The following is a 288358-nucleotide window of genomic DNA, read 5'->3' on the forward strand; positions in this document are numbered from 1 at the left end:
TTACTTCCTTTCCTCTATATAAGAAATTGAATGAATGGGTGTTTAGGTATTCAGCTAGTGGATTTGATGGGATTATATTTTGGTAGATCTGGGGAATATTTCAAATAGTATTACTGTAAAAAATAAAATCAACTACACGCTAGTTTTGGGCCATTCTTAGACATTTATCAGATTTTCACTGACATTAAGAGAAAATTGCTAATTATTCAGCCAAACAGTTTTATTTTACACAAAATGCGTAGCATCAGGAGGTCAGCCATTTTGATGTCACATGACAAGGCACATAACAGCCAGGACACATATATCAACTCATGGGTTACTTTTTCAATATCCTTCACACAGTTCCCCTTACCACTTTTCACCTTGGCTCAGTATTACATTCACATTTCATGTTCTCATATTTCCTTTCTTCTATGTGTGGTAAAGAAATTGAATGAATGGGTGTTTAGCTGTTCAGCTACTGGGTTTGATAGGATTATTTTTTAGAGATCTGGAGAATATTTTAAATAATGTCACTGTAAAAATAGCCATCAATACACAGGAATAAATGACTACACTAGTTTTGGGTCATTCTTAGACAAATATAAGATTTTCACTGACATCCCAAGTTTGGCCTTGTTTAAGCCAACCAGTCTACGTTGAGACGTCTATTAACACAAAATTGCTAATTATTCAGTTTTATTTTACACAGTATGAGCAGCTTCATGAAGTCGCCATTTTGATGTCACATGACAAGGCATGTAACAGGACACATCAATTCATGGGTCAAAATCCTTCACACAGTTCCTCTAACCAATTTGCAGCTTCGCTCAGTATTACATTCATATTCTCATATTTATTACTTCCTTTCCTCTAATTGTGGTAAAGAAATTGAATGAATGAGTGTTTTGGTATTCAGCTACTGGATTTGATAGGATTATGTTTTAGTAGATCTGGACCATATTTTAAATAGTATCACTGTAAAAAAATAGCCATCAAATACACAGGAATAAATGACTACACACTACTTTTGGGCTATTCTGTTAGATTTTACTGACAGCCCACATTTAGCCTTGTTTTAGTCAACCAGTCCATGTTCAGACATCTATTAACAAAAAATGGCTAATTATTCAGGTTTGTATTACCTTTTGAAAACAGTATCTAATCATAAGCCAGTTTTGTTGGTGGTTGTGTCTGAATGACAGAAAAAAATCATGTCATTTGAACGATGCAGTCACTGAATGCATTTTGAGCTTGAGCAATGGAAAATTATTCACAGCTTTAGCCCACACAGTCTGAAAGTGGCTTAAATATAGAGAAACAAGTCCTTTCTATTGTTAAAAAGAACTGTAATATGATTGAGAGGATTTTCACATGTGCTATTATTTCAAATTCAGACTATTTAATAATGTGGCAAGCTATTCTTCCAAATAATTTCGCATTTATTCAAGGCGAGAGAAGGCAGGTCACCAGCTGACTTGCTTGCACCTGGGCACCAGGCTCTGATGGTGTCCTTACGTAACACAAATCACCCACTTATGGCTCTTACATCTCTAAAGCTTACGATCTTCTACCTCCAGCAGCTTTGTCATGCTTGACCGTGTCGGCGCAATGTGGCTGATGGTGATAATGATTAGGAGGTCACAGGAATGATGGGAGCAGAGAGGCCAGAGGGCATCTTTTTCCTGCCTGTCAGTCAGTTGATTTCTGGATAGAGTTAGATGACAGCAGGCCGACCCATCATCCCTTTTGCTTTAGGTGTATTGCTCTCAAAGGGATCAATCAATTAGCTGTGTCAACACAGGTATTAGCCTTTGCAATGGTGATTAACGTCCTGAGCAAGCAGAAGAAAAAGAGAACTCCACATTCAGCTCACTCCTACTTCTCACTACAATGGAAAATTTGTGAGAATGGAAAAACAGGGCGATTTAGCCTGACGGCAATTCCATAAATCCAGCTTTGACAGTACATTTCTGACAATGTGCAATTAATTTCCATGATGACCAACATAAATTTACCAGCAGTATAGATTCAAAATAATATGGCATGGTAATTGGCATGTTGAAATAATAGTTCCGAATAAATAGTGGTGAAAATCCTCTGTTTTTAACATGGACTCATTGTTCTCTGTGATTCCTCCTTCTACAGCAACTGCTTTTGCAGCAAGTAGTTACAGGAACTAAAGTCATAGGAACTAGCCACCATATCAGTTCCCTAAAATAACTAATTTTCCCGGTTACATTTGCACAGTCACTAAGAACTGTTAAGTAAGCTGAACAACATCAAAAAGCGGGGTTTGTTCTTCATAAGTGGATGATTCAATTAACTGTATCTGTTTACTGATAATTTGATTTGACATAATCCTAGACAGTTTCGTTCTCCCAAACTCAACCAGGAGTTGAATAATCCAGGGTTTTTTCATATGGATTAGATTAGATGTCATTTCATTTTAAGGTGATACTGAATGTATGTACCAACTGCTGAAATCTCCTTACAAGAGAACTGTTTTAAATTGAGGGTAATGGCAATTTTGTAAAATAATTTTAAAATTAGGGGGCGTCACGGTGGCACAGTGGGTAGCACAATCGCCTCACAGCAAGAATGTTGCTGGTTCGAGCCTCAGCTGGATCAATTGCCATTTCTGTTTCACGTGGGTTTCCTCCGGGTGCTACGGTTTTCCCCAGTCCAAAGACATGCGGTACAGGTGAACTGGGTAAGCTAAACTGTCCGTAGTGTATGTGTGTGAATAAGTGTGTATGGGTGTTTTCCAATGTTGCGTTGCAGCTGGAAGGGCATCTGCTGCGTAAAACATATGCTGGATAAGTTGGCGGTTCATTCCGCTGTGACGACCCCGGATAAATAAAGGGACTAACCCGAAAAAAAAAAATGAATAAATTAATTTAAAAATGATAAAAATCAGAACTTGAGTACTTTTTAGTGTTTATATGTCCGTAATATTTACCTTTTAACTTATACACAAATATCGGCTTACATATTATCCCTTATGCATTAATATGAATACTAGTTGAAAGAAAATCTACTCTTAAGGTAAAATCTTAAAGTAAAATTAAATTATTGACACATAAAACTGTAACACCTATACAAATAGCCCACAAAAAAAGTGAACAACATATCGCTTAACAAATCATTTCATAAGCTATAAAACACTGTTGTTTCGATTGGAATGCTTTTGCCCAATCAGCATAACATTACCTCAATGTATTTCCTATTGTGCTGATTAGTCACTGCTCTGAAGTAGGAGCTAATTTAGTTCACCCAAACGGTGTTTAAGAACTATAATCATTCCTTGTTCCTGTGGTGCGAACATACTGAGAAAAAAGTTCCTCCAGTATGAAAGCATCTTATGTCAAGTGCAAAATAGGCTAGGACGTTGACTGTGTCTGAATTTATATTATCCATACAACAGTAGGTAACATTTCCCTACTTCTGAAGTGTAGATAATGATGGACACTGGAAATGACACATAGTATGTCTGATTATATATATATATATATACACATACATACATACATACATACATACATATATATATATACATATATACATACATACATACATACATACATACATACATACATATATATATATATATATATATATATATATATATATATACATACATACACACACACACACTGTAAAACATATCTGTTAATATCTGTGTTTTTTGTTAATTTACAGTTGTGAATTGTATCATGAGAGTTTTATCTCTGCTCTGTCCACTTTTCATGTTGAAAATTCAACTCTACAGTTTAACAAGTTGACTTTTATTGTCATTTTACAGAGATTCTTTTTTTTAAATTTACATCTCATATAATTTATACAGAACTAAGTCTGTAAAATAACAGAAAATGTACTGACAGCTTATTACCAGGTTTTTGTACTGTAATTTACAACACCAACTTAGACAAGACAATATCACTTTAAACTATTTAAAATGTCAATAAATTTACTTTTTCTAATGTTTCAAGTTCAAATCAGGATAGATGAAGATCCCATAATGCAATTCAAAAGCATACATAAATGAAGAAAAAAATACGAATCACAAAATATGGAAAACTGTAAATTTAGAGATATTTTTACAGTGTAGTCATGCAGTATCATTCAAACTAAATGAAGCACCAACTATACAGTATTGATGCAGTGATAGTTTTGGGGTTTTATATAATAGTTGTACAATCACTATTGCAATTACTTTAGTGATCAAACACGGCAGGGATATTTTACAAAAAAAATAAATCTAAGCTTTGTCAAAAAGAAGTTATTTTAAAGAATCTGTGCAATCGTGCAGTTGCTTTTTTTATACAGTAAAAGTCAAGGAGCACATCAACAGTTTGGTCATCAACATTCTTCAAAATGTCAAATTCTGTGTGCAGAATAGCAAAGACATTGATGTAGGTTTAGAACAACTTGATGAAAACAACGATAGCATTCTTTTTTTTTTTTTTTTGATGAATTGTTCCTGTAATTGATTACAGTTTGGGTATGTGTGTCTGTCACATAACCTGCATTAAGCTACTCCAATACTAAATCAAATTATTCCAATATTTTATTGCACTTCATAAAAGTTCACAGATCACAGCATACTGAAAAAAAATGTGTTATGAAGCACTTTCTGCTAATTTCATCATGTTATGCAAGAGAAAAAAAAAGCCTCAGCACCACGCTGCTTATGTGGGCAGTGTGAATCTGCTAATATGGGCACCAGAGTAAATACTCTTGAGTCAAGACTTTTTAATTAGATGAGTGTTTTCACTCAGCAAGGATACATTAAACTGACCAGAACATTTACAGTAAAACATTTATTCATTTTCCTTCAGCTTAGTCCCTTATTTATCAGGGGTCGCCACAGCAGAATGAACCGCCAGCTATTCCAGCATATATTTTACTCAGAGGATGCCCTTCCAGCTGCAACCCAGTACTGAGAAACACACACACACTCATATACTATGGCAAATTTAGTTTATCCAATTCACTTATAGCGCAGGACTGTGCACCCAGAGGAAACACACGCAAACACAGGGAGAACATGCAAACTCCACATTGAAATGCCAACTGTCCTAGCCGGCACTTGAACCAGCGACTTTCTTGAAGTTAGGCAATAGTGCTAACCACTGAGCCACCATGCCACCCTACAGTAAAACATGCGTAATGTTACCAGAGATTTCTATTTCAAATAAATACTATTACATTACACTGTGATGTTCAAACCTCTTTCCTTTCCCTGGATTTTAGAATCAATGTAACAAATTTCAGAGCTAAGGCAATGTGAGGACGCAGGAAATTGAAAATGAAAGTAAGGATTTAATTAGACAAACTCACAAAAACCTAAAAACCTAACTCACCTACAGAAAACAGAAATATTGACCTTCTCCTGACCTGTCATTAGATCTTTTAGAATGTAGCACACAATACATGTCAATATAAATACTGCATATTTACATTGAAAATATTCATATAGACAAACTGATTCAAAGCACATGTGCGAGCTGCTTATACTGTACATCGTATGCACATTTAGGAAATTGGGCTGTGCACATAGACACGTTTAACAGTCATTTCAAATTGAATTGAATCATAGCCTTTTGATTTGTTTATAAAGAAGCATGTTTCCAATTACATACATACAATCCAGTACATACTGACAATACAGGTAATATGGGACCAGGTTTCAATACCCAATTCCAGATCTCTTTCATCCATCACTGTCATCATACCTACCGTTTTTTTTTCTAGCCACAATGAGGTGGCATTATTCATTTAAATGCTCTCCTCCCTTTTATCTGAAAGGAAAACTCCAACAAATGCATATGCAGTAAGGTCAAGCACAAAAATGACTGTGTCCATTCCTTTTCATCACATATCTTTAGTTAATCCTGATATTATTTTTTTTTTACACCAAAAGGAGGTTTTAACTGACACATGCTGCTAGTAAATCTGGCCCTATCTCAGCGAGGATATAATTGGATACTGGAGGAGAAATCCAGTGATTTGTGCTGCACCTCACCTCTATCTGTATTGGCTGGAGGCAGCTGTGAGGAAGAGCATGATGAGGATAGGGAGTGCAGACTGGCACGTTTTCCACAGCAGGAAAGCTCTCATACACTGCTCTGCGCTCCTTGATCAGATTCCATTTGCTGTTCTGGTCAGTTGCACCGTATCAGAGAGCATGACAAATATTAATCTCCTGTTCCTGTCAGAGCGGCGCTCCCATCGCGCCCTTGAATAATTCAACAGCGACAATACGATGTCGGTAACAGAAAAATGGGAGCGAGAGGGCTGATGTTGTTGATCGGCGAGGAAATCTGAAAAAATATTTCACTGTGCAGCGCTGTCAGCCGTAGTGACAACATGCTCACAGGTATGCATGCCCTGAAGCCACAGGTGCCAGTGCTGATTTCAAGATGATTGGCTCTCCGGGTTGAAAAAGTCTCCTTTTCACCTCTTTAAAAGCAGATTACGGACAATGTTAACACTGCCTTCTCAGGGGTACATACCTTGGTGACAGCACCTTATCTGTGACCTGAGGCAGGCGAGGTCAAAGGACAACCACTGTCCAGCCAACGAGCCTGACTTAACCTGCACAGCCCTCGAAATAATTGCACGCTTCAGTAGAGGTCTACAAATCAGTACAGTTCAACAAACTTGGGCTTCTGCTACAGCAGATAACTGGCGGTTTGAAATCATTCATCTCAGTTTGTGCTCAGAAAAGGGAAAAAAAAGATACTTCTGGGTTTCGATACTGCCAGGGGTTTGTCAGTGTACACCAGCCTTGCAAAAATGATAAAAAAGGTTGATCTAATGTATGGAAGGAGCAACACATTTGTTTTCAAGCTTTCAAAATAACAATGTGTTTGTTGCTGTGGCTTCATACTGATTTTTTTTTCAGATGTACTATATTGACTATTTTGTTCAATAATTGACACAAATGGTTATTTAGGCAGGGTCTAAAGGACTTACATTCAAACTTGTATGTTATTGAACATGAATCAGGACACGTACCCCAAAATGGGAGTAGGGTCTGTCTGTGAACTGCAAGTTGCATGGTGGAGTTGCTAAATGAATGTAAAAATATATAAAATAAGTTGGTTGTGGATAATTTGGAGAAAACTCAGGAAAATAAATGTTCTTTGTTCCGCCATCTTGCCAACAGCATCTCGTTGTGACATATCACATGGTTCAATGGGATCTCGATACCTAAAAGTTATACCTCGCTAACTTACCTCAAGTTATGCCCCTTCATGTAATGCCCGTCTTGCAGTCCGTAGACAGATACACTTGTGAAACGTGGCCATAACTATGAAATCAGTTCAATTTAAAGGGACAGTTAGTCCAAAAAATATTTTGTCAAAATCTTTATGAGATGTTTTGATGAATATTAGCAAAGACTATAGAATACACAAAACATGTTAGTTTGAATGGAGAAAAGTGTAACGATCAATATGGCGAATGAAGCTCCACCTACTGGTGCAGGAGCCAATCATCAGTCACTGTAGACTGACATTTCTCTAGGGAGAAGCTCAGACCAGACATGTGCTTTTATGTCAGTTTATGTGGTCAACAAACACACTGGAATCTCTGCATACTTGCTTCACAGACATAAGAAAGATGTCTACATAAACCTTAAAAACTGTACTTTTAAATGAGACAATTATACTTGTTTACATTTTTTTGTAATCTGTATGAAATGAAGGCGAGGTACAATCCATCCTGTCAAACACACATTACATGACAGCAATTACTCAAACGCCTACAAACTAATGAACAAAGGGTCACTGTTATTTCTAGACGAGATTCGTCATTAAGTTGGGAGTTACATCAGAAGACCAGCGCAATCTGACGAAGCATTTTTCAGAGAACAATAATGTGTAACACGGCCATAAATTAGGTTGGTGTCGTGATCTTGTTCTTTACGAGTTTGCATGCACATGTGCTTTTGGATTTTCTTTGATTTAAACGTTTAGAAACTAAACTTAAGAGACAACTGTTTAATGTTATTGGTGATTCCGAATATGTAATGTAATCATAAGCTTGAGAATTTGATGTTTCCACATTCAAACAGAATGCCCGAACACACTGCCCGAGAGGTGTTTTAAAGATAATCGCCGAGTGAAATTACTTGCCCTAAAGGGACTTTAATATTAGTAACAAACAGTTGCTTTTCTAAACTATGAAAGTCAATGAGGATCAGCAACTGTTTGATTAAAAGCATATGGCAGAAAATCAAATTGGGAAAAAAAAGGATTTGCACAATGTTTTGAGAGTCGTTTTTTTGAAAATTGCAAGATGCTAATATGGATGCATGAGTCTACTTAAAGACAGACAGACAGACAGACAGACAGACAGACAGACAGACAGACAGAGACGCATGAACGATTTTTAATGAAGTTGATCAATAATTGACTGTTTAACTTTTGTTTAACTTTTTTTTTAAATATAGGATCTTACCCATTTTTATTTCTTTTCATCAAACAATAAACAACGGTTTTTATTAATAAGATAAGAATGTTATCTAATGTATCATGTGACAGAGACAACTGAAGTAATGACAGCTGGAAATTAAATATTTCTATAACAAAATGTATTAATATTACTGTTAAATTAAATAGCAGACACTAAATGACTATTTTAAGCTGTATAATTGTATGTACGCTAAGACACTAACTAAATTTTATTTTGTAGTTATGCAATTTAATATGAATTAAATAATCAAATAAACAAAGCTTTGGTGAACAAAACATTTTTTGTCTTTTCAAGCTATGATGCATTTTCATTTTCCACTTGCATTACATGACAATTTAACCTGCATTGGTTTCATATCCATACCAAATCTGCTTTAATGGTTTTTGTAATTACATAAATCATTTGGATTAACATTGACATACATCATATTAAAAGACCATGGTCATGACCTTTGAAACAATGCTTGAGAACCTCCAGCTTATTTGTTTGGTGTGGGAAAGTAACTCTGAGCTAGGATTAAATGCTCTCCAAATGTTTTGAGAAGCGTTTCAGTCAATTGCAGTGTGCAGGAAATTGAGAGAGTTTATGAGTAATTTACTGCTGAAGCAGCTGTGTTTGCTAGTTCTCTGACATTTACTGTTTAACTACAATGTGTGTAAAAAAGGGCTCTTTCAAAAGGCATAATACTTTTTGCGTAAACACATATCCCATTAATGGCAATTTGTTGAAAAGTTGCAAAGCTCTTTTTGTTTAACTCTGGGAACTTTTAGGGTAGGTGCAAATTGTCTTCCTTTCAAAGAAAAAAAATATTTTGACGTCAAGTTTTCACTGTAACCATATCTATATTTACCCTCAAAAATCCGTAATCCCTTCTGTGCTCTTTACACATGATAGAGAATAGCTTACAATACAAACGTCACACAATCTAATCCTCCTTCCTTTCATTTCTGCCCAGTTTAAAAATACATAGAATTGCACTTTTCAACTTCCAGAAATTGTTTTTCTACAGGCACCCATGTAATTTGACAGAGGTTGTTAGCGGCACAGTCAAGGACTCAATCGTCTACCAAAAGCCCTGAAACTCTTCACCTACAGTCAGGAGCTGTCTTACTGAGTATTAAAGGCTACATGACATTAATCCCAAGCACACTACACTCATATTGCTAATGAGGGCCACTGAGGATCACTGTCTGGCTCCTCCGCATGGACGCTCAAATGTGCAGTCTGGGAACTCGGTCACATGGCCACTCTCAGTCTCCTTCCACTTTTAATTGCCACATTTCCTGTTTCTGATATAAATAAATACCCCAATCTCCTTAAAATAAGCAGCAAAATCAAAGTAGACCATAGAAGATGAAAGGAATTCTCGGTTAGCCTTCACTCAACACTGGATTAATCCTGATCTAAGGCATATTGTGTTTTTTTTACAGCTACATCTTTGTGTAATTGAACTGTGAGAATTAGTTATTATTTATGGAATTCAAGCTGAATTTTACAGATTATAAAACAAAAATATGTCAGAGTAATCACAATGTTATCTTATGTTACTGATGTTTTCTTCACGCTTTCTTAACTGTGGACAATAGGAATAAGCATACAGTGGAGGAACAAACGCTTCTAAGATAAAACTACTCAAGCATTTCACTTGAAGTGAACATGGCCCTCCGGACCTAACAATTAACCACACAGCACAGAGCCTGACTGAGAGGGGTCAATTCATGTGTTAATCCTGGACAGGTAAATCCCTAATTCACCATGTCATTAGAGATAGACCAGTCACATCTTGCCTTCACAAACATAAACAGATACATTGCAAATATTCATTCATTCATTCATTTTCTTTTCGGCTTAGTCCCTTTATTAATCAGGGGTTGCCACAGCGGACTGAACCGCCACATTGCAAATATACAGAGTTTGAATAAACAACATGCTTGTTGTGACATTTATTTATTTATTTAACTACTGATAATATACAATATTGTTTGGGGATAATACATTTTTTCGTTGAAGAACTTTATATTTGGAGGATTTCTGATCAGTTTGAACTAACAGCAAAACTTTTTTTAATGCTTATTTAGTTTTTTGGGGGACATCTTAGTTGTTTTATGTTCTATCCACTGAAATTTGTAAAAAACAATTAAGTTAACTTAATCGATTTGTGTTGGGACAACATTTTTTCACAGTGCATGTCATTAAGGACATGGCTGCAGACAATTTCACATTAAACCACTAGAATTAACTTAATATAATTACGTATGAAAATGTAAAAATACATATATACATAGTTTTTCAAAAGTCCCATAAGTACAGCTGAGAAAGCTTAACTTGCTGCAATTTAAGAATACACATGCAATTAATAGATACGTCAGCTAATTGAGAAAAGATCTTCATCTCATATACATTAAAAAGCGCTGCATTTTCAAGCAACGCAAACAAACAAAATGTGCCTCATTTTCTCACAACACAAACAATTTACGAAAATGCGCTGCAACACATGCAAAAACAATGAAAATGTTTCAAGGGGACCCTAAAACATGACGGACAATCCTGTGCCATGACTATTGCTTAGTGAAGTTGTTGGTGATCTTTGAAATTAGAGTTTTTTTTGTTTTTAACATACTGATTCCCTTGTCTTTTGTGTTTTATCAGCCTAAATAACCATAAACTAAACAGCCAAGTCCCGGTCCGTCACGCTTTAGGGTCTCCTTGAAACATTACTGTTCTGTTCAGTGCTATTTGAAAGTGTTGTGAGAAAATGTAGCATGTTTTCGTAAATTGTTTGCATTGTGAGAAAATGCAGTGTGTTTTATTAATTTGTTTGCATTCTGTGAAAATGCGGTGCATTCTTTTTCACATGTGGAAGACCACCTTTTTTCAATTTGCTTTTTGTATTTGTAATTGAATGGGTTTTCTTAAATTGCAGAACTTTAAGCTCTCGCAGCCACCCTACATTTGTGCAAGAATGGGTGTTGTTAAGTTTTAGAACATCTTTGGTGAAAGGTTTTGATCAGCTTCAACTGTATAATGTATGAACAATGTTGCATTTATTTGGTCAAATATTAGTAAACTTATTTCCCAGTGATGGGTTGCAGCTGTAAGGGCATCCGCTGCGTAAAACATATGCTGGATAAGTTGCCAGTTCATTTCGCTGTGGCGACCCCGGATTAATAAAGGGGACTAAGCTGAAAAGAAAATGAATGAATGAATTTATTAATTTTATTAATTTAAATAAATAAATTTTCAATTTATTAATCAGTGGTTTCCTAAATCATTTATTTACCATTTAGGCTAAATAAAATTTTGGATTTGTAGTTTTATAATTTGCGTTATTATTTGAAACTGTTGTGTTTTACTTTTTTATTTTATTTAATTTTTTTACAGTTTGGCTACTTTTTAAGGATTCAAACACAAAATTACACTGTGACAACGTGCCCCTGGGATATCGTCAACCTAGTTATGAGTATAAAAAAGAAAGAAAGAAGAGACAACGAATGATTTAAAAAAGTCCGGTCGTTCTGTCCGAAAGAATCCAAAACAAATCTTGAAGTCCTGCTACTTCGCATACAAAGTGTATCATGGATAAATAATCTGCTTCTCAAGAAATCCACTTAGACGGAATCCCTCCTTCATATCATATCATATCTCTCGAGATAAGCAAAAAGCGTCGTCTACTATTAGGGGTGCGCATGTTGCCCAAAAACAAACAAAGTATTACAAACGAGCGGGACAAACTTGCCTTTTCCAGGTGTAGCCGCGGGGTGGAGTGAAGGGTGGAGACCTTCTTCGCCCATCACTCTATATTCGTAAGGGGGCAGGACTCGCTAGAGGAGGAGGAGGAGGTTTATCAGATGGCTTGTCTGCATTTGGATCTCTATTGAATCTGACGTGCTGCTCTACGCTGTCGGATGAGAAGCGACTCCCACCAAATTCGCAACTTTTCTTGTTGCATCACAAACCCGAAAATCGCTGGAGACACTTTGACTTGTTTGACAATCTTTTGAGAGGTTTTGTTTTGTTTCCCCCTGAAAGTTTATTACTTGTAATTGCGCGCCCCAGAGGCTGGAAGTTTTCCCTGGACTGAAGTCAGGATGTCAGATATCTCAGTCAATGACCATCTGGAGGGGATATTGTCTGATTTTGAGGGTAAGTACGCGCATTCATTCATTTATATAAGTCGTTTTGAAGCTATGAATCCTTGCGCAGTATAGCCTGCAAATATTAGGAATTTTAAGTATCTAAAACTTTTTAATGTATTTGACCACGTGTATGTTGAATAATGAAATGGAGAGACAAACATACATTATTTACTGTAAATGTATGACACTTTGAAATGTCTCTTTTGGTCTATTTTGGCTTGTACATTTTAAATCATGAAAACTAGAAATTAGTTTGATGTTATACTGTAAGGAGTACTTAGCAGATAAAAAATTTAAGAACTTTTAATTTAATTATAATGCATTTTAAAATAATCGGATTACAGTTTGGCTACTTTTTATGGATTACATGATTACATAATGGAAATATGTAATCTGAAAGACATCAGTCATGTTATGTCATCCCTTTTTTATCGAGCATGTTTGTTCATGTAATTGGTGATTCCCAATTTTTTGTTGCCTGAACCTCTTTTGACCTAAAATTATTATTATTTTTTTATTTCCCTTTAATGTTTTAGTGTTTTAAGACTTGTTTTACGGCATTTTCATGGTGTCAGAAAATGGGTCCATAATGTGCAGGTAAACACATACAGGGTCTTTGTTTTTATTTTATTTAAAATTTTATTTATCTATCCATCTATCTATCTATCTGTCTATCCTTAACAACTTACAAAAGTTGTTCAAAATTTGTGCAGTGAAAGATGTGCAGTGACATGATGTCAAAACATTCCACTGATGTTGTCCCAAAGCTTCATCACTTTACACTGCAGAATGTCAAGAACTATCTTCACAAACCCTCACCAATGCCGTGTCCACTATTGAATCTGACACACATTTCTAAGGAAGAGAGGCACCCTTTCCAATAGATCCGTCATGGACGGACACAGCAGGGACTGGAGAACAATAGTTTCTCTCAGTGTTTAGACAGGTGCTGATGTGAAGAGGAAAAACAAATTAGTTCAAGCACTCAGAATAAAGCACCATCTATTATTATATTTGTGTGCTTGCTGGAGACATGCTGCCTGAGGAAGCTCTTTTGCTGCCTTGGCAAAGTTGCAGAGCAGTTTGTCTTGTAGATGCTTCAGCAAAAACTCATTCTTGAGAAGACTGAGGCAATTACACATGATGACAGGGAAGACTGAGGTGTCTTATGCTAAGCAGTAAACAAACATCACTGGGTGTGTTCTTTACAGGCCTAAAATAGCACTACGGTCCTCAACATGTTAAACAAAATCATTTGGCATGCCAAAAACACTCTGCTTTTTTGTAAATGGGCTCATTTTACAAATCACCTAAAGTTAAACAGTTAAATTTTTTATCCATTAAGCCAATCTCTGGATCTCTGGTGAAGAGCACTTTTAGCTTAGCTTAGCATAAATTATTGAATCGAATTAGATCATTAGCATCTCGCTCAAAACATTTTTAAAAAGAGTTTTGAAGAGTTTTCTTTTTAGAGCATGACTTTTCTGTAGTTACATTGTTTACTAAGACTAACAGAAAATGAAACATTGCAAATTTCTTGCCTGATATGGTCTAAAAACAACAAATTTTCTTTAACTTCACTCTTAGTACATAATGTAACTAAAGGCTGATTTATACTTCTGCGTCAAGCGCAAGCGTATGCTTCAGTGAAGCCTTTGCGTGGTCGCATAGTCCTCGCTGTGGCTGATGCTGACTCACCTCCCAAAAAATGTAACTACACATCACAATGATGCGTAGCGCAAGCTCTGTAATTGGTCGGCTTGGAAGCACTGATGAGTGTGGGCGGGACCAAGAGTCTCAAACCTGTAGGATTGAGTATTTACAAGTGTCGAGTTCTGTGAAAAAGCTCTAGGTGGAAAGTTTTGTTTTGTGTTTACCTTATGATTAAAGTTGTTGCACATTCACTGGTTCCCGACTCAGATTGAGCGAGTTGTAGCTACTTGTACATTAAGCTAGCGTTTAGAAAAAACAAAACATCAGCGAAGAAACTCGACACAGAGGAACATAACATAAGCTACTGCCAGCTAGGATTTTGGAAGTCTTATTGCAGAGCAACACAAACAGCACGCAGAAGTATAAATGCATAGCAATGAGCAAGGTATGCGCTGTGGGTCATGCCGATCACTATGCAGAAGTATAAATCAGCCTTAATGGTCATGCTTTAAATAGGAAAATTATGATAATTCAATTATGAAATGAATTTTTTGTGTGAAATGGTAATAGTCAAATTCAATTGATTCATGCTAAGCTAAGCTAAAAGTGCTCCTGCCAAACCTGTAGATCGACTGAATAGATTAAAAATATTAAAACAATACTCTTTAACTCTAGGTGAGTTGTAAAATGAGCCTATTTACAAGAAAAATAATTGGAGTGTTTCTTTAAGCTCTTAATACGTGACAAGGTGAAATTGAATTTAACTGGAAAATGGGATTATGACTGTGCATGTCCTTCAAGTGTGAATGTGTTAAAAGACATGGTGTTTTTAGCCACTGTACAAGCCATGTGATTCCTATAGAAGATGCCACAATAGGGACATTACATTCTTTCTGCTTCACCTCAAACCAGCCAAAAGGGTCATTCCCGAACAAGAGACCAGTGTGCCGCCATGTGCTTGAGTGAAGATAGACAGAACTGCTGTTCATTCAGAGGAAAAACTCCTCTTGGAATGTTGTGGGATGTATAGTGAGATCCTTGGTTCTTTCATATGGCCGTTTGTGGCAAAGCGACTGTGAAATGCAGTCATTCGTGTCTTATCAGCAGAAGTTTAATTGTAGGCATGAACTTTTGCAATCCACAGAGATGGCTGTTCAGCGGGTGATGACGGATACATTTCCTGTAAATGTGAATGTGTGGAAATGAGGGAAAGGCAAATATGTCCAAAAGAACCAGTCAACTTTCCTGTGGTGTAATTTGAGACAGATCATTAGAGACGTCATATGCTGCATCTTGAGGCTACCGTTTTGATTAAGCAGATGCTTCTAAATCATGGTACTGTTTTATACTGAAGTCTTTATTAAAACAAAAGACTTGGATTTTCATTGCTTTTTCAGTCAATGCATTCCTCACAGCATTATGGAAGTCATAGAATAAAGATTGAGGAGATATAGGGGCCCTGGTAAAGCCTTGCGGGATAAGGGAGGCTAAGCTTGAAGGCCTCTATGAAATATCTATCTACTGTGTGTGTGTGTGTGTGCATGTGTGTGTGAATCCTTCTGGGAAGAGAAAAAAATGGACTTCTAAGTTAAGTTATTGAATTCTTGTGTGCATAAAATCACTCAACATGACACACAAATTGACCCTGAACTTCAACTCTAGAAATGTGGCATTTAAGGAAACACTTGACCTTCTGGTGTCATTCTGAGATGTTATCTGTTCTTTCTGCTTCAGCAAATACCGCTTCAAAGAATAGCTGCGGCAATGGCAAGCATTTTATATAGAATTTTATGCCAGTCATAGATACTTAATTGTTTGAGTTAAATCATAGAGGGCAATTACAGTAACTTGCCTCTTTTGCTTTGGCTGCATGTCAAAGACTCTTATGCATGCATACCTTCTAAATCCATTATGTGGCTGTTTCATAAAACCCTGATTATAACTTCATCTTTCCAGAGAATTTGTGTATAAATGGAGTAGGCATGGGCCGGTATAAGATTCTGAAGGTATGATAACCTTGGATAAAAATATCACGGTTTCACGGTATTGAGATTACTGCACTAAAATATGTGCTTTTTTAAATGTATGGGTAAAAAACTTCAACTTTTTTCCCATTTGAACACAATATATTTTATGTTAAGAAACATTTAAAATATTTTGAAACAGTAGCTAAACATGTCAGGCTAAATAATTCAAATGAATCATTGACTTCTGCTGTTTTCATTAGTTTCAAAAACACAGATTTGTTTTACAATTTAAAATGGCGTTGTTGGATGTCGTTTCTGCTGATGTCTTAAAATAAAAAAAATTAAAAATCTTACATATATCATTCGAACAGTATAGCACAAAATTTTGGTAGTTTTAAAACCTTGACTTTTCCAAACCGTGGTTTACCTTGATAACGGTCATCGTCCCATGCCTAAAATGGAGGTTTGTGGAGGTATTGTATTAAGTAGTATGTTTATATTTTCTTTTCTTTCTTGGTCTACTCCAAACAAAAGTGTATGAAAGGGTGACCTTTTGCCATTATTTAAAAGTACAGTACAATATAATTTCTGAGCTATTTATCTTGTATCAAATTCTACTAAAATCTGACAAGTTATAATCAGAAAGAAAGGGGAATCCAGGAGAGCACAAAGTGGCTCGGGCATGTTTTCTGTGTAATTCCCTGACAGTCGATACCACATATAGAGTATATGTGGAATGATGCCCATTAAATGCTTTTATCAGCCATGGGTACCTTTTTCACACTTGTTTTTCTCTTTATTCCTATTTGGAACATAAGATGCCCAATTTGAAATGGTAATGAAAGCGCACTGGTGTTGAATGGCCCATGCTGTTATATTAGATCAGGATGATAGAGAAGCTAAATTCAACTCAAAAGGCTAAAAAGGTGCATTAGAGAGTATCTGTAACTGTGTGAAAGTGTTTCATGGCCCCTCGGGGTGTAAAAGCAGTGCCTTATTCGCATCACTGCAATTCTGAAAATGGCAGCTCGGAATTCAGCTTCCAGATGTGCCTTTGCAGAGGTGGTCCAAGCAACGTCTGAGCTATGTGCTTAGGGTGGTGTTTCAAGGGGTCGTCTGAGAATACCTGTAAGGAATGTGATGTTGGGGGATGGAAAAGCACAACAGGCCTATACTTGCCCCCCTATCACCCCACCACCTACTGGCCGACGATGTGCTCTCACTATAGGTACATCTTTAAAACTTTCCCTATCAGAGATATCATGAAATGAAGCCATATTTATTATGGCATAATAAATTGCTAGTTGCACTTAAAGCTTTGACACAATCTACATTGTAAAAGCGCTATAGAAATAAAGGTGAATTGAACTGAATTGAATTTATGAGTCTATGAGCACAATCTGTATGGGATTATCTGAATTCTCATTGGTAGACATGCATGTATCAGTGAATGTATTGTGTCCTTCACAATCTCCCCAGGCTTTTTCTATTTACCTTGCAGCCCCTCGCCATAAACCTTAGGTCCAAAGTAGCATAGCTGCTAGTGTCATAAAACCATGCACTGCATGATCCTGAATGTATGTGAAACTTTATTAATCATGTTTCAGTAACCAAAAGAGAATCTGAGTCTGTGAGTTAGACAGTTTCAGGGGTCAAACAGTCCCAGTATATACTGAACCTAGTTAACAGAAAATTACAAAAGGGCCTAAAATGCACTAAATGAACGAATGTAAACAAATCCTTCCATGGGAAGCATAAAATCATCACAGAATGAATTAAGATCCATTCCTTTTACCCAAAAAGCCATAACATACAGCAGACAGTCTCGATCCAGAGGAGAAACAAGGCTCAGTGGTGAGGAAAAAGAGAGCACGGGGAAAAAGGAGCTTCTCAGGTTCCTCTCTTTTATCAGATTGTGCAGGCATTGTGCTGCTCCATGTGTTAACAGAGAGGATTAAACTGCGGCAAAGCTGTGAGAAAGAATATTGAACAGCACAGAGATGGTGCGCTCGGCTGCCAGCGTAATTATTTCCTGAGCATTTGACAGGGTGCCAGTAATTACCTGATACCGGCCCCTTTTTATCTCAGTCAAAGGGGAGTACAAGTTTACACTTGCATGTGCTGCACCGTAAAAAAAAAAAAAGCAGTTAGACTGTGCCACTTGGTTTGCTGTCCCTCCCTTGCATTGTGTCATTTCTTTCACTTTCTAAAACTGTAGTCAGTTAAAGAGTCTTTGCTAAATTGCACAAAGTGCCATTGTGAGAGAACGCACAGCAACTTTAACCTCTTCAACATTAAATCAAAAGGCACCCTAATGGTGTTCTTCTCATATTAAATTACTTCTGGGATGCTGCAGAGAATGACATTGCATGCAGAAGGGATGCACAGATGGACATGCCAAGGGACTTGCTGCTGAAATCTGATTAGACTTAAACTTTCACAGCTGTGCTGATGATGACAGCAAAGCTAAAACAAAGGGTCTGTGGTCTCCTCACTGTAAAAGACGGGGTTGTTCCTGCGTGAAATGTGATTTCATTTAGTGCCTGTAGTCTTCATGACTCTAATTGGTAGCATACTCTACAGGAAGACAGGCGGCCCCGGCTCCAGCCCTGCCCCATGCTGGGTGAAGATAAAATCAGAGCTGTTGGGCGAGATGCTATGATAGCTCCACACTGATATCTGCTTGTTTACACAAGGCAACACCTGAAGAGGCTTGAAAATCTCAAGGTTTGCTTGTGACGTCTTGTCATGGTACCTGGGTCTTTGATAAACCAAAGATGACATGTAGGCTGTGATAGACTGAAATGACACTCAATGGCATCACAGCATATACGGGGCCCACTGCCATCACAAGACATGATGATGTTTACATGAAATGCTCTAACTGCCACTTCTAATTGGGTCTGCCACAGAGCTGTTAGGACATTTGTACTGTTTGCCACTGGAATTCTCAGTCTTGGTGAAGGACTGTTGTAATCCAAGCCTTCAGCCACTGACACTGTGTCTTTGAATTGGCCCTTTGTGCTGAAGGAAAAGCCACTGCCTCTCACAAAGAGAAAAGGTCGGAAAGCACTGTTTGCCTTCAGCTTTGTGTTGCTGCTTCTGAGAATGAGGGGATTATACAGTGTCACCACAATTTACATGCTCCAGGTGTAGACTTACCGTTCCGTCTCACAAGAGACTGTTTGCACCATCTCTAACATTTCCTTGGCTGTTTTTATTTGACCACAAGTGCCATTATACTTTTAAAGTTGGTGTAGAATGATATGAAGATCTCACAACTCTTTTGATGTTGGTGGTGTTAAAATATTTTTAATAAAAAACATGGTTTTAATAGTCTAGTCTCAATATATTCATAACTATCTTAGTACTATTGAATTATTGACTAAATTCAGGCAGTCAAATTAGGTTTGTGTAGTGTGCAAATATTTCTGTGTGCCTTCTTCTACCACATCCCTGATGTCTTTTAGACTTACTAAACATAACCGAGGTGCTAGAATAAAGCATATCTGTTCGCAGTTGTTATATCACCCTCAGAGCAAGATTGCACAGACACCATTGTAATTATGGCTTGGCCCTTCAAAATCTGTCTGACAGGCGTCCATTCAGAGAGGGCTCCAGGCTGCCCTCACCGTGAAGTGTATCCTTTTAAGGTTTTAGTGCCTCTTTAAATCAAATACAGGAAATGACTGTCCTAGCTGATTTATTATTTCTATCATGAAAGAAGTTCAAAACTTTGATGTATGATCAGTATTATCAACAATTTAGGAAGGTATTATGTGAAAAATGATAGCCTAGTGTTTCGGGAACTGAATTTTCCCCTTTGGTTATTAGGTACAATTTAACATACCTCATTTTTTATGTGTCTTTTATTATTCATTGAGTCTTCAAGAGCCTCTTCACATGAACACTGAAAATTAATCAAATTTCTGTCTTCTTTCCTTCTACAGCTCTGAAGAGGTCCTTTGATATTGATGATGTGAATGAGATCCCTGCATTCTCCCCTACGTCTTCTGTCACATCTCCCATCAGCCCAAGTGCTATCCTCAACAAGACAAATGATGTGAGGATTCCTGGGAACCAGATGTCTCCTCCTTACCGCTCCAGGATTAGTATTAGCTGCAGTCCTGCCCAGAGCCCAGTTATGAAAAATAGAATGGTGTCCAGTCTCTCCTTCAACCGAGGGACAATGGGAAAGCCCACTATCAATGCCAACTCTGGTATCAACAGAGCTGCCTCTTTTCAAAACAAATTCAATCCTAATGGCTTCATTTCATCTTCAGGACCAGGAAGTGATAATGACAGTCTCCATAGCTCCTCTTCCAGTCTAGAGTACCAGGCCTCTTCTAAATTATGCTCCTACACAAGCCCTCCACAGAGCCCTGTAGGTGTCGGAGAGTTCAAGTCCCAGCGTTTAGGGAGCCCTGCCCTAAAAAAGTTCTCTTCCCATGGCAACATGTTCCACTCAGAGATGGAGGGTCCTCTGGTTATCCCAACTGAACCCATAGGTATTAGCCATGGCTCCATGCCTTCTCTGGAACTGCAGATGGAGACTGCAGGAATTAAACGAGTGATTTCCCCTGGATCACGATTCACAAATACAGGTCCACAGTGGAGCGCAAGTCCCTATAACACACAGAACAGCAGTACCTTTGCAAGGGACTCCCCTCTCAACAACCAGTCTCCTAGACCTAGAGATCCAGTTCGCCTAAACAAGTTCCCTCTTGACCTTGACAACCTGGTCTTCAAGTCTCAGACAGAATCTCTGGGGGCACCTAAACCACCTACAAGTTTTCAGATGAAATCCAACAGTCCCACTGTCTCTGCAAGTCCATGTGCATCTATCAGTAGCCTGGATAGCACTGATTTAACCATGGCACACAACAACAACAACAACCTCAATGAAAAGAGAGAGCCCATCACCCCTTCTGGAGCTATCCCAGTACCAAATATTAGTGAATCTCCTGTGCCGCTGTCTCCAGCCCAGACTCCTCAGTTTAACATGGTCTCAAAGCCCCAAGTGGTCCAGGTGGCCCCTGCCTCACCATTCCTATCAAGACAGATGGAGATCAGCAATGAAATAGATCAGAACGATATCCATGCCAAAGAGAGTGTGGGTTCCATATTACAGCGTATTGCCTCTTTTTCCAGAGTGGAAACTAAAGTGCCAGTGTCTGACCCAAGTCCTGTCATGCCCATAATGAATGGCATCAAGAAAGGCTCACCGGCAATACACTGCAAGGAGCTTAAGAGATTGGAAGGTAAGGTGTATTATTCTTGTTAGTTCAGTTCATTTTTCATAATAGCTAATCATCTGAATACTCGTGGAACGTTAAATAGAAGAACTCTGTCAATGCTAGATGGTCTGAGCAGTGGTAGATTTTTCTGTTGAGTGTTCACTTAAAATGGGAGGTATGCCCTTTGCAATGAATATGATTAGTTAAATAAACAGAACTGTGTGGGTCTAAAGGCAGCACTTTACTTGAAGTGCTGCTGTCATCACAGCTGTCTTTTCGCACCTTACTGACGTACTGTAGAAAAAAGGCTGTTGGGAGTCAGGGAAAAAGACAGAAAAGTCGAAATTCCTGGCATATCAACAAATAGTTGAGTACAAACAGTGATAACAGTTCAGGGGAGCCTGTCATCACTGCCTACCCAGTAAAGTGATCCCTGGCAGACATAGCTGAGTCGAATGCTGCCAGAGGCTACAGAATCAGCCTCTTATACAGTAAATTTCTCAGGTGTGTCATTCTCTGCTACCATGATCTCACCCAATCCACAGATGCCTGCTTTATTCACCTTTGGGATTAGTGCAATTTGGACAGGACTTGGAGTCTTGGCTCCATAATTATGTTCTTATGTATGGATTTACATAGCAATTGACTAATGAATTCAGAACTGAGTCTTGGTGATATCGAAGGTATCAAATAGTATAAAGCAAATATAGATGACATTCAACACCATGGTCATCACGTATTCAGCCATTTGGGGTGTCAAATTTGTACTAAGCTAGGGTATTGCTCTTTAAAAAAGATTTACATTTCATTTACATTTATTCATTTAGCAGATCCCAAAGAGTACAAAGTTGCTACTACTTGTTAGGGCTGCACGATTAATTGAAAAAAAGATCGCGATCTTGATTCGACCCTACACACGATCTTAATTCAGCTTTTCTATGATTCAGTCAATTATATTTTCAGTCAGGAGAGAAGCTTAAAGGTGGTCACACAAGTCTTCATATTGTTTTATATATGTTGCTCAACAACATGGACACCTCCAAATGGTGTTAAAAGTTCACATACTGTGTTTATAAGGTATAATTCACCCAAAAATGTCATTTCTGTCTTCATGTAATGACATTTGTGGCCGCGGAATCACACATGAGCTGACGCACTGTTTTTTTACTACCGAGAGGATGCTCACGTGCCCGCCAATAATGTCTACTTTAATGAACAGAACCTGCATAGGCTATGAATAACAGGTAATAAAGTTGCAAATAATGTTCAGGTATATCAAATCAAAGTGACGGCAAACTGAAACACTTTGTCAGTGGAAAAAATGGTCTAATATTGTTCTCATTGACAAATGACAAGCATAAAACTCAAACAAAATAATTCAACTCTAGAATTATGAATAAATATATTAATGTTATCACTTTACTGTGAATTAACAAACAGGACATATTTTAAGTGATTCTAAGTCTAAATAAAATTAATCATTTTAACCGCACAGTAGACCTACACATCAGCCTAATATTATTAGTGTTGTTTTACCATATGCTTGAAAAATAACATTAATAATATCCTACTCATATTAACCTTTATTTTACATCTACAGAATCGTGAGAAAATCGTCATCTTGATTTTAGGTAAAACTAAGGCCCAATCCCAATTCTACCTCTTAGCCCTTACCCCTACTCCACGTTTTGCGCGTGCATGCCAAGGGGTAGGGGTGTCCCAATTCTCTTTAGCTTGAAGGTGTAGGGCTAAGGGGAAGGGTTCGAATGAAGATTTTTCAGGACCACACTCGAAAACCAAGGGGTAAGAAAATTTCCCAGAATACACCTGCCACAACGGCAGTATTGCTGAATCTGGAAGTAAGGAGAATACTTATTTTTTGTCATTATTATGAATTTTATGACAAACAAACATATGTTTTAATATATTCATAACCGCGTTCATGTTTTATGTCAGGCTTTTTTTTTTAAAATGCAAAAAAAAAAACGCTAAATTTCGCGGTCTATAATCCCTATTAATAACTCCTGTACAGCAGTCCCACAACATTCTGACACTTGATGACACTCAAATACCCGGTCAGAAACGTTTAGCAGTTTAGCTTTTTACAGTCTCTGCTATAATGTTAATGTTGCGTTTGTGTTTATATAGATAAATATGGCCACTGTGTAAATACACAGTACAGTTACGATCTTATTGCCACGTTAGATCGTTATGTTAACATAACATATGCCTTCAGTGATTTCCTGAAGATAAATACCAAAAAAATAGCACAACTGTAATAACCACAGCAGTCGGATCTCACATGAAGCAAGAGATGACGATGACAAATGATGACGTGTACAGGTGCTGTAGCGCTGTCCCAGTTCTTAGGGGTACATTTTGAAGCCCTTCCCCTTAACCCTCGATTGTACGGGCCAAGTGGAAGGGGTAGGGGTACAAAAATAGAATTGGGATTGGGCCTAAATTTTAAGCCCTACTGCTTGTGCTAAAAAAAACTTGTACAGGGTTGTATAGTTAAAGCGAACATATTATGCTATTATGCCCCTTTTTACAAGATGTTAAATAATTGATGTCTATGTGTATGTGAGATTTCCGCTCAAAATTACCCACAAATAATGTTTTACAACATTTTAAACTTACCCTTAGGCATTGATCTAATTTGTGCTGTTTTGGTGACAGTCACTTTAAATTCAAATGAGATTATGCTTCTTTTAAAAAAAAGGTGGAGCTATAAATGCATTTGCATCAGCATAGCAGCAGACTCAAAACAAGACTAATGTTATCTCTGTGAAAAACTCAAAATATCAAAAGAAATGGCTCAGAAGGAGGTAGTCTATGGACCCAGCACAGCAGACACACAACGTCATAAGATGTTAATATTAGGTTAGAATTAGGTCACCAGCATCTAAAGACAATGTTATTTTGACGTTTAATAACAATGTGAAATGACGTTGATATTTGGTTGATTTTAGGTTGTGTTGGATAGTAACCAAAATCCAACGTCGTATTTACGCCAAATACTTATATTTATTCATCGGCTATTGCAACCAAAATCCAACATCTGATAGATGTCATAGTGGCAATGTCAACACAACGTCAATCTGTAACATCATTAGACGTTGATATATTGTTGTTTTTAGGTTGCGTTGGAAAGTGGACAAAATTTAACATCTGTCCGATGTTGGACATTGACGTCTGCCTGATGTTGAGTTCTGACGTCAACCCTATTTTCATTTCCAAACAAAATGATATTTCTTAAATTAGTAATAATTATAAGGGTGAGGTTAAATTTTTAAAATAAATGTTGATTGCTAACGTTAAGATAATTTTGGTTTGCTACACCTCTGGTAACATGTAAAAACGATAAAATAGTGATGTGCGTGTTGGATCCAGATAAACGACAATGTTTAATATTATGTGCCACAAACTGTAATTAAGTTAGATATTTTTGAGGCAAAAGGACATGTTGAGAGAGCTGTAGATATGAGTTGGGAAATCTTTGCCTCCGCATGTTGTATATTTGCTCCTTTCTGTTGTGTTTTTCCCTCCGCCTTCACTTCCTGGGGTCATGTTGCAGAGGGGAGAGGGGTGTATTTTCTGACCTGAGAAAACAGAGAGCATTGAACTGGAGGGAATCAGTGGGCGCCTGCAACTATGTTTGGACTCATTGATCCTACATGTGCAGCTTTTCTAGCAGTGCTGGTTTTGAGTCTCACAAGTAAGCTAACATCAGGGTGGGCGTCTTGACATCTGCACAGATCCCAGGCAGCCAACCCCCACGCTGAAACATCTCTGAAACATAAACATGACTTCATTTACACAGTGATTTACAATTTCCAATGTTAGGAAATGTGGCAAAATAGGTGCTGCCCCAGGCTTGTACCTCAGGCTGAACCATGCTGTTTTCTGTTTGTCAGATGGTTGAGCTTGAAAGGCTGCGCTGATGGGTTCGGATGAAACCGACTTCCCAGTGGTTGCATCACTGGAAGTCTGGGATGTGGGTGATGTTTGTGTCATGCTATCTGCTTCAGGCTGTGTTTTTCAGTGGTTCTGTGGTGTCTCCCCTCCACCCCCCCTCCCCCCCAATATATATATATATATATATATATATATATATATATATATATATATATATATATATATATATATATATATATATATATATATATATGTATATATATCTGGGAGCAATGTGTACAAATGTAGCGGATGTAGCCCTTTCAAAGACAATGGGAAATACCCACCCATGTTTTCATCATGTTCCATGAGCATTATTACTTGTTTTTATTTTTTGGAATGGGGATATATTTAGGCCTTACTTCATCCACCCATCATTGAGCTATATGTGGGCCCTGTTTCCTGTGATAACAACAGAAAAGATCATTCACTGCTGAGACCTAACACACGACACACTCCCAACTGTGTTTGCCGTCCTGGGACTGCAGGGCTTCCCAGTTCATTTAAGCTATTAAATAAAGAAGCTAATGTTAATCCTATAAGCCATCATATATCGTTATAATCCTTAAAAAAAGATAGTAGGGATAGTGGGATAGTGAAAGTGCTAAGACAAGTAAAAGAGATTCGTATCTTCATATTGTTTTATTGGTCAAAATCAGATGCTTTAAAATGTCTTAAAGAGATGGTTCACAAAAAAAGAGAAATTATGCCATGATTGTTCAAAACCAAAGTTTTTATGTATGTTGCTTTTGAACATGAAAAAAGATATTTTGAAACCTGTAATCATTCTTAGTACATCCTTAGTACAGAAGAAAATACTATGGGATAGGGCTGCAAAATATATTGTTTCAGCATCAATATCGCAATGTGCGAGTCACGTCTCAAGTGAACTTCAAGTGAAAGTTTATTGGCGACGCAGTGGCACAGTAGGTAGTGCTGCCGCCTCACAGCAAGAAGGTTACTGGTTCGAGCCTCGGCTGGGTCAGTTGGTGTTTCTGTGTGGAGTTTGCATGTTCTCCCCGTATTCAGATGGGTTTCCTCCGGTTGCTTTGGTTTTTCCCACAGTCCAAAGACAAGCAGTACAGGTGAACTGGGTAGGCTAAATTGTCTGCAGTGTATGAAATACAAGCTGAAATGGTTGAAATGGCATTTATATCATAATATATATTGCAGTGAATTAAATATTGCAATGTCAGTTTTTTCCAATATCGTGCAACCCCACTATGGAAGTTATTGATACAGGTTTCTAACATTGTTGAAAATCTATTATTTTATATACACACACATATTTTATAGACACACACATATTTTATAGACACACAAAACTCAAACTAGTAAAGGATGGCACAATTGTAATTTTGGGTGAACTATACCTTTTTATAATTGATTCAATGTTGAGTGTGTGATTTCCACATCATAAGCATCACTGAATTTCATTTTGAGACCTAATGGCAGGTTTTAACAAACATTTTTTTACATCTTCTATTGGCAAAACCAAACCAATGACCCAGCCCCCAGATTGACATCATTGGTTGAGTATTACTAATTTGTTGCCGGTACTGTGGGAATCATAGATATGACTTGATAGCTCAGCACCAAAAAGAATTGCAAAATATAATGTCAAATTTTAAAAGTGAATGTTTCTCATCTTCTATATTGGCCAACCAAAAAGATAGCCCAGCCTCCAAAATCAACTTGGTTGAGCCAGTGTTGCTATGCTGGGCTGGTCGGAATTCTCAAATAAGCAGAGCAATGTTTTGAATGGCAGTACAGAGCCACTGTGTGTTTTTTACACCTTTTAAAAGCTCATATTGCTTACTTTAGTTTGTCTATACAATAAGCTGGCATTAAAGAAAATATTGTAACCCCAAAAAGTACAGTTTTGATCTAAGAATTTGTCTTGTTGTTGGACACTTATGATTGAAAGGCATTTTGCCTTTTGTGCAGACTTTGATGCACATGTTTTATGCTTTTTGTTCCTTTGTTCTTCACTTTTATTGAAGTCTAACACTAATATACACTACCTTACAAAAGTCTTGTCACCTATCCAAGTTTGGGGAACAACAAATAATAACTTGATTATAAGCTACTTCTGATATCAAATTATCAACTAGAAGTCAAGACGAAGGCCTCTAGATAACGCTTTTTTTACCTAAATAAAATGTGATTATGTGGAAAATCATGATGCAGTGGAAATGAATTAATATTGTGTATGACCCCCATGAGCTTGGATGACTGCATCCATACATCTCTACAATGACTCAAATAACTTATTAATAAAGTTATCTGGAATGGAAAAGTAAGCGTTCTTGCAGGACTCCAAGAGTTCTTCAGGATTCATCCTCAATGCCTCCTCCTTCATCTTACACAGACATGCTCAATAATATTCAAGTCTGATGACTTGGCTGGCCAATCCTGGAGCACCTTGGCCTTCTTTGCTTTCAGGAACTTTGACGTGGATGCTGAAGTATGAGAAGTAGCGCTATCCTGCTGAAGAAGTTGCTCAATCCTGTGGTTTGTAATGTAATGAGCAGCACAAATGTGTTGAGACCTCATGCTGTTGATGTTGCCATCAACTCTGCAGACCTCTCACACACCCTCATAATGAATGTAACCCCAAATCATGATATTTCCTTCACCAAATTTGACTGATGTGAGAATATTGGGTCTATGAGGGTTTCAATAGGTCTTCTGCAGTATTTGTGATGATTTGGATGCAGTTCAAAAAATCGACCTTCTCACACTTTTCCAAGTGATCAACTAGAAGTAATAATTTTTTTGCTCTTACAACTAAATTGACAACAATACTTTTGTCAGGTAGTGTAGATATATAGGAAGTCTCGTAAAAGTCATGTTACAACTGGCTGTAAAAACGAATGTTCTGCTAATGCATGTTAGCTGCTTAAATTATTGTTTTGCTATCACTCCCTTCTGCTCCGAGATGTTTTGCTACTAAAAAAAAAACACGACAACAAAAACAGCCAAAGGGCCTTCATACACTCTCTCCCTCTAACAGATAGATAAAGAGGGAGAGTGAGTCAAATCATCTTTGAAGCTGCTCATAAATACAACAAGACCTCCAGAACAGACGATGGATTCTCTTCTGAAACCACCACAGCTACTTATGTGGTAAAATAAAGCATGTCTGCAGTCTGCTGATGTGCTGATGAGTTGTTTCTTTTCATCGCAGTGACCTTAGAAGTTCCTCACATATCCGGAGTGTAAAATTCCATTAACCTCGCTATTTTTTCATATCAGTCAAAGTGCTGCTTTCTGCATTTTTACAGTATTGAAATCCAGTCTAAATGATTTTTTCTTTCTCTCTCTCGCTCTCTCTCTCGATACAAGTCTTTCTATCCTTGCTCCCCCATCTCCTAGGTCTTGGCTTCATGTCTCCACATGTCTGATGAAGGCTGAAAGCTCTTTGCTCTCTTTTACAGCACAATTTATTCTGGATCTAATGACAATGATTTAGGGAATAAATTCTTCCCAAGCAGATGTTTAAGGCCACCCTCCCATTATCCCCTCCAGCTTAGAAAGAGAACAAGAGAATGCCTGGCTTTGTACAAGTCGTTGATCGCCTTTCTTTAAGTTTAGTGTTTTTAAATGGACGTGGTTCATAGAGAAAGAGTGACATTTTATATAGTCAATTGAAGTCTTCTGTACTTTTTTTCTGTTTTAGTCTGTTTATGCTCCATTTTTGTGCCATTTCTAATCGTATCACAGCTTCTTTTGTATTGTGAAGGAAATGTGTTTCCTTAGCAGATAAGACAACATTAACAAGCAGCAGTATTCTTATCTTGGGCCCATAGAGGTGGGTCAGTAATGGGATCGACTTGCCTGTTTACCAGGACATTTATCCGTGTGTGAACCTGGTGCTCTCCTGAGAAAGATTTGGATATGTCTTCTCCCCATTTAGCATAATTTAGCTTGCTGTCATCTGTGATTTATTACCTGTGCATGCTGTCTGAGGCTGTGGAGGGATGAGCAGTGTTTGAGCGGCATTGTGTGTGCGTGTTGCCATTCCACAACAACCTAGTATTAAGTCTAGCGGCGCTTGTTTTTTTCTTCGCAAATTACCATAGCAACCTTCAGGTGCTCTGTAATGTTTATTTCACGTGCAAAGGTATTGCCTGTGAGTGAGTACAGTTGAACATGATAGCACTCATTTCCATGAAAGGAAAATATGCCCCTCTGGGTCACATTTGACCTCATCTTAATCCTCCAAGCAAGCAAAGTCAATGTTGATAACTGAAGGATAAGCTTTTAAATCTAGTGTATGCCCTCACATTCATCAGCTGCATTTAAAAAGGGTCGAAGAAGAAGGCAAATCCACGTTTTAAGGAGAAATTGCTTGAGATAACAGGTCATCCAGTTTAAGGCATGAAGATTAAACTTGGTCGTGATCGACATTCTTCACAGAATAAGTCTGCGCAGAATCTGCTGCCGGAGATTCTCCACAGAATTCACATCATTCATAAAGGTCTAATAAAGGCATGTCCCTTAGAGGGGTGCTCCTGAAATATTTGGGCTAATTTTTTTACTGCTTAGAGCGGCTGTGCCATCAATTGCGAAAAACCCTTGGTTTAAAAGATGCAACAGTACTTTTTATTTCTGGCTGGTATTATTAAGCTGATCATTATTTTCATGTTAAGGTGGATGTTAAAATTATAAACACTTTGCAATGAGGTAACATTAGTTAATATTAGTTAGTCATTTAACAATAACCACTAGTGAGAAATGCATTTTTTATAGTGTTTATACATTCTTAGTCTTTAAAAATATTTCATCTCTCAAAAGTTCATGGTGTACATTGTTGATTTTTAAAACAATAGAAGAGTTTAGGTCAAGTTTATTTAAATAAACCATGTTGCTCAAATGACTAATGCATTTATTATAAAGGGATAAAAGTCAAGACATCTTGTAGCAATTTTTAAAGGAGTGGTCCACTACGATATCATATTTTAAACTTCAGTTGATGTGTAATGTAGCTGTGTGAACATAAACAACATCTCTGAATGTAATATGCTCAAAGTTCAATGCAAAGGAAGACATTGGCTTTTACAGAGTTAGCCTAGCAAAGCCTATAGTGAACGAAGTTTGAGGACTATAAAAAAATACATTTGGGTTAGTGAGATCACAAACGTTACAGGTTATGCACATTCACCACGCGCAGCAAAGGGGCGTGGCCAGAGGCACTGTAATGTTATAGCAGAGAAAGCTAAAATGGCGTCCAAATGCTGCTATTTCCAGCTTGTTCTGTTTCTGTATTTGGGCTTCCAAAGGACACGACTCAAACTGAGAAGTGCTTACAGTTTAATTTTAATTATGTTCCAGAGAATTAATAAAAATATATATATTTAGCATTTGACAAAGGACAACTTCCAGAATCTCCTGTAAGTATATGTATTTGTTAAAATTGATCTATTACATGCATATTGTCTAGCGTTAATGGTATGTTGTAAGAAAGACGCAAACAGAGATGTAAACAACCGGAAATACTGTATTTATATTTATCAGTCAAACTGCTGTAAACACCCACAGTCTCCAGCAGCACTGCAGTGTCTCTCTATGCGGCTGCTTTCCCTGCATTCTACATCACAAATAACAAACTCGTAAAAGATATGTGAATGTTTCATTTTACTTAAATATGCTTATTTTGAATATATGTGAAAGACACTTGTCAGATTTTATTTTAGAGAGCAGACATGAAGTTCAGCTGTGTGTCTGTCTGATTCATACTCAAACTGATACGGCTTACAGCTACTCTGACTAACAGTAGTATTTACAGAGTAGAGGCAAAGCTGGTAGGGCCGTGACGCTTTTCCTGGTGACATGGAGCTGATCAGCGAATCACATCACATTACGTTAGCTAACCAATCAGAGCCTCTTGGGGACAGACTTTTCAAAGGAACTAAGAAATATGACAGTTTTTTGTTCATGTTAGCAGAGTCGCTGTATGTAACTAAAGATATATATCCTACAAATGTATATATAATACAAATGAAGCATGAGCACACAATGCTTTATTCTTATAAACACAACCAAGACTTAAAAATACACTCTGGACCACCTCTTTAATGATATATTTGTTCAAATAAAATACAATTCACGCAAATGAAAATTATCCCATCATTTATTCCACAACTTGTTCCAAACCTATTTGAGTTTTTTTTTATTGAACACAAAGCAAGATATACTGAAGAAGGTTATGAAATGACTGTCATTTCCATTGTATTTTTTGTTTTTATTATGGATTCCAGTGGCTGCTTTCAACATTCGTCACAATATCTTGTTTTGTGTTTAACAGAAGAAAAGAAATTAGGTGAACTATTGCTTTAACCTAACAATACTGCAAAAGCATTCATTAAAATTAGTTAATGGAGTTGGGCTAACATAAGCTAACAATGAATGGTTAATAATTTACATTTATATTTAGTCATTTAGCAGACGATTTTTTCCAAAGCGACTTACGATTGAGGAGGTATTGAGCAATTCAACAAGAAGAGGCAATACAAACGAGAAGTGTTATTTACTTGAGAACTTGTTTGTGCTCAGAGATGTTAGTGCTAGAGTAAGAGTTGTTTTAAGAGAGAGGGAGAGAAAGAGAGAAAGTACTTCAATAGGTGCTTTTGGTATTATTCACCACGGTTTAGCTGTTCTTAGAAGAGATAGGTTTGGAGTTGTCATTTGAAGGATACCAGTGTATCAGCAATCTGAATTGTGAATGGGAAGATCATTCCACCAGCGTTGAACATTGAATGAAAAGGTTTTTTAAAGTAACTTACAGCCTCTCTGTGGTGCTCCCACTCCGACCAGAGGCTCCTGGAGGTGGGTGTAGACCTTTTGCAGCAGATGGAGGTAAAAGGGGGAAGTGCCAGTGGCTGTCCTGTAAGCAAGCATCTGTGATTTGAACTTGATTCGAGCTTCAACCGGTAAACAATGCAGAGAGATTTATCTATAGAATAAATCCAAGAATACATAAAATTAGAATGATTTCATATGACGATGAAGATTCGATTAATCACTGCTGAATATTAATATACATCCCCACAAATATAATAGATATATAATAATATTAATAAGATATATTTACATACAGTTGAAGTCAGAATTATTAGCCCTCCTTTGAATTTTTTTTCTTTTTTTAATATTTTCAAATGATGTTTAACAGAGCAAGGAAATTTTCACAGTATGTCTGATAATAATTTTTCTTCTGGAGAAAGTCTTATTTGTTTTATTTCGGCTAGAATAAAAGCAGTTTTCAATTTTTTTAAAAACATTTTAAGGTCAATATTATTAGCCCCCTTAGGCAATATTTTTTTCTCTCTCTCTCTCTCTCTCTCTCTCTATATATATATATATATATATATATATATATATATATATATATATATATATATATATATATATATACATATATATACATATATATATATATATACATATATGGAATAATTTATTAATAGCTGTATTGTTTAATCCATAAGGAGAAAAAATCGTAACCTCAAACTTTTGAATAATACTGTAAAAAAAGAGGTAATAAAGTGCACAAATACTGCTTTATATCAGCAGTTCACATATGCCGATACATTTCTTGTCGTAATATTGATTATTCAGGAATCATTTTTGGGTCATATTAGATATTCAAATGTCAATGAGGTCAAGACAGCTGCTTGGGGGGCTTCACAACTGATCAGTAAAATGAGGTGGTATGGGAGAAAAATAGGTAATTGGGTGGGATTAATTAATTCTTAGTGGAAAAATATTTCCACCCTGAGGCAAGAATGCACATATCATGAGTTCAGTTGTGCTGACAGTCTGTGCAGGGAGCTGGACCTGTTGAGCTGAACACAATACGGTGATAACAGCACAGGACAGGTTTTATTAACCCGATATTGTGGATGCAAAGGTTCTCTTGAAGTTTTTTCTTACACTCTAGACAGAAGGATCTTTGTTAAATCTGGCTTGCTTCCCAAACAAATAATGCCACAAGCACTTAAGAGTGACATTAGTTATACTGACAATGTTGTTCAGTTGTGGTTTTTGTATTCATGAATAATTTGAATAAGGTCTCAGTGGAGCACAAACGAACTTCTTTCACTGGGTTTATCTGGATAATCTAGCTTTTTTAACAAAGTAAGTTTTTTGTTTTCAAGTAAACTTTCTTTTTGACAGTGTTAGACAACGCTAAAGCAGCTGTTGACCTAATATCTGTTTGCAAAAGATTTGCTGTCAGTTAACACTCCCGTTGACTTACTGTCAAAAATTGCCTGTAACCATTTTAACAAAAAAAAAAAAAATCTATACTTTGTTGTTTTTTAAAAGGTTTAAGGATTTTTATTTTTAATCTAAAATTCCAACATTAGAAAAACTTTTACTTTAGTCAAAATCAAGTGTTAATTTTGACTGATGAATGATTATTTCAGTTTATATATTTTACAACAAGGAACAGTGTACATAAATCAGTTCAATAAAATTCATCTTTATTTGTATAGCACTTTTACAATGTAGATTGGGTCAGAGCAGCTTAATATGGAAGTTCTAGTAATTTGAAACTGAGTCAGTCCAGTTTTCAGAGAAATTCAGTTTAGTTCAGTTAAGTTAAATTTAAATTTTATTGCTGAAAGTCCAAACACTGAAGAGCAAATCAATCGGTGTGCAGTTCCACAGGTTCCAAACCAAACAAGCCAGTGGTGACAGTGGAGAGGAACAAACTTCACCAATTGATGAAAGTGAAGGAATAAAACTCAAGAGAAACCAGGCTCAGTTGGGTACGACCATTTCTCCTTTGGCCAAACTTCTTGTGCAGAGCTGCAGTCTAGGCGACGGAGGCTGGAGAAATGCTGGGCGAAGCTGCAGGTGTGAGTAGGTCACCAGGTGTCCTGGCTGGCCAACAGTATCAATGCGGAGACTAGTCTGCTCTCCACTCCTCCCTGACCACCATAGCATCTGCTCAGGATATGGCCTGGTCCAGGATTATGGAGACCTCGGGATAAGGAAAAACAGACTAACATTGTTGTAAGCAGACACTGAGAGCAGACTTGTGGATCCAAATGCAGTTTATCAATCGTGGTCGTACAGGCAAGGGTAATGAACAGGAGCAAAACAGTATCAAAACGGGAGTCTAATAATCAAGGTCATTTTACAGGAGAGAGATCAGACTAGGTGGCGGAGAATCAGAACGAGGAACAAGGCTAGGATCAAAACACAGGAAAACAAATTATGAGAAACACTTTGGAATGTTTATGCTATAAACAAGAGTCGGCAATGTGTGGATGAAGGTGAGGTGTCATAATAGTCTTGTAATCAGTGTAGATGAGCAGCAGCTGTGTCTGTGTGCGAGTTTCCAGATTATTGTCGGCTGTTGCAGGAGTTGATGAGTGCAGGGGTTTCTGGGAGTTGAAGTTTGTTCAGCAGTAATTTCACATATAGAAAACCCCGCTGACGCTTGCTACAAACTACAGGAAGTGGTCGCCAGTGGAGACACCACTGGCAATCACAACAAACATAAGCGTAGATGCAAAAGCATTCCTCAAGAACGTAAATGTACCCAAATTAGCCCAAAGACTAGTTGGTAGTCCCTTTGCCAGATGTTAAAGATCTAAAGATAACAATAAAAATACAAATTCAATCTATCAACAAAAACCAAATGGACAACAAAAAAAAAAACATAACAATAACAAAAAATAAACATTTTTTTTAATCTAAAATTGTAGGTGCTTGTTTATATAATAATTCCAGAGCTTTTTCAAACTAGATTTTGTGTTAGACCATATTATGAGACAATAGTTGATATGAGAGAAGATCATAGAATTTAATAAATACATTTTGCAGCCTTATTTGATAAATTATTTCTAATTAACCTAAAATTAACTATATTAAATTTTACATTGATGCATACGTCTTTTTTAATGTGTTTTAAACCAAGACAGGAGTCCAGATAACCCTCCAGGTATTTATATTCTGAAACAACTTGAGCGTTCTCTCCTGAGATTGAAACATTCTTTTTAACATTGATGAAATACTGCACTCTGATGTGGGAAAACCTAAGCATTCACTGGTTATGTGATGAATTATGAGGTTGTTTTGTTGTGTAAAATAGATTTGAGGGTAGTAGAAGTTAAAATTTACTGCTTTATTTTAGAGGTTTGGTGTAGGTGGGTAATTTTTAAGACACATGGAATATGCAGAATTTTGAGAGCATAATAAGGAAAGGTATATTGTCTTCAATAGCCAGTCTGCTAATGGGCTGTAGGCTGATTCCAAACATGTGACAGGGAGTGAACACATCATTCAGGTCTTTGGACAGAACTGCTGATTTAGAAAGTGCCAGCAGTAATGCATGGCAGCTGGTTTGGGGTGTTTTCGATCTATCTGTGTTTTTGCTCTGGCAAACGGGCCTGGTGGTGGAGTGCGAGGAGGGAGGATCTGTTTGGAGTTTATGATTTAACATGAGGGAAAAACCTGTTTCTGTTGAGAATTTACTTTGAGGCTTCTTAGGTCTTACAAAGATGTAATTACTCAGGGAATATCAACAATCTGACGGCCCGTGTCTAATATATTTTCTTGGGATACACAAATAGATTATAGTTGTTTTAAAAGGATTTTATTTATGAGAGGCTGCACACATTGATAGTGTTGCAAAATACTGTCTCGGAGACCTGACTTAAGGAAATAGTTCTGACTCAAGTTATTATAAGCCAGTGATCCTTTCCGAGTTGGAAAACCAAGAAATCATCAGTAAATATTGAAAGATTTTTAGCTCACACAAAGCTATTGTACCCACTGACGCCAACCTGATTTTACCAAGTAGGACATGTTCCTGGATTAACATCTATGTTGATCCTGGAACAACATTCCAATCAGAATTAAGGGATATGTTTACCGTTTATGTTAAGTTTAGACTTACGATTGGGTTTATGGACTTCTACATGATTGCTATCCAACTATTATTCCCCTCTGATTTTGGGAATAATTTACATTTATGGTTTGGTTTAGGGATAGGGATTAGGTATGGATAACATTTTCAAAAAAATAAAAACTATGTTCCAGGATCAACATAAACGGCATCGTACTTGGCAAAATCATGGCGGAATTTCTGGAATATCATGGAATTTTAAAATGTCTCTTCAAGACATTGAAGGTCATGGGGTTTTATATACATATACGCATTGTGTCATTGAATATTTTGGATTTTTGTTTTTCATTTGAAATTTTAGCTCCCATGTAACAATTAATTAATAATAATAAATAATCAAGTTTTTCACATTTTTAAAGCTTTATTCCACGTTTTGACTATTGTTATGACTTGACTAATTATCACTGCCATTTTCTCATTTATCAACTGGCAATTAATGAAGTCTCCAAGATGTTTCTGTAAAAAACTGCCTTTTTGAACAGCTCTTCCTGGATTTTGCAGCATTTATTTTTAAATTTTCAAAACAGTTTGACAAAAAATTATAAAAATGACACTAAATGGTCAAAATAAACAAAACCGTTTAATTTTCTTCAGCATTATCTTTAGAAAAATAATGTTAAAATGTCAAATCTTAGTGAATGATACAACAAATATAGTCTAAAGCTGGTCACATACCTAAGGAGAATCACAGCAACCCGCCATGTCTATTACATCTGGAGGTATTGCACACTGGATGAGCATTGTCCATAGGGAAATAAAATGTTACTTGACATAAAAGAATGCAGATGGTATGGCTGCACGATATTGGAAAATTTTGATATTGCAATATTTTATTTTTCTGCAACAAATATTACGATGAATACAGTTTCAGAAGATAGTTTGAATAGCTTTATTTGATGGTTTTCTAGGGAATCTAACAGTATTTAGGTAGAGAAATCGAATAATCACAATGCACAATTTGTCTCGTTAGTAGTCCAAATGTATGAAAAAACATTCTTAGGCCAAGTTAAAATGTTTAGTTTTCACCATCAGAAGAAATAAGTGAACAGTTGTTTTGCTTGGAAATTATCTGAAATTATCTGCCTGTGAGGTAAGTGAAATAATCTTGTTTTTGCTTTGAAATGTAGATATTTGGACTTGTAGATATTTGAAATGTAGCTATTTTGTCTAGAAACAAGACAAAAATTCTAAGTAAGAAATGTTTTTTTTTTTTGTTTAAATCAATCATATATATTCAATATAAATAAAATGATTAAATACAATTCTGTGGCTCCTCAACTGTAATTCAGACTGGACATTGTATGCTGAAACAATATATTGTGCAACCCTAGCGGATGGCATGAAAGGGATTTGAACTGTGAAAAAGCAAGCTCCTCTAAATTTTAAGTCATTAGAGTGGGAACCCTGTATTGTATAGCTTCATTAAACTTGAATAGTGCCCTATGTAAAAGGTATATATAAGATATATGATAAAAAAAGATTAAAATGGCAAACAATAATCTTCATAGAAAGCATCAATTGAACAAACTCAGTCGTAATAACCGTCATAATGACTTTATTTAGAATATTTGGGGAAATTTTTATGGTTACCTACATATTCTTTTGATGAAAGATCCATTACAGGTGTGGAATGATACCAGGGAGAGTAAATGATGACGTACTTGTTTTTTTGAGTGAACTATCCCTTTTTTTCCTACTTCTTTTTTTAATGCTCATTGTGCAGGGGATAATGTATATCCAGCTGGTTGTTATAACATAATAAAACCTGACATAGTTATCAGGACCCCGTCATAAATTTGAGGGGTTTTGTATCACCCTGAAGGGCTTTATTTTCAATGGCAGCAGGTGCATTTGTATGAAACGAGAGTGAGTATGTCATAGCTGCCGATGGTTGTTATTGTCAAATTACAAACCATGGAATGTCACAGTTGACCAATCAGAAAGAACTATTTCAGTGAAATAAAATTTACGCTATAACATTTCAATCTATCACATTTGTAATTTCATGTAAAATGGCTGTCACACATATGAAGACTTCTGTGTTTTAAGAAGAAGGAAAGTCAAACTGATTTTTGTAAAATAATATGGACAAAGTAAATCAGACTTGAGTGTAGCCATGTCATATTTATGTAAATAAACATAACATTTGATCACAAAAATTGATTTTATTTTGCACATGTATATAGCAATACTTTGAATGGGTCAAAATAACAGGTTTTTTATTTATGTCAAAAATCATTAGAATATTAGTAAAAGTAATGTTCCATGGAGACATTTTATACATTTCCTACTGTAAATATATAAAAACACAAATTTTGACTGGTAATAAACATTGCTAAGAACATAATTTGGACAACTTTATGTTAATTTTCTCAATATTTGAACCCTCAAAATAGTTGTATCTCTGCCAAATATTTCCCCATCATAAAAAAAATTGACAGAAAGCATATTGTGTAACACTTAGGGTTGCTCATTTCGGTTTATTTTTCCAACCGACAACCGCCACTTCTTAACTAAATATTAACTGTCAACTGGTCAGATTAATATTAAATTATTATTTAATTTTAAATAAATAATTATAATTGACATGACATGACTTGTTTTGTGTCTGACACATTAAATACTGCATTTTAAAATGCTGATTAATTTTAACATGCGAACATATTAACAACAGAACATCTTCACGCACTTGCAGTGTTTCCAACAGCATAGAAAGAAAGAATAAACTAAATGAAAAGAATAAAATAAATAGTCCTTCTATAAATCGAATACCAGCGGGCTTTAATTAAATGCATATTTTCCGTGGAGCGATTGATATGAGGTAGCCTGCTATTTTTTTTTTTTTTTTTTTTTGACAGAAGAATTAATATTTGATGGGGGCAAAAAAATGCAGCCTATGCTGTTTCTTAAAAAGGATTCAGTCAGTGTTTTCGTTCTGTAATCTAAATTTGTCATTTAAGTGAAAAATATCTAGGTCAGGACTTATTATTTAATTATTTTTATTTAGTTTATTATTTCTTTCTATGCTTTTGTAAACACTGCAGGTGGGTAAAGATGCTCTGTTGTTATGTTCTGTTGGTAATATGTTCGCATGTTAAAATTAATCAGTATTTTAAAATGCAATAATTGATGTGTCTGACATGATATATACTCGTCAATTATTTTTTTTATTAAATAATAATTTATTATTAATCTGACCAGTTAACCATTAATATTCGAAATGAGCATCCCTAGATAGAAATAATCTGTTAAAAACGCCCTTTCGGTTAACGGTGAATTCGTGAGCATACCTAGTAACACTTATGACTGGTTTTATGGCTCCAGGTTCCTAGGTAATGTCCATGTATGAGCAAGTCATAACATTTTCTTGAGTAGAATCTTAACAATGGACGCTTTTGACAAATTTAATCATGACGTTATCTTACTACTATAATTAAAAATTCTTAACATATTTATTAATTTTTTTAGAATCATGGAATTCTTTAATTAAGACATCATTCAAAGGTGCATCGGATCAATCTATCAACAAAAGTGCAACTTAATCCTATTATTTGTTACACCAAGAAGTTCCTCCATTCCAAACATTTCTTTGTTGATTTTCCAAGTCTGAACATCAGAGCGGTTTCTCCGCAGGGTGACTTTGATACAGTATATCCAAATGTTCAATAGGAGGCTTCTGGCATCAGTCATGCTATCACGAGCAGAAATAGCAGTTTAGCTCGCCGTTGTCGGTCATGTTGTGTGTCAAGGATATAATCATAGACCAGAGGCTATAATCAGAGCATATTTACACTTACGGTAACCATTTCACCGCGCCGTAACACGTCGCACCTTCATTCAACTGACGTGACTCACCGGTCCTCGCTCGTGCCTTCAATAATCTACTGTTTGTTATGCTAGGTGAAGCTTTCTATATTTAATCTGTGAAATATGTGCTCTTGGAGTGACTGATCTCACAGAGCGAAGACTTTGTTATGCAGGGAGTCCATTGTTTTGACAGCTTCTCTGCCCACATTAGGCCGACTTAGATCTGAAAAGGCCATTCGCATGTGCTATTATTGATTGATCTTTCTCTTGGGCCCAAGTTTCCATTTCTCTTACAGAGCTGTGGGAAATAGATGGGTCAAACAACAGACCTGCAGGTACTTTGGTTTCAAGAGAGAAAAATCTCGCTCTTTATTCATCTTGAGTCCCAAGCCCCCCTTTTATACTAAAGGATTGGCGCATTCAACAGGAGGGGGGCTCGTGTGTGATTGGCAGGCGGCTGTTTTTTCATCATTTCCATACCCTTTTGTGAAGAAGGTTATCTTAGCAATTTTAAAAGGAGAAAAAAAGTCAGGTTTGGAGTTGATAGATGAAGCTGAGAGCCAATTATTTCTGTTAGTGTAAAAATATAAACAAATGGCAGTCGCAGACTGAGGGTTAGACTCTGGGAGCAGACTGTTTATTCTCCTGATCTGAAATGAAAGGTTCAGAGTTTTTTTTTTTCAAGCTGTTATCGTTTAAGCTGTTTGACATTCTCTCTGGGTTTGTATCAGCCTTCAAGGCACCATATCTTAATAAACAGGAAACTGTAAACTCAGAAGTGCTCTTTCTCACTAATTCTTTACAGTGACTCACAGGTAATAAGGGGTGTTATGTACTCTTTTTGACAGTTGCAACAGTAAGTCTGTCCACTAAATATATGCCCTGGTGTGCAAAAACAACTTTTAACATTATAGCGTTACATTTCCCGAAGAACAAACTGATAATGATAGTTTATAAATAAAGATGGGAAAGAGACACTCGCTTATAAAATCCTTGGGCAAATTCACTAAGTAGCTGTTGCACTTTTACAAGGTATATACTTATTCGAGAATAACCTTCAACCTATTCTGTCAAGGCAGTAAATGGTGTGATATTAGATATGTTCAGTAATATCTATAAGTATTTCACATGTATCATTTGTAGAATATGTGCATGTATTTTTAGAGGATCAAAATATACCTCAAGTCTACCATCGACCTTAAGTCAACTTTTAATATTTTTATTATGTTTTAACATTTGGTGCTAATTAAAAAGTTTGTGGCAATATTTTTTTTTCACATGTGAATAGATACTATAAAATGTAGTTGTTGTTTTTTTTTATCATGTATTTATAGTTTTTACTTGGAAATGGAGTGAGTTATTTTTTGAGTTACATTAATTACTTTTTATTCTGTCTTATTGTTTTTTAACCACTTAAATGCATTCTTATTGCTTAAAATTGTTAATAAATACACATTTTTAATATCTATTGACTCCAAACTTTGTACGTTTTATATATGTACAATGCATTCCCCAAAAGTGAAGGTAACTCAAACCATTTGAGGAAACCAATTGCAACAAACCATTTAAGTTCACAAACTAATCCTAATGAGTACTGTAAACTTAATACATTTTAGTAAATCAAGCAATTTGAGCACAGTAAAATCCAATAAATGAAGAGAACTCAAACCAACTGAGTATTGTAAAACCCAATAAGAATCAGAATCAGAATCAGAAAGAGCTTTATTGCCAGGTATGTTCACACATACTAGGAATTTGTTTTCGTGACAGAGCTTCTACAGTGCAACAGGATAACAGAGACAGGACAAAAAACAGATAATAAATATATTTAAAAAAATAGAAGTTAAGTTATATATAAGTTAAGGCAACTCAAACCATTTGAAGAAACCGATTGCTACAAACAATTTGAGATTAAAAAAAACTAATCTATACGAGTACTGCGAACTTACTCCATTTAAGTTGAAATAATGAGGTATTTAATTAACTCATTACCTTCAACACTGAGTTCAAAACTCTGTTCAAATGAGTATATATAACTTTCAGTAAATTTTGAGTTAACTACACTAATTTCATTTGCTAAAGTTGACTGTTGGGTTTTACAGTGTAGGTATACAGTAGTAGGAATCCACTGATCTTGATTTTTCATGGTTGTTGTCAATTGCAGACTTTTCATTCTTTTTACAAAGCAAATGTGTTGATTGTAATACTGATTTGATTTGTTTGTTTGTTTTAAGGAAGAGAAACTATGATTTGTGGGTATTTTACAGACCACACGTTTTGAGGGTTTTGAAGTAGGCCTGCACAATATTTCGTTTCAGCATCGATATCACAATGTGCGCATCCGCAATAGTCACATCGCAGAATATGCAATATTGGGTTAACTTTGCAGTGTAACTTTTACATTTACACATATAAAACCATAATGCATGCACTGTTTATTTCACTTGTATATTTAACATATTATGCATGATTCACTCCCTTACAGAATCATCCCAATCAATCAAAATTAGTACCACTTTAGGGATAAATTCTCACTATTAACCAGATTCTTATCAGCATTCATGTTGTTGAAATATTGGCTGCTTATTAGTACTAATAAACTACATATTCTGTATGATCTTATTCTACATCCCTAATCATACCCAATACCTAAACTACCTTAATAACTATTATTAAGGAGTTAATTGGGAGTTTACTGAAGTAAAAGTAAACCCAGATGGGTTGCAGCTGGAATGGCATCCACTGCGTAAAACATGTGCTGGGTGAGTTGGTGGTTCATTCCGCTGTGGCGACCCCAGATTAATAAAGGCACTAAGCCGAATTGGAATTGAAAAACAGTAATTGACTTCTGCTCTCTTGATTAGTTTCAAAAACACAGATTTATTAACAACATTTAAAAAAAAACACATAAAAACCTTATATATACCAAAGTCCCTTTAAGGTAAGTCATTTCACTCGGCGGCCATCTTTGAAAAGCCTCTTGGGCAGTATGCTTGGCCGTTCTGTTTGAATGGGGAAACATCAAATTCTCTAAATCTACTTGACAAGCTTGTGATTACATTTCATATTACGAATAACCAATAAAATTAAACAACAACTGTCTCTTTAGTTTCATTCCCAAATGTTCGTGTCACACAAAATCTGCAGAAACTTATGTCTGGTACGAGCCCCTCCCCGGAGAATTGTCATTCTATAACCATTGCTGATTGGCTCCTGTACTAGAAGGCGGGGTTTTTTAGCCATATAGCGATCGCTGATTGGCTCCTGTACCAGAAGGCGGGGCTTCATTTGCCATATTGACAGTTACACTTTTCCCCATTTAAAGCTTTACAAGTGACATGTCTTGTATACTCAATAGTCTTTGTATATACCTTATAACAAAAAATGTTAGCGATTTTTAAAACCTTGACTTTTCCAAACCACGGTAAACCTTGAAACCGGTTATCGTCCCATGCCTATATTGAACTGCATCAAATTATCATGTTATTACGCACAGTATAGATAGTGCCGCAGGCACACACATGATGTTTACCTGACTTGTATATTTTCTTTTCACAATCATAAAACTGTTCAACTATCCACATTCTTAGTGAAATCCCCCTTTTTTGGTGCTTGAGCAGGAGCTTTCTATGAATTCAAGCTGTTATATCACATTACAGGAAAGCTTTAACACATTCAGTTCCCACATAGTTCCAGCTGTCTCAATACACACAATCTTATTGTGTCGAACTGAGAAAATTTCCTGGGGGCAACAGGAATCTGAATTCAGAGGAGGTTTTATATGCCGTGCGTGGTAAACAACTGTCTCTTTGTCCAATTGGGCCTCTGTTTGTTTGAAGCCGATACTTGCCCAGCACCTGATATGTCTGTAAGTGCCAGATGATGATGCTAATATTTGGAATCTGCAGACGGACAGTGCTGTCATTCATAGCCAGCTACCATAGTAAACATGGAGTTTTACTTTTGTGGTTTAGATAGGCAGGAAAGCTCCAGAACTAATCTTATTAATTCCAAGCATTTGTTTTCCTCTCTTTGAAAGGATGACAGTGTTTTATTTGGGGGGAGGACAGCAGCATCAGCTGTGTACGATGGAAGGCTGCTTGTTTTTGTGTTTATCCTTTCCGACAGGACGGGGAACTACTCACGAGGAAGGAAATACCATATCCGTGTGTTGAACTAAACTTGTGCATTTCCCTCTTTTGAAAGCCATAATAAACTCACTCATGTGTGTAAACATGAAAGATAAGCCCTTGTAAGATATACTTATGCTTGCCTTTGAAATCTATCCAGTTGCCATAAAAAGTGAGATGTGTGCCAACTTCGGCCTGCACTTCTTCATCTGTGAGAAAGAGAGAGAGAGAGGCTTACAAACAAACTGAAGTATACAACTGACAGCAACCCACTGACCTACTGCTGGCATTCACATTCCTTAGGCCTGTCCCGTTGAATGAACCGATAAGATCCTCTATAAAGTTAAATCATTAATCTTTAAAACCAGGCCTCATAACACTTTTTAACCTGCAACCAATTACTATGAGAATTGTCATATCAATGTCACTGACTCTAATTATGGTTGATATTGATTAAGAAAAAGTTTGCAGTTTATTTGAATAGTCTCTTTTTAATGCTTTATTAACAAGAGCAAGCATGTACATTTGCTTTAGAGATTGGCCCTATTTCATAACTGTAACAAGAGGCAATTCAATCATAACTTAATGTTAAAAAAGCTGTCATAAAGTTATTTATCAATATGTGGCTTTTATTTAAATCTCGGAAGCTATAGAAAATAAAATTGTAAAACTTAAAAAATAGGTTGGGACCATTGTTTTTGTTTACATCCCTGAAAATGATCTGTACAGCAAATTATTTCACATTGTTTTTGAACTAGGTTAACAAAAAAAGAGATGAATGAAATGATAAAGCAAGAGATGGTACATATTCATCAATTAACATACAAATATTTTATAAATGTTCAATTTCTGTCAAAATAAAATGCACTTTTAACACAGAAAATATCCATGTATATAAACATTTTATGTAAAAATGTTATAGGAAGAACATATATAACTGTTTTTCTATTTTCAGACTAAGATATCAGATTTATACATATAATATCTTTTTCTAGCACCATACAGACAGGTTTGCTTTTTGTAAACTTGAATTTGTGAATGTGAAATTTACAAAATAATACAATTAAGTTTATAATAAATCCAGCATCCATTAACGAATGATGTTTGACATTGTAACCTAAAATAACATGTTTATACTATAAGGAAAATGTTTTTAAAATATTATGTACAATGAAGACTTCCGCAGTATTTAAAAAACTTTGAGTATGTTGGCAGGACCAAAATTAATGAAAAATTGTTAAATGAAAACATTCTCAAAAACTATAATTTAACCCAATATCACTATTTTAACGGTCTTATTTAGACATTGTTGATTTCATATTTGTAACTTCTTGTCAGGGCGTCACGGTGGTGCAGTGGGTAGCACGATCACCTCACAGCAAAAAAGTCACTGGTTCAAGCCCCGACCGGGTCAGTTGGCATTTCTGTGTGGAGTTTGCATGTTCTCCCCACATTGGCGTGGGTTTCCTCTGGGTGCTCCGGTTTCCCCCACAGTCCAAAGACATGCGCTAAAGGTGAATTGAATGAGCTAAATTGGCTGTAGTGTATGTGTGTGAATGAAAGAGTGAATGGGTGTTTCCCATTGTTGGGTTGTGGATGGAAGGGTATCCGCTGTGTAAAACATATGCTGAATAAGTTGGCGACCGCTGTGGCGACCCCTGATTAATAAAGGGACTAAGCCTAAAAGAAAATGAATGAATGATTGAACTTCATGTCAACAAATTATCATTATAGTGATAGTAGACTAGTTGTTTTAGGGTTAATTTACTTGTAGAAGTTATTTATGCTCAGCATAATGTCTGTTTGGGAGTACAAATATAAAGTATTAGCAGATATTAAGCAGGCAGTCCAATAATACTCTAATCACTGCTAGCTAGTATTTAACATTTATAAAGTGAACCATCAAAATTAAGATTTACCATAAATGGTAAAAAGAAAACAAACTATGCATGCATAGTAATATTATATAAGTAATACTGTATTAATTGCATTATATATTAATGATACATTTTATGGTGGCACAAATTCAGCATTAGTAATGCAATGTCTAAATGTGGAGTTGGAATTATAATTGACCAGACACTTATAAACGACACAGCTCATATTATTGTGGAATAATTGCTAAGTGAAAGTTTAGCAATTGCATATGCTGTAAGGCCTGTGTTTGCATGATAATTTCAAGCAAATGTGAACTATTTGGGCAAAAGAAATTATAAATTGTATCCTAAAGATTAATTGTATATACTAAATTGCACAATGAAGACTATACAGTGTTATTACACATTTGATTATTCAATTTCTGAAAACTCTCCAGAAATCCATAAACACTGTTTATAGGATATATATCTTTGCTCTTCCATATTTATCAGTATTTATAATTAGTTAATTATATTTTATGCAGATGAACTCCTCTACAATACCATCTCAATCAAAGTAAAAGTATGAATAATTTACAAGCAGAGCTATTCAAAGGGTAAATTGTACTCACAATATGTAATCGCAGGAGACCAAAATATCCCATGGTCAGTTCTTTCCAGTATTGTGCAGCCTTAATAGATTGCTATATGAACAATGTTATGTCAATGATCTTAAAATTCAACGTAATACACGAAACATAATACACAGCCATTTCTTGGTAATCAAGTTACATTGTATGTTAGTAATTCACTAAAAGAACAAGCTTGTAAGAATAATTACAACTCACGAATGAGACTTTTCTGGCTGTGCAGCATGTCTCATCACTAGTTCAAGTATTGGACTGTGATTCACTGGGAGGACCAGCTCATATAAATCATAATCTGGAGAGTCTGACTTGATTTTGATTAAGAACCTGACATATCGAGTTCTCTGAAATGCAAGGGAAACAGTGGTGAAGTACTTTATTTTGTTAGAATAAAACATCATGAAAACCATTCAGTATATACAGTTGAAGTCGAAATTATTAGTCCCCTTTCAGTTTTTATTTTTATATTTATAAATATAAAAAAAATATATATGTTTAACAGAGGAAGGAAAATTTCACTGTATGTCTCATAATATTTTTTCTTCTGGAGAAGATCTTATTTGTTTTATTTCGGCTAGAATAAAAGCAGTTTTTAAATTTTTAAAAACCATTTTAGGGACAAAATTTTTAGCCTCTTTAAGCAATTGTTTTTAGACCGTCTACAGAACAAACCATTGTTATACAATAACTTGCCAAATCAGCCTAACCTGCCTAGTTAACCTAATTAACTTAGTTAAGCCTTTAAATGTCACTTTAAGCTGTATAGAAATGTCTTGAAAAATATCTAGTCAATCATTAATTACTGTGATCATAGCAAAGATAAAATAAATCAGTTATTAGAAATGAGTTATTAAAACTATTATGTTTAGAATGTGCTGAAGAAATCGTCTCTCCTTTAAACAGAAATTGGGGGAAAAAACAAACAGGGGGGCTAATAATTCTGACTTCAACTGTAGATTTTACTGAGGTTACATGCCGTAATGAATTTTATACAGATGAACACAAGATTGTAAGGAACATACTGCAGTTTTTACTATACAAAGTTTGTAGTAGTACACCTAATTTTAACAAAATTAACTGTTTAATTGCGTTTGTTTCCACTCCAAGTTTCTCAAAAGATATTTTGGTGACCTTAGCAATTGCCATGTTGTAAAGCTACTATTGAAATCTACACTTTAATCCCCCACAGAGAACGTGTTTTCATTCCTGTCGAAACGTAAATGCAGCTCTACCCTGACTAAGGTCTATGGTCTAACTTTAAAATCAATTGGAACAGTAAACGTTACAAGCTGTGTTTGCCACCTCCAATAAAAATCATTCACACCCGTGTGATCATCCCTGACCCTGGACCAGAAGAGCTCCAATCATCGAAGACGGCTTTATTGAAAGGGACTGAACCCGACGTGCTAAACGTGTTTTGTGGGTGTAAATGATTTCTAATTAGATGAGCACTCAATTACAGCGATTGCTCTCTCCAAGTAAGTTAAGCAAATTGATGAGGCTAATGCTCATTTCACAGGGAGATTAATTGAGGCTACGCCGAGTCTTCACCCTTCTGTCTGGAGATAAGGGCCACAGACACCCTGCTGAAACCAGGAGGACAAGGGAAAACGGGGGTTGGGCACAGCAAAGGAAGAGGCTCCTCTAGTCTTCTGAGTCCAGGCTTGTTTGATAAGATATGAATGGAGGCCTTGTTGATAATTGGGTGTTGTTCTGATCTGTTCTGTGGACAGAAAGTGATGAGACCGAGGGAAAGAGTGTAGTGGATATCTTTGCAGCAAAAGGGAGAGATAGACATAGTGCATCTGGTGGTGAGATCCTGTTATTGTTAGTGTAAAGGAAAGCCCCAGCTTCAGGCCTTGACCACTTACTCTCTACAGCCAGCAGAATGGAAACGGAATAAGGATGAGGGCGTTTTGAGCTTTTCAGAGGGACAAATGGACTCCAGGCAGGAAACGGTTACAATGGGATTGATGCCCTCAGATGTACTATAAATGTCAGTCATTATTACCGTAATCTCATGCAATGTTGTTGTTGTTGTTGATATTGCTGTTGTTATTATTATTATTATTTGTTTAAAAATGGCATGTAAAAAGGGAGGCAGTACCTTTTAAAAAATGCTAACAATGACAAAATATGTGCTTAAAAAAATTAAAGATTGATCAATTGGAATGATAGGAAGAGGATTTTGTACAGTTTAAGGAAATTCATTCATTCGTTCATTCACAACGGACAATTTAGCTTACCCAATTCACCTATAGTCTTTTCCCGGGGGAAACTGGACCACCCGGAAGAAATGCACTCGAACATGGGGAGAACATACAAACTCCACACAGAAACGCCAACTGACCTTCTTGCTGTGAGGCGATCGTGCTACCCACTGCGCCATCGTGACACCAGGTTAAGGAAATTCAGTACATTCATTCAGAATGCTTTGTAAGAAATTATGTGTTCGTCTGCGCCAATAGCCAAGTGGTGCTCACGGCGACCTGAGTTTGATTCCCAGTTCGAGGGCCTATTCCGATCCTTTCCCTCTCTGCTCCTAATGCTTTCTTGTCTGTCCTCTACTATCCTATCCCAATAAAAGGTGATAAACCCCTAAAAGTAATAATGAAAAAAGAAATCAAGAATGTTAAGTAATATTGAAATTAAGTGAATCTTTTGAAATAATTTCATACTTGATTCAGAAAAGTCATGGTAAATACATTTATAATGTTATTTATAAATGTAATAAGTTTATTTATATTTATATTAGGTCATTTATATTCATCAAAAATAGGATTTTCACATGCATATTAAGCAGTGCAAATCTTTTCTGTATTATTAATGCTAATGTTTCTTGACTAATAATTAGAATGACCTTTTTTGTTTTTTTTTATTCAGTTAGTAAATAATTTGTATTATTTCACAATATTGCTGTTTTCAATAATTGAAGAGTTCAGATGCAAAACCCTCTAAATCCATCAGACCTCTTTTCTTGTAAATAAGCACTTTCTATCAGGCTCCTCTGATTAGGTTCAGCAGTTTCATTTTAAATGTAAATAAAATCGATATTGTTTTTCAAAAATGTCACTTTAGACAATATTTTGGTTTTTAACAAGGTAGATTTTCTTTTGCGTCCAAACCAGCTAAATTTTTTTTGCAAAAAACTCTAAATCCCGCTATTTCGACAAGACATTGTAATTAGTTGAAAAATCACTAAAGGTGCAAGTAGAAAATATTTTCACATACACAAACTACCTAAAATTAAAAATACATAAATCTGTCAAGTAAGTGGCGATTCATTCCGCTGTGGTAACCCCTGATAAACCAGGGACTAAGCAGAAGGAAAATGAATGAAGGAATCTGTCAAATGCATTAATCAATAACATTAAAATTGACATTAAATAAAACTTAACAATCTGTTGTCATTTCTGATATTTGAGATTTAGATTTAATGTAAGTAGAGCGATGTAAACATTGTAAACTAAACTTGTTAGATTCAAAGAATGTAAAAACATCAACATCTGTGCATTGTCCATTAATATAAAAAGTTATATAAATAATGTACAGCGTTTTGCATTATATTTATCTCTTAAAAATAGATTAGCAAATAAAACACAAGGTAGGTCTATACTGGGCAAAAAAGGATGTCTCTCAGACACTTTTAGGAGTTGTCTGTCATTCATTCTCACCATACTCAAAGCCTTGGTCACTTTTTTGTCTCTCGTGTACCCTCATAGCATCCGACTGTACAGTGAGTTTTGAGATAAGGGATGTTTTCACTTGCCATTCACAGACAGTCGGACAGGCTCATCCAGTTCATCAAACTCCATCTTTTAAAATCTAAATCGGATGCGGAATAAAACAGTCTCCTTAAAAAAGCCAGCGTATCAGCGCTGCGTTACGTTGAAACATATGATTCGATTTGCGTCTTCTGATTGGTTCTCGGGATATAGCGGCTTTTTTTGTCGAGGACAAGTGGCGTTTAGCGGCTTTTGCCAACAGACTGTTATTTCTGAATGTGCTGACGCTGAGATCTAGATAATTTGAAGCAAAAATATTTGTTGAACATGTACTATGTGCCTAAAGCATGCACTCAATGTCATTAGCTAATTTTTGGCAGAAGTGGCGTTTAGCGGCTTTTGCATCTGAACTCTTCAATTATATTACATATTGTTAAAAAAAACATCTTATCAACTCCAAAGCTTTAAAGGGCAGTATATAAACATAACAGATTTTTTGTTTTGTACCAAAACTTTGAAAGACATTATTTTTGACATCTTTTGCTTTCATAGTTGAATATGACATTTTGTTTGGTACCTCTGTTAAAAACAAAGTCAAAATTTGAACAGCATTTTTAATTCAGTTATGAATGATACGTGTTCTTCTAATGATACGTGTTCTTCTAATGCACAGGACAAATTTTCCCCCTTTCCCCCATTCTGAGTTCTTATAACAGAGCACCACCATACGCAAACAGAGTGGACATGTGAGACCTGTCACTGATTACATGCTAATAAAATCTCACAGTCTCTTTGTTGACATCCTGAATACATATCAGTACATCAATAGCAATCTTTCCACCCATAGCAGATTCTGCAATTCACTTCAAATTCACTGTTTTCATCCAGTGAGCTGAAGAGAATAAAATCATAACTTCCTGATAAACAGGTGCCAAATATCCCTTAGAAAAATGGAAATTGCTTTCATAGTAGAATCTTCCATGAGTCCTTTTATGTATGATGTTGGGGAGGAGCACGCTTAGATAATTAGTGTAACTTAGCACAACTGCAGTACACTCAAGCTAATTACTTCCAAGAGGTATAAATACAGCAGAGCTAGTTCAGTGAGCATACAGACCATGTTTGACAGCTCAAAATGAATTAAACAAAAGTATGAATGCTAATATTTGTAAGACAATTTACCAGTTTTTGGGGGTACTGTAATGATGTTAATTCATTTAAAATATTACTTCTAAAATGAGAATTTCCTCAAAAGTAAACTCAAAGAATCTTTTTCATTCATTCATTTTCCTTCGGCTTAGTGTCTATTTCAAGGGTCGCTGCAGTGGAATGAAACGCCAACTATTCCAGCATATGTTTAACGCAGCGGATGCCCTTCAGCTGCAACTCAATACTGGGAAACAGCCATACTCTCATTCACACACACACACACATACACACACACACACACACACACACACGCACACACACACGCACACACACACACACACACACACACACACTATGGTCAATTTAGTTTATTCAATTCACCTGTATCACATGTCTTTGGACTGTGGGGGAAACCGGAATACTCAGAGGAAACCCACGCCAACAAGGGGAGAACATGCAAACTCACACAGAAATACCAACTGGCCCAGCCATCTTCTTGCTATGAGGTGACAGTGCTAACCACCGTGCCGCCATCCAAAGAATCTTTTGTTGAAAATAAAAACCACAGATTCCAATCAAGGACTTTTATTTTATTAGACAATATGTAACTAAAGGTTTCTTTGGGGGTGTTGTGAAATGTACACTTAGTGTTTTATTATGTTCTCAGGTCAATTCTGTGGTTAACAGAAGCTGCACATACAAGTGGGAAAAGCGTTAATGATAATGTTATTGTTTAACTATTTTTAACAAATAAATTGTGATATTTCTTTCTGTATGTGTATATTGAATCCAATATTTAAGTAATTATTATTTATTTAATAAGTAAGTTTTAAGTAAATCCCACCCAGATTTCTAATGTAATATGAAAGTTAAAGGGATAGTTCAACCAAAAACTTTGAAACAAAATTTCCCATCCATTTTCTCACCCTCAAGTGTTTCTAAACTTCTGTGAGTTTCTTTCTTCTGTTCAACACAAAATAAGATACTCTGAAGCATGTTGAATGAGGAAGGCATAATCGCAGCAAAATAGGTCTTTAATATCACACTTCTTGGTTCCGGTAAGCAGAACAGCGTATCACAACATCCTCGTTCCAATGCAACGGAGTAAAGAAAGAATGACAGAGTCGTCTTGACGCTGTTATTACAGCATTTCCTATTGCTCCAACTCAAAAAAAAAAACACACCCTTACCTCAGTTTCTACGATTTCACGAATGATGAAGGACAGAGGAAATCATGGGTGAAATTAATTAGACTGGATGAATCTCCTTCATTTCAAGTTATATGCGGGAGTACGTTCATGTGCAGTATACACTTCAAAGCGGAGATCATTATGTTTTATCAAATATTACTGGTCTTAGTTTTACTTTCATGTGTAATTATAATATACACTGTAAAAAGAATCAGTAATTTTATGTTTGGGTTTTTTTTGTGGCAGTTGGGGTGTCATAAAAAACATAAAATAACGGCCGTTAAATTACCGAACTTTACCGTTAAATAATAGACGTTTAATTACAGAAATTTACCAGAAATTTAAGGAAATTTCTGTAATTTAACGTTCGTTATTCTACAGTAAACTTCTGTAAAACGTAAAATTACTTTTTTTTTTTTTTACAGTGTAGACAAGCTATCTGCCTTCCACAAACAAGTACTCTTATCACGATCATTGATATATAAGCATAATTTCTCCCCACATCGTTATTTCATTTGGAATTATGGACACAATTTATACAAAGGCAAATCTCTCTCTCTTTTTTTTAATTGGTTTGACAACTAAATTAATTTGGTTTGTCAGTTATATAATAAAGACAGTATACTCTTTTCTTACAATGAATTTCTTTCTCATTACAAAATCTCAATAACCGAGCAAGTTTTCAACTGTTATTGGTTCACAACTCGCCTGTACAACTACGTCGCCGCTCCCTATATCTGACAGTGTCAGATATACTGTCATGTTTCTGCGACTGCTAGCGAAACTGGAAAAAAAGCGATACATTGCTTCAAAGGGCGCTTCCAGTGTTCAATTCCGCTGTGATAAAGATTTGTATATTATTGTAAATGTCTGTATATATTGTATAAATGTTGCCTAAATGGCAGAATTTTCCTTTTTAAAGGTGAATTATCCCTTTAAGCAAGTAGCATAGATTGACAAATCACCAAGTGCCCCCTAACCAGACCCTAGCCACACCTAGCAACTAGCTTCAATAGCTGGACTCTGATCCCTGGAGAATTTCAGCCATTTTTTCTGCCTGTCTTGTTGACTCAGTGCTGTAGCGTGCAGCTGTGATGGAGTAATTAACCGTGTGCCGCAGACAGGTTATTAGAAGCAGAGTTTGGATAAGATTTTTCCTGCAGGATACCTGATACGGTTTCTGATCTGGAAGCGGTTCTCTGTGTAAAGGCCAGGACCATCAGTATTCCCACAGTACGGTTTAGCGCCTGTAGGCACGGCAATTTGTCTCAGCTCCACCAACAAACAAACCCAGGGGAAACGGTGCAAGGCTGGACTTGTAATAGTGGCAAGGCTGATACAAAAGAAGCCAGAGTTATGGCTTGTGGAAAGACGGCGGCTTTATGTAATGACTTTTCGAGCCGACCTGGAAGGAAAGGCAGGCGTTTGTGCTCAAACACGCATCAACATACATGAGCTCTCATACACACACAGATTTTTGACAGAGACTCGTGGTGGGAACATGATGCTGCCTGCTCATCGCGTTTCCCTGTGGTCTTTCCAATCAGTTGCGTAAAGCACAGGAAATATAGGTCAGACAGCAGATGTGCTCTCGACTACAGGACAAATCACACCCTGCTTTCAACGTGTCAGGATCAAACAGCGTAGCCAGGGGTGCCAGAATTCTGCTTTCTAAACGTCTCTAACCTTTCTAGAGGAGAGGAAAAGTGGGAAACGGATACCGCTGTGCTCCGTGCTGGTGTATTTGTGGGGTCCGCTTTGTACGTGTTTGTAACGACGTACGTGAGTGAGCTTGCATCTAAATGCTTGCGGGTTTGTAAAAATAGCATGTAAGGGTCAGTGACTAATGAGGATGTCATGGGATGAAGATAAGGAGAAAGTCTTGAAGTTGTATGTTTAAAAAAAGCCTTTTGTACCATTTTCTGCAAATACAGAAAGTGTCCGTTTCAGCACTCATCATTTAGAAATGAATAGAATATTTTCCTTGTATTTAAAAATAAGATATAATTTTTAAAAATATAACTGTTTGTAAAACATATTTTTAAATATTTTTGGAGTCCTGAACAGTATGATAATATAGTCTTTTGTTGCACTACTGTTCTAACTTTTGCCCATATTTTTTGAAAGAAACCTCTTATGACAAGGCTGTACTTAATTCATCAACTATATACTTTTCATTTTAATATATTTCAGAGTTTAATTTATACATATGTAATGACAAATCTTATTTTTCAGCAGCCATTTCTCTAGACTTATGTGTCCCCTGAACCGGAAAGCTCTAATATGCTGAAATGGCTGTGATTTTTCTTGTTATTTTTCAATGTTTAGTTTAGTACTGCATAATTGTAACTTTTTTTTAATCCTAATACACTTTGGTCAGAATTATTTGAGTACAAAGTTAAAAAAAAAAATTATAATACAGATATATAAAAATTCAAAACACCAAAAATGTTTTTACGCAGTATCTCTTGGACTTTTTTTTTACTTTAAGCCCCACAAAAAATATGATTCACTGTATTAGTAGCATTTTACTGTGTATTCACACTTGCAGTAGTTTTATGAAGTTAAATGACACATTAAGTCTTGGTTTGCTTGGTTTTCATGGTGTTCATGATCAGATCTGCTGCAAAGAAACACATTTCCGGGAGCAGTACTGAACTGTAATGGCAGCATCATGGATATAAAGAGAAAAAACAGGTGTGCTTGAGCCTTTTGCCATTTTTGTCATTGCATGTTGTGACATAATGTCCTGTCTTTATTTGGTTTAGATCAGGGGTGTCCAAACTCGGTTCTGGACGGCCAGTGTCCTGGAGAGTTTAGCCCCAACCCTAATCAAACATATCTGAAGCAGCTAATCAAGCTCTTACTAGATACACTAGAAACTTCTTGCAGGTGTGTTGAAGCAAGTTGGAGCTAAACTCAGCAGGACATTGGCCCTCCAGGACTGAGTTTAAACACCCCTGGTTTAGATGTTTTTGATCCATATTGTATTAATATTAAAGTCAAGCCACACCTGAGTCTGCTTTGAAGTGAACTGTGACTGATGTCAGTCCACTTGTTTTGTGCACACTGAAGTTTAAATAGCAGGTTCATGCTTATTCTAATAAATCACACTGTAGTCAAAATTAAGGATTTTGATCTGGTGGGGTTTAACTGAAGTATAAAAGCATCATCAGGGCACAATATCACAAGATGCAAAAGAATTTGAATCTGAGGTTGTTGTTTTTTTTTACAGATTTTATCAACTCCTTTAAAAACTCTGTGTGAATCAGTTCCAGCACACAGCATTGGTTGAATGATCATAAAGTTCTATATAAAAAACAGTCTGACAAACAGTGGGAACACTTACTGAACCAGGATCACATTAACCAAGAGAGCCCGATTATAAGTGTGATTATAAGTGTTTTAATAAAACCAAACCTGGCAAGTTTGAAGACAACCTTAACTGTGTTTTTTTGTATCTTTAATGTATTGATTGAAGAGGGAGAGAGAAATTACTTTTTTATCCATAAATGTTGATAATGTACTATTTATTCAGATTAATTGTTATTTTTTATTTAAATTTTTCATTTACTATAATTGTTATAATAATACTTTTTTGTTTATTTATTTATTTTTAATTAACAATTAAAAAAAATACTACTACTATACTATTTACTATGTATACTATGATTTTCATTAGCTATATGTATGTTTTTTTTAATGTAAACTTTATAAATGCTTTGGCAATACATTTGTAACATTTGTCATGCCCAAAAAGCAATTACTGAATTGAATTTAATTGAATTTCATTTCATTTCATTTCATTTTATTTCATTAATTCGTTCATTTTCTTTTCGGCTTAGTCCCTTTATTAATCTGGGGTCGCCACAGCAGAATGAACTGCCAACTTATAACAAATGTTTTGCACAGCGGATGCTCTTCCAGCCGCAACCCATCACTGGGAAACACCCATCCACATTAATTCACACACATTTACTACGGACAATTTAGCTTACCCAACTCACCTATAGCGCATGTCTTTGGACTTGTTGGGGAAACCGGAGCACCCAGAGGAAATCAACACGGGGACAACATGCAAACACACACAAATGCCAACTGACCCAGCTGAGCTCGAACAAGTGACCTTTTTGCTGTGAGGTGATCATGCTACCCACTGTGCCACCATGCCGCCCTGAATTGAATTTCAATTGAATTTAATTGAATTGAATTCAATTCAATTTAATTGAGTGAGAGAGTGATTCTTTAGTCTTTAACTTTTACAACTATATCTATAATATATTCTGAGCAAAACAAAAATTAGCACCATTGACAGCTTGCAGCTTTGCCTCAATGCTAACAGCACCACAGGGGGGAGAGATTATAGCAAAAAGCATCACTGAGATGTGAAAGCATCAGTATGACATGCTGCTGAAGACTCTCTCTCTCTCTCTCTCTCTCTCTCTCTCATTCCAGTCATGCTCTTCCTGTCCTTTCCCAACACTAACACAATCCCATTCTCTTATGACACACTCATTGAGATTGACCTACATCACTTGGGATAATAACCACAGCTTTAAAGAGTCGATGGATAGCTTGATGGATGGATTCTAATTTTTCATTTTCATCCCGCGTGATTCTACCATAAAGATCCCCCTTCCTTGGAAACTGCAGTGCTTGCTTTTTATCCAATCTAAGCAGCTGTCAGATCAGCCACTAGGGGGAAGCAACGTTCACATGTCAGCTGATTGAAATCCTTTACTCTAAGAGATTCATTTGCTCACTCCAGTGAAAACATGCTTTCGCACATTCTTTCAAAATGATGCTAATACATTTTCAGAAAGCTGTAATCAGCTTTTCAGGCATGTCACTTTGAGAGTGTGCCCTTTTTTTTTTAAAGAATTTATATGGCATACTAAAAGATGCTGATTTGTTCTTGTTTCGCTTTAAACAAGCCTTTTATCGCATAAAAACAATAATTAAGAGTCAATTATTTTTTAGTGCCTGGAGCAGAAAAAGAAAGCGAGAGTGTGGGATTTGTATCAGGACGGGAGTGTATACTATACATATTGACTCCATTTAAAGCGAAGAGGGCTTCTCTTTCTCATTGGGGTTAAGCGCCGTGTTGGTCAGATCTCCTTTGATCCCTCATAGATGCCCAGTCTCTAGTGACCCCTGTGCAATAACTCTGCTCCACATCATGGGATAAGGCTGGGATTGTGAAATGCTGATCTGGCAAGGCAGCTCGTCTGGAATGCTGTTCCCTTCATCTGCATCTCACAGCAAATGAGTGGGTTAACTTACACATTAGCACAGATTAAGGGTACAAATGAGACCTTGTGTCGCTAATGGGGGTCAAAAGAGGGGAAAAGGGTAAAAAAGAGAGGGCAAACACCTTAGGGTACTAGAGAACTGGTGTAGATCTGTTCTGCTTCTTTTGGGTGTTGTGTAAGATTGTTTAATTGACATTTATTTTCTAGATTTATCTCCTAAATCATTCTTCAATTTGTATATTATTGTGTTCTTCTTATAATATTGATTAATATTAGTATTATTAAAGGCATAGTTCACCAAAAAATATTTTACGTACTATGAGGCTGTTTCGAATCTTGGCTTTCTTTCTTCTGTTCAACACTAAAGAAGATATTTTGAAGAAAATTGAAAACCTTTAACCATTGACAGTGGTTTGCAACTTTCTTCAAATTAAGTTTTGTGTTCAAACCTGACAAAAAAACTCATATTGGTTTTGAACAAGTAAAAAGTGAGTAAATTATAAAATCAAAAGTCCAAGAAGGCACTCGAAAAGTGAGTAAAACAATACAAAATAGAAAAACTTTTTTTAAAAATAAAAAAACTGTATAAAATATTTTATTTTGTGCATTTTTTTCACTTACTTTTCAAGTGCCTTGGACTTATGAGTTTGTTGTTTATCTCTATGAATCCCTTATCCATAGAGCATCGACACATTAATTACCCTTGAATCACTTTTTGTTTTATTTTGGTGAGTAAATTATGGCAGAAGTTTCAATTTTGGGTAAACTATCACTTTAATAAGGTATTATTAATATTCTACTATTATTATTATTATTAAATAATATTATTAATATTATTAAATAATATTATTAGTTGTTGTTGATGACATTTTTCTTATTTTTACATTTTTTATGATGCCTGCTGACTTAAAAAGTATTAAAAGTTGATAAATCAATGTAGAGAATTTTAAAATATTAAAAAGTCTTAAATGTTATTTTCAAGGTATTCAATTTTATAACATTTTTGATTATGCAACATATGGTTGTATGCTAAAGTTTACCTGAATTAATTCTGTGAATATCAGGATGCTGTGTAGTTTATGAAATCAATAAAATCCTGCTAGATTTGACATCATGCTGCTTTGTTTACTGCAGTAACCAATGCAACACTATTATTTCTGCAGCTCTAGGCGCTAACCTGCTGAATTAGCTAGATTTAATAGATTTTTATTCTGTGTATGAATAATGTTTTAGTTTTGGATTAGTTTCTTACATTAGTATTTAGTAAATATACTGTAAGTTAAAATCTCGCCAGTTTTTCCGGTTGAAACCTAAAGTGGTTATAAGGTGTTAAAATCTATAAAGAGTCTTAAAAAAAGGTCTTAAAAGATAATGAATTTCACTCTGATTCCTTTATATACTCTATATAAGGTCATAAAGTACATTGATGATTTCAAACTGAGTTCTTGCTTCCAAAACCGCATCATTAGATTTTGCAGGGAAACGATTACAACGAAAGCAAATTGAAGAAGGGCTCAATTGGGAAAAACATTACTACTTTGGCATTTCTGTTTCTATATAACTAGGCTTAGCTCTGGGCAGGGGTGGTGCAGTCTTCATTTGAGTGTTTTTCTTCAGCTCTAAGCGAGTCTCTCGCCTCGACCTGTTGGGTGTTTACGTGTTGACACTCGCTACGATGGGACTTCACATTCCTGGCAGAGGCCTTCTTAAAGTTGGCACATTAGTAAAACACTATTTGACACCAGGTTTACCTGTGAGACAATTCAACACGCAATTGGAAAATGCTCTATGGTCCATATTGGCAGGTAGTTTCCATGAGGGAAATCTTTGAATTCCATGTTCCATGTGTTGTGTGTTCACTTCTTTTTTTAAATGTAAACATTCTGTACATCTTCACATCATTTGTCAAGTTTGTTTCTCTTGTTTAGTTGCATTTATTCAGCCTGTCATCATCAGGGATATCATGAAAATGTAATTTATCCGATTTTATATGCTGCCAAGAATTATCCCACATTCTTAATAATTCTCCTTCACCCTGTCTGCCTCATATACATGCATCAAAACAATAAAAGGATAATATACGGTAGCTTTACAAGTATTAAAGTGTGTCCTTAATTGAAACTTTTTTTCTAAGAAAAAAATGGCTATAGTATATTTTTTACCATTTAAATGTTATTCAGTATGAAAATCTTAGATATTACAAACAATTATAAATATTGTCAGGCATATTTAAAACAAGAATAAGCTAATGATCATTTGAATAATCTATGTAAACAGTGCAACCCCCTAATTATTTTTTCATTTTTTATTATTTTCTATTTCATCTATTAGCTAATGTGCTCCAAAAAAAGAGAGAAATTTGCGTTTAGAAGATATAAAACAAATAAATACATGTAAAGCTTGCAGTTTGTCACTAAATCAATCAACGATTTTTTTCACATCATCTCATACTACATTTTCTCATCAAATCTTGACCAATCAGATACTTTCTAGCATGTCCCATGCCCATTAAGACACTTTTCATTTGATGCGCTTGAGCTGAACCACTCTCACTGGTTGAACTCTGATAAAACAAAACGCTATTGGCAGTTTTTTATTTATTTATTTTTTTGTAAATGGGGAAGAGCTATTCTATGTCCCACCCTCCCTCTATTTTCAGTTGAGATTACGTCAAACATAAAAAAGTGCACATTTCAAAGCACTTCACGGGACTTTAAATCTTAAATCTTCAAAATCTTTGTCACTATAAATCACGACTAACTGTCAACAAGCAGTTTTAAACATTTTTCAGTTCAATTCAGTTTTACAATGTAGATTGCGTCAGAGCAGCTTAACATAGATGAAGAATAGAAAATTAAAAGCCATCATAATATTAAAGATTGGGGAATATTCCAGCAAATCAGGCAGGCAGGAGAGTAGTGGTAAAATACTGGTGAAAATTAAAACTAATTCAGTTCAGAATAAAATCAAATATATCTTATTTATTTAATATATTAATTTGAAACAATAAAAGTTTAACATGATCGCATATTCTTTTATGTATTTTTTTTATAAAAGAAACATATGGTGTTTAGCTCACCATATGTTGTTTCATTGTATCAGATTCCATTTCCTTTATTTTTGTCATTCAAAACCTCAAAATAAATTGTAATGCTGAATGAAATTACGTTACATCGGACCCAACAAGAACATAAAAAACATCAAACACTATAAAAACCTAAACATAATAAACATAATGAATAAGCTTTCATAAATATTAAAAAATATTTTTTAAATATATAAAAATTTATATTTTATTTCATAAATATATATAAATATAGTTATATAACATATAACCCAATTTCAAAAATCACAGAAGGAAATAAATTAATACTTAAATAACTATTGCACAGTTTGTTATAGTAGTTATAATATTAACAATTTGTGATAGTTTAGCTATTTATAGATGTATTATTACACACCAGCTGGATTAAAATGACAGGATTAAAACTATCACGAAACCGCACTGATTTGCTCCTCAAGTTTCTGATGGCATGAGCGTGAGCAGAGTATGGCCAGGCTGGGTTGGATCCCCTAAAATGACACTAAATTGCATCTTTGACCTGAATAAATACTATGTTCTTCAATTTCACAGTGATCAATTTTTATTAGATTTGTTCTTGTAATATTATATTTAAGTTTTGTTATGTTCAGCTTTTTACTGGGATCATTTTAGTACATTAAAACATTGTTATATAACTGAAGTATAATATTTGACATTCAGATTAAGTTTCAGATGAAAAATGAAAAAGGGGAAGATCTGCAACAGTTCCCCTTTTTTCAGACCACTTCCCCTTTTTTTCTAGAAACTGTATGATACATCACTTATTTAAATAGCATTTATAGATGTGTTATGATTGTTAAAGTTGCAGTCAATTATCATTTATTATTTCATTTTTAATAGTAGCATTTAGTGACAATAGGAAGCACAATATGCATGATTTATTTCTTATTAAAAACATCTAGAATAATGTTTTATATTTTGCTGATTGGGGCAGCGCGTTGGCGCAGTGGGTAGCAATAATGCCTCACAGCAAGAAGGTCACTGGTTCGAACCTCAACTGGGACAGTTGGCATTTCTGTGTGGAGTTTGCATGTTCTCTAGTCCAAAGTCCACAGGTCCAAAGGCATCCAATATAGTTGAATTAAGTAAGCTAAGTTGTCCATAGTGTATGTGTGGAAATGAGAGTGTATGGGTGTTTCCCAGTGATGGGTTGCGGCTGAAAGGGCATTTGCTGCGTAAAACATATACTGGATAAGTTGGCGGTTCATTCCGCTGTAGCGACCCCCTGATTAATAAAGAGACTAAGCCAACAAGAAAATGAATGAATGAATGAATGAATGAATGAATTTTGCTGACTTATATATTTACATTAAACCAAATGTTTCGAATTTATATATATATATATATATATATTTATATGTATAACAACTAAAGACTCTTTAGACTGCGCTAAGCCGCATTATAACAGAACCTAAAAATGTATTTAGTATGATAGCTTTAGCTTCCCCATGTAATCATGATTAAAATAATCCAAATTGGTCCTCTGTGTCCTTACATTGCCTTACTCTGTTTCATACCACGATAATAAGTTTGTAATACTTTATCCATGAACATGATTTCTGCATTTTTTGGATGCAATGAAGACAACAACTCCCATTGTTCCACACTCAGACCCTGCTTTTATTTCTATTGATCATTTTTCATTAATTTCTATGTTACGAAACAAAATGGAAAGCCCCTCAAAAAGCCCACAATACAATGTTTCATCCATGAATCCTGAAACACAGAATTGTAGATTTAATGTAGAAGGTCAAAGTTCTGAGCCTTCAGGACCCATATTTTCCCCAGGCCGGATGAGGGGGAGAGGGGAAAGGTGATTTCCTCTTGAACAGCATGACAGGGCTTCCTGGAAGATTCGTCCCTCCCTAAGAACAACTGCATCCTGCTCTGAGATTCAGATGAGACTCGTAGAGTAGAGCCATGAATGTTGTGAAAACATGCTCAGTCCTCATAATCCCTGCATGGTAAACCAGTCCTAAAGAGGCCACTATTATTTTGTCAAAGTGAGGTAAGACACTGCCGGTAAATAGGGTGGGGGTAAAAAATATCAGTGATTTTAACAGTTAAAAAACAGTAAAAATGCTACAGTAAGAATCTTGTTAACAGTAAGTCTCCTTAATATATACAGTGAATAACCGTTAACAGAATACCCAGACGCTTCACTTTTTATGCTTTTTGTTGACATTACTGTGGTTCTTTTTAGTTTTTTCCTCACCAGTGATGTACATTAGAGTTTTGTGATACATCTAAAATTGATAAATAATGTTTATTCCATTACTTTAATTATTCTGTATGTCTATTACCATGATGGTGTTTAGTAGTTGCGTGAATGAGACTGAACACCTTCATTTATATTAGCATATTTCTCTGCTTGTGGCAAATGTTTGTTTGTGATGGACATTGGAACATTATGACTTTCTCATCACCATATATTTATGATTGCATTGACATGTCTGTGTTAATGTGCAGATGTAGTTTACGGTAAAAATTGGAAGTTTATCTACGGTTTGTACCATATTTTAACAGTGAAAAACTGGTAACCACAGTTGGCACGTTACCATAAATTTTATGATTTTTCACAGAGTAGCAGTGCTTAATTTATAAATTGCAAGGTCCCGGAACAGATCGGGGTGATGGATCCGGCATGTTATCAGAGAAGGGAGAGGTGTCACGGACGAAAGTGAAGAGCAGAGGCTGGGGGGTGGAGGGGGGTGCCGTGGCTGAAAGTGATGAGGGTTGGTGAGGAGGGGTATCGGTAAAATTAGGTGCCGGATCAGATTTCAGAGGTGTTCCGGCACAAATTGAGCCCTGATAGCTGATAGGTATCAAACATTTACAATAGTTTAAATCGGCCTTTCTTAAATTATATGTTTAAATATGCAAATTAGAAATTGTTTAACTGTAAATGTGCCAAATTGCTTACAAAAAGTCTAAAATCTCAAAACGAAGGTGGACGGAAAAACAATAACACAGGCTTTTTCTGAAAACGTAGCCCTATATACGTTTCTGGACATCACAAAATATGTATCCGGAGCTACGAATCACTGCATTTTATTTTGAAATGAACACTACAGGGCAATATGACGCCGTTCCTTTTCGCGCTTACCAGCGGACCATTTACCTCCATATGGACTGCTTTCCCACTGTTACCAGTTTGTCCAGTTAGCTTGCCGTGTACTTCGGTGGACTTGAAACACAGAGAGAAGTTGACCATGACGATCGGGTTCGAGTCCAGTGAAGAATGATTTCAGAAAGCAGTAAAGACAAAAACAGAATACAAAAAAATAAAATAAACAAGTAAATAACAGGGTTTGAATGTGGTAAAACATGGTAAAAATCAGGCGAGGGTTTTTCTTTTTCTGAATTGCTTTTTAAATTTGTCGGTTGGGTTTTGGGAAGGAGGAAGGTAGGTGAGTCAATCGGTCAGTCAGTCAATCAGTCATTAATTCAGTCAAACAGTCAGTCGACAGTTGCCTCTGGTGGATTTCTGCAAAAACAGCAGGCGTGAATAGCACTCGTGAGAGAAATTTGGCAGATACGCGAAAATAAAAACTGCAAAAAAACATAGCTCCTGGGACAAATTTGGTGGTTTTCAAAAATGTATATAGAGGTACGTTTTCAGAATGAGCCTGGGTTAAAAAAGAAAAAAGAAAAATGTGACTTGATCATTTACTCTCCTACATAATCATGTTGAAAAGCACCTGATTTTTATTGTGGTTAAGATTATAATTTTCTTTCTTCTGTTGAACATAAAATAACATATTTTGACTTCCACAGTAGGGAAAACTACTATGGAAGTCAATGGGTAATAGCAATCAGCATTCTTCAGAATATCTTCTTTTGTGTTCAACAGTAGAAATAAACGTATATAGGTTTTAAACAAGTGAAGGGTGAGTAAATGATGACAGAATTGTCATTTTTGTATGAACCATCCCTTTAGGTCACTCTAAGGATACTATAATTAGAAATAATTATTAGTCACCTTGTGTTTGATATACTCTTCTGACAGTCAGTGAATATGTTAAAAGATAGAGGTGTTAGCTAATATTGTTAAAGGTCATGCAGCGGGTGTTGATCATGTGTGTGTTTCTCCTAAATGCATCCTCTTGGCAAGAATCCATGAGTGAACGGTTAATGGAAAGAAAGCAAAATAGAAAGTAAAATAGAGAAGTGTGCGGGGGGGAGGCTGTGTGTGCTTGTACTGTATGCAGTGGTTTGCTGCTTTTTGGAAGTTGTTCTCTATCAGGAGCAGCAGCTGTCAGGGCAGGACACGACTCAGCTCTTTCTGCGCTGTTGATGGTAAGTTGCTCTTCGTCAGCCTGATTAAGCTTAATCACCTGCTGTTACTAGTAAGCCTTAGTTTACCTTTAGAGCGGTATGATGTGGAGGACACTTTACGCCTGACAGTCAGAGTGTGTAGTGACGCGCTTGGATTAACAGGTCACAGTCAAACCACAGACTGCATTTGGGATCATGGCAGAGCATGGCAGTTGAACTCTCATGCTTGATATAGTTTATTTATATATTTGTGCATTTTAACTGCTATTGGTAGATGGTTAGTAGGTGAGTAGGCAGGTAGGAAATAGTTAGGTATTTGTTTGGTTTGTTGTTTAGTTTAAATTTGTTTATTTGGTTGTTTATTTGCTGTTCAAGGTTTTTTTTGTAAATTAGTTAGCAATTCGATTCGTTAGTTAGTCGATTGGTCAGACGGTTGGTTAAGGGGTTGGTGTGTTAGTAATACAATCCATATTATTTGTTAGTTAGTTGGTTAGTTGGTTAGTTGGTTAGTTGGTTAGTTGGTTAGTTGGTTAGTTAGTTGGTTAGTCCGTTAGTTGTTTTGTTGATTTGTAATACAATCCAGATTATTTAGGGTTTTAACTTGTTAGTTCGTTGGTTGTTTTGTTGATTAGTGATACAATTATTAACAGATTATTAAGGTATTTAACTAGTTAGTTAGTTGCTTGTTTTGTTGATTAGTAATACAATCCAGATTATTGGGGAATTTAACTAGTTATTGTTAAAAGATTATTAAGGGATTTTGTTAGTTAGTTAGTTAGTTAGTTAGTTAGTTAGTTAGTTAGTTAGTTATTAATGCAATTATTAACAGATAATTACAGGATTGAACTAGTTAGTTTTTTGCTTTTTGCAATACTATTATTAACAGATTATTGAGGGGTTTAACCTGTTTGTTAGTCAGTTAATTAGTCAGTCAGTTAGTTAGTTAGTTAGTTAGTTAGTTAGTTAGTTTTGTTGATTAGTAATGCAATTATTAACTGATAATTACGGGATTTAACTAGTTAGTTTTTTGTTGATTAGCAATACTATTATTAACAGATTATTGAGGGGTTTAACCTGGTAGTTAGTTAGTTAGTTAGTTAGTCAGTCAGTCAGTCAGTCAGTCAGTCAGTCAGTCAGTTAATTAGCTAGTAATACTATACAAATTATTGTGTAATTATTTAAGGGTTAAGGGTATGGCTAATTTGCATGGCCTTATGAGCATGGCCTTATGAGTTTGATTAATGACTAAACCCTGGCCTGTTAGTGTTTGCCCTGCATGAGCAGCTCATTTACTAATCCAAAATAGATTATAAGTTGTGAGTTGGTGAGTTGTCACTTTAGTTGTTTTTTGTTTGTCACTCAGTCAGTCTGTAATCTAAAAGGATTATTAAGGTACTCGCCAGATGATTTAACTCTGTAAGACTGTTGGTAAGTCCGTTTGAGTAGTTTTGTTTATTTAATTAATTATTAAGATATTCATATTTAGTTAGTTAGTTAGTTAGTTAGTTAGTTAGTTAGTTAGTTAGTTAGTTAGTTAGTTAGTTAGTTAGTTAGTTAGTTAGTTAGTTAGTTAGTTAGTTAGTTAGTTAGTTAGTTAGTTAGAACACCTGTAATCAAAGAAACGTGTTTAGAGCCTATTTTACATTCAGCGGAGTCTTGTATATACTGTGATGCATTTCTCTTCTGATAAGTTCTCAGCATGTCCAGCTATGCATCAGCTCAGTTTCGAAGACACTTTTGCAGATGTCTGGTAGTCTGCCACTGTCCTCCTGCTATGTCCTCACCTGTCCCCCCTCTGTTTGTGGAAGACACCAAAAGATGGGGTCAGACTTCAGGAATCCTTCTCTTCCGTCTGCCACGTTATTTTAAGTATGCTTGGATTAGGATGAGGTTAAGAAGCATTAATTGAATTAACCCCTTGTATCCCACACAAGCTAGACTGGAGTAAAGAAGCAGGAGCTTTCTCACGGTGTGTGGCGGAAGATCTCTGCTGTAACCCGATTCTTCAAGTGTCTTTGGGGAGGTTACCCTGGAAACTGTATGAATGAACTGACAGTGTCTGTGCGTACATGTGCTTTTAATTAAAGAGGAGCCCTAATAGAGACATTTAGTGGCAATTCACTGTCCCTTGTGGCACAGCAAACGCATACTTCCTCCCCCTCTCTTCCGCTTCCTCTCTCGCCTTTTTACTCAACCCTATCAACATCCGTAAAAATCAACATCTCCATTTAAATAAGCTCTGCTTTCACAGCCAATGGGTTAGAGATATTAAACTTTAATTTTCATGTTATTCCAAACGCATTAAAAAGATATTTCATTATTTTGCAACCAACTGGCTTGTGTTAAAAACATTTTTCAGAATAGCTTTATTTTCCAGAATGAACATGTTCAGAATGAAATGAGGGTGTGTAAATGATGTCAGATGGTTGGTAAATAAGTAGACAGGCTAGTTGAAGTTGATTGGTTTGTCCTTTAATTTAATTTACTTTCATGTATTTGATTGGTCAGATTGAGATTTAGTTGGTTATCATTTAGTTTATTAATTGATTAGTTTAAATTATTTAGTCAGGAGTTTAGTAATCCAAGCCTGATTATTAGGGAATTTGGCTAGTTAGTTATTTAATTAGTTAGTCAGTAATCTAACACTGATTTTTAAGGGATTTGACCAACCTGTGATTCAAATCATTAGATTATTTGGTCAGTCAGTTTAATATTTAGTTCATTAGTTAGTAAATTAGTTGAATGGATGGTTTATTGTTGTTGTTTTTGAGTGTTTTGGTTTTAGTTTGTTCATCATCCTGAAGCAAAGTTCATTAAACATTTTTGTTATTACTTAGTTATTAGATAGTTATTACTTATTATTTGTTTATTATTGATTATTGATAATTATATAATTAGTTACTTAGTATATGAAGGATCTGACTAATTCAACTTCAATTAATCTGTTTCAATCTGTTTCATTCTTAGTTAATTGGTTAGTAAATTAGTTTAGTGAATGGTTTATTGTTGTTGTTTAACTTTTATTTCAGTTTTTTGGTTTTAGTTCATGAATCACCTTGATGCATAGTTTATTAAACATTTATTTTGTTTAGTTATTACTTAGTTATTAGTTAGTTATTACTTATTATAAGTTAATTATTAATAACTTACATTTGTTGATTATTATTTAGTAGTTAGTTACTTAAGCCCAATCCCAATTCTACCTCTTAGAACTTCCGCTTACCCCTACCCCTCGTTTTGCGCATTCATGTGAAGGGGTTGGGGTGTCCCAATTCTCTTTAGCTTGAAGGCGTAGGACTAAGGGGAAGGGGTAGATACCCCTTCAAACAGAGATTTTTAGGACCACACTCGAAACCAAGGGGTAAGAAAATTTCCCAGAATACACCAGCCACAATGGCAGCGTAGCTGCACCCTGAAGTAAGGAGATCCACAAATTAATATTTTTTTGACATTATTACGAATTTTACAATAAACAAGCATATGTTTTAATACACTCATAACCACATTTATGTTTTACTGTCATGCTTTTAAAAAAAACACTAAAATAAAAATAGCTAAATTTCGCTATCTATAATCCACAATATTAACTTCTGTATAGTAGTCCCACAACATTCTGTCACTCGATGACACTGGAAATGTTTACATAGATGAATATGGCCACTGTGTAAATGCACAGTATAGTTACGATCTTATTGCCACATTAGATTGTTATGTTTACATAACATATTCCTTCAGTGATTTCCTGAAGAAAAATGCCAAAAAATAATGCAACTGGATTAATTACAGCAGTCGTGATCGTTTGATCTCATATAAAGCAAGAGATTGAGATAATGTATGATGACGTGTGCAGGTGTTGTAGTGGTGACTCATTTCTTAGGGGTACATTTTGAAGCCCTTCCCCTTCACACTCTGTTTCAAGGGCCAAGGGGAAGGGGAAGGAGTAGTGGTACAAAAGTAGAATTGGGATTGGGCCTTAGTATGTGAAGGACCTGACTAATTCATGTTAGTTAGTTAGTTAGTTAGTTAGTTAGTTAGTTAGTTAGTTAGTTAGTTAGTTAGTTAGTTAGTTAGTTAGTTAGTTAGTTAGTTAGTTAGTTAGTTAGTTAGCTAAGGTACACTTAAGGTAACTAAGTAACTGATTTCTTAAGGTATCTGACAATAAGGGGATTCAAATAATTACATTAGGTCTTTCACTGATGTTTTAGGGATTTGACCAACCTGTAATTTAAATCATTAGATTAGTTGGTCTATCAGTTTCATGTTTAGTTAATTAGTTAGTAAATTAGTTGAATGTATGTTTTATTGTTGTTGTTTATTTCATCCATCATCTTTAGTTCATTCATCATCTTGATGCATAGTTTATTAAACATTTATTTTTTTAATTATTACTTAGTTATTAGTTAGTTATTACTTATTATTAGTTTATTATTGATAGCATTTGATTATTATTTAGTTATGTAGTTAGTTACTTAGTATCTGAAGGATCTGATTAATTCAAGTCAGTCAGTCAGTCAGTCAGTCAGTCAGTCAGTCAGTTAGTTAGTAAATAAATAAATAAATAAATAAATAAATAAATAAATAAATAAATAAATAAATAAATGTTGGTTGGTTGGTTGGTTGGTTGGTTGGTTAGTTAGTTAGTTAGTTAGTTAGTTAGTTAGTTAGTTAGTTAGTTAGTTAGTTAGTTAGTTAGTTAGTTAGTTAGTTAGTTAGTTAGTTAGTTAGTTAGTTAGTTAGTTAGTTAGTAAACTATCACTGATGTTTTAGGGATTTGACCATCCTGTGATTTAAATCATTAGATTAGTTGGTCTATCAGTTTCATGTTTAGTTAATTAGTTAGTAAATTAGTTGAATGTATGTTTTATTGTTGTTGTTTAACTTTTATTTGAGCTTTTTGGTTTTAGTTCATTCATCATCTTAATGCATAGTTTATTAAACTTTTTTATATTATTACTTAGTTATTAGTTAGTTATTACTTATTATTAGTTAATTATTGATAACATTTGATTATTATTTAGTTATGTAGTTAGTTACTTAGTATCTGAAGGATCTGATTAAGTTAGTTAGTTAGTTAGTTAGTTAGTTAGTTAGTTAGTTAGTTAGTTAGTTAGTTGGCGTACTCTTTATGGGGCATCCCCTTAAGTAGGACAATTGCTAATGATTTCCTGTGTAAAAAAAACTAAACAAAACATGTCACTTTCTTTGCACATTTGCTCACATCAATCATCTTCAGAATTGTCAGTGGCTCCAATTTGTAAGAATATCTTATCACGCATGGATGTCCAGAGTGTGTGGATTCCAAGAGGGAAAGATGCATCAGTCATCAGATCGTGACCTAGAATGACCAGAACAATGTGGCGACGGAGAGCACTTTGTAGGAAACTCCATTAACAAACCTCAGTCAGTTAATTAGCTGTAGACGCAGCGGAGCATACAGACCCTGCATGTGGCTCAGAGCTTTGCGAAAGGCTTTTAGATGAAAGTGATGAATTGCTGTCATTGGGCTTGTTCTATACTTTATCAAATGATTAAATATTGAATGTAAAATAGACAGCTCTCGCCGCATGCAAAGGTCATTTTCTGATTGCCACATTAATCAAAATGCTTTTTCCTGTCAGCGGTGAAGAGAGAATTCCCAAAACAGCAGAGATGCGCCTGTGTGGTGACATGCTGCTGGCATGTGTGTGTGATTGTGTGTTTGTGTGTGAGGTTAAACACTGCAGGATGAGAATTTGCGGCCTTTGGATCCTTCCTCTCCATTCATTCAACCAGATTCCAACCAGATTTCCATTCATGCATCCCAACAGATTGTTTTGTATTCACGAGGATTGCATTTCCATTTTTGTATGCTTTACCTGTCTGGAATTGCGCAAGACATTTTCCTCATGTCTCAAGGGTGGGATTTTAACAGTGATGACATAAGGAAAATGGATAAACACCCATCCCACTCTTGAGAAACACTCTTATTTAGGTAGTCATGGTGATAACAGAGCCGGAGAACCTGCCTTTCTTTTGTGTGGCATAAAACTAGTTAAAATACAACCAGGAAGAGAGAGGCCCAAAGGCAAGGAAATGCATCACCCTCGGCGTGCTGTCTGTGGTTATGCTACGACACACCCTCAAACTCACACACACACACACACTCATGCGCGTGCGTGCATAGACACTTTCTCAAAACTGACATCCTGAGCTGTTCGCAATTCACTCTCTGACAGCACATGGGGCCTGGCCACTGCTCCAGGAGTCCACTTATCTGCTAAGGTAAAAGACTGATCTCTGTTAATATTTTACTATATCAAGCTCTCCTCAGGAATGTTTCTGGTTTGTGTAATCCGCTAACTAGCTGTCAGTTGAACTGAACTGGTTGTGGTTGTAGTTTCTGCACTGAGCTGCTGTAGGTACATGCTGTGGTTTTAGCAGTGGAGTGGAGGCATGAATGTTTTGTTCTGGGGCCTTGCCATCATACAGCAGGCATCTATTGAGAGTCAAACAAAGGAACATTATTGTGATTCAATCATAAAACCATCCTTACAGGGTCTCAGCATGGGATTGACCTGCGCGCACACACACAAGCTCACACTCTCTCATAGCTGTTTGTTTTGAAAAAAAAGGCCCATCCTTACATGGATGAATTCAGGCAGTCTCCTTGAGTTTAATTTATATGGGGCAGACTTCATTTTATGGGGAACATAAAGACTAAACACTCAGATTGTGTGATAAGTCAGACAGACAGCTCGAGAGTGAGAAAACACACTTCCTCAGTGAAACTGTGCAGAGATGCTGTGCCTCCTCGTGTTTAAACAGATCCTTTAAAGGGACAGTTTGCCTAAAAATGAACATTCAGACATTATTCATTATAAATCTCTGTCTCTTTCTTCATAAAAAAAACTTTACAAGGTACATTTTTGAATATGTTTCTGGGTGCTCTGTTTCAGTACTGGTAAAAATGAATGTGGAATAAATGTGGCAAACACATTTTGTGTTACTTAACACATTTTAACTTAAAGTGCCAAACACACTTGTGTCAAAAAATGTCAAAACATCAAACCAAAATTGTCATGTCACTACTTTTATTTGTCAGTGTGCCATTCCAAATCTGAGTCACTTTCTTTCTTCCAACACACTGAACATAAGTTTCTGACGGTAAGATAACCTTGGATAAAATACCACGGTTTCATGGTATCACAGTTTTGTGACTACTGCTCAAAAATAAGTCGTTTTAAAATGTCTGGGTAAAATAAAACAAAGTAAAACTTTTTTCCCCCATTTTACCACAATATGTTTTAATTTAAGAAGCATTTATAATATTTTGGAACAGTAAACATGTCAGGCTAAATAGTTCAAATAAATCATTGACTTCTGCTGTCTTTATTATTTTCAAAAACACAGATTTCTTTACAACACAAAAATATTTTTTAAAAACCTTACCTGTACCTTAGGAACGGTGTAACAGAAGCGATAATAAAACCTTCACTTTTTTAAACCGTGGTAAACCTTGAAACCGGTTATCATCCCATACCTAAATAAGAGTGAATTGGACTGTAAGTTTTCAGCTATAGCCCTTTTGAACTTGGAGTTCATTACAATTGACATCACATATCAGGTAATTTTTTCTGGAGCATTTCAATAAATTTAATGCCTGTTGTCCATAATATTGGACTTTGTCGATCCAATCAAACGTCAGTAAGATTCCACAAAAAATATTACAAATAATCAGCAAACACAAAGTAAGCACTAGGGCTGTACGATTTGGGGAAAATGTCTAATTGCACTTTTTTTTGACAGATGTTGCGATTGTGATTTGATTTGTGATTTAATATTGTAGTCAAGCTTCAGCTCAATAATCTGTAAATCATGGCAACAGTTCTGCAAAAGCTCTTAAAATTACCTGTTTTTGTTCTGTGTCTGTGACTTTTGAACTAAAATATTCCCATATTACAGATGCTGTTTTTCTTTGATATAAATTCATCTATTAATGCTTCTAAAGCAGCAGACGCCATAATCCCACTTGTCAGTGCTTTCCTGTTTGTTATCTCTTTTTTTTTATTGTGGGCATAGTTCGGTTGTGCAATTCTGATCGGGCAGAACTAAAGTGTGCTCACTCTATTGGCTAATAAGACGTAGTAGTAGTAGTAGTAGTAGTAGTAGTAGTAGTAGTAGTGGTAGTAGTAGTAGTAGTAGTAGTAGTAGTAGTAGTAGTAGTAGACAGCCAACAGTCACGCATTTGCTTTGAGTGGGGGAAGTTGTGCTGGATGCTGGATTATGCTGGATAGATTGGCGGTTCATTCCGCTGTGACGACCCCTGATAAATGAAAGCCGAAGAAAAATGTATCAATGAACAAAGTAAGCAACATTTTCAGTGTTTTTATTAGAGCTGCATGATACTGGAAAAATCTGATATTGTGATATTTACTTTTTTTGCGATATATATTGTGATACTAATACAGTTTCACCAGATGTTTTGAATTGTGTAATACAGTCTAATAGTATTCAGTACAGAAATAAAAAATAAAAAAACGCTTTTCTTTTCTTAGTTTTTATCTCACTTCTATTCCAAATATATATAAAAAATTTAATCAAGTAAAAATATATTGTTTTTACTTTCAGAAGGTTTAGGTCACAATTAAGTTCAACTTAAAATTAGTAAAACAATCTGCTAATGGGTTAAGTGAAATAATCTTGTTTTCATTTTAAAATTGAGGTTTGTGGACTAGAAACAAGATAAAAATTGTCAAATATAATTCAGACTCAACATGACATATCCTGCGATGTGACTATTGTGAATGTGCACATTGCGATTTCGATGCTAAAACAATATATTGTAAAGCCCTAGTTTTTAGTCACGTTAATTGATAGGCTTGCCAGTACAGATTGTAAAAAAAAAAAAAAAAAGAATGACTGCATTTACAAATGAAAGTAAAAGATTATTTGTATATTTGTAATTTGAATACTTTTTGTATACTTTTAATTAGGATAATATATGCAATTGTACATCTATTTTTTTCTAAATCTCTGAACATGGTTTAGGTCTGAAGGGGACAAAATGACAGAAAAGCCTCATAAACTTGTGTTCGTCCAAAATTTACGTTCCTAAAGGCCAAAATGTAATAAAATAAAATATTTGCAAATAATCTAGAAAATTGTCCTAGTTAAGAGAAGCAGATAAACAAATGATTCTCTTTAGACATCAGTTCACAATTGTTAAATCTGTTGTTCCAGATTACATTTGGACTGTGTGATTCATTCTTTGGATGATTTTCTTTTGAAATTCATCACACTGACTCAGGTGATCAGGAAACAGCAGTTAACAGCCAACTAGATCATGAACTGGTAGTCATAAGATATGGCCTCTGAATATAATGCAAACTATAGCGCTCTCTTTCCACCTGGGATTAACATACAATTTCAATTATATTTTCAGGAAATAAAATCATGTTTAGTATACTTTTTTCATAACATGTTCATGTCAGTAGGTGGAAAGTATGTCATCCTTTGTAGCTAGAATGCTGTTGACCACACAAGTGTCTACACCGCAAATGTATTTTTACATAAACTTAGTCGTGGTCAAAAGTGTACAAGTTCAAATGTTTCAGACCTTGTTCACATCTGCATTTAAATTCTCAAAAAGTCATGAAAATGCATTCTAATACTAGGTGTAAACAAGGCCTAATAGACTGTAATATACTGTGAGATATTACATACTGTAGACAAATTTTGTGATTATTTGGTGTATGAAATTTGTTTGATTTTCGTGAATTTTTTTTTCAGATTTGGGGTGGGTGGGGGTGCCTTATATTAAGTGGCTTTCATCTGATTTACACTGAAATTAATAATTGGTTACAATATACTTATTATGTACATATATGTTTTTACATAGTACTTATGATTGATTAAATACCTGCATGTATTTACATCTGTAATTAATTTCTGTAATAACATTTGTGATAACACTGTTTACAATCCCTTACACCTATCCGTAACACCAAACCTTGCCCTAACCTTCCCCATATCCTACCTCAAGAGCACCAGAAGTAATTTGCAATTCATTAGGAACCCAGAAAGTACATTGTATTCATTTTCTGATACAAGTACTTAGTAGTTAAGGCCACCTAATATAAAGTGGGAGCAAAAAAAAATTTAACAGAAACTGTTAAACTGTAAACAGACAGAATTATTATACCTCGGGGTGCACTCACTCTATACCGTGCCTAGGCGGATGTCCCGGTTCGTTTGACAAGTGTGAGTGCTCTGAATCTGGTCCAGGCATTCAGTTGGCCGGCCTTGGCCTGGTTGGAAGAGGTGTGCTAGGGCGCTGTTCGGATGGGCTTCAACACTGTATGCTTGTACTGTTAGTCAGGGATGTGATTCTTCCATATAAATAGTGAAAGTGAAAGTGATTAATAGCAATGTATGATTTTTTTTTCAGGGTGGAATGTTAAAGTAAGCTATATTAGGCTACTCAATTCAACTGGACTTAATATTTTTACAATTAGAATTGTTGACTGACTTGTAGTTTATTCATCACGTTGGAATAAAGAGTCGACTAAATACAGGGAAAGGTATATTCTGTAGACACAAGAGACCTAACCGAGTTAGTGGCACCATCTAGTGGCGATGTGTGGATCTGTCCTGACATTGAGGTACAAAGTATAAACCTATTAAATATTACTTGCAACATAATTAAATATTACTGAAGATGCGACGTCACTTTTAAGTGACTGTTTCATATGGATTTATTAATTATTCTTACTTTTCAATGAACTGTCATAGTTTATTAAAGAGGCAAATCCCCCGCTGCACATCAGCTGTACCTTCAGCAAACCTCCTAAACATGCATTAACAAGGGGCTTCAGTGTCAACGCTTGACCAAGGGCATGTCTGCAGTTGGAGCTGACGCAATCATCATAGCAGCATCAGCCAATGAAATTAGTCTACAATCGGCTACTGTCTGAACTGGTGTATTTGCATAAAGCAATCTGATTGGCTGACGTGTCCATTGCTGCTTGAAAAGTTGAGAAATTCCCAACTTCTGCAGTGAACAACTCCACTGAGGTGACGGCGATGGATCCACCATGCAGTTCAACAACGCCTGACGTCACCCATTCAAAGCGAATGGGAAGCGTTGAAGCTGAAGCCCCATGTGAATGAGGTCATATGTAATATGTAATATGTGCAGCATAATGGATTTATGAACATTAATGAGCACCAAAAGTTGTGGATCTGTTCTGCAAAATATTTGACTGTGTGTCACGGCATCCCAAACTAATAAAAAGAATATAAAACAATATAACTAAAGCAATCTCCACTATGCTGAGCGAGATTGCTTCTCTTCCTGTTAAAATGAACAGCCGCATCAGCAATGACGTAAGCGTGCTTCAGCTCTGAAGGCAAAATGCAGTGTGAGTGCAGGCCAGGTTCAAGGCAACTGTACCTTGTGTGAGTACGCCGTCAGTGTACTGTCCCTTTACATTCACACTGGTTTCTCAAGACAATCTTTTTTCAATCAAAATCTATAGTCTGTCTAGCCTGTCTAATTTCGATAAGCAGTTTTGGAGAGCAGCAGAAATTACAGCTTTTCAAATAAAACCACACTTATATTATTACCCTCAGACACCAGAGCTTGCTGTGCACTAATAATAAGCGTTCATGCACTTAAACTCAATTCTGCTTTTTCTGTAAATGGTAAACTACATGCTCTTTGTCCGAATAAAACCCCTTCATGTCTGATTGACCATTACCATGTCTTTTAACTGCAATCCACGGCCCAGCATGACAGCAAAGAGCGGCACTGATTACCAGCGCAGAAATGTGCACTGGACGAGTGACTGCGATTTTGCTTTTCTTTTTCTCTCAGATCAGCGAGTCTGCGAATGCCGACTATTCAAAGAAGCCCTAAAAAAATTTCCCCTAATTGATTTTATGGGTCAATTACGTATTTTCCTCATTGTGTGGGCAGCAGGGGAGCTTGGGCCGTTCGACTGACAGCAGCTCCACTCGTGTGCAAATGAGTTTGAGGGAGGCAGTAGGGAGATGCAGGAGGAGGGGTGGATGGGAGAAGTCCTCTTTTGGATTAGTGGAAGCTTCTTGGCGATCTGCATGTGAATGAGTGTGAGCAGCTTTAGCCGTTACCCCTGCACTCTTTCCCTGTAGTGAGGGAGAGAGACGCAGAGAGAGGGGGAGAAGTGCATGGGCAGTTACACAGAGCTCAAAACAGAAGTTTAGGGACAAGTCTTGCGGTACATCACAGTTGCGGACCGTCTGGCGTGGGCCGCTGGGTCTTCATTGAGGAGAGTGGAGTGGATAAAGCTTTGTGAATGAGAGAAGGTAAGAATCTTTTTCTTATCCCATGGGCTTTGCATGTGTCTCAGCTCCACTGCCCCTCTGATAACAATGGAGCCAAGAGCAATGGAGCACTTCAACTGTGCCAAAAGGGGGAGGGGAGAGTCTCATGGCTGCCCAGAGAAGACACTTTTTAAAAAAATGATGTCTTCAAAGCTGGATTGTTTTGCTCTATTTTCATCATTTGTGATATGTTCAGGCAGGAAGGAACTGAGGGTTGACGCACTCTGATGTTTGAAGCTTGGTTATGGTTATTGGTTACCCCTTTTCAAGATGCGACAGGCATGTTTGCCATTTGCAGCAAGTTTAATGAAATGCTTGCTCTCATATGAAACCGCTTGAGTCATTTCCTCCTTGTGTGCAACGTTTTAGAAGTGAACCTTTTTTGAACGATTTACTAATCTGTGATGAAAATAAACAGGAAGTTGATGTAAAGAGTCAAGGAGGCCAAAATGGTGCCATGATGAGGTTCAGATGTAAGGTATTGTATGTGGTATTGTTGACTTGCATGGATAAAGTTTATTTTACATGGTCCTGGGATTGATTAGTTGTAAATACGTGTCTTTTAATTAGCTTTTTAAACTAAACAAGCATTGTTCAAGTTTGTATGTCGAATAAAATGACACATCATTGAATTTCAATTGGAATTGTATGGTTCTGATAGCTTTAAAATGGAATTGTATTAATGTCCAAATGGCTCTCTGCTGGTATTTTTGTTTTCTATTGGTGGCATGCTAAAGCCCCTCAATCCAAATGTCCCAAAACACACTAGAAATCATTCAAATGTACTGGTTCTAATAGATAACAGCTGATGGTTTATAGTGTTTTGAATGGTATTTGTAGTGCAACTCATTAAAACTGAGGCATTCTCCATTGGTATCTACAGAATATTGTAGCCAAATTAACCAAAGTTTGTGCAGAGACACATAAAAGGACACAGGCCTTGGCAAATTGTTATAGCAATATCAATGCTTCATATTAACATGTGTCATTTGATTGTTCTCTTTCTTTTATTATCTGCAGAGTACACTCTATTTCAGGGAGATATTGCTAAAGTTTACAACCCTTTTAAATAATTTTATCATAATTATTCTCATATGAAATGATGATATGAACATACCAGCATGTGGTGGTTTAGTAAGTTTTGACACATGGCTGTTGGTTTAGGCTGATCATGAGCTGGTTTTAGCTGGTTCTTTGCTAGTCATGACCAGCAAAGACATGACCAGCAAATAACCAGCTTAAACCAGCTTACGACCAGCAAAAACACAGCACATGCTGATTTCTTTAGGCAGAGAATGTTCATTGTTTTGAACTCTAGAGCAGATGTTAGCATTTAGCAGTTAGCACAACAGAACAGAACATCTTTTAAGTGTGAAATGTTTAGTGTTTAGTTCTGCATTCTTCTTTTTATGGCTCTCTTGGTTTTTGTGATGGTCAAGGTAAAATGTATGAGAGACATAAGAAGAGTAGATGTGTTTGTGTGTCTCATTGCCAGTTTCTGCCAGAGCTCTGTTAATAGCCACATCAGCTATTATATTTATAGTCTTATAAATATATCGCTTAATTTGGTCGGTGTTTGAAATGTCGGGTTCAACTTACTTAGGACTTGGTCAATGCACCAATACCAAGTTAATTGTTTGTTTCAGTGAAAATCAAGTTTAAATTGACAGATCGGTGATTTGGTATCTTACTTACAGTATGCCTTACATTTGAGAATGTACGTGAAACACTCTTTTATGCCATATCTGAGGTGCTTTGTAGCAAATGAGAGTGATTTTGTCTTCTTGGTGTGTTCCTTGGTTCTGTCAAGTATGGGCAACATCTGTGAACAGTTTTATTAAGGAGCAAGAACAGACACTGAGCAAACTCAGGGACAGATCTGCTTTCCTTTGGTCTCAATATGTAAGGTTTTTATTAAAAAGTTCCAACTTCGTTTCTACTTTCTTGCCTTTTTCTGTCACTCTGTTTGCTTTTCTCAAGCCTTTGTGAGACAGCATGTCTGCCCCCTCTATCTCTGAGCAGGGCTCTATTTGTCAGCTTCTATTAGAGCTTCAGACAGCATCGAATAAATAAATCTGTCAGTCCACCATTTCTTCTGCCTTTTACATAAAGCAAGAAAGTCTTACTTTCTTTATTCAGCAGTGACAACACATACTTTTAAAATTACATAAAGTTCAAAGCCAGATTTCACTAGCTTTGCCTCAGTTTGGTGTAGTCTTGTGTAGATCCTCAGGTGCTGCATGTGAAGTCAGTTAGGGAATAAGAAGTGCAGGATTAGTTCCGTTTTGGTGGTTGAAGGACATACAGTATATTTATAGCTGATTAAGTCATCTGGACCAGCAGACAGGCTCCTCAATTCATGAGTGTTTTCTGTCTAAGATGATCAAACGTAGCACGTACTGCATAGTGATTTTCTATACTCGTCAATATAATGGTGCTTTCAGAGAAATGACATACAAGTTGTTTTCAGTTCTTCTAAATAATCTTTGTATTTAAGAGTTTTTAAAAGAACTATGTTGTTTTTACATTGTGTCCTAACAACACAAGACAATATTCCAGTGACAATCTATTTGCCTGTCTGTACCAAACGTGATGCAAAATGACAGAAACATTTAAATACGAGCCACTTCAACCCCAATGAAATGGGAAAGGCTTTTGATCTAATACATATTAACCTTCTTTAACATTATTAATAGCTGAGACACAGCTCTGACTTTCATTTTCAAACCATCTGTTTATTTTGTAATCAAGAGCTGAGGTGAACTGTCTGCTGCTGCTTTCTGTAGTATTACATGGACATCAGTAATTAGAATTATTTACCTTAATCTACATAAAACAATCATATGATCAAGGTGTTTACATGAGTTGCTTTCTAAATGTTCCTTTCACGGTCCCGTTTTACATGTTATAGCACGTAATTTGATTAACTGCGAATTGCGTCACCACACTATCTACATTTCCTCCAGAGTTTTATGTAATTTCGGGTGTTTCATTTTTAATTTGTCGATTTTAACTGCGGTTTGGCACTTTCACTCAGTTTCATTCAGGAACATTTCATCCATGCCCTCCGTGACTAACGAGATATTGGATGCGAGTATGAACTGCTGGAGGAGTGTTGTTTTAATGGAGTTTGATACAGCACAGCGTATGATGCGTGATGCAGTGTCTGTAGTCCTTCACTGACTCTGTAGGTGCAGATAATAGTGTCAAACAGCCTTGTGTGTATAGAATGTCCTGTCACAAAATGCACAGAAAATAGTACAATAGTAATAGTTTGATTGCGGTGTTAACATGTCTGTGCTGCACTTCAATTATGTGACTAAAATCAGCATACTCCACGTCTTAATCTGATTTTGTGTTTAGTTCGATTATGACCTTAATCAGATTAAATTAATCAAAAATCTATGTATACATGGTAGACTCTTAATCAGAGTATTGTCTTAATCATATTAAAATCGGACTATTAGTGTCCATGTAAACATACTCATTGACAAACTCACATTTGGATGCATTTAACACTAAATTAAGCACATAATCTGTACCTGAGGTTATAATTGTCATACTAGTATATGCTATTGTCTCGGAATGCTGACGTCTTGGAAATAGAAAACATTTCTAAAATAAAATATGTTGTGCGTCATCATTGCAGATGGACTACAATTCCCTTTTAACATGGAAACTTTTTATTGCCTGTTGCAACACCGCTTCACATATAGTTAAGACACAATGTTAGTGTGAAGAATGATTGAAGAATCTTTTGTAGAATTTGTGGAGGTTCCAGAAGCAGTCAATGCCAATTAAAACCTTTAGTTTTAAGACAGTAAGCATTTTCTTAATGCTAAAATGATCACACATCTACCTCAGCATGATCTTAAAGGTATGGTTCACCCAGAAACCTTCCTTTTGTGATTTTAAAACTTTATGAATTTATTTTTCTGTTGAACACATAAGAAAATATTTAGAAGTATATTGGATGCACCCATTGACTTCCATAGTTGGACAAAATACTATGGAAGTCAATGGATGCCAGCAACCAGCATTTTTCAAAATATCTTATTTTGTTTTCAACAAAAGAAAGAACATCAAATGGGTTTTGAACAAGTGAAGGGTGAGTTAATGATGACAGACATTTCATTTTGTGTTTTGACCAGGCCGAAGTCACAGCATGAGAATTTTTTGTAGTTGTGAGAATACCATATCGGAGAATAATACCTGTGTAGCCTCGGGCAACATCACATCAACACTTTCTTTTATAGTCGTCTTTCTTTATAAAAAGATACTGATACCAAGAACTTAACAAGATCTCAAGGTGCCTTAAAAAGGCAGCCATATGATGTAGCTTATCTATTGATAGTTCTCTCAAAAACAGTAAAATAAATAAATAAATAAACATCCTTAAATTTATTGACACTTTTAGAATAACAGGGAGTGCAAATCTTGTGTGAAGTGTCCCTTTAAGATAAACCCTTTTGGTAACGGTGTGTTTGCATACTTGTGTTAATGGCCTTTTGTTGGCCTGTTAATGTGACACACTCATGTATATGAAGCAGTGAGAGCATCTGTGATGTCATGTTGGGTGCAGCTCACAGTCACTGCCATTAGCGATGCATAATAAAGGACTGCAGACTTGGCATTTCCTGGGGATTGTTTTACATTCTCATGTTTTCATACACAAATGAGCTGGTTTTAACATACACACGGTGTGATGCCTGCTTTGAATATGGGCGTGAAAGAAGCTGTGGTTACAATGCATCAACTCATATTTAAGATGATTCCTTCCTATGCCCTAGATCTAGATCCATTTTCCACAACCTTCATCATAAGTGCTGCACTGTAAATCATTAATGTTGCCTTACATTTTTTTAGTTGAATCAAATTAACCCTTCTAGTCAGCTCAACTTACATTAATCAAACTGACTCAAAATGTTAAGTTAAACTTTGTATAGCTTAATGAATTTAGTTGAAACACAAGTCACTTATTAAAGTCAAGGTAAAGCAACATAAAAATATGTTGTCTTTTTATCATTACATTTGTACAGTGTGTTATTGTGCTGTGGTTGTCCTGGTTTGATAACTTTTTTTTTCCCAAAATTTTAGTGCAAGTATTAATAAAATGGAATTCGAATGCACTCACACTTCAACCATTGCAGTGTTTTTTCAGCATGAAGATGAATTTAATTTTAAAGTTGATACTCTACAGATAATAGCTGAGTTCTGACAAAATTAAATCATCAAAATATTCTGCTTTAGATATTTACTGTGTGAGTTTTGTTGTGCTACCAAGTGACCAAACTATATTTATATTTATATTGTATTCATCCCGCTGTCACAAATGAATACATGTCTGTCAACATATCACATTTCCTCAGAAACAGCTGGAACGTGACTCATTTTGTACAATTAAGGTTGTATTTTTTCCATAAAACCACTTGCTGCTGAAATAAATTAACAAGCAAGTTAAATTCAAATAAAAAATAAAATTACAACACAGAGAAAAGAAAAAAAAAACCTTTACAGTATTGTATTCATTTGCAGTTAGACAATATCAACTGTAAAAATAATTCAAATAAGTTAATACCTACATGATAAGTGGTCTTCTGTATACGTTTGGGGTCAAACATTATTAGTGATCACCAGTGGTGTAAAGTAACAAATTAAAAATACTCAAACTGTAATTGAGTAGTTTTTCTCAGGACTTGTAATTTACTAAGTAGTTTTAAAAATGTGTACTTTTACTTTCCCTTGAGTACATTTTAGTGGTACTTTTACTCCACTACATTCCTTCAACCTGCAGTCACTACTTTATTTTTTCTTGTCTATGTGGATTGGCTGAGTAAAAATCCCCAATTCCTGTCCAATCAAATTGCACAGGTAAATCGCATCATACTGAACGACCTCAAGACATTGCCGCTTTAAAGATGCAGCAAATCGTTAGGAAGCATTAAAAGTGTCCAAGAAGATGTCGAAAATCTTAACAATTAATGACCCACAGAATGTATGTACGGTTGAAGTCAGAATTATTAGCCCTCCTGAATTATTAGCCCCCTGTTTATTTTTCCCTAATTTCTGTTTAATGGAGAGAAGAGTTTTTTCAACACATTTCTAAACTTAATAGTTTTAATAACTGATTTATTTTATCCCTGCCATGATGACAGTAAATAATATTTTACTAGATATTTTTCAGGACACTTCTATATAGCTTAAAGTGACATTTACAGTCTTAACTATGTTAATAAGGTTAACTAGGCAAGTTAGGGTAATTAGGCAAGCCATTGTATAACGATGTTGTTTTCTGTAGACTATCGGGGAAAAAATATAGCTTTAAGGGGCTAATAATTTTGACCTTAAATATTCTTTAATAAATTAAAAACTGCTTTTATTCTAGCCGAAATGAAACAAATAAGACTTTCTACAGACGATAAAATATAATCAGACATACTGTGAAAATGTCCTTGCTCTGTTAAACACCATTTGGCAAATATTGAAAAAAGAAAACAAAAATCAAAGGCTAATAATTCTGACTTCAACTGTATGTATGTATGTATTTAGACTGTATGTTACTGATGAATGAAGATGTCTGTATGATGACTGAAATTGCCAAATGGTCTTAAATGATCACTAAATGCACTACAGAATGTTACATATCCACACACACTAACAAACCGTCACCTTAGAATTATAAGGTTCTATCTGACATTTTTCTCAAACTTGAGTTATTGACAAATTCTTATTAAATGACAATTTATTTACATTATGGGAAGTTTTTTTATAAGTTGTTTACATTTAAGACTTTTTATTTAAGAAACAAATGTTACACACATACTGTTTGCTATGGAATGCAAAAACTTTAAAGCTCAATATCTCAAAATCATTCAGAACACTGATAGAACCTTATAATTCCAAGGTGAAAAAACATATTGCATGGAAATGCATCAGTATAATACTTAATACTCACTACTCTTGGGTACTTTTAAAAGGGCAATTTTTAACTCGTACCTTTTTTCTAGTTGCACTACATTTTGGGCAAGTAATGGTACTTTTACTTGAGTTTGATTTTTCAGTTCTCTTTCCACCACTGGTCATCACATTTAAGCCTGTTTACACAAATTTCTTTATATAGATCAGTTAAAGGAGCGAGTCTTTATTTTTTTCAAAATATGTGATCATAGGTTTCCATGTCTCATAAAAATTGAACAAATCCCGTCATTAAATATTTAATTTTCTCTAATTTCAAATATAAAACCAGATTACACATTCACATTGAAGCTTCAGGTGGGAGCAATGTTAATTTGTAACATTAGATCGGTAACAGTTCATGTGTGTCTTATCTATTAAATGTATAGGCCTACCAGCTCAAGTTATCCATTACTTCTCAGCATGAGAAATACAAGGTGTGGTGTGTGAGCGTGTGAACAGATTGAAAAGCGTGTGTCACATGGTAAATGTGTGAGTCTTGAGAGAGACTTGAGAGCCCTGTGAATGTTGTTAGCATTTGGCTAACTAACCTTTACAAACTAACACTTACTTCCAGGGTGTAAGGTTAAGCGATAAAGCAAATGTGTTTTTTCTGTTCATCACTAGATTTCTGCTATGGCATTATTAGAGGGTGTATGAAGAAAAAAATCATAGTATTAGACATGTAAAATCTTTTACAGAGCTGTTTTGAATGTGATGAATCACACACTTTTAGCTTTTGTTCCTGGTACATCATACAAAATATCTCAAGTACTGGATGTCAACCATTTGGTGAAATCAAGACATTTAGTCATCATTTACTCACCCTCAAATAATTCCAAAACACGTAAGAAAATCATTCAGAAATATTCAAGAAATAGTTTTTAACAAATCTTAAGGATTTCTGTTCCTTCATTGAAAGTCTAATTACCCAAACTTCTATTCAGCTCTAAACTCAAAATACTTCAGAATGTTCATAAGAGATGAATGCAAATACAAAATCAAGTAGTTTAATTCAAGTCTTCTAAAGAGACATGATTGCTTTATAACATTTGAAACTGATTTTATTTAGGCTTTTCACATATGAACACTTTAGGCATTAAACTTTGGTCACAAAAACATAACATTAAATTCATTCTTGTATTTCACAAGGCATGATTGAGCATCAATCTTGTATTATCAAGCCTTTGAGTTCACTGATCAGTGTTTATGTGTAAAGAACAAGTCTATATTTTGATTTGGATAGCTTAATTTTGATCTCTATACACGGCACCACACTAAATTGACCAGTTTCAGTTGATCAGTCCCTGTATATGTGTATATGTATGTATGTATATATATATATATGTATATATATATGTAAATGTATATATAGATATAGATATAGATACAGGGGTTGATCTGACTGAAACACTGGCCAATTTAGTGTTCGAGGTTTCATGCCTAAATTTGATCAGTCAAATACTAAGCTGCTATCCTTGCTTACTTGTGAACCTAATGTGATTGCAACTCTTGTTTTGAACAATGTGACTGGAGTGTTTTGTCCAACAGGACAACTTCAGTAGTTATCAGAGGGATTTCTAGCAATCCTCTTATAAAACAGAGCTGTCTCGAGATATACAAACTACAGTACAGGGATAAGACAAACAGCAACACACTCTATCCACCCCCTGTTGCTTTGCCAGTTAAGTCAGACGGGCATCCTCTGACCAGCTGACAGGTGTCCGTGCCTCAGTAGTTAACCAGCGCCGTGTCAACTGCTGTCTCTATGTTGGGCGCTCTTGCGAATGAACTCAATTGAGCTGAACAAACTGAAGCCCGGGCTGCAAACCCATTTTTTATTCGCCACTGACAATATGCTGCATAAAGTTCAATGCGCATGGAAGGTGCTTTCCATATCCATTTCCATTCTGTGGGTGCTGAGTAAATCTTAAGATAAAAATCAACCCCTGCGTGACCCACATATCAAACGTTGACAAATGAATCTAATGCCTCATTTCTAGCCCAGGATGGAAGCGCAATTATGGACAATTCTCAATTCTTCGTCCTCATTATTTCAATTCCCCGTCTGAATCGATCTGCGGCGCTCGTACATTTGCCTCCTGTCAGTCATGATAATGTGCATTAATCTCCACCTGGATGCTCTGAGCATGCTCACAGCACACCTCTCCGGCTCATAAACGAGACTGTCCAAAATGAACATCACTTCCTCAAATTAATTGCAGCCGTGCATTGTGCTAGCACAGAACATGTCAGGTAATGTGGGTGCTGGATAATTGTATGCAAAATAGATTCACAGTGTAATAATACTTATAATATAATATGTAATATTATGATTTATAGGCGTCACGGTGGCACAGTGGGTAGCACAATCACCTCACAATAGAAGGTCGCTGGTTCGAGCTCCGGCTGGGTCAGTTGGCATTTCTGTGTGGAGTTTGCATGTTCTCCCCTTGTCTTTAGTTTCCCCCACAGTCCAAAGACATGCAGTATAGGTGAATTGAATAAGCTAAATCGGCCGTAGTATGTGTGTGCATGCAAGAGTGAATGGGTGTTTCCCAGTGTTGGTTTGCAGCTGGAAGGGCATCCACTGCGTAAAACATATGCTGGATAAGTTAGCGGTTCATTCTGCTGTCGCAATCCCTAGTTAATAAAGGGACTAATCCAAAAAGAAAATGAATGAATGAATTATGATTTATATAAACAGTTTTATTACAATATTATAAACTGTGTATTTTTTATTTAATTAATCAAATATTAAGTCAAAAATAATTATTAGGTGAACAACTGTTTTATTTTGACCCTGGATTACAAAATAAGTCATAAGGTTTAGTTTTTGGGTATTTATTTATTTATTTTTTTTGTTTAATTAAGATTTCTGCATCATCTAAAAGCTAAATACACAACCTTTATATTGATGTAAGGATGTTAGAATAGGATATGTTAGGATAGGACAGTGTTTGGTTGAGAACTGTTTGAATATTAGGAATCTGAGTGTTTAAAAATTTTAAATAATGAGAAAATTCACTTTAAAGTTGTCAACGTTTATATATTTGCTAAGTATATCACTAATATAAAATTAACATTACAAATTACTAATTAGATTTAGTTTCAAGTAAGAAATTTGCTAAATAATTTCATGGAACAAGAGCTGTTGTTAATAAACTAATGATGTTAAAGTAAAAATTATAATTTTGACTTAATTTTATTATTATTATTATTATTATTATTATTATTAAGGAAACTTAAACACAAAATATAAATTTAAGATGAAAAAATAAGAAAAAACACTTATTTACAATGGCAACTTACAGCAGCGAGGTAGGATTAAGTTGCAGTGCTAATGTTAACTAATAAATATAATAAAATAATTTTATTTTGAATAATAAAAAATAAAACCAAAAATAAAGCAAAAAAATATATATGTTTACACATGGTACACACAGTAAACATGTATTTGTTTTAAGTATTATAATACTGTAAACATTTTCAGTCATTTAAATGTTGCCTTAAATTACGTATGATCAAACTGGCATATGGCAGTTCTAGGCATGTGCCGGTATCACATTTTCATGCTGCGATTAATTGATTGAGCTTTTATCACGGTATACGGTATTATCACGATATTGTAATTTTACTAGAGAAACAGGTAAAAAAACACAAAAAACTTCAATAACAAAACTTTAATAACTTTTTAATTAACTAGAAGTACTTCAAACATTTGAATACAAATAAATATAAATAAAACAATACACAATTTAAAAGTAAACTTGAGCAATTATATCAAAGTGAATGTGCAAAAGGGAAACCGTCTTCGATCAGAAATCCCTCTGCATTTTTTTGGAACCCAAAATATTTCCAAACTTCTGACTTTAACCTTTTTGAAGGGGGATAAATTGTCGGCAGCGTTCCTCCTTCCGCCATGCTTCTTCTTCGTGTGAGCAGGGCTGGACTGGGGCAAAAAATCGGCCCTGGCATTTTGGGCCAGAGCGGCCCACTAAATTCAATCAAAATGCTATCTATCTATGCATGTCCAATATTTTTATCAACTCATATTCTATAAAACACAAAAGCCATATATATGAAATAAATAAATAAATACAAACTTTAATCTCAATTTAATTTCTGTATGCTGTCCATAAAGATATTTGTTGAGTTCTAAAAAAATACACTATTCATTCATTTTATTTTCTTCGCATAAGTCCCTTATTTATCAGGGGTTGCCACAGTGGAATGAACTGCCAACTATTCCAGCATGTTTTATGCAGCAGATGCCTTTCCAGCCACAACCCAATATTGGAAACCACCCATACACACTCATTCACACACACTCATACACTACAGCCAATTTAGCTTATTCAATACACTATTGACTCAGCCTATATTCAATAATAAACATAACAAAAACTGCCTGCTAATGCAGGGGTAAATCTTCAAAGGGAACAGTGTTACATTTTAACCTCTTTCACCTCATCCTGCTTGCTGTTTCACTATCTAAACAATGAAAACATAATATAAGTCAAATTTGTTTCATTTTGATATTATGATTAACAGACACCAAACAGCCTCGTGTAGCTGCATATTTTTATGAGCATCATCTTCACACTGCATATTTATAACAAAACAGGGCTTAAATATAACTGTCTCCTTTCATTTCCATTGAAAAGAATGAACTTTACCCTGTCTCTTTTGCAGAATATCAGTTTTAATAACCAATAATGGCCATTATAACAGTATAACGTACATTAAATTTAAACAATAAAGGTTAGCAATCAGTCAATGTGCAGAATCAGTGTATGTGGTTACATAAATTAATATATTAGCTTTGCACTCAGCCAAAACAGTTAACTGAGAACAAGTGATTCAAAAGACATAAGAATTGTTAGATAGAGACCACAAGATGAATTCAATATCACGTTTAACAACTATAGTGAGATGAGATCACCCAGCAGATGACTGTCTGACATGCACTATACTCTGACCTGGGGTTGATGCTTACCCGCTGAACTAGTGGCTGCAGCTCTGGGCAGAGAGTGTGTAGTCACGTGATTTGCGTTTTTAGCCATGTACTAGAATGAACAGAGAACTTTTCAGAATCGCTAAATGAAACGCCGGTGTATTTCCCGCCTCCCTTGCGTTTCTTCTCTCTGACTCTCGACTATTTTGACAAATACACACAGACGACGCACGCTCACACGGAGTCCAAAATAGGAGTTTGTGATTGGGCCAGCCCAATGTCAATACCGAAAAGTGCCAATGGGCTGCAGGGTGTCACATGGGCCGGCCCGGTCTGTCTGTCCGGGAAAAAAAGCATCTACTTTCAGAGAGTCACAGATCACAGCAGCGTCAATCAATAAGGCAGAAAAAAACGATAGGCTGCTAAGCCTTTTATGGGCCGATCAGATCATTAGACGATGATCAGCCAGGCCCAAAAAGTACGTCGGCCCACCGGGAAAGTGCCCAGTCTGCCAGATGGCCTGCGTATGAGGATTATAGTGCGGTGGCAGCGGCGGCGCGCACTGCGCACACAGGGCTTCTACATGCGGGGATTGTTTACATCAGAGTGCGCATCAGTTCTGCGCAGCATATACGCAGTGTTTCTTCAAGCGGTTGATGGAAAATAAGCTAAGGCGCGTTCTAAGAATATAAATTCGGATCTATTATTTTTCACGGTATTTTGAAGTGCCCGCGATAACAATATCGTGCATATTCATTACCGTGATTTATCGCATTACCGAATACCGGCACAAGCCTAGGCAGTTCCATCTGCTGTGGTGACCCCTGATATATAAAAAACCAACCCGAAGGAAAATGAATGAATGAATGAATGAATGAATGAATGAATGAATGAATGAATGAATGAAACTGGCATATATAAATTAACATAAAAGATCAAGCTAAATTTCATATAACTTGAAATTCAATTATTTGGATGAGTTTATGGGATAAACAATACAAACATATGTTGCCATAACATTTTTATCATTTCAATATATATAAAAAATAATGATTAAAAGGTGTTGCAATGACTTTCTTATCATAACTTTTTTTAATATTCCAATGTTAATGATATCATATTAGAGCACTTGAATACAAGTAAATGAATACTTGAATACAATCTCTAAGCAATATGAGTACCCTTATATAGCACTTCTTGTGTGTATTGCCTCTTCATGTTGAGTTACCTAATGCCTTTGTCATTTGTAAGTCGCTTTAGACAAAACCATCTGCTAAATGTAATGTCACTGTAAATGTATATCACAATCTATATAAAGCATCCTAGTGTGTCATTTTTAGTGTGCAGAGGGTTGCTCTCTATGTACAAACCAGACCTCAGACTGATAAACAGAAAAATATGCTGCATTACATCAAAAATAAAAGCGAGCACTCATTTGGGGACAGAGCTGATTCAGATTTTTCTTAAAAGCCTCTCAATGCAGTGCAACATTTGTTTAAAGGCTTCTTATGAGCTTCCTGTATGCTAACTTGGGGCTTTTCTCTCTCTTTTGGCAGACACAGCACAGGAGCAGGGCCTGGATCTGGAGCCGCCTGTCCCGATGGAGGAGGAGAAGGAGGTGATGGAGATGGAGGTGGAGATTGAAGATCCGCTGCCGTGCCTCAGTGAAGCTGACACACAGGGCATCATTAAGGGCAGAGATCTGTTCGGATATGTCGGCATTGAGGCAGTCCTGGACCAGATGAGACGCAAAACCATGAAGGCCGGCTTTGAATTTAACGTCATGGTGGTTGGTAAGTGGACGATTGGACAGACATTGGACTTTAAAAGTTTTTTTAAAAGCAAGAGTCTGAAGATGAAGAGGGAAAAATTAAAAAATAACTGATTGATATTGACATACTACTTTAAGTGATTGATTACATAGGAATTGCACACTTTTTGTTATGTTTACATATGCAACTGAGATAATATTTAATTAAAGGGCTGCTGTTTTTGCATAGTGCTAGCAAGAATAGAATAGGAACATTGTATGAAGTTAGGTTAAAAATATATATTCTATATCTATATATTTTCTATCCTAAATAGCATTTTAATAATAAAATAAAATGATAAAAATGAAAACAATCAATCAGATTTATGCAGACACACTTGCATAAAATGAACAGAAATAAGGAAAAATAAGATAAGAAAAAACAATAAATAAAGAAATAATTACAATTATTGACTACAGTTGCATTCAATTATGCTAAAATAGCTCGACTTCATACATAAGCAACAACGCAATGCATAATTTGTATGCTTAATGGTTGAGATCAGAATCGTTTCGTACATAATGTATACATATGTATATATATTTTTTATCAATTATTATGATTAATTTAATTGAAAATATTTCTATTTCAATTTAAAGCTGTTCCTTTATACCTTTTATTCATAAAAAAAGAAGTATAAATAAATCAGTTTGGTAACACTTTACAAAAAGGTTCATAAGTTAATGCATTTACTAACATGAACTAATCATGAACAACACCTGTACAGCATTTATTAATCATAATTGAACATTTACTAATGCATTATTAACATCCAAGTCCATGCTTGTTAACATTAGTTAATGCACTAGTTAGTTAATTAGTTAATTCAAGGCAGTTAACATGAACTAACAATGAACTACTGTATTTTCTACTCTGTATTTTAATTAACGTTAACTAACATGAACAAATACTGTAGTAAATGTATTGTTCATTGTTTGTTCATGTTAGTAAATGCATTAATTAACATTAACTAATGAACCTTATTGTAAAGTGTGACCATCAGTTTAAACAAATATAATAAGCCGCATAACTGTTTTCAAGATTTATAATTAGAAGAAAATGTTTGTTGAGTATCCAGTCAATGTGAGGATCATGTGACACAATATTATGTAGTTTTACTTTAGTTTAAATATGCAACTGAGATATTATATAATTAAAGGGCTGCTGGTTGATTTTGCATATTGCTAGCAAATAATAAATCAGAATATTAGTTATTTTAAAAATAGTTGTCTTTTTTTATTACATTAGAGTCAAATTACATTTTATGATTAGAGTCAAATGTTTTCACTGAAGGTATTTTGGGGAATATCTTTTACCACACCATAATTGTAAAAATTCTGTGCACAACAACAACAAAAAATCGACAACAACAAAAAAATGTTACAGAATAAAATGTTGTATATACATTTAAATGGGCGGCATGGTGATGCAGTGGGTTGCACTGGCGCCTCACAGCAAGAAGGTTGCTGGTTGGAGCCCAGGCTGGGTCAGTTGGCATTTCTGTGTGAGGTTTGCATGTACACATGGATTTCTTCCGGGTGCTCCGGTTTCCCCCGCAAGTCCAAAGACATGCGCTATAGGTGAATTGGGTAAGCTAAATTGTGTATGTACAATGCATGTGTGTATGTCCTGGTCCTCCAGGTTAGGGGTTGAGCGTTGGGCTAACAACCCACCTCGTAAAAATTAGATGAAACACCAACATGGTGCGGCAAAATTTCTGTGTGGACTTTGCACCTTCTCCCTGTGTTGGCGTGGGATTCATCCGGGTGCTCTGGTTTCCACCATAGTCCAAAGACGTGCGGCATAAGTGAATTGGATGAACTAAATTGACTGTAGTGTACGAGTGTGTGTATGAATGCGGGAGTGTATGGGTGTTTCCCAGTACTGGATTGCGGCTATAAGGGCAAAGCATATGCCTGAATAGTTGGAGGTTCATTCCACTGTGGTGACCCGTGATGAATAATGGACTAATCCGAAGGAAAATTAATATATAATTATAAATATATCTGTGAAGTTTGATATTTAAAAGTGCTGCTGAAATTGAGATTTATGGATCAGTGCCGGAGAAAAAAAACATTTTAAGATGCCATTTTTAAAATATGAATTTTAATTGAAATCTACAGGCACAAACTGAAAAAAGTGCAACAAAAGAAACATTAAAAATGCATTTTGTATGTTTTCTTTCAGTTAGACTGGATAAAAATAGCCAAATTTTCTGTTTTTGCCTGTAGTGTTGCACCTTAAAGAAAGAGATGTTCAGTTTGAACGTGAATCAAAGAAAATCAAGACCCTCAAAGACCCTTCTTAAACTTTCAATTTTTCAAACGGCGTGTATAACGGCTCAGCTTCGGTGACTTCACACCTCTTGCTTTCCTGCTCAAAGTGTGAACTTCAGCTCAGCTAGTTTTTTAGAGCTTGGTTTAGTTGGGCTTACCTTAGCCAAGACTGCAGAGATGAAAATAGAACAGACTTGAGATGTGAAATCAGGTAAAAAGTCTGTTCAAAAACATCTACACCAAGCTGAGTATAAGTTGAGAAAGGTGCAGGAAGATGTTCAGCCTAAAACAGGAAACACAGTCAGGTGAAAAGGAAATGGTAAGATTGGCTGTTAAACGAAGGGTTAGAAACTCAGTTCTTTTTAGAGACCGTTATTCAGATAAGTACAAATGTTTATTTATAGTCAATTAAGATAAGTAGGTAAATGTATTGGTGGGCACCTTTCACAGACAAGAAGTCTCAAAAGTGCTTAACAGTAACAGGGTGTCCGCGGTGTTTTAAAAAGTATTAAACATTGATAAATCAACATAGAGAAATTTAAAGCCATTAAAAAGTCTTAAATGCTATTTTACAAGGTAATAAATGTATATAATTTTTGATTATGCAATGTATGGTTGTATGTTAAAGTTTGCCTGTATTAAATATGTGACTGTGCTATGTAGTTTATGAAATCAATAAAATCCTACTAGATTTGACATCATGTTACTTTGTTTACTGCAGTAACCAAGGCAACACCATTATTTCTGCAGTAGGCGCCACCCTACTGAATTAGCTAGATTCAATAGATTTTTATTCAGGATATCGATAACGTTTTAGTTTTGGATTAATTTCTTACATTAATATTTAATAAATATACTGTAAGTTAAAATCTCGCCAGTGTTTCCAGTTGAAACCTAAAGTGGTTATAAGGTCTTAAAATGTGTAGAAAGAGTCTTAAAAAAGGTCTTGAAAAGGTGTCAAATTAAGTTTCTGATTCCTGTATATACTCTGAATAAAAACTATATATGTACTTTAGACTGTAAAGATAATAAAAATAACAAGGCTTCTAACTGTACAAATCTTTTTTTATGTATTTCAGGGTTATTAAATTTAACTTAAACTGAAACCATAATTTAAAATTGAATTAAAAATAAATATTAAGAGAATCATATCTAGTTATGTCTTAGTTATGCCATGAAAATATTTAGAATTTTTCTATATTTTAAATCCAAAAACACAAATAAATAAAATAATTAACAATTAATTAAATGAATTTTAAATATGCATTTTACTAACAAAAGAGAAATTATAATAAATGGGCATTAATAATAAAATAATAATAATAATAATAATAATAATAATAATAATAATAATAATAATAATCACAAATAATAATAAAACAGAAACACACAACAAGATTGATCAAACTTACACAAAATAAATAGAAAAAGGGACAAAATAATACAACTTAACACATCGTATATATGGTAAAAGTTTGAGATCAGAATTATTTCATGAAGAAATGTATATTTTTTTTTATTAAACAAAGATGAAATAAATTGATCATATTTCTATTTCAACTGAAAGCTGTACCCTTATAACCCATAAAACTCTATTTATATTATATAAATATTTATATTTTGAATATACTTATAACTAAATCAGTTTATACAAAAATAATAAGCTGCATACTGTTTTCAAGATTTATAATAAGAAGTAAATGTTTCTTGAGGATACAATCAATGTGAGGATCATGTGACACAATATTATGTAGTTTTACTGTATTTACTGTAACTTGGTAGAAACAAGAGAGCATACTTAAAAATGAACTAACCCAAACCTATTGAAAAGTATATTTAGTATATACAATACCATATTTTCTCAAATATTTTAAAATCAGACATCATAAAGACAGTCAGGTGGGTTCTGCAAACCCAGAAGAGATTCAAAGAAATGAATTAACCTTACCACCTGTAGTACCATTTTCACTACAAGTACAATTCTATCCCGTTCAACTCTATCGTATTTACAGTTAGTTCAATATGCTGCTGCAAGGCTTTTAACCCATACCAAAAACATGACCACATCACACCAGTTATACGCTCTTTGCACTGGCTGCTCGTGTCACTTTTAAAATTCTTCTGTTGGTTTTTAAACCGCTAAATGGCTTGGCTCCTTCTTACCTGTCAGACCTGTTGACTGAACATCAGCCTGCTCGGTCTCTTTGGTCATATAACCAGTTACTAATATGCATCCCAAAGTCAAGACTGAAATGCAGGGGTGACTGTGCTTTCGCAGTAGCTGCTCCTACCTTGTAGAATGCTCTGCCCCCTTGTATTAGATCTATATCATCTCTGTATGTTTTTAAATCTAGGTTGAAAACATACCTTTTAGATTTGGCATTTTATCAGTGAGAATTGTTTGTTTTAGCTATAATTTTATATCTTTCTCTTTGTGATTTGTATTGTGCAGAACATTGGTCAACCTTTGGGTGTGTTTATTAGTGCTATATAAATAAAATTGACATTGACATTATAAAACATTTGATGAAAAAAAAACTGTGGTGATATTTTTATAATTGATTTATTTAAAGATGGATTTTATTAAAAAGATCTTTACTGTAAATTTCTTCACACTCTGAACTTTTCTACTCTTCCTAAAAGTCATAGATTTTCTTCCAGCTTTAAAATTAGGACCTTTCTCTGACAGTCCGGCAGAGCTCTGGCAGTTACAAGACATCTGCCTTATTCAAAGAGGCCACCTTATTCAAAGCTGACCAATCAGAGAGCTGCTCAAACCTGCCAAATCCCCCCTTTCCCTTTAGAGAGAGTGAGGGCAGGCCTGCAGATGGAGGAGGTGTTGGCCGACTGTGGACTTTACCTAATTAAATGGCAAGGGCTATTGTTGTGTTGTCTGTGGACTGGGAGACTGGAGCCCAGTGTGTTCAGAGTGTTCCCCAACTGGGCCAGCCAAGGGGATTTATGATGGCTGCGGCATCACAAATTCAAGGCCATCCAGCTCTCCAGTGAGAACCATTCTTCTTTCCCACTTTTTTGTGCCTATTTTTTTTAAACCGAGATGCCAGGTTTTTCTCACTCTTTTGCTTGTGCTTTCATTCTCATTGTTGGCTCCTCTGTAGTGGTAATAGATAGGAGGTTTTGCCAAATCCTACGAAGGCTTTGAGTCTCACAGAAAAAAAAATCAGAGTATCAGCTGCTGTTGCACAACCATGTCAGCAAAACAAATGAAAGCTGAAGTGTGGCGTTTTTGTATCGCTGGCATCATTGCTATAGTGTTGCAAAGAGTTCCTCCAAAACAGTTCTAGTTTGCCATCTGTCATTGTTTGGATATTCAGGTAAACACACTCTTTTTTGCAAGCATGAAAATGCCTACAGTTTTCATCCCAACACGTTTTAAATCATATTTAAAAGAATTGTGGGATGGACACTAGATGATTTTTGGAAAATTTTGCTGCTAGCATTAGAAAAAAAAAATGTCCCGTGGCTTTCATTTTTTCTGTACACTAGAATATTTCCTGTTTGTTAGTTGATAATAATAATAATAATAATATGAAATAATAATAATTCCTTACATTTATATATAGCGCTTTTCTGGACACTCTAATCACTTTACACATTGGGGGGGATCTCCTCATCCACAACCAGTGCGCAGCATCCACCTTGATGACAGGACGGCAGCCATATTGCGGCAAACCGCACATCACACACCAGCTGATTGGTGGAGAGGAGACAAAGTGATGAAGCCAATTATGATATGGGGATGTTAGGAAGTCATAATGGACAAAGGCCGGTGAGCAAATTTGGCCAGGATGCCGTGGTTAAACCCCTACTCTTTTTTTTCCGAAGGACATCCTAGGATTTTTTATGACCACGGAGAGATCAGGACCTCAGTTTAACGTCTCATCTAAAAGATGGCGCTCACTGAGCAGTATAGAGTCCCCTTCACTATACTGGGGTGTTAGGCCCACACAGACCGCAGGTTGAGAGCACCCTGCTGGCCTCACTAATACCACTTCCGGCAGCAACCTAGCTTTCCCATGCGGTCTCCCATCCAGGTACTGACCGGGTGCAGCCCTGCTTAGCTTCAGTGGGAGACCATAATACCATAGTTAGTTTGTTTTTCAGAAAACACCCACTAAAAATGTCACAGTAGTTTATATAGCAACACTGTAAAATGCGATTAGTTACTTAAAAAGTGAGAAAATCATTTAAAAGTGAAAAGTTGACTTTACTTAAAAAAGGTAGTCAATCTGTTGTAACTTGTAAATGTTAAGTTACTTAAGTTACTTAAATGTTAAGTTACTGTAACTTTAATATACTTATGCACATACAGTAGTTGACATTTGAAGTGATTCTAAACCTTTCATCAAGGTTGTCCTAAAACCATTAAACAACACCCATTCTTGCCCATTCTTTACCCATTTTTGATCCACTTCAGATGTTTACTTCTGTAGTTCATCAACTAAGGGGTAGCACAGTGGCTCAGTATTTAGCACAGTCGCCTCACAGCAAAAAGGTCACTGGTTTGAGTCCTGGCTGGGCCAATTAGCATTTCTGTGTGGAGTTTGCATGTTCTCCCCTTGTTCGCATGGGTTTGCTCTCAGTGCTTCGGTTTCCACCCACAGTCCAAAGACATGCGGTATAAGTGAATTTATTAAGCTAAATTGTCCGTAGTGTAAGAGTGTGTGTGTGAATGAGAGTGTATGGGAGCTTCCCAATGCTGGGTTGCAGCTGGAAGGGCATCCACTGCATAAAAAATATGCTGGAATAGTTGGCGGTTCATTCTGCTGTGGCAACCCCTGATAAATAAGGGACTAAGCTGAAGGAAACTGTATTAATGAATTAAAAAGAAAGCATATTAGAGCAATTACTGAAGGATTATAGATTATAAATATAGTACAATAGTAAAATATAGTAAAGTAGAAACTAGTAATTAATAACTCAAAATATTACAGTTTTACTAGGTTATATTTTAAACAAATAAATGAATCATTGTTAAATATTTCACACAAGGGATGAGCAAAAATTTGATGTTACGATTCACTAAATATTGGTAATCCTGTTCCCCATTTCTGATATATTGACTGCTTCACATGAATTTACATGAAACAGAGAATCATATTCTGGTTTAATTTTAACATGTACTTGAAATAAAAAGAGTTTACCAAAGCTCTTAATTTCTTTTCATTAAATATTCACTGGCAAACAATTGTTTACTGTTTATTTTTAGAAAGAGCAATGGCATTTATTAAATCAGTACTTGCTGAATCAATCAGATTCAAAATCAGAACCGAAATGATAACAAGGTTTGAATTACATACTTCAAAAACTAAATTGTCTGTAGTTTATGAGTGTGTGTGTGTGTGTGTGTGTCTGTGTGTGTGTGTGTGTGTGCGTGTGTGTGTGTGTGTGTGTGTGTGTGTGTGTCCCAATACTGGGTTGCAGCTAGAAGAGCATCCGCTGCGTAAAACATATGCTGGAATAGTTGGCGGTTCATTCCGCTGTGGCGATCTCTGAAATGGTGACTAAGCCGGAGGAAAATGAATGAATCTATGTATAAATGAGATCATCAACTAAAGTCTACTAATTTCTTTTTACTGTGGAAAAAAAATTGTCAGGCATTTTTAGATCAAGAAGCATTTAATGGTTTTCTAGAGAAGAAAAAAATGAAGAATCAGAGTGCAGCCACAAAATACATATTGATTTTATATCCTCATACTTAAAGGGACTACGCCAAAAATAAATTGAATGAATGAATGAATGAATCTTCATACTAGCCACTTTCCATCAAACTGATAGATTTAACTTTTCAACAATGAGCTTTGTGTCTTTACCTATTTTTATTTAAATTAGAACAGCTTACATTTGGTTTATTTTTATTTTTAAATGAATAAGGCAAACAGTGAAAAAGCCATTATTAACAATAAAATAATAAAAACTGAGATACATAGTATATACTAAAAGATATACTAACTTTACTTTTTTTTCCCCCCAGAGTTGTTGATCTTATACACATCTTTCAGCTTTTATATTTGATTAATTCTACCATATAATAATTTTTTGTTTCCATTCATTCATTTATTTTCTTTTTGGTTTAGTCCCTTTAATAATCAGGGGTCGCCAACTTATCCAGCATGTGTTTTACGCAGCGGATGCCCTTCCAGCCACAACCTAGAACTGGGAAACACTCCTGCATTCACACCCACACATACACTATGGCGCCTGTCTTTGGACTATGGGGGAAACTGAAGCACCCAAAGGAAACCCATGCGAACACAGCGAGAACATGCAAACTCCACACAGAAATGCCAACTGACCCAGCGACTTTCTTGCTGTGTGGCGACACTGCTACCCAATGTGCCACCGTGTTGCCCACACTTTCCTTTTCCTTTTAAAAAGTTATTTGAGTCTGCGCCAGTGAGGTAGTGGTTAGTGCATCGACACATGCACTCCAGTGCTCACGGCGACCCGAGTTCGATTCCACCTCGCAGTCCTATGCCGATCCTTCCCCTCTTTCTGCTCCCCATGCTTTCCAGTCAACACTCTCTAATGTCCTGTCTAATAAAGGTACAAAAACCCTGAAAAAATAATTATAAAAAATAAAAGTTATTTGAGACATTAAAGTACAACCTTTACTGGCGTTTTAATGTTTAATCATTTTTTTAATATAGAAAAATGTTATGTTTTAAGATCAAAATTCAGAGTCTACACTGGAAAAAATAATTACTGCAAAATTGTTGCAAACAATTTATTTGGGTTGAATTAAAAAACAAATTCAATTTAGTACATGTTCTAGATAATTTGTTTTGATTGATATTTTTTTTTATAAAAAAATTAATCCAAGGAATCATGTTTGAATATTTTTTTATCAGTGTAGATAAGAAATATTCATTAAAAATATCACTTTTAGTTTATATCTAACCCAAACAACTGCCAAAGCTGAAAAAATTAACATCTGTTGAAGCGCTCATTAAACACACTTTGGCTTTAAATTTGAAGCTCTCCGTTTTCTCAAAGTGTGTGGTAATGCTATTTTGGAACAGATATGACAACAACAGTCTTTACCTGTTCACATTTTGGCCACTTGGATGCTTTTCTGCTTGAGATCTGTTAGGTGGGGAGGAGATCTAAATCATGTTAAAGCAGATCAGTATTGTGATGAAATCAGCAGAGCAAAAATCTGCCTTTTGGCCTGCACAAGTTTCTTCCATGCCTCAGTGAACCGTGCTGGATACAATATTGGTATTGTAGGCATGGTGGTGCTATCCAGGCTTGCTTTTCTGGACAAACATCAAAGGTGAACCGCTCTCTTCTTTTACTGGTGAAGACAGGCATGGAAATGGGGAGCTGTTTGGCTCATTCTTGACACACTTTGAGGCTACTGACAGATCATTTGTTTCTCCATTTGCTTTTATTTTTAACACAGAATGTCTGAATTAAAATTAATTCAATGTTGTAAACTCTCTCTTTTTGGCTGTTGCCTTAGTGGTGGGTTGTAGAACACAAGGGCAAGGGTGTGTTTGGGAACACTAGCATGTTTTAGCTAGCGTGACATGGCAATGAATGAAAACTTGACAAGATACAGGAAGAGGTGGAATTGTGCGAACCCAAGATACACACAACAGGATGAAATAGCAGGAATGGAGGAAGCTCTGCAGGATGAGTTTGGTGCGCTTCACTCGCCCGTCCACATTTTCCTGCCCTGGGGTGCTTGTATCGAGTCGCACACACATATGGTAGCACTTGTAGTCTGTTGGTCTGTGTGGTTTGTCCTCGGTTGTAAAGGTCAAAACCTTTGTGTAGCCTCAGGGCTTAAACTACTCGGAGTCTCCCGGTTTCCCATAAGTCAAGTAGCCAAGCACTTCCAAATAGGAGTTTAGCATATTCTGACATTTTCGATGCAGTCGATACATTCGGCTTTGTTGTCGCCCTCAAGTCGAGAGGGCTTTGTAGATATTGTGTTCAAAGAAAATCTTTGTAAACTGCGCATCAAAGTGTCTCAGGGGAGAGGTCTTTTCACCATTTGAAATGCTTTTGAGAAATCAATCAGAGTTAAATGGATATGACACTGGTAAAATTACTAGCTGCATTTGTTGAAGTTTTAGGTGATTGCCGTAAATGACAAGCTGTGTAAAATACAGTGTTTTCTGGGTGAATGTGTCAGTGCATGACTCAGACAGACTCCTGACCGGGCCTGGCCTTTATTCTTTTCACATTACTCTGCCACTTCCTTTATGAGATCATCTGTGCTTGTATGAATTCTGTTTTCCGGGTTTTACATTAAATATCTAAACCAAATGGTGTTTGTGTTGCATATATTTTTGTGAATCAAAAGCACACAGCGCAAACAGTGCAGTCTAAACCAAGAACAGATGATTCTTTCAGTATGAGCCAGCTCATTTTAGTGAATCAAAAACACACTGCATGACAGGTGTAGTATGAATGGTTACCAAATTTTAGTTTCACTTTATTTTAAGATTTACTTATTACAGCGTAACTATTCGTTTGACTGCTGAGTAATGGCCCATTTCCACTGACTGGTACAGTACAATGCGGTACGGATCACCTTTGTCAGGCTTGCGTTTCCACTGCCAAAAAGGTACGAATGGTGTGCGTGGTGTACGACAGAACGTTTTAGTCGATGTCATTCTCGCTGGAGGAAATCTTACTCAAAGTAAAGCTGTAAGGGTCATTCACATATCAAATAAGAAGCACTTCTCACAAAACAGACGCTTTAAACACATAAATACTTGTCTATACTTGATTATAACTGCAGATCAAGGACGAAATAACCTACTGTAATGTCTGCAATTATATAAAATATGTAAATGAATGCAACATATATGAACACACACACAGTACAGACCCTAACAGTCTCCGATATGTTACCAATTACAGAAAAATTACACATAGCATACATTTAGTGCTTATTTGAGTTTAAAAAACAACACGCAACATATAGCCTACAGTCAGTGCAAACCTCTCATCTGTATATTTAATCTTCACCAGGACATGTAACCTCTTGTTAGACAGTAATTCAGTCATTCCGAGTTTATAATAGTCCAAAAGGTGAGGATAATAGTTATACATAGCAATCTGTTCATGTTTTAGGTTGCTGAAAGAATCATCTGCTCTTTTTTCCAGCTTCTCCGTTGTTTTTTCGCTCTTCACTCTTTTCAGAAAGGATCGGATGTCAGAAGCACTTCAATAATCACACACTGTACCACTCAATGGAAATGGGAAATAAGATGAATTAACTACATGTACTTACTATATTTTCATTGTTAGGTCTAGGCTTAGATGCATGTAATTATTAGAGCAAGTACATGGAACATGTAACATGGACACCTTAAAATAAACTGTTACCGATGGGTGTAGTTTGCAGTGTTGCCAGATTGGGCAGTTTTGTATTTGATTGTGCGGGTAAAAAAGTGTCTTAAGCATGTTGACAATATTTTAGCGGGTTTGAAACATAATTTTACATCCAATTTTTTTAACAAACATAACCATGTGCTGTTATTCCATTCAGTTAGAAGTGACCAGTGTGTAGAGGAATCTGCGTTAGCCCACCCACAAGCAGGTGAAGGAAAGTTTAATAAAAATCTGACTGTCCAGACAAATCTGACTCCCTTTCGTGTTTCGCTCATCACGCAGCACCTGCAGTTAAACTCACAGCGATTTATCATAACCTTTATCGATCAATTTTCCCGCAATTAACAGCAAAAACTAACATAGAAGCGTTGACTGATTGCCAAGCAGCACCTCAATGTGTTCAAAGGTGTGTAAACGTCAAATAGGACAAATTTATGCATTTACGCCATTATGCATTAACCTGAATCCATACTAGGTATCCATGGAGCTGCTGTGGAAGCTGGAACTCCTGTGTCCTGCTTCTGTTGTGTCAAACAAGTCATTGTTTCATGAGTTGCCAAATTAATTATTTTTACCTGATTTACTAGAGACACATTGGAGCACACTAGCTTCTTAAGATATCCTTAAAACTAACAGACAGATAGTCAGTAAAATGCTGTTTCTTTTTTTTTTTTGGTAATGTAAGAACAATGTTACTTTATATTTACTTTTATTTATACATTACCTGACCAACTACATTATAGTTTGCTTTCATGTGCATTTGTCCCTCTGTGTTCTGTTATTCGACTGTTCTGTCATAGGCTAGTGTTTTTATGTACTGTATTTTGTATGTATTATTATTATATTGTATTGGGTTTTTTTTCTTTCTTCTATATTTTGTTGTAGTTTTATAAAATACAAAAAGCACATGAATAAATGTTTAAAAAAACTCACAGACTAAAATCTAGTATCTAAAACTAAAAACTAACATCTAAAATACTTTATTTTAATTTCACAGGACATTTAATGTAAAGACTTTATATGCTTTATATAAACTTTTTAAAAATCATCTTTAAACAAATAAATCTACAATATATAGGTGAATATGTAGTGTAATCTACAGAGCAAGGAGTGAAGTATTATGACGTGATCCAGTTATGTTGTAATTTTACTAATGTGGTTCTGTGACTCCTAGTGTTGGTTGCTGTATGCTTAAAAATTATGACTATTAAAGTAACTAGGCTAATTTCTGATTTAAATAAACTGAAATAAAAAAAAATGTAATCTAATATTTTGGCCAATTTTGGAGGGGGGGGGGGGTGCTGTAAAATTCGGCTGTATCTGGCAACCCTGGTAGTTAGAATCATGAACAAATTATTCTCATGAGTCAAAGCCAACCATTTGAAATGGCCAAATATTGAGATATGTTTAAAAATATAATAAATACATGCAATATATTAATACCACCCCCCGCCAACCCAGCCATCCCACCCCCCCCCCCCAATCCCGAATGTTCCTTACAAAAGAAATATTTCAATAAATGTTAATGGCATCATTACTGTACCAGAATCATTCAGGGGAATCAAAACTTCAGATTCCCTTCCCTGTTAAACAGTTATAGCATGCATAACTACACGAAAAGCTTCAGGAAGCCATGCTTTGCTCAGCCATCGCCTGAACTGTTAAATCAAACAGGCCCAGGAGGACACACAACGCGGGTTGTCAGTTCCTCATAAATTTGATGTCAACTGCCTCCAATGGTAAGAGGCCATGGCGTAAATCCATCAAAGCCGCTGCTGAGGTGGGCAATGATGAAGGGGCCAGATCGCCCCGGCTCTGTCGTCTATCTCTGTCAAATCGTTTCATCCACTGACAGTTTCCCGAGGCGGCCAGGCCTCGCAACAGGTAGAAAACAGAGCGGCGAGAGCGTTTAGCACATTTCCCCACCCCTGGCCTGTGAACGGGAAGCTGACCGGTGGACCCGAGGGGCCCCCTAAGCGAGACAGAAAACACTGGCCATCATCAGCACTCAATACTAAGCGGCTCACATTAACAGAGCACATGTCCTTTGAGGCAATGAAGGTGGCCCCGTAGATTTAGCCTTATTTGTGTGAATTGAGATGGCCTTGATAAGGCTCTCTCTCTGGTAATAGCTTCCTCCCTCTGATCTGATCTCCGTGAGGACTAGTGTGAAAGAGTCATTAAGTGGAAAAGCTCCACAAAGCTCCCGGCGGCGTGGTGTTGTCAGTGTGTTTGGACACCCACCTGATAAGACGCTAAAGCACTTTGCCTTGGCTTGACCTGGTCCTATTACATCACCGATGATTTGCGGTATCAAGGGCTTATGTAAACCCTGGAGGCCTGCGCCGCCTGATCATGTGATACTTTATGACCTCAATTTTATGTGTGCCATCTTATCTGTGTGCAGTAATAAAGTTTTATCCCCCCTTGCTAATGCTAAGCAAAGGTCGTCCTGCAAATAAACGCGCTCGAGGGTCTGCTACATATGCAGTTAATTGTACTTTACTGCAGTTTACAAACAAAAGTCATTAAAGCTATTCTTGTTCTCATCGACAGGTCAGAGCGGTCTGGGGAAGTCGACGCTCGTAAACACCCTCTTCAAGTCCAAGGTCAGCAGGAAGTCATGCACTCCTAATTATGAGGAAAAGATCTCCAAAACCGTCCACCTGCAATCAGTCAGCCACAGTGAGTATTGAACATTCGTACACTCTGCATTCTTCAATGCTACCCCATCACACCCTAGAGGTCAAGGTTTAGCTGGGTCATTTAGGCCTGTCAGCCCCTGCTGGTAATATTGAATAAATGAATAAACAACCCAATAAACAGCTTGATGGTCTTTCAAAAGCAGTGTTGGTGGAAGTTACTTTTAAATGTAATATGATTTTGCGTTATTTTATTCAAGAGTTCACATTTAGCTGATAAACAATAAAGCATAATTGGCATGCTGTCCCGGGAGAGAACCCTGAGCTCGAAATATCCTCAAGCCCGGGACTCCCTCCCGTTAGAAGGGTGAGAGGGGAGTTCGAGCTCAGGTAGGTCTCGGCTGTTTCTCAATATGCATTCTTCAGCGATCTTACGTCCTCATGTTCTCGTGCAACGCCATCATCAACTGCCAAAGTTCAGTTCCAATACTCAAGAACGGAGGACACGTGAAACTTCCCGGATGTGTTCTTGATATCGAGGACCCACCAATGCAGACTTGAGTAGCGAACTCGCTCTAAAAGTCCCAGAAGTCATTGCGACTGGAGGTGGGACGCGCAGCATTTTATATAGATTTATTATTAAAGTTCAGAGATATAACTTATTTACCTCAGGAGTTTCTCTAAATGAAACGGTGAATATAAACATTACCATGAAAGTTTTAATAAAGGAATAAACACATTAATGGTTGTTTGTTTGCTGTAATTCGTATTAAAATCAGTTTTATTTAGATTGTGCAACAGATATTTGTAAAGTCTTTATGCATAGTATATATATTAAAAAGGGGAAAAACAATAAATTGTTGTATATATGCTGTAATGTTTAAATAAGTTTCCATTAAAATGCGTGAAGGTCACGTGACCATCAGGAAGAACGCAGCATCTCATTTCTCAGAGGTAGCATTCTCTGTTCTCGTAGTCTCCCGAGTTCATTCTTCCGAGGACACCTGGCAAGACTGGTCTCCACAAGAACGCAAGTCTGATCTCTGCGTTCTTGGAATTGAGAAACAGCCCTCAAGAACTCCCCTGCTTGTCACCATGTGAGAAGTGTAAACTAAGGTTGTCTTGGGTGATAATTTGGTTTAGTCGATTGGCTCTGGTATATGTTTCTGGACGGTGGGAGGAAACCGGGGAACCCGGGGGAAACCCATGCGGGGAGAACATAGAAACTCCGCACAGAAACGCCAACCGGCGAGGTTTGACCAGTAGTTTTCTTGCTGTGAGGCAACTGTGCTAGCCACTGATCGCCCTATCAGAACAAAGGGTGGGAAGTAGGGGTGGAAGGGGAAGAAGCTTTAAGACTAAGATAACTGGAGTGAAAAATGCTGGTTATTTATAATGCTTCCGTAATCATCTAATAGGGCAGATTACGGAGCTAATAAAGTTCCAGCCGTGTTGATCATAAGCACGTGACCCTCTCGAAATTAGTTTATAAATAAACCACACTTAAAAACTAAATGTGGTATGTTTTAAGGAAAGTAGTGAGTTGTGTTACTTTTGCATTACTTATGAACATATTTTTGTTTCTGCATTAAATATAAATTGTAGGAACAATTGTAGGAAATGTAAATTCACAGTGTAGGAAATGTAAATACACAGTACAGTGGAGCTCAAGCAAACCTTGAAGATGTGCTGCCTTTCTGAACCGCATGATGAATAGGATGCCTAAAAAGGAAGTTCAGCTCTTCAGCAATGAATATCTTGAGTTTGCATTTCACAGTTTTCATTCACTTTAATGGACATTGAATCTGTTTTTGTGCATGGCCCTTGAAACAGAGTGTGAATGGGAAGGGCTTCAAATTTACCCCTAAGAAATGGGACACCGCTACAACACCTGCACACATCATCATATATCATTGCGATGAGATTGACGATCGCGACAGTTGTAGTGATTCCTGTTGCGTTATTTTTTGGCATTTATCTTCAGATAATCACTGAAGGCATATATCATGTTATCATAATGATCTAATGTGGAAATAAGATCGTAACTGTACTATGTATTTACGACGTGGCCATATTAATCTATGTAAACATGGAAACAACATTAGCATTATACCAGACACTGTAAAAACTCATTCTCAGCCACTAGTCGTTTCTGACAGGGTATTCGAGTGACATCAAGTGACAGATGTGAAAGTATGTTGTGGGACTGCTATACAGGTGTTATTATTATAACTACATTCGTCAGTGTGAATCGATTATGGATAACGAAATGTTATCTACGAAACGAAGTGTGGTCCTAAAAAATATGTTTCAAGGGCTATCCAGTCCTTCCCCTTAGCCCTACGCCTTCAAGCTAAAGAGAATAGAGAAGTTCTATTTTTAGATGGGAAGTTGTAATAAGTCATTTGTCTTCAAACTAACTGCTTTAATAATGGTCTTTTAAAATATGCAAAGAAACCCAGTGGTGATTTTTTACATTAATTTTAAATGATAAAATACTGTTAATATTACTATTGTACTGTTACTATGAACTAAATTACTTTTATAGTGCATGTGTTCATTTAATCAGAAACTGTAACTTTGTTTTAAAGGTGAAAAACTGTAAAAATCATGTTCTCTGATTGCTTCTGATTTTAATATAAACCCAGCAGTTATTGTACGCTGGCCAGGTTTTTCACTTCCAGTGTAGACGAGCCACCTGCTTGCTGCCAGAAATGTACAGCATCACACCTGGTTAGCACATGGTTTTACATCAATATCAGGATGACGTGTAACATGGTGCGTTGGCCTGAGTGATTTCTGAAAGGATGAAGGAAGAGTGACATTTGGACAGGACAGGCTGGAGGCAGAGCTCAGTGTTTTGTTGTGTTTGACTTGGAGAAGGGCCAGAGTGATCGGAGCATGTGCTCTGAAAGGAAAGAGAAATTAAAAGCCTCCGAGGGGGACGGATTAGGAGAGATCAATCACACAACTTCGACTGTTGAGATCGGGCCACAGCTGTCATTATGAGCTCTCTTTCAGGGAGAATGATAGAGGAAGAGTGCACGCAGGGCCGTATTTTATCGCATGGGTCAGGAGATGACTCCTGCTCTAATGGAGGCCACCGCTTATACATGGCGTCTGACTTTGGTGAAGCAAGCTCAGCTGAGAGAATGAATTGGTTGATTGAGCAATACGCCGTCTCTGTCTCGCGTACTTCCTCCAGAGTGCCAATCAATGGAGGCTTGGCTTCTTGCCTCCAAACAGGCAGGTGTGTTTTTGTGGAGATGTGTAGAATTAAGTTGCATTTATGCTTGTTTTGGCAACCAAGCAAAGCTTGATTGGAATGCTTCTGAGGGATAACCTTTGCTTTTTTGCTTTGATTGCTGACTGTGGACTGTTGTAACAGATTTCCTTCACTCGGATATGCCATACTTAAGTGTGCTATGTTTGGTTTCCGCCATTAATCAAAACATCTGAAAACACTCAAGTTTAAATAAATTATCGGTCACATATTATTTTAAGGTACAGTTATTGCTATTAGCAAACTACTAAATATAGCTTTTGTCTCAGTAAACTCACAATTTTCTGCGTATTAATACTTAATAAGGTAGTTGTTAGGTTTAGGGATTGAGTAGGGTTGTAGAATGCGATCGTAATTAATATTTTTTTTTATAAACACAAATAAACAGCCAATATCTTAATAATAGCCAGGTAATAAGTCACTAGTTAATTGTGAGAATTTGTCAGAAAAAGGCTTAATTGCTACAGAATTGTTGTGCGTTTTAAAATTGAATAGCACTTTTATTATGAAGTACATACATATACTTTATAAAGTATTATATTTAACATTACAAAGTGCATCATGTGTATGGATTTTCATTTTCAGACAAGCTGAATTTTTGTATTTTTATATATTTTTTTAATAATGTATGTAAAAATAATATATTTGAATGTAAAAAAAAAAAAAAAAAAAAAAAAAAAAAAAAAAAAAAATATATATATATATATATATATATATATATATATATATATATATATATATATATATATATATATAATTTTTTTATATTCAAATATATTATTTTTACAGATTTTATTATTGTTTTTTTTATTATTATTATTATTATTTTTAATAATGCCACAGCCATGTCACCACGCAACCCAAGATTGGTTACTCACTGAAGCTAAGCAGGGCTAAGCCTGGTCAGTACCTGGATGGGAGACCACATGGGAAAACTAGGTTGATTTTGGAAGTAGTGTTAGTGAGGCCAGCAGGGGGCGCTTAATCTGCAGTCTGTGTGAGTCCTAATGCCCCAGTATAGTGAAGGGGACAGTATACTGTCAGCACCGTCTTTGGGATGAGACGTTAAACCGAGGTCCTTACTTTCTGTGGTCATTTAAAATCCCATAGCACATTTCGTAAAGAGTAGGGTGTCCTGGCCAAATTCCCTCCATCTGCCCTCACCCATCATGGCCTCCAAATCATCCCCATCCACCAAATTGGCTGTATCACTGTCTCTCCACTCTACCTTTATCTAGTGTGTAGTGAGCGCACTGGCGCCATTGTCCTGTGGCTGCCGTCGCATCATTCAAGTGGATGCTGCACACTGGTGGTTGTGTGGAGAGACTCCTCGTGATTGTGGGCGATGCCAGATGTATTTTAAATCTAAGGTTTTATTTACAGCTGGTATTACCTGTATTTCTTCAATCTGATTTCAAGTGGTCAACACTATGTGTAAACCGGATGTGAAATATTTTTAGTTTGTCCACTCTTGACCATTTGAGGTGGAAATCTGAATCCAAACACAAGTGGTCACAAGAGACCACTTGTCATGTGATTAATGGAAATGTATGCTAATGCCAGGTGAAAACCAGGCCTGGATCGTGATTATGGAGAATTATGTATTAATTTATACACTACTTGTGATAAACCTCCAAGATGATGTTTGTAACTATACAAGGGTTCTGTTGCTTGTTTTTGCATTGTGCAGAAGAAGCTGAGCTGTAGCTCACTCATAGAGCTGCACGTACTTTCAAGCATCCCGCATACGGCAATGAAAAAGCAATGAATCTCCATTTTGCTTCTGGCGGCGCCACCATGCTTCGTTGGAAAGAGGCGTGAAAAGCAGATGGCGTAGCCAACTTCACTAGTCCTTTAAATGAAAGTATTGTTTGAGTGTGTGTGTGTGCGTGTGTGTGCGTGTGTGTGTTTGCTTGCCCTCAGTAGTTAGTATAGTCATGCTAGCTATCCATCTTCATTTCTCACTGTAGACTGGCTGACAAGGGTCTAACAAACACAAAATTTGATAGTGGTCCTCTGTTGCTTGTGTTCAGAAACAGCCTGGTAGGACAAGTCAAGAATATTTGCTCCCTTTGAACAGTTACAAAGGCTTGTAAAACTGCAAATATAAGATTAACTAATAAAATGTATGTGCACCGTTTGCACAGTTATCTAATTACCCTTGCCATTTTCATCTGGGTCAAAAGTTTGCGGAGTTACCCCATGCTATGCAGCATAACCACAGATCTGTCCTTCAATGACCCTCAAGTTAGCATTTCAGTTATAGAGAGAACTTAATCTAATGATTCTGTCATAGGATGTTGCGAGATGCTGGAGAATATGCCTCCTCTTGTAGTTTTAAGTGTCAGTCAATTGCTGTGCAAAGGCCTTTGCTGGACTAGGTCATTAGCGTAGCCTGCTATGTTAATTGCCATGGTTCCTACTTGACAGTAGAAATGTATGAAGACTGCTGAACTTTCCCCCCAGTCTGAATATGGGTGAGGAAATATCCAATTACAAAACCCTACGGAGACTTAGTGCAGAAGCTATGATGTTAATTGTCGCTAGAGCCACAGGCAAGTTTCCTAGTCGCTATGATAATCTGTCGTTTTTTTAGCTTGCTGCCCACTGGTTTTGAAATGAGTCATTCGATTTTGTTTTCAGGTAAAGTTTTAGGCCTACATCTGCTTGCTGATCTCTCTTCCGTTTCTGACTTCCCCTTGATAGTTTTAGATATGCAAATGTTACCTAGTACCAATGTCTCACACTAACTCAGCTTATTCACAACTTTCACTTCAGGTATAGCCAAAGGTTAGACTGTAAATATCCCTTTTACATTTAACACTATAATTCTGTGCAACCTTTAAAGCTATTCACAGTCCTTACATAGTCATCAGTTTGTATATATCTTTTCTTTTTGTGTAAGTTTTTAGTTTAGCAATGTTACTACAAGTAGAAGGAGCTTTCTATCAGTTGCAGCAGCATCTGTTGTATCTCTATGCTATCAAAGCCAAACCTCATTTTTCACAGACCTCTCAAAACGTGAGGCCCAATAGTTTATAAATGTTTGACATGTAGAATGAGAGCAAGGGTGGATGAGAATGATAGAACGGGAGAAGCTGGGTGTGCTGTTTTTTAACAAAAGAAGATTGACGATAAGTCGGTTCAGCTTGTGACTTCCTGAGATATCCCGGTGGTTCAGGAGACACCCCTCACTGACTTCTCAGCGTAGCACAACGTAAACATAACAGTGAATGAGAGTGTCCTGTTCCTTGTCGCTTTTTTCATGCTAGCCTTCAGAAAGGCGAGTCTGCAGAGCTTGACACATGAGATAAATATTTACCCGTTCAATTGCATTAGTCCTCGTGCGAGAATGTATTACTATCTATACAATTAATATTCTTTACGTTAACCCGTTTACAATCAAATCTTTTCACTTATATCACACTTTTGATATACAGATAGATAGATGCATATATTGGAGTCCATACGATTTAAAAAATGCATCATTCTTTGTTCATCAAGGCATTTGATCAGTAAAAATGTTAATATTGTAAAATATGAAAAGAATTTATTTAGTAATGGGAAAACTGAGTATTCATATGGTCCTTCATAAGTCATCTCAGCTTAGGAATGTGTCTGTGTGTGTACTGGTTTGATGGTTTAAAAGGACATTAGATATTATACAAGTACACAACCAGTCAAAAGTTTTTAAATATTACAATAAAAAGAGTTATTTACAATTTTGATAAATAATTATTTTTAACATTTTAATAAATGCCGGCTTGATGAACAGAATCATTTTCTTAACAAAGAAAAAACATGAAAAAAACCTGACCACAAACTTTGGACTGGTAGTGTATATAGTATAATTTGTTTAATGACATGGGTATGACCTAATTGTACTGTATTAAGATGGTTTAAGATGACACTCCATGTGTCCCCGTAACTCAAAATGCTTAAAAATCATACTTAATGGCGTCTTTTTACATTTAAATCTTGGAACGGAAACCAGGCTTTATTTTTTTCAATTAGGATATATATTCAATAAGGAATAGAACATTCAAAAGTGCAACAATCTACAGCATATAAGATTATATTTAAAATATACTTACCACTTAATATTTTAATTTTGGGGGGTAAACATTTTTACCCAAACCTTTGAACATTTTAGCATACTTAAGTAACGATTATCTTATTGAAGTTAAGCTGATACATAATTGATAAGTTCATTAAGGATAATTAGCCGGGGAAACAACTTTTATGCAATCTGTACATTCAGTGCTGTATTCTTAATACAAGAGAAAGTGTTGAACTTCTGCCTATGTTTGTGTTTGTGTGAAGCGGATGCTACTGTTGCTGTTTATTTCAGTAAGGTGACCTATTTCCAACTCAAACAGAATATTGTGTTTTTCCATTCCTCCTCTCGTCTTTTACTTGGAGCATACCAACACTTTAAGGGGTGTGGCTAATTATATTTGAAATCGAGTAGTAGCGAATGGTTAGATTTTGAATGAAAGATTACTTAAACAAACTGTTTTTTCCACAGGGGATTAACTTGCATGGATTACATTTTTACCTTAAAATACTGTAACAATGTAAACATAGTAAATTTTGATTTCATGCAAACTTTAAAGGGACTAAAAATTGAAAACTTACTATTTACTCACCCTGCAGTGCTTCCAAACCTATTGACCATTTTGAGGTATGTAAACAAAAACAATGGTCCCAACGTATTTCCTAATTTACATTTTTAATTTCTATAGCTGTTTAGTTATGATTGAATTGCTTCTTGTTACGGCTATAAAATAGTTTGATAACCAGCAGGAAATGTTTATGGGCCAATGACATGACCACATTGAAATGGTATATATGTCTTTCTTTCTTTCTTTCCAGTTCTTTCTTCCGTGAAACACAAATGAATATATTTTACATGTTCACAGATTTTTCTTAATGCCTTCTTTGGTGTTTAACAGAAGAAAGAACTTGTTTGCAACAAGTGAAGGTTTAGTAAATAGTGACAGAATTTTCAGTTTTGGGTGAACTATGCCTTTAAAAGGGCACCTATGATGAAAATCTTCTTTTGTAAGCTGTTTGGACAGAACTGCCTGTTTTTGTATATTGTGTCCACAGTCATATTGGAGTGATATAAATCCAGCCAGTCTCATTATAAAAATTTCCTGATGTTAAAAATAGGCTCCAAATCTTAGTGATATTGAGGCCCATTGCAACGTGACATAGGAGTGCAGTTTTCCCCACCCACCGTATTGATTGACAGACGCCTTGTTTCTGTAATAACTCGTTCACAGGACATTCTTTTGCAAAGAAACTGGGATTAAAATACTTGTTACAACTCTGTGATTTTTATTAAGTTTTGTAAGTTTAAAATGTTTTTAAAACAGAGCATGTTTGTAATAAAGAATAAAATAATATGTAATAAAATCACTATGTAATTATTAACCGCTATAATCACCACGGTCGCATGCTGTCAGTAAACACGTATATATGTGTTTGTGTGTGTGTGTGTGTATGTGTGTGTGTACTGCAAACGGCATTTGTCTGTGACTCATCATTTCAGAAAGGCTTGAAGAAACCCCACCACAAATATATCAAATAAACTTTTTTTTTACTAATGAGCTGTATTTCAGCTTCATCCGAGTCTGTATCTGTCACTGACTGCTGTTTATCTGACGTAACGCATGATGAGAAGCAGACACGCATGTGGGAACGATAGGAACGGCAGCTCATTTTTATTTAATGTCACAGGCTACAAAAACAGCTACAGTATGCTCAGACACTAAAATGAGCAGTTTCTGGAGGCTATAATAAATAATCTGATGGGTATTTTGAGCTGAAACTTTACAGACACTTTCTGGAGACACCAAAAGCTTATCTTATATCTGGTAAAAGGGGTAAAATATGTGCCCTTTAACAGTCTTTTTTGTTTTTTTCATTATTAGAGATAATTCATACATCCATCAGTGTAAATATAACCTTTGCAAATGCCTGAGAAGAAAAATAAGCATAGACCCATCTGGTATTTTCTATCAAAATGACAAACTAACTCTGTGTGTTACTGCCACACTACTAAATTTCTTTTGCAGTCTAGGATTTGAGACATTTCGTCTAGCAGATGTCTTGCTGTTCCCCACTTCCCCAGCAGTTTTGTCTTTCCAAAGTGCAGGCCTGTGGAAAACAAAGCGTACCAAAGTCTCAGGGTGCCTGACACCTCCACACACTACAGAGCAGCCCAGTGGCCCTCACAGCCCCTGAAAAAAAAAGCTGGCCTGTAGACTGACCGCCAGGGGAGATGAGTGTTACACAATCCCCCTCCTTTTCTCCAAGACTACACAGAGCAGAAAATGAAGTGGCGGGCCGCTCAATGCCACCATTCAGCTCCGCTCCCTCCATGTGGGTGAATATGCCTAAAACCCTGCTTTGTTGCTGAGTCACGCCAAAAGCAGCATATGCGTTTCCATTACCTGATCATGAGGGGGTTTTCAATCACTGCCCCTCCAATCCCAAAAAATGGGCGCTCTCTTTTGCTAATGGCCCACTGTGTATGAAAAACTGATCATCGTCAGATAGGGTTATAACACTTTAGAACTCATAAACTGGAGGGTTGACTGACAGTTTAATTTTTCCTCGTTACAATCCCGTCATATTTTCCTTGATTGCCTCATCCAAAAGGATTAGCGTGATGAGTTAACAGCAAACGTCAATCAACCAATGCCAAGGATACAGTGGGGGTCCCAGCTCGCACAGACAGCTTATTAGACTCTTCTTGCAGGCTGACTTCCTGTGGTACAAAGCATTCCTGCAGCATTGTATCAGATATGGAGATTAAATGAATAGCTCAAGGTCTTGGGTTTGTGATTTTCAACTGATTAGTGCCTAAAGTTTGATGTTGCTGGAAAAAGATTTACTTCTTCATTTCCTGTCTCTCACTGTAAAATTGCTGGGTTCTACATCATTCCTTCATGTTTTCCCAACACAAATTGATTAAGTACTAAGTTAATTTTTTTTTATTCAAATTAAAGTGGATTGAACATTAAAAAATAAACTTGTCCCACATCAAAATTTAAGAATTGTTTGTTTCAACTCATAAATAAGTACAACAAGCAGCAAAATTCATATTCTGAGAGCTCTTTTATTCTGTAACATGTTTTTCTTGTTATTTTCTAGTCATCGAGGAGAAAGGGGTGAAGATGAAGCTTACTGTGATTGACACCCCTGGATTTGGAGACCAAATCAACAATGAGAACTGGTGAGAGACATATTTAAAGTATCAGTAGTATTTATATTATGTGCAGATACAGCCATGGGACCACTTTTTAAATATGTCAAAATAGCAATGAAGGGTGGCACGGTGGCTCAGTGGTTAGCACTGTCGCCTCACAGAAGATCACTGGTTCGAGATCCAGCTGGGCCAGTTGGCTATGTGGAGTTTCCATGATCTTCTTCTTGAGTTTGTGTGGGTTTCCTCCGGGTGCTCCGGTTTTCCCCCACAGTCCAAAGACATGCGCTATAGGTGAATTGAATAAACTAAATTGTCGATAGTGTATGAGTGTGTATGGGTGTTTCCCAATTCTGGGTTGCAGCTGGAAGGGCATCCGCTGCGTAAAACATATGCCAGAATAGTTGTGATATAATAGTGATTCATTCTGCTGTGGCCACCTCTGAAATAGAGACTTAGCCGAAGAAAAATTAATGAATAAAAGAAAAATAGCAATGTTTAGGATTTGGGAGACATTAGAACGTTTAAACCGTTACCACTTGTAGGTCACTAATCAAAATATATCTTAAAAATATCTTTTTTTGTCTGACATTTGTGACCTTTTTAGAAAAGGTCAGATGTTTTTGCTTGAGATGCTCTTTCGGATGATTCTGAAATCATGTTGGAGAACATGGTTATCAGGTTTTACACAAGCCAAACACAAAGACAGAAAGGAATGTATGTTAACTTCGCATTTAAACTGAAATGCTGATATTGAATAGAAGCATTTTTACATTTTTCTACTTGACATTTTGGCCCACTATATCCAACCTGATCTCACAGGGAAATAACTACTTTACATTTGGGTGAATTAGAGGCTAATTCTGTATGATTTTGTTTAATTCATTCCAATGAAAAAGTAAGTTTTTTAAAGAAGGTGCACTGTTAACGCCATCTGTAAACATAACCAAACCACCTGTAGAAACACTCTTCCCTCTTAAGCACCCGACACTTTATCTAAACTCCATTTTACAAAGACTCAATAATGAAAACGATGTTTACTATAAATGGTCTGCTTGCTTCAACTTTAAATAACTCTTGCACAATATAAATCCTTAAATACCTCTTTTGCACAATATTCACCTTTAATACCTCTCTTGTACAATATCCTGCACAACATTGTTCAGTCTCATTTACTCATCAGTCTTATTTACTACACTGTAAAAAATATATGATAAATTAGTCCTGAGAGCATATGTTTTAGTTAATTGTAACATATTAAACTAGGTTAAACATGTTCTAACTTCATTTTAGAAGTTACACAAACTGTTTTAAGTCAGTTTAACACAATATAAGTTCAATAACCTCATAATGTTAATATGATTTAGCTTAAAAATTTAAGGCATCCAGGATTTTTTTTACAGTGTAATCTTGTTTTGACCTTAAAATCAAGCCTTCAGAATGTTCTTTTGGCTTTTCCTGACTGCTATATTCGCTTGTAAGCATGTATTAATCCTTTTCGTTGTCTTTTTTTTCCCCACAGCTGGGAGCCCATTGTAAAGTATGTCAATGAACAGTATGAAAAATACCTGAAGGAGGAACTGAATGTCAACAGGAAGAGAAGAATCCCTGACAGCCGCGTTCACTGCTGCGTCTACTTCCTCCCAGCCACTGGACACTGGTGTGTGTCGACTTCCTGAGTCATTGATTTGGCTCACACCTAGCCAGACGTGTTAAAATGATGTTATGCTTTTGGCGCATTTATATGGCATGACATTATGAATTATGAATATAGTCCTAGTATAGAACCTGTAGCCCTACTATAACGATTTGACAGCAAAACATAAGGTTACTTACTTTACTCATCTTCTCACAAAAAAAGATTTAGGAAAAATGGTCTATAATAGTATAATGGTCCACTAATTACTGTTAATTAAGGTATTTACTAATATGAACAAAGAATGAACAATGCATTTATTACAGACTTTATTAATCTTTGTTAACATTAGTTAATGAAAATACAGTAGTTCATCTTTAGTTTGTTAACTTACATTGATAACTAGTGCCAGGCAGAATCTGTGGATATTTTTTGCTATTTTTGTGAAGAATTTTGTAAAAAATAAAATAAAAATCTGCAAATTTATGCAGAATGATTTTTGGAGTATCATAACTAAAAACTTAATATATAAAAATAAAAAATAACACCTTTTTAACTTTTATTTAATGTTTACAATGCAAATCCAATTAGATCCACTTATTTGATAAACAAAGCAAGTCTTTCATATCACATATCTACTACAAAACAGAAAGTATTACTTTGTCGGTGCCAGTAGCCTAGTGGTTAAGTGCACCGACATATAGCACCATGGTGCTTATGGCGACTCGAGTTTGATTCCCAGCTCGAGGTCCTTTGCCGGCCCTTCCCTTATGTCTGCTCCCAATACTTTACTGTCTGTAACTTCCACTGTCCTTTCCAGTTAAAGGTGAAAAACCCCTAAAAAAAGACAATAATAAAAGAAAATATAATTTTAGGCGTCACAGTGGCGCAGTGGGTAGCATGATCGGCTCACAGCAAGAAGGTCAGTGGTTCGAGCCTCAGCTGGGTCAGTTGGCATTTCTGTGTGGAGTTTGCATGCTCTGCCCGTGTTTGCATGGGTTTCCTTCGGGTGCTCCAGTTTCCCCCACAGTCCAAAGACGTGGTATAGGTGAATTGGGTAAGCCAAACTAACCCTAGTGTATGTGTGTGAATGAGTGTGTATGGATGTTTCCCAATGATGAGTTGCCTCTAGAAGGGCATCCGCTGTGTAAAACATATGCTGGATAAGTTGGTGGTTCATTCCGCTGTGGCGACCCTAGATAAATAAAGGGATTAAGCTGGGAAAAAATGAATGAATGAATGAATGAATGAATGAATGAATGAATATATAATTTACATTAACAAACTGTATTGTAAATAAATCATGTGAACATTTTCATATCATGATCATATCTTATCAATAATATTACTGAAATTAATTTAAAAAAATTATTTTATTAAACTTAATTAATTTAAAAAACTTGATTTATTATACATTTCCACACATTTACACAAGGAAATATATAAACTCAATGATGGGCTAAAAATCTGTGGAAATTTTGTGTGTATTGATAACTAATGTTAACAAGCACAACGATTTTAATAATGCTTTAGTAAATGTTAAACTGTCATTAATAAATGTTGTACAAGATCATTCTTAGCTCATGTTTGTGAATACAATAACTAACATTAATTAAAGGGCCATTATCTTAAAATGTTACCAGCAGTTTTGCACAGTTACATTGTATTAACCCTAAACCTAACCAGCATTCTAAGCCTAACCACAGGTACAAAGTCTGTCACTGGGGTGGTACCTTTTTAAAAGGTACACTTTTGTACCTTACAGGTAGACATTAGTACCTTTATGGTACACTTTTGTTCCTTTAAGGTTTCCTTTTGTAGCTTTAAGATTCACTTTTGTACCTTTAAGGTACAATGAGGTACACATTTGTACTTTTTAGGTATTAATATGTACCTTTAAGTACCTGTTAGGGAGAAAAAATGTACCTTAGGAAAAGGTACTGCCCCAGTGACAGATTTTGTACCCTTATTTATAAAAATGTTTAGTAAATACATGTAGTTAATTCATATTACACAGTATAAAGTGTTAGCAAAAAATCCTATAGAATGGTGGGTCACACTTTATTTTTTGTGGTCTGTTTGTTGAATTAAGTTACATTGCATCTACATGCCAACTAATTCTCATTAGATTATATGTAGACTGTTCGGTTGGGGTTAGGGTTAGTGTAAGTTGACATGTACTTGCAAAGTTTCTTTGTCTGTTGAAGGAGCAGTATCAACAGATATTAAGCAGACAGTCTACTAATACTCAAATAGACCATCAAAATAAAGTGTTACCGAATGGTAGTGCATGTATATTATTTACTACGTTACTTCATGTAACAACATTTTATCTTTAAATAATCCTGGTGCCAATTGAGCACTTACAAATTGTTTGTATGCTTTTTACTCCATTTGACCTGCAATCAGAAGATCAATCAAAACAGTAGCACTTTATTTACAGTCCTGTTTCACATGTACATACTACATAGTCATTCTGAAAACTGGATATTAACTACTGTATGTACTATCCCTAAAGCCACCCCTGACCTTAACTCCTGTAACATCCCTATATGCTCCAGTGCTGTCTTAGCTTGCAACCCTGTTAGGTACACATTAAGTGCACATACTGTAAAACAAAGTGTAACCATCAAATCTGTGTTAACACCGTGTGTTAATGGGGGTCAAATGTGTAAATGGTGTAATGATCCATCCTCCTCTCCCACAGGCTACGCCCTATAGATGTGGAGTTCATGAGGAGACTGGGAAAGATCGTGAGCATCGTCCCCGTGATTGCCAAAGCAGACACGCTCACTCTGGAGGAGCGGCTAGAGTTCAAGCAGAGGGTGAGCTGTCCGTCATCCACACCTGCGCACACAACTGCACGCACATTTATGATATGCAGAGGCACAATCGGATCACCCCTCTATATTTTCCCGCCTACACGCAAAATATTCAGCATAATTGAGGTCATGAATATGGATGACCTGCTGCTGTAAATGCTGGAATTTTCCAAATTCACGGTTCAGCTGTGTGGATATGAAGTGAGATGGATTGAAAAAAGCAGAGTTGAATGGAGAAGCACTGCTTTCAGATCGCCAAAGGTGCCTTGGCGTGAGGCCGGTTGGAAAAATGAATAGGCCACACCGAGGTTATGAGCAGTGTCTGCAGCGTCTCCGTCGGGATACGTTCTCTCCTCTGACTGATGTATAGCTACTACTTGGGCCTGGGCCACTTGCCATCAGTTCTCCCTACGGAGCACTTTTGGACAGCTTCGACGGCACGGACCGTAGGGCCAGAACTGCCCCCGCACGCACTGTGTCTCCTATCAATATACACCAAACAACACTCCTAATGATGTACTCTGTCATTTCAGCCCATTATCCAGAGCTGTCTCTCACTGCTCAATAGCCCGAGCAGAGCGCCGTGCGGAGGCGGACGTCACACTGTGCTCAAGATATCAATCGCTGATATCATATCCATGTACAACAGCCGCACTCCAAAATCCTCCCCCACACGAACACATGGCAGCAAAGGCATTAAAGTCTAATGCTCTGCACCTCGGGCCCGAAATTCTGGCTGTGAGCTGAGAAAGAAACAGAAGAAATTCCTGGTGAACTTTACTGTGGCCTCTTCGCGCAAGAATGCATGAGGGTTGCGATTGAGACTAGTAAAATACAACGGGATAAGCTTGAGGGAGAGGAGATGCTGTCATATTTCACCCCCGGGGCGATTGTGTGTGTGTGCGCACAGTAGGTTGTAAAAATCAGTGCAAATCCATCTAACAGGAACCCTCTCTCTGCAGATAAGACAAGACCTCCAGGCTAACGGGATCAGAGTGTATCCACAGAAAGAATATGATGAGGATGCCGAAGACCGGATACTCAACGATAAGATTAGGGTATGGTGATGCTAGTTCGAGGCTAAATTGCTGTGTAATCAACCAATTGTTTTAAAGGAGTAGTTCATCACTTAATTATAGGAAGAGTTCAGATGCAAAAACCTCTAAGGGCCGTCTGAAATGTTGTTTTCCCAGGCTCTTGTGTGGTGGTTCAGCCATTTGACTTTTATGGCAAAGAATAGGTGTGTGTCGTTGATTTTGAAGTGAAATACCTGAACATAAACATAGGAGGCTGAGAAAAATTAATTAATTTATATATTTATTTGCTAATTTTACAGAAATAAAATCTGAAATTTGAAAAGTTTTTGAATCTGAACTCTATATATTTTTGTCACCGATTTTAAACATTAATTGATGACTATTATAAACATTTCTTTATTTGATTATTATTATTTTTTAAATTATTTTATTGTTATTATTTTAGGAAAACATTCCATTTGCTGTGGTGGGAACGGATAAGGAACACCAGGTGAATGGGAACAAAGTCTTGGGAAGAAAAACGAAGTGGGGGATTATTGAAGGTGAGAGTCTGAGGACAGTGTGCATTGCTAGATATTCATGCTATTTTTGTGTATCTGATGCTGGTGTCTCTGCTAGTTTTCTTAATAATATTGGTTGACCTACATGGAAAACCATGCTGTTCTTTTCAGCAGGGTAAGTGTAGAGATTGTCACATCTAATTGTGTAATGATGGCTGACAGGCTTCACAAGACTGTCTGTGATTTAGGTTATTCAACACTGCCATCAAGTGGTGTGTATAGAAAGTGCGTCAATGCATAATTCCTTGTTGAATTCATGAATGTGCATTTTTGTTTTATTTCAGTTGAAAATGTTGCGCATTGCGAGTTTGCACACTTGAGAGATCTTCTTATTAGGTAAGTCAGTTTTTTATCTTTTACTTGCTTATTTAAAATGTTAGAATATTGTCATAATAGAATGATATTAGCATTGGGAAAATAAGAGCAGTTATTCCTAAACAATTTTGGTTAATGGTAGTAGAACATGAAGAACATTCTCCTCTAAAAACTTTCATTTAGACCTACATTAGACATTATATAAAATATGTTCCAAACTGCTAAATCAGTCTGATCCCAAACTCTTAGGATCAGTTTTAACGGCCAACTATATGTGGACAACTAACAAATGTGTTCAACTACTGCACAACATTTCAATATCTGGCTCAAATAATAATTATAATAATAATTAGTAGTAGTTTATTTATTTTTTTAATTAATAATTAGATATTACTCTATATCACCCCTTAACAACAACATACCAAAAACAATGAATTGAATTTATCTCATAAAAATTTATTTATTTCCATATCATAATTTAGAATCAGTCTCTCGTGACCTCAAAAAAGTCCTTTATTAATTAGGCCCATGGTGGATCTAAATCAAAATACTGGGAAAGTCACCTTTAAAGATGTCCAAATAAAGTTCTTAGCAATGCATCATAATCATAAATGTAACTTTGATCTATTTGCATAAGGAAATTTACCAAATGTCTCAGTGGAATGTGATCTTTACACAATATTATAATGATTTTTGTCATATTTTTTGTCAAATTTGGATTTGTACAATGTACTATTGTTCTATTCCCACAAATATACACATGCAACATAAGACATTTAAGAATGATCTACAAAGTATTAGATCATTTTTTAACAAAAATTACATAAAAACAAGTTTATAGTTTGTTTTTACAGCAAGTGGCAAAATACTGTAAACAATTCTGTTTAAATAAACAATTTGCTGAATGCAGAGCTTGTGCCAGCATCCGCATCACAGATGCTTTCTTACTGCTGTTTTCTTGCTAGTGTAAATTTACTTGCATGTTTATTTAGTTATCGAGAGAAAAAAAACATGTGTATGAGCGCAACACTTTATTTATTTATGCTCTGAATAACATTTGGGATGTTAACTATAGCACACTGTTAAGGTGTTTTACCCCTAAATGAAGAATGAAAAAGACCTTGAGTTTACTAGGGCCTTTAAACTTGACTTCTGGTCAAATTACAAGTTTTCGTCCTTGTGATTCACCATTGAAAACACAATATCCTTCACTTCTTTAATGGCTAGACAACAGATTTGATTTCTTTGGAAGTCCATGAAACCACCAGGCATTTTGCAGTGGCTTGGATACTATGTATTTTTTGAAGGTAGAAAAGATGAGATGCTCTCGGTGTGCCAGTTGTAGCTTTTTTATGATAAGTGGCAACCTCTTATAACATATTTTCACTAGCTTCTAAATTTGCCCATTGATTGAATCCATTTGAAACCTTTTTATTTTATTTTATTTTGTCTCCTTTCATTGTTGTTGTTGTTGTTGTTGTTAGTGTTGGGCAAAGATGAATCTTTATTAATCGCATCCAATCTACAGCTTAAGTCAGAATTATTAGCCCTCCTTTGAATTTAATTCCAAATGATGTTTAACAGAGCAAGGTAATTTTCACAGTATGTCCGATAATTTTTTTTCTTCTGGAGAAAGTCTTATTTGATTTATTTCGGCTAGAATAAAAGCAGTTTTAAACTTTTTAATAAACATTTCAAGATTGAAATTATAATCCCCTTTAAGCTAGATTTTTTTGATTGTCTGCAGCACAAACCATCATTATACAATAACTTACCTAATTACCCTAACCTGCCTTGTTAACCTAATTAACCTAGTTAAGCCTTTAAATGTCACTTTAAGCTGTATAGAAGTGTCTTGAAAATTATCTAGTCAAATATTATTTACTGTCATCATGGCAAAGATAAAATAAATCAGTTATTAGAAATGAGTTATTAAAACTATTATGATTAGAAATGTGTTAAAAAAAATCTGGTAAACAGAAAATGGGGGGAAAATAAACAGGGGGGCTAATAATTCTGCCTTCAACTGTATATTGTTATAAAAATGTGTGTGTATTATACAGTATATATTTTTATGTACATTTAATACATACACATATAAAACAACACTATTTTTGAATATATATTAGTTTTTTTATATAATATGGATCAAATACAAATATTTATATTTTATATTTTAAAAAATGTTAATTAAATTCGCTAAAAAGTTTTCAAACATATGCATGTATGTATTTCTATACTGTATACTTAATAAATATACACAGTGCACACACACGCGCACACACACACACACACGCACACACACACACACACATACATACACACACACACACACACACACATATTATGTTAAAATAAACTTTTATTTTGAATATGATTAATAATGATTTTTTTTGCCCAGCACTAATTATTATTATTATTATTATAGCTAGGTTTTTTATTTATAATAATTTTATTATTTGTACATTTTCTCTTGTGCCTGGCACAAATGTTTAAAAGAAAATGTAAAAAGTCTTTCACTATATCTGCCACATCAGACATGTATATATTTTTCACTCACTAAAAAAAGAAAGCACAGTATCCTTTGATGCAACTTGCAGAGACGGTTCTTCAGAAAACTGGTTGCGTTGGTCAAAGTGAGTATTGAGGCAGAACAAGTCAAGTTAAGGAAAGGACAGAGGCGAAGGGCACAGGTACATTCTTCACAGTGAGCTCAGTAAAAGACAGGTTAATTACAGTGTCCGATGGGGTGAGGGCAGGTCGCAAAGCCCTCGCGCCGTACCTTTTGGCTGGCGGCCTGATGACAGATGGTGCGAGATGCGATTCCCTGCTGAAACAGGAAACAAAGGATGACCATTTGAACGCTACACACTTTTGAATCGCCTTTCACACTTTTTGATCTGAAGCGGAGATCAAATTTCAGCAGAAAACACGAAAGGGATCATAAAAAAGCTGATGCAGTCAGAAAACAATTCAATTCCATATAAGTGAATGACTTTTATTTTTACACCGCGCATATTTCCCTTAGGGTGTGTTATTGTGGGATCAAAATTGATATTATGCTCTGCTGCGCTCTACTTTCAAGGTCCCACCTGCAAGATTTGAAGGACGTCACTCACAACATCCACTATGAGACGTACAGGGTGAAAAGACTTAACGAGAGCAATGCCAACGGACTGGCGCTTTCGCCTTTGACCCTGGAGAATGGTACCCTAGAGAAAAGCGAGGCGGAGAGTCACCTTTGAACGGGATGGAGTGTGTGCCTGCCGTTACAACGGGAGAGATGAACATTTTACTTCGAGACTGCCACTGATGGAAGAAAATATCATCATGTTTTGACTGAAGACATTTCCACGTAGGCATGTAAACGTCATATATGAGTCTATTTTTCAAAATGAATCTATATTGTGGGGAGAACGAATTATTGATGCGTTGTGGGTTTTTAAACCAGGGTTTGGCTAAGAGAAAGTTTTTTATTTTTATTTCTTCTTGACATTTTTCGACCATTTTTTTTTGCCTGATAAATGGCACGGAGGATTGGCATGTTTGGAAAACACATGCATGCATGCCTGACACCTCATCGGATGAGAAAATCCCATAATCCGTTTTACTGCAAAAGTACTTTTACACTGAACCAATAATGTGACATGCTATTTTTGCTTTATTTTCATAATTATTTGAGTTTTTTTTACTGCAAATAATGATATTTCCCTATACTTTTGTAAACATTCAAAATCACACACATTTAGACAAATATTTTGTTACAATAGCTACTTTCCAAGCTGAAGGTATTTTCTTAACAGACAATTTCTTAATAGTCTCTTACTGCTTCTCGTAAACGACTGCTGTGTTGATATAATGGGAAATATCTCAAATGTAACCTTCGACCTTAAAGGTCTGGTTTGAAATGTAATACTGGTGATTGTTTCTAATGCAGAGATGGATAAAGGAACAAGAGAAGGTCAATTCGTAGTGATGTTCGCCGTACAGTAAAGGGTCAAGTTTTACGGAGGGATGTTTTTCAGTCAGTAACTTGCTGTTTTAAAGGTACACATTGTGCTGTTTACTTCCCTCTACTGAACGTCAGGAGCTCATCCTTTGCCCATTTGCTTATCAAAGCTATTGTACATAACCATAATGTGTTCTTATTTTCTATCACAGTGTCACATTTCTTTTTTTACTCGACGTGTATTAGCGACATCAACATGATTTCCTTGTTACTAATATTACTATTCATGTAAACACAATTGATTTATGATTAAAAAAAATCCCACCATTGAACATTTATTTGGAGCCATCATCATGCTATTGGTTTTGGTCGAGATTGTCTCAATATTATACACTACAATTCTAAATTTTGTGGTCTGATTTTTAAATAATTTTCTAGGCTGCATTTATTTAGCTTAAGTCAGAGTTTCTCAACCATGTTTCTGGAGGACCACCAGCACTGCATGTTTTTGATGTCATTAAAGGTCTTTCAGTCTCTGCTAATAAGCTGATGATCTGAATCAGGTGTGTTTTGTTAAGGAGACATGGAAAATGTGCAGAGCTGGTGGTCCTCCAGTAACGCGGTTCAGAAACACTGGCTTAAATGGATAGTACACTTCAAAACAAAACTACTGCCATCATTGACTCACCATCCACTTATTCCAAACCAATTTTTGGTTTTGTTTTGTTTTTCCTTGTTGAACACAAAATAAGATAAACTGAAAAATGTTGAAATTGGAAACCAGTAAACATTGAATTTTATTGTATTTGTTTTCTATAGTATTAGTAATTGTTTTTACTACTATGGATATCAATGGTTACTGGTTAAGGTTTCCAAAATTCTTTTATATATCTTCTTTGGAAAAGTTTGGAACAAGTCAAGAATGAGTAAAGGATGACAGATTAAAATTATTTGGATGAACTGTTCTTTTAAAATCCAAATTTCTAATCTTAATGGCAGTTGAGAATAACTGTTTATTCGGTTTGCTCTCTCTCTCTCTCTCTCTCTCTCTCTCTCTCTCTCTCTCTCTCTCTCTCTCTCTCTCTCTCTCTCTCTCTCTCTATATATATATATATATATATATATATATATATATATATATATATATATATATATATAACAATAGTGTATATACAGTGCTCAGTATAATACACCCCATTTTGAGAAACATACAAATATTGCAAAAAAAATACAAACTACTAAATTTCAACAAAATGTTATTATTTTTTGTTTGTCTTGATTTTTCGTCTTTTTTTTATTTTATTTAATACTTTACCCTAACATACAAATTTATTATTTAAGTTATTTAGTTAGATTACCTCCAGATTTGGTTTCAGTTCCTGCCAATTTAATGTATATGCACAAACACAATATTGTAGAGCTTCCTAATGAAAATATTAAAGAGATATTATGAGAGATTTGTGAGGGGTGTACCCAAATATATGCTGAGCACAGTATATATACACAATATATATTACAATAGTGTATATATATATATATATATATATATATATATATATATATATATATATATATATATATATATATATATATATATATATATATGTATATATATATATGTATATATATATATGTATATATATATATGTATATATATATATATATATATATATATATATATATATATATATATATATATATATATATATATATATGTGATAGAAATATTTTTACAAAGTTTTTTACTGAAATAAATGATTTATGTAAAATATCTTACCTTAAGATTTAGAACGATAGAGTATGTTCATTAATAGTTTTTCTGTGATACTTAAAATGGAGTCTCTCATCAATTTAAAAAGGTGTAAACTCTTTCCTAAGTAAAAAAAAAAAAAGTAAGGCTGAAAAAATGTAAGGCTGATATCCTTGTACATTTAAAACAATAATCATACCTCAGCAGTCTTTTCACCTTTGATCAAGTTTTTTCTACTGATGTGTTTTTATTACTTGTGAAACCCCCTGGGTTCCTATTTAAGATGCTTATATTGTGACTTGCTTCAGGAGCATTAAATTTGCCAAACTAGCTTACTTAAAACTCTTACGTAACATGCTTATAAAGCATAGCAACGGCTGCCTGATTGAAAGTCTTTTATCAGGCTCTGCAGGACAGGTTTTTTGTTGACCTGCAAAGTATCAGTAATCTTTTCTTCCTTTTTAGAACCTTATTCATAGAAAAAAATGGTACCTCAGGTCAAAACACTTACCAAAATGGTGTGTCTCAAAATAGGCAATGGAGATGTGTTTGTGTGTACATGCATATTTCAAAGCAACATTAAAACACACGGCTGACAGTATGTCTTAAAGGAATAGTTCACCCCAAAACAATGAAAACGTATTGATTTATTCCCCTTATCATTTTAATACATATTGTGGTGAACTAAGCCTTTAACAGTTTAACATCAGAGGAAATTAATGACGCAAAATATGATACTTATTTTGTACAACTTTTACTAAAACGGTGCAGACTGGAACCAACCAATTGATAACAACAACGCTTGTCCGACAAGGCACTGCAGCCATGAGATGTAGTTCATAAAACTTTGTCTTTTTTTCCCTCTTTCATTTTAAATAAACCACTACAACAGTATTTACAGAAGGAAATGTACCCTAAAGCAAACTGTGACATGCCTGTGTCACAACCAAATAAATAAATTATCAAATAATTGAGAGAATTAGTCTGTGAGGCAGATATCTAACATTGCTCATTAGGCTGTTGAACCACAGTCACCCAAACCAAGTGTTTGCACCAAAATAAAAGTCGTTATTACGGACCCTGTATGAATGTCAAAAGCATTACGAATATTGTTTTTAATAGTACATGTACAAGTACATACAAAGAGCCAACAAAAGAGTTTCTGTTGTTGAATCCTGTCATTCTTAAATGTTATAAAAGAAACAATCCTGACATGTTAGTTTGGGAAGAATTAAAGGAATAGATGAATTATTCTATTAGAAGCGCCAGACATTTAGAGTTAAAAGCAAGCTGGAGGGTGAATAGAAACTGCCAACACACTCTGGATGTGGTAAGCTAGTAAAACTCCTTCAGAAAGCAAGAATAGAGCGTTATTCATGTAAACTGGCCCTGAAATGGTGTACATTTACAGTGTAAATCCATCAGAACCACTCTGCCAGATGTGTCTGGTAAGAAAGCGAAATTCACACAGTACTACCAGTATTTCGTTGACTCGGGAAAGTAACTCTGCCTTAATCATATATACAGCATGTAAAATAAGTGTCAAAATAACATGTCATTATTTTTGTGATAAATATATTTCTAAAGAAGCTGCTGACATGAAATCGACCCAGATTTTGATAAAAAAAAAAAACAATCTAAACACAAATAAGACTAAACAAATATATTTCAGGAAAATTGGTCATGTCTAGTAACAGCATGACACAAAGAGAAAAAACTGAATTACTGAAATGTGTTTAACATTTTGTATAATAGGCTTTTTTGGTAATCAAGACGCCTCTTGTATGGAGAATAGAGTCACATGCATTGCTCAGATTTTCCTCAGACTTGAACAGAGTTTGCAAATCTTGATGATTCTGTGTGTCTCATCAATCTACTCTGATCTTTAGTTCTTATTTTTTTGTTGGATTCAGGTCAGGTGATTGGCTAGGCCATTCTAGCTTTATTTTCTTTTCTGAAACCAATTTAGAGAGTCCTTGTCTGTATTTAGGATCACTGAGAACGTTTACATTTTTATACGATTAAGACAATACTCTGATTAAGAGTCTACCATATAAACAGTGATTTTTGATTCCTTTAATCTGACTAAAGTCATAATCGAACTAAACAGAAATTGAATTGAGATGTGGAGTATGCCTATTTTAGTCGCATTATTGAAGTTAAGTACAGACATGTAAACACCTTAATCAAACTATTACCGTCATGTAGGACTTTTCAATGCATTTTTGCGACAGGATATTTCATACACACTATTTGACACTATTCTCTGCACCTACCGAGTCAGTAAAGGACCAGACACACACGTCGCGAAATACAGAGGGGTCTTCTTTAATTTTGGCACGCGGTATCAAAAATTCCATTAAAACACCAGTCCTTACTTCATACTCTCGTCTAATACCTCAGTTTGTCATGGCGGCATGAATGAAATATTCCTGAATGGAAGTAAGCCTGTCGAAGTGCAGTTAAAGTCGAAAAATTTTAAATGATACACCTGAAATTACATGAAACTCTGGAGGAAACATCCATGGTGATGCAATAATGTTAATCGAACTATGTGGTACAACATGTAAAACAGGATCATGAAAGGAACATTAAAAAAAGCAACTCATGTAAACACCTTAATCATATTATTATTTCATTCAGATTAAATCAAATAATTTGATTTCTGACGTCCTTGTAAACGTAGTCAAAGTCTTGCTGAAATGTCCACCCTGGTTTCATCTTCATCATCTGGTAATGCTGGGACTGAAGCAGCTAATATTCACTTACACTGATGAGGATCAGATCTGCTTTCTATCCACCGAGTGACTTCAAGTGCTGTCTGGGCCTTCCATGCATTTTTTACCTTCCTTTCTTTATGTGTTCAATACATAGCAGTCATTTCATTTTTTCACACATAACTTAGTTTCTAAACTAATTATTTTAATTGTCTTTGTATGTATGGACTATTTTAGTTGTTACTGACATCTGGTCAACGTTACAAGTCAGCAGCCCCTTTAGAAATATGTTTTCTGAGACAAATTGTGATGTGTCCAATACTTATTTTACCCGCTGTATATATGATTGAGGCAGCAGGAGAATGTCAATAGACGCACAATAAACATCTGTTAATAATCTTGCATTTAGCCCGTATTAACATGTCTTTGATATTAGCTTAATGTACAAAGTGTAACAAGCCTAAGTCTTTTATACTATCGATTGCTGATGTGATTCATCGCTAAAAGACAATAACCTTTTTGCATATCTTGCCCTATTCTTGACCACATTTCTCAAATGACTTGCTTCGTTTGGAGCGATTTAGACGTGCACGATTAGAGCCAGGCAGCGTCAAAACAGTTGAAACTCTGACAAATGATCTCGACATATTGACATATATTTACAGATTACAGTGGGGGTTAGTGCATGAGTTGTTATATTTATATTTAGGGTTCTCTCTTTGATAAAAAACAAAAATTCATCCCACACACATAAACTCTCATTCCATACAAAGAAGAAAAAGGCTTGGGTTTGAATTGAAAACGATAGTATTTATACAAGATTAATACAATATCTCCGACAGCTTAATATAATTGTCCTCAAATACTATGAAATGTCTCAGTGATATATTAATAATCTCTCTTTATTTCATTCATCTCAAATGGTTCTGTTTATGTTATCAATGGAGACACACGGAACGAAAAGGCGCTTTGATGGGATTTTCCTTCAGACCTTCGCTATTAAATAAATGCCATTCTCATCCTTAAATAGACAATTGGAGAGTGTAAATACTGCAATATGTCTTCAAACCGTTATCAGGATACCTCAAAACAACCAAATGCAGGTACAGTTATATGAACTGGTGCTATTCAACATCCTCTTCTGGAGATAATCAATATTTCTAGGCTTTATAATAGCGTCTCTCAACTGGCATCCATTTGATTAAGCAAATAGATTTAACTAGGTCACTAAACACAAGAAAATGGGCAGCTGGAGGGTATAAAAGGTAGGTCAACTCACTGTCAGATAGGCTGTCAACCAGTTATTGCCCGTCCATACTGTGTCAACATTTTGCCCGCCAAAAACATGTTAGAATTAACTGTCAAACCCAAAACTATCCATCTGACAAAATCCCAAATTCCTGCATTATTTCCTGTCTCCTAAATTGCCCAAAAATATTCCTACTCTAAATAAAAACAGCCTCACATAATCCTCAGAGATTTTATAAATAAATAAATATGTGCATCGTGTCAATAAATTAACCCACTACCAATGATAAGCTAAAGCAAATAAATATGCAACAACTCGAAAAGATAAATTCAGTTAAAGTCTCAAGGGATCTCGTCTGGATAAGCAGCAGCAGCCGCTAACGCTGATTAGCTATGACCTTCCCATTAAACAGGCCGCTATGTACATGAAGAGAGATCGACTGTCTGAGGTGAGTGCTAATGATTATGCTAATGTGTCTTTTAGTAGATATAATCTGTTATCTTTACAGCCTGTAGGATTTAGGGTGGGAAAGGGTAGTGTCCACTTCGTGATGCTGGAATTACCTTAGCATAGAATCCACCTGTTTTGTTCCACACTTTTTTGGAGTGAGATTAGCTTTATCTTTGAGCTAAAGGGATATACAATGGCTCAACAGTGAGTTCTTAAAAAGTAAGCATCTTTACTGACAAATGGTAACTAAAAGGTTCTTTGTAGAAGCCATGATGGTCCTCTGCCCTTTATAAATATTTATTTTAATATTCATTTCATAAAAAAATTAGGCTGTCAATGTATAAATATGTTTTGTTTTTTTTTGCATTCAGTTCATTCATCAACCAACAGGGGCGCTAACTAGCCAAACTCACTGTTTTAATGTGTCATGTCAAGTCAATTCATCTTAAAATTCATACCCACATTTTTTCTGAAGAGAGAAAAAATAGCAAATTACTCCCAAATTTGTTAACAAATGATCATAAAGCTCAGATGTAAACACATTTTTACTTGTTAGACTTGTTAGGGATGCTTTAATTTCAATTATCTGCCCATCTAATACTCTAAAATGTGTACTGTGCCATATTTTTTGCCAGATTGCAAGTGTTAAGTTTGAGATTAGGTGAAATAGGTGAACATTAAGGTAATTAACATCACAGCAGACCCATCTGAGATGATCTGAGCAGCACATAATTCTCCTGAGAGGACAAATGCAGGGTTCAAAATAAGCTATGAAGCGGATAAACAAATAAATAAATTAAATGGCTGGTTTCTGTGAATTCCCCTGCGAACCTGTATTCCACATACCCCATGATACAATGAGGTAGGCACACCAGTTAAGCTCAAATATGAGGTCGAAGAACCCCGCACCTCTGAAAATGAAAAGAGGCGCTACTAATCTAAAAGAAGACATATGGGTATTGCTTAATGGGAAAGTAAAAACTGCTAGATGAAGAGAGACTACTGCAATAAGCTTGTGTGGGATGCTTGTGATGACTTTAATTACACTGGCCTGCCTCTGCATTTGATGCAAATCACTGTAAACTGTATTCATCAGATGTATTTAAAAGCACTCGGGCGGAAAGAGACACTGAGCCCGTAATGTAAGAAACTATGGTAGAATTGCCATGCTGTAATGGTTTGGCCTGGTGACAAGTAAGCAATGACGTGCAGTTTCAGTCTGTGAATAAAAAAGGCCATCGTGTGGCCCCTGCTGCATTATGGGATCATTCCGAGATCTCATCTTCATTTGAATCAGGATTAATATGGAAACCTGCACATAAGCCACTAATATCAATTGACATCAAAATGGAATTAAAACAAAAACAGGCAGGTGAAAAAGCCAAGCTATTGTTTGTACAAACCACTGTCCATTTGAACCACATTAAAATGTATGAGCAGTTCCGATCCCATCCGCAGCCCGACTCAAAATATCTGGAAATGTCTTCAAAAGAGCGATCTGCTGAGAAGAAAAATAACCTCCTGACTTCTGATTATGCTGGTTCCTTTCAAAGGACAGTACCTTTTTAATACTGTACCTTCACCGTACCTGGATTTCCATCTTATTCAAAGTGTCTGAAACCTCGAACTCGTACCAATAAATGTTTCACAGTAATCCTTATCATCAAAAATAATACTTAAAAAAATAATATTTAAAAATTAAAACGACCAAAGAGAACCGCATGACCAAAAAAAGCAAGTAGCGTTGATGTGAAAATCTACGTAGCTGTTCATCTCTAGTTTTTTTTCTTTCTTTGATAAGACACAAAGATGGAGTGGCAGCACCACTGAATGGAGCGAGAAACCCAGATGCCGCTTGACGAAAGCGAAGAGACCCTGTTGCAGTGGCTCCTTAACCTCTTTCCTTTTTTTAAACGTCCTCTTAATCTTTCCCTGGATATGAGAGACAGCTCAAACAGGCAGCGCGCACCTTTGTCACTTCAAGATAAACAGTTTTTGGATGAGACACGGAAGCTAGTCTCACAGTTCAGTGGAGGAACATGTTTCATGTATGTGTGGGGGCTGACTCATGTGTCATGTTATTTAATGAAAGATCTAGCCTCTGACCCACTGCGCTTTGAACATTTTCCCTCTCTATTGCCAGTCCAGACCCGTTCCGACATAATTTTTTCTCTCAGATTTCCCTTTTTATCTTCCACCTTTCAATTTTCATCCTTCCGGAAAAAAAAAAAACCTCAAAAAACCCGTCCTTTCAATTTCTCTATTTCTCTCCCTGTGGGTCCAGGATGAAGTAGGGTTTATCATCAGTCTGAAGGAGGAGGTTTTGGTGATATGGTGGGTGCTGGTGCCCAAAAAACTCATTCCGCTCTACTCGATGACCATGCAGCGTGGCAGATGTTGGGAGTAGTATTTGAAGAGTTCGGCGGTGGCGCCCGGGCAGTTGGTCAGTTCCAGCTCCTCCAGGTCCTGCAGTTGAATCAAGCCTGATAGACCAGTAGTAGTCAGCAGAGGGCAGCCTGAGACAGTAAACGAGAGCATGTCAAATACAAGCTCCAATACCAAAGTCACCTGACCTAAACAGCTCATTTCCTGTTGTTAATGTGGTATGACAACAACACTGCTATTTTCATCATAGGTGTGTATAATAGACATATGCTGGTATTCAATATATTGTGATAACCAACATGCACAATATTGATATTGTGGGCCCTTCAAAATACCATGATAAATTATTTATTAATAGTGAGATTTTTAATAATATTCACATTGTATTTGCAGTGGTGTTCATAACAGAGTTGATTACAGATTTTAACAGCCTGAAGACTTATTTGGTTAGCTTAATATTTAAAACACCACCCTTTTCACGTTAATCTGGCCTACAGAAATGGAACATAGAAGATTTTGGGACTATTTGCACAGTGTTAAGGCTCCAATATTTGTTCATTCATTCATTCATTCATTCGCTGGTTCAAGCTTTGGCTGGGTCAGTTGGCATTTCTGTGTGGAGTTTGCATGTTCTCCCTGTGTTCGCGTGGGTTTTCTCCTGGTGCTCCGGTTTCCCCCACAAGTCCAAAGACATGTGGTACAGGTGAATTGGGTATGCTAAAATTGTCTGTAGTGTATAAGTGTGTATGTGGATGTGGGGTTGTGGCTGGAAGGGCATCTGCTGCGTAAAACGTATGCTGGATAAGTTGGCGGTTCATTCCGCTGTGGCGACCCCAGATTAAAAAAGAAACTAAGCCGAAAAGAAAATGATGAATGAATGAGAATGATGAATTTTGAAGATTGACATTCATACTTACTCAGATAGAGCTTACTCACTGATAGAGCAATCATACAGTTTTTTTGTAAGCTGAAAAACACATCCTAAATAACAAATATGCTTGAGTTCGTGAGGAAGAACAACTAAATGTGAAGTTTGTCATGCTAAAAAAAATACTGACTGAAATAATTATTTATTTTGGATAAAGTGATGCTTGAGACCTAACAATGTGCTTTTTTCCTATGAAACACTAGAACAGAACATCCTTATGCGCAGCTTTTGCTGAAACAGGCGATTATTTCTCATCTGCCAATGTGCTTTTAAATTAGACTTGTATATCACACCATGATTATATATTCATCATCTAAAAGCTAAAATCTATCTTTCTATTCCCAAACGATACATTTTTGCTCAGACAGCAGGGATTAACTGAGATTTCCATAACATGATTAAGCTCAGGTCTACCTCCAAGCATACTGTGATATTTCATTATAGTACTTGATCAGGATTTTATTTGCACATCCTGCAGTATCAGCACTGTACAGAGAAAGATCAGTTATACCTGCTAGAGAAAGAAGACGAAGACTCCTCATGCCATATAAATGCTGTAACCCAAAGTCTTGCACCTAAAAACAAATTAGATTAACACATTACATCTTTTTAAACAAATTACATAATTTTAAGGAGTTCTGTTAATGTGACTTGCCAACTGTCTAAAAGAATATATATATATATATATATATATTGTATATAAGTTTTAACCTAATTAAGTTAGGTAAGTGAACCATAACCATCATTATATCCAATTTATCTGATTGAAACAGTTCTGCAGGCACTTACTTGACAGCACCAGCGTAGGTAGAGACTTCTCAGTGTTGACATGGTAGACAAGTAGCCCAAGCCAGTATCTGTGATCCGCACACACCTGAATACAGACATGTAAAAGGGGAGTCATTTTTCCTTTCAGACACTGCCATATTTACGCACGTAAAACTTTTACATTGAGCAATACCCCAAAATGCTATAACCCAGCAAGCATTTTTGTTTTTAAAAGATGTCTAATAGACGTGTAAACATGGTCGTCTTGGCTAAACCAGGCTAAATTTGGGCTGTCAGTAAAAATCAAATAGACGTGTAAGAATAGGCCAAATCTAGATTAGTCATCAAATAAACAGGAATGAATGACTACACATATAAAATCTGTCTAATCTGTCTATTTGATGACTAGTCTAGTTTTGGGCTATTCTTAGATGTCTATTAGATTTTCACTGACAGCCCAAGTTTAGCCTTGTTTTAGCCAAGCTGTCTACGGTTAGATGTCTATTAGACGTCTATTAAACCCAAAATTGTTTGCTGGGTACCTTTTTTTCTGACCATGTAACAGAGTTAACTTTCACTGACATCCCTTGTTTACAGAGTACCGAAGAAATAAGCAGGTATGACTATAGTAAGCATTATTAGTAATGACAATCAGATACCATCACTGTAACACAGCACTCCACTGACATTGTTAGAGAACAAGGATCTACAATAATGTGATATCTGAAACGGTCTTGATGTGGTCTAGATAATTGAGCTTTTTATTAAATAGGTGTAGCCTCTGTATTATAACAGAAACTTCTGAATTGTCAGATGGCTCACAGCGTCCTTTCTGACTGAATAGGCTACATCCAATCCATAGAAACCCATAGCCCGTTTTCAGATTGTGCCAGTGTAGCTTGTTCTTCTATTAGTGTTATGCAAAAAAGCCCTAAAAACACTTTGCAAAAAGTGAGAAGCTCTGCAGAACTTTGATGCTGAATTGATGTGCATAAAAACAAACTAAAAATCAACTGTTGCCAGATTAAATATAATGAATTAAAAGGCAAAAAATTCAACTTTAAGGTTTGACAAGTGTATTTAAATACAAGAGTATGAATTAATTTCAGAACAGGACTCACTACCAAAACTACAGTATGATGACTGGCCATAGATGTATTACTGCAACCAATTATGACTCATTATTTTCAGCAACTTTTAATAAACCACAGTCAACAAAGGTGTTGTTGTTTATGTCTGGAAAGCTGCTTCACAAAGCACTCTCATAATGTTATTATAAGAGATGCTTATTAAGCATCTTTGGGCTTAGCATTTCAGTTTATATAGTTAACCCGTGTGTGTGTGTATGTGTGTGTGTGTGTGTGTGTGTGTGTGTGTGTGTGTGTGTGTGTGTGTGTGTGTGTGTGTGTGTGTGTGTGTGTGTGTGTGTGTGTGTGTTGGGGATGTTTTCATCCACTCTGGAGTGATTTTGAGTCTTAATTTTTCCTCTGTTTGAGCAAATGGGATGTTTCTTTTTTTCTTTTTTTTTTTTTTTTTTTTGCTGACAAATCTTATTTTAACACATATTTTAGGAAGGGCTTTGAAATATTTGTAAAACTCAACAATACACTCTGAGCAAATTTACCAAGCAGCTCATCTCCCAGAACATAGTAAACATAGTAAATGTATTTATGCACATACTATAATCTGCTGGCCTATCTAAAGGGTTATTGGTGCCAACTGATGATCAACAGTATAAATGACATATTTTACCTCCTCCCAATAGAGAAAACCACCTAAATCAAGAATGCATGATTATTTGGACTCTAGGATTTGCATTCGAAAATCATAATGGAAGTCAATTGGGCAAAAACCACCACAAACATAATGAAAGGGTAGAAAATTTGAACAATACACATGGGGTTAATAAGGTAGGCAAGTGCAGCATCCAATATTTTGGAATAAGACTTATTTATTTCACAGACAAAGTATGTTTGATTTACGTTTATTTTGAGCTTGCTTTTTTGCTGCTTTTCAACACCAAGAGTGTACTTTGTTCTCTGTGTTTTCTTGCACTGTGGATAAAGAAGGGAGAAAAAAAAACACATGATAGGCATTTAAAAGGATACTTCACCCAAAAAAATGAAAATTATGTCATTTACTCACCCATTGGCTTGTTCAAAACCAGTTTAACACAACCACTTGAACACTAAATAAGACATATTAAAGAATGCCAGAAATCTGTAACCACTGACATGGTTAATATTAATATTAATATTATTTTTTCCTTCTATGGATGTCAATGGTTACAGGTTTCCAACATTTTTCTAAATACCTTCTTTTGTGTTCAGCAAAACAAAACAAAAATCTCAAACTAATGAGGAACAAGTTAACTGTGAGTAAATAATGACAGCACTTTTGTTTTTGGGTGAACTACCCCTTTAAATACATCATAAACAACAAGTTGTTCAGTTCCACACGTTGTGTAAGTTTTAAAATTGCATGTTCAATATGGTGACTGAACAAAGTTGTTATAACTGTTTTGTCATAAAGAACTGGACGTGAACTGAAAATCAAATTTAGCTTTAGTTTACCCATGGAAAATATCAGCTAATGAAATGGCCAAGCTGATATATTGGTCTATCACTACTTTTGACCACAAAATTTACTTCCAGTGAGGCTTTGTAAGAGGAAATCTCAGCAAGATTTCCTTTCTGCTCTGTTCTGCAAACTCAGCACACTCACCGGTCCAGAACCAGCTCCTCCAGCTTGTGCAGGTCGCATGCGATGTACTCCAGGGCCATGTCGGTGATGCGAGGACACCAGGACAGATCCAGACTCCGGAGCTTCCTTAGATTCTCGGCAACCAATTCCACACCATCGTCTGTGATCTTCGAGCACCCGGACAGGCTTAGGGAGGTGAGGTTGGGCAGGCTGTGCACCATGTTGACTACGCCATGGTTAGTGATCTCCCAGCAGGAGTTCAGACGCAACGTGTGGGTGGTGTAGCCTTGCTTGGCGGTGAAGTAGGCCATGGCTGTGTCGGTCACATGGTAGGCCTGCAGGCTGAGCTCTGATAGGTTGGGAAGGAGCTGAGAAATGGCAGCAATGGCGTCGTCTGCCACGTTAATGCAGTCGCTGACGCTGAGCGAGGTAAGCCGCGCGTTCAGGCTGGACCACAGGCCGGCTTCCGTGAAGTCATTGCACCCGGAGAGTTCAAGGTGCATCAGGCCCTGCATCTGCTCCAGCATCACCTGAACAGACCAGAATAGAGGAGCAATTTTGTTATGGCAAGCATACTTATAATAAGCTATGGTAATACCGAAACTGTTGTTTTAATGTTGTGGAGGCTAAGAATATATCAGTGTAAGGTATTCCAAGTGTAATATTTCCAGACGTGTTGCCATTGTGTGACAAATGTCAGTTTTTAGATGTCATTCCTATGTTGTGTCTGGAACAAAATATTTCAAGTTTTTTTCAGATATTTAGACATTCTGATTGAACCAGATCCTATATTAATTATATTTGGAGTTTCCGAAAAAAAAAATTAAGACCAGTACAACAACAGTTTGTTTCATATGGGTTGGTCTCTGCCAAAAAATGTATCCTTTTTCAGTTCAGACTCTTAAATTATGGCTGACAGAGTTAACAGGTACGTTACGTTTGGAAAAAATCAGGTAAACAATATAGACCAGATTTTGTTATTTAAAAAAAGTTGGTCCTCTTTTATTTCCTTTATCCAAACTTGTGATTAATATGTTTACTATGTTGTTAGTACCTTCTTTTACCATTGTATAGCACTGGTGGGTGGGTGGTTGGGGGAAAGTATGTTTAATCTTTGTTTAATTGTTATTTTTTTGACTGTTGGTTGTTTTTTTTTTTTTTTTTTTTTTTTTAAATGTCTAATTGTTTGCTAAAATGTTTGTATTTAAAAAAAAAGTGTATTTACAAGCTAAAATGTCTAATGATAAAAATATACAAACCAGAATATGTCAGTGCACAATGCAAAAAAAAAAAAAAAACTCATTCATGTATTGAGAGCTTAAATGAATTCCATGCTTGATTAACTCTATTGGAATGCAGTTCACAATGTCTATATATTTCAAGCTAAAAAAAAAAACTAAAATATCCCTGTTTTTTTTTTATATATGAGTCACTCACTTTTCAGGGTGAGCAGTATATGAGCATGATTGCAAATGTGAATTTAATTTGATCTATTTTGAGTGTACACTGGAAGGCACAAAAGCTGTTTTGTTCTAACAAAAGCTATTACAGGTCAGGCCCATGGCCAGGGGGATTCGGGTGGTTCGGCTGACCCACCCCTCACTGACAAAGGTCCAGAATTTGTCCCATACATGAGCTCATTTGTCCTATTTTGACTGCTATGCGATCATATTCATATATAGTGCAAAATAACCCATCGAAAAAGGCTTTAAGATCAAGCTAGAAAAATTGTGACACTGTAAATTATTATTATTGTTTATTTTTTAATTTATTCCCCCCATGTGCTGGATAAGTTGGTGGTTCATTCCGCTGTGGCGACCCCGGGTTAATAAAGGGACTCAGCTAACAAGAAAATAAATGAATAAATTATTATTATTTTTATTATTGTTATTATTATTATTATTATGTTTTTATTTGTCTAATAAATTACAATAGGCTACAGTTTTAACAGTTTAACTCAATTTTGCAATGCATTACTTTCCAAAGTAACTTTTCCCAACACTAATTAATGGTATAGTTCACCCAAAAGTGAAACATTTCTCATTATTTGCCCTTTACTTGTTCCAAAGCTGATTGATTTTCTTTCTTCTGCTGAACACAAAAGAAGACATTTTGAAACCTGTAACCACTGACTTCCTCATATGTTTTGTTCCTACTATGGAAGTCAATGGTTACAGGTTTTCAAGAAAATAAAGAAACTTAAAGATTTACAACCAAATTTTATTCTTGTGTAAACTATCCATTTAAGTGGACGTAATATTAGTACCTAAAAAGTATAAAAGTGTACATTTTGAAAAAGTTAGGCACTTCTTTGTAACAATATTGACCTGTAGGTACAAATGTTTACCTTTTGAAAATCTCACAGATTTTGTACCTTTTTTTGTAGAGTTTAATTATCAAAATGGTTATGCTAAGTGAGCTACATGTTTGACAGTTGTCTGTTGTTCTGTTTCATTCATTAATTTTCCTTCAGCTCAGTCCCTTTATTCATCAGGAGTCGCCACAGCGGAATGAACCACCAACTTATCCAGCATATGTTTTACACAGTAGATGCCCTTCCAGCTGCAACCCAGTACTGGGTAACACCCATACACTCTCACAATTACACACATATGCTACGGCCAAGAAACCGGAACACCCAGAGGAAACTCACGTGAACATGTGGAGAACATGCAAACTCCACACAGAAATGCCAACTGACCCAACCAGCCTTCTTGCTTCTTGCTGTGAGGCAACAATGCTAATCAATGAGCCACTGTGTCACCCCTGTTGTTCTGTTTCACCAACATATAGGTTTATGAACTGTATTGAAGTCTAGAAACAGCCCTTACAAAAATTAACCATGGTTTCTTATTTAGAAAATTGTAGTAGGGCTAATTAAACCATGCTAAACCGTGTTACACTAACCATAGTTTAACCACTGTGGTAAAACAGTACAAATGCAATCAATCTGCCAAAAGCATTACATTTTTACTTTAATGAAACTTTGGCTCATTTTTGGTAGGCAAGAGTAAAAATTTGTTTAATAATAAATATCAGAAATAATTAAATAATTATCAGATGGCTTTTATAAAATCAATTTTCAGTACTACGAATAATAAACCATGCTTAAACAGGATGAAAATAATACAACATCCATAATTTAAGGGCCAACGAAAGTAAATATGCATGTTATTAATCCAATTAATGAACAGAACATGAACGGTTCTTCTGCATAGTGATTCTTTCAAAACGATTCAAAGTCCAAAATCTGAATAGATTCCTCTGAGTTCAAATCTGGCGGCTGTGCAGGCATTGTAGAGAATTGCCATGTTGCCAGTTGCGCACAAATTTTCAAACGTTTACAAAAATGTGAAACAGGAACATAAAACTAAAACTATTAACGTCGTCGCGGATTTCATTAAGCGATATTTGCATTCCAACGACGTCATAGAAGACAGAGACTTTCCTGATGTAGATAATCACAGTGTGCTCGGCCTCGACGCTGCACCATCCACAACAGAACTTAAACCACTTAAAATCACTGAGCGAAATGGAAAGGATGAAAATAACCTATGAAGCATGGACACCCACTATCATTGCACAATATCACCGGTGAGTGGCAGCGCACGTGTTACTGAATCAGATGCTCGTTTCAGAATAGAAAATAGAATTTGTTTTGAATGTGGTACATAATTATTAGGAGTCAAGTTCACTGGTAATCAACGTTATTACACACACGATGCCATACTGTACAGCTTTACATGTATTAAACCGTTAACAATTCTTTGATGCTAAATATATTTTATTTTCGTATTTTTAACACTAGCCAACTGGTATTAATTGGAAATTATGGCAGTATTCTTAATTGGAAGGATTCACCAAGCCATTTAAAATGCTGTTAAATGTGGTCTATTAGGTTTTATTTGCTTTCAATGAAAAGATTATCCAAAATATCCAATGTGCAGCTCAAACGTGACCATAGACCACAAAACCAGTCATGGGTAAATATTTGGAAATTCAACTACTTGAAAATCTGGAATCTAAATTAAGTTTTTGGCAATGCATGTTGTCTATTAAAATTAAGTTTTCATATCAGTAGAAAATGAACAATATAACTTGAAAATAACATGAAACATGCTCTTTTTTTAACCCTTGTGCACTGTTCATTCTTACTACATTTTTGTTATGTTAGGGATGAAAACACCCACTAAATTAATCTGCTGTAAAATTATTCGTTTTTTGGACAAAATCTGTTAATCAACCATAGTCCTGGTCAAAACTACTAAATGTTTGTAAAAAAAAAAAAAAAACCACAAAATGGCGTAATTTCAAAATAAAAAAAAAAGTAGTTGTGAACTGGATTTTTGAACCTTTAATCACAGTCTTTGACGTGAACAATTAGTAACAACATTGCCTTTGATGCATTGTTAGAGTTCCATTTCTCTCCCTAAATTACTGTTTTTGACTGTTTTTGCCCCATTGACTTCCATTATAACCACATTTGATGCTGCATAAATACAGTCTTTGTTTTTATTTACTGGAGACGTTTTCATCCCCAACATAACAAAAGGCTAGTAAATTTGCCCAGAGTCTATTTTTGAGTTTTTTTATTTCAATGCATTTTCTCAAATTATATGTCACAGTAACATTTGTCACCAGAAATCATTCCGCTAGCTGAAACAAAGAAAATGTTTTGGCCAAATTAAGACACAATATCACCCCCAGAGTGGATGAAAACATTTCCCACAGTACATAAGGGTTAATATTGTAATGATAAAACCAGTGCAACATAATACTAGTTTTGTGGTCTAGAGTCACAAATAATGTACACAAGAACATTTGACCAAGTCTTTGTGTGATCAACAACACTTATTTGCATTCAGATGTTCTGCACTTTTTTGTTTTTTTTTGTTTTATCATAATCACTTATAATTTATTGCTAATGATGGAACCAATGGCAAAGCAGCAGGAAAATAAAGGAGCTAATTTCAGCTAGAAAAACAACTCTTGAAGGCAGAACTCTGCTCTAATATTGAGTACTTGGTCATGGTCCAAGGCGTGTGCTGTGATATCTGCCCTGCCCTATATAATTCACAAACAAGCCCGAGGTGCACAGTCCTCTCTCAGACAGAAGACGCTCCATAGCCTCTATCGCTGCACATGTTGGTTTGCATATCTGAGGCAGAAAAAAATAGCTTGGATGCCGTCATGAACAATTTGAGAGTTCACCATGGCAACCAAAGCCCAGTCCTAGAATAGCAACAGCATAGAGACAAGTGTGATGAGTGTGATTATTGCTGCATGCTCTTGCAAAACACAATTATTTCTATCCATGTATGCTTGATGCTTCTGGTCACATTTCAATCCAGATGATTATTTAGCAATACTTAACTGGAGTGGTTGGTGAATGATGGACACCTTTAATCATGGAGTAATTTTTTTAAAGTATTGTGGTTCTAGCTTAAATATTTAAAGGACTATGTTAACTATTCATAATTCAGAATTAAATACTTTACAGTAGGGTAGGACTGGGCCAATGAACAATATATCAATTCGCGATAAAATTTATGTCAACAACAATGATAAGCTCTGGACTTTTTTTTTAACTCTATATTGATCCAAGACCCAATCACACAGAAGAAATGTGCAAGTGTGTTGACATTAGAAAGTCCACGGAAAATTTATCGGCTGAAAATATGTTATGCTATTTAATGGACCCTCTATTTTTTGTGGCTTCAGTTATTTTTTGGGGTAACAATGTGTTAAAGCAATAACAGTATATTAGTATATTTGTATATACAGTATCTGGAAGCATTAACAACTTATCTCGAAATATATATTGTTTTCGTTCAATGTGGAAAATAATTGGCGACGCGGTTGCACAGTAGGTAGTGCTGTCGCCTCACAGCAAGAAGGTCACTGGTTCGAGCCTTAGCTGGGTCAGTTGGCATTTCTGTGTGGAGTTTGCATGTCAACCACATGTTCGCATGGGTTTCCTCTGGGTGCTCCAGTTTCCCCCACAGTCCAAAGACATATGGTAAAGGTGAATTGTGTAAGCTAAATTGTCCGCAGTGTATGAGTGTGAATGAGTTGTGTATGGATGTTTCCCAGAGATGGGTTGCAGCTGGAAGGGCATCCGCTGCGTAAAACATATGCTGGATGTGTTGGTGGTTCATTCTGCTGTCGCAACCCTAGATTAATAAAGGGACTAAGCCGAAAAGAAATGAATGAATGGAAAATAATTATCAAGACTGCATTTCCTTATCGCTCAGCCCCAAAGTGGGGTTTATATTACAAATGTGGTATTTATTTGTTTGTTTTTTCTTTTATTTTTATTTTTTTCTTGATTTTTTTTTTTTTTTTTTTTTGTTAAGAATAAACGCTAATAGTGTTTTGTTTGTGCTGAGATATGTATGTTATGGATAAATATAATACTAAAACCTCATGTGGTGCCTGTTTTTACACAATCGTTTGCTGAAATGATTTGTCCAAAATGGCTAAATCTAGCAGAGCTTCAGTAGCAGGCTGTTTGAAACTGCCCTCTATACCCACTAATATATTTTATGCCATTTGTAGTGATGTCTGAAACCATAGTTGAGGGGTGTCCAAATTTGGTGCTGGAGTCTTAAATTCACTGAAATATTGTCTTGTAGGTCTTAAATCCTTTTAAACAAGTCTTAATTTTCATCTGTCAATGTCTCCATTCACCAACAATAGATCTCAAAAACCTTCAACCAACGTATGTACTAATATGCATATATACAACTAGGGTTTGCTAGTTCTGGCACATTATTTAAAATATGTGGCAAATAAATAACTAATTCGATTTTTTTTTGGATGAGGCAAGTAAACCTCTTTTCCACATGACCAACCGGAAAAAAAATTGTTTAGTCCTATAAGTCTGAAATTTCATTTATAACAGTCCTGTGAAACCTGCAGAAACCCTGGAACAGCATAATATTAGCCCCTAAATGTGTTTAAATTCTCTTTTAATTGATTAATAAATTATATAACTATGGTTTATACTTACTTATTTTCAAGATAGTGTTAAGATAAAATCTGTGTATCTCTATTTGTAACTGCCAGTTTGCTAAACTTTAAGTGATGCGTTTGAATTCACACAATTACATTCATTCACTCCTTCAGGTGGCCTTTATTAGTGGACTAAATGGAATGAGGGTATAGAGAGTGATTTTTGAACACAGCCTTGCATCCGAAACTGCACACCTCCCTACTATATAGTAAGTGTGAAGTATGTAACAGGATAAGTATAACTGAATTCCAAACGAACCAGGAGGATGTATTACATTCAATTAAATTCATACTTTTCATATTTACACTATTTAATGCATACTTTTAGTGGTTATTTAAAGTAATTGCCTATTTAAAAGAGCATATCTGCTTTCAGATGCAGTCTTTAAGAATGGATCATTGAATCGTTACCTCACTAGATTGAACAGATTTATTCAGGAGGAAACACTGGAGTATTGCTCGGAAATGCACAAATGTTCTTCGTTGTAGTATTTGTCTTTAAATGACTACATACTTAGACACCCTCATTTATCAGAAATCTGAGATTTTTAAAATGCATCGCTATTCTATCTTGAATGAATTATGTGCTTAGTTTTAAACAGCAGATGGCGCTGTAGGCAAGTTTTTAACCGTAAACACAAACGCTCACTAGGAAGAGTGTGCATTCGGCTAGTCATGTAAGTTATATTTTGTCACGAGATTAATGTAAACACAGCTTGCTATGAACACTATTGTTATTTTTAAGCTTTTAAATAAATCCTAAGTTTACTTTTATCATGATTGTTTTATGTTCAAGTGGCATTTGTAAGCAATTGCAAGCATAGCATGGCTGTTTGTTTATAGTGCATATAGCGCCATTTCCTGTTAAAAACTGAGCTCGATTTTTGACCTCTCAAATTTTATGAGCCAATTAAAAAAAAAATTAAAATTGAATTCAATAAAGGAATGAAAGAATATTGTGTACAAAATGCAACTTGCTAAGTATTAGCTTCTCATGCTTTTAAAAATCTATTTCAAATTTGAGCTCAATCGCTGATAATGAGAAAAACTTTATTAGTCTTGCTTGTGTGCTGTTACTATATATCATACATATCATTACTATATCATGTCTTATAAATATTAAAAAAAAAACACACAAAAAAAAAGAAAAAAACATACAGGGGTATTTTGTCCTTCCAAATTTAAATTATAGAGCAATTCAAACTCTACAGTTCAAACTACAGTTCAGTTGCACATTAAACTGTGGTAAAGAATGTATGTTATGTGATACATTTTTACCGTTATACTAAACATATAAAGTTGCTTTCATGAAAACATAAACTTGTAATTGTATTGGTTAATAGTCAAATGAAATAATAATTCAGCATGACACCATAATTACCTCAAGTCCTGCATCCGTTATGGTCGACCTCTTAAGGCTGACAGACTTCACTCCCTTCTTTGACAGCGGATAGTTGTCGATGAACTCACAAATGTCCAAATCCGAGACCCCCACCAGACAGAAGGCCTGGAAGCCTCTGAGTGCAAACGCCTGCAGGCTAACAAACTCCTTCTCCCCATTGGGCAGGATAGTGTAGAGTTCCTTGGCATGGAGGATTGGCGTCACCCCCTCCCAGAACTTGGGCTGGTAGAGCACTTTTCGCCATGTCTTGCACACCTGGGCTAGAATACACTTTTCTGCTGTGGTGAAGTACCATAAGAGCCGGTTTAGCACCTTCTCGTCCAGTACCAGTTGTCTCTCCAGTAGGGGTTTGGGGAATTGCCGGAGAGGGGGTTTGATCGCAGTCACAGGGCTCGTGTCTAGGTCTGGGCCAAGCAGCGAGGCTGCTGTGGGCAAGGGATCCAGGTGATATGGGAGGCTAGGCGGAGGCAAGATGGTGGGCACGGAGGATGACTGGCACAGGCGATTCTTGGCAGCTGGAGTGCCTTTAGTGATGCTGGCCGAACCGAGGCGGTTGGGCTGGGGGGGCAGCTTGACCATGCCGTTCCGCGTCACGCAAGGAGACTTGAGGTCACTGGGAGTGGACATATTCAGCATTGGAAGCCTGCGAATAGACCAGACTTGAATCATTTCTCTTGGATGCAGTAACATCTTGACAGATATTTAAAAATACATTATGATTGAAAACATTTCTTCACACCATGCATAAATGTGATCACAGCTCTAAAGAAAAGTGTTAATTGTTTTATGGCAGTGCTTAACAATAACAGTTTTTTTTTCCAACGACAGATTTTTACTTGCCCTGCCAACATATTCACTGGCTCACAAATACTGTATGATGGATAAATAAATATTTTTAGCAACATATTTTTTGTGTGTTTCTCATTTTCAGTTAATATTACATTTCTTAATGTTGTTTCGTGTTCAACATTTGTGGAGAAAATCCAAAGGTTTCTGGGCTAAAAAGTACATTTATAAAAACTAATTAAATGACTGTTATGAACTTGTTTAGTAGTTCAACAGAATATGCAAAACAAATAAGGAAAACTGCAAGGGCTAGAGATGTGATTTTTCAAAATAGACCTAATTGTAAGTTTTGTCATGTGTGCAGTTCTGTAAAAGACAAGACGTGGGTTCAACAGTCAATACGTCCATCTAAAAAAGCAATAGGAAGTGCGGGAATGCAGAAAACACATAAGGTAAGTGAATGCCTTAATGAATTTCACACTGTAGGTAACAAGTTCCTTTAACTGCATTTGTATTTACATAGTATGTTTCAGTCACAATAAAATATTTGACCTGAGGATGTACTGTAACACACATATGTACTCTACAGGTCTTATATTTTGTTATGCATCTGCAATGAACAAATATTTTGTCAATTCAACCACTGTACCTGCTTTATTTAAAAAGTCAAGTTTTGTATACGTTATCTATTTTACTATTAGTTGGCACAAAAATATCCTATAAGAGCCTATAAGAGTTTGATTAACTGGTTTAAGTTGGTTTAAGTAGGATAGAAGCTCAGTTTTGTAGCACTGCAACCCTCCAGGAGAAGGATTGGACACACCCTGTATTTATTATATTCTAATTAACCTGTTTACTTAACCATGCGCATTTTGAACAAAATATGCTGAACAAAAATAGAAATGCAAAGATGTGCATACATTTAGAAAATGTGCATGAAAGTGTACGTACTTAACTGAGTAGGATAACAATTTTACACAATACGAAATAATGTTGATAAAAATGTTGATCACATTGCACAACATCTCAAGTGTTGTTTTGGTCATTTTCAAAAGGCCTTAGCCGAAGTCTGTAATCAAAGTGCTTTTTTACTATTGCCTCCCGAGTCCCAGAACTGTCTTCAGCTTTTGTGTCTCCAAAAGCCTATTATGATTGTGTTTAGCTTTTGTTTTCTGAGGTACATCTAATTTATTATATATCTCCGCCTCTCTAGCACCAAAAAAAAAATCACTTTTTGATATTTGACGCATGTTTTACAAAAAGTGATGATCTTATTCTCTTTGACTCATTGGATGAAAGCAGTGTTTTTTTTCCAAAAATATTTTATTTAATATTGCAGTTTTGCACAAAAGCTTAATTCACATCTTTGTTTGTAAACATATCTAGTGATACTTTTTTCAACTAAATATGCAATGATAAATATACAATGCTTTTATGATTAATATTGTATTTTAACAACAACTTGAACATAGGTAACACTATACATTAAGGTTACATTGGTAAATGTCAGTTAAGTTAATGCATTAACTAAAATGGACACAAAAGACAATACATTTATTACAGTATTTATTCATCTTAAACTAAGTCATTTATTGCTAGTTTAACTGTTGAACTACAATTAAAAAATGCTGTACAGGATTGCTCAAACTTAGTTCATGTTAGTAAATCCGGTAACTAATGAAACCTTATTGTAAAGTGTGACCAAAACATAAATGTATTATTCATTAAGTAATTATTCATTTAGTCCTTAATTTCATGTTTGCAAATACATTAGTATGTGATGTTGGTTATTATATTTAAACATACAAATCAGTTGCAAGTAACAGTTTGGGGTTGACTAATTATTGCCATCAAGTTTATAGTTATGTGTTCTTCACAGTTTGTGGGTGGCTTAGATCTGGTTTCAAAGGCCTTAGTCCTAATTTAGATATTTAAGTAGCTTTAATAAAAAAGAAAAGCATTAGAAATGCACATTGCTAGTGTGCATTTTGAGACAAAACAATCATATATTTTAGGATGTGTCTGAGCAAGTTTTTTGGTAGCTCAAATGTGCCATTTAGTCTCTAAAACTGGAGGTTAATGTATGTCTTAAGACCCATTGTGCCTTGATGTAAAAATTCAGATGCTTGGCTAAGACACCAAACAAATCTGATTAGTGTTTCAAACATGATCTTTAAGACTTCTTGTCTGCACTGTCATTTAGCAAGTAATTGGATCCGTGCATTCAATATCTGATATATCTACATCAATTTTCATCGTAAGGACAATGACATGAGGAGTTTTTTATTGTTTACCTACAGACACTGAATGTAAATGTCAGTATAGCCAAAAACCAAAAGAAATCCTAAACTAACAATCTGATTCACATTTGATACGCATGGTGATCTGATCTGAATTATGCACAAGATACAACATGACACAACATAAGCGTCTGCTGAGTTACCGTATTTTTCACGTCAGTGCAGGTGTTCACTCAAACACTTCTTCGCTGACTCATTTGTTATTGGCATTACAGTCACATAGTTCACATACTGAGTGAAAAATAGGAAATTAGGTTGCAGAACAGACACATGTCAGCACATATGCCATTGAAATATGTATACAGACTCATATAATAAAAATAAACAACTAATAAAATGGAAATATCAGTTCAGAAAGTGATTCAAAACTAAAGAGGATGTTATGATGGCTGTGTGAAATGACTGAAGAATATACACTGAACCAGAGCTGCAGTTTCAACACCCTGGTCCACCTTAAACCCTCCATGCAGGTGTGCGTGCTCTGAGAACTAATGGTTCAAGTGTAAAATGTCAATGAGTGTTGCTTGCTTTCAGACATTTTTCTCAATAAGCCTTGCCATGACTATCTTCGCAGCTCAAAATGCTTACTTAAAAACAGCATATGCTGATTTTGAATGCAGAATGATTATATGAAGTGATTGTAATTTGCATGAAGAAAAACAAAAATGTTGATTTTGCATAAGAGAGATTTGACTAAATAGCCACTAGACCTTCACAGGAGAAACATAATCTAGGTAAAATGTATGCAAATACGCAACTCATTTCACAGCTTTTGAAATATTAGTGGGGGAAAGCAGATCTAATTTGTTTCTCTAGAAAATCAAACACAGGAGCAGACCACAAAAACCATTCCCACTCAAACTCAAAACAGGTGACGTTCATATATGAGCACGATTGATTATTTCAAGTATTTACATTTTATTAAACAAACTTATTAAACAAACAAACTTAAATGATTTCATTAAATATTATTCAGTAATATCAGAATATTATTGCATATTAGTTTCCCAGTGATGGGTTGCAGCTGGAAGGGCTTTAGCTGTGTAAAACAAATGCTGGATAAGTTAGCGGTTCATTCTGCTGTAGCCACCCCAGATTAATAAAGGGACTAAGTCGAAAAGAAAATGAATGAATGAATATTGCATAATAGATCACAATTATTTGACTGCTATGTGTGCACTCAGTGTCCCATGAGCCTTAGGATGAAAATTGTACAAATAGTATTTATTTGTAACATTAATAAACACAAATACACTTACTGGCCACTTTATTAGGAACACAGTATTAGTACCGGGTTGGACCCCCTTTTGCCTTCAGAACTGCCTTAATTCTTCGTGGCATAGTTTCAACAAGGTACTGGAAATATTCCTCAGAGATTTTGGTCCATATTGACATAATAGCATCATGCAGTTGCTGCAGATTTGTCTGCTGTACATCCATGATGCGAATCCCTCATTCCACCACATTCTAAATGTGCTCTATTGGATTGACATCTGGTGAACGTGAAGGCCATTTGAGTACAGTGAACTCATTGTCATGTTCAAGAAACCAGTCTAAGATGATTCGCACTTTATGACATGGCACGTTATCCTGCTGGAAGTAGCCATCAGAAGATGTGGTCATAAAGAGATGGATTGAAGCACAATGCTCAATTGGTACTAATGGGCCCAAAGAAAATATCCCCCACACCATTACACCACAAACTGCAGCCTGAACCGTTGATCCAAGGCAGGATGGATCCATGCTTTTGTGTTGTTGATGCCAAATTCTGACCCTACCATCCGAATGTCGCAGCAGAAATCAAGACTCAGGCACCGTTTTTCCAATCTTCTATTGTCCAGTTTTGGGGAACCTGTCCGAATTGTAGCCTCAGTTTCCTGTTTTTAGGCACCCAGTGTGGTCTTTTGCTGCTGTTGCCATCCACATCAAGGTTCGACGTATTGTGCATTTAGAGATGCTCTACTTCATACCTCGGTTGAAATGAACGGTTATTTGAGTTACTGTTGCTTTTCTAGTCTCCTCTGACCTCTGACATTAATAAGGCATAACTGCCGCTCAATGGATATTTTCTAAAAATCCCAGTACATCAGCAGTTTCTGAATACTCAAACCAGCCCGTCTGGCACCAACAACCACGCCACGTTCAAAGTTACTTAAATCACCTTTCCCCATTCTGATGCTCGGTTTGAACTGCAGCAGATCGTCTTGATCATGTCTACATGCCTAAAAGCATTGAGTTGCTGCCATGTGATTGGCTGATTAGAAATTTGCGTTAACAAGCAGTTGTAACTAATAAAGTGGCCAGTGAGTGTAAAATAGTAATATAATAATAATAATAATAAGATAATAATATAATTAATTTAAATATATATATATATATATATATATATATATATATATATATATATATATATATAATTTTAAGTTACACACCAAACTTTTAAAGATTTAAAATGATGATTTTTTTTTGTTAAAATAGTCAAAATTAATATGTAAAATAATCAACAAATATTTGGTACTACCTGATTAGCGAAATACAACAAAGTAGGTTGGTTTGTGTTAAATTTATTAAATGGAGTAAATCACACTTGAAAATGTTTGCATATTTATGAACACACACAGAAAAAGAGATCTTTCCAAGTGCTAGTAACATTTCCCCCAGAAGTGTCAAAACCTATGAAGGCAAACAAGCTCAGGTGTCTCATTAAAAAAGCGAGGTGAGATGAGATTTGGTGGCTCTGATTTTCAACCACAGCATCCATCTTTTTAAATTTTAAAGTTAAACACTGTGGTAATAGCCATTTTAGGGAAATTGATAATCATTTTTAAATGTTTAGTATTGATAGAGGAGCACTCGAGCCTTACTTATGATACTATAAGGTTACGTAAAACAAAGAAAAAGTTTGGTAAACACTAAATTAAAACAATAATTAATTCCTTTCAAATGGCTGGGGGAGATAAAATGGTATAGACAACAAAAAATATTTAAACTTAACTAAGTATCTCATATACAAGTGTAGCTGCTGGAAAGAAAGGGCGAGAGAAAGAGAGAGAGAGAAGAACCTGTTAGTGCAACTTCAGCACCAAGGAGAGCAACTGAACTGCCTGATGAAGCACATCAGACTGCCTTCAGCTACACTTCTGCACTGCAGAGTTTGGCCCATCATGATACGCAACTTGTGTGGGTAATGCAGTCAAGAGTTCTTCATAAAAATAAAAATAAAACTTGGGGCAATTCATTAAAATGACACAGAAAGGGCTAGTAGTCCTCTGCACTGGGGCAAATGAAACATGCACTGGGCCAGAGACCTAGAGTCAAACCATCAGCAGAAAATGTATGAATGGAGTGGGAGAAGTGATTTAAAAAAAGAGACTAGCTGACATATTCTGCACTGGGTTTGATGGGAACTCTCTGTACTGAAATATGTGCCAAGAAAAAGCAGTGGCAGCTTGCCAAGGCCCGATCCATATGCTGTCTTCTTTACCCACCATTTCAGCACAAAATATATAATTTGAAAGATTTTAAAGAAGCAATGTGCGTTAAGTGTTGGGGTCTCAGCACTCTATATATGATAGAGTATTTTTACCTTGCAGTAAAGTAGAATCGATATTTAGACTTCTCACATTAATATGAAAACAAACTCAATCATAGAGGAAGTATTGTGGCATCATGTCTGGGTTCAAATATTCCAGTGTGACGCTCAGCAGTTTTCTGACACAGTGACCCGTTGGTGCGAAGGTCTAACTGTAACCTCTGGATGTGTTCTCACATTTCAGTCAGTGCACTTTTGATGCACTGAAACAGTATTACGTAAAGGCTGTTAACAGTATGCATCAATGTATTTATATATAGCTGCTTGTCATTTGAAAGCCTTGAGAGGAATTTAAAATTCAAATAATGATCATTTCAAATTCTGCTCTTTACATTCAGCGCTAGAACAAATTAGTTCAGCTGTCGCCCCCATGGAGACTTTGAAAAGGGGACGTAGCCAGTGAAAACCTCCAGAAACACAGTTAAGCAGCAAAGCATTTGAAAGCGAGACATGGAAAGGGCATGGCTGCAGTCCAGATGGGTTCAAGGGAGTTCATCTGGATATTCACAGAAGGGGGAAAAAACAGCTCTTAAATAATTAGGGGGGTGTTTTTTAAAAGCACACGGCTATAAATCGTATCAGCATGCTGAGCGCCTTTCGACTTTTCCAAATAAAAGTGGCACGCACGCAGAAGTTATTTTCTGAATCAAGCTGAGAGGATTAGAATAGCTAGAATTAACTTATCAAAGATAAATCCACCGCTTCATTACAAACAGATCAACTAAATAACAGATTACACTGTTTGTTTAGATTATTCTCCTGCTTTTAGTGCAGGATATTTCATCTTTATTTTAAGTAAGTCTGTTAAAATATTTATAATGATGCCAAAATAAAGACTCATATTGGATCAAGCCCAAATTCTGGAAAGATGTTAACTGAAAGTACTTCCTTCATTTCTTGGAATACTTATTGACTGTTAACCAGAATAAAACAAAATATGTTGTCTGTTGAGTTCCTTCACTAATGCTTTCATATCCTCCTGTTCATAAGCAATCTGTCTGTTAGCAACAGGGTTACTCTTCAATAATACTTTTTTCGAGGAAAGCATCCCATTGCCTTTCATAATATAGAGCATTTTATTTATTCATTTTAAAGATACAAAAAAGCCATGCAAATTTGAAAAAAAGAGTAGTAAATGGAAAACATGAGCGTGAATAAATGAAGATTTCACTTTTGGATGAATATTCTTTTCGTGGGATATCACATGGTTAGAGCGTTTTACTTTGCATAATATGGATCTGTGAAGTTCTAAACTCATCTAGGGCTGCACGATTCTGGATAAAATAAGAATCATGATTTTTTTTTGCTTATAATCAACATCACGATTTTCTTACGATTCTGTAGATGTAAAATAAAGGCTAATATGAGTATCCTATTATTATTGTTACTTCTCAAACATATGATTAAAAAAACAATAATAATATTAGGCCTATGTGTAGGATGTATGTTGTGCTAAATTTTTATATAGACTTGAAATGATGGACTTGAATAGACTTTAAATGTGTCCTGATCGTTAATGCACAGGAAAGTGAATACATCAGAATATAACTATTGATAATTCTGAAGTTGAATTAATAGACATTTGTCATTATCCGATTCCCTCTTGCATCATATTTCACATTTAAATAGGCTGGAGTAGTTATACTGACAACATTTATTCTCACACTTTGTGTTCACTATGAAAGAAAAAAAACTTATCAAATGCTTGTCCTAATCATAACTCTAAAAAGCGATATGACCATTTAAATGATGCGCGCGGTTTTGGTTTCACTTTCAATGCTGAGTGCACTCATGTCATGGCTGCCGTCACTTTGAGAAAAAAAACATACTTTTCACACTTCCTACATGGCTCGCAAATGATCTCTCGGTGCAACAAGCTGAACATTATTTACAACTTTATTACCTGTTATTCACAGCCTGTGCAGGTTCTGTTCACTACAGTAGACATCATTCGCAACCGCGTGTGGGTCCTTTTGGTTGTAAACAAATAGTGTGTCAGCTCACATGTGATTTCGCAGCCGCGAATACATCATTACATGAAGACAGAACACATTTTTGGGTGAATTATACCCTATAAATACAGTATGCTGACCATTTGGAGGTGTCCATGTTGCTGAGCAAGACTTGTGCGACTTATGCTTTTCTCCTGAACTTGAAAATATAATTGGCTGAATCGTAGAGATGCCGGATTTAGATCGTATAGAGGGTCAAATCGAGATCACAATCTTTTTTCGATTAATTGTGCAGCCCTAAACTCATCTACTCATTTGTAATGGAAGTTTTTCCTTTAAGCAAATGCTTTCCAAAGAAAATGGAACTGGTTGGCATCACTAAAGAGGGCAACATCTCAACTTTCTTGTTTCCCGAACTCTTGGCAATGTATTTGCATGGAGTAAATCCATTCTCCCCTTTGCCACTTTGCAAGCCTTTTCATTTTTGCCTACAGGCCCAGCCTCCGTACCCGTGTTATTTGGATTTACTGACGAAGCATACAAGCCCTATCACAACAAACAAGAAGAGAATGGAGCCTGGTGCTTCTGCCACGGACAGATGTGCGATGTTTGGCACACAATGAGGGTTGGGGGATGGGACGAGAGGGAACTGGGGAGATGGGATAGTGGAAGCTTCTTCGACTGGACAGGATTGGCAATGGTCTCTTTGAGAGGGATTTGCATGTTCAAAGTAACCACACAATCTAGTGGTGCTCAGTGAGAGGTGGCTTAAGAGCACTTCTGAGACTTCCTCAGCGGAATTTCAAATGAAGTTGCTGGAGTTACAGGAAGTTGAACTAAGTTTTTGGAAGTTTGGAAGTGGGACAACAGTTTCAAATCTGTACTCTCTGAAGAATAGTTTCACATTAGTCTTCACAAATTACACTAATGTGAAAAAGTCTGCTCCTGTATAAATGCGACTGCAGTTGTTTAAATAGAAATAAAGAATGAGGTATCGTTTCTAAACCAGGAGGGAACCAAAATAGTATGTTAAAGGGATAGTTCACACAAAACTGGAAATTATGTGAACATTTACACATCCTTGCCTGGTTCAAAACTTTCTTTAAATACAAAAGAAGATATTTTGTAAAAACTTTGGTACACTGGTAACCACTGACTTCTATTTTTCATACTATGGATGTCAATGGTAACCAGTTTTCAGCTGTCTTCAAAATAGTTTCTTCTGTGTTGAACAGAATAAAAAAACCAAAAGTTTTAGGCCACCTGACGACGAGCAAATAGTAAATGTTAATTTTTAAGGAAACTATACCTTTGTAGGTTAATGTGGTCCCCAGCGGAAAACATTTAGTTGATCCAAGATAGTTTGAGATATATTGGAAGCCAAAACTATAGGTTGGCAAATAACATAAATAACATAACTTGGTAAAGGAAAAAAGTCTGCTAAAGCCACCTGATAAATGCCCACTCACAGCATAAGCAATAATGATAAGGGATGTTAAATCTATATTAAACATATAAAGTATATGGTATTTACATCATCAGACAATAATGTTCAGTTCATTATAGGAAGATCTGCTGTTATATCTGCCACTTTACTGTTTACGAAACACTGTTCAAAAAAAGGCTGTTCATTTACAAAATATCAATGTATTAGGTGCCTAAAATGCAAGTTTTTGACAAAATGCAAGTTTTGACAGCGTTGTTATCTTCATGCAAACTCCAAAAATACACTTTTGTAAAAACAGCAACATTGTGCATTACCTGTTTATAAATATATGTGAGTGTTTTGAACACCAAAACAACAATGGCAAACAGTTTCCTTGCAAAGTGACAATAGAATACTGGCCTGACACATATAATCTGGCTTCTTTAGTCCTTTTTGCAATGTAAACGGCATATTTTTGAAAATATTGTCATCCATATGTGAAAGCTTTCAAAAATGTGAAAGAAACGTACACTCTAAATTTCTTCAGATTAAATTTGATCCAAATATTTACCAACAAAACTTTTACGTTTAAATATTATTGAAAATATAATATATAGGGGCGTCTCTGTGGTGCAGTGGGGAGCACAATTGCCTCACAGCAAGAAGGTTGCTGGTTTAAGTCTCGATTGGGTCAGTTGGCATTTCTGTGTGAGTTTTGCTTGTTCTCCTCGTGTTCGCGTGGGTTTCCTTCGGCTCCAGTTTCCCCCACAGTCCAAAGACATGCAGTACAGGTGAATTGGGTATGCTAAATTGTCCGTAGTGTATGTGTGTGAATAAGAGTGTATGGGTGTTTTCCAGTGATGGGTTGCAGCTGGAAGGGTATTTGCTGCATAAAACATATGCTGGATAAGTTGGCGGTTCATTTCGCTGTGGCGACCCCTGATTGGTGGAGGGACTAAGCCGGAAAAAAAATGAATGAATGAATAACCCATTTGTTTAATTTTCCCATATTTTACCCAAATTTGAGCTGAAATAACCCAGCATTTTTATTATAAAGCTGTGTTGATGTATGCTTTATCATTCATCAGCTGGATAAATCAGTCAGAATTTAATGTAAAACAATAATGTTAGTATGTGTCACTATCATTATAGCTGCAGTGTGGCCTTCCATAATTATATAATTATTGTTCTAGTTTTTAGTATTTGGAGTTATTGTTCTTGGTGTGAACTACCCTTAAAACTGACCCGAGGAGAGGGGGATGCTCGGTATGAAAGGGAAGATAATCTACACTGTCTCACTGGGGATAGTGTATGCTATGCTGTCAACACTTAGTGGGCCTCCACACATGCTCACTTTCACCCATGATATTAGTTACAGCTGTAGATGCTGTCACTGATCTTTTGCCTGATAAACCTATAGAGAGAGGTGTGTTAATGTTTTATGCAGACCTTCATTTTAATATTTCAATATTAATTATAATGATGCAATAATAACGTAATGCTGTTCAAACTTTTTCATTTATTAATGTGAATTTTTCAGAATGGATATTGTATTAAGTCTACGATTTGAAAATAAATGTTTGTACTTAAAAGGATAGTTGAAAGAAAATGATTGTTTACTCAACCTTTACTTTTACCAAACCAGTTTGACTTCATAAGATATTTTGGAGAATGTTGGAAACCTGTAACCATTGACTTCTTTTTTACTATGAAAGTCATTGGTTACAGGTTTTCAACATTCTTCAAAATATCTTCTTTTGTGTTCAACAGAAGAAACACTCTGGTTTGGATCAAGTAGAGGGTGAGTAAATGATGACATAATTTTCAGTTTTGGTTAACTCTCTCTTATTATTTGTTATTAGTAATAATTATCCCTTCTTAGTTTTACAAATTTAGCTTTTTTAGCTTATTTTTGTGTAAAATATCTAATAGTTTGGCAGTACAGTCAGGCTAGAAAGAAATGTTGGAAATTGTTCTGATAATACTTCATATGCTAAAAATGAAAAGTCAAGTAGGCTACAAGCATGTTGCATTATGGTATTCTGTGCAGTTAGCAATCTTCTCTTTTGTTTATTATCAGCAAATGAAGTAGGTCATCTAGATATTCATACAGAAAATGTACATGCTTGATGTGCAATAAAATGTAGAGTAGTGATGTTAAGAGCAGCATAATTGTATGTTTTTCTAAACATAGCCTAACTCTCATTAACTCACTGATGTTATTAAATTAGAATAGCAGGCCTAATCACTAAGGGTCTTCCAAGCTTCTAAACAGCTTAGGAGAATCAATCCCTGACTAGACCTGTTAAGAAATCCTGTAGGCCTTACAATTGAGATGTTTAGTGTGAGGTGTAGACACGTGCTGATATTCAATTACACGTAATAAGGAAGAAGCCTAATTAAAATACTGTGGCTAATTATTAAAATGTTAACTTTTAGAATGACTTTTAAGTATATTCAGATTGTTTTATTGACAGTAGTGTTTAGAATTACACAAAATTCTTGAAAATTTAATATGCTATCGTTCTTATTATAAACAAATTTACAAGTTATTCTGTCTTCAAACATACCTGAGATATTGATTAAAATGATCTGATTCTTGTTCTTTAGTAATTTACAATAAGGCTAAACTGATGATGGAAACTACATATAAAGTAATAACGTATTTATTAAATGAATCCAAAAACCTGCAAAGTTCAGTTGCATTTTTAAAACTTTACATTAACATAATCTGTTATAATAGATTTTTTACCCTTTTTTTAGAGTTCAAACTTGAACAGGAAACATATATTTGATATATTTGTAAAGATAAGTTCAGATTTAGACAAAAAAAAAAAACAGTGCTAAAAACAGTTAAGGGGTTAATGCACTTAAAAGTGGTAAATATAGAGACCTAATTCTAAAGGATTAATAATAATAATTATACCATTATTCATAATAATTATTATTACCACTGACTTTATAATAGTTTAGCAATTTATCTCGTTTGAAATATGTTTTACTGAACTTTTTTGCCATTATATATGCTAAAGTAACTACTGTTGCAGTTCATGTCAGTATTGTGATAATACTGTATATTCTAACCAGGCTTTATAGCAACAATAATACTTTGTGCTGTTATATCGAAAGTGAAGTTCATTAGCACTCATAATAACAATGTGTTTTAGTATTAGATTAGATTTTTAGATTAGATTCAATTTATTGTCATCACACATGTACAAGTACAAGGCAACTAAATGCAGACGTTTAACAAATACTGGTATTATTTATAACAGAAATATTAACAAAATAATAGCATTTAGATTTTTTTATATTCATCCATTCATTCATTTAGAAGTTATAAACTTTCATTTCACTTTCTATGTCGCCTGTAGGCCTACTAAAACATTTTTTTTTCTTAATTGCAACAATAAAGCCACTGGTTTGAAACGACGTGAATGTTCATTTTAGGGAGAACTATCCCTTTAAATTCCTGTCGTCGAATAACACTGCACAGAGAGCAACCTTGGCGCCAAGTGTGGAATCATGCAGTTGTCTAAATATTAACAAACACTCTACGCGGCCTTCTGTGATTGTATAAACGCCGTTGCCGTTTATCGAACAAAACATTTGCCTGTTACGTCACGACAACCGCGCGAAACGCGGAGGATAACGTGTGTATCTCGACCTCAGGAAGACGGACAGGTGACGTCATGTACATGAGGAATTTTCAGCATCCTATAAGCAAAGACAAAGACTGTCTCAAAACCTAGTGAGCTGCCTACCTAGACAACAACAGGCAATTTTTATTCATTAACCAGTATGTTGGGCAGGTTTCCAATAGTATCAATATCAATTTAATTGAGAAGCTTAAAATAAGTTTGTTTTTATAACTCTGAGCCCTTTTATTTAAAATTTAAATCTAAGTAGGCTAACTTAAAGGTTTAGCCTTTAAGTAAAACAAACTAGGCTAGCTGTCAAATGGAAGCAAAATAAACTTCAAGTGAAATACATTTTCCTCGACAAACTCGTATTAGCCTCATTTGTGAATGCTTTAGTAGATAAATATTTCTTTCTGTTCACAGTATATTTGGACAGCATGCGCCTCTGATGTACAAAAATGTTGCCTAGGTAGGCAACACGCTAGGTTTTGAGACACAGCCAAAGACATGCACGTTCACCCGAGCGGTAATAATGTTGCATTCTCGTTTCCTTGTCCTTTCCTCTTTTTTCAGATCAGCTCTATTGATCCTCTTCCCATCATGGCTTGTTCTCTTGGGACAATTGTTATTACCAGTAGCTGATATACTGCTTTTCTTTGAATCCTTTGCGTTAAACGCCGTCTAAGCTTGATCAAAACACGCATCACATTAATAATCGGTTGTATTAATAGTGTATTCTCTTACCTTTCTTTCATATGCAGCTCACACGACCATTAATCCATCATATAGTGCTATCTCTGCCTGGCTCGATCGCGTTTCCCACAACGTTGCAGGACGCATGAGGGAAAATAAATAAATATAGCAGTACCAGTAGCAGCAGCAGCAGCCCTGCCCGTTATTTCCTTGCGGAGGTGATGATAATTTGATATGTCGATGTTGCCATAGAGATGTAAACCTTTTCTCAGTAGCGAAAGCCGGGAAATATCACTTTATATGTGTATGGAAGGGAATATTAAACAAGCGAATTAATGCCCTAGCCTAAAATAACAGCCCGTTCATTCTGTTTCTCCACACAAAGCTTGCCTCCCACTCGCTGTCTCTTTCTCTCTCACATGCACACGCACACAAAACAGACCAATCCCATTTAAAGAGATAGCAGCAGAAAAATATCAATAATGCATCGCTTCGGGCTGGTGAGCATTGAATGTTTTGTGAGCGTTGGTTGTAACTCTCCCGTAAGAGAAAGACGAAGGTAATGTTTTGTTATGTAACCCCATGTTTACTTGCCTTTTGAAGATGCATATGCATAATATATTACACAATTATACACAATGTTATTAATCTTCGTATGGCAGGTATTTCTAGCTCTTAAAATTGTATTGCCCGAGCAGCGTTCCATGTGTTGAATTATCTTCCATGCATACATAAATGCAAATTTTTACTCCCAAATTGAGATTAATGTTGTAAATGTTTTGTGTAAATTGCTTGGCTTCATATGGAGCGCATTTAGGTGTTTTTAACCGTATGTCCCTTTTTTAAATTAATTTTATATACCAGCAGTGTTCAGTAGTGTAGTCAGTATTGTGTTGCTGACTAATGCATTGAAATCGTTTGTAATTGCTCATATGAGTTTATAAAGGTGTGGTCACATTTAGATTCCATCACAAAAAGCTCAGTTTCCCGTTGTTTAGTGAAGTATATGTTTAAGTTTATTATATCCAATACAGTTTACACATAATCAATTTCAAACCAGTTATGTCATATCATATATTGAAATTGATATAATGCAAAGTATTACCGTGGCCAACTTGAATAGACAAAAAATAATAATAATTAAATGGAAGTGGCTAAACATTTAGTAAATGTGGCCACACTTTAGCTAAAACTATTTTAATACACTTAAAGGGATGGTTAACCCCAAAAAATTAAAACACTAATTATTTGCCCACCCATAAGTGTTTCCAAACCTTTATGAGTTTTCTTTTCTTTATTATCTGTTGAAGACAAAATAAGATATTTTGAAGAAAGCTGAAAACCTGTAAACACTGACGTCCATAGTAGGAAAAAGCAAATGAAGAGTTTAGATGCAAAAACCTTTAAATACAGTCTAATATTTTCTACTAAAATGAGCATTTTTACCAGGTTCCTGTGTATAGGTTCAGTAATTTTATTTTTACGGCACAGGGTAAGTCCTTCTCATGGTCTTTAAAGTGAAATAACTGTTTATGCTGATAAACACAGGAGGCTGAGAAAAACGGCAGGTTGAAACTCTTCAAATACTTTACTATGAAAGTCAGTGGCTACAAGTTTCCAGCTTTCTTCAAAATATCTTCCTTTGTGTTCAATAGAAGAAAGTGTGAGTTAATTATGACAGAATTACAATTTTAGGTGAACTATAGTGATATTTCAGATTTTAAAAATTCAATAAGCCCAATTTTTGCATTGTAAATCCCATACACTCCTAGACATACTTTGCGCTTGTCTGATGCTGGTCTTTTAACTGCTCGGTTAACATGGCTAAAAACTATGGGAGACCAGGCATTCTCTTCATTAGCACCTAAATTGTAAAATTTGACATTTTAGTATTTTTAAATCATGTCTTAAAACTTACTTTTTTTGGGTAGCTTTTTTATTTTTAGATCTATTACTATTATTATCATTTTGTGTTTTTAATTATTTTTAAATGTTACATTTTTTCTTTTTTGCATTCATCCTTGTATGTGCTTTTTACTGCTGCACATTTTATATGTCTGTAAAGTGCCGTGAGATGCTACTTTTAAAGGCGCTACATAAAAATAAAGTTTAATATTATTATTATTTATAACTATTGGCTTCATGGTGGTGTAGTGGGTAGCACAATTGCCTCACAGCAAGAAGGTCGCTGGTTCGAGCCTCGGCTGGGTAAGTTGGCATTTCTGTGTGGAGTTTGCATGTTCTCCCTGTGTTTGCGTGGGTTTCCTCCTGGTGCTCCGATTTCACCCACAAGTCCAAAGTGTTATAGGTGAATTGAATAAGCTAAATTGTTCATTTAACTTACTGTATGAGCTGGTTAAAAAATGTGATTAAGTTACTAATTTACAATTTTTGGGGCATTTAAGCTCACCGTAGTGTGCACTAGCAGATTGTTTGACTCATGCACACTCCGATCAGTCATTTCAGATTTGCCCGGAGGCATAGGATGTATCCGACGCCCATTTTAGCTGCCATTACATAATATCTTCATACTGGCATCAGTGCTCATTGCCAAGAAGTCTGCATCTCATGCTGCAGTTGTTTGGACAACATTTACGCCCAGTACCCAGACTAGAGATTCTCACAGACAAGGCACAGACTTTCCTCTTTTCACCATTTTTTCATCAGTGGGTCTGTCAAATGGCTGCCGGTGAGTTGCGGCTATAAGCTGAAGAATTCTTCGGCGCTACCTTTACTCGTTATGCATGCTGAGCGCATCCCGTGTCAGCCTCCACACGGAGTCAGAGAGCTAGAGAGCTATCTATTTATAGCCCGCTCACTTGCTCCCACCCACTCCCAGCCTCCCTCATTGGACGGAGCCTGCACAACAAACCAAGAAATCCTATATGCCTATTAGGATCCTACTCAGTACTTGGGCATAAATAATGGAGGGATTTTGGTTGTGGGGAGAAGAAGTGCACCTTCTTAATAATGCATGAGTGTATGGGGCAACTGTGCCTCATTCTTCCGATGGATGAAACACGTGACCGTATTGTGTTTAATCATCTATTTGGGGTGTAGGGTCTCACTGGCCATCTGGCATACTGGAATTGTGTCTTTAAGGGTCGCCCCGGGGATTTGCTCAACTCGTTTAAATTGAGCAGGAATGAGTGTTGTCCTTAATCTAGTGTTTTTCGTAGCCTTGGTTGGATGCTTTTTTTTTTTTTTTGAATGGAAGGGCCCCTCTCGGCCTCTTCGTGGCTGGCACCAATCTCATCAGTCATGACTTCATGCCATACAAAGGATTCCCTCACAATCAGGCCCCAAACTAGCAGACTCGGCTCGCCATTGGTTTGCTTGTCTGTGTACTTTCACTGCAGGTCTAGGGAATCTCATAAAGACGTGCTTACTCTGGATTATTGTACAAAGCAGCTCAGAGAGAGAGAAACGGTTATGGTTTATGGTATGTCAATAAAAAGGAGTTATGCGAGAGAGCAGGTTATAACTGCCAAAACCTGATGTTTTCCACGTTTCGCTCCCCCTTGCTCTTGATTTCTCTTAAACTAACATTTGCAGGTTTGTTTGGAAAATTCCATAATAATGGGGTTCGGGTTTTCTTTGGGAAACTATTGCAATTTATAAAGCAATTTATTTAATTATTTTTTGTCAAAGATTATTGGAGTGTGTTTTGCAAGAGTGTACTATTTCACTTCTTCTCCTTTAAAATGTTATGACTTTAAAACAATTATTAAAAATTTCACAAACATCTACAAAGAAACAAAGTACATTATGTAAAAAATTGAACTTTTTTGTAAATTTAAGTGTAAATATTATTATGTATTATTTCAATGCTAATAATGATGATGATTATAATAATTATTAATAATAATAAAAATGATAATACATATTTTCAGACAATCCCTGATGAATAGAGAGACCAAGCCAAAAAGAAAATGAATGAATGAAGCTAATATTGTTAAATGTTGCTGCAATAAATATTACATTGATAATTCGTCACTTTAGAATTATGAGGTTCTATCTGACATTTTTGCTCAAATTGAGTTATTCACATATTCTTATTAATAGACAGCTTATTTACATTATGTGATGCTTTTTGATAAGTTGTTTACATTTTATTACTTTTTATTTAATAAACAAAATAAGTTTTATTTACAAAGTCAAACTCTAGCTTGACTTTATAAGGTTCTTTCTGTGAGCCAATCAGCAATCACGAGCACCAATCAGGATCAACTTTCTTTGTCATTTCATCAGACTGCTCAATGTGAAATATATTTTATTTGTGTATATATAGTCGGTGAAATATTTTTCAGTGTTTATTAAACTTTGTTAAACAACTCATTTGCTCATTGTCTTTTTTCTCTAAAAGTCATTGGGCTCTATTTTAACAATCAAGGCGCAAAGTCTAAAGCGCATGGTGCTAAAGCATTAAGGGCATGTCCGAATCTACTTTTGCTCTATATATATGTAAATAAAGGGTTTTCACCTTTAATAGACAAGACAGTAGAGAGTTTTGAAAGGAAAGCATGGGGGGAACCAAGAGAGTGGAAAGATCGGCATAGGACCGTAAGGCCGGAATCAAACTCGGGTCGATTTTTCTTGCAAACCCCGATTTTTATTTTCAAACAAAATGCAATGTCCCAATGACGTTAGGGTACAGCATAAATCTGAAGTCATGTCGAAGTCTTGTGCCTGCTGGTTGTTTGAGACCATTTCAGTCTTCATACAGTAAACATCTGTGATCTTCTCATCAGCAACATGCATCTAAATAGTCTCTGGGTCATTGCATGTAAAGATTTTGGACATCTTCTTGGACACTTTTAATGCTTCCAAACAGTTTGCTGCAATTATAAATCTCCTATGTCTTGAGGTAGTTAATTATGATGCGATTTACCTTTTATGTGCGATCTGATTGAACAGGAATCACAGGACTGATTTTTCGAATCCCCATAGACAAGAATAAATAAAGTAGTCACTGCAGGTTAAAGAAAAATAGTAGAGTAAAAATACCGATACAGCAATAAAAATGTACTCAAGTGAGAGTAAAAGTATACATTTTTAAAACTACTTAGTAAATTACAATTCCTGAGAAAAAGTACTCAATTACAGTAATTTGAGTATTTGTAATTAGTTACTTTACACCACTGCAGGTAAACAAATCTAAACTTGTTTTTATTAAAACAAATATAAAAATGCATATAATAAATAATAGTAAACATAAATAAAAATAAAATAATAACACTATTTTTGAAGCATTTTAATCCTTTAATGTGTTTTTATTTGTAAAGATGTTTGCATTTTGCTGTACATCCTGTGTGTATTAAGCAATGTGTATGTGTTTAAGGTGCACAACTTACATGCTCTGCACTAGAACGGCACACCCATGAGTCCACAAAGCAGCACAAATGGATTTGCTATTTAAACGTGTCGCAAAATGGGAAAATTAGGTTTGCGTTGGTCTGAAAATAGCAACACATTGCGCCAAACATGTCTTGCGCCTTATTGCACCAGATGTATGATAGACCCCTAAAGTTTATATTAAACCTTGATGGGCAAATAATTAAATTAATTCACGGGGTCGTAAATGTAACAAAAAATATTACTATATTAATTAGATAAAATTAACATCTGCACTGGACAAAATATTTTGCACAGCCTTGAATGCTTAATTTGAACAAGGAAAAATATTCAGCCTAAAACATTAAATAAATGTTATAGAAAGCAAAAATGTTACTTTCTCAAATATCAACAGATTGTTACAACACCAATTTTTATTTTTTAATTAAACCAATAATCAGACTGATTGTATTTCTTGAAAAGAAATTCTTCAATTAATGATCTGCCAGATATAATCCTAATAATTCAAAGCGGAAAATTACCTTTTACAATTAGAAGGGTCTATCTCCTGTGCTAATTCTATCTACCCTGTTTGTTTTACCTAATTTGTAAATTTAAGAGAATTTTGTTAACTAACATTTAGAGTACATTTAGGGTCAGATAGAACCTTATCATTCCAAGGTGAGGAATTTCTAAATCTGGCATTGAATTATTAGATTTTTTTAATATAACATTCAGTTATTTTATTTTTTATATAAAATGTAATAATTTAAAATGAATTTCACATACTCCTAGGGCTGTAGCCAGTGAAATTTTCAGAGAAATTTAGATACATAGCTGCTAGTAAAATGTGCTAAAATGTACAGTAAATGACAACCTTTTTTTTCACAATGCAAATCATATTCTTACCCTGGTGAAAGAAACCCTTTCTTTTGGTCCTCCTAGTTCTTCCCACAATATTTGATTAAATGCCAACACGAAAAACAATGCAAAGTATGTGGCTGTTTGTTTGTACCTCCATTTATTTTAGCGCAAATCAAATTGTTGTGGTGTGGTGGCAAATGACAGCTGGATCATGTATAATTATGCAAAAAAAAGTAAAGAGTGCAGTGAGTAGGAGACACCTGGCAAAGCTTCACTCATTTAGACAGTCAAATCAATCCACCAACGGTAAACCGTGGTCAGGAGGGCTGAGAGAGTAATCCCGAGAGCAAGTCTGACAATCCGTATGTGATAAACTTACTGTACAAACATCCACAGGATATTTGAACCATATGAAAATGACTGCAACCGTTTCCGTAAAGTCATTTTTATGAGTCAGGACAAAGGCAGTGTAATCCAAAGGGACCCCATGCCCTGGAACATTAAATCCAATATCACATTCACTGGAATACCAATCACAAAACAGAGTTCCTGTAGGGAATGAACAGAACAGCTGCATAGTTTGCTTTATCCATTGAGGGATTGAAAAACTATCCATTAAAATTATGATGAGTGGGGGCTTTTAAACTAATGTCTTTAAAATGTGTATTTAAGAAAGTTATTAATAAACATACACTCACTAGCCAATTTATTGAGTACTTTATCTAGTACTTTTTGAAGCCTTCAGAACTCTGTGTGGCACTGATTCAACAATGCTTTAAAGCCCTTTGTTTTAGGTGTTAGAATCAATATGTTAGTCTTAAGGTAATCTGTTATCTAATGTGACATTGTGACATGGCACATCACAAACCCACCATGAGATGGTACACTGTGGTCATAAAGAGATGGACATGGTCAGCAACAATTCTCTGTTAGGCTGTGGCATTTAAATGACGCTCAGTTGGTATAGGGAGCCTAAGGTGTGCAAAGAAATGATGAAGAAGATGGGATGGATCCATGCTTTCATGTTGATTCTGACAAATTTGGACCTTACTTTCCAACTGTCTTTCAGAAGTGAGACTCGTTAGAATAGATTTTGTCCAGTTTTTTTGTTCTTAAATGACATCTCTGCTGCTGTAGCTCATCTGCTTCAAGGTTCAACATTTCACATGCTCAGAGGTGCTCTTCTGCAGATTTCTATTGAAAACAGTCATTGTTTGAGTTACTGTTAATCAGCTTAAATTAGTGTGATCATTCTTTCCTGACCTCCAACTGTAGCTCAGTGGATATTTTCTCTTTCTCCAGACCATACTAGATCAGCAGTTTATAAAATAGACCAGCTTGTTTGGGAGCAAGAATCATGCCATGTTCAGTCACTAAAATTGCCTTTCCTCAGAATTATTAACCCCCTCAATTATTAGCCCCCCTGTTTATTTTTTAACGGAGAGCAGATTTTTCAACACATTTCTAAACATAATAGTTTTAATAACTCATTTCTAATAACTGATTTATTTTATCTTTGCCATGATGACAGTAAATAATATTTTACTAGATATTTTTCAAGACACTTCTATACAGCTTAAAGTGACATTTAAAGGTTTAACTAGATTATTAGGTGAACTAGGCAGATTAGGGTAATAAGGCAAGTTATTGTATAATAGTGGTTAGTTCTGTAGATCGAAAAAAAAATACAGCTTAAAGGGGCTAATAATATTGACCTTAAAATGGTTAAAATATATATTTTTTTATTCTAGCTGAAATACAGCAAATAAAGAAGAAAAATATTATCAGACATACTGTGAAAATTTCCTTGCTCTGTTAAACATCATCTGAGGAATATTTAAAAAAAAAAATTCAAAGGGGTTTAATAATTCTGATTGCAACTGTATATGTATGTAATACATATACATGTAATGTGTAATGTGTGTGAGTGTGTGTGTGTGTGTATAGATAATATATAATATAATAGATAGTAATATATATATATATATATATATATATATATATATATATATATATATATATATATATATATATATATATATATACATATATATATATATATATATATATATATATATATATATATATATATATATATATATATATATATATATATATATATATATACATATACATATACATATATATATATATATATATATATATATATATATATATACATATATACATATGTGTACATATATATATATATATATATATATATATATATATATATATATATATATATATATATATATATATATATATATATATATATATATATATATATATATATATATATATATATATATACATATAATGTTTGGGGTCAGTTATTTATGTTTTTTAAGTACATTTTTCTGTTCATCAAGGTGGCATTTATTAAATGTATTAAATTGTTTGTTAACATTTTAAATAACTGTGTTTTTATTGTACATAGTTTCAAATGAAATTATTACTCTAGTCATTATTGTTTTATTACAATTATATTATTATTAATAATAATAACAATAATAATAATATTTATAATATTAATAATAATAATTAATATTAGAGTGATTTCTAAGGAATCATGTGACTCTGAAGACTGGAGTAATGAAGCTGAAAATTCATCTTTAAAATCACCGGAATAAATGATTAAATTAAATCAAACTACTTTTGAACAGTTATTTTATAGTGCAATAACATTTCACAATTTTATAATTTGTACTGTATTATTGATTAAATAAATTCAGCCTTGGTGAGCAGAATAAGCTTATTTTAAAACATTTAAAAATCCTACACTCAGAAATAAAGGTATGCGACCGGGGTGGTACATTTTCAAAAGTTACAAATTTGAACCTTAAAGGTCCATATTAATACCTCAAGGGTACATATAAGTGCCTAAAAAGTACAAAAGTGTTCCTCTTAAAATTTTAAGGTACTAATATATAATAGAGGTACCAATATGGACCCTTTAAGTACAAATGTGTATCTTTTGAAAAGGTACCACCCCAGTGACCGCTCGTGTACCTTTATTTCTGAGAGTGTACTGACCCCAAACTTTTGACCGGTTGTGTGTGTATATACAGTTGAAGTCAGAATTATTAGCCCCCCTGTTTATTTTTTCCCCAATTTCTGTTTAACAGAGAGAAGATTTTTTTCAACTCATTTCTAAACATAACTCATTCATTCATAACATAATTTTTATAACTAGGCAGGTTAGGGTAATTAGGCAAGTTATACCATGTATAACTATGGTTCTGTAGACAATCGAAAAAAATATAGCTTAAAGAGGATAATAATATTGACCTTAAAATAGTTTTTTTAAACAATTAAAAACGGCTTTTATTGTAGCCAAAATAAAACAAATAAGACTTTCTCCAGAAGAAAATAATATTATCAGACATACTGTGAAAATGTCCTTGTTCTGTTAAACATCATTTAGGAAATATTTTTAAAAGAAAAGAAATTTTAAGGGGTTCTAATAATTCTGACTTCAACTGTGTGTGTGTGTGCGTGCGTGCGTGCGTGCGTGTGTATGTGTGTATGCATATATATACAGTTGAAGTTAGTTATTAAAACAATTTTAAGGTCAATATTATTAGCCGCCATAAGCATAGATATTTTTCCATTGGCTATAGAACAAAGCATTTTTATATGATGACTTTGTATAAAAATGTTTGTAGTCTTATTATTATAGTTATTATTATTTTATTTCTATATTTATTTTATTTTTATATTTCTATATTGTTATATTATTGTTAACATTATTTTATTTCTATATTATTATTTTATTTTTAATATATATATATATCAGTCTAACTAGTAAAATATGCACCAACTCAACATTTATGTTATATACAGTGTATATTTTTTAAAATAACTGTTTAACTGTTTGTTTCTGTATTTTACCCAATGTGAGTTCAATATCTTTATATCTTTATTATAATAAATGTTTTTCTAACACATTTTTACAGTAAGCCAAACATAGTAAACGCCTTTTTAAAATCAACATATGATACTGTTGCAAACACGAATGCCTTTGTACATAGTCCAGCATATCATTCTTGTGGCATGGTTCATGATGTAGGATTTCATACCATCTGTGTTCTTTTTATGTACCATGGGTCAGCAGCAACCAATCAGCTTTCTCTCAGCTCAAGCCTCGCTTTTTTTCATCCAGATGTCACCACAGGCCTCATAACAGCTGGAATGATGACCATAGGGTGGGTGCATAACCTGTTCAATTCAGCAAGCATCTGAATTCAAGCAAACATCCCTGATGAGGTAATATAACTGTCCATTGAGTACTAATGCGATTTAGACAAGGGCGCAGAGTATTAGCGTATGGATCTAACTTTAACACACCAGCGCTCCTCCATGTGTCCCATCTAATTTAATCTCTTCTGAGGCAGATTTAAGGAATAAAAATGTGTTGCATTGCATCACATCGCTCGACGTGACATAACAGCAATTTGATTTGCAAGGCCTTGTACTTTCACCGTGACTTAGAGACTGATCAGTTCAGCAACATGCTGCACTGCGGATGACTCAGCCACAGCTGTTGCCATCGAAACCAGCCTCCGTCTCTTAGTAACAGTGTTGTTGCCAAGTAACCGCATGTGCGAGTGTGTGTGTTTGTGTTTATTGAGTTACATTCAGATTTCTACACGAGGGCTTGTGAATCACTGCGCCGCCATTATTGCTCGCTCCAAACGCTCTTGACGTAACGAAGCGCATAAATAAATAAATAAATAAATAAATCTAATCTGAGATTGTGGCTCTCTTCTGGGATTAAAATAAAAAAGAGGACTAATGTAATTATTTCTAATATTAGCAATTTTGGTAATAACGTACATATAAAGCTTTGAGTATAAAGGGTTGAAGCCAAATGCAGTTTAGTTTGCACTCTTTTAGAGTGGGTTTTAGTTTGGTGCAGTTGGAACTGTTTATTACATTTACATGAATACATTTTGCAGGAGCTTTTTAAGTGATCACCAAAATAGTCACAGATAAGTTTGTTTGAGATCCAACAGTAAAATTAATACAAAATACAGTATTTAAAAATAATTACAATTATTATTATTATGTGTCTAAAACTTCATTTGGAAAATTTCTGTTAAATTACATTTTATTGCAGTTTATTACTTTTTTAGTGCTAAATTTTTATTAATTTTTTTTTTTACTAATTGCTGTTTTTATGTATTTATTAAATTAAATTTAAGTTCAGCTACAGTTACAGTCAGAATTATTAGCCCCCCTTTTTCTTTTTTAAATATTTCCCAATTGATGCAACAGAGCAAGGAAATTTTCAGTATTTCTGATAATATTCTTTCTTCTGGAGAAAGTCTTATTTTTTTATTTTGGCTAGAATAAAAGTAGTTTTTAATTTTTTTAAAACCATTTTAAGGTTAAAATTATTAGCCCCTTTAAGCTATTTTTTGTCCGATAGTCTATCATTTTACTTAGGGCTGGGCAATTAATCGAAACGTAACTGAGCGTCGAATGCTCTGGTATGGTCCGCTGCAGCCTTTGTTAAAATGTAACTTGTACACGTTGCACGTTTGCACAACATTGACGATGATAGGGAAGTAGGGAAAAGTAAGGAACGAAATTTTAAAAATTACCTGGAAAAATTTGATCCATTATAGGTTCTGAATATCAAAATTTTTTTTTTTCGAAATCAACATTCAGAACCTATAATCGATCAAATATTTCCAGGTCATTATTTTTAGTTACTTTCCCTACTTTTTCCTATACTTCCCGTGTGGAGTCACGTGACCCCGCTCTGTTAAGGCTGATTTATACTTTTGCGTCAGGTCCGGTGCAGCCTGTTAAAATGTAACTACATATCACACGTTTGCACTACAATGACGATTATTGGAAGCTGCACCAGAGATGCCTTGAGATGGCAAATTTTCCATTACAAAAAAATTATTATTTACATTAAAATATTTGTTTACAGAAGATTCAAGAAATGCACTGTTTAAACTATTATTTAAAGGATATGCAAGAGTTATTTTATTTAGAAGAGATACTGCTTATTGTCTACTTTTAATATAATAATTTATTTTGTTTCCAAAAGTGCAAGTTATTTATTTTCACTTTTTTATAAGAAAAAAAGTGACTGTTTTAGGCATTGTTTGTTTTAATTTTAGTTGTTGAACAATAATTACACTTGTATTTACTTATTATAATCCAGTTTTTATAATTAAGTCTAATACATTTATAAATATTTTAATTATTAGATTGTTTTACTTCAGCTTTAATCTATATGTATGTGTTTAGTTTTTGTTTATCTTACATTTTATTTATTTTATTCAACCTTTTTTATTGTTTTGATTATTTATTATTACTTTTATTTAAAAATATATAAACAAATAAAAACTATATATTTGTTATTTCTTCATAAGTTGTTGTTTTTTCTTCAAACATTTCTTTCAGACCCCAGATCAAAAACCTCAACTGATTAAGAACAAAAAAATTTAATAAAATGATATTAAATAAAATGATATTAAATGATATATAATAATAAAATCCTACGTTTTGTATGTCCTGGTTCTCCAGATTGGGGGTTGAGTGTTGGGCTAACAACCCACCTTGTAAAAAATGAGATGTTATTAAACACCAACATGGTGCGGCTAAATATCAACTTCGATGTAAACGCCCCTTGGAATAAGTGTGTGTATATATAAGTAAATTTGTTGTTGTGTGTGTGGGGATGTCTAATAGACATCCATTGTATTTTCAATGAAGGAAAAGCTACCAAACATGTCCATAAATCTCAATGTCATTCAATGTCAAGCATCGCTTCAACCCGATGTTAACAACACAAATAAACACATTTAAAGGTGATTAAGAGGGTAGCAATTAACAGACAATGTAAAGCGCAAGAGAATGAGATCGGGGGGCCCCTGCTCCACAAACAATGCAGATCTCTCAGCTCTAGGTTGTTCATTCATAGCAGCAGCAGCAGCAGCCCACCCACAATCCGCTCCACCTACAACAGGAGCCCCTCTCCAGCTTCATTGACGTCATTGCTGACGCACAGGGCCCGGAGTGGCCCGCAGATCAAAGGCAGCCACGCGCAAGCCTGAAAAGGAAGTATTTTTAGCTGGCACCGAGCGGGGGGAGGTGGGGGTGGAGGGGGTAGCGACTGGTCTTTGTCTAGCCCCCTCAAACAGCATATGCAGCATCGTGCTTCTTCTTTCTCCTCTCAACCTGTCATTCCTCTTCATTCCTTTCTGTTGTTCTCAAACATGTCATCCACGTTCTGTCCCTGTTTGGTTACCGGGAAAAAAAGAAGAATAAAAAACAACATAATCCTAGTGCTTACTGATAGTTTACTTACACAGATGCCATAGCAGGGATTTAATGCCTTTTCTGTATAGTGTCCAAAATGGTTCTGTGTGTTCATTGACATAACATGGGATGGTTATGTGGAAATGCTGCTCATGGTTGATTAAAAGCCTTTAGTGTGTGTTGTATGGGTGATACACTGGTTGTTGTTTATCATCGCTGAAGCGGACAGAATGGGGACTTGCTGAGAGTGTGCATTGGTGTGTCTGAATTAGCATTTGTCTGGTAAATGACTACATTTTTTTCTGGGGTGTTCCATATAGCTGCACTGTCAGCGTTTGCACAAGCGGGTGAGTCCACTGGGGGGAAGTGAACACAACTAGAGTGCTGAACAAACTGTGGTGGGACATCAGTCATGGGAACCTTTTTGGACTTGTTAGAATATAGGTTTTGGCAAATTATGGAGTGATTGCAAAAATAAATCAACTCAGAATGTTTGTTGCAGGTGCTTTTAGTGACTTTTTAGAGGTTGCATATTTATTTGTACAACTTTAAAATTATACTCCGTTCAAAACTGACATTTATTTTAAAGCAAAGAAACAAGCAAGCAAACAGAATGATAGTTGATGAATCATTGGCTTTGTTTACATGCAGTTATTTTTAGAAATATTGTTAATATCATGTTAAAGTTGAAATTAAACTTTCCTCATGTGAACAATTCAATTCATGTTTATTTCAATAGCGCTTTTACAATGTAGATTGTGTCAAAGCAGCTTAAAAGAAGTTCTAGTAAATTGAAACTTTGTGTCAGTCCAGTTTTCAGAGTTAAAGTTCAATGTGGTTTATTTTCACTGCTGAAAGTCCAAACACTGAAGAGCAAATCCATCGATGCACATCTCCACAAGTCCCAAAACCAAGCAAGACAGTGGCGAGGAACAAAACTTCACCAACTGACGAAAGTGAAAGAAAAAAACGTCGATTAGAAACCAGACTCAGCTGGACACGACCATTTCTCCTCTGGCCAAATTTCACCCTGCTTGTGCAGAGCTGCAGTCTAGGCGCCTGAGGCTGGAGAACGCTGGACGTCCATCTCAGAGAAGCTGCAGGTGTGAGTAGGTCACTGGCGGGTGTTCAGGCTGACCCACGGGATCAATGTGGAGACTCGTCTCACATGCTCTCCACTCCTCCATGACCACCACAGCATTTTCCCAGGATATGGCCTGGGCCAGGATTATAGAGATATCGGGATAAGGAAGAAAAAATCACAGTATTTTGATCAAGCTGATGCAATGAAAGGAGTCCTATTATGCTTTTTACAAAGTATTTATTTGCTTTACTTTCTTCAGGTGCTCCATTTCCCCCCGCAGTCTAAAGACATGTAAAATAGGTTAATTGGATAAGCTAAACTAGCCGTAGTGTGTGAATGGGAGAGTCTGTGAGTGTTTCCCAGCATTGAGGGTTGCACTCTCAGTCCTGTTTGTGATAGGATGGGTATCTTCTGGTAAAACATAATTGGTGGTTTATTCTGCTCTGGCGAGCCTTGATAAAGCAGTGAATAAGAAAAAGGAAAGTGAGTGAGTAAGAATGAAAATCCATTATTAACCAGATCATTTATATTATTTCAATGTCTTTCTCCCTAGTCTGGCACAAATGGCATGCTTAGTTCCAGATTTGATGAAAGCTCATCTTCTAAAAATCAAACTGTTTTGTGTTTTGTTATTGGCGAACAGAGATGGTGTTATTTTACCTGTTTCTTTACTTTGCCATTTGCCAAAGCAGTTCCACAGAGAATATTGGTCAAGAAATTCCACAGAACCTTGCACACACAGACATAGCAAGACATATTACATGCCAATGTAGTTTTTTTTTCCTCTCCTTAACCCCTAACTATTTACATTTTCATAGGCAGGGCCACTTTGTGACATCACAAACCCGGGAAAGCAAATGCTTGTAGTCCAAATGAGTTGTTTATTGTAGTTTTTGAAATAAGATAAAAAAAAAACATCTTTTGGAGGTTGTAGATTTTTAATAGTGTAGATTTTTTTAATGCAAAGACATACACACTACACATTGAAAAAATTTAAAAAGCTTAAGGTCATGCAGTAATCATAATCACAGTAACTATATGTGGCATTGCCTGTTTTAATCACATTTATCAGCAATGTAAAACCTCAATCACATAATTATCATCCTAAAAGTGTGATAGACCTACACAGATGCCGTGGGCTGTTCACACAAATCCATGAATGAACTGTGTGACATTATTTTGAGGTTTTCCCTCAAATTACTAAATTGTCAAAGCATCTTGCTGCTCAAAAAAAACCTCGCTGAGTCAGTGCAATTGCAGCAAATTTATTTCAATGTTCATAATTTTCCCAAAAAAGTCACTTTGTATGAAATCTACATGTATATAAGCTTTTAATAGATTACACATTTAACAAATCATTTGGAATTGTTTGCAATATCTGTTTGAGATTAGTTTTCTTTTAATTTCAAGAAGGTTTTAAGGGGTTTTAAAAAAGTGAATTAAAGCAAATGTTTAGTTGATAATTCATTTTTCTGATCCAATTTTTCTGGTCAGAAGTGATTCAAACACTGATTCATAAGTTCATGCTTAATGTAAATGTCAGCAAGTTCATTGTGAAACTTTAATGCCACTTCTTGTGCAGTTTGACATTCGGCCAGAAACAGTGGTTTATACATATCAATTATTATTGTTCATTTTATGTGATTTTGTTTTTATTTTTTATTAACTTTAAGTAACCCATCCATTTACTTTATACAGTACTAGTTCACAATAATGGATTATTTTTCAAGAAAATTCATCGTCTGGTGTAAGGAAGCCATGTAGTATACAGTACGTGTGGTATGGGAATGAGTAAACAATGAAAGGATATTTTATTTAATTTTTGTTTTATATAATTTTTTTTGTTTTATTGTTATATATTTTTTTTGTTTTAATTTATTTCATTTTTTTTTATACTATTTTATTTTATTTTATATCCAACAAAACTCATAATGTTGCTCTTTAATCTGGGCCAATATATGATTCTGATGTATGATAACCTTGGATAAAAATATCACTGTATTGTGGTTACTGCTCTAAAATACATTCTTTTTTAAATTTATGTGTAAAAAACAAAAACATTTTCCCCTTTGAACACAATTTTTTTTTTTTTTTTGAGAAACATTTAAAATATTTTGGAGCAGCAAACGTGAGGCTAAATAATTCAAATCAATCATTGACTTCAACAGTCTTCATTAGTTTCAATAGCACTGATTTCTTTACAATTTAAAATGGCATCTTTGGAGATCTTTTCAGCTGGAGATACTGTTGTCCTAAAAATAAACATTTAAAAAAATCTTACATATACAGTGGGAAGAGTATAACAGAAATTTTTGTTGGTTTTAAAACCTCGACTTTTCCAAACCGTGGTCTACCTTGAAAACGGTGTTCATCCCATGCCTACTTTAATCACACAATGTTATATAAACAACAAAAAGTCCACAGCTGCTGAATTATGATCCAAGCTTCATAGTTTGTGCCGTTTATAGTAAAAAAAAAAAAAAAGAAAAAACGGACTCAGTAATCAATTCAACAGTTGCACTACTCCATTTACACTATAATTTGTAGTTACAGTAAATGGGAATGCATAATAATACACATTAACTCAGGAATCCTACTACATTTGTTATGCTGTGTGTTATTGATTCATCAAAGAGATTGTGAGTTATGCATACACATAGCACAATATGTGACGCCTGAAAGAATGTTTATGATTAATTTGCTAAAATGAACTTGGTTGTAAGAGTCATAACGAGTTGGACTGCTGTGTCCATTATTGATTCTGTTAAAAGAATCATTAATTCTGCTCAAAAGAATCATTAATTTTGTAATTAGACTTCACTGGTGAAGCTGTGTGTTTTGATTCATTTAAAGGAACAGACCTATAAGCTGGAATTTTATCACCAACCCAAAATTGCTCTCTAATTTTTTGACATAAAGCCATTTACAATACAAATAGAAACTTGCCAGGTCAAGCGGCTGAATGTATTTTGAACAAACATAAATAATAATAATAATAATTATTAATAATAATTAATAGGGCTCAGTGGTTAGCGCTGTCGCCGGACAGCAAGAAGGTTGCTGGTTTGAGTCCCACTGGGCATTCGCTGCATAGAACATATGACAGAATAGTTGGCGGTTCATTCCGCTGTGGCGACCCCTGATAAATAAGAGACTAAGCTGAAGGAAAATGAGGGAATAATAATAATCAAGCACACTAAATATTGAAATAAGATTAAGAAAAAATGCACTGTAAAACTGAAAAATCAAACAAAAAATTTGAGGTAATTTCACTCAAATATGAAGTTGATAGTACTTTAAAGAACTTTAAGGATTGCATGATCTAAGTAGATTTCGATTAAGTTGTTTTTACACAAGATGTTGGGATACATTTTCTGTTCTGTTGAGATTTACAGGCTCTTCCAATATGTCAAAATTTTGTATGTGTTCCTGGAGGTGCAGAGCTACATTAATAATTTTCCCTACACCTCCAGACTCTGGATTTATATTTTGCAACCCACTCATGGCAGTGGAAAAAACAGACACTTTTTTTCTGGCTATCTGAGTCCTCCTTGTGGTAGTTATATTGGTACTACATCTAGATGTTCATGTTAGTCTGTTACTAACTTGATCTGATTCTCTGCTGTGCCACATGTATAGTCAATTACTAGTAATGTTGTATTTTATTTTGTTTTATTTACATTATCCTCTTTTTAAAAAATCTTGTTATAATGTTATTTTAAAGACTTTGTTTTAACATATTATCATTTGTTTTGATTTATGTAGATTTTCTTTTATTTTACATGCTTCATGATCCATTTCAAGAAATAGCAAAACAGTACAGGCTGGCTATAGGACACTAAAAATGCAGAAACAAAATTATTTCCTAATTGTTAGCCTAATCGTTAGCTTAATTGTTTTTACAAATTTAAGTGCACTTAAATGTGGACTAAGCAGTAAAAGTCATTTTTGAGTGTAATGTCCAGGAGATTTTGATTTAATTTCACAGAATTTAATTATTTAAGTTAATTTAATGCAAGTTAAAAAAACAAGAATATATCTGAAAAATAATTCAGTAAACAAGTATACTTTATACAAAAAATATTTGGACATTGTTTTAAAAAAGGATCAATTAAATTAATCAAATAAATTAAAAATAATTGTAATAATAACCTAGTAAAACAGTATAACATTTAAGAAATTATCTTGTTTTTTCCGCTTTTTATTATTATTATTTTTATTATTCTGTTTTCTATATTTTCCTTATTTTCTTGTTGTTGTTGTTGTTTTCTGAAACAGTCCCTGCAAAAGCTTAGCAAAGTCTATACAAATCTAATGTCGTCATGATGTAATGCTTTTGCAGGGACTGAAGAACAAGAACATTTGGAAAAAAAATATAATATAATATAATATAATATAATATAATATAATATAATATAATATAATATAATATAATATAATATAATATAATATAATATAATATGCTAGCAAACCTTTTTTATGGGAGACCGCCAACTTTATTAAACCAATAATTGGGAATAAATAAATTAAACCAGTTATTGGGAATAACAAACATAAACAATTTGAGCTTACACAAAAAAAGACAATAATAGTAACAATGATAATAATTTAACAGATCAGGTTAAATAATATTATAAACACAAATAAACCAGTAAGAATGGTTTAGAGAATGGAAAAACTTTAAATGGAAAAAAATTAAACAGACATACATACAGTTAAAGTCAGAATTATTAGCCCCCCTTTGAATTTTTTCTTTTTAAATACTTGCCAAATGCAAAAAAAATTTTACAGTATGTCTGATAATACTTTTTCTTGTGGAGAAAGTTTTATTCGTTTTATTTCGTCTAAAATAAAAGCAGTTTAAATTTTTTTAAAAACATTTTAAGGACAAAATTATTAGCCCCAGGTTTTTTTCCAATCTAGTAGTTCAATGAAGGATGCCCAGTAAAATTTGCCTTTAGGAACATTATATTTTTAATTTTGGAAAGTATATTTATTATTACATTTTTCATCAAATACAATAATTCCATTTAAATTCAGCTCTGGTTCTTTAATAACATTTTCATTAAAAATTAAATTATATTATAAGTTGAATTAGGCCTAAAGGAATAGCTTTTTGTACAGCATTAAATTCTTTAAAAGGTAATAGAAACTTGTAATTGGACATAAACTGTTCATAAAACAAGAAGTTGTCAGACTTATCAAAAATTGAGAGAATCCCAATTATATGCAGTTGAAATCAGAATTATTAAACCCCCTTTGAATTTTTTTCCCTTTTTTAAAATATATTCTCAAAAATAATGTTTAACAGAGGAAGGTAATTTTCACAATATGTTTGATAATATTTTTTCTTCTGGAGAAAGTCTTGTCAGTTTTATTTTGGCTAGAATAAATGCAGTTTTAAATTTTTTTAAAAGCCATTTTAAGGTCAATATTATTAGCCCCTTTAAGCTATATATTTTTGCGGAACAAACCATCGTTATACAATAACTTGCCTAATTATCCTAACCTGCCTTTAAATGTCACTTTAAGCTGTGTAGAAGTGTCTTGAAAAATATCTAGTAAAATATTATTTACTGTCATCATGGCAAAGATAAAATAAATCAGTTATAAAAGAGGAGTTATTAAAACTATTATGTTTAGAAGTGTTTAAAAATTCCTTTCTCCGTTAAACTGAAATTGGGAAAAAAATAAACAGGGGGGCTAATAAATCTGACTTTAACTGTATATCCTAGCAAACTGCATAAAACAAATGCAGCCATGACGTAATGCTTTTGCGTTTCATTTGTAACTCTGAACAGTAGATGGCAGCAGAGCTGAACTGTTCTCAGAGAGTGTGTGATATACATATTCATCTACAGTGGTTTCATTGGGATGTTGATAGTAAGTAGATTGTTTTTACTTCACATATCTACCATACTTATATTTATTTCTTCTATTTTAAATGTCCACATTTAGCAAAGTGAACAAGTCTGATATGTGTTTGTGATCTACCTTCTGAGAACCATTTCATGTCAGCATTTTTGTTTATTAAAAAACGTCACCAGTCACCACACCTACTTTTTACCCAGGAAGCAAAAGTAAAAAATAATTTAATGACAGTTTTTTTCCAAGGGGATTCTGCGATTCCTCCCGAGAGATTTAATATTTATATAAAGCGCCTTAAAGAAAACTCAGCTATAAGCCTGTGAGACTGAAGAGAGTCAGTTTGCACTGCAATGGCTCGTGCGGAATATGGATCAATGGTTGTTTTGGTGTCAGTTTGTGACAGAATCCCTTGTGAGAGTTCAGCATCAAACAAGAGGCTCTTCAAAGAGATGTTTGTGCTGTCATCTCCCAATACACAGCTCAGTAAACCAGGATTCATCTTCTAAAGACATACAAGGATCAATGTGACACCGAAGTGGCTGGTGTGAATGGGCAATCGTGGCTTTATAAGTTCAAGCCACATAAAGCATATACATTTCTGCTGGGTGTCCACACCAATATGACCAAAACAACTTTCAATGTTTATCAAAATAATAAAAGGCAAAAAAATAAAAAGTACTCCATGATACAAGTGGCATATGGTTAATGACAGTAAAAGCAGAAGCCACAGGAGTGCTCTTTCTACTGGGTATTGAGCATATTCATTACACTGGCCAGCTGTTGCTTGACTGTTGCTGGACTGCTAAATCATCATCCTGACATTAGCTTCCTCAGAAGGAATGTGTGAATGCTGAAAAAAAAGAAGCTGTGCATAATATTAGTTTCATTATCACTTTAAAATCCAGCTTATGTCCAAATATAGCTATTTGTTGTACATGGTGCATTAACAGCATGCGTGTTGTGTAGTCTGAAAACCAGAAAGAAAATTAACATTGTTTCTGTTATTTTGACATTTTCACATATTTTTCAGAAAACCCTGCAGCATAAATTATAGCAATACTTTATTTTGATGGTCTCATTTAGACATTCTGCTATACAACTTTGCAACTAAATGTCAATTAGCAGCCAGTATAGATTATTTTAGTGAAGTGTGTTGCTTGCACTTTATATTTATACACAGACATCAGACCAGCAGACATTCTACTGAATATATTTTGCAAGTAGGTCAGCTTCTACTAACCCTATAACCAAAGAGTTTACAAATACTGGTGCTAAAAGTAAGAATTGCTTGACATAGTTACTTATAGTTAGGCCCACACGGAATCTGCGCGCACAGAATTCTGCAGATTTTCCGCAGATTTTCAGCCCATCATTAATTCTGTTTATTTACTTGATTAAATGTGTATAAATCTATATTTATTCAGTTTTTAAATTAATTACAGTAATATTATTGACTAATATGAGAATGTTCATCTGATTTATTGAACAATGCGGTTTGTACAGAAATATTTTCTGTCTTTTAGTAGATATATTGTATATATTGTATGAGAGACTTGCTTTTTTTACCAAATAAAGTTTATCTAATTGGATTTGCATTTGAAACATTTAAAAAGTTAAAAAGTTATTATTTTTTATTTCACATATTAAAGTTTTAGTTATGATACTCCCAAAATAATTCTGCAGAAATCCGCAGAATTTTACCAAAATTCTCAGCAGAAATAGCAAACAACGTCTGCAGATTCCGTCTGGCCCTACTTATAGTCAACATAATGTCTCGAAAAATAGTGTAACTACATTCCAAACAGTCTCAGCCTGGTCGTTATTTAATTGTTGTTGAGAAGGCTGATGAAATCACAGAAGACAGTGATAAATATGGATTTATGGTGTCTGTGAATGTTAAAATTGGTTAAGGCTAGCATATTATGTGATGAATTTTATCTCCAGAGCTGCTCTGAGAGTCACTTCACCAGCAGTTTTACATTTTATTTGACAAATCCTATCGACTCAAACACCTTTGAGACAAACTGTTAAAATTTAAGTTTAGTTTAAGTGTGATAAAAGACCATAAAGGGATAGTTCACCCAAAACTGAAAATCCGTTCATCAATTACTCGTCCTCGACATGTTCCAAACCTTTATGAGTTTCTTTATTCTGTTGAACACAAAAGAAGATATTTTGAAGAAAGCATGGAAACATGTAACCGTTGACTTCTATAGCATCTGTTTTTCCAACCTTGGAAGTCAATGGTTACATGTTTCAAAATATCTTATTTTTTGTTTAACAGATTAAGGAAACTCATAAAATTGGTGTTGACAGTGGCTTAGTGGTTAGCTCTGTCGCCTCACAGCAAGAAGGTCACCGGTTCGAGTCCCGCCTGGGTCAGTTGGCATTTCTGTGGGAAGTTTGTATGTTCTCTCCATGTTCATGTGGGTTTCCTCCGGGTGCTCTGGTTTCCCTAGCAGTCCAAAGACAGGGGATATAGGTAAATTGAATAAACTAAATTAGCCGTAGTGTATGTGTGTGAATGCCAGAGTGTATGAATGTTTCTCAGTACTGGGTTGTAGCTGGAAAGGCATCCTCTGTATAAAACATATGCTACATAAGTTGGCGGTTCATTCCGCTGTGGTGATTTCTGATGAATAGTGGGACTAAGCCAAAGGAAAATGAATGAATGAATAAAGATTTGGTTCCACTTGTGGGTCAGTAAATTTTCATTTTTCAAACACAACTGATGATTGATGACAAACACTGACACCTAGTGGCCTAAAAACAGTATCAGATAATTGCCACTCATCTTATGTCAACATTGAGGTGACCTAACAATGACACGAGGTTACCTAACACAGTATAAAGTGATTAGTTGGCTTTAAAAAGTATGGTAAACCTGTTGCTTTTAAAGTGATTAGTTGACTTTATTTTAAAAAGTGAGTGAACCAGTTGCCTTAAAATTAAGAAAATTAACGGTTTTATAAAGTAAAGTCAACTTGTCGTTTTTATGGCAATGGGTTTACTAACTTTTTATAAAGTGTCTTTAATACGTTGTTTAAACTTAACTTTCGTTTCTTTTATTCTTTAGTTCTGTTTTGCATATATCTTTTTAATGTTGTTTTCTTGTTCATTATTATTGAACAGCATACTTGTTGTGTTTCTGCTTATTATGTTTGTATTTTTATCTGTCTGTGTGAAGCACTTTTGTCAGCGTTCTTGTTGCTTTAAGATGATGTATAAATAAAATTTGATCTTGAATTTGACCTTAAAGTAACTAATTAGCTTTTTACAGTGAAATGTTCATGTCTTTCTTTATTTTTTAAGTTTGAGTTTACATCATTTAAACATAACTACACTATTTTTTTATGTGTAATACTCTAATTTGCTGTTCAAGAGACATTTGTTTTAATGTTTCAATGTTAAAAACAGTTGTGCTGCCTAATATTTTTCTCCAAATTGTATTACATTTAGCATCTTGTGCGGATAGAAGTTTCATTTTGCATTTGTTTGAAATGTAATTATTTTAACTAATAAAAATATTAATTTCTTTTAAAACAATGTAACTGAACTAAATCTAACTTATTAATGGTAGTTTATATAATATGTTCAAAAAAGAAGAAAATTATTTTGTAATTTAGAAAAAAAGTTATAGTGATAAGCAAATTCCTTTCTACACATTGAAATCTCTCTTTTTGGCTATGCTTTAAATGCGCTTGGTAGATGAAGCCAGTGGTTTAGTTAAAAGCTCCTCTGATGGATCTGATGTCCCAGCCAAGGTAATTGAACGGTAATTAAGGTGGACGTGTTATGCGGTGGGCCTGGCCTCACCTGGCAAACCAGGTCATTAGAGAGGACAATATGGCATGGCAGCTGTTTCACCTGTCACAGGGGCATCAGTTCATGCCAGACTCCCAAACAACCCGGTAAAAGGTGAGAGAGAAAAAATCTCCTACTGGCAGCGGGTAAAAATCCATTATGTTTGTCTGCCCTCCATAGCTAAGAGCTACAAAACCTAATGAGAATTGACCAATGTGAATTGATTGATATCGTTGCAGAGACCCCACATTATTTATTAAGCTGTAATCAACCTCCCCCATATGCACAATTTGATTATCACTAATCACATAAGTGAGTGTTGCCTTTTTATGAGGGGACCAGTGGAATGAAGTTACTTGTAAAATCACTACAGTGCTTTACCAAAGGATTGTTAACTCTTCATTAGTTTGTGTATGAAAGCCTTGATGTATTGACTTGTGAAAAAGCAATCAGGAATAGGTGAGAATAACAAATAATTAATCTATTTGAAAAGTTCAAATGCAGGTACTGTAAGTGCCGTCTGAAATTTCTTTATAAACTAAGCAGTGTTGTGTGTAGGACATGCAGTAGTTTTACTTTTATGGTGATCTTTTCATTATGCTTAAACTCTATGTGTGTTAAAGTTCAAGAGTGCAGGTAAACAAAATATAACAATCCAAATCCAGCTAAAAGTTTTTCAACTGCCAACACAAAAACAAAACCAAAGACAGGAGGCATGCGGGCATCTCAGAATGCAACGAATAGCTACTGACAATGAGAACTGAACATAACCAAGTACAGTCAGGTTTATAAATATTGGGACATCGACACAATTCTAACATTTTGGCTCTATACACCACCACAATGAATTTGAGATCAAACAAACAAAATGTGCTTTGACTGCAGACTGTCAGCTTTAATTTGAGGGTATTTAAATCCAAATCAGGTGAGCTATGTAGGAATTACAACACTTGTTGTACTCCCACTTGTGCCAGGCCTCAACTGCAAGTGTCTTCAGTTCCTGCTTGTTCTTGGGACATTTTCCCTTCAGTTTTGTCTTCAGCAAGTGAAATGCATGCTCAATCAGATTCAGTTTAAGGGATTGACTTGGCCATTGCTTTACATTCCACTTCTTTCCCTTAAAAAACTCTTTGGTTGCTTATGCAGTATGCTTTGGGTCATTGTTCATCTGCTTTGTGAAGCGCCGCCCAATGATTTCTAAAGCAGTTGGCTTAATATGAGGAGAAAATATTGCCTGAAATACTTCAGAATTCATCCTGCTGCCTTTGTCAGCAGTCACATCATCAATTAATACAAGAGAACCAGTTCCATTGGCAGCCATACATGCCTACGCCATGCCACTACCACCACCATGCTTCACTGCTTAGGATCACGAGTAGTTCCTTCTCCATACTCTTCTCTTCCTATCACTCTGGTACAAGTTGATCTTGATCTCATCTGTTCATAGGATGTTGTTCCAGCTCTGTGAAGGCTTTTTTAGAACTCTAATCTGGCCTTCCTGTTTTTGAGGCTCGCTAATGGTTTACATCTTGTGGTGAAGCCTCTGTATTCACTCTGGTGTAGTCTTCTCTTGATTGTTCAATCCACATATACCTAACTCTTGGAGAGTGTTCTTGATATGGCCAACTGTTTTGAAGGGTGTTTTCTTTACCTGGGAAAGATTTTTTTGGTCGTCCACCACAGTCGTTTTCATAGTCTTCCAGATCATTTGGTGTAGCTGAGCTTACTGGTGGGCTCTTTCTTTTTAAGAATGATCCAAACAGTTGTTTTGTTTTTGCTATCTCTCTGATTTGTTTGTTTTGTTTTTTTCAGCCTAATGATAGCTTGCTTGACTGATAGTGACGGCTCTTTGGATCTCATCTTGAGAATTGACAGTAACAGATTCCAAGTGCAAATAACACACTTGAAATTACTCTGGACCTTTTATCTGCTCATTGTAACTGGGATAATGAGGGAATAACACACACCTGGCCATGAAACAGCTTAGAAGCCAATTGTCCAATTATTTTTGGACCCTTAACAAGTGGGAGGCACATATGCAAACTGTTGTAATTCCTACACAGTTCACCTGATTTGGATGTAAATACCCTCAGAATAAACATGACAGTCTGCAGTTAAATTGTGTTGGTGTATAGAGCCAAACATGTTAGAATTGTGTTGGTGTCCCAATATTCATAAATGCGCTATACACATTACATTACAAACTATGAAACAGTGATAAACTAAACACAGTAACACAGACAGAGACTGTTACAGTGTGAAACCAAAATTCACAATGCTTATTTTGCTAGCACACGTTGTTCTTTTGGTGAACAATTAATCTGTTTATTTTTGGTAATTAAATCAATCAAAGTCTGACCATTTACTTCCACTCTTGGACATTAGTTTGACTACCACAGCCACAATATTTTTACCATTAGTTTGCTATGAGCGAAAGATGCTCAAATCCTATTCAATATTCCGTATCATTTGGATGTACAACATCATGAAGCAAAAGTCTCAGCAACTTCTGGTCCACATGCGCTTTAAAGTGAAATTTCTGAATATAAGGAGGCTGAGAAAAAAAACAAGAATATTTTAGAAGGAACTTACAGTCAAAACTCTTTATTTGCTTACTGCATTCAAGAGTTAGTATATCATTCAAAATGTACACACAAATAATGCATCAGGGTATGACATCTGTCTTGCAATTTGTACTGGGAGCACGATAACACAATGATCGCACAAATCATTGAAATGTTCTGGAAGTATTCAGCCCTGACAAATGACTGCTACCATTTGCTTTTGTGCTACGCGTTATATGGGAGCTGTGCAAATGAACTGTGTGGAAGTGCTTTCTATCGAGTGCATTACATTAGCTGCATACATTAGTTCATTAAAGCCGGTGCTGGGGATGCTGGAGTTATATGCTCTTGTACGTTCTGTGCATCAGTTATATAAATGAGAATGCTTCAGAATATAATGATTACGGGATGTAAACATCATGCTATATCAGGCACAATCTAATGTACAAGTGCAACTGCAGTCAAAGGAGTACAAATGAGTTAATGTGCATTTGTGCCCTGTCTTCTGAGTGTAAAGATGGGGTTATGCACAACAAACTTTTATATTCTGTTAAATAGGTTGCATCACTTCGTGTTCATGCCTTTTGTGTGTGCTTTTTTGAGTATGGAGCTGTTTTAACAGACATTCATCACAAACACAATCCTATCCATTGCAATTTTGTAAAGCCACTGGAATTTGTGTGGTTTATAATTTTTGTCCAAACTCCCCAAACATGCAGATTCCTATTGAAATGACTGATTTAATTAGCATTACAATTTCACAGAGCCACTTTAAGTATTAAGGTTGGGTACCAATCATATTTCTAACAGTACTGGTATCGACACGGTACTTGTAATTTAGTACTGGTAGCCAGCAGTACATTTTTATCAGCTTTTTAACTACTTAAAGTCTAAACTAAACTTGACTATGTGTCGACTAGTTTAAAAAGTCTTCGTTGCTGCTTTTTTCTAGGTAATATTGACTCAGATCCCACTTTATAATAAGTGGCCTAAACTAAAATGTACTTGCATCAAAATTTAAATACAATATACTTAATGTATTTGTAATGTATTGTAGAATCTGTCTGGTGCTCTTGAGGTGAAATACAGGTAGGATCAGGGACAGCTTTGGTGGTATGGGTAGGTTTAAGGATGGGTTCACGAGGTTATGTAAATATTTTACCTTTTGTCAGTTTAGTGGCTCATTCAATGGCTCATTGTCAGTTTAGTGACTCATTTGTATGAATTCATATGGGTTCAGTATTTGTACAATTTTAAAAGGAGATGTGGAACCAAACTCTACCCCTAAACCCAACTGTCACTGGGGGATGTGCAAATCCTGCTAAATTGTACAAATAAGATTGTACAAAGTCGTATGAATTTAGCCACTAAATCAAAAAGTTACGAATAGCCATAAGATAGTGTTTGGTTAAGATAAAGGCATGGTCAACAGTGTAATTATAAATGAAGTTAGAGAAATTTATTACAGATGTAAATACATGCATTTATTCAAGCATAAGTACAATGAAAAAAATGTGTTTACACAATATGTACATTGCAATAAATATTTATTTCAGTGTAATTAGTTAAGCCCACTTGGTATAAAGTGGGATCTTTACTCAATATTTATTAAATGTAAATATGATGGAATAATAAGACTGTTAGACTGTCGCAGCACATAAGGCTGCCTTTTCCAGAATGTCTTGCATAACTTTCAACAGAATTAAAGTTCACACAGTTAAACACAAAAACATGTCCTTTAAACTATGTTCACACAGGTACGAAAACATCCAATTTTTGATTATGCTGATCAGACCAGCTCATGAAAAAAAAACTCTTTTAAAATAAATAAAGTTGAAATACTTTAAAGGCACAGTCACATTTATTGTTGCTTAGTGATGCTTTTGCTTGGAAAAATAAGCATTTCCTTACCACTGGCAAAAAAAATTATATTCCAGATTTTGCATAAATTTGCCACTTCAACAAAAAAGAAACAGTTTGGTTTGGAAGTGACCTCTGTGTGAGCTGCGTACAGTAGTGCTTTGCATTGCTGCAGCAGACAATGGAACTGAACCACTGAAATGTCACTAATGTGACCAAACCTTCACCCTAGTTGCTTGGAGACATGCAATTTAATTTTCACATGGCTTCTTTTGGAAGTATTTTCATTGGTGGAGCAAAAGTGTACAAAATAACAGGCAGTAGTGTTTTCTAACACTAATAGTGTTTCAAGTAACTTAATACTAGCTTCTTGTTCATAGAACTGTAAGGAAAAAAAATTATATACAGTTGAAGTCATAATTGTTAGCCCTCCTAAATTATTAGGCCCCTGTAATGTTTTCCCCTAAATTCAGTTTAACAAAAAGAAAATTTTATTCTATTTCTAAACATACACGTTTTAAGAAAACTAAATTCTAATAGTTGATTTCTGATTTCTTTGCCATGATGACAGTACATAATATTGTACTAGATATTTTTTTAAGATACTATTCAGATTAAAGTTTCATTTAAAGGCGTAACTAGGTTAATTTGGCAAGTTAGGGTAATTAAGAAGGTCATTGTATAACAGTGATTTGTTTTGTAGGCATTTGAAAATAAATAATGCTTAAGGGTCTAATAATAATGACCTTAAAATATTTATATATATTTTTCATTTAAAAACTGCTTTTATTCTAGCCAAAATAAAACACATAAGACTTTCTTTTTACATAAGGGCTAAACTAAAAGCTAAGCAAGCTGTATCACACCCAGCAAGCTGGAAAATCTGTTATTGTTGTATTTTCAATATTATATTTGCTAATGTAAATATGCATACTGGATGTATGAATCCGACTAAAGCACCACATATGGCTATTTTGTCCAGTACGTCATGCATGACTTGTTCAACAAACCTGTACAAAAACATCTGATTTGTGCTGATCAGACCAGCTCATGGGTAAAAAATTAAAAGTAGTGGACGATTTAAAAAAAAAGTCATTCTCTAACAGTAGGGGGTGCTTAGAGAAAAATAGAAATACTTAACTGAAACACCATCAGGGCTTGTCCAGTCTGGTTAGCTGGATTTTGGACACAAGCACCTGGACCATCTGTAGCTCTTCAAAATTAATCAATCCATTGATCTAATTGACGGAGATTCCAGCGAGTGTGTCACTGAGACAAACGTTAACAAATGACAAATGGGCCGGGGTGTCATCAGATCCAATTTAGAAGACAGAGCCAAAATTAATCTCACAACGGGACTGCACAACATGTTTTTTATGAGCGCCTTTAATTCATGCGAATAAAAATATCGATTGCATGCTTCTAAAGATAGAAATTAGCAAACGCTTCTGCTTGCTCTTTTTTTACAAAGCACCAATTTTCTTTCCTAAATGGAGGTTTTTATAGAATTAGTTTTGTTTTAAGTTGCCCACAACATGAATCTACATAGAGTTTCAAAGAACAATGAAGAGCTTTTAGTACTGTAGTATAAGATGTCGGCTGTACATTGTCGAATAATTAGATTTTACATTTGCTGTGCCCTTGAACAGACCGCCGCATGTGGACGTTTTTAAGTAAATCAATCTTGTAGCGTAAGACTCTTACAGGGAACATACATCAGAGCTGCATTAAACCATTTTTTGGAAGTCATCTTAGCTTTTTTTAGGAAACCTTTATTCATTTATCGTGAAATAACACAATTGTCTAGTTCTTATCATACATTCTTTGAATCTGTTTACTGAATTCCATGTTAAATGGAGCAGTTTAACCTAATCTAAATAAATTAACGTTTTATACAATATCATTGTAATGGATTGTTTGTGGTCAATTTTAAATCAAGCATAACAAACCAACCATGTGAGTCTTGTTGACAGAAAGGGCAGTTCTATTCTTATTTCTAAACACATTTCTAAATATAATAGTTTTAATAACTCATTTCTAATAACTGATTTATTTTATCTTTGCCATGATGACAGTAAATAATATTTGACTAGATATTTTTCAAGACACTTCTATACAGCTTAAAGTGACATTTTAAAGCTTAACTAGGTTAATTAGGCGGGTTAGGGTAATTAAGCAAGTTATTGTATAATAATGTTTTGTTCTGTAGACTATCAAAAAAAAATAGCTTAAAGAGGCTAATAATTTTCACCTTATAATGGTTTATAAAAAAATCAAAACTGCTTTTATTCTAGCCGAAATAAAACAAATAAGACTTTCTCCAGAAGAAAAAAATATTATCAGACATACTGTGAAAAATTCCTTGCTCTGTTAAACATCATTAGGGAAATTAAAAAAAAAAAAAAAAAAAAAAAACTAAAAGGCTGGCTAATAATTCTGACTTCAACTGTATATACTGTACACACAAAATCTGTCTGGTTCTCAAATCTGATTGGCTGATAGCCATGAGATATTATAGTGATATCAGCACTTGGCCAGCCTTTTAACCCTTGTGTATTCTCCGCCCACAGCAGCGACAGTAAGAAGTCTAAACATCTCTACACAATTTGAAAAATATTGCAGCTGTTGGACAACATAATGGACTTTTGAGGCTTTTTTAGTCGAGAATGTAGTTGTTTAGATTCGAGTTGATAAATTCGGGACTTTCAGTGCATCAGCAGCCTGTCATATTGCCTGTCGTGAACTCTGACGGCTACTAATTCTACTGTAAAATATTATTTGTTTTGGCTATATATGAAGGCAATATTTTGATCACAGTCTTCTGTTACTCCAGAGTAAATATCTTTGACTGCAATGTTAAGTTTAGCTTAATGCTGAATGAACACTTGGTTGTTATTTTTTTGATTGATTTACTTGTTATATTGTTGTTTGTTAAATGTTATTGATCAGTAATTAATTTTATATAAATTGCAGTAATATTTAATACAAATATTTTTGTAGTACACGTTTTGTAGTAATTTAGCACGACTTGAGCAAAGAAGTTGATAATGAGCAGGGGGAGAAAAATGTTTTTCTGAACGTAAATTTAAAACGAAACGAACAAATCATTACAGAACAGGTAAGTGATATTCTAAGTCTATTTCTCTCTTTCGTATTTTATATTGCTGCATTTATGCCATAGTAATCTCAGTGATTGCTTTGCTTTGGTTTTTTAGGGGTTACATTTTTCCTTAGAATAACTGGGAGATCTCTAGACTGATGGCATTTCATGGCGTTCAGCCTTATAATCTTAAAATGTGAGCAAAATCACCTCTTTTGTCATCACGTAGACACTACAATATTCTACGATGTGCTGGACATCATCATTCAAATTTTAGCTCTAAAGTAACGTTTGTGAACTGGCAACTTTTTCTACTGTTCTGACGTCAGCTGCAAAGAGTTTTTGAGACTCTCCATGTTTGATTTTCTTTTTATAGACATGATTTTATCCCATCGAACTGTCATATAAATGCAATATCACACTCGTAGCAGTGGGATACGGCTGTATATTGTCACTGGTGGGGCATATCACACTGCTACTCGTGTGATATTGCTCATATATATATATATATATTCATTCATTTTCTTTTCATCTTAGTCCCTTTATTAATCTGGGGTCCCTACCGCAGAATGAACCACCAACTTATCCAGCACATGTTTTACGCAGCGGATGCCCTTTCAACTGCAACCCATCACTGGGAAACACCCATACACTCTCACTCACATACATACACTGTGGACAATTTAGCTTACACAATTCACTTATACTGCATGTCTTTGGACTGTGGGGGAAACCAGTGTACCTGGAGGAAACCCACGCAAACACAGCATTTAAATATCACTTTAAGCTGTATAGAAGTATCGTAAAAAATATCTAGTCAAATATTATTTACTGTCATCATGGCAAAGATAAAATAAATCAGTTTTTAGAAATGAGTTATTTAAACTATTATGTTTAGAAATGTGTTGAAAAAATCTCTCCGTTAAACAGAAATTGGGAGAAAAAATAAACAGGGGGCTAATAATTCAGGGACTTCAACTGTGTGTGTTTGTATATATATATATATGATGTTTATTTTTGCTTAATTGTGTGATCAGCATTACTATTAATGGCAAAAGTTATTGAATATTATATTATATTATAATATATTATATTGTATGCAATTAGGGTCAATTTGACCTACAATATAAAAGCATAATATGAAAACTATTATTAATATCCACATATAGCATAACACATACATTCAAAAAACTCACCACCTAAAGTTTTCCTGTGACATCAGGTTTGCTAAAACTGCTTATGTATGCAGTTTTTTTAACTGACTTTTCCTATGTTTTTTTATTGCCACTTTCTGGAACTTTGAAAGCGCGTGCAGTTCTTCTACAACTCCACCAAACCACAGAGTTTATTAACAATGCCTAATAGGTTATGCATGAATGAGCCCAGAACGAACATTGCCCTATTCCCACCGAACAAAAGTAATTAAATGTGAAAAGTGGCAGATGATGTCACAACACCCTCATAAATTATTCAGTATTGTAAATGAGTACAATAAACTAATGAATGTTTTGGAAAATGCCGTAAGATTCGTAGGCGGCTCTGTATTGTGTTTCGGAGAGCGTCTGCGGTTCAGTTAATATCCTCCAGACTTGCGAAACTATAAAACTGGCACAGATAAAATATATGCAGGTTTCGAGACGGGCCGCTCTGAAGCTGAGCTATGTGAGGGGGATACAGCCCTATTCTTTGTGACTGCTTGCATAAATCTCTTGTATCCATTAAGAAGCGGTCAGTGATGCAGTGCAAAACACACGTCCCTACATGTCCGCCCACACTGTACCTCTCACAACACTAAAACAAATCCATCACAAGGAGGGGATGCTGCGGATCAAATCCCACTCATTTAAAGGACATTAAAACCTAGATGGGTCAATGCAAGGTGAACCACAGAAGCAAATCTTAAAGGGGACACATCATGAAAATCTGATTTCTTTTACATTTAAGCATTATAATCGTCCGAGTATTTCATGAGTTCAAATTTAGCTAAAGATTGATAAATAAAGCATGTTTGGCATGCTGTACCATTAGAGAGCCCCCTAGCTCGGAAGATCCTTGAGCTTAAGGCTACCTCCTGTTTCATCAGGAGAGAGGGGAGTCTGTGCTCAGGTAGGTCTCGAAAGCTCCCCTGAATCTATTAATTCGTTCATTTTCCTTTGGTTTATTCTTTTGTTTATCAGGGATTTGCCACTGGGGAATCAACCGCCAACTATTCCAACAAGTGTTTTACGCAGTGGATGCCTTTCCATCTGTAACCCAATACTAATAAACACCCATACACTCTTGCACTAATACCGTCAATTTAATTTATTCAACTCACCTATAGCACATGTCTTTGGACTGTGGGGGAAACCAGAGCACCCAGAGGAAACCCACGGGAGGACAGGGAGAACATGCAAACTTGACACAGAAATGCCAACTGGACTCGAACCAGCGACCTTCTTGCTGTGAGGCAACAGTGCAAACCACTGAGCTGCCATGCTGTCCTACTCTGAATTATGCTAGATGAAAAAAGGGGGGGGGGGGGGATCTAGGGGGGTTGGGTCGATAAGCGGATTCTACAAGACGAAGATGACTATAGTAAGGAAATCCAGTTATTTTTGTGTGTTTTGGATTTATCCGATTGGTAAATTATGAGATAGCTAATGTGGGATCAGCCGTGGTCAATCATAAGTAATGCTATGGAAAATAGTTTTTTAAATAAACTTCACAAATATAGGAAAACCTGGTAACTTTGTTTTATAAGCCATTCTCTGCGTGTAAATAAAGAGCTACTCAGATTTCACTTCATTAGTGATGTAGGAATGGGATATGGAAAGCATTAATTAGATCCAGGCGGAGCCCGGAGCCCACCGAATAAAACCCTGTGTAAAGCAGAGAGCTGTTGTGACTGAAGGGATTAATTCTGCTAAAACAACTGCCTGGATGTACTATATCCTGCTTTTTACAGTACAGTACATTTTTTACACAGTACTAACACTCAAATAAAGGCAAATTTGTTGTGTTTTTTTTGCTGAAATTTTACAGTCACATTCTGGAGACACCATGGATTCATTTTACACCTTAAGAAAAGGGGATTTTTTTTTTTTTTTAATTTATTTATGCAAGAGTCAGTAATTAAATGACCATTGACATGCTTTAATCTCTGTAGCAGTTACATTTCTGTAAATCAGAGATAGTTGGAAAAGAAAGAGAGGGAATGGGGGGCAGGGGTGGAGTCCAAGGCCTATTCCTGTCCTACAGATGGACTTGTGTGATTTGACCATCCATCAAGCTCTGATAAGACCTTTGATTATTCTCCGTCTGGAACATATGTCACGATCTGAGAGACCAGTTTAAATCCCATGATGATAGAGAGGACCATCAATCTTACATCAAATTACTGAACATCTTGTGTAGATAAACGTGTGACTATATCGGTGATTCTTCAACTCTGAACACTTTATAAAAAATATATTATTTAACACAAACAGTGTCTTTTTATTTTTCACTTCCACTGTTGCCCCTCCATGGTAATCAAACACACACACATACACACGCACACACACACACACGCACACACACACACACACACACACACACACACACCCACACACACACATACACACACACAATATATTCTATTAGACTTGATTTAATTTATATTTATAAATATATTTTTGTTTAACATATAATTTTAATATTCTATTAAAATTAATATTTATTAAAATTATAATTTTAATTATAATAATAATTTATATTGTTTCTTTTATTTTCTACAGCAGAGGTACCCAAACTTTTTCTCATGAAAGGCCAAAAAACAAACTTGATTGAGGGTCGTGGGCCGAAGGTAAATATATCAAGCTGTATTACAAAGTTTCCATTAAGAATTTCCTTGTTTATTTAAAAATAACTTTAAGCATAATAACTAATCCATTAAATATATATTTTTTACATTTTATAATGAATCTGTTATGAAAACATAAGAATTCCATTTATAACATGAAGTTTAATGCTAAATATACTAGTCATGTTGCACCTGCCTTTACTTTGATTTGTTCACTGAGGACTTCAGAATTGTGCTCTATCCTCTGAGCAACAGTGTGTTTATTAAAAATATATATATATATTTATAACATTTAATAGAAACATTTACAAGTTTGTTTTTTGTAAGACTAACAAATGAGAGGTTACGTTTAATTAGAAATGACCATGTGTATTAAAACCATTAACCCCAACCCTCCCCAAAATTCTCCCTCTCTTCTCAAAAGACATGGCAGGCCAAATCAAAGGTTACAATAGGCCAGCTTTGGCTCGCGGGCCCTAGTTTGTGCATCTCTATTCTACAGAATCGGTTATGTTTAGTTTTTGTTTTGCCTCCGTGTTTCTGGTTTCTGTGTTTTCTTTTCGTTTACTTCTTTCCAGTTGCCTTTGTTATTAATTAGGTTCACCTGTGCCTTATTTAGTTACCTTGGTTTGCCCCTTGTTTTTCTCTCTTCCTGTTGTGTCAGTGCCTGTTCTGATTTATTCTTCTTTGTGTTTGTCTTTGATTATTGAAGACTTTTGGTTAATTTTTTCTTCTTGCACACCCCACCACCACGATACCCATAGGTTTGAAACCATAAAATAAAGGTAAAACGTCAGCAGTTTTCTTTCACTCAGCAGTTGAATCACCATCCCGCAATTAGAAGATGTTTGATTAATTCAATCTGCTAATGATTCATGCCATGTCATCGGAAATGTATGTCATCACTCTGCAGCTAGTCTCTTTGGTTTCATGCATGGTACGCTGCTTATTTTTGCACTTATTTTCAACCTCCATTACGCTCGCTGCGAGGAACATAATTTATTATAATTTACACGTCTTAATTACTGTTATTTGGGCCACATTGGGGGCAGGAAGCGAGAGAGATTCCTCTCATCTGGAAACAAGGCTAAAGCTGGATCTCCGGCCAGTCATACCTTCAGACGATGTTGTTTCATGGCGACAGGGATGCCAATCGGCTAATTGAAATTAAACAAATGACCCGTCCATCGCTCCATCTCCAAACAGCCCAGCAGGTGCACCTCATAAACTCTTCAGCTGCATTTCATTACTTACCGTGACTAAACATTATGTAAATGGCGAATATATGCTCTGAAAACAATCGAGGCCTGTCGTCTCATGTGTGGATAAAAGGAATCCAATTTTAGAGCGTTTTGGTTGCATCCTCTCCCTACAAATGAGTCCCTTTGTTTTGCACATCATTTCGCTGAAATGAAAGTTATAATACTGTAAGCAACGCCGCGAGGCGAGAGACACACTGCTGATGCACTTTAATTAGTGATGGCTTCTCCTTGATTTATCACCAAACCATGATGAATTTCTCCTCTCCCTCTGCGCTATCTCTTGCCCCAAATGCCAGCTCATTGTGTTTCATCTCCAGGGCTGAAATTGAGCTTGTACCATATGACCCTTCCTGTTAGATGAATGTGAAAGCAGCTTTGTATTGCGTGCGTTGTAAAACCGGATGCAAAAGGAAGCTCTTTTTTAGTCACTGAACTGTGTCATCGACATAGCAATGTAGTGTTAATTCAGATCACTCTGTAAATCCTTTTGGCAGATGGAGATAGATGGAATTGCTTTTCACTTAAGGTGATGATAATCTATGAACAGTAGCTTTAGGGTCATCTACGGGTCAGTGGTCTAGTTAAAGGATAATATTCTGTAAAATAATCAGTAACGGCAAATCTGAAGATTCACACTCACTGTACTTTGGGCAGATGGGCTGCCGATAGGGTTGGGTCGATTGAAGATGCCATCATCCATCGCCGATGCCGATAGACATCACGATGCTTAGCCAGTTGCAGCAGCAACCCGCTCACAAAAACACACACTTAGGCCCCATTTACACTAATACGTCTTAGTTTTAAAATGGCTTTTTAGAACGGAAACGATCTACGTCCACTCTGGCGTTTCATCTAGCATTTCTGATCTCAGTCCACACTATATCGCTGAAAACACACATCACGTGACCACACACACACAGGCATGCGCTGCAGTGTATGCGCACGTCTGAGCTCCAGGCAGTCAGCGGGTGCTTTGAGCACAAAACCCCAGAGAGCAGTGCACGTCGGACAGTTTATCAAGAATGTACCCCTGGATCATGTCACGCTATAGTTGTTAAACGTGATATTTAATTCTAACGACTCTTCGGTCTTTTGAATCTGTCACAGTGTCAGTACACTGCTTCAATTTTTTGCTTGTACTTGTACTTAGTAATTTTAGCGAAAACCTCAGATATTGTTGGTTGGTTCCTGTTGGTTGTGCAACTTTTTTACCAACCAAGTTTGTCAATGCCATTATAACAACACAGATCACTCTGCCTATTCATGCCAGAGTCCTGCGGAAAAAGTGATTGACAGGTGGTAATTTTTGTGTAACTTTTCTTTATTTATTAATGATTTGGTTATGGGTAAAACAAAGACCACCCAAGTCAGGTAGTTGAAACAGTAGGCTGTAAATAATTAATTTGTTATGAATTAATTAATTATTCACAAAAAATAATTCACAGCATATGACGACGATGCCGTCATCCATCACAATGTTTCACATTAGACTTTGTACAATGCCAAATTGGTCGACATTGCCCAACCCAAGCTGCCGATAATAAAATAATAATAATAATAAACTGGAAGAAACGAAGAATGATGGATGAGGGGTTAATAGAAGGATGGATGTTTGTTAGTTTTGCCAGATGTTTGTCATTATGGGACACATCTTCAAAGGCCCAGCATTGGAAAAACATGCTTTAGGTTGGTCCCGGTAGATTTTACTCACTAGAGGAAGTGACTGATGTGGCAGTGACTAATGTGGCAGCATGTTATCTGTGTCTTATATGTATATTGATTATATAGAGCATCCATTAAGTGCTCTCAGCAAACATGCAGTTTTTTTTTTTTTAGTGAGAGTTCTAAAAGTGGAGTGACATAGTTGCTCAGTGGTTCACACTGTCACCTCACAGCAAAAAGGTCGCTGGTTCGAGTCTCAGCTGGGTCAGTTGGCGTTTCTGTGTGCATGTTATCCCCGTGTTCGCGTGGGTTTCTTCTGGGTGCTGCGGTTTCCCCACAGTACAAAGATATGCGGTATAGGTGTATTGAATGAACTAAATTGACCGTAGGGTATGTGTGTGAATGAGTGTGTATGGATGTTTCCCAGTACTGGGTTGCAGCTGGAAGGGTATCCGCTGTGTAAAACATATGCTGGATAAGTTGGCAGTTCATTCCGCTGTGGCAGCAGGAAAAATGAATGAATGAAGAGGCAGAATTCAACAGAAACTACAACAGTCTTTTCTTCAATAAGGCAGTTTTAAATCTGGAGCCACAGTTTGACCACATTATGTTGTACCATCTGTAAAGGTTTAAGAAGTATAACAATATTACATTTCACAAATGTTTATTCAGCGTGTTCTAATTTGCATGAATGTGCCAGATTCAAGTGCTTGTCACTGTTTCAATAGCACTGCATCATTTTCGAATTAATTGCTCATATTCAATGCATAAATAAGTAAATATATTGTGGGCACAGACAGGCTGACTGGATTATGCAAGCAGGTGAAGCTAAAGATATTTTTGGTGCACTTTGCTTGCTGTGACTCTCTGAATAGTGAAATGTTCAATACAGCACCATTGGTAATATTTTTCTGCATGAATTCCACTATTTAGCAGTTGAATAACTGCAAAAAAATTGTGCGAAAGAAAACATATATTATAAATTAACTCAACGGTAGGTCTGTCTTTAAAGGCATAGTTCACCCAAAAATAACAATAATAATTCCTTACATTTATATAGCGCTTTTCTGCACATTCAAAGCACTTTACACATTTTTGGGGGGAATCTCCTCATCCACCACCAGTGTGCAGTATCCACCTGGATAACGCGACGGCAGCCGTATTGCGCCAGAACACACACCACACACCAGCCGATTGGTGGGGTGGAGACAGACTGATGAAGCCAATTATGATATGGAGATGGTTAGGAGGCCATGATGGACAGAGGCCAGTGGGCAAATTTGGCCACAATGCCAGGGTTAAACCCCTATTCTTTTTAGAAGGACATTCTGGGATTTTTAACGACCACAGAGATTCAGGACTTCGGTTTAACGTCTCATCTGAAAGACGGAAAAATGGAAATTTGTTCTAAATAGGCAGTACGAGTGCATGTTGAATTGTACTTCCAAATTGTACTTGTGCTTGTCCTGGATTCTACAACCTATAATAAAAGAGTAAGAATATGTATGTGTTCACTGAATGGGAAAGATTTACAGATTCCCTATACACTGTAAAAGAAAATCTGTTATTTTATGTATTTTTTTCTGGTAGCTAGGGTGTCGAACAAAAAACGTAAAATAATGGGTGTTAAAACACAGACATTTACCATAAAATAACAGATCAATTACAATTATAATTTCAATTACAGAAATTTCCTTAAATTTAAATTTACTGGTAAATTTCTGTAATTTACCATCTGTTATTTTACAATGAATGTATGTAATTTAACAGCCATTATTTTACGTAAAATAACGTAAGAAAAACGTTAATAAATAAATAACGGAAGGCACACACTGAAATCAATTATCGCAAAAACAATGGTGTTACTTGGGGTTAGGATAAGTCTTTTGAACGTCAAAAAGTCAAATACTAGGAATTGGCAGTGAACGTAGCATTGTTCATTGTCTGATAAAAGGGTAAAAAATTATTTATTTATTTATTCATAAGTTGTTATTAAAAATCCCTGTTGAGTTTTGAGTTGTATTTCTTGACTCCAACAGACTAGTAGACTAGTAGGTAAGTAACCAAACACATTTTCTAGTGCGGTAAACTAGAACACATTATTTGTGCTACACTGAAAAAATGACGTCTGCAAATTTGTTGCAAACTATTTATGTGTTGAATTTAAACAAACAAAATAAATTTAGCAATGTTCAACCTAATTTGTTTGTTTAAATTCAGCCCAAATAAATTGTTTACAACCACTCACCTTTAAAAAAATTGTAAATCCAAGGAATCATCTTTGAATAATTTTTTTGTGTATTTGTGCATTTGTCCTAAATTGTACACTTTCCCTACTAAATAAAAAAACAGTTCTGCCCATGGGGTGTAGTATTTCGATGTTATACAAAAATAGTAGGCATATATCTGAAGTATGTCAGATGTAATGTAGACATTATACCACAAAGTGATGATATTACAGACCACTACCTCTTACTATATAAGCTGTGTTTACCTGAAATTAGCAGATCCGCTCCGATATATCGCCCTAGTAGAACTATTGTTCCGTCCACTAAAGATGAATTTATAAATAACTTACCTGATCTTTCTCTACTTCGAAATGCACCCGCAAACGCAAATGACCTTGATGTAGTAACCAGCAGTATTGATGCCATCTTTACTAGCACTCTAAATACTGTGGCACCCATCAAACTAAAAAAGGCTAGAGAGAATAAAACTACACCATGGTATAATAGTCATACCCGCGCTCTCAAAACAGCAGCCCGTGCCCTGGAACGTAAATGGAAAAAAACTAATTTAGAAGTCTTTCGAATTGCATACAAAGACAGTATGTCCAGCTATAGGAGGGCTTTAAAATCTGCCAGGGCTGAGCACCTCCGCAAACTGATAGAAAATAATCAAAACAATCCTAGATTCTTATTTAACACCATCGCTAAATTAACAAATAATCGGTCATCTTTGGAACAAAACGTTCCACCGCAAATTAGTAGTGATGACTTCATGAATTTTTTCAGTGATAAAATAGAAGGCTTTAGACAGAAAATAGGAGATATTAAACTTTCCGCACCGCCTTATACTTCAGATCCAGTAAACACGTCTCTGAATCTAAATAACGTACAGTGCTTTAAAATCATAGAACAGGAAGAGCTAGACAAAATTATAAATAGCTCTAAATCAGCTACGTGTATATTGGACCCATTCCAACAAAGTTACTGAAAGAATTGCTACCTGTTATAGGAGAACCTCTTCTTAACATTATCAACTCTTCTTTATCTTTAGGCCATGTTCCAAATCCTTACAAGTTAGCTGTTATTAAACCTATTATTAAGAAACCACAACTGGAACCCAGCAACTTAGCTAATTATAGGCCTATTTCAAACCTTCCATTTATATCTAAAATACTAGAAAAAGTTGTTTCTGCTCAATTATGCTCCTTTCTGCAGACCAACAATGTTTTTGAAGTGTTTCAGTCAGGTTTCAGAGCTCATCACAGTACAGAAACTGCATTAGTGAAAATAACCAACGATTTACTCTTAGCTGCTGACCAAGGGTGCATCTCGCTATTAGTTCTACTCGATCTTAGTGCGGCATTTGACACCATTGACCATGGTATCCTTATTAATCGCTTAAAGTCTACAGGTGTCCAGGGACATGCCCTACAATGGTTTAAGTCATACTTATCTGACCGTTACCAGTTTGTAAATATAAATGGACAGCCTTCACAAATCAGCCCAGTAAAATACGGGGTGCCTCAAGGATCAGTTTTAGGCCCTTTACTGTTTACAATATACATGCTACCCCTGGGAGACATTATTAGAAGACATGGGATCAGCTTTCACTGCTATGCAGATGATACTCAATTATATATTTCAACTAAACCTGACGAGACGTCTAATCTGTCCAAGCTAACTGAGTGTATTAAAGATGTTAAAGACTGGATGACCAACAATTATCTTCTCTTAAACTCAGACAAAACAGAATTATTACTTATTGGGCCTAAATACTGTACACAGCAGATCTCACAACTCGACCTACAATTAGAGGGATACAAAGTTAGCGTTAGCTCTACTATAAAAGATCTGGGTGTCATATTAGACAGCAATTTAACTTTTAAAAATCATATTTCCCATGTCACAAAAACTGCTTTCTTTCATCTGAGAAATATAGCTAAGTTACGAAGTATGCTATCCATCTCAGATGCAGAAAAGCTAGTCCATGCTTTTATGACTTCTAGGCTGGACTACTGTAATGCACTGTTTGCTGGCTGCCCAGCATCCTCTATTAACAAACTTCAATTAGTACAAAATGCAGCTGCCAGAGTTCTTACCAGGTCTAGAAAATTTGATCACATCACCCCAATTTTATCCTCCTTACACTGGCTGCCTGTTAAGTTTCGTATTGAATTTAAAATATTGCTTCTTACATATAAAGCTTTAAATAATCTAGCTCCTGTTTATCTAACCAATCTTCTGTTTCGCTACAATCCAACTCGCTCTTTAAGATCTCAAAACTCAGGGCTTCTGGTAGTACCTAGAATAGCAAAGTCGAGTAAAGGAGGTCGAGCCTTCTCATTTATAGCTCCTAAACTCTGGAATAGCCTTCCTGATAACGTCCGAGGCTCAGACACACTCTCCCAATTCAAAACTAGATTAAAGACCTATCTGTTCAGTAAAGCATACACTTAGTGCACCACTTAGGGGGCTTCCACACAGGTTATGCATCTTGCTGATATACACTGTGAACATCAGCTACGCTAATTATTTTCTTTATTCTCCATTTCCACCTGGGGATACTCTTCCCGAGGCCCCCAGACTATGCAGAGTCACTGATTCGATCCAAGACCAACAACGAGATGATCCCAAGGTTTCCATATCCTGGACCTGGCAGAATCCTGAACAACTACTGCGATGGTCATGGAGGAGTGGAGAACATGAGACTGTTTCCTATGACGCTCCAGAGACAGACGAGTCTTCGCTGAGGCCAGCTTCCAGCCTCCGCCACTGAGACTGCAGCTCTGCACAAGACGTTTGGCCAGCGGAGAAATTAAAATGGTCGTGCCCAACTGAGTCTGGTTTCTCTCAAGGTTTTTTTTCTTCACTTCCGCCTTTAGTGAAGTTTTTTTTCCCTCTCCGCTGTCGCCACTGGCTTGCATGGTTCAGGATCTGTAGAGCTGCGCATCGATGGATTTGCTCTTCAGTGTTTGGACTCTCAGTAGTGATTATTAAACCACACTGAACTGAGCTAAACTGAACTGAACTTAAACACTACAAACTGAACTACACTGTTCCTATTTACTGTGACCTTTTATGTGAAGCTGCTTTGACACAATCTACATTGTATAAGCGCTATACAAATAAAGGTGAATTGAAAAATACCCAATGAGACCATTTAGCTAAGATAATTAGAAAAAAATTACACTAGAGCTGTGTTTCCCAACCCTGTTCCTGAAGGCACACCAACAGTACACATTTTCAACCTCTTCCAAATCAAACACATCTGAATCAACTCATTAGAACATTAGAAGAGAGTCCAAAACCTGAAGTTAATGGGTCAGATAAGGGAGACATCCAAAATATGTAGGGTTGGGAAATATTGAACAAGAGCGCCAAGTCATAAATTTACGTATTCACATTCTTAGTCTAAAACTAACATGGAGTATAGGATATGTGTGTAATTTCTGCTACAGTCTTTACATTAAGAGAGGCTTCTCATGAGCTCTCATGAGCTAGTTCTTAATGAATGATTAAAATACTAGCACAGCCATTCTAGTCCATTTCCTGAATGAGTACTTAATGATCACAAACCTACAACTCAAACAATGTAGTCAAATTTACAAACAATGAATCTGAAAAATATAGTAGGACATACTTTGATTTTCAAACTAATTGTTTTAGTGATTAGTAGGGCCAGGCAGAATCTGCGAACATTTTTTGCTATTTCTGCGCAGAATTCTGTTAAAAATCTGTGGATTTATGCGGAATGATTTTAGGAGTATTATATAACTAAAACCTTAATTTGTAAAATAACAAATAATACCCTTTTAACTATTATTTAATGTTTACAATGCAAATCCAATTAGATCCACTTTATTTAGTAAACAAAGCAAGTCTCTTATATAATAAATCTACTAAAAGACAGAAAATATTACTTTACAAACTGTATTGTAAGTAAATTAAATGAACATTTTCATAATAGTCCTGAGACTAATTTAAAAACTGAATAAATATAAATTTACACACATTTACACAAGTAAATAAATAGACTCAATGATGGGCTAAAAATCTGCATAAATCTGCTGAATTCTGCGCGCGCAGATTGCGTGGGTGCATGCAGCATAAAAAAATTATCAGTATCGCATACAACATAAAAATATAAACAATTTCAAAAGACAAATAAAGATTAAGTCGCTTTATCAGTATTTTATTACATATTAGTTGTTATACCTGCTTTTAATAGTTTAGTATTGTCTTCTTTATTAATAGTGAAACTTCAAATATCAAAAATCTCAAACATTACAAAACCCAGTTTAATTTTAATCCTCCTCTCAAAAAAGGTACATTGTAATGACTACTTAGTATTTACTATATACCGAGTATTCAATAGAAGAAGAAAAAAAAGTGATGTAAAATGAGAAGATGGGAAAATGGACATCCTCTCTCCTTAATAAAACAAACGAACGGAAGCTTGCTCACTCACTGTCTAACGTCGCACAATTATATGAGCATTAAGAGTGTTGCATTAGCATAAGCTTCATCTGTTAGCTTTCACGCTGCACGATCAATCCCTTTTTAATTTGACTGGATGTTTGATCTGGGCTGCTGCTGAAGGCTTGCTTCTAAACCAATGCTCACGCGCGCTACAGCAAGCAGTTTTACGGCGTCTAGTAAATACTGTGTAATTCAGACGCTTGGAGAGAATAAATCCTGAACTCGCAGAAGATGATTTACTGAGAAGGACTGCGCTCACGGACATGCTGCTGAGCTCCAGATGTGAAGCTCAAAGCATCCCCTGTAAATAGGGTTCGTCTTGTTTATTCGGGGATGTGTTTTTCTTCTTTGCCATTAACAATGTCTCCTCAACATGTTTTTGGTAATGCTTGAGTGTGTGTAAGGCAACGACCATTCATTTAGTGACACTAATTGCAGGCTGTGACGTCAGCTGGTGGACAGAGGTGAACATCTTTTATGTGTATTATGGATGAGTCAGAATCATTAGCTCAAATCATTCGATAATGAGCTTCCTTAATATATGCATGTCTACAAATCTCCCAAGATATTCTAGAAAGCCTTTAATTTTTTTCTCCATTTTGTTTTTTTATCAAGCTATGTACACTCAAAAAAAAGCATGTGGCTTGTTCAAACTACCTATTTAAAATGAGCTGAATCAACACAATTCTTGAGTTTTATTGAACGACTTCATTGTTTTATGTTCCAACCACTTAAATCTGTGAAACAATTAAGTTTACTTAATTGATTTGTGTTGCGACAACATAAAGGAATTATGTGGAACCAAGCATTTTTTATAGTGTACTCTGTAAAAAAAATACTGGATTCCACACAATCGATTTGTGTTGAGACAACTTGAAGAGAACTAAGTTTTTTTTTTTTATTATTATTATTTAGTTACTTATTTTACTAATTTAAGTGGATTGAACATAAAACAATTAAGTCATCCTCTGTAAACACCAAGAATTTAGTTGTTTCAGCTCATTCTAAGTTGTTTGAACAAACATCAAATGTAATTTTTGAGTGTATAGCTTGCTAAACAGTAGTCAACATTGTCCTAGTACAAGAATAGAGGTTGATCAATAGTTTTAGGACAATTTTGATAAAAGGTGATGATGCACTTAAAATAAATTAAAAATATTTATTATATGAAGCACATAATATAATATACTGATATACATATTAATAATATATTTAATAAAAATAAATAAATATATATAATATTTTTTTAAATGATAATTTCGGAGATACAGTGCCTCGGCATGCATCAGCCTGTGATACTGAGCAGAGCAAAGATGGTTAACATTGCGCCACAAGATGGCGACAGAGATCGCATAATAAGCCCTTAGAGGAGAAAAAACTAAGTGAAATTCAAACTACAGCTGATCAAAATCATTATAAAACAAAAGAGAAAGAGATCTAAGCTGATCTCTCTCTCTTTTGAATTATGTAGTGATGTAATTATACCATAGTCTGTTAGTGTTTGCTTTCCTTTGGCTTTTTCAGGGTTAATTATTGTGATATCCTGATTGCAACAGAGAAATAATGGGAAATGTCTCTAGACTGATGGCATTTCATGCTGTTCAGCCTTATAATCTTAAAATGTCAGCAAAATTGTGCCTGTTTTGACATTACACTAGAGAATCATTCAAATAGCTCTAAAGTGACGTTTGTGAAGTAACAATGGTTTTTGCTGTTCTGACGTCAGCTGCAGATGTGAAGGAATAGCGGAAGAAAGTTCCTCGTACAAAAGGAATTTTAGAAACTCGTGTTTGATTTTCTTTTTTGTATATATATATATATATATATATATATATATATATATATATATATATATATATATATATATATATGTATATATATATATATATATGTATATATATATATATATATATATATTTATATATATATATATACATTAATGTGGTATAAAATTATTCACTTTGGCACAAAATAAAATATCACAAAACTTGGCCAAATGATTAAATAATTAAGATTTAATTTAAAGAAAATAAATAACTATTATGTAAGTCCGAAAAACAAACCTGAAAAAAAGTCAACATGACAATTTTGTACCTCATTTATCTTATGAAAAAAACATGATTATAGTGCATACATAGATAAATATACAATTTAGTACATTCATTAATAGATGGAGTTCCATTCATTGTATGTACATTTCATGTATTTTGTTCAAATGTTACAAAAAAAATGAGGATTTCAGGACAGGAATTATAATCTTGTCATTGACTCTGCTATTCAACCTCTGGTAATGCATGACAAAAGACAGAAACAGGCAGAAATCCAAATGGCAGTAACATTGTATCTCCTCTAAGGGTAAAAGGTACAAAAAGCCATTTCAAAAGGTACATTTGTAATTTTACTGTACTTTATTTACCCCTAAATGGTGTATAGTATTACCTTGAAGACTGCATATTTACACATAAAGCATACATTAGTACCTAAATGATACATATTAGTGCACTGAAAAGGTACTAATTAATGCTTTAGGGGAAAATCAAGTACAAAAATATGCCTTTTAAAAAGTGACAGCTTTTGTACCTATTTTCCAGAGAGTGCATCTAGTGTATGTTGTATCTGAAATGGCTGTGCTTCTCTTGTGTTCAGCTGCAGCAGTATTAAAGGCAAGATTAAACTGTACTGTACTCTGCTGTTTGAACATGAAGGCATATTTAAGCAGATCTCACCAAGGGAGGAGGGCATTTCATGTACTGTGTACAACCGGTAAATACTCAGGAGCTTGTCTAGCTGTCAGAATAAGGGGCCAACAGATGCTTCTGTACGAATATAGCAGTCTTCCCAGCAGTGTGTAAGTCATTGTTGTGTTTTCCCATCTGCCTGTATGTACCTCCACTATCTTTCGGCTGGACAAAATGCTCCAGTTCAACTTGATCTTATTTACAATCACCAATTACCTTTCACTAAGGCTCAGCTTTGTTTTTCTTGTTCATTTCACGCATGTAAGTCACGTCCAAAAAGGGAATTCAACCAACTCTCGGACCCCTCGCATTCATAGTTCACCAGGATTCTGTGATTAGAGTTTTCTGGTTAGAGCAAGGCCAGCTGTGTATGTGCGTCCTCTCAGCATTGCTCTTCTCCCAGAGACTCGGTGTTGTCGCCCTGGTCCACTGGAGCTGGTGGTGAGCGCATTTTCCCACGACTGTTTCCATGGCTGCCTCCGTGGCTTGGGTAAACATCAACAGAGCTGGAGATGGACTGGACGGATCTGTCTCGGAAGTAGTGGAAGGTCTCGGGGTCCAGGAAGGTTTGCTCCTCGCGTAGGCCTTGCTCAAAGAGCTTCCGTTTGTGGCGAAACTCGATCACTGTCTTTGTGTAGGAGTTGAGTGTGGTGACGGAGGCAGCCATACAACAGGTGAACGAGCCCCAGGCCATACTGTCAAACAGACACACATATAAAAAAAAGATATTATAATACAAGATTTTATAAGCTATATATTTATCATAGTGCATTGTTAAATAATGGATGAGCATACAGACATATACACTGTGTCCTAACTACATGCAATGCAACTATGCATTGTAGATGTATTTAAGTTTGTTTGGTTGTGTTGCATCTGGTGCGGACCACTAAATTGCTTGTAGCTGGATTCTTGGATGGATGGGTGGATGGATAGATGGATGGATACTGTAGATGGATGTATTTAAGTTTATTTGTTTTTGTTGCATCTGGTGCCGACCGCCAAATTACTTGTAGCTGGATTTTTGTCTAGATAGATCGATGGATGAATACTGTAGATGGACATATTTAAGTTTGTTTGGTTTTGTTGCATCTGGTGCAAACCCCCAAATTACTTGTAGCTGGTTTCTTGGCTAGATGGATGAATGGATGGATGGATGGATACTATAGATGGATGTATTTAAGTTTGTTTGGTTTTGTTGCATCTGGTGGGGACCACCAAATTACTTGTAGCTGGATTCTTGTCTAGATGGATGGATGGATGGATAGATGAATGGATGGATGGATGGATAATGTAGATGGATGTAGTTAAGTTTGTTTGGTTTTGTTGCATCTGGTGCAGCCCCCTAAATTACTTGTAGCTGGATTCTTGTCTAGATGGATGGATGGATGGATTGATGGATAGGTAGATGGATGGATGGATGGATGGATGGATAATGTAGATGGATGTAGTTAAGTTTGTTTGGTTTTGTTGCATCTGGTGCAGATCCCCAAATTACTTGTAGCTGGATTCTTGTCTGCATGCATGGATGGATGGATAATGTAGATGGATGTAGTTAAGTTTGTTTGGTTTTGTTGCATCTGGTGCAGACCCCCAAATTACTTGTAGCTGGATTCTTGTCTAGATGGATGGATGGATGGATGGATAGACAGACAGACAGACAGACAGATGGTCTAGATGGATTGATGGATGGATAGATGGATGGATGGATGGATGGATGGATAATGTAGATGGATGTAGTTAAGTTTGTTTGGTTTTGTTGCATCTGGTGCAGCCCCCTAAATTACTTGTAGCTGGATTCTTGTCTAGATGGATGGATGGATGGATTGATGGATAGGTAGATGGACGGATGAACGGACAAATGGATGGACGGATACAATAGTTGGATGTATTTAAGCTTGTTTAAATTTGTTGCATTTGGTGCGGACCGCCAAATTGCTTGTAGCTGGATTCTTGTCTGGATGGATGGATGGATGGATAGATAGATATTGTAGTTGGATGTATTTAAGTTTGTTTGGTTTTGTTGCATCTAGTGCAGACCTCCAAATTACTTGTAGCTGGATTCTTGTCTAGATGGATGGATTGATGGATTGATGGATTGATGGATGGATGGATACTGTAGATGAATGTATTTAAGTTTGTTTGGTTTTGATGCATCTGGTGCAGACAGCCTAATTACTGATGCATGGATGGATGGATGAATAGATAAATAGATAGATTGATGATCTGACACAAGAAATGTGTACCTGAATGTGTACAAGACTTGTTAATCCAACATTATTCTTCTAAATGTTGTCAGAACTTCATTAAAAGGCTGTCTAAAATATTTCATTCTAAACAATGCTGCTGATTTATGAGCTTCCTTTAGCAGAATGGATAAATGATGTAATTGTTGTTGCAGGCTACTCAGACTTGGGTTTTTGTTTTTGGTTGTCACTGTCAGTTATTTGTTGTGTTGATGATGTTAAGAGCTCATCTCTAATGTTTGCTTATAGTCACCATTGTTAAGGTCTGCATTTTGTGAGTCATACCAAATGTTTTTCTTTAGAAGCATTTAGTTTTCGAAAATTTACTTTTAATTAACTCTTTCTCAACCCATGTTATTTTTGTCTTTCATAGCCCTCAGAATATTATGTTGGATAAAAATTCTGAACATAGAGAACTCTTTCTAAGAGTTTGTTTCTTTCTAAATTACTCTCACTCACTCAAAAATCACATTTTTATCCCAATATAGATTGAGTAAACTGAATGCATAAGCACTCCCAGAGATTGTGTGCCAGCATAAAATCTGGAAAGAATTCAGTCTGGACCTACTTCATTTCATATTTGAAGAGTTCTAATTGTGTGTAAGGCGTGAAAACTGTGGCTTTACTATTTTGATAAACTTGCATGCAATCTTGCTAGTTTTAAAATGTATTTTTCAGTGATGGTTCGAAATAAAACAATATTAATAAAAGATTTCTGTGTGACGTTGTTGCTATAACATGCAGTCAGCAAATGACATTTCCCTAATCAACGACAATCTTCATCACTGTGAGCATTTGGATGGGTAGGATGTCAGTTTACGAAGTTGTTACGAAGTTTACGAAGATGAAATTTGATTTGACTGACATTTTTCTCCAATCCAGCACAAAACTGTTATGTTTGGATTTAGGACTAGCAGACTAGAACTAGCACTATGGGACTGAGATACAGTATATAACAAAAATCTCATATCACATTATAAGTCATCTTGTATCCTGATAACGATATATACATTATATTACAACATAGTACCTTTTTTGTAAATTCAATGAATTAATTGTTTATAATTTATACATTGACCACATGGAAAGACACATTTTTTTCTCCCTTTAAAAAAAATAATTAAAAGTTTATACTCATATATACTCAAAATATACTCATTCAAATTATGCCTGCATGATTAATCAATTTTAAATTGAAATCGCGTTTTGAAAATGTGTGATTTCCAAATCGCAAAAAAAAAAAGCTACGATTATTTTGATTATTACTCTGGTGAGGGAGGCGAGCGTGAGCAATTAAAAAGACCCAACTAACGTTTAAAAGCAGACAACTGTTACAGCAGAGCCCACAAGCCCCCATTACGCTATGGGGAAAATGACAGCTGTAAACTCTCTCGGCTGTTACAGCGATACTTGTGGATCCACACACATGAGCGTTACTCTGCAGCACGAGTTTTTACCACCGCGTCTATCATAAGTCAGCTGTTATAACCGCGCATTATAGAGCGCAGCTGTTTATCTGTATCCGCGCTGACCGTTAGAGCCTTTTTAAGTGCAGGAACACAATGACCAATCACAGGTGTTTAAGAAGCCATTCGAAAATGCTTAAAAAGCAAGCAGGATTATATTTACATTTATTTGTTTGCTATAAAGGCTCATGTTGTTCTGTGCATGTCCTAGAGTTTTGTTTGATATGTTCAAAAAAGAGTTTTCTTTGAGCAGGTACAGTTCATTTATCTGACTGATTGTATTAAAGGACAAAACTGTATTACAAATAATATATAAATATAAATATATTTATAATTTATACATTTTACTACAATAATTCTTGTGCTGTGAAGTAAAATCTGTCATGTCAAGTGAATGTCATGTAATCAATATGGAAATTGTAACACAACCTAAATGTAAAGGTTTTAAAGGTTTTATATAGGTATATCTCTATATAAGATTTTAGATATACATTATTTAATTGATTTTAAAATATTGTAGTTATTTTTTTAATTTGTTATCACAACTGACAACTTTATTGGAATAAAATGGTTTTAAATAAACAGTAGCACAGTGTAGCGTACTTTGTGATTATGCTTGGTCTTTCTTTGGTGCTGTTAAAACCACCTCATCAAACCTGCAGCTCTTTTATGAAATAAATTAGTAAATTGTATTTTAAATAGCAAATCGCTATTTTGATCAGATAAATCACAATTAGATTTTTCCTCCAAATCAAATGTTCAAAAACTAGTTACAGGCCCAAACATAAAAATTGCTAAATAAAATTAAAAATGTAAACACTGTACTTTTATGATTACAACTTTCTCATGAGGCTGTTATTCAAGTTTCTGTCTGCAGCTTTATAATGACGTGTAATATTGTGCTCTTATAAATTTTGAAAAATTATTACTATCAACAATGTATTTTGTGACATAACAATATAAATGATAGAGCAGTAATTAATAGACTATTTATTTTGTTAATACATAAATTGTCCTAAGTAGAAATGTCAAACTACGCTTTGAAACAAATGTTTAGACAGCTATTGGAACCCGCATAGACCCAAGATTCTCACAGAAATCAGTCAAGTTTGGTGAAGGAAAAATCATGGTTTGGGGTTGTATTCAGTATGGGGGTTACATGGTAACATCAACAGCCTGAGGTATCAAGATATTTGTGCTGCCCATTACATTACAAACCACAGGAGAGGGCAAATTCTTCAGCAGGACAGCACTCCTTCTCCTAATTCAGCCTCCACATCAATGCTCCGGGATTGGCCAGCTCAGTCACTAGATATGAACATTATTGAGCATGTCTGGGGTACGATGGAGGAGGCATTAAAGATGAATCTAAAGAATCTTGATGAACTCTGGGAGTCCTGCAAGAATGCTTTCTTTGCCATTCCAGATGACATTATTAATAAGTTATTTGAGTCATTGCAGAGATGTATGGATGCAGTTGTCCAAGCTCATGGGAGTCATACACAATACTAATTCTTTTTCCACTGCAGCATGACTTTATATTCTATACTATTCATTATTTCTGTTAAGTGATAAGACTTTTGTCTAATCAAAGTCATACCTTACTGTCCTAATTAAATAACTAAAAATCAAGGCATGATCATATTTTATTTTGGTAAAAATAAGCGTAATCTAGAGGCCTTTGCCTTTCATATAAGCCACTACTGATAGCAAATGATCAACTAGAAGTCCAGTTATTATTTGTTCCTAAAACCTGGATAGGCGACTTTTTTTTCAGGTAGTGTACAAATTGGTTGTGTTTTGTTAATAAATAATAGCTGTCTCTTGTGAAATTGCCACTTTTGCGCATGTTATAAATGCATTTTTAAATGCAAAAAGGCTCTTATTTAAAATTTTGAAAATTACATTAGATTTCATGCAGTTGAGCAACGCTTTTATCACTCGTTCATCTGCTTCTTCAATTCTTTTTGGGTCTAAATACTGAATTATTTCAAAAAGTGCATACTAGTGTGCTATATACCATATTAGAGTAAATCTGTGGAATGACAGAACATATGAAAGAAGGGTTGCCATATACATGAGGAAAAGATCAAGAAGTGTTAAATGTTACATTAGTTACAGTAATTACATGTAACACTTTTTCAGTTAATGGGGCTATAGCTTGGTTGAGGAAGATGCAGTTTCCAGTACAACATATATTTGGACAAATGTGACATTTTATAAACGATCAAACACAAATTTGTTGAACTAGTGTTTCCTTCGTGACTCAAGAGACTCTTTCCGCAGGTTACATCATTACACAAGTAGGTGAAAGAAATCACAGAATCACACGCAGACATTCAAAGAAACTAATACTTTTATCTTTCTTTGAAATATACATTTTCGTGTATCTGCAAAAAGATTACAGAAAATGCTTCACCATAATTATTATTTCCACAGCATTTTGTTTACTGCTTTTTTTCAAGCTGTTCATTCATGATTGAGATTTAGAATCAAGTAAAAAGGGCATATTAATTCAGTGATGGATTTTTAAAAACTATATGTTCTCTATGTTTCGAAGTTTCACTTTTCACCAGCAGTATAAAAGTTGCATTTCCCAAAAAAGTGTCTGTGATTTATAGACTGCAGATTACCTTTGGTTTCCATTTGGAGCCTATGAAAGTGCCATATTTGTACTTTTGAGCTGGGGAAATTAAACCTTGAACCTGAAGGGTTTAAACAAGCTCAATCTTCAATTACCCTTTGATTTTCTAGATTTTTACCATTCAGTAAGGTAGTACAGAAACGGAGGTGGAGGGGAAAAAAAACAAGAAATCGGCCAGATGGCAGAGGACAAATGAAGCAATTTTAGCCTAGACTAATAGATGCCAGGCAAGCATCTGTGGTAATTCAGCCAATGTAAATACCACTTTCATGCCTGTCAGAACCCCAGTGCATGTCTCTTATATTCAAGTGCCAAAATAACACAAATCATTTGCTGGGAGATCCAATACAACCATTCCCTCTCTGGTCTAACAGACAGGCATGGTCCCAAAAAATTAAATGATGGAGACTCACTCCAAAACAAAATTCACTGTAGGGCTGACACGCAACATAAAACAACACTGAAAAAGTTTCCATTTCAGACTTTCTCAGTTAAAGCACTAACTCTATTTTTAAAATGTGACACAAACAAGGCCACTGAATACTGATACCACTGATGTTTCAATTTAGAAATATGAAAATTATTTGATCTGCAAATGTTGGATCTCAATTATGTTTAGTGATGTGACAGAAAATATACACTTACAAAAAAGTAACCAACTTGCATTAAATTCTAGGCTTATACCTGTTTTGTTGAATAAAATCAGCAAACAATGTAAATGAAGCAATGTGAAATGTGATGCCAGAAACTTGTATTATTGTCGGCCAAGTGAAGTAACGACTAGTTTTTGAAGTAACTTATAGGGGTGCCTGATAGCACAACAGTGCCTTCGCCTCAATATGCATACTGTCCACCATAAATTATTGAATATATGACATAATTATAATGAATTATGTTAAGTGCCATTTAGATCAGAAAGGTGAATATGCACATTGAGATGCAGGGATATCAATGGTTCATATTCAGTATGACCGTGGCTTTAGGGTGTTTCTGTCCAAAGCTTGTGGAAATTAGGCCCATGATTGGCTGTCAGTTCCTATGCCTTTGACCATAATATTGTAACGCCACTTCATTTAACAATGCACACCTTTGGCACTGAAATGTGGCATTAACTTTTTAAAATGTCACTTTTTTAAGATTAGAAGGTGACTAACTTAAAAGTGAAGTGTGAAGACTTGAACTGGAGTTAAAAACAATGATAATAACCTGGGGCTAAGCACAGTGTGAAAAGTCCAAGTGTCTGAAAATATTCTGAGCTGAATATAAAAACATAGTTCACACGGAAGACTTTTGTAAAGGTCAATATGTCTGTACTGCAAGCCTCTAAATACTGTGATGTCCTTAACAGGATGTCAGTGATCAGGTTATATCAGAATGATTTTATTCTTTTAAGAAATTTTCTGTTCTCAAGCAAGAAATTCAAAGTACATTCATTTTTTTTTTAAATGAAGAAGTTTATGTTTGTTTGTTTGTTTTTTGTTAGGACACATTAATTAAATCATAAATGGGTCCCATTTTATAATATGTAGTCTTATCTTAACTATGTACTTAACTATGCATCAAAAATAAATAAAATGTACTTACTGTGTTCATAATGTATTACAGAACACTTCTTGTGCTCTTGAAAATTTGGCGATGACAGAAATAAATAACATTTCTAAAAATATTACAATAAGAAATGCTTATGTTAGAGTATTGTACACAATATTACAGTAATACTGTAATTCTTAATGAATGAATGCAGCCTTAGGCATACACTTCTGGTGAACGTCTTTCAAAATTATGATTTAAATAGGAAAATTTAATATAAGACATTGCTGCAGTTTTACTCCAAATAGTCCAAATGAAAGATATTTGGGTCAGTGTGGCCTCGAGTACAGTAAGATACTGAAGAAACCATTTCTCATTCGTTTCCCCCCCCCTTTATGTAGTCAGTTACAGTATATGGGAAAGAGAGCACTTATACTGGAGAAAGTGAAGCTGAAATGAGAAGGATCCACTAGAGCCAGATTCATTTATCGGTGAATGAGGAGCAGACCCCAGCACATCTGTGACTCCTGAAGATGCCTTGGTGAATTATCTAACACAGCACAGAGGCAATAGTGAGACCAGCTCTAGAGAATTCCACTGAAATATTGATCAGGAACTACTAAGGGTGAAAATATAGAGAGTTTGATTTGGTCACAAACAGAATGTCGCTACTTCTTCCTTGAATACGAGAATAGATGAATGTAAAATGTGAATTTGTGGTAAAAAAAACAGCATGTGCACTCACTTTGAGTCTTTTGAGGTCATATGGGGGACTTTATGGTGATCTTTTGTCATTTTGGAGCTAGAAGTTCTCTATCTTCATTCACTATCACTATATTAAAAAGAGCAGCTATTCCATTGAGTAGAAAACATTTGATACGTTTTTTTTTTTCTTTTTCTTTTTTCGTCATTTTAAAAAGATGTACACTCACATTCGCAAGTTTCTAACCAGTATCTATTTATTTTGTTTGTGTGTTTTTTTAATGTTTTTGAAAGTATTCTACTAAGGTTAACATGCTGCATTTGTTATTAAAAACTGTACAAAATTGAAAAGTTAAATTTAACTCATATAAATATATTTTAAAACATTACTACAGTATATAGTGACAAAATGCAGCTTTAATTCTTGAAAAAAAAAGACATGATCATTATTGAAAACTGTTTTCTGCTTAATGAATTTGAATTATGATGAATGTTTGATTTATGTTGAATGTTTGAATGCAATTTGATGTATTTGTAGAAACTTTTTTTCTAGAATTCTTTGAATATTATTCATTTATTGATGTGAATATTTTATTATAGTGTTCTTCCTAAATTACACAGTATTAAAGTGCACCTATTTTACCCCTTTTCAAGATTTAAGATACATCTTTTGTGTCTCTAGAATCTGTCTGCAAAGTTTCAGCTCAAAACACCTATCAGATTTATATACATTTATTATACCTTTAAGAATATTGGAATTCTCTGCTCTGAACACTATGTAGCTGTTTTTGTTGCCTGTGCCTTTAATACTAATTCTCCCCACCCACCATTCCCACGTGCCTGTCAGAGTGTGACTCAATCAATTAATCAATCAATCTCATCTGATATCAGATAAACTGCACAGTGACAGACATGAAGGAAGCAGACCTCACATAACGTTTGCGAGAAATACTACAGTAAGAACTTTTCCAATGATTATTTGATGTATTTGTTGTAGAGTTAATTGAAGCCTTAAGCGCACGTTTAACTTTGCACTTTTTGCACGGCAAATGTGACCGAATACACGTTAATATCCACTGCTGTATGGATATCCGTTATGTTAATGTACAAAATAAACCTGATTTAACGTCCACAAATCGGGATTGTAGCGTCTTCTTTTATAATTGTACTGACATGCGGCTGTTCTCTCTGTTGAGATGATTATACGTGTTATTACGAAGACATGTTAATACTGTTAATCAATTCGGTGGGCGGGGTAACCGCACTTGTACGTCACGTTGCGGTGGGCATCAAAATGGGAGGGATTTGGATCCTATTTTAATGTCAGGAGAGACGTATTATCTTTATATCATTGCAATATGACTGTGGACACAATATACCTACACACAGTTCTTTCCAAACAGCTTACAAAAGATGATTTTTATCATAGGTGCCCTTTAAGACCTTTTTTATTTTAAATAATAACAATTAATTGTCTTATATTTGCTACTTTATCCATCAGGTTTCATCTAATGATGCAGATATGATCAGTATCAGTGATACTCACCAGAATGACCAGCCATAGTCCCATGTGTGAGGCCTCCAGTCTTCAGGTCCCAAACTGACTGTAATCTGGAACACTTGTGTGTACATCATGTGGGCCACCATTCCCAGAAGACCTGTTGAGTAATTCACATGTCCAGTAAGTGCTTTACTCACTTCATGTCACATCATACCTGCATGATTTTATTGAAAAACAAAATCCCTTTAATGTTCCATAGAAAGACAGCCTTGGAATCAAGAAAATTATTAACCCTTATGTATGTGTTCTATATTTGTCGAACTGTGTACACATTTGCGTCATAGAGATGATATAAGGACACTCACAATACAGATTTACAGTTCTATCCAACAAACAGTATTATTATCCTCTGGATTACAAGACCAAATCCCTGCATATGTCCAGGTAGAACCTGTTCCTAATAGCGTACAGTACGGTCAGAGTAGTATGCTGGGTGAAGCAAGTGTCAAGGCCTCAAACACTACGGCTGATGGATGAATGAGTTTGCGATATTATGAAACTGTGTAATTGCAAATCCTCACTTGCATAACATTTCCTTTTTTAGCCCTTGTAACTTAAAATAAAACCTGTTACTCTACTGGCAAACATATCATTTATAGACAGACAGACATTGGCTGATTCTCAATATGTGTTCTTAAGCGATCTCACATCCTCATGTTCTTATGTAACGTCATCATAAACCAATACTCAAAACAGATGATTTGTGAAAGAACCTGGATGCGTTCTTGATATCGAGGATGCATCAAATGTAGACTGGAATGCAGATTTCACTCTCAAAGTCCCAGAAGGAGACTATATATATATATACTATGAAAAGGAATGTGAATGATTGTTTAATTTATTTCCCGTTTGAAATCTGTGAAGGTCATGTGACCATAAGAACGCAGAATCTTATTTCTCACAAAATCCATGTGTTCTTGCGGTCTTCCAAGTTCATTCTGTTAAGGTAAATTAACAAGAGAATGCGACTTCATTCTAGGCATTTTTGGAATTGAGAAACAGCCAAGCTTTCAGACATGTTTACATTCATTTTTAGACAAAACATAACTAATGTTCTGATTTTCAAGCACCACAAATAATATTTAATATTTTGACTCCAGAATGCTCTAAATGACAATGCAAAACCTAAAATCTAAATATTTAAATCATTATATTTAAAAACATTAATCCAGAGAAACTGAGACTCTTCAAGTGGTCAGTTAATTTTCTGTACAATAATGTGTCAAGCACTAAGAAAGACTGAACTCATTACTGATTCACATAGCCAGATCTATATAACCTGCAGTCTAACAATAATTATACTTTAAAGGTGCATTAAGCAATATTTGTGGTTTGAAAACAGTGTCAAACTGACACACACTTGCAATAAGGGTATTGTCTAGGAATGATATAAAGTGTGTAAAGAGTGGAGAAATAAAAAGGGGTGATGTATAAATTGTAACATTCTTTGGCAAAATTTGATTTGTGCACATTTAAAATTAAACTGTAAAAATCGTAATATCACTGAGCTGTTGACGATTTGCTAATGCAAACAGGTCCATATGACCAGATGTTGCCATTTATCTTGTACATTTCTGATATTCAGAGGAAAGTCTGCAGCACATTTTTTGCATATTTTTTTATGTAGCAATTTTTTTTCTGCATTTTCTGGTACCTTGAGTATTTTTACTTTTGTACCTATAAATTATCAGATGAATTTGCACCAGAATACTGTTATGACTGAGATGTCAGCTGCTAAAGCTTTTGGCAATACTTTTGTCTTCCTTTGACAAGTTTAAAGCCTATTTATTTTATCCTAAACCATGTTAAACTGCTGTCAGCTAGATGGATGATTTCTCTCTCTCCTCTCTCTCTCTCTCTCTCTCTCTCTCTCTCTCTCTCTCTCTCTCTCTCTCTCTCTCTCTCTCTTTCTCTGCTGCAGCTGGAATTTAAGAGGAGCATTAAGGCCCCAAATGAACAGGGCTATTGGGTATTCAGCAAATCAAATAATCAAAATTTCAAAAAGCAGCAGCTGTTCTGGCTTTATAACTGAGAGGGTTTACTCACAATGCATCAGAAATATAGTAAAACATTTAATTCTGTGAAATATTGTAGTTTTATGAATCTTATTTATGTTTTTTTTATAATTTTTAATACATTTTTATGGCAAAGCTGAAGATTTACAAGCATTACTCAAGTCTTCAGCCTCATAAGATATTTTGATTTGTTGCTGAAGAAACATTTAACGTTAATGTAAAGGTTATAAACATTTGCTTAACATCTTTTTAAATATTATTGAAGTGAAACAAATTCAATTCTTTTGTGATGTATTAAATTTGATTTATGATGACATGTCAAACCTGATTTTTCCATTACTGCCTGTTTTCTTTGTAAATGTTTTCATATTTGCATAAAGCGCTATAGAAATAAAAGTGACTTGACCTGATAAACAACAGCTTTGCCTTTAAATAGAGTTTTAACCCTGTAAAAGACTTCCACTTTTGATCAATTCAGTGTGTCCTTGTTAAATACAAGTAGGCTTACTTCCTTCTGTCATTCTTTTCAATCCTTTTTCTGAAAATGCTGTCATTATGAAAGCCGTAAGGAGACCAAACATAAGAACGAGGCTGTGTGTTTCTGTTTGAGTGATAAAAGTAATGAAGTAATGCACAATTACTTTCTCTAAGTGTGAGGTGGGGACAGGGGTGGAGGCCTACCTGACAGCACGGTGAAGACTGCGGCGAAGGCGTTCAGTTTGAGTCCATCGATCACATTACTGGAGTGAAAAAGCTCCAGGCACATCAGACTGAAGCCAACGACCAGCAGCATGATGTATAGCACCTCAGACACAACTGACAGCCAAAGGACACCTGCAACACACACACACATACACAGGCACACTGGTGAGCAAAGCGCTCTGCTGCTGCTCCATAATTCTCTCTGTCGCTTTTATTCACGCTTTAGATTCAAGTGGGATTTTAGCAACTCGCCCCTTGCTAATAAAAAAGACATGGGCTAGACACATTTTTGCATAGTTCACATGCTCTATAAAAAGTGATTATTTACTTTACTTTTTTAAAAAGTGAGTAAACTTGTTGCGCTTAAAAGCAACAAGCTGAGTAACCCCATTACTCAGAAAGTAAACCCATAACTTGGAATAGTCAGTCAGTCAGTCAGTCTTTATTCATTTCCCGAAGGCAATTTGGTTGCAGCATACAAGCATGTCACACATAATACACGAAAGCACATTATACAATACAAATTCTACCCTAAATTTAAAAACTTTACAGCTGAGGGGATGAATGAAAATTTTAACCTTTTTGATTTACTAATAGGAGTTCTGTATCGAATATCAGAATGGAGAAGATAAAACTCGTGGTGCATAGGATGGGGATCATCTGACAGAATACTCTGAGCTTTACTCAAAACTTTTATGTTGATTTGACTTAATTTTTATAATTATGCACAAAGTTTAAACATTTACTTAAAGGTGCTGTGCGTAAGTTTTTGACTCTTCTAAAGCATAAAAATACCATAATATGTTTGCAGATATTTAGGAAACATGTTAAGTGAACATTCTTGTTTATCCGAAAAACAATGCTGAAGTCAGATATTCTGCTTTGAAAATGTGATTTTCAAGCCATAATACTGTCTTTGTTTTTGTTCTTTTAACCCACCCAATGCCAGTTTAGCCAGTTATATATGATTACCCCGGGTTGCCTTGGTGGAAAACAGTGTATTTCATTCATTCGTTCAGAAAGGCTCTCAAAGCATGTGTAGGTGACTGAAATGCGACCTCTAGTGGACAGTATCAGACTTCAAACTGAGGCAGATTCAGAGTTCCACATGAGGTTATTAATTAGCAAATAATATAAATAGGTTACATTGTAACCATGTGTCCTAACAACTTGTTACGTGATGGAATTTGAAGTAATAAGCAATTTGACTGTTTGCACTAGATGAAACATGACAGACATTTAGACCAGCCATTCAGAAGCTCACAAAATGCCCCCACTCACGAAATGGTAAGGTTTATAATCTAATTATTACATATTAAACCTTTTAAACATTATTAAATGTACACGCTGAATTACTGATACAGTATGTGCTGGTTTACATTTTTTCACAGTTCTAAAGTTCAATTATCAAACTGTTTATTTTATTTTAAAGATCTGAGGTAAACTGTGTGCTGCTGCTGCTTTCAGTGTTATGGAAATAAATGTCATGTAAAATGGCATTCAAACTTTATTAGCATTTAACACTGATTAAAGCACATAAGTTGTGTACCTGAGGTGATCACAGTTTGTCCTGTTGTTCAGCTGCAAGAAATATAAGCCGTTTCTAAATGATCAATTCGAGGTGGTTAAAACAAAAACTCCTTTTAATATGGAAAATATTCCTTAATTATATCCTTAATTATAACTCCTTAATTATTCGCATGCCATTGCTTTTATATAGAACACGACTTAAGTCAGCCTTTCGGCTCGATCATCAGACTCGCTCTTTAATCTGGCAACCTGCGCTTGCGTTTGTTTTGATCCAGGAATGTAATACCTAGTTCAATCATTGGGTGTCAAATAAATCAACAGGTTTACTCACTTTTATAGTGTGGGTGTTTAGAATAGTAAGTAATAAGTAGATATAAGTAGATATTCTTATTTTAAGCACATTCATCTAAGATGAGCACATATTACAAAAGGTTTCAGAATTTTGAATTATGCTAAGCGATAATTAGTTTTTTGTAAATTGATGCAAAGATGATATAATATATTCATAAATGCATATAAATGTTCATAGGTTTATGAAAAACTTTCAAGCATTTAAGATTATGATGACTGTTAAATGCGTCATAGCAGTCTTGCGAAAAGGGGGTCCATATGAATACATAAATATGCAATAGTATGAACTGGAGGTCACTAAACAAGTTAGCAAAACTTATGGAATATTCATTTGATAGTATTCAATTTTTGGAGTTCATTCAGCTTGAGTTCATCAAATTAATATTCTTATCGTATTACTATTTAAAGCAACTCTTTTTAACTTGGTTTCCTTAAACATTAGTAGTGACCATAGTAACTCGTGATATTTATAGGAGCCTTCATTCATTTGTACAATCTTATGAACGCAGACGTGTGTTCAACAAAGAGCTGATGTTGATAATCCAACTCTCAAATATGCTCAAAATGTTTGTAAAGAGGTAGCTAACAGATGTTACTTTGAACTAGATATGCCTATGTGTAATTCACATGCACATGCATGATTTCTTACTCTGTCTGTGACTGATTCAAAGTGGGGAGATCTAGAGTGTCGTAACTGATGAAATTACAGTCAAATATTGTAGTGCAAAGAGCATTACTAGTTTTAAATAGTCTATGTGTCATGCATTTAAAATCTTTTAACGTGTGGCAAACAGTTGATTATTCCTTATTTATTCCTCTGATGCAAAATCTGAATTTTCCCAAAAGCTGATTTGGTGCTTATTCATATTTTGTGAATCCATGACACATTATGGTTTAGGGTCATTTGATGGATATGTTTATGTTTTTGGATATGGATATGTTTTTTAATGTTTTTTTAATGATTCAAAAACAGCATACATTTTCAATACATTCTAAATCTGAAAGTCTTTATTTATTTTAAGTCTTTTAATTAACTGTATCCTTGATGAGTAAAAGTATTCATTTCTTTCAAAAGCAAAACAAACAATAAAAAACTCACAGACCCATAAGTTACATATTTTAAAAATAAAAACAATCAGAATTTAATTAGAAAAATGCAAAACAGACACTTTTTTGACTGTAATGGTACTTTATACTCCAAAGACAAGTAAACAAATGCATAAAGATTTCCATGTGTTCTTACTAAAGTCAACTTTCTCATTAGCATTAGTCAAACTAAATTTGAAATGACAGCAACATCTGCAGTTTGGAAAAACAAAGCTGCCTTGTGTCTCTAAAGGATGCCTAATCTTTATTTATTTATATATATAAAAAAAAAATCCAATATTTTTTTGAGAGATTAGGGAAAATTTTGACTATCCATCAGACTGACTCGAGGGTGTTTCTGTAACAGCAACCTGCTTCGTCTAATTAGCAGAAATGGCCCCAGAGCTTCCTCAGAGGAGGATCCGGCATGAGATGGCATTGGTTGTTCTGGTGTGAGAGCAATATAGTGTTTAGTTTTATAACTCACCTTTTAGAGCTCACCTAACAGCCTAGTCTGCCGCTAAACTTTTGCTACCCATTATCCCCTCTGAAATTCGGCTTCATTTTGGGTTTCCAAACGCATTCCCTCGCACACATGGTGAATAAAAGATGACAGACTTTTAGAGAAACGCAGGTGGTGAGTGATTAAAGCATCTTTACCTGAAATATGACAGCATTATGCAATATTAATGTCTCGAGTGCTTGTCTTCAAGAGTTCAAAAGCAGCAGGGCACCTTTGAAAGTCTGCCCTACACTCTTCATAGACAATTGTAAACAATGTGGATTTTCTTGGAGGCTCCTTGAGGCTCTTTTAGAGAGAAAAAACACACTACTTGAGGGCTAGATATCGTATAAATTGTGCCGTCATTGGAAGAGGAGAGAGATGGAAGCACTAAATCTAATGTTGCCCTGACCTGAGCATATTAGGCAGTCATAAATCAAATTTCTCATTCTAATGTTTGCACAAACAAGTTCTTGACAATCTTCTATACTGAGAAAACACTTACGTAGATGGATGAATCTGAAAACACCTCAATCAAAATGCGCTACCGCCACTCTTCGGCTGATTCCACAAATATCTGCAGCTCTGTATTAAATGTGATTACCACCAGAGACCTTGAGTGTCAGTCATGACTTGTAAGATAAAAACTGGGGTCTAAACAGAACCGGGAATGGTGTAGTTTGCCTTGCAAATGTTCTCCCCTGAAACTGTGGCAGATGCAATTTACAAGCAAAATTCATTTTCTTTTTTTGATTGCGCAGTATTATCTGCAGATTTGTTCAAGGCGAGATGTTTTATGCAGTAGTTCCCTCCCTGAACTGAAATAAAATTCCATATTCAAAATATTTCCCCTGTGAAGGCTTTACGCAGCGAAGGGGGAAACACATTAAAGCCTGTCTTTTAAAATGATTTTTAATAATGGAGCGCATTGCATTATCAAATGTAAATGTAAACCCCAAACATATTAGATCAATATTGTATCACACTTTGATTCTTTGATTTGATTTGGTTGATTCTTCAACTACAGCCCTCTGGACTTCAGAAAATAAAACTCAATGTTGACACTCTCGCTGTCTAATTAGTCTGCTAACTGTAGACAAGCTTGATTTTGTGTCTGTTATTTTTATTAATTCAATTATTTATTGTGTTTAATGGCATACTGTAGTTAAAAAAAGTAATTTTTTAAACATTTTGGGAAAAATGGCCAACTTTATGTATGCTGAATTTTATATTTACAAAAGATTTTCATTAAAAAGGAGAGAGGAAATTATGCGCAAAAATATAATATTCACAAATTATATTTCATTTGGCTTTTAACAACATTTATGATGAATGTACATACTTTAAAATTAAAAATAATTTTCTGGAATGATAATAAAAATAGAAAGCATAAGAGATACTCAATACTTGAACCATCTGCAAGTGTTAGTACTGTATTTATCGCCTGACAAAAAGAAAAAGTTGGAAAAAAAAGTTTAGACTATTTTTATAGTAAAACTGAAAATTTCTGCTGAAGAATCACCCTCACGCACTACTATACACAATTTTTATTTGTAGAACAGTGCAGATAAGAAAAGAAAATGAGTGAATGTTCACATCCTGACCAGATCTGAATGTGTCTCATGGTCAGAGATAACAGCTGTCTGAATGACTCCATATTTATATACAGTAGAGGATGTGTTTCAGTTCAATATGGCAAAATACAATCCTTTTGGGAGGTCCAGATTAAAACTAAAAATTGTAAATCTTTGAAAATATCCACTCAAATCACTCAATCCATATCACTCAAAACTTGGCTTGTCACAATAAGTAAATAAGCATTACTGCTGTAAAGCCTGTCATAAAACTGCTATTACACCAGTTGTAAAACTTTTTACATTCACAATGTGATTCAGGAATATAGTGTCTGATGTTTCTGATTTATTTTATAGTTTTATTCTCAGACACATAATGACTAAAAAACTGTCTTTTACTGTAAACAAAATAAATAAATAAGGTTTTGTTATAGGTTATAGGTTTTGAAGTGTAGTCATTTTAACATTAATGTAATTATTTAGAACAGAATGAAATGTAATCATTGGATCTTAAGTAAGGAGTAAACAACTTTCACAAATGTGACTGGAAACATATTGCTATTAACTTGACATTTAAATGCAATGTAATCCAAATGTTAATTCCATGACTTCAATATTCATAAGGATTTATTTGTAAGTCTGCAAAGTTGCTAAAAATTCATTTACATGTTGTAAATTTGTTAATATTGTATAGTAGAAATACTTTTAATATGTCAGTATTTTACATTTAAGTGTGAAAACGGTTCATTTGGTAGCACCAGACATTACTTAAATTACCTACAAATACTAGTACAAATTACTTGAGAAGATGTCAATTTCCAATTTCTGAGCAGGAAACTTATATTTACAAAGATTCTGCAGAATTAGCCCATTTTGTCACTGTGATTTTACCCAGTTACCTTCACCGTATTATACAATCAGTTTGTTTGCAACCTATTTTGTACTGTTCTTGCTAGATTTCACTGGTTATAATGTAAATGAGCTGCCATGTCTGTGTTTTTTTTATTTGCAAATTGCACTAACTTTCTCTGTTTTTTAAATCTGGCCCTTGGGCAATATAAATAAAAATAAAATGAAAATAAAAGGTCATTTTCTATTTACATCTTATTGATGATGCAAACTATAAAAAAAGCAAAAATATGAGCCCACATTGTAAATGTCTTAATGTATTGATGCAAACTGAACATTTTAATAATGTTTTCTGTGTGCTTAATGAGCAATGTAATGCAGTGTGTTCATTTTCTGGGTGAATCCGTTCAGCTGTTGTTTGGATCATCAATGAGGTCTATAATGAATTCAGTGTAACTGTCTTACATTAGAGCTTACTAGTAAAATGAATGGCAGTTGTTTTTCCCTTAAGATGAGCATTCCTTTAAATGTGCCATTGAATGCATTGATACAATATGTTTAAATTGTTCTCTGACATCTACATAGAAGGTACGCAGGGTAAAAGATTAAATTCTCCAGAAACAGCTTTACAGGTTATTCAAATTCTCGGGATTTGGCCGTATTATGATATGGTTGGTTTTAGACATTTGAAATGATTTAGAAAGGTTGTGAATTTTTATGAGCTCTGCTCTGACACAGCATGATGTACTCTAAAATACACACGTGCAAAATAATCATACTTCAATTTCCAAAATATTTTTTAACAAATTGAGTAGACTCTTAAGTGGTAGAGAGATTTATTTTAGCTTGGAATGTATGAGATATCTGTATGCCATCAGAATATACTATATTGCTGCTGAGTTGTGTTGTGGATAAAATATAGGATAACTTATAAATTATAGTTGTATTTTTATGGTTTTAACATAAATGAAAACACAAGCAGGAATTAATATCCACCTCTGAATAAACAGATGCGTTTTTGAAGTTAATTGGTGGAGCGGCATTTTGCTCTAAGCTGCTATCTCAGTAAGTGAGTCTGTTGTGAAACCTCATCGTTTATTTTTATCACATCTTGTGCCGTCAAATCAGTGAAATAGCTTCACTGCTAATCAGTAGCACCAGTCACCACATACAAACTCATGGTCTGAAAATTGATTCCTTCTCCCTTACTAACCCCACCTACTACCTTAGCTGCCTTAAATCCTGATTTGCATCTATGGAATAAAAGTTTTCATTCATAAAATCAAAACAATATAGCAAATACTCAAACATGAATAATATACAAAAAGCAAATACTCAAACTCAAATACTTATCAAACATAAACTTAATAATAATCAAATCATCCAATTAACCTATTCAGTCCAAACATAATATTAGAAGAAAGAAATGGCTCCAACAATTGGCGATTTTAATTCCAGAAAAATCACATATTAAGAGCGGAGTAATATGATATGATGCATAAACTTGCATTATACACTTATTTTTTAGCGGTTTACATGTGTTTGTTGCCTCATTACAAACATACAGTTGAATTCAGAATTATTAGCCCCCTTTGAATTTTTTTGTTTTTTAAATATTTCCCAAATGATGTTTAACAGAGCAATGAAATTTTTACAGTATGTCTGCTAATATTTTTTTTCTGGTTAAAATTATTAGCCCCTTTAAGCTAATTTTTTTGACTGTCTACAGAACAAACTATTGTTATACATTAACTTGCCTAATTACCCTAACCTGGCTAGTTAACCAATGAACCTAGTTAAGCCTTTAAATGTCAATTTAGGCTGTATAGAAGTGTCTTAAAAAATATCTAGTAAATTATTATTTACTGTCATCTTGGCAAAGATAAAATAAATCAGTTATTAAAAATGAGTTATTAAAACTATCATGTTTAGAAATGTGTTAAAAAAATCTGCTCTCCGTTAAGTAGAAATTGGGGAAAAAATACACAGGCGGGCTAATAATTCTGACTTCAACTGTATGTGCCAAATTTCACAATATACACGTTAAACTACCAAAAGATACAGTTAAACAGACTTATGCCGCTTCATGTGGCTCTGAATAAAGGCTGATTTGTTCTTCTGCGTCAAGCACACGCGTATGCTCCAGCGTAGCCTTGCACGGTCACATAACCATTGCTGACGCTGACGCGCACCTCTCAAAAAATGTAACTACATGTCGCAATGACGCATAGCGCAAGCTCTGTGATTGGTCAGCTTGGTAGCTGTGACGAGTGTGGGTGGTGCTGAGAGCCGTGAGCCCAATTGAGCGAGTGTTTACAAGTGTGGAGTCCCGTGAAGGGACTTTTTCCACCTCAGAATGAACATGTTTTAGCTACATTAACATAGTGTTCAGAAAAAACTAAAAATCAGTGAAGAAAATCGACACAGAGAAACATAGCAACCTCACTGCCAGCTAGCGTTTAGGAAGTGTTATTGCAGCGCAACACAAACAGCACGCATGACTGTGCGAAAGATCGCTCAACGCAGAAGTATAAACCAGCCTTAAACGTACAATCTGTCTTTCTTAAATTTTTCTTTTTGATGTCAAGTTTTTTTGTTGAGATGCTTCATGCCTGCTTGCATTACCTGAGAGCTCTATAATGCTGGCTTCGTTTTTCAAAATAAGAGTCCCAAAAACATATGTAATATAATAAGCTGAGTTAAACCTAGAGCGTAAGTGAAAATTGTTATGACTGTCTATAATACAAGGAATCCAATCACATACAGCCTGGGGCATGCATATTAATAATCCCCCGTGAAACCCTCACAATCAGTGTTTTGTTTAGACTGGCCATTTTCCCCTGTGATTTTACACTCACATGATTTACATGAGAACGAGAAAACAATAGCGCTTGAGGCTCACGGTGTGTCATTTCCATGTACTGAATGCTTTCCATTCAGCTATGCCTAGGTATATCCAGATTTTAAGAGTCTGACATCAAGTGACAACTATGAATTGTTATACTTGGAGGACATAAACTGCACTGTCCTACAGAATGTGAATAGTTTGTCAAACATGCATACTCAGCTAGCGCACCACACACATAGCCTGAATAAATAAAAAAATAAAGCAGAGATTCTCAAAGGAGGAGATAAGAGATCTGTCATTTGTAGGTTTCAGTGCTGTCGGACAAGCCTGAACGGCGCTATAATGACAGCCATTACTCACCTCTCTCAGATGCTGGGGCCAGATCAATAAAACTCCTGCATTTCTCACCTGGAAAGACACAAAACGACCGAAGAGTTAACATCTGTGCTCGACAAGCTCTTTTTGTGTACTGAAAGTCAGAGGGCTCAGCTTCATCTTTACCGTGCTGTTTCCCAGTGATAAGACAGCTTTAGCAGTCTGTTTCCCCCAGCTTGAATCCATCACTTGAATTTTGTCTGTACGGATATTTGTAGTGTTAACCTCTATGTGTCTTTTGAGACAAGTGTAAAAATTTTGAAGCACACTCCTGCCTTTTCTAAGATTAATCACCAGCTATCATATTAATGTGTGGAAAGTCTGAACATGCCTTGATAAAACAAGTAAACCAATGGTCTGTGGTCTGACCAAAATAACTGCTTTAATTAAGATTGTCCTATGTGTCTCTGGGCTAAAACATAAAGAGTTTTTCGGTGCATCCTCTTAAATTGGACTTTTAATTAAACTGGTGGGGATAATTTGAGGCTCAAGGCCATTGCTTTGTAAAAGTTTTGTCTGCAACTTTCAGTGATAATGAAGAAGCTAAACTGTAACTAAAAGACAGAGGTCAAATGCGAGTGATGATTTAATTTAACATCATAAATACAAAGATAACAATATATTAAAATGCCAATGTTATGCTGTTGTAAATGTTATTATCTTAAATGATCATTTGCAGTTCTCCTAAAATAGGCTCCCAGGGTCAAAAACACTCTCATTTTCTCATGAAATATTTCAAATGGTTTCAGATGATTTATTCATATTTCCATTTAAATGCCTCATTCTAAAAGCCTTTTGTTCTCTGATTGGTCAGATTATCCAGTCTGTTGTGACTGGTCTACCAATTACAGCACATTTGAATCTGCCATTAGCGCATTTAATTTTCATCTTTAGAGACTTTCTAAATTCTCAGGAATTTTATGCGATATCGCACAGTACCAAACAATGGCACCAGTTTTACCATATTAATTTGATGATGAAGCGTTGAAAGAAGTAGTTAATCAACCCAAACCTCCACTGCAAGTTGATACAGTTTGGCATGAAAAATTAGATAAGTATATTTAGAAATATAATTCCTCTACATCAGCGTTAACAAGTGTATGTTTATCAGAGTCAGGGGGGTTGTTGCATAAATGCCACCAAAACTTGACAGTAAATATTCTACAAAAAAAATAATAATAAAAATGCAGATTAAACTAAATCTATAACTGTTGATATGTTAAATTAGTGAAAAATGTCAATTTCCAGCATTACATTAAATCTGTGTATATTGCATCAGATTTCTTTTAGCACTGAAAATAATAACCAGTCCCACAGTTTCTGTTGAGCTTATGAATACAGTGGTCAATTAGATATATTTAGATTTGTCACAGCTGTGCATGCCAATGTTTTGTTGTGAGCTTAGTGACTGATTTTACTTTCTTGCAGATTCTCTCATTATACACACAAAGTGTTAAACAATCTAAGAGTTTCATTTTGTAGCTTTGGCAATTATAATGGGATATTTTTTGGGGGGTGTGTGAATGTGCACAAGTTAAAGTAGAAAAAAAGATGGTAACACTTTACTTGAAGGAAGTGTTCATAAGACGTTCATAAGGTGTTATATCACCTCTATGAATTTGAAGGAGATTTTTTGCATGCTTATGACAAATGTCATTAAGTGTCATTAGCTCAGTTGTGTCATTTTTTAATGTAACAATTGCATAATTTGAGATGTCTTTATGAAAGTTTGACATAAACACATCTAAACCTGTCAGTGTCTTTACGACAACTTGACATTTCCAGGACAACATAACTTGTCATAAATCTGTCATAAACATGACTGTGATGTGGCTATTGGAATTGTGTCAAGAATATTTTTCTGTTCATTTTTCTGATCAAGGAAAAGTCATCAATAGTTCTCAGTAAAAGTGTCAATACTCTTGAATAATTATATAACAGAATCTTTAATACATATTTGCCATTTTAATGACAAATTAAATTTGAGCAACTGTAGTTAATAAAATATCAATGACACTGTTATAAAATTCAGAACAATTATAATGACCTCATGACAATCATGCTTATGACCAGTGTTGGGGGTAACGCATTATAAGTAACACGATAATAAGATAATAAAATTAGATAATAATATTACTTTTCTAAGCAATAAGTACTTCATAATGAGTAACTCATTACTTTTAATGAATAAGTAATAATATTTGAGTTACTTTTTTGAAAATGTAATGCGAGTTACTTTTTAGTTTAATTATTTAGCTTTTAAAAAATAAATTGCTAAATTAAAATGAAAGTAGTCACAATGAATCACACAGTCAATAAGAGAATGTGTTCATTATTTTGAACGCATTGAAGAAAAGGAAAAGGGGATTTTCTCAATGGACAGTGATTTTACTTAAGACAAATAGTACAAAAGTAGCAAACATGCTTTAAACTTTCAATAATCTTTATATACAGCATGTATAAGTTCTCAGAAAACATTGTCCTAAATTTTTTTAAAGGTAAGCAAAGGCGAAGGTTATATGGTGTATTTTTAATAGCGCAGAACTCCTCTATTTAAAAAAAAAGCTCTGAATCCAATCAAACCTTAGCCAGGTAATATAAAGTAACTCAAAAGTAACGTATCGCATTACTTACTATAAAAAGTAACTAAGTAATGGAACTAGTTACTTTTTTGGGGAGTAATTCAGTATTGTAATGCATTACTTTCAAAAGTAACATTCCCCAACACTGTTTATGACAGATCTATTTTAAGTTATGTTGTGTGTGTGTATGTAATGTCAAGTTGTTATGACAAAAACACTGACAAGTTATGCTGTATTTGTTTAAGTCAAGTTGTCATAACAGAGAGATCTCAAACAATGTCTTCTTGGCATTTAAAATGACATGCCTGACCTGAATGACACTTAATGACAGTTGTCATAAGCCTTTATATTCATGACATAGTATTCAAGGTTTCATGACAGTCTTATGAACACCACATTCAATTAAAATGTCACCATAATGTTCTGTCTTGACAGTGTCAACAAAACAAATCAGATTTTAGTGTGGGTCAAAGTAGACAAGCAGACAATTAAGATGTTTTAACTCTAGGATAAGATCAGATAGGTAAACTTAATCGCTGATGATTTGCAATTCATAATTGGTTCTTTTTTAATAGACGATAACGTTATTTTTGTGATTAACTTTGATCTTCAAAATGTTGCATATCGTTTATATTCTCAGGAAGCTACAATGCACACTTCATGAAAGTTAATATTCAGGAGGGACTAAAATAGGGCACTTTAAACTATGCATTTCAAACCATTTTTATTGTGATTGTCACAGGTGCAATTTCTGTTTTGACTCTGACAAAAGAACAGTATCTGTAAATGGCTCAGTTTCTTCTTCAGTGTGCCCCTGCTGTATAAAGAATACAATAAATATAATGTTACTACTGCACAAGTCTGCAGACACAACACTCATAATTCCAGGCTTGTCAGACTCAACAAAATTTTATGTGCTGTGTCGTCTACATTACAGACCACACAAGCCTTACAAAGTTTTATTACCTTCAGAAATCAAGATTTAAAGTAGCATTTAAGCTTGGCTAAAAATATAAAAGCCATTCAAATGAATGTCGATAAACTGCACTGCTAAACACCACCAAAATAAATGTAAGTTTAGTCATTAAAAATGAAAGAAACAGGGCTCCAGACTGCAGCAAATGTTTAACTTTGCAATCAAATATATTAATTTGCAAGCACAGTTTTGCTAAGATCACCACTGTCAACAATATAAATTTACACTTTGCATGCAGTGTTTGTTTACATGTATGTTCTATAAAGGAGCATTTGGTGAAACTACAGTATGTCAATACCGTTTAACTGCCTACTCTACCAAATGGTTGACCATGTTTTGTCTGTTTTAAATAATGACTGTTAAAGTAATTTAAAGTATGACTGTTTTAAATAATGCTTAACACACACAGCATTGTTGGTTTACAATCAAACAAACATAATCCAGTTGCACTACTACACTTGATTTAGGTTTCATTTAATAAAAAAAACAACAAGAAAACATGTTAAATGAAAATCTGAATTATTTTATAGCATATTTCAAAAAATAAAGACGATTTACTATTGAAAAATGTTTTATTTTGCTTATGTTTTTAAATAAATTGGTCTAACACTTTATATTTTCAGATTTTTCATAGTATATGTATTAATTTCGGTACTTTTAACAAAAAACTGACATATCAACCATTTAGTAGAGGCTGACATTTTAGAAATGATGTGATGTGTTGAAAAAAAAATGCATTGAGCGTGTTAACAACATTTGGAGGTAAGAAACGAAATCAAAAAAAAATTCTTGGTGGGGCAGTTATAGGGATACAATTTTAATTTCAAGAAAATATGGTGGTAATCCATACAATAAAACTACTCATAGCCAAATTACTGCAAAGTGTAATCCACAAAAAGCATTTCCAGAATAAGCCACAATGAAAATGTTGAAAATGTAATCGCATAATCTCAAAACGTCACTCTTATGTGGCAAATTTAACTGATATTTTAGTCTGGAGCCCTTAGAAAGCACATGCCACTTGTGGCAGCAGGAGTAAAGGAAAAAATCATACAGAGAGTGGTTCAGAATGTGATTGATCACACATTAGGCTGTCATCAAACATGACAGGGAGTCATATTCTGGATTTCATATTCTTCACCTTCTAAGTGCACTTCTATTCTCATTACATCTCCCCTGGGTTTTTTTCCTTCTGTAAATAAGGTCCCTGGAGGGAGTTTAATCCTTCTTCTAGGCAGATAAGTGGCCTGTGGTAACCTCTCCTCGATTTGAATAACGGAATCTCACTGCACCAAGAGAAATATATTAACCGATTCCAAAAAAACTGCCGTTAATGCAAGAACATGAGTAATTGAATTTCTTGTGGGCTTTATTTCAGCAGTTAGTTGAGGCGCTTGTGGTAATCATTTCATTTATATCAATGACATTGAATGTCTACAATGATTCATTTTAGTCCAGTTGGTTTTTTGTTCCAGATTTGTGTATACTGTGGTCACTAACATGTTTTAATAGAGCTATTTTTAAAAATAAAGCCACTTGAATGACATAAGTGGTTCTGCTGTATCTATATTCTTTGAGCAGCTAATCTCTGGCACAATGCGATGCAAACATATTACATACATATTGAAAAGAATATGCCATTCATTTTCCAATGCTTACTGGAGGGAATCAGAATGACATGGGCTGACTCACTCATTATGGATTTAAAAGCCGTAATCATCTTCATTCAATCCATTCCCGCTCCTCCAATATTACAACTGAATAAAGGTCCTTGGCTTTTGATCAGCTTCTAATGTGTTTAATCTGCTATCTGAGGTTGGTGGAGGGTAATTGCATCGGTAATGAGAGTGAATGATTTGATGGCCATTAGCCATATGATGTGGTACTGTATGATCAGGAACTGGCCGAAGCGAAAAAATCTTTAAGTATGATTTATTAATTAGCACTTTACGTTTTCATGTTCTCTACGAGTATAGCTTCGCCACTCTTCCTATCAGTCCCATTCCTGGATATTATAGTGTTAAATGGGGACATCGGTCACTTTATGAGTCTTTACAGTAATTGATGGCTCTGGTGATTATGCAGTTATAATACTATATTATCATGCAAGGGATTTAAAACATCAGCACAGTCAGAGAATTGATGAAAGGGAGGAACTGGTACATCTGACTGACAGCTGACCAGTGTATATTGGCTTTTGTTTTACTTTCTTGCTTTCATCCATTTCTGCACCAATCACTGTACGTCAGTGGATAATGCATGGACAATGTAATGTTATGGTAATGATGACGATGAATCATTACGCAAAGACTGAGCTGAGGTATTTGGTGGATGTGTGATGAGTTTTCAGCACAAAGCCTGTCTGACACTGCTGTCAGATTAATCATAAATCCAATTGATCACTAGATAGAATAGGGTGTCAAAAAAACTCATAGAGTCACATAACTTAATCCTGAACTGCGTAACACACACTGACCTTCTCTCATTCTCCTGGCAAAATCTGTTGGGATTAAATTGAATACAGTACTGAACTGTCTGTTTACGTCTGTGTATTGAAGACATTATGTCATTGTGTCGGTAAGGCCAGTGATCCTGTATTACTTTGATCCTGTTGACTTTACTAATGAAATATTCAGCGGAATTGGTCTTTGAGGTTTTCTATTTTCACACTTTGCATCATATTGAAATGGACTGAATGTTTCAATAATGTTTTCTGCAGAATTAATCCGTTCGAGAGTCATTCTTTTGGAAAACTATGACTGATGGTACTTGGGGATAGTTCACACAAAAAAGTTCCCCCTTTTTAATCTTCAACGAAAAAAAGAACTGCATACAAGTTTGGAACCACTTGAAGTTGAGAAAAAGGTAATTTTTTTTTATTTTGGGTTGAGCTATCCCTTTTAACCAACATTCAGAAATTGTGCCAATATAAAGTAAACATTTTGCGCTATATCATTTATTTGGGTATCAAAGCTCTGATTTTTTCTCATTCTGGACATAAATAGAGCTTATTAAACATCTAAAATAAAGATTATTCAGAAAAAAAGTTTAATTAAACATGCAAAAGCAAAGGAAATTGTTACATTTCATATAGCATATTCCCTGGTGTAAGTCTAATAACCAATTAGCATTCTGATTGTTTTACCTCAAATTTGGGTCAAATTAATGGTCAAACATTAATAGTTAAACTGCCAAAGTAAAATTATAATCAAACTGTTTGTTTTTGAATAAAGACTGGGTTAATTCAAACCAGCATGTTTTATTTGTTATGTTCTATTGTATTTTATTATGTTATGTTAGGTCAAATTTGTCACAAAACTCTGAAAAAGAATGACAGAGCATTCAAAATATGAAGCTATCCAAGAGCTGATGTGTTCCATGGGGAATGTGGTTATCTAATGATGCCTTTACCAAGTTCCTCAAAACTCATTGAGAGTGAAGTAAATCCTAACAGATGTCTCCAAAGCTGCTGGCGCACAATCATTCCCCGTCAATCTATTGCGCAACATATCCACACTGCTTTACACACAACCTGTTGAAGTTTCCTCACAGCATGAAAACACTATAATGTCATTATGGAGTAGCTATAAAATTTGATTTGGGATGTTGTCAATGAATTTTAATGACTGTTAATTGAATGACATCATCTAAACCAGCAGGTTCTATCGTTTAACTTAATATAATACACCAGCTTTCCTACATGCTTAAAGCACTAATTTCACTTGACCTGGAGAAATTGCTAATAACTTCAACTGGAAGACTAAACAAAATGTGTATATGAAGAGTTTAGATGCAAAAACTTTCCTAAAATCTTTCTTCCAAAATGTTTATTTTTTACCAGGCTTCTGTGTGTATGTTCTGTAATATCACTTTTATGGCAAAGAATACAGTAGGTCCTTTTCCTGGTCTTTAAAGTAAAATATCTCAACATAAACAAAGGAAGCTGAGAAAAATGTTCATTTTTGATGAAAATTCTTGACGGCACTTAGAGGTTTTTGCATTTGAACTCTTCAATACTGCATGCCACATTGGAGTGACCAAACAGTTTTATGTCTGTTGGTTTTCATTATTTCAATATGTTTAATGTTGGTTTATTAATTAAAAAGATTCATATACATTTTCACACGCTATAATGCCTTTATTATGAAAAAAAATTACACCCTGCACGTACAACTCCTAATAACGGTGGCAAGAAGCTGATATTCATTTAGGCTACACAGATTAGAAATCAAATTCAAACCACTTTAATGTGTAGCAGACAACTATCCTGAAATAATATCAAAGTTTGAGAAACATATAAATGAATACACCGACTTTTAGAAAAATAAACGCTAAAAACAATCGCATCACTATGAAGAAAACGGTTCGTATTCGCTTTGAATTTTGAATTTTACGGACTTAACGAATTCTCACCTCCTCCATGGATATTCTCCTCACATGAGTACCAGATCCCCGTGTGGAAATGCCTGAAGAGAAAGCGATCGTCGCCTGTTTCCCAGCTATAGTGAACTTTGCTGGGGTCTGTCTCGTTCACCCCATAGTCAATACAATTATGCCGTCTGTCCTTGCTGCAGTTGGGTTTAGGGACCCTCTGAGTCCCCTCGCACCAGTAGGTCGTGATGAACGCTGTCGTTGAGAATAAAAGTGCCAGAAGATTTAACCCCACAGACAGAAGAGCACGGCATTTTCGAGTGGTCTTCATAGTCTTAAAAGAAGTGGCTCTCACACTTGAATGAGTTCATTCAAAAAGGGCTGGAAAATCTGGATTGGTTTGAGGAAAGCGCAGCGGTTGCGCTCACCTTATCCCTGCTCACCGGCCCGAAACGACAGCGACAGGTTCGATCTTCGCGCATAGGAAGTGAGGTGGATCCATTCGCTTGGAGACAGACGTGACTCAAGTGAGAAAGATCTCTGAAGCATCTTTGAGGCAGACACTGACGCTGCCAACTGTTGTGATCTCTCTCTCTCTCTCTCTCTCTCTCTCACTATTGCGCGCGCGTCTCCCTCCTCTTTTATAATTTCTTGCCTTGCTGTCTAGTACAAGTATACGTAACATGGCTTTCGTGATTTATTTTGGTAACTGTTCTACTTTGTAAACCTTATGATGGGTAAATGACGTCATCGTGCGCATTATTAAAAGACCGCATACCACCCATGCGCAAAAAAGTTTTGACAGCTCTAAAATATAGACTTATTATTTCAACTTTTGATTATTCTTGTGAGGAAATGTAATGAACAGTAGTTATGTTGTGTGTTTTCCATAACTTCTATAAGTATTAAATAACTATAGAAAGTGTAGTGGAGTCTATGTTGCTATACTAGATACAGTTGTTTAGTTGCTTCGTTTGAAAACTCAGTTTTTATAATATAGGCCTAATATTTGATTTAAAGTAATGTGCCACATTTTTGTGCCCCTTTTTTTCATGTTGGTTGTAGTTTTTTTTTTTTTTTTTTTTTTTTGTAATATAAAATGTCTGCAAAGTTATAAAAACCATGATAAATGAAGTTTGTCTCCGAAAATACTTAGAGACTTAAATACCAAAACGAATAACTAATGTACATAACATATTTGCCAACCTGTGGTATTTTAGCTGTCAGGGAACAACTTGACCCTCAAATGCATTTCTTTGTTTGTGTTGTCAATGTCCTGTGAAAAAAAAAACACACAACAAGGATTTACACAGAAAATCATCTTATAATCATAAGCTGTGAAAATAATCACTGTTTATGATTTCAGAAAACCGGTGACAGAGCAAAAACTGTCACTGTTATACTCAGCATTTAAAAGGAAAGATCACTGAAAGATAAAAAAAATCATTGACTCACCCACCAATTTTTTCAAACTTAAGATTCTTCTTTATGAACAAAGACGATTTTAAATATTTGAATATGCAAAATTTTTAATGAATGTTGGAAACCATTAACCATTGGGCATTGGCTTTCATAGTACTTTACTTCTGCTATTTACTAGTATTTACTATTTTCAAAAGAAGAAGAAAAAACTTTCAATAAATACTTTCGCATGAGTAAATGCTGAATAAATTTTCTTTTTGGGTGAACTATCTTTTTTTATAAATCTAAATGTAATACTCTAAATTTGAGGCCATCATAACTGGAGCTGAAATTTAAATATACACCACCTGACAAAAGTCTTGTCATCTATCCAAGTTTTAGAAACAACAAATAATAACTTGAACATAAAAAATTATGATCATGCCTTGATTTTTAATTATTTAATTAGGACATTAAGGTCTGACTTTGCTTAGGCTTGTCACTTAACATAAATTCTGTACAGTATAGAACGACTGCATCCATACATCTCTGCAATGTCTCAAATAACTTATTAATAAAGTCATCTGGAATGGCAAAGGAAGCATTCATGCAGGAGTCCCAGAGTTCATCAAGATTCTTTGGACTCATCATTAATGCCTTCTCCATCTTACCCCAGACATGTAATGTTACCCCAGCTCAATAATGTTCATTCTGATGACTGGGCTGGCCAATCCTGGAGCACTTTGACCTTCTTTGCTTTTAGGAACTTTGATATAGATGTTGAAATTATTTGGTTTGTAATGTAATTTGAATTGTAATTTGTGGTTTGTAATGTAATGGGCAGCGAAGATTGGGGGGGTAGAGGGAGGCTGTGAGGAGGGGGATCAATAAAATGAGGTGCCGGATCAAATTTCAGAGGTGCCGGATCCGCCTTGTACCAGCACAAATTTAGCCCTGCTTCTGCCACTATTCCAAATGATCAATTAGAAGTCAAGCTATTATTTTTTGCTGTCTTTCAAATGGGATCGACGACAAGACTTTTGTCAGGAGGTGTAGTAATGACCTTTGTTTGTTTTATTCATATACATAAAGGTTTTATCTAAACTAAATGGCAACTAAATTTTAACCTGCAAGAGCTTTGAATCTATGGATTTGTTTTACAGGATTAATGTGTATATTTACAGCATATCAAAAATCAGCTTTTATTGATTTAAACACAGACCTCTGTCTTAGACAGACCCCTCACAATGAGAATTCATCACATAATTTTATGGTCCCTCCTCAATCAATAAAATGGTGAATGAGTTGCGCTCTACTAAAGGGTGAAATATGTCATGGAGAACAGTCTTGCCTTGTGTACATTATGTTGTAGCATTATTTTGTAATCTATACAAGAGAAATCAAATTTCATATCTGGAAATAAACCTGTCATAACTAATTCTTAAGACATGAAGGACCTTGCAATTATGAACAGAGATGCCATGGTAGCAATAAAAATAGGCTGTTATTTAAAGCTATAAACTTCTTTTACCACATCAAGGGTGTGTGCGTGTGTGTATTCAATGATTACACGGGTTAAAGCTTCTAATATGGTCATTTCCATTAGGATGGAGACCATGGCCCAGCTGTCAGCTAATGTCTTCCTAGTGGCACAAGGTTACAAAGCCTGACCCTGCGCAGTCAACTTGACATTCATGAAAGTATTCTCATCATAATGAAATAGCATTTCTACCCCACACACATTTACCGCAAGACTTGGAACTCATATTTCTGTCATCCTACCCAAGTGCTCCTTAATCACTGGCATACAACAATGCATTGTGTGTCTGTCTTGAGATTTCTGAGAACAAAACAAAACTCTTGCCATGGTTTATTTCCCCATATTTATCCCTGCACTGAGATGAGATGGGGGAAAAAAACAAAGGAACCTGTCTTGATAAGCCATAGCAAATTGAGCTTAACACGCTGACAAACAGGCAGGTGGTTGCGACGCTTCTCAGACTGTCATTTCACATTAAATTTTGCTCAGTCATGCCTTCAGATCCCACTAAAACAAACTCAACAAACAAGATCCGCAGTACACAAGGGATGCTCTGCGGGCTCACTAGATACAATGTGACATTGACATCTGCTATTCTGACCATGGAGCTTGTCAACCAATTCTGACCCCTTCGGAATCATTTTGCAGCTTAATAAAATCAGGCTGTGTTTTGATCTCTGTCAGTGCAGTCATTCAAACCATTTCATTTTGGTTTGCTGACTTAATATTGCCGCAAACCATATTGTCTAGACTGCGATATTATGTAAGACCATGTCACCTCCAGTGAAGTTCCTTCCTTTTGAGTCTCGATTTGAGAAAAAAACGGCAGACAAAATGCTGTTTGCTCTGAAAGTAATCTAGGAATCCATTCCACAGCCAGGAATCATTTTCGAAATGCCATTTCCATCAAATTTGAGTGGCATAAACTAGGAAAGTCCATTATTTTGAGAGGTTAATGATATTTATGCAAATTGGAATGTGATGGATTTGGACAAAAGGACGATAACATGGTTGTGTGTAGAGGCCTGAAACTCGAATATCAAACTAGAGTTAACTCTTCTAGATCAGAAAGAGGCTTAAATTCATGTTTAACAAGCATTTCCTATATTTGTTATGATTTTGGCTGGAATGTTTCAGAAGTTTGGTCAGCAGAAAGTGTCAGACCTGTTTAACTCAGTTTAAATCTTAATTGTGCTACATTATGCAGTCACTTCAGTTTGTTAAAAGGTGGGGAAGTCTCATTCATATTCTGTTCATACAAATGCAGACTTTCTCCCCAGGTAGTTCCCAGAATTACTGTGATTAACCTAACAGCATGATCAGATGGCTCTTTTCCTCCTCTCATCTCCTCATTCCTGACCATTAATGCATTAATGACTCTTGAACTCAGACACAAACGGTTAAGTTCACTCTCTGAGACAGTCACCTTCAATCTGGATGCGTCACAAGGTTGTTATGGGTTAGCAGAGATCTGTGACGCTTCTACATTTTTTTATCAGTTTAAATTTCCCCCTTTTTGTGCCAGTCTGTGTTGAAAAACCTAGCCTGCTAAGGTCTTTATCACACAATCATATTTTAGTTTTTTTCATGAACATCTCCAATCCAGAAATAACAGTTTTTTTCTGTCTTAGCTCTTTAAATCACAATGTTTGGTATTCAAACTTGGCTGCGGTTTTCAAAATAAATGTGTAATGAATATAACAATATAATAATTTGATTACAAAATAATAATTAATTATTCAAACAATTGCTTGTACAAATAAATTTATTTATTTTAGATTCAGTCACTGTTTTCATGAAAAAAAAACAAAAAACTTAAAAATGTATAAATCAGTTTCAATACTGTTTAGATATCAACCCCGGCTCATTACAGATACATACCCAGGTGTACATTTCTGGGTACAGCAAAATACATAACTGGAGGTACGTCTTCTTGCAATTTTTGATTTTGCAAATCTACCAGAGGCTGCTGTGTATGCCTTTTGATTATCTCAAATTTAAACCCAACTATACCCAACCGATAGTGTTTTCAAAAGCAGCCTAGAAAAAGAATTGCAGTTGCGACCACGTTATTTCACCAGATTTTCAGCCTGTTGTTTATTTATTTATTTATTTGCTTTTGTTTTTTCTGGGGTCCATTCTTCATACGTCGCTTAAATGATCTAAGATGATTTGTCAGATGCTGGATCTTTTAATATTAATAAATGATCTCTGGCTAATTTGGTTCTTTAAACAAGTTCGCAAATCAAAAAATCGAATATTGTGCATGTACGCGTTTCTATCTAAAAAGTTCATATCAATAAATTTTCTCTTTGAACCAACAGGTGGCAGTCTTTGTACTTTATTTCAGAGTGCAGATTGCATACATTTTTTTTAGATATACTATATATATATATATATATATATATATATATATATAGTTAAAAAATATATTTACTGTTTTCCCAAGTGTAAATAACTTCTGTAGGAAAATAGCAGCATTTGGTACATAATTTCAGTAATTAACTTTGCTTGAAATGACCCGATCTAATCCTGTTTATATGAATGAGCCTGCTCCCGACCAGGTTTGAGCTACCAGAACTGTTGCTATGACAACAACTCTTAGATGAGTTTTGAAGAACTAAACGATCCTGGATCATGTCAAATCGTCAATATCCAAATCCAGCTAACTGAGTAATCCACCTACAAAGAACAGAACTGTCTATAACCGTTCTTCGCCAGACTTGAACTCTGTCGTCATTGTTAACTCAGCTCCATATCCCAAGTCGGCGTATGAAGTGTGCTACTGGGCAATCTGGTAACACCAGAAAAGCCTTCCGTATGGAGGTAAGCAGTCAGCTGATATCGCTAAAAGGAACAGAAGCCATTGGCGGCGTCATACCACCAAGTAGCATTCATTTTAAACACGAATTGCAGCCAAATATACTTCTGGCTGCATAATTCACACTCTCCAGAAATGTAGACGGGTACGTATTCACAATAAGCTTGTGTTGGCAATAATAGTAACTTACTGTTGATATTATCTTTAAATAGTAAAACATGAAGCCAGCTGTGCCAAGATTTGTGGGTTCGATTGCCAGGGAAAGCTAGAACTGCTAAAAATTTGTACCTTCAATGCAATGTATGTCATTTTGGAAAAAATGCAAATGACTGCCATAAATGTTTATATCAGTGGTGTAGTATACCCATCAGGATTATATCTGATCAGGATTATTGCACCAGATACCGAATACCGATTACTTGTCATGATGATTGGTCAATACAGAGAACCGATTCTGATGCTTCAAGCTTTATATAACTTTGCCATTGCATAAAGCACATTTTTCCTCTAAGTATGACACTTAAATGGACATCTATCCTTACCGGTTGCATATAATCTCTTAAACACGTCTCTTATAACCATTTAGTGTGGACTTGTAATAGTCAGAGGCAGGTTTACAGAAAATAATAGATAAAACATGTTTAAAAGATGGCAATAAATGACTAACAGTCAATTTAGAAACACTGCAAATGATAAAAGAAGAATTCAACATGTCTCAATAGAGAGAAACGTTCGGAGCGTCACCTTTATTTGATGCATAAGAAGTTAAAATGCACACCAGTAAATCGTCTTCTGCTTGTAAACTTGTAAACAAGCATTTGCAATCAGTTCAAGACATTGACCAGATTGGTGAGTGCCGATCAAGATATGAAATGGAATTATAAGCCGATATTGATCTCCGGCCGAAAGATCAGAGCATACCTATTAACTTTGTTTTTACTTTATAAGGCCAAAATCACAAAGGGAAATGCACTCTTGCTTGTGTACGTATAAAAACAGTTGTATGATTTTTATAGTTGTTGTTTTTTATCACCTTACAGCTTCTTTGGAAAAAAAGAATTACATTAAGCATTACAGCACAGAATAAAATTCATGAAATTGTCTGCACTGAAATGTGCTGTAAAGTACTGTTAAGAGCAGGCTATAAATCAAGACCTTTTATTAACAATTCCTTTCGTGTTCAAGAATAAATTTTATATCCTGTATTATTTATGAGAACTTCATTTGTTTATGTTTTCTAATGTTACAAGTATAGAAAGTTCCAGAATTCACATACTATATCAAACTGATCACTAAGGATCAACTCCGATTGGACTTCAAAGCATTGCTCTGATATGAGAGTCGGTTAGCGACTGAATAGTGGGTGTTTTTAATCTTGGATGAGAACAGCTGTTGGCCTGTCTTATCTCATAACCTCTGTAGGGGCACAGAGAAGGTGTTGACAGATGCTTGTGTGTCATCTTTACACCTATACAGATGCCCAAAGTCAATGGCTCAAATTCATCACTTTCTTCCTTCTGCTTGTACTTGGTGTTTACAGCAGTCAATCCTGTTTTGATTAAAAAAAAGAAAGAAAACATCTTAGTCTGCACATCACCCATATGGTAAAGGAAACCAGATTATAACATTATCTAAACACATAACACCACAGATGGACAAAGGAATCCATAGTCCAAGGGATGAAGTCTGTAAACAAACACTGTTTGCCCCTAGTAATTCTATTTTAAAGCATCTGTGAATGTCAACTGTTATGAGCATGATGACTCAGCTTCGTAAACACTTCATATGGGAATCTTATTGCATTCGCAGATGAACGTGTATAAATTTCATCCCTCGTGATGTTTCAGGTGCACATGCTGTTCTTCATCCTCCTTTAATTAATTTTTTTTAAGTGCTGCTGCCGAAAAGTTCCTCGGGAGGCTTTTGCACTCTTTCCATGTCAGACGGCCTTGCCCTAGCTATTCTCTGAAACCTTTATTTCACATATGGTGCACAAGAGTGATCTTCTTTTGGGGCCGTTTTCATTTCTGATTTAGGAAGAGAGGGAGCAAACCAAACAAACTCGCTGGCATCCATCAGCGTGGTGGCCAGGGAGCGGAGAGGTGACGTAAATCTGATGCCTCTCTATGGCGAGTGCAACAAGGCTATTACAATATACCTCTCTGATGGATGCACACACTTCGATTTTCCATTTTGTTTTGTAGCCAGGAACAGATACGGAAGATTCGAATGCTCCGTTGGAATCTATGCTGATTAATATGGGGGATTTATATTATCTAACACATTCTATAGATTTTCCAATTAGAACATGTGGTTGCCTTCATTAATAAATCAAAAGCCGCAACATTAAATATGCAATATTTTGGTACCCAAGTCTTTTGAGAATTCAGTAAGCCCCTCGGTACTCTTCATTCGATTAATGAACTTCTATCGCAACCTAAGAAAAGAATATATATTCTTTCGCCAATTACATGAAAATCTGACTTTGTAATGAACGTGTCAAGGATATCCTCTTAAATTCCAGCTTGGAATAGTTTATTGGATATATCTCACTCGCTTTGAATCCCCCTTGCGTCGGTTTTACTCTGCCATATTTTATTCATTCCTTTGTCAGAGATTGTGCTTCCTTCCTCTTCTGTTTTTGTGTGTTTGGCTATAAAAGTTACAAACCCACATCGTTATTGCGTTCTGCGTTTGTGAATGTGGCTAACTTCAAAGAAGGTTTTCCTTTAGAAAGAACTTCTCTCAGAAAAAAAGCGCCGGTGATATCTTGCCAGCTTGTCAATTCCAATTATAGTTTTCTCTCCCCAGCTGAGCCTTTGGAGCAGAAATCTTTACGAGCCATCAGATGCCTCCGCTGACTTTTTAAGAAGACCCCTATTGCCAGGCTGGGGGAATGAGAAAGGGATTGTAAAAAGACTGATAGATGGCCGTTGAGCTGAGGATGGACGTGAGTCTCTGTCTTCTGCAAGCCGCCTGCTGTCTTAAAGCGTTCAGCCGTCGGCGGTGGGAAATATGACACACCAAAGGACTGTGAAGGATCAATATTTAATCTTTAATGTGCCTCTCCCCAAAAAAACTGTGACTGAAGATTTTGTTTACAATATATTATCCAACTTAAAGGCTTCTTGTTCCACCTGGGTATTGACAACGTCGTGTACACAAATCACACTGAGCTTTTATAGTGGTGTATGGGAGTAGGAGTGCTGAATATTGCGGAGAGCACATGCAGAGTGCTAGAGAAAGTGAGAAAGTATACAAACAGGTTAAGAAGGTCGTCGTTAATGACAAGAGAGTGATTAATGGCCAATGGAAACTGCATTAATGAGCTGTCACTTGAATCTTATTATGCTTCCTAAAAGAGTTTGTGCATTTTCTTTTTAAAGGAGGCATGTGAATTTCTTAACTTTTTTGTTTCTATGGAGACTCTAACCAATAACAATAAAAAAAAAAAACAATTATGGTGTTTTTTGTCAAGATACACATCTATAACGAGCCTCATTTTCTATTTAATTATGAGATTCAAAGTCTGCACTCTAGTGACATTTTAAACACTGTTTTTAGATGGATTAACCACACTTTTTGATGTACCAAAATATTTTCTAAATTTTTAGAGTAAAGAAATGTGACAAATGTTTATTTTTAAAAAACAAATTTATTACATCATTAGAAAAAAAAAGTTTTAAATTAAAAAGTGTGGTCTATTGTAATCTGCAAATAACAAACTGTCCAGCACAATTAATTTTCTTCAATCAGAATTTGGCCATTTGAATAATAAAAAAATTAAACATAATAATAATAATAATAATAATAATAATTAATTCAATCATTTAATTTCTTTTCGGCTTAGTCCCTTTATTAATCTGGGGTTGCCACAGTGGAATGAACCACCATGCATATGTTTTACGCAGCGGATGGCCTTGTGTTTTCTCTATTTCAAAACAATACAGTAGCGAAAGATGACTTATCTTGTGTCAGATGTTTCTTGTACAGCTGGATGTTGGAGCAATGAAAAATAATTGTTTGCATTGGCCAAAACTGATTAACTGAAGTCACACCACGATTCTGCTTGGTCTTAAATCCTTTTTCAATGGATTATTTTGACTATTTATGAAGGCATAGCAGTCATAATAGGACAAATGGCTCATGTATGGGACAAATTCTGGACATTTATAAGTGAGGGGTGCTTCTTTAAGAACATTTTATTTTTATTAACATTTACCACTTTGAATGTTATTCCTCGATCGAATGGGCATTATCAGTGGTTATCAGCTGATAGATATGGGCCAGCAGGGACCTTCTGTGCCTACTGGTAAGCTATCGTCCATCTACATGGTTAATCAGCTATACTAATAGAGAAGACTCCAGATCTAGATCTGTTATTACATTAATGTGATGGTTGGGTTTATGGTTGGGGTTAGGGTAGACATTAATAAAATACAATAAAAAGGAAATTGAATAAATAATATAAATAATTAAAGCAATATGTGATCTATAGCTGATTAACCATGTGGTTGAATGATAACAGCCTCCTGCGACTACCAGAATCGGCGGAAGGCCCCTACTGGCCCATATCTATCAGCTGATAACCATTGTTAATGCCCATTCAATCGAGTGATAACATTCGAAGTGGCTGTTTTAACAGGCTTTGCATTTTGAATCATACATTCAGCTTTTTTTGTGTTTAAGCTATATAAAGACTTGCATGAAACACCTGTTTTCTGTATTATTTGTAATTTAAGTAATAAAAAATACATGATGTCTTTATGTTCTGCTCAGCTCTGTTACAGTACATCTGTTATAAAAGGAAGGACAATCTTTAATGCAGTTATAAAAATAGAATATTACTTAATCCAAGAGATGTCACTTGAAAACTTACTGAGACGTGATTATTCTTCTCTCATTGGTTTGTACAAAATGTTTTGGATACATCAATGGTAGATTAATATGTCAACACTTTTATTGTGATATTCCAGTGAATTTCTCATTTACTTTTTGAAGACTATATTATGGTGAAAATACATAAAATGTCTTTTAGACATGCCAAGTGGTATCTAGTTTAAAGATAGCATCTTGAGCTAAAGCACAAAATGGTGGAAAATCTCTGTTATTGCCAATTTAATATTGTCAAAGTGGTTTTAAAAGTATAAGTTATACAAAAAATAAGGAAATTATACAAATGCTTCACATTTTACATCAATAATAAATTCTGTTTATTGTAAATTATACAGTTTTTTACTGATTCCATCAGTTTGTTGATGATTCCATTGTGGAATGATTACATAATTCCAGCTTAAACAGAATTAATGGAAATGCTTAAAATATATCTGCAGTTCTGGAATGAATCATAATTGGTTATGATTATTTCTTTAAATCTATAATAATATATTACATTCTCATATCCTACAAGAACCTATGCAGCACTTAAATAAGAATTCATCAGCTTAAAAAACAAACAAACTACCAAACGTAGATTGAAGAATCTTTATATTTGAAATCATTTGTTTTCGTTGTAAGCAAGAAAACTCAGTTCCAGCCCATGTGAGCTGCACCATTGGAAGAGAATAATGGTGATTCATTGTAATGGGCCTCGCTTCAATTCAATGCGCTGTAAGCACATTTGATTCGGCCAGTGGCTTAATCTCAAGGCAGCAATTAGACTTTTTAGCTCTCACTGAAAAGAACGTAGTCTGACTTTTTTCCTTGTTTATTTTTTCCTTGCTGGTCCGCTGAGGCAAATTATTCAAATTACAATTAGATTGAAGGCCTCAGAATTTACCCTAGATTGGTTGCTTGCGACAAAATGACACAATTGACTCAATCCAAAATATTACTGAACAATCAGTCAACGGCTGAGATTTTTTTCAGATCCACTAAACATATCTTTCAAATAGAGATGCACCAGTGTATTGGTACATAAATAAGTACATAATTGTATTATGAGAACATATAGGGCCCAGATTTACAAAACATGTCTGATAAGGTGCAGAGGATCAATTATGACCTGAAACGTTTGCCTTATAATTACAGTAAGCCATTTCCAACTGTTTATGTGAGATAGTCCACAAGATATTTCTTTGACAACTGTGTTTTTAGCAGTTCAGATGCATATAGAACATGTCGCACTTCACCTCAGATGTTATTTGTTATTCTTGTTTATCTTGTAGATAACTCACAAACAAAAAATACATTAAAATTAAAATACAATTAAGATAATTAATTATACCAAATGAAATTCATTTTTCAAGAAACATATACATATTATATTTTTGTGTGTGCCCATCCACAGTCCACTACTCAGCTGTGCGGGTGGATGATTTGTTTTGCTCTGTGAAAATAAGAATTTGAATAATGTTTCACTGTAATTGTTGTATCACAAACCTCTGTCACCTATTTGCAAATTTTTAAAAGACTATGTCATGAGCATCTGATTTTTCCTTTCATTTTCATTTGTGCTTTCATTTTCATTTTCACTTGCGGCAAGTTCAGGTGAGGGATTGTTCAACCCATGGCTGGAAAATATACATTTGAATTTAAAAGAAAATGTCTTAATATTAAATATAAAAAGGAAATATAAGTTTGATCTTATCAATGTCCTAACAAATGCCTTTAAATAATGTAGCCTAGTTGTCAGCAAGCATAAGTGTTTATTAAGATTGACATAAGATAAAAAAACAACTAAATGAAGAAATATTGTTATAGCAACACTTGTTACTGCTTTGGGAAATAATGCTTATCGTAGACATCATAGGATGACTGATCGTGAAGGAATGTGTAGTCTGGTACTTTTGTTACCCATGACAAGTTAAGTCAGTTAAGTCGCATAATCTGACATAGTAACTTTCGTAGCGACATTAAAAATTGTGTGATCTGACCAGGGCTTAAGTTGTCTCTGAATTCCTAAAGCATAATTTAAAAATGACAAATGTTTTGATGATGTGTTCACCTGGCACAAATAAAACAATTTAAATAAATACGTGTGGAATTTTTTTTTACCTCAAACCTCTTTGTGTTGCCTCCCCCAGGCAGCATCCACTGTTGCTATTTCAAGCATCACATTTACACTATTGTTTTTAGCCATTAAATAATGGAGCAAATACCCATAAACTAAGGAGCACAAATGTTTGGAACTTATGTTGTGTGATTCATTACTCCCCTATCATATAATTTGTGTCTGACTGGGAATTTTCTACAAATGTAAATTCAGGTGCAAAAATAGCTGTGAGAAGAGAAAAAAAAAAACTTTTTATACACTTTTTACACACACACACACACACACACACACACACACACACACACACACACACACACACACACACACACACACACACAAAAAAACTGCACTGGAGCAAGCATGTTACTAAATCTCGCCCATAGTCTAGCATGTTTAGGTTTAATTGGATTATTAGATTTATTAGTTTTATTGCATTATTCAGTACTACATAATTTAATTTGTAGATAGACTCAACCTTATTTAACCCCAGTGTCTTTTAAGGCAAAAATGTTTTTTTTTATTATTGGATCTTTTCTCATATGTAATAACATTTGGAACATTCCTTCTGTATTTATTGAAAATCCGCTTTGTCATTATATCACATTCTTCATTAATGTTGCTTTCAGTGCAAAAATCTAAGACCCCAGCAGTATCATCCCTAGAAGCCTCAAACAGACATTTATGTTGTGAGTACTGTTGCAACAGTATGTTATGTATATATTGTTATTTGCGGATTGTGGTTTATCCCTGGTTCCTTCCATGTAGTGTAATTTGTTTCTGTTTAATGTGCATGCGAGTCCTAATCTCTCGGTTCAATAAAGTGACTGTTTCAAGCAACATGCTCTGCGCTGGTCAAACACTTATGAGATTTGATTCTCATGGGTTTACCACAGACTTAGTGTGCTCCTGTGTAATCTTCTGCTCAACGGAAAGGCTTGTTCTCATTAACCACTGTGCTTTTGATGCATATGCATTTTTGCTTGACTTAATGAAAACAAAATATCATAGCCTCTATTTTCCTTAAATAATAAAGGTTACCAAGTGATGAGGCTTATAAACCCGTAAGCCACAAAATTAAAACAAACTGTGTGTGTGAAATTAATTTAGATGAAGCTAAAGTAATCAAAATACTTCAGTTTTATACGCAATGTATTGTACTTGACTTTTGTTCTAGTTGTGTCTCTTCAAACCGTGATGTGGAACTAAGCTCTATTTAGTTTTTATGTGAAAAAAGGTTTGTGCATGTTTAATACAAAGACAAAGCCAGCATCTTATCGAGAGTCAAGCACATTGCCTCTTGGCTTAGAACTGATCTGCATGAGGAACAGATGTTAATGTGTGTAAGAGATGTCAACATGATGATCCAGTTCAAAGACCAGCACTTACTCTCCAAAGCTTGGGTCTCCTCCCTAGAGCGAGTACATACAGATCAAGTCAACAGCATGCGTCATGATTACGGACTTTGGGCAGAAAATGGAACGTAGCAGCCAAACTGAATGGCTCTAGTTTTTGAAAGGAGACTACAAATGAACTGTCTGTCAATCTTAACATACTGTTTTTCCAAGTCATTGATCCATAATAACTTGTTTAAGCTGCATTGGAACTGCTTTTGCAGTTAGTGGACAAAAGAAAGTTTGAATGGCTTTGAATGACACACATGTGAGTAATATTTGTTGCATATAAGCATTAGCTTTTTTCATTAGCTTACTAGACTTGTTTTGTTTGCGAGTTTGAATAAGTTTAGTCTTGAGCTCAGTGTAACCTTGAAGATTGCATGACTTTTAATAGTCAATAGTACGTTTTTGACTTTGTTTTCTTGAATAAAACATACAAAAAAGGTATTTGATGTCCACTTTCCTGCAAAGTTTAGCTCTTAACATGGGTTACACTTGGCTGCCTGTAACTTTCTAGGGCTTGTAGAGATTAAGTACAGTTTTGACCCCAAGAATGACCAGTCTGTGAGATGAAAAAGAGCCAGAGTCAGAGATTCAAATAAATAAGTAAAGTTTACTGAAGATAGTTTGCAGTTTCATCAGCAAAAGCTAGCTTCAACACTCGAAAATGAGTTCCTAGGCCGCTTACAAAAACAAATCAATAACAATTATACTCTCACATAACGTCATTAACTGCATCATACATATAGGTGTGTTTACCTGATTGGTTAAAACATAGATAGACTAGGAAAATTTCCATGTGGGTGTGTGTGTACAATTCTGAACAATATCGTAAGCATAAACGTCAGCCATCCACTAGACTGTTTAGAGCTGACTCCAGACCTGTGAAACGGATCCACAATCAAATAGAACACACACACTTAAAGTATCTGTTTCTTATCCAAGGCTGCATTGCTACTCTGGGTTGCGTTTCCCAAACAACGTCAAAACTCGCGGCTAAGCATAGAACGATGCATCGCTCCAATATTATCCAATATTACTGTAAATCCAATATTACTGTAATTTTGATAAAAACATACACTCGTTTTACATATTAATTGAAATGTATGTAAACGGACTTATGTTTCCTTTACAAGTATTATTAAAAATATTCTATATTCTATTATAAAACATAAAATCGTTTAGTGAAATCATACTTAATAATAATAATAATAATTATTATTAATATTATTATTATTATTATTATTATTATTATTATTATTATTATTATTATTATTGAGTAGGATATTGCTTATTTATTTTTTATTTTATTTATTGTAAAAGTCTACTTTTACAGTTTGACACATACAAACTACTGCAGAAATGTTCTAACTAACAGGCCCATGTCATGTACAGTACAGATACATTTCATAATAAATGACCTACTAGAAATTAAAAGCATTAACGTATGCTGTTTATTTTTGTTTTCACAAGCTTTGGAGAAGGAACGAAAATTCTGTTATAGGTCACCTATAGTGTGACCTATTCGGCATGAGCCACGGCTGCATTCAAAATGGCATAAATGTTTTCAAAGTGCACTACGAAGGGAACACAACTGTCAAAATGAAGATCGCTAAAACTGAACTGTAAAAAATACTTTGAAAGCAAATGACATCTAAGAGAGATGACTTTAAGTTTTTTTTTAATCATTCCAAGTGTAAATGTTGGAACACTCATAAGAAATAGGGCATAGGGGGGATAACTGCGAATAGAAGACATCCAGGAACTATACTTCTAACTATAGCGCTAGAGATGTAGTTGCAAGCGTAGTTGCAAGCGATGAAGTTGCGAATGTTCGTTGGAACGATGGGTTTGAGAAACGTCAAATCTACAAACTATGTTTGTAACAACAGAACTTGCGATCTTAGTTGGCTAATGATGTTTTTCAGAAAAACACCCCTCATTAATCCACCCAAAAGACACTTTAAAGTGAGCAATCATGGCTGTCATGTCAAGCAGTCATTCTAAACCAAAGTGCTAAAAACTGCTCATTTCAAAGGTCTCAAGTGATGGACACTTTTTCTTCCCATGAATCTTTTTTTTGGTGAAGCAGATGATGCAAAATGAAGCCAACACATTCTTACTCCCTACTTGTCACATGTTGAAGCTTGGTTAAAGCGCTTCACTTTGTGATGCTCTGGGTACCCCTTCAGCATAATTTTATGAGGAGTGGGGTCCTATGATGCTTTTGGTCATTCATATTATGCATCTTTATTCATATTTGTAAAATATGAATAATTTTATGAGCATGCATACTTTCAGAAATATTTTGTAGCGCCTACACCCACTCCTACCCACTTCTGAACAACATAAGCAACAGGCAAATAATATTATGCACATTCACATTTATTTAAAAAAAACAACCATATAAAATCGGTGCAAATAGCTGTGTTCATTCCAAGTTTGCTGCATCCATACATTGCCTTTATGTCAAGAACAGATTCATTTATGAGATTCAAATGACTGAAAAGGGCAACACAGTGGCTCAGTGGTTAGCACTGTCGCCTCACAACAAGAAGGTCGCTGGTTCCAGTCCCTGCTGGACCAGTTGGCATTTCTGTGTGGAGTTTGCATGTTCTTCCCATGTTCACGTGGGTTTCCTCTAGGTGCTTCGGTTTCCCCCACAGGTAGAAGTGAATTGAATAAACTAAATTGGCCCTAGTGTATGAGAGCATATGTGAATGTGAGAGTGTATGGGCGTTTCCCAGTACTGGGTTGCAGCTGAAGGGCATCCCTTGCATAAAACATATACTGGAATAGCTGGCGGTTCATTCCACTGTGGCAACCCCTGATAAATAAAGCACTGAGCTGAAGGAAAATTAATAAATGACTGAAAACAATTAGGCTTTTACTCGCTGATATTCTCTGATTAAAAAAGATACTCCAGCACATAAGCATAACACTATTGGTCAAGACACAACAGAATTTGACGTGATTGGTCATGAGACATAGAGGGAGCCAATACTGTAGCATTTGACAACCAAACCTGACATAAGATTGTGTGTTTCATAATTCACACTGTATGTCACTTGGATGATTGAGTATATCGATTTGCCTCGATCTCAGGGCTAATATTGCACAATTTCCATTTCAGAAAGTTACCAACTCACACTAGAAGATTGCATGTGATGAAAAGCCAAAGCTCAGGATTCATGTGCACACACTATACAGTCCAATTGCTCAGCAGCGACTTGACTGCTCACACTATACATGTGAAATCAAACATCACACCTCCTTCTTCATCTTTTTTATTTAATGGTGGCTGGCAAACCAGCATATAATGTAATGTATTTACACCACTTAATGGGAAGGAGTGTGAAGCTTGGATGGAAAGGAAAAAATGAATGTAGTATTTAATGTAATTTAATGTACATTCATTCATCCGTTCATTCATTTTCTTTCCAGCATAGTCTCTTTATTAATCAGGGGTTGCCACAGTGGAATGAACTGCCAACTTATTAAGCATACGTTTTATGCAGCGGATGCCCTTCCAGCTGCAACCCATCACTGGGAAACACCCATATACTCTCATTCACAATCACACATTACGGACAATTTTAGCTTACCCAATTCACCTATAGCGCATGTCATTGGACTGTAGGAAACCCATGCAAACATGGGAAGAACATGCAAACTCCACACAGAAATGACAACTGACCCAGTCGAGGCTCGAACCAGCAACCCTCTTGCTGTGAGGCGATAACGCTACCCACTGCGCCACCTAATGTACATTCATATAGTGCTATTATTTAGTATTACCATACACACAAAGTGTTTTACAATCATATGAGTGGGTGTCTCCAAACCTTCACCAGTGTCTAGCATCCACCAGGATGATGTAACAGCAGGCACAAGACAACAGCACCAGTGTGCACACCACACACCAGCTGCAGGTGAAGAAGAGAGACAGAGATAGACCCAATTCAGTGGATGGGGTTTAATTGGGAGTCCATGATGGGTAAGGGTCGATGGAGGGAATTTGGCCAGGACACCAGGGTTACACCCCTACTCTTTACTCATGGGATATTTAATGACCACAGAAAATCAGGACTCATCCGTAGCGCTAAATTAAATCCAGTACTTTTTTTATATCAGAGCTGTATCTTGCCAAGTATATGAACAGAATATGACACTTTTAATTGTTTTTTACTTGTAATGACCTGAACAAAATCTGTTAGCAACACGATCTCTCCCACAATACAACCTACTCCTACAACTACCCACCCAGAGTGAAGGTTTGTGGCTATTTTATATCACTGGCCACGTCCATGGGTTATACCATTCTGCAGGTTGTAGGGCAGGGCTATTCAATTAGTTTGTCATGGGGGCCAGTTCATGAAAAGCATCCCGAATGAGGGGCCGGAGAGATATGACTTACAATATAAGTGATGACACAACAGCATATAAAAGCCCATATGTTGTATTTTTGCTCCTTAAGACACCTACGTTGGATTTTTCTACATTAAAATGTTACTATGTTGTATTTTAAAAGTAGATGATATCAGTGCATTGTACAATAGGCTTATTTAAACACATTCAAATGCTGTTTTTCAAAGCAGTGCATTGCTTAAGTAGGCTACTTCTACATTCAGACACATTCATATGTTATGTTTTGAACTGCATAACAGTTAGGGATGCAACAATTCTAGATTTTGGTTGTACAATTATATAGTCCGAAGAATAATCATGGTTTCACGGTTATTACGTCCAATGTAAATGTAAGCTTTATATTAGCTAAGTATTTAAATGAACTGTTGTTATCATCTGCGTTCATACATACACAATCATTTTAATAATTTGGAATAATTCCTCTAACATATCTTTTCTTTATTGCACTGAGAGCCACGCACAACTCTCACCGCTACGGCGTGAGATTATTTCTACTCGGTGCGTCTGGAAGGTGCATATTGATATATATTGGCATATATTCTTACATTGGAAATAATGAACTTGTGTGCGAAAAAGACGCAACATGTAAACGGCCCGCTGCTATAGTTAATCCAGTGCGTATTAGCCTTGGTGCATAAGCTCGCAATTTTAAACTAGCGCACAGGTGGCAAAACTTTGTTTAGTTGCAAAAGTTTCGATCCGTGCAACAGAAACGCGGCGTTGAGAAGCCTTTCCTCATATGGAAAGCAGAAGCAGCGCACAGGCGTTTGCCTTTCACACCGACTGTGTCTGCACCGCGCAGCACTGCTCCATCAGCAGCTGCTGCATAGGTCAATCCATCTCTGTCTATTCTATCTAGTTACCTATCTATCTATCTATCTATCTATCTATCTATCTATCTATCTATCTATCTATCTATCTATCTATCTATCTATCTATATATCTATATATAAATATATATAAAAATATATAAAAAATTTTTACTTTTCATCTGCACTAAGGCCTGCGCTGCTCACACTCTGCTCACGCTCTGCTCACGCACTGCTCGCGCTTGCAGTGTGAAGCAGGCTTTACGATTAGGTATCCAAATATTTTCGGATCACTCGCTTAATGTCAGGTGACTCACGTTCTGCGCAGCCTTCAACTGTAGCTTGTGTTGTTTTGAACAGACGCACATCACTTCATAATTAAAGCGGCCGTTTTTTCCACAGAACTAAATTTATTTTTGATGTCTTGGTCACACTATTTGGAGGGCCGGAACAAATTTCCTCGCGGGCCAAGTTTGCCCACGGGCTGCCAATTGAATAGCCCTGTTGTATGGTAACATGTAGACAAAAAAATAATTAATAAGACATTAAACAAAGTATAACTTAATGCAAGTAAATAATTATGCATACAGAACTCAAAATACAACACAACAAACAACCAATACAAACACAAACAACAGAACAGTAATTTTTATCACTGACCAAGGGATCGTGACCCTAATGATGTAATACAAAATGGCGGCTCTTAAGTGAAGGTGGGAAAAGACTGTATAAATGTCTTTGTTTGAAGTCTAAACAGCTTGGTGTTGAGGAATTGAAACCGTTAAGTATATGTAATCTTTTTATGTTTGTTAATAAGTGACGTTTAAAAGAACATGTGTCTGTGGTTATTTTAGTGTGTATAGGAAAATGATATTCCCTGACCAAAATTTCAGACATGTCAGAAAATCATCTGATTGCCAAATGGGAGAGGTTAATTGCGAGGTTAATTATTCCCGCTGTACATTTCATGGACACAGCAAAACAAACAACACATCCCAGCAGGCACACTATATTATAAGACATTAATAATTGGTTTGATTTAGGTCGTGACATTGGGTGACCAAAATTCAATGTCTAGCCATTGTCTAAGGACAATGTTACTTTGACATCCAATAACGCTTGCAAATGACGTTGATATTTGGTTAATTTTACATTGTGTTGGAAAGTGACTAAAATCCAACGTCAAGCCAACATCTTAAACCAACATCATATTGACGTCAAACACAGACATTTATTCATCAGGTATGGCAACCAAAACGTCACAGTGATAACATCCACACAACGTCAAGCTGTAACATCATTAGACGTTGATATTTGGTTAATTTTTAGGTTGGAAGTTGGGTTCTGATGCCAACCCAATTTAATTTCCGAACAATGTTAGGGTGCTACGCCAATCGTACATCATGTTGACATCCCGTGCCTGCTGGGATAACAGAGCAATTCAAAGAAGAGTCACACATTTTAGAAACTAACTCAGAATTGTACAGCGTATCTTACATTGCAATTATAAGTTTTAACTTTGTCCCTGATCACCTGTTTACCGCACTTTCTGGTTGTTTTAGCAAAAAAGAAGTTGTTTTTTATCCTCCTGTGCTGCTGAGTACGAAAGACCAGACAGGCCACATTTTGCAAATGAGCAGGACGTGTTTGCAGCCAGCTGTGAGACTGAATGCAGGAAGTTGCAGACACCGGACACACACTGTGCAGAGTTGCTCGCCTCAAGGTGTTTTCCAGAGTTTAACAGTGTGATGTTCTACCAGATCATCATTTGCAATTCCGACTGAATAAGCAGTTCGGGGACATTGGCAGAGACACTTCAGTGGGGCCCCTAATTCTCCCTGCCCCAGAATGACGTGGGTTGGGACCCTCGTGACGACATCTGCCGCTCTCCATATGCATTTTAGGACAGGCAATATATCTGGATGGCTGTCCCTGGTATGGGACGGACCACCTCCAGGTAACCTCAATACAACGAAAAGCAGAGCGTCATTCAACACCTTCTACTGACACTGAGATTTAATGAGACACTTACCTCTGCGCTGGCAAGGCCGATATTAACACCAGTGAGTCATTCAAGGAGATCACTTCACACAGAATGTAATCCCACACACACACAGACATACATGAACACACACTTCATCGTAAAGTCATCCCAAGCCCCCCCTTGGCAGGAAGCATCTGGCTGGCATAGTGTTGCAGGTGGTGGAGTGTGACACTTGCCACCTGGCACTCCTCTGAAGTGGTCTTCACATACTGGCCTCCACGCTGCCTTTCGGTATTGACCACCTGCTAGATTGGCTCAATCATGGGATGGTGTCCAACACTATTATTACCGTCGCAGGTATTGTATTGTCACTAGCATTCTGATATTTTGAGGGCAGAATTTAGGACTGTGTGTTCGTTTGAGTGAAATTAGGGTTTACTTTTGTCCTTGATGGTTTGAATGTTGTCAGTGAACATTATGATATACTTTGTTCATTGAATTTCGTGCTGTGCTTGGCAAAATAAATAATGTTGCAAGATATTAACAACATGCAATACAACTGTCAGGTTTTATACACTTTAAAATATGTTGGGCCAATGTTGGGCCAAATATGGACAACCCCAGCATTATAATGTCCACATGAACTAGAAGCTGCGACTGTTTTTCTTTTTTGTATTGTGGTGCAGTTCCTACAGAAACAGAACATTAAATGAGAAAACCATGGGTGTGGCTTGTTTTTTTCTACTGTGAGCTGATTAGATGCAGTAAAGTATAGGCATTTCTTTCAGAAAGATTGGGAAAAGAGTTTGGGGAGAGTTATTACAACCAGACACCTCTTAGGGCATACTCACTATGCTATCCGAACCGTGCCCAGGCTCATTTCCTAGATCGTTTGAGAAGTGTGAGTGCTCTGAATCGGGTCATGCACGGTTCACTTGGCCGGCCCTGGCCCGTTTGGAAGAGGTGTGCCAGAGCGTGGTTCACTTGGGCTTTGGTGCGGTACGCTTGTAGTGTGAGTGCAAATCGTGCCTGAGCCCGAAACTGAAGACGAGACGTGACTTTTACGGGACTGTTTCATATGGATCTATTAATCATTCTTACTGTTCAATGAACACAAACTGTTGTTGATTATTAAAGATGCAAACCCCTCACTGCACGACAGCTGCACCTTCAGCAAACCTCCTAATTCCTGCAGCACGAAGACTTTATGACTGTTTTTTTAGCATCAGAAGGGGTGGATCTGTTCGGCGAAATATTTGACTGCGTGTCACTACATATCAAACAACTAAAACAATATAACTAAAGAAATCTACACTGTGCTGAGTGAAAGTGCTTACTGAATAGTGCATCACCGATTATGTAAGCATGCCCAGGCCCGAACGTAATGTGGGTGCGGGCCGTCGGGGGAGACGGGAGGGGGGACAAGCATGCTTTGACCCGGTTCAAGGCAACTGTACATAGTGTGAGTATGCCCTTATTCACCATTTCTGTTTGTTGTCATAAGTGACAGTTGTAGGGGCATGGTTAGGTATGTTAGCCATGCCTCATACCTAAGATGTAATCTCACAATTTAACTAAAAAAAAAAAAAAACAAGAAGGGCATTTTCAGATTTCAATGAAAGATTTGAAGGGCAAAAAAATTTTTTTCTTAATGACATGCACAGATGAATTAGTCACCACAAAACTAGCACTGTAAGCTAACAAAATCATATGGCTAGTTTTGATTTTATAATTTAAATTGATTTCGTATTTTGAATCAGACTTTTAACACTTTTTAAGGATTGTCTTTGTCCATATTTAGTACATTAGGTACTACACTTATGCCGAGTTCAGACTGCATGTTTTTTAAAGTAGTCGCATCACAGATGTTTGCACACTGCATGACTACCTGGGGTCGCGTTTCGTTGCTGTTTTGTTTACACTGCAAGATGGATCAGCGAGAGGGGGTTTCACACTGCATGACTTTACAAAAGGAAGAATTGCAGACAACTTTGTCTCGGCCCGCAAACTACATCTCTCACAATCAAACACACGCAAGAAGTGACATGGAAACAATGCAAGGTCACGTATCTTCTGTTATTACCTACATAATGAGAAAGAAGCCTTTAGTGGGGTAGAACATCTACTTATTTTACTCACCTGGCTTTTTAAGGCAATCAGCAGTTTCTCTCAACTTTTTTCCTTTTCGACCCGGTTGTGGTATTGCTCAAATGACACGTCAAACAGACACGGGTGCTCCTGACAAATTTCCACTTGTTTTTCCAGCATTTCTTGGGTCCAAATAGACAAAAAATAAGCCCATTTAACATCTCCCCCAAACTCCCGCTGGCCTGCAGATACCCATGCTAGTGGATGCTGCTCTCTCATTGGCTGTAGGTAATCGCCAATGTTATTTTCAACCAGAACACATTTCACATGGCATGACTTGAATCGCCGACAGCTCCAGATATTTAGCATTTAGCAAATATCTCATGGGTGTCAGCGACTCATCTGTGATTCTCTCAGGTCGTGTCTTTGAAAGTGCACACTGTGTGATTGTTACTTGCGTGAATTTGCCTTTGATTTCTCAAAACCTGTCGGCGAGTCAAAATCGGGGCTAAAATCATGCAGTCTGAACTCGACATTAGATGTACTTACAGCAATTGTTGTAGTTAGTTACAACAACCCAGCATTTTAGAGTGTAAGTGCAATTGATTTCTCCATAGAGGAAACATAAAGAGGAACTTAGCCTAAAAGCAACAAGGATGTTAATTAATGTTTTGCTGAAGCAGTCATTCTTAATTTTCCTACTTTGTGCATTAACAGAATTCACTTTTGCATTTTAAAAAATATACTTTTCCACACAGGGCTATGTAGTTTTGGATTCAGAGATAATAATGTTACTCAATATTTAATAATAAAAAGCTTACTTTTGATGAGTTTACTTGTGTTATCTTTGACTAATATTTAAACTTGTTTAATGATCTGAAACATTAAATTGTGACAAACATGATACATGGCATATAATTCATATTAAAACATTTTAAATTACAAAGGGAAAAATATTTCACATAAATAAAATAAATCTTCATAGCCTATAATATAATATAATAAAAATATTTTCAAGTTTGTTTTTCAGCATTTTTATGCCAAACTATTTTTTTTATTAAGTATTTTTTATCATCATTTATTTTTTACTTTTTTAGATTTAGTAAAATACAAATGCATATGACATAATAAAGTAGACCTACCTACCTACAACAGTATATGTGAACTAAAAAACTAATTCAAAAACCTTGACTAAAGATGTGGGCATATCTGCTATTTTACAGGCAAAAGCAAAAAAAAGTTCATTGGGAATATTTTAATTGTCTTGGTCATCCAAATTTGTTACTCTAAGAAGAATTGTTAACACTTTATAATAACTACACACTATGAATCATTTATTAAGCATTAGCTTATAGTGAATTCATTATATAAGTATTAACTTTATATTAATAAACTTTAGTAAGCAGTTCATAACTGTCAATAGAAATGGCACCGCTGGTTGGTTAAGAACGCGAATGCAAGTGAAGAGCGGGGGGGTGGTGTGGGGTTGGTGTAGGAGCGGGCCCTTGATAATTTCTCTGAGGCCCTTAAAATTGTCCTAACTTACCCAGCCCCCAAGCGGCGCCCCTGAACACATGTATAATGTGCTTAATGATTGTGTTTTCATATTTTGTAAATGATTCTTTTTTCATTACTAAATTAAGTATTCCATCATTTACAAACCAGTTATTTAAGAATAGTTGGTGGTTTTTAAAGATCATTCAGAATTTGTTAGTAAATGATTAATAAACTAATGAAATTAATAGTTATAATTATTATTCAGGCATTTACTAATAGTTAATTTGTACGTTAATTAACTATTACCTTATAAATTATAAATCCCTTATAAATTACAATTAAAGGCTCAGTTATATTCTAAACAGAAGAAAAAAAAAAGAAAATTAACGAAAAAATTATTTCTACTCATTTAAGATACACAAATGAAACTGTATCAAATGAAAAATAAATCTTTAGAAACTTATCTAAAATAAAATGACTGTACAATTTAAACATCGCTGAATAATGTTGTATCATAATATATTGTTAAATTATTATATTGTTGTTGTTTTATCCAATTTTTACAGTAATTTTTTTGTTTTTTACATAGGATTGAACATTTATTAAACATTTGCAGTCTGTTCAAATGAACATTTATTGTTCATTTGATTCAAAGCCTTTAATAGTCATTTATAAGGGATTTACGAAGCATAAATAATCCTCACTTTAGATTAGGTCACAAGACTGCATGAAGTTGTGTTAATAAAGCATTTATTAAAATACATAGTAACCATTTCTATATGCCTGAATAATAAGATATATAAACATTAATTTCAATAGTTTATTAATCATTTACTTATTCTGAATTATCTTAAAAACCATCGACTACAAATACCGACTTAAATGCAAATGATTTGTAAATAATGCAATACTTAATTTAGTTATGAAAAATCAATTATTCACAAATTATGAAAATACAATTATTAAGCACATTATGCCTGTGCTTTTAAGTCAAGAATAGAGCATTTATAACTGCAGTTATAAACTACATACTAACGTCTATTAATGTAGAGTTAATGCTTAACAAATAATGAATTCACTATATGCTAATGATTAATAAATGTTTCATAGTGTGTAGTTATTATAAAGTTGTGTCAAAGAATTTTCCTATACATTTCCTATACATAAAATCTGATATATGGACATATGTGTAAAAATAAAATTATAGCTAGTATATATGAAAACGCATATGCATTTTTGTAATTCCAGTGATTAAACAAAATATGTATATTGAGATTATTGCAATATTTTGAAACAATATGTGTGGCAAATATAACATTTTATATGTGAAATCAAACATAAACTTGCTTTCTTGAACTTTTCTTGCTTGTTTGTCATATGTGCAATTTGCATATATGGATATATAGGTTATACATAAATTATATCTCACTGCTTTTGATAATGGACAGTGGACCTTCTTTAAATGTAAATATCACAGAAATGTTACTAAAATGACGACAACATAAAACATCTATAGTAAACATAAAAACAAACAGATTATTACTGATAACTCATGCATCACAAAGTTGTTTATCTGTTCCACATAAGATCATGATGTGGTGTGAGCTCAGTTCATTAAGATGAGGTGCTGGTAAAGGAACACCTCCCATGGGTCCTACAAATGGTCTCGATGTTCCAAAACATAAAGTGTTGCGCCGTGCTGTGAGATCATATTAGGGATTTGCCCACTGACCGCAGGAGATGCATGAGGGGAATCGTGCCTGTGTCCCGTGAGGCATCGCCACCTGTGTGCCACATGCCTCGGACCTCTGCCAAGCCTTTGCATGCAAATACACAATATGGATATAAACTGGAAGGAAGGAGATGTGAGAGCATGGGGAAATCTGCTGTGTTTGGGCTTTTTAAATATAGTATCACACACTTAAAAAAAGATTCATTGGATTTACTGAGGGTTTTTTTAAGGTAAGTGGTTGTACACACTTTATATGGGCTGAATTTAAACAAAGAAATTAAGTCAGCCTATAAATAAATTGTTGGCAACTACTTACCTTAAAAATTGTTAATCTAATGAATCATTTTTTTCAGTAAATACAGTCACCACAGGGACTATATTTGAGATGATGTTAGCCCTCAGAGAGTGCTTCACATAAACACAGGAGCAATCTAAAAGGATGTGAAAATCAGTCATTATTTGGTGATTTTCATGCTCTTCCAATCCTGCTGTCATGTTTGTTTTTAGAATACAAATGGGCAAGTTTACACTCCTGCCAAATTTGGTTTTTGGTTCACCTTTTAGTGCTTATTCATGTTGTATACAAACATAGTTCAGTCATTGATGAGAGTAACTACTGCATTCAACAGCCAAATTAACTCAAGAAATATGCAAGTCGTGACAACCACATTTACAGAAATTCTGCACAATGTGTTCCAAACTGAATTCAACAGCCAATTGTTTTGACTTATTATTTTAGGCCCACACAAAATCTGTGCCCACAGAAAACTCATTTCCACATATTGTAGACCCTGTCATTCCATCTATTTACCTATAAAAATGTTAGTATCTAGATTTATTTATTTCAGTTTTTACTATTTATTTCTTATCATTGAGTAATTTGCAAATGTTTTGATGTGCAGATGATTTGAGAACAATTCTATGATCATATTTCCTGTCTTTTAATGGTTGTATTATATGAGAGATCATTAATTCATTTTCTTTTCGGCTTAGTCCCTTTACTAATGAACCATCAACTTATCCAGCACATGTTTTACGCAGCGGATGCCCTTCCAGCTGCAACTCATCTCTGGGAAACATCCAAACACACTCATTCACACTCACACACTACAGACAATTTAGCCTACACAATTCACCTATACCGCATGTCTTTGGACTGTGGGGGAAACTGGAGCACCCGGAGGAAACCCACGCGAATGCAGGGAGAACATGCAAACTCCACAAAGATTTTAAGTTAATGAAATACCTCATTACTTCAGCCTAAATGGAGTAAGTTCACAGTACTCATATAGATTCGTTTTTTTAACTCAAATGGTTTGTAGCAAACAGTTTCCTCAAACAGTTTGAGTCGGCTTAACCTTTTGGTTTTTACAATACTCAGTTGGTTTGAGTTCTCTTCATTTATTGAGTTCTACTCTGCTCAAATTGCATTTACTCAAATGGATTAAGTTCACAGTACTCGTTAGGATTAGTTTTTGAACTTAAATGGTTTGTTGCAATCGGTTTAATCAAAAGGTTTGAGTTACCTTATCTTATTGAGTTTTACAGTATATATTTATTTATTTATTTTTATTTATTCATTTTTGTATAGAATTCTGCACAGAAGTAGCAAAAATAAATCCACATATTCCATCTAGCCAAAATTGTTAGTGATGTCAGATATTGCTATAAGAAACAAAGAAATAGAACAGCCATATATTAAACTTAAAACCAAATATTTTAACTTTAAAATAAACCATATACCAAAATATAATGCACATGCATACTTTATTACCACCATACACTACCACTGTATCACCCAAAATCTAAACTTTACTTATTCACCTTCAAATTGTGACAAACCTTTGAGATTTTTACAAATACACTCAAAAAGAAAACCCTGCTTGTTCAAAGTACTTATTTAAAATGAGCTGAATTCAGTTTTTTTGGGACAACCAAATTGTTTTATGTTGAATCCATTTAAATTAGTAAAAACAGTTAAATTAACTTAATCGATTTGTGTTGGGACAACAGTAAGGAATTGTGTGGAATCCATAATTTTTTTAGAGTGTACTGTGGAATCAAAGGATACCGGATACCGGGTATTTTTTCAAAATACATTCTTTTGCATTCAACAGAAGGAAGAAACTCCAGCAGGTGTTTAAGTGTAATTAAATAATGACAGAACTTTTAGTGTTTGGGTGAACTATCCCTTTAATTGGCACGGAAACAGCAAACTCTGCAGTCTTCAAAACATGATGCCTTGATGGTTGTTTACTTAAAACAAATAGTATGGTTTCGGTTACTGTAATATTACTTTGATTAAAATTGGCAGATACCAAACAACATCAGAGATTTGCTATTGTTACCAACATTGTAGTTTTGCACGTGAATCATGTTCCATATGCACATGCAATGATAATATTATTTTTCAGTGTGTAGTTGTTGTTGTTTTTTCGTGGATTTGGGCTAATTTTTACACTATTGGTGCAGACACACAACCCAAGCTTCTTTTATTTACAAGTTAAGTTTGAAAAATCTCCCTCTTTTTTTTGCCTCAAAAAAAGCATAAAAACAGTATAGAAAACATCAACATTGCAACAAAGTATTGTATATGAATAATCAACATGATGTCACTGCAATTCATAACCTTTTGATTTAGTGGCTAATTCGTATGAATTCATACGATCTCATTCATGCAATTTAGTACAATTTGCTTATCCCCTAATGATGGTTGTGTTTAGGGGGGGGTTGGGTGCCACACTTCCTTTTTAAGATCATATATTTTTGTATGACTGAACTCATACATATTCATATGAATTAGCCTCTAAAATGACAAAACGTAAAATAGTTACGTTTCCTACGTGAGAATGTTTTGAATGTGCACTACATTCAAAGTCAGTCAAAATTGAAGTCAGGGTCAATTAAACATTTATTGCCTTCCATTTCATGTTAATGTTTTATTGTAACATTTATTCTGTTGTGATATCCTGCTTTAGCCGGAAGCTAGCTCCCTGCAACTCTTACATGCTCGCCCACTGAAGCTAAGCAGTGCTGCGCCTGGTCAGAAAATGGATGGGAGACCACATGGGAAAGCTAGGTTGCTGCTGGAAGTGGTGTTAGTGAGACTGACCAGCAGGGGGGCGCTTAACTTGTGGTCATGTTGTTCCTAATGCTCCAGTATACTGATGGGGACTCTATACTGCTCATTGAGCGCTCTCCTTTTGGAGGGGTGTTAAACCGCAGTCCTGACTCTCAGAATATCCCAGGATATCCTTCGAAAAAGAGTAGGGCTTGAACCCGGCATCCTGACTACCATTGCGTCATCCAGGTAGATGCTGCAAACAGATGGTAGATGAGGAGATTGGAAGATTTGAGATTTGGATGTTTCCCTTATCTGACCTATTCATTTCAGGATTAGGAGTCTAATGTTCTGATGAGTTGATTCAGGAGTGTTTGATTAGGGAGAGGTTGAAAATGTGTATTGTTGGTGTGCCTTCAGGAACAGGGTTGGGAAACACTGCATTATATGAATCAGCAAGAATGATGATTTCTATTTCTTCCATCATCGCAAATGGACAAGCAACTTTGAGTGATGGAATTCGAATTTTGGTTTTGCCTGTGTGTGTGTTTGGTTTTGTTTTTACTCTGAAAGAGCAATAGCCACTGACATTATATAAGTGTTTCCCCACCCTGTTCCTGGAGGCACTCCAACGGTACAAATTTTGGATTTCTTCCTTTTCTGACCCATTCATTTCAGGTTTTGGAGTCTCTTCTTATGTCCTAATGAGTTGTTTCAAGTGTGTTTGATTAGGGAGAGGTTGAAAATGTGTACTGTTAGTGTGCCTTCAGGAACAGGTTTGGGAAATGCATTATATGAATCAGCATGGATGATGGTTTCAATTCCTTCCATCATCGCAAATGAACAAGCAACTCTGAGTGATGGAGACACGCAAACAACATGCCCCTTCTGCCACTTCCTCCATGCCATCCTATTAGCAGCAAGTGTCTAATCTCAGCCTGAGTCGTAATTAAAGAGGCCGAGCAGAAGCATGAGGTAGTGCTTCTCCCGAGCGCTCGCAGCTCCTCCTGTGCTGCATTCTGGCCAAACGCTTGGATGAAAAGTCTGCATGCTAATGATCAAGGTGCGAAATGTCCCTGGGGTCTGCGACGCATCACATCCTCCGGCCCACTTGCTGCTAAAGGCTCCGGTTTCGTGAGCAGGTTATGAATATGAGCCGGAGGGGGGACCTGTCCTACAGTGCTGGACGTCTGTTTGACTGCGAGGGTGTTGACAGAGAAGGCAGGCACTTTGATGGATCTGTGTCCTTCATTTGGGTCAGAGCAGGAGTCCTTCGGCATGTCAGGTGCTATTTTCAGAAGGCCTTGTACTCGTCCTGCTGGGGTTTTCTGCAGACTTGTTAATACAAGTCTATTGCTTTAAAAAAAAAAAGAAATTTGGATTCATTTTTGGTTCTGCTGTTTATCCTTTCATTCTTTTTCTTTGTGAATCTATTAAAAATATTTTTGAAGTTAATACAAGCTAGGTAAAACAAATATTGCTAGTATGTTTTACAGAAATTAATGCATGAAATATTTAATCAATTCAGTTGATTTTTAATGTGTATTAATATTTTTGTGTAATAAATGTAAGATTTACTAATTACAAGATTAACAATTTAAGTTAAAATAGTTTGTAACCAGTTTTTAATGCATGCAAAATTTGTGTTGGCTCAGGCTACACACATTTGGATTATTATTTTAAAATAAAATGAATGTCAATGTTCATTGTACTGAAAAATTCTGATCTTCGATGATTACTAATCTTCTGATTCCTGCATTTTTAATTTGTCTTTTATTTTACTTTTAATTTTATTCACTTTTACTTTGTTAACAAGAAAGTTTAGAATTAGTTGACTAGTTAATTGATTGATTCATTCATTCTGATAATATATACTATAAATATTTTCAGACTACTGGAATATATTTATATCATCTGCCACTTTATTAGGTACACCTGTCCAACTGCTCGTTAACACAAATTTCTAACCTGCAAATCACGTGGCAGCAACTCGTCTTAAGCTACGGTCACACTGTGCTTTGTGTGTGCGAAATTCTGTCGTGCGGCGCTGCGAAAAGGGGCGGGATTAAACAAGATGATTAGACATTAAAAAAAGCTAGCGATTGCTCCATGTTTTAAATTTCTGTCCAGTGAGGTCCTGTTTTGATCCTCGATTGGTCTCACGCAGTCAAGTGATGTGATTTTGCAGGTCAGAGTTCACCAAGCTTGAACTTTGCACCGCAGCAACATGCGAAACTTGACGCATGACCCCGCGTTTCCGGTCTGACGCATTCGCGTGCGTATGAATGGAAGTCTATGGGAGGAAAAGCCCAGTGTGACCGCAGCTTTAATCTGCTGCAGTTCAAACCGAGCATCAGAATGGGAACTTTGAAGTGACTTTGAACATGGCATGGTTATTGATGACAGATGGGCTGGTCTGTTTCAGAAACTGTTGATCTACTGGGATTTTCATACACAACTATATCTAGGGTTTACAGAGAATGGTCCGAAAAAGAGAAAAAATCCAGTGAGTGGCAGTTCAGTGAGCGCAAATGCCTTGTTGATGCCAGAGGTCAGAGGAGAATGACCAGACTGGTTCGAGCTTAAACAGTAACTCATATAACCACTCGTTACAACCAAGGTATGCAGAAGAGCATCTCTGAATGCACAACATGTTGAACCTTGAAGCAAATAGGCTACAGCAGCAGAAGACCACACCGGGTGCCACTTCTGTCAGCTAAGAACAGGACACTGAGGTTACTATTCAAACAGGTTCACCAAAATTGTACAATTGAAGATTAGAAAAAAAACGTTGCCTGGTCTGATGAGTCTCAATTTCTGCTGCGACATTCGGATGGTCAACAACATGAAAGCATGGATCCTTGTATCAATGGTTCAGGCTGGTGGTGGTGGTGTAATGGTGTGGGGGATATTTTCTTGGCACTCTTTGGCCCCATAAGTACCGATTGAGCATTGTGTCAATGCCACAGCCTACCTGAGTATTGTTGCTGACCATGTCCATCCCTTTATTACCACAGTGTACCCATCTTCTGATGGCTACTTTCAGCAGGCGCCACGTCTTAAAGCGCTAATCATTTGAGATTGGTTTCTTGAACATGACAATGAGTTCAATGTACTCAAATGGCCTCCCTAGTCACCAGAGCTCAATCCAATAGAGCACCTTAAGGATGTGGTAGAACAGGAGATTCACTTCATGGATTTACAGCGACAAATCTGCAGCAAGTGCGTGATGCTATCATGTCAATATGGACCAAAATCTCTGAGGAATGTCTTCAGTACATTGTTGAATCTCTGCCACGAAGGATTAAGGCAGTTCTGAAGACAAAAAGGGTCTAACTCGATACTAGTAAGGTGTACCTAATAAAGTGGCTGCTGACTGTATATGTGTTTGTTTCTACATCAAGTTATAATATTCAGTGAATGGACAACAATTAAACTCTCACTTTATCTTTGTATCAGGCTTTTTATTTATTTGTTTATTTGTTTATTTATTTATACAATTTTTGACGTAATGCAGAACAAAGTGAATCCCATGTACGAGTGGTTTAGCATTTAAATGGGAAAAAAATCTGAAATTTCTAATATTTTCATTTCCTTGTAAGTAATTGTAAAAATTTATCAGCAGCTTCTGAGTAAAATAGTTCAAGTCATTGATTTTCTATATATAGGCTAAAAGCTGTACTGGTTGTGTGCAGTCTGTGTCACTGGATTCATAATAAACTACCAACGTCAATCATAGCAGGATATTCCAAAAATAGCCAGCTTTGACATACTTTATAGTGTACAAATCACTAAACCTGGCATTTCTTGCGTCAGAGGTCAGTTGCAATCTACCAGCTTTAGGTAGCGCTGCTTTACGCATAACGATTAAAGGCGATGACATCAATTGTAAACTCCTGTTTACAACTGTAAACTCTGAATTCCAACAAGGCGCTTTTGACATATTTAGCTCCTCTAAAAATAGCAAACAAAACCACACAAGAAAACCTCCTCCTGTCTCCTCAGATGAAAACCTCTCTCCTCCTGTTGTTTCGTTACAACATCATACATTTCCTCTGAGGTGGGCTGTTCTCAGAGATCAGGGGTTTAAAGGATTCTTTCCTGATCCCTGGTCCGGAAGGATTCCTGGACTTTGTGTCTGCTTGGGCCATTCATCTGTGTCAGGCTTAACCATTCAACAAGTAAAATACATGCCTGGCATAAACAAGCATGACTATAGACTGATTTCACGTGGCCGCCTTTTTAAACCATGATATTGAGGCTGTGATGGGAAGAAACCCAGAAGTATTGCCTGAGTCACACAGCAATGTTTGTGTACCTGGCTGTTTATCTTATCAGTGAAGAGAAAGCGACACAAATTTATCATTTCACCACCTTCCAAGTGACCCGAAGGTCCGTTCTGAATGAATAGTGGAAATAAAAAGGGATGTCAGACCTCATTTTTAACTAAGTTCATGGAAATGGCAATAGTTAGCTCACGTAATCTTTCCCAAACACACATTTTAGATGGCATTTATCAAACTCAAGTTAATGAACTGATTCTTTTACAATATTAGACTTGTCGCGATACTGAATTTTGGTACTGAAATGTAAAAAAAAACGGCCATTTCCCACTAACATTTAAGCGCTGTTGATGGCGTTCTTAAACACCGCTGATTCGCCATGGTGTTAACGTGCTCAACAGAAATGACTGTGATTGGCCGTGAAGGTCATCAGTTCACTGCACCTCACCGATGTTTACCGAGTGCAAACACAGACGAGCGATCCGCTGATGTCCGTCTATCTGTGTTTGCAATCTGTGAAAAGCAGTGTACTGATGACCTTCACAGCCAATCACAGTCATTTCTGTTGAGCACTGGTGAATACTATAGCAAAGCAGCTGTTTGAATGTGCTCAGGGGCGCTTAAATGTTAGCGAGAAATGGATGTTTTTAAAACTTCAGTACCGGGACAACACTGTGACAGACAGCACGAGGATGTGCTACAGAGGACTGCATTGTTTTATCGCTCACCGGGTTACATAGGCTGAAGCAGGAAAGCGTCCCCACGGTGTTTACCTGCTGCCATGAACTGAAGCCTAGGAGAACACTTAAGTGTATTACTCTTAAAGAGATTGTGATGTTGTTTGATGCCTAATATGCTTTTAATTGTTTAAATTAAACTGAACTGAATGATATTAAAGTGATGTTTACATCTTATCTGCGTTTTGAAATCACGACAACAGCTGGAGGTTTGTAGTCCACAGCATGTTGTTGCAATGTGTACAGTGCTGGTCATATACTTCCGGGTTTCTTCCCACCGCAGCCTCGCTTTCGTGTTTTAAAATGGCCGCCACGTGAAATAAGCATATTTCAAATGCCGTGATTCTAGTGAAAAGGACAGCAAGCATGTCTTTACAGCATGTATTTTTGATGGAAAGCAGACAAAAAATAATGTGAAAACAGTAAGAAAATGTCTGTTTATTTGATTGAAATTTTACCACTTCTTAGCAACACAAAATTATGACATGCATAAATCCAGTTTCCAGTCTTCATTTGTGTTGTGTGTGTGTGTTTGTGTGTGTGTGTGTGTGTGTGTGTGTGTGTGTGTGTGTGTGTGTGTGTGTGTGTGTGTGTGTGTGTGTGTGTGTGTGTGTGTCTGTCTGTGTTTCTATTAACAGAGAAAAATTTGTCAAATGTTTCATACATCACTTTACTGAAAATGTATACTTTTAGCCTGTTCAGGCATTTCCCAAAACCATTGTTTGCCAACTATGATTGCAAGATCTGTTGTCACCAACATAATTAAGCAAATCTATGTTTTCAGAATTTCAATAACCATTGGCAAAAAGAACTACAGCTCTTGATCTGTGCTTAAAAGCATAAATAAATCCAAATGTGACATATGGACTTAAAGGATTAGTTTACTTGCAGAATGAAAAAATTCTGATAATTTACTCATCCTTTGCCTCCAAAATGTTAATTTCTTTCTTTCTTTAGCCGAAATTAAATTAAGGTTTTTGAGTGGTTTGAACTTCTAGTTTCAGTGCGGCTTCAAATGACTCTAAATTCTCCTGGCCAAGGAAAAAGGGTATTACAGTGAAATGTTTCTTTAAATAAAATAAAAATGAAAGTGCCCACCTATTTTTTTTAACCACATAAGATTGCATGCCAGAGCTATAGAGCCAGAATATAGTTACTATTGTTTAAATAAAAAAACTACACAATTTTATTTTCTTTATTTATTCCTATTTAATCCTATTTATTTTATTTGAGAAAGTAGAAAGCCATTTTACTAGATAAGACCATTATTTCTTAGCCGAGAAATGTTTTTCACAAAAAAACAAAAATAAAACTCCATTACTTTTTGACTGAAGAAAGAAAGAAATAAACATCATGGAGGACAAGCGGGAGAGTAAATAATCAGGAAATTTTTATTCTGAAAGTGAATTAATCATTTAAATATATCATGAACATGGTGAATAAATAAATAGCTGATGTGAACTATAATGTAGATCTTGTACTAATCAAGCTCTTACTAGAAACTTCCTAGCAGGTGTGTTGAAGCAAATTGGCGCTAAACTCAGCAGGACATGGGTCCTCCAGGACCGAGTTTGGACACCCTGCCTTAGAGTGTGCACACAACATCATAAGACATTAATACTAGGTTAGATTTAGGTTACCAGCATCTGAGGACAATGTTCTTTTAATGTTCAATAACAAGATGAAATGATGTTGATATTTTGTTGATTTTAGGTTGTGTTGGAAAGTGACCAAAATTCAACATTGAGCCAAGATCTTAAACCAACGTCATATTGACGTCAAATACGGACATTAATTTGTCAGGTGTGGCAACCAAAATCCAAAGTCTGATAGATGTCATATTGGTAACATACACACAACACCAAGCTGTAACATCATTAGACGTTGATATTTTGTTGTTTTTAGGTTGCGCTAGAACGTAATCAAAAAGCAACATCTGTCCGACGTTAGATATTGACATTGGACTGACGTTGGGTTCTGACGTCAACCGGATATTCATTTCCAAACAAAATGCAATGTCCCATGACGTTGGGCTACAACGTCAATCTGAAGTCATGTTGACATCCTGTGCCTTCTTTCAAACTCTTTAGGGGTGACGCAGTGGTGCAGTAGGTAGTACTGTCGCCTCACAGCAAGAAGGTCACGGGTTCGAGCCTCGGCTGGGTCAGTTGGCGTTTCTGTGTGGAGTTTGCATGTTCTCCCTGCGTTCGCGCGGGTTTCCTTCGGGTGCTCCGGTTTCCCCCACAAGTCCAAAGACAGGTACAGGTGAATTGGGTAGGCTAAATTGTCCATAGTGTATGTGAGTATGTATGAGTGTATGGATGTTTCCCAGAGATGAAACGGCTGAAAGGGCATGCGCTGCATAAAAAAACCTGCTGGATAAGTTGGCGGTTCATTCTGCTGTGGCGACCTAAGCCGAAAAGAAAATGAATGAAACCCTAAAGATTTGATGAGTGAGTTTATGGTTAAAAAAGTGGCTTTACAGTGCATGCACCATGAAATTATGTATTTTAGTCCAAATCACTGTAACAAGGCCATTCCTTTAAAAAAAAATCTATTTTATTGGAGACTAGTAATGTTTTTATCTCTGGACATAGTATAAGTTATCACAGCACCACAGTTAACAGCAATTCCAGACTGAAACCATTCTGAACCTTCTGCATAGTCCCTTTGAGAGAGGAACAAGATATGGGAGCTTCTGTCAAATTGAAAACGGCTCAAGCAGAGACTTGTGCTGCTGTCCCTGCGAGTCCCAGTCCTGCGAATCTATTAGCGGTGTCTCAGATCTGTCTGGGTAGTGTGGCTGCTCTCACTGGATCAGTGGACGCTCCTGTGGGCAACCCGGCATTTTAATGAAATACCTGAAAAGTCCATTTTCAGGTCTCGTCTCTGTCCTCTCTCAGTCATTAATTACAGCACCACAGGCAGAGGGGATTCAAGAACTGTTTTAAAATGGAAATCTTTAAACAAATGGGTTGACAGAAAAATCTGGTGGAGCTGAAAAACAGGGACTTCTCATGCATAATTGAGTGCGCCAGATTGTCCCTAATTTGCTGTTACATTTGGAGAGGTTAATAAAAGATGCTTTGCTATGTGTCTCAAATTCAACTAACGACAATTCGGATGGCATCTTTGTAGAACACACATTTTCTGTCAGATCTTAATGGATTTAATGGACTTGTAACCTTGTCTACTGATACCCTGGTAATTTTATCTTCAGTATAATTAAGTCTATAATTAGTTTTAATGGAAAGCAATTAGAAATTTGTGTGGACAGAAATTAAGGAACATTTTCACCTGCTTTGTACATTGTTTCGGGGTCATAAGTAGTTTCATTCTCATTATTATTTTAAAAATGTGGTCTTGCAGAGTGCATACAAAATGCAAGATGTCATTTGAGCTCTAATTTAATGTTCCAGAAATTGGTAAAAGCCAAGTAATTTGTTCCCCAGCTCTCTAGAGGGAGTGACTCGGCTGCAGTTTGTAATCCAATCCACAGCCCTCTTAAATCTTCTTATGAGAAGAGAGCATGGCGGAGCATCTTGCTCAGGTAGGGACTGTTTCCTCAAAACTCATTTCACGTGTGGCTAAAACAGCAAATGGAATTTGTCCACCCTATAAAATGTGCCAGCTCATTTAATTTAATAGTGCAATTCAGTAACCTGATGCTATTTTAGCCTCCCAATCGACCAGCCACGGTGGCCTTGTACTCTTGTCAATCAAGACCTGAAATTCTCCTCCAGTCTGCGTTTTTCCTGGTAAACAAGTTCAACGCACAACAAAAGGATTTTTCTTGAATCATCATTCTTGGATGACACTTCAGCCGTTGCTCATGGCAGACCTGTTTGCATCAGCAATGAAGGAGACAAGTAATCTGACATGCAGTGAGTTGCAATGCTCACCCAGAATCCTAAACAGAAAACAGATAGCCTGAAGGAAGCCAGTGAGAGCAGCAAAGTTTGCTGTGGAAATCACTTGAACCAGTCTAATTGTAATACATCTTATGCATTCAACAGTTGTAAATGGACTTTATGTCTTCCTATACTATTCTGAAATGACTATAAATCTACCTGTGAATGAGATGCAGTAATATACAGTATGTGCAAAAGTCTTAGGCCAACATTAAATCTGTTGTTATACTGATGGTATACTGTATATGTGACCCTTTACCACAAAACCATAAGTGAATTTTTTTTGTGCATTTTTTTATAGATTTATACAGGGTGAAAAAAATCATCTTTCAGTTGATGTAGAGTTTGTTAGAACATGAGTTAGGTTAGAGTTTGAATTATGTTGCTTTAATTGTTTAAGACATGTGAAAAGCAGTGTTGGAGAGAGGCTGTTTGGAGAGGTTTCAGCTACATTTCTACTCTGTTGTTAGCAATATTGTTAACATTGAAGTGAGCTCCATTGTCTGAATTGATGGAATTGTGACTGTTCAAAAATGCCATTCTCTTCTGCAAAGGACTTAAGTGGTAATAGTTTTTATTTTCAGCTTGATAATAATTCGCTAATTGTAGTGAAATTCTACTTGGAGAATTAAAACCACTGATAAAACAGAGACAATCATGAAATGGCCTCCACAGGGTCCAGACCTGAATATTATATAGGCTGTAAGAGATCACTTGGAGCGAAAATGAAAGATATGACACTCTAAACCTAAAGAATTAGGTTCAATCGATTATATATATATTGCAAAAGCTTTAGGCCAACAAAGCTGGTATAGTGCTTAGGACTTTTGCACAGGACTGTATAAAAATTTATCATGGTGGTGACCAGCATCGCTACAAGTAGTGACGCTACTAGCTTAACTACATTTCTCAGTAGTGTGACAGTAGCGTCGCTATCTTATAAATCAAATAGCTTTTCAGTAGCGAAGCTATTTTTTTATCAAGTAGCACAGTAGAAATTGATAGAAATATTCATTTTTAAAATAGGGTGTTGTCAATTATGCTGAGCAATAAATATCAATAATATTTTGAATACTTTGTAGTTACTTAAATACTGTGTAAATGTGTGTAGTGTGAATATAATCAGAACATTGTGTTCATATTTATTACTATGATCATATCATGATTATGCAATGCAGAATGCAATACAGAATGGATGTCATTCTGCAGCATAGGTATAAAGTATGGCATTTGGGGAAAACTACTGTTTTTAGCAGACTTTAAATTAGAGAACTTGGTTGATTGCTGGTCGTTTGATTCATGTTTTCTTTTCTTTTTGAACTATTTTCTTAGATGAATCAAATGTACATTCATTAGCACTCATTAGCACACATTAAAACTTTGATAGCGCTGCACAAAAAATGAAAGGTCTTCATTAATCAAAGCCAGTGGTTTTAATGACCGCTCTGTCATATCATGATCAAATATTACAAAGTCTTACATTTCTTTAATTGCTACAATTTGCAGAGTGAATCCTCCAGTCTCTTGACCCCGCTGGCAGGTCACTTCTCTGATTTAATTACCACGTCATCCATAAATGTCTGAGGCCTTTAGATCTATAGTGTGCTAACAGGAACCATGCCTGGCCGGAGACAGTTTAACAGCGCAGCGATTCCTCCCGGCATTTCGTTGTCACCTGGCATTTCTCCAAGATGTTTCTCAAAGGTTTGTGTCACTTTTGTGGAAATGCAAAGTCAAAAGCTACAAAAGAAACATAGCTTCACAAAAACTTTAACAATCCTCCAAGTATACAACATTGTCACCATCTGAAAGTAGGCCACATGGCACAATGATTCTATTTAGATCAGATTTGCTTATCTCGGTTTGGTTCTCCTTGGCCCATTTGAAATTAAACATGTTTTTGGACATCAGAATCTAATTCCCTGTCTTGTTCTCATTTTTTTTATTTATTTAATTAGTATTTTTTTTATTGATAAAGCACAAGGTGGCATGCTGAGCCAGTATCGCCATCCTGTTGAACGGTTATAATCTTTTATAACACTGCAATGACATCCCTGAAGTTGAGAGCTGTGAAAGAAAGGGACCACTTAATCTGCTTTCCATCTCCCTTTTATTTGATTAATCCCTGGCACAGATGTTTGAGACACTGTAAGACTGTGTAATGTGTGTCCCATCCCATTCTATGGTGTAATTGAAAATGATGATCTCTCTCTCAGTCATGTGCAACCAGAACACGTCTTTAACCCTGAGTCAATGCCCAGTGTGGTGTTTGCTTTCTTTTTTTTTAAAAGACAAAAGAGCTAATTTTACATTTTACAATTGTGAAGGTTGAAGTTTTATATTAAGCTTAAGGAAATGTTTTGACATTATTTTAAACCTTGATGAAAGCACACCGCTTTAGTCAGGGTATTAGATTTAAATGTAAATAAATATATCATCCCTGCCATTTTAAAGGGCTGTTCACACCAAGAATGATTACTATAAATATAACACTTGCTACATTTGTCTCCACATCAACAAACAATAATGATCTGTTTGTTTGCTATATGCTTTTAGAGAGAATATCTGGTTCTAAAGAGATTTTTTTATTGAACCAGAATGCTCACTTCTTACAGTTTTTCTCAGTGGCTTTGGTGCATTTCTCACAACACAATTTACATTTGCACAACAGTTAATGCGTTTCTCAAAACAATTAGTACAAACTGCAAAACCTTGTTGATAACCTGCAAAAGCGTGTCACTTGCTCAAAATGGAAAGCTCATTGCTCAAAAGCAAGTATTGATGTCAATAAAAGTGTCAGTGTCATCAAGATGAAAAGTCCTGACACCATTGTTTGTGAACAAGATAATCAAATGGCTTTGTCATGTTTTCATTATGACAGTTTACTCTGTTAATTTTTTCCAGTGCAAAAAAAGTTTTGGTGACACTTCCTGAAAATTCTCAAGACAGCACTATATACTATTTACACAGCCATTTGAAAACTACAGTAAAGTTAGACATCACTGCATTTAGTGAGGTATCTGAGTACAAGACACTGGATATGTATGTTTCACATGTTTATGCTCTTTGCAATTCTAATTTATTCACAGCGTTGTGTAAAAGAATAAATACACCCTTATTTACAACAAACATAAACTCCCACTGGGTAGAGCTGTGCACAACTGTAAACCATATTGCAGTACATATTGGAACTGAACCTACAACATACACAGGTCTGTAAATCATTCATGAAATTGTTCAATTTAGAAGGCATTTTCAGGAAAAAAATATATATATTTTTTAATAAAATTAGCTTGACAGATTTTGACAACTAGTTCAACATTTTTTATGTAATGACTCAAGTAATGAAATGAGTTTTATATGGAATGACTACTCAGCATTCACAAGTTTAGTTCATTATGACTGACATGACATAAGCAAATGATAATGTTATAAAACAGCAGAGAGTTGTATGAACACAATTGAGGCATGTACAAAAGCATTTGCAATTTGTTGGAAGGAATGAGAAACTGCTCCTATGATGTGCACAAATGATTAATTGTTTTGAGAAATGCATTAACTGTTGTGCAAATGTAAATAGTGTTGTGAGAAATGCACCAAAGTGACTGAGAAAAACTGTAAGACAGCCAATTGTTGCCACCTACTGGTATACATTGTAATTTTTAGCAATATAAGTTACATAGTTATGCCAGTAGGTGGCAACACTTGGCTGTCTTAATGAGTGAGCATTCTGGGTCATTCATGATTCTATTGACTTGTTCAAAACAATAAGGTGCTTCTCAATAGCTGTTTCCATCCACCTGTTTTTATGCACATTTTGGTTATGCGCATAGAAAAACAGTTGATGGAAACGCCAAAATGTGGACAATTTTTGAAAATGAGCATAAAAAACGTATGCTCATAACTGAGTTGGATAAACTTTTTATTTTGATGAAAAAAGATGCGATTAAACTATGATGGAAACACCTACCAAACAATTTCCAATTTGCGGATCAAAACAAGTTTTTTTTATAAGAGATCATGTGATGGTAAAAATGTGTGTGAATGGACTAACTAGCAGTCTGAGTGTTTTCACATTGTAAAGCATCTGAAATGTTGTTTTGGTCATTCTAAAACGCCTTAACAGTTTCAGTATTAGTGTTGTTATATTATTAATTTCCTCCAGAATCAAGAGTGTCTGTGCTCCAAGTCTCACACCTTCAAACGCCACCAAACGTTCATTGCACGTCGGCATTTGTCTTTAGAGGCGCAAGTCATTTATTAAATAAAGAAAAGATTCACGCAGCTTCTCCTACCACAGCAAATTCCATTTTTACTTTTGATATTTGGCACCAGTTAATCAGGAATAAAAAAATTTGTTTTCTTTGAGTCATTGGATCTCAATGTGTCAATGTGCATATTGAGCAAAAGTTTATTGTAAATGGGGGGGTTGTTTGGTCAGTACGTGGATGGGAGACCACATGGTAAAACTAGGTTGCTGTCGGAAGTGGTGTTAGGGAGGCCAGCTGGGGGTCTGTGTGAGTCCTAATGCCCCACTAATGGGAAGGGGACACTATACTGACAGTTAAAAAATCCCATCCCATGTAAAGTGTTGGGGTGTAACCCCAGTGGCCAAATTCCCTCCATCAACCCTTTGGGTGCATGGCCATACACGATAAATGCAATATATAAATACACATTAAATTATAAAAAGCAGTTAATAACAGGGAATAATTCATTGATAATCGTGAGCAAAATAAAAAAAAAATACTGACAAACATGATGTTTTGTGGAGGTTTGAAATACTACAAAGTGAATTATTATCTATAATATTCGAGAATCTCAACGTGTGCTGTAAGCAAAAACAATGATGTACAGTATTCATTAAATGACAACGCTTTGAAGTAATGCTTCACCATGTGAGGATATATCATTTCACTTTATTCAATTCCTCAGACCTTGCATATTTTTCTTGTATCCTTCACTCAAAAGATGCAAAGAAAGAAAGCGAAAAGAGGATATGAAAATGTAGAATTGAGAAGCACCCAATGGTTAATTTAGGAATGAAACAACTGACAATGATCACCTCTATGAATAAACCATCACATCATTCACTCTTTCAAATCTTTAAAAAAATTTTTTAAAGGGCACCTATTTTACCCCTTTTTCAAGATTTAATAGTCTTTTGTGACTCCAAAATGTGTCTGTAAAGTTTCAGCTCAAAATACCCATCATGTCATTTATTATAGCCTCCAGAATCTGCCCATTTTGTTGTCTGAATACATTGTAGCTGTTTTGTAGCCTGTGCCTTTAAAAATTGGCCTGTTTCATAAATGTTTTGAATTTATAAAAATCACAGAGTTTAACAGATATTTTAATCCTGTTTATTTGCAAAAAAAAATGTTCTGTGGACGTGTATATATGTTGTTATAGAAACATTGGCACCTGTCAATCAGTCCGTGGGTGGGGAAAATCACATTCCTACATCATGTTGTGGTCAGCCTCAAAATCACTGGGATTTGGACTTTTAAAAAAGAGACTTATTGGGTTCATATCACTTCAAAATGACAGTGGACACACTAACAGCTTACAAAAGATGATTTTCATCATAGGTGCCTTTTAAAAATTAATCAATGGAATTTTTCGTCTATTATTTATTTCTTTTGATGTTTGTTGCTTTTAAAACAGAATATACCAATACAAATATCTACCAATTTTGTGTACCAATTACGATGTATGTTTCTTTGTATTAACCTAATAAATTGTTGAATTAACTGTTGCAAAAGCAATATCACACTAACAATTGCAAGCACACTTCTGTGCGTATCAAACATTGATCAAAAAGATCTTTTGAATATTGATTTTGACTTATATATTTTGTATTTTGACATTATTTGCTTCTTTCTAACATTTACAGCCGTTTCTTTTCATGTAAAATGCTTATAAAATCTGTGCTGCCATTCATTCATTCATTTTCATTCGGCTCAGTCCCTTTATTCATCAGGGGTCGCCACAGCAAAATTACCCACCAACTTATCCAGCATATGCTTTACACAGCAGATGCCCTTCCAGCTGCAACCCAGTTTTGGAAAACCCCATACACACATATTCACACACATACACTACGGCCAATTTAGTTTAATCAATTTACCTGTACTGCATGTCTTTGGACTGTGAGGGAAATCGAAGCACCCATTGGAAATCTATGTGAACACGGGAAGAACATGTAAACTCCTTACAGAAATGCCAATTGACAGCTGGGACCTGTACCAGTGACCTTCTTGCTGTAAGGTGACAGTGCTAACCATTCTATATTATATACAGATTCTCAAATGTAAAGAGAAAATGGATGTTTTTTTTTTTATTATAGGGATTTTGTTTTATTATTTAACCCTTAAAACTGTGAAAAAAAAATGACATCGCGAGCAACAATCCCATATACGTTTGGACTTTATTATTTTTAGTATAGCCTACTACAGTTCATAACAGATCAAGCTTATAGAATTATCCTCTCCATCATTTGGTTCTGAATTAAACATCTGACCTGGAAGTAAAACTGTTTGATATTCTGTGAACTTGCTCTTTGACTCCCCTTGTTTACTTGGACAAAAATAAAGTTATGGTCTACAACATGGAATGTAAACCAAGTCAGAAATTTAAATCATGTAAAATAAATGATTTTGGAGGACAGTGATAAAGAAGAAACACATCCTGCTTTCCATTTATCTGTATTTGTACTTATTCGGGTCTAGGTATTCTCTGCCAGTTTTTCTCTGAGCAGTAAATGGACAGTTATTAGCTTGTAGGGTCACAGTAAGTCCGCCTGGCACAGATACCAAGAATGATGTACTTGAACCACGACTCAGATTTATTAAATTCAAAATACTCTCAAACCCGGATGCCAGAAATACTAAATGTCTTTCCTAGAACTTCTGTAAATAGTCCATTTTCCTCATTCAGATGGATTTGCTAAAATCAAATAATGCTCGTCATTTTGCTTTTAGGTCGAGGTTATTGCAATTTGTTGCTATGGTGTTGAACCCGGACATAGAAATGAATTAACATCGTTCTTGAGACTCTGTCATCTTGGCAGCGTCTAAAGTTGTAAGACCTCCAATATCTTTGGATTAACTTCTCAGACTCCAAGAGCTCGTTAAATCTCTGGTCAAGATGTGCACTTTGATTGGAACTCAGTCAAGACTTAAAGCATGTCTGTCTCTGCGTATTATTGACGTGCGCTCTCTCATCAGGGGGCGAACTCAGTGCAGACCATCTTATATAAAGATATCCAAGAATTAATTAGTTTTTTAAAACAGACGTTTAAAATTAGAACAATTTGAACTGCTGAGTTTCAAGAGCATTTTATAGTTGTAGATGACACTAGTTGTAGATGAAGTAAAATGTACTGTCAGTTTATAACAAGGTTTTTGTACCATAATATACAACACCAACAGAAAAAAATAGATCACTTTAAACTATTAAAATGTTAATAAATGTCACCCTTTCCAACTTAAGGTTCCCTAATGCAACTCAAAAGCATAAATATATACGGGGAATAACAAAAAAAAAAAACATGAATCACAAAATATGGAAAACATCATTTTTTTTTGTTCATTTATAGATATTTTTTACAGTGTAGTTATTATAATTATGATAGACTCATTGACAGTGCTGGGAAAGTTACATTTGAAAGTAATGTATTACAGTATTGAGTTACTCAGTAACTAGTTGCAATACTTAGTTACTTTTTTATGGTATTTATGAGTTACTTTTGCTTAGTTTTTTTACTTGGTTTTTTACTTCGTCTTGGCTGAGGCTTGATTTCTTTAAAAACTTATAGGTTTTATTTAATTTTTTTTTAATAAAGGACCTTTGCAATTAACAATGCATTGTATAACTGTAGCGAGTGGGCGGGGCTGAGAGCCGTGGAAACGGAGGACCTCAAGTCCCACAAAGGAGCTCTGGATTTTAAAAGGAGGAGAGACAGCAGTGGAAGACGAGAGCACCAGGCCTGGACACTTTGTTTTACTTTTGCTTTCAGTTTGGGGCAGTCTCCGTGAGGAGCTGCCATCTGTTTGTTTTATTTTTCCATTCATAAATTATTTAAAAGTTTGTCAGTTCTCTGCCTCCTTCTTCTCGATAGCCAGGTGGCCAGTAACGTTATTACAGTAACGTTCATTTACCTTTTTTTCTTTGATGAAAATACTTCCATCACAGAAATGATGAAAATGATGCACAGAGCAAATTCTTTCAGTGAGTGTGTGATTCAACGTAACTGTTAATTTCAATTCAGCAATTTATTCTTTAAAAGCTAATTAATTAAGCTAAAAGTAACTGGCATTACATTTTGACTTTACGTGACTTACAATTGAAAAGTAACTTCTTGTGTCTATATCTCACCTGAGTATTGCACATTAAGCCTATAGAACTGGAAATTTTGCTTGCAGTTTTTGCGATGCTAACATCTGAACGTAGATACACCCTCACATGTGACAGCACAGAAAGAAGGCACAGCCAATCACATTGTCCATTGTCTATTGAAGGATGTAGGGCTCAAGTAGAGAACATGATTTAACCTTATCCGCACATATAGTTTAATGAGAGTTGACTGAGCATTATTTATTTTGGAGGAGATTCAATTATTAGCCGGGACACTTCAATAATCAGTGAATATTGCCGAAGACACGTCACCTCTGTCCATGCTAATTCTACGCCCTTGCTTAGAGAGCTCATATTTGGACATGATGAAGGGTTAATTCACCCGAAAATGAAAATTATATTATTGATTTCTCATCCTCGTGTCTTTCAACCATCTGCAGAATATAAATAAATATACTTTAGATTAAATTTCAGAGCTCTCTTCATAGATAACAACTGTCAAAGTTCATAAAAATGACAATAAAAAATAAAAACCCATCCGCAAAACAGACCTCATTCACTGCACGGTTCAATCAGAATATTATAAGTCTATGAGAATACGTTTGTGTGTGCACATCAAACAAAAATAACTTTATTCAACAGTTTCTTCTCCTCAGTGTCAACATAGGACACACATTCACATTGAGTTCTGTCATTATTTTTGTTTTAAGTGAGCACAAAGTTTTCTCATAGACTAATAATATTCCAATTGAACTACAGAAGGCATTTGGTATACATTGAGCATGTATGAGGATGTATTTTTCTGGACTTTGAAACAGTCAGAACCGTGGAATGAGAGAGTTCTCCGTAATCTAAAATATTTTAATTTGTGAAGAAAGTAAAGTAAATAAATAAAATAGTTTGAGATAAAACAATATCGAACCCCTTATTCCAGACTGAAACTCTCGTTACGTATAACTTTTTGTTTTTATTTTACACCCATGCTGTGCTGAATATTCAAACTGGTAAATAATGCATGATTATGGTATTAATTTGTTTTCAGACATCATTTAATTCT

The 288358-nt window shown here is 35.5% G+C and overlaps 3 protein-coding genes across 6 annotated transcripts; 1 reads left to right on the forward strand and 2 right to left on the reverse strand.

Moving 5' to 3' along the window:
- The first annotated feature begins 12330 nt into the window (after positions 1 to 12330).
- On the forward strand, positions 12331 to 126981 carry septin12 (septin 12). Of its 4 annotated transcripts, XM_056453544.1 has the most exons (11): positions 12331 to 12606; positions 20170 to 21480; positions 91281 to 91517; positions 105740 to 105868; positions 116273 to 116354; positions 117847 to 117984; positions 120668 to 120785; positions 121745 to 121840; positions 122265 to 122361; positions 122664 to 122715; positions 125780 to 126981. In XM_056453544.1, the coding sequence occupies exons 1-11, from the start codon at positions 12552 to 12554 to the stop codon at positions 125937 to 125939; spliced, it is 2475 nt and encodes an 824-aa protein (XP_056309519.1). In that variant the 5' UTR covers positions 12331 to 12551; the 3' UTR covers positions 125940 to 126981. The 4 variants fall into 4 exon arrangements, with proteins under 4 accessions (XP_056309519.1, XP_056309520.1, XP_056309522.1 ...); XM_056453545.1 differs by lacking the exons at positions 12331 to 12606; positions 20170 to 21480 and adding an exon at positions 65377 to 65492; XM_056453547.1 differs by lacking the exons at positions 12331 to 12606; positions 20170 to 21480 and adding an exon at positions 71626 to 71732.
- Positions 126982 to 131899: 4918 nt separating this feature from the next.
- On the reverse strand, positions 131900 to 162796 carry fbxl16 (F-box and leucine-rich repeat protein 16). Its single transcript, XM_056453548.1, has 6 exons — positions 162451 to 162796; positions 147989 to 148652; positions 139615 to 140123; positions 136912 to 136996; positions 136634 to 136697; positions 131900 to 135325 (listed from the first exon to the last, which is right to left on the reverse strand). The coding sequence occupies exons 1-6, from the start codon at positions 162459 to 162461 to the stop codon at positions 135177 to 135179; spliced, it is 1482 nt and encodes a 493-aa protein (XP_056309523.1). The 5' UTR covers positions 162462 to 162796; the 3' UTR covers positions 131900 to 135176.
- Positions 162797 to 209681: 46885 nt separating this feature from the next.
- On the reverse strand, positions 209682 to 240825 carry gsg1l (gsg1-like). Its single transcript, XM_056451113.1, has 5 exons — positions 240306 to 240825; positions 232320 to 232367; positions 223199 to 223351; positions 220488 to 220599; positions 209682 to 211048 (listed from the first exon to the last, which is right to left on the reverse strand). Exons 1-5 carry the CDS (start codon positions 240592 to 240594, stop codon positions 210736 to 210738), a joined length of 915 nt encoding a protein of 304 aa, XP_056307088.1. The 5' UTR covers positions 240595 to 240825; the 3' UTR covers positions 209682 to 210735.
- Positions 240826 to 288358: the final 47533 nt, after the last annotated feature.

Source organism: Danio aesculapii, chromosome 3 (assembly GCF_903798145.1).
Source record: "Danio aesculapii chromosome 3, fDanAes4.1, whole genome shotgun sequence".
In the NCBI taxonomy this organism is placed as follows: Eukaryota; Metazoa; Chordata; class Actinopteri; order Cypriniformes; family Danionidae; genus Danio; species Danio aesculapii.

Coding starts and splice junctions, on each gene's coding strand:
- fbxl16 (XM_056453548.1), bottom strand. Junction 136,997..139,614: donor GAGGAGCTGGTTCTGGACCG/GTGAGTGTGCTG, acceptor GTCTGTATTCAG/GTGTGTGCGGATCACAGATA. Junction 135,326..136,633: donor TCGTCTTCTTTCTCTAGCAG/GTATAACTGATC, acceptor TTACTGTCTCAG/GCTGCCCTCTGCTGACTACT.
- gsg1l (XM_056451113.1), bottom strand. CDS start 240,594: ATGAAGACCACTCGAAAATGCCGTGCTCTTCTGTCTGTGGGGTTAAAT. Junction 223,352..232,319: donor GGCCCCAGCATCTGAGAGAG/GTGAGTAATGGC, acceptor TGTGTGTTGCAG/GTGTCCTTTGGCTGTCAGTT. Junction 220,600..223,198: donor AGTCTTCACCGTGCTGTCAG/GTAGGCCTCCAC, acceptor ATTACTCAACAG/GTCTTCTGGGAATGGTGGCC.
- septin12 (XM_056453544.1), top strand. CDS start 12,552: ATGTCAGATATCTCAGTCAATGACCATCTGGAGGGGATATTGTCTGAT. Junction 91,518..105,739: donor ATTTAACGTCATGGTGGTTG/GTAAGTGGACGA, acceptor TCTCATCGACAG/GTCAGAGCGGTCTGGGGAAG. Junction 117,985..120,667: donor CTCCCAGCCACTGGACACTG/GTGTGTGTCGAC, acceptor CCTCTCCCACAG/GCTACGCCCTATAGATGTGG.